Here is a 276,856-nt window from a genome sequence, read left to right on the forward strand (position 1 = left end):
AGCCGTTTTACTCAACTTTAAGTGGAAAGAAAATTAGTTTTGAATCTGTAGTCAGTGATGTGCAAAGAGCTATTTGCAAGCTCTTATCTCATGCACTGTGTGCCAGGCCACTCAGTCGGGTTTTAGTCCACTTTATACGAACATAAAACACAACTAGAAATTAAGACAACTGGTCTAGATGAAGATCCCACTCTGACTGGCCAAAAAAAACAGTATCCATCCATCCCTGCCTGTTCTTAAAAGGTTCACAGGGGAGCTGGAGTCTAACCTAACAGACAGTGGACAGGACAAAACCCTGAACAGGCCTCCACTTAGTGACAGGGCTGACACGAAGAAAGAGACAAGCACTTGCATTCACACCTACGGGCAGAAAACTGGAGCACTCGGAAGCAACTCCACATAGAAAGTCCCTTGTCTTCTTCAAAAACATACAAAGTAAAAGAACAGTTCAGGCCACGGGAGATGTGTAGCAGCATTACATGTTCATCATTGTCTACGTGGAAGTGATGAATTGTAGCAGTACTGTAGTTTCTGCCACTTTCTTGTCGACAAAATACTTGATGCCCAACAGACTTCAATTTTAACCCCAGGAAAGAAATAATAGATGGATAGATAAACGCTCGAGTGCTTTGAGGTCCCATTGCCAGGCTGCCCTCTTAATCCCACAGCGAACCATGAGTTGAACAAAACTCACACAAGCAAACATGTGCACACTAGTAAGCACTAATAAGGCTTGTGTGCCAGTTTTGACAGCTGTGTTTGTGTGAAACCTTTGGGCGCCGAGACCTTAACCAGGCTGCCTGCCATTCTCTGCAGTTGGCTTGGCTCAAGCTGAAGCCACACACACGTACATAAATAATAAACACGCAGAAGCACTAATAGGAGCTCAAACAATGTGAAAATGGCCAGAGAAGGGATACATTTTTCAGGTGACCTCCTGTTTTCACCCTCGCATTAAAATTGTAGACAAACATGAAATGATGAGCTTTTCTTCCTCTTAAAACACTATCAGTTCTCGCTAAAAGAAAGCAGGGGAGCTCTGCAGCCACCAACCATCACCATCTCGCTGTGGCTGAGAGACCTGAAAATGACAGTCTGTTGGAAGGTCACAGCCTGTGCACTACATATCCAATTGAGCTTTTTGGCATGGCGATCTGCTATGATAATAGCTGCCCAGAGGGGGGAACTGGCTGGATGGATGGAGCTGTTTTAATCTCAGAGTGGCAGACCTCTATGACCTTGTCAGGAGGTGTCCTAGGTCTGGGTGACTGACGAGACTCCCCACAGGCATGGCACATAGCAGGGAACGCGCCTCGCCTCTGATGCAGTGGAGACTAGCGGGAACAGAAAGATGAGACAAAGGGCGCACAGAGCTCACTTATGAGGCTCAGATGTGAGGGAAGTCTGGAGTGGCTGCAGAGAGATGCAGGATGAGACTGGTATATTTCAGAAATAGGAAGGGAAATATAAAGAAAAGTAGTTATTTGTATGCCGCTGTTCTTTTGGTAGGCCGACCTTTATTCACAAACAGAACTCATTTCTCAGCAGCAGGTGCTTCAAAACAGAGAGGCTCACAGATAAAAGTGGGAGATAGGAGTGTAGCATCTGGGTACATAAAATAACCAACCATGCTATACTGACAAATAGAAACTGTGGTGAAACCTGTGTAGTAAAACACACTACGAACAGAGGAGCAGTAAATTTTGCTTAATTTGCCTTCAGCTGCCTGTAAACACAAGTTGACAGTAGTTGTTGCCACACATTGATGAGCAAGTTCCAAATTTTTCAAACCAGCCTTCTGAGCCTATATGATTTGAGTGTTTTTTGTTGAGTATTGCTTTACCTGCAACCTAATGAGCAATCACAGCAAGGAATCAATCTGTAGCAAAGAAATGTTTTAGAAAGAAGGATGAGCAAAAAGTCTTTTTCAGCATTTTTAGTCGTTTTCTTTTTACATACTCCATATATAGAAACCAACTAGCATTATGTTGACAGAAGAACAATATTTTCTAATTTACCTATTCTACATTTACAGCACACATACATACAGGATTCTTACTTCTGAATTTTATTTTTAACCAAAGAACTGTGAACTTGCAACACAAAAGCCATGACATTCTCAACCCCCAGAAAGCCAGCATATTCATGACGAGCATGAGGAATGTCTGCTTGGTAACCTGGCAACTCTCAGCAAGCATAGTGACAAAAATGAATCAGCTAAACAAACAATGATTGTCCTTCTGCACACTCAGAATGTGCATATTCAAGAGATTGGGTCATGCTTAACTTGCGAAAGTGCCACGTAAACAATGTCAATTTCACTCCTGAGATGATATTATTTGTGGTTTGGCCCAAGGCTATTTCTTCATAAAATTAGTGAGGGGAGCGCAAGATGGATGGTGGGGTCAGTTATTAAAAATATGACTGATGGTTGTGGTATATAATAGCACAGGTTGCCTACAGAGCAACACATCACATTCTCTGGCCATTAATGTAATGTCATTCACACACTTCACTGACCATCGAGATGCTGAATCTGTAAAGATCTTCACATTTCTGAGCAGAAAAAATGGTCAACAAATACAAAAAAACCAGCCCTGAGACTCATGTCTGTTCTCATCAGGCATTCAGGAACTGGCTACTGTGCTGGCTGTGTTGTATTTGTCTCCTGGCACAGCTGTTGCACCATGAAGCTGGCAGTTTGGAAGGTAGGTTGTGGGTGTTGATGCCGTGGCCCACCTGTGTCTATGTTGGCAGCCTGGTTTTGGCATACATTATGAGACACTTTTGCCTCTCACTGGGTCCATGTTTGACACTTTGAAAAAGCCTGCCTCAGCTGAGTCGACATACACGGCTGAAGTGAGGAGAGGGAACGAGAGAAAAACAACAGGGGAGCAACCGGTCTATCTGTTTACATGGCTTTAATAAAGGTCAATAATAATTGCAACCTGGATGTGATGTCATGCTGCAAGTAGTTTTTCCACACAACAGCAGAGCACAGTCATAGAAGCTAACTACTTTGCTTTAGAGTTGGAGTACAGCTCACTGTGACATCTTTCTTGTCCAATTACTCCACTGCAAAAATTAAACTGAATTGCTGTCAAATAACTGCAAAAAACAGCCAACACTTTGTTTAGTTGACGCATTTTATCTGATTTGCTGCACAATCACTTGTGGCACTAACTTCTGGCAAACACGTTCCACTTTTTGTAAGTGCTTCATAGTAAAGGCCTCACTGTCTTCTGGTAGTTGAATACTTACTATGAACTAATAGAAGCTCATTTGCATCAGCAGTAACAATACATAAAGAACCTGATATTAAGATACAATTAAAAACAATAATGCGGCATTGCATACATGAATCATTTATATGCATCCTCTTAATGGACGTTTTGATCCAGCACATGAACGGCAGACTCCGTCATGAAGTACATTAAATGGATTTGCTGAGAAAAATGCAGACTATAAATGATTTTGACATCATGAAAATGTCAAGCATCACAACTTAAAAAAAAATTAAGTTCACACCAACACAAGGGATGTACGGCAAAGGAATGCAAAGTACAAAGACATAAAGAGGGTTAATGGTGTAGCTCTAACCAAGCCAATAATCAAAATTTGCAAACCTTTCCCAAATGACAGCACAACCCGTTTCAGAGCCTTTTAGAGGAAAATTAGGGTTACATGACAAAAAAACATTATTTCTAAGCAGCATACCACATGTATTATCCCCCTTGTCAAGCACGATAGTAATTTAGATTTAGCGATTGCCTTTCTGAGAAAGGTAGTCATCTACCATAACTCAATAATTACTACTAATTACTGAAATCTGAACGCAATCAATTAATGTTAGTCCCAGTGTAGAGGTTTGGCTTAACACGTGCTTACATGATTGACTCGGGCCAACAAACAAAAGGAAATCCATTTCACATAACTACCAACAATGCAGCAGCTCTAGTGATTTAATGTGATGTTACTGCATATAATGTTGAGATAATTATATGCTATGCTGTCCTTCACATATTGTGGCATGCAATTTTTCTTGGCATTCTTAAACAATTACATGAGCACTGAACAAATCATAATTGGTAATGAATAATGAGGAATCAAGTCAAAAACGGCTGCTGAATGTTAATCTGATCCAGGTGCTTAACTTCACCTACACATTCACTTATGTCTAATCCACGTGTTTGCAGAAAAAGAACAAGAGTAGGCAGCTGCAGCTTTTATCAGCTCTTTGAAAGTGACTCAGCTTGTTAGAGGGGGAGAGGAAAACATTGGTTGGGTACAGGCTTAAAAAGTATACATTTCAAATTAATGCTGATGTGGAAAGTATGGCTGTTGTCCTCTGAAAGCAGTAGGACATCTTGATTTAAAGAGAGGTATAATTCTATAGATGAAGAGATTTAAAGATTACATTTTCAGCCACAAGCCATTTTTGTTCCTACCAATTTAATCCTTTTCAGTCTCAAGGGCAAGTGTAACATAAACTGTGTGACAAGCAGGACCCCACTGTGGGCAGGTTGTAGGGTCAAAAAAAAACCTCATTCACACCTGAGCAATTAAGTCTGTGGGAGCAACATGGGTGGGATGAAAATAGCACAGTGACAAGGGTGAGAGTCCAAACTGCAATTAAACTCATGCTGCACCTCCTGTGAAAGGCCAGTCTGAACCACATGATGTCCACCATTTAGTTCTAATGATAGGGGACATTTAAAAGCTGTCCAAGTCCCAAACTCGCAGACAAGGCACACACTCATCCACGCAACAATAGTCACAAATATACAGCATAGTTTAATAGTTATCACCAGATAATTTAACACCTAATAAAAATGTGATCACAAATTCAACCAAATGAGCTGAACATGTAAAAAAAATGATCATTACTATTATTACAGCAAAGAAAATGCACCTGTGCTTGTAAGAAAAATATTGAGTCAAGTATTAAGTTGTTTCACCCTAGCAGGTGCAACAAATTGTTGAGTTTGTTGTTGAAGGTTGAGCAAGGCATCAATCAGAAGAAATTTGTATGCACAACCTGGAGAAAAGCTCTATTTATGTGGAAATGACTGTGTGGGTGGAGCACCAGCTGTTACAGGCTCTCCTTTTTTTGGCACCGCTAACATAATGCTGCTCACCTCCAGTGACTTAAGGACAATGCGGCATATGACACATGTCAAAACACATACACCCACTGTTTTCTGTGCCTTTACACTGCCAGCAAGCTGATACGAGTCATTGCAGGATGACGCACGTTAAGTTGGTAGGATGTGACACTGCCCCATGGTAAAGTGAGGGCAGCCCGTCTGTTAGCACCAAAGCAAAACAACGACATTGAATGATTTTGGAGGACCTTTTCTTACGTGACAGGCAAGGTGGAGCTATGTTGATCCATCATCCTGATTAAGAGACAATCATGCATTTGCCCCATGATGTTTTGACCACCTGTTTAGACCAGCTCAACTCTGCAGTTCTTGTCTGTGTCAGTCTCACACTTGTCATCTGTTTCCCCCCTCTGCCCTTGTGTCTTTGTCCTTTTCTTCAAGGATCTCACAGGGAGTTGATGAAGCTTAAAGATTGTGAGGACAACCCCGCCCTCAGTCTCGTCTGGCACAGTACGCCATCCGCTCCTCCATTCAGGCCACCTGACTTTCATTAATCTAAAAGACACCAACACACCCCAGTTTTCAGCTGAAATTATTCAGTAATCTGTTGAATCATTTGAAGACAAACGCAGTAGTAGACACATGCAGCAGAGCAGTTCGCTTCAAAATGCAAATGAGAAAGCACAGGTATAACCATCATGATATATATTCAGCTGCAACAACATGCACTGATCGAGGCCATCCATCAGCATGTGACTCATACATAAACATTGGATGAGAATGGAAGCACGGTCAATTTTGTTGAACAGGAAAAGCCTTCATGTTCATGCAAACATGTGGCACAGCTCCATATCTGTACATCATGCACACGTCACTAATGAGCAACAGCAGAACACCCAACTCTGCATGCATCGTTCAGTGCTTTGCTTCCAAATTCCATTCGTTCTGCTCAAGGTTAATTGTTTTCTAGGACGGACGCAAATGGCTTGTAAGTAGCATGTTCATGCAGCTGTTGGTACGTTTGTGCGTCCCTATGTGTGCATCTGTGTGTGTGTACCATTGTCAGAACGAATCAGGATCACAATTAATGTCAAATCGTAAATAAATAGGCGTGCACATGTTTACCCACCTCTTGTGAATATATACACAGCGACAAACACACACAAATGCAATCTGTAAGTAAACGCTCAGCTGTTTTTTCGCATGAATAAACAATCAGTCAATGTCAATCAGTCAAACAGAGATACACAAATGGGCACAAACAGGCAGAAAAAAAACATATGCTCAAATTACTGTCAGAGATTATCCAACACGAGAATGTTGAGGAATAAATTATGAGGGGGCAGTTTGTACACTATCATGCTAACCTGTTAAGTAACATCTGGCAATGCTTAAATGTATTCTAGTAACTAATATAAAATCTGGACATAAAACTTTGTTGATAACTAAGACATTCATATTGAATATTTGACTTAAGCAAAGGCTGGATAAGGGGCTGTAAAATAACAGATAAGTGCCATCAATGTGTTCTAATGTTCTGAGCCAGGAAGACACTACAGATTTTCTTGTACACAGTCTTAACTCACACTCATTATATTTCGTCTCTCTGTACAGCCAAAATCTACCTTTTTTATGATCACACTGCCACTGGTCGACATGTTTCTCTGGGTCACACTGAATAGAACCACAGCATACCACATTTACACCAGATACCATTATCCCTAACAACCGCTTAAAGTGTAATGAAGAAGGACATGTTGCCTTTTCCATTGTATGGGAGGTAAGAAGAAGCTCCAAGTGTTCTGGAAAGAGCTTTCTGAGTTGATTTCCAAACTACCTCTGCATTAGCTAAATTATGTTTACAAAATTCAGTCTATATCCTCAAGATTTTCCAGTAAACTAATTATGTAAACAAATCCTTTTCATTCTGTGAGGGCATTCAAAGACTCAAGTCTAGACACGGATTAAGGAGTCCTCAGTTTGGTCAAGTAAAAAGAGCAAGAAAGCTATGAAAGTGTATCAACTCAAGGATTACAGTTTAGTCAAGTAATCAATTAGTCCAATGACTAAAAATGAACAGGAATTATAATGATAATACAATAATCTTTTTGGTCATATATTAGCTCAGTTTAATATGATGCTTTCCTTTGCTTAATAGTAAATTGAATAGCTGGGGCTTTGCAAAAGAAAAATAGGCATTTCAGACATCAGTTCTTATATTTTGTAGACAAAACAATGACTCACTCATGTAAATAATAAAAATGGAATAAAAAAATAAATATTACTTTCAGTCCTAGAAAGGACTCTTTATCTTAGAAACATTTGTTGATGAAATTTACAAGAAAATTTCCTCAGTTGACATTGAGATGTAGCATTTTGAAAATCTCCATTCATCCACCATTAACTTTCGAATCAACCAGCTTGAGACATGTTAAAGATTAATATGCAGAAATGAAAAACTTGTATACTGCAGGAAATTAAAAAGATCTACAGAACTGCTACACACCCTGAGGACAACTGTACAGTTTGCGGGAGAAGAAAATCATGTTTAACAATGAAAATCTCCAATAACTAACAGTCCGACATGCGAATCCATGTTTATTTCAGCTCTAAGTTATCTAAACTTTTCCTCAGTTAGTTTATAACCTTTTGGCATTACATTATAATGAGAAAATAAAGATGTTTATGGTGTTTCCAGAATAGTCACACATACTGTGCCTGCGTCTTCCCTGAAGAACAAGATGACATACAGAAAGGTAAAAAACACAATGTGCTGAACCCCAGTGTAGAAGATACAAACTAAAGTGTAAAAATAACTCTGTTTGCAACATTACACTTGCACATCGCATTTGTTCTGCTGAAGGTTAATTGCAATCCGGGGCAGACACCACTGGTTTTGTAACAGTGCGTATACTTGCAGGTAGTTAGTGTGAGTCTGGGGGTGTGTATGCCTGTCACACTAAATCAGCATCACAATTAATATCCAATTGCAACTAAAACTGACATCTGAGTGTATGTCCTTTTCTTGTGCGTCCACACACACTCCACACACACACAAACATTCAGTTGACCATCAGCACTGCTGCCTGAAGCAATTATTAAGGTTGTTATGGCCCGGTTGTGACTGGCACAGGGGAGCTCATGTTTGGAGACTTCATCGACAGGTGAACTCTTTATTATTTTGACTGTTGGGTACCCGAGTCAAGCCAGTAAACACACAAGGCACACACACACAGGCGAGCACGCACACTCACACCGGCCCAGACAGCCAGGCCTGACCTGACAGACGCCTACCCTCTGGTTCCCTGCCAGGTCAGACTCGTTAACTGTATTCCACAGCCATTTAGAGCCACTTAGTCGAGGAAACAGCTCACTCTCTCCCCATCTCTCCTGTACCACACTCTGCACGGACTCCATCAGTCTATTGCTCTCTCTACCACTCTTGTTTATGAGTTTTTTTTTCATCCCTAGTCCCCCTCCCTCCACCATGCGTTTCTCCCTCATTGACTGGCTTCTGGCCATTTAGCAAAGCCTATTAGGGCCCACTGTCTTTCGAGAGCAATGGCCAGTCAAACCAGTTCCTAATCAGAGTGCAGGGAATTCATCACAATCTTTAGGGAAGCGGGGTGCTTGTTTTTCCCCCCCCTCACACTGTTGAAGAGGCAAAAACGCACACAGCTCAACTAAACAGCTCCGCAGAGAGGGAACGATACAGCAGTAAATTGCCGACTTTCAGGCCATTAAACTCACACAATCCTAAATATACAACTGTCACACTCCCACAGCTGGCAATCAATCACATTTAAGCTGCTAGAGGATTATAAGCAATTGTTCCTGAATTGCTTAATGATATGCAGGTCATACAGGGATGAATTAGCATATGTGAGCGTGGCTGTCAAAACTAAGCTGCATTTTGTCATTGCTAGCTGCCACATCTGGCACGCGGACACTTAAATTGATTTGATCATGCCAATCAGTGAGGCAGGCAGTCAGTCGGTCATTTAGGCAGATAAACTGCTGTGAAGCCAGTTGGAAATCAGGTCAGCCAAGTGCCAAGCGAGCAAAGTCAGGAATATGTGAAGAAGACATCAAAGTGCCACAAAGCCAATGCAAAAAGTAAATAATAAAGAAAGAAAAACAGCAAAAACAAGCAGGAAGTTAGCATTTTAATCAAACAGTCAGTCATGTCCTTATTCAGCCATTCAGACATACATTTAATCAACCAAAACTGCCAATAATCAGGCTCCCCTGAACTTTTTATTGCCGCTACATATTCTGAATTCAGTAGCAGCCTTGAAAGTTTGACAAATGGTGGAATTAAAACTTAAATGTGGCCAAATGCTCAATAAAAGTGGGGATGACAAGGCCGTTTGTCTTGGTTTTAATTACAGGATGCTCAATTACTTTTCATTACTAATGTAATTTGTCCTCTAATTCAGCTAAATGAGCTCAGGGATGGAAACCTTTTTATTTAATTGTCTACAAAACAGAGGAACTTTGAGATTTTTGGGACCAGTTGAGCACATGAAGCAGAGATCATTTGTCTTGTATTGGTTTATGTGAAGACATTTGTTAAAAATCGATTTGGCCACTTGTATGATAAGTTATTGAGATGTGCAATTTTTCATGAACAGCCTACTGGAAAGTCAACTGACTCATTCAGACTTAATCATTTACCAGGTGAACAGAAAACAGTTCATAAGCAGCATTCAGGCTGTGACCTCATCCTTCCCCCACAAGGTGTAAACCAAACTCAGTGCTGCGACACACTGATAATATTAAACTTTCCTCCAAAATTAGTTATTGCACAGTATATACTATCAGGAACAAACACCCACCACACTGGGGGTATTCCCAATCAGGATGCCTCCAGACATTGTGAAAAACATCTAGTGAAATGAGATATGCAGCAGACCCTGTATGAATTACGCCTGAATTCTAATAATTTTAGGCCTGTTTTCTGCCATATCACTTGTTTACTGATGCACAGTTTGGGGGAAGGTCACAATGTCTGATTAACTGTCTGAACTATCTGCTTCTTGGGCCATCGGTTAAATTCTAACTTGGAAATTCTGGTAAGCTATCTCTTCATGGTTTAATTTTGCACATAGCTGCTGTCAAAACATCTATTTGAAATTTAAGTTTTTGTATTACTGAAGTGGTGTTTTGCCTGTGGTGGTGAAAAGTCCAATCTAGATTGCTGTGATATGCTGCAAATCATGCCATCTGCATCTTTCAGCAATCCTCAACTCTCAACTCTAACTTTCCTATCATAGTAGAGCTGCACAAACTGAAACTCCATTCCACCGTTTTTATTCCACTATTGCTGTGGTTATCTTTACTGAAATTGTCTATGTAAAGAACTATTGACGTGTGAGCGTATATGTCCCAGGTTCAGGTCGAGCAGATAGACGTGTACAGCTTAAGACACATCACTGAAACAAATTACATGTCTAACCATGTCATAATTTGTGGCTTGGAGGAGACAGTTTCACATTATAAAATTTTATGTAACTTGCGCAGCAGACTCCCATTAAAGTAAGTCTGGCATTGAACGTAAATGAGCGTTATGTTGTGAAATAAATTATAGATAGCTGTCACATAATGCAGCTGCACTTGATTTAACATATTTGGTAATGCTAAGCTGAAACTAAAGAGCATGAGGCAAATGTGGGCAGACTGAGACTCCCATAAAGCAAATCTTGCATTAAAGTAATCAGTGTGCCGCCTGTGTGTATCCTTACATCCTTCAAGCAAGAATACATCATCTGCATCTGAACTTTTGTGCAGGAAAACCTCCAATAAAAAAAAATATCGGCAACAACCAAGGAGCAAATAAGCTATGCAAAAACAACTCAGTTCAGTGTTGCAATTAAAAAGCAAAAGCTGAAAGAACCATGTCAAGCCATATTCACAGCAGGCATGTAGGGACGTCAGAGCAGAAGAAGCACAGGTGTAATTAGCGATATTAATTAAGGCCGCGTTATGTTATCAACCAGCTTCAGTGTAAAACAGTAAAATGGGCCTCCTTACCTGAGCCTTAAATAAAACAACATTTCTGCACTGAAAGCATCACAAAAAGCAGACATAAGTAGCCAGAGAAATCCAACACAGCAGTTGATAAACCTTAGCCTAAGTAGCAAACACTTACTCTAGCCTGGATGAAGGGGTGTGTCATGTCTGTGTCCTCTCTGGGAAGAAGAAATCCATCTTTGGGTTAAATTTCAATGCAGAAATGTGCCTAAAAACTCTGCTTCCAGCTTTCAGTGTTTGTTAGAGGATGACAGGGAGCAGTTTAAGGACTCACAAACTTCAACTAGTTAACTAAGTAGCTTGGAAACAGCATGCCGTGAGATGAAAATCACCGGCGGCTTAATTGGCTCGTGACGCTTCCAGGTGTGTCTGATAAGGTCACGTGTGCAGAGGCGCGGCTGACCAATGGGAGGCGCTGCGGCGCAAAGTGGTTTGTTTTACATATTTACTTTCACGCTAATTATTATTCCTTGTTTTAAAATATGCAGCGCACTCAATAACGTTACATATATATCATTATTATTGATGGAATGACGCTGTTGGAGTTCCCTGTCTTTAAGCAGCTCTTCTGGGGTACAGATCGACCAATATCTGCAGTAGTCATGTAAATTTACCCAGCAAGCATCCTCCAATCTGACGTTATAATGTCGATTATTTCATTTCCCCCAGCATAATCAATCAGCAGCACTGTAGTGGCTCCACTTTATTGATAATGATGACCCAAGACAGGGGAGCTCCAACAAAATCCCACATCCAAAATCCATTTAATACCGATACTGCAATGTTTGCATGCCTAGAACAAATTCTGCAAAAAAATAAATAATACATTTATTACATTTTTAAAGATCGATTTCTTACAGTGCATCAATGTCCCATAAACATTTAATTGCCAAATATGAATGATATACAGATAATTTCATAATTAGTTCTCAACAATATGATTTGTAAACACCAATAGTAATCTTGTTAATTATAAATGATCAAGATTAAAAACCTGGTGTCAAGCAGGTTCATTCAAACATTAAACTGGTGCTGGTCCATATGTATTTATGTAATATCATTATGGAGTGTTATGTGTTCAGTATGTGGGTGTTTAAATGCCTGCATTTTTATTTTAATTGCCCACATCAAATAAACAATCGAATTCATGAAGAGCTTTTGACAGCTGAACTGCAATTATTTGTGTTTGTTTGCCTCCAACTCACAGGTTTTCTCCATTTCTCACCTTTATATGTAGCTCAGTAGATTGCTTAATTGTTGTAGAGAAAATAGTGTGTTTGTTTTAAACCTACTTGAAGGTCACGAAAGATTAGTTGTAACAGATGGATGTAATGAATTAAACATCCAGTATGGAGGATTTAGGGGGCTCTATGAGCAAAAATAAAATATAATATTCCTAATTATGTTTGTATTAGTATATAATCACCTCAAAATAAGGTTTGTATTTTTTTATTAGCGTAGAGTGAACTTCCACCATGTTGCCCTGCCTTGTTTTTACAGTACCTCAGAACAGACAAACCAAATACTGACTGTATCGAGGGCCTTTTTTTTTTTACATTTTTCACATTTTTAGCAGCCACCATAGTTCTCTAAATAATTAAAAACTGCTAAATAGCCTATAGGTGCTCTTAGATTACCCAGAAAGTTAATGTGAAGTCTTTGTGCTGCTGCATTAAGACAATCAAATTGAGTAAAATACACCATTAGGAGATGAAAGTCTCGTAAAATTAATCGCGAAAAACAGCTGGTGGGTTTATCTCATTTTGCAGAGCATCAGAACACTGAAATAGCTTCTTAATTTCTTATTTTTCAGCTACTGTCTCCCTTATCAGCTGATCCATTCAAACATCCTAGATATAGATAAATATCACCTGCACAATTGCTGTGTTTTTTGCACCCTTAGAAATGGATTGAAGAGATGAAATGTTGCCCTTTTTTTCTGGATCAGTAAAATAAAACCTTCACAGTGCAGCTGTTTAATCATTTAAGGGGGTGCAGGCTTGTGTGATACTTTATTGATTACTTATCTTTTTTTCCTTACCACTTGTTGCTTCCATCAAAAATAATCAGATGGGTTCGGTTACAAAACAACACCCTCTGCTGCTTATAAAGATTTATATGTATCCAGACTGTGATTCATTCCTTTAAGTGCAGCAGCAGGGTGGTAACAGAACTTGATTCCTCAGCCCATTGCGTTAAAGAGCTGACCCTCTGCTCAGTAAATAAGTGTATACATGCATCTCTCTATGTGGTCAAACAGCAAAGGCAGCTCTATGTGCAATATATACATACTGACTCATATGAATCAGTATTGGATGCTGGAAAACTTCCTACACATAAATGGATGCTGAGAAAGCTTTGCAGTTTTCCAAAGGGCACAGAGAGCAAAACATCCCACTAGGCTTATACGCTGAGCTGCTAAAACCCAGTATCAGTGTGATCAATAGAAAAGAGGAAAAAGGTCAAAATGGAAACTGAATAATTTTTTGCATGCTTTTATTTACTGTATATGTGCGTGTGCATGACTATATTCTAATCCCTGGAGTAGATCTGCTTGTGACTGTTTCATTTAGATGAAAATTACATTTTTCCAGCATGTGTAGCAATTAGCATATTTTTCATTTGCGAAGTAACTGTGCTCCTCAGGCAATTACATCAAGCTCCCCATTGTTTCACACATGGGATTATATTGCATTGATTTAGGCAAAAAATATTCAGTTTTAAGACACCACGACGCTCCAGAGGGGGTGTGTGATGTAACAGAAACGTGAACGGCGATGACGCAGGTGGGATGTGGGAGCATTAACTGTGTCAATGAAGCTATATCTCGTCTATTTTTAGTGTGGCTTTGAAATGCGAGGCTACAAAGACAAAAACAAAGCACAGCAACAACCCTACAGGCAAAGATTTTTATCTGAGGAGAACATCCAGACTGAATCAAGAGTGCTTTGCCAGATTTAACACACTCTGTCGTTGAGGAAGAAAAAGGGGAATGAATGGAATAACGATAGTGTGTTGAACTGGGTGTTACCAGCCTGCAGAGCCCAGAAAGTTGGCTCTGATGCTGCAGTGCGATAAACATGATGTAGCGGCCAGTAGGGGTCCCCACTCACTCAAGACATAGGGTAGCATTACTTCCCCCTTGTTTCCGGAAGTGGCCTTTAAATAGCTCCCGCTGCCTTCAGTCGGTCTCAACTCGGGCTGGCTGGAGGCAGGTAGGTGTTTTTAGTTCTCCCTCATTTTATGCTTTTTAAAGTCTGGTTTTAACTGGGGTTTTAACGGTTTTAGTGCAGAGATACTCCGGTGGCAGCTTTTCTCCCCTGGATCTGTGGTTTTAATCAACACGGTGAGATGGAAGTTTTAATTGTTTGTTTTTTTAGTACTGTTTACAATCGGTTTTGACATCCGTCTCTTTTAACCCAGAGATTTTAGCCTGCTACTGTTTTAGAGTGCTTTAAAGTGTTTTGGGGTTTTAGAATTTCAGTTGGCTTTTGATTAATTCAACTTGGTTACTTTAATTTGGTTTGTTCTAACCCTAATTTCTCTGCACCGTGTTTTATTTTATTGATGTCCCCGGGTGTTTAGCTTTTGGTTTAGTGGGTTTAGTTACACGGGGTGGCTTGGGAGGGAATTAGCCCGTATTTTTGTTTATTCACTTGGGGTCTTTGTTGTTTGGCGTGTGTGTGTGTGTTGGTAGCACTTTCTGTTTTGTTTGCGGTGGGGCGATTCCTTCTCAACCATCCTTGTTGGTCTTTTGTTAATGTTAATATCCTTTTTTTTTAGGTTCTGTTCACGCCCAGGGTCTACCAGGTTGTAATTGTATTTTATTCTGTATTTGGCCATTTTTATAATTATCTGGAATAAATCTTATTTAGCTAATAAATTAATTTTAACATTACATTTTGATTGCTGCTCCATTTTAATATTTTAAATAAATTTTATTACACATTTTTAAGCCTTGTCTCTGCCTTGTTTTTACAATACTTACCTGTGTGTCTTATTTTAAGCTGGTGGTTCTTTTATGGGTTTTTAAAATACTTTTCACCAGTTTATTCTTACGTACCTCGGGTCACAATGAGCACACAGTGAATTCACCTGCATATAAGTTTAACATCTAAGGTTCTGGTTCCCAGCCTTTTTGTTTTGAGAATCTTTATACTCGACCAAAAAGTGATGTTCTTGTCTGATTTTTGCTTCATTTTGGTATTCAAGATGGACAGATTTTTAAATTTTCCAGTGTTTCAGCAAGTCATATGTAAATATTTCAGCAAATATATGGAAAACTAAACATAATTCTGTGTTGCAGGAAGTTTTTTTTTTTTTTTTTTTTTTTAATCATCTTTTGGAATTCAAGTGTATTCTTCACTAGTATCCTGGGTCCTCAGACTGGTCAGTCACAGTATGTTAGACGTCATAGCAAGAAGCACTGTGGTCCCTCAAGAGGCAGTCCTGTCTTCTTTCCTGCTTCCTTCCACACCTAAGACTTCAGATATAACACTTAGTTCTTGGATGACTGCTATTGTGAGGCGTATCAGAAGAGACCTGGGTATATCGAGCAGTACGGGCTCAACCACCTGCACCTCGACATCACTAGGAAAAAGAAGTCAGGGATGGAGTTCAGGAGAAGGAGGGAAGGAAATACTCCCCATGTCACCGGCTTTCATCAAAAGGAAGACTAAAAATACCTGGAAATCCACCTGGGAGACCTGCACCTCACCCTCTTTAAGCCTCTCTGGATGAACTCGGGAGCAACTTTAGCAACAGATTGATACCATTAAAGAGCAACACTGAACGCCACAGGAGATCTTCCCTTCCAGTCGCCATCAGTCTGTGCAGCTCCTCTCTCACCGCTGGACACTGACAGGGATTATTATCTTGCACGGTCATCATGTACCTCAAACTCAACGCTGTGCTGTTAAGTCCTTCGTCCTGCTGGTTTTATCATATCCGCTACTAGCTGCGCGGTGCACCTCTTAACGTAATGCAGCTCCCCCCATTCATAGTTAATAATTCTTCTTGAAATTTGTAATATTTCACAGCGCAGAGCACACCATCCGCTGAGGGGTGAATATAATTGTTTCGTGAATGTGAAATATGTGAAAAGTGATAAGAGGGTGGGAATGGTGGGAATAAGGATGATGCAGGGAGGGAAAGGCCTTGTGAAGGATTTACCATGGCTTCTGAGGTCGACAGACCCTGAGGGCATCCTAAGAGAGAGGAGAGAGAGAAAAGGGGGCATTGAAATTAGAACAAACAGGTATGCTGGACAGAAGTGTGGTCTTGCTCGCTGCAGCTAAATTATTTTTTATGTAGTAACACTGATTACATTTCTGTAGAAGGTTTTTTTTGGTTAGGATATATAAGAGTCTGTGGTAATCAGTACCTTGCATTGCCATTCTACGGTAAAGTATTGATAGTTCATACACATAGAGACACTGTACACTCTAAATAAATAGCATGTAACACACACTTCTGCAACAACAAGTTAATGAGGTCCATGATGCTGCTTGTGTAATGTCCCACTGTTCCTGAAGGGCTCTGTGAAGTAAGCAGGCATTTTGAGGGACAGGATCACATAATGTCACATCCATGCACATCAATCCAGAGCATCAAGTGGCAGATTTTTTGTTGTACCATGCTGTCTAAAATGATTTCTTAGATGACGAATGGTAGAGTTCAAGTGCTGGGATACGACCCTAACTGACATGACAACCTCCAGCAGCCGACAGGCTGCTCTTGTCTTTCTCTTGTCATCTGTAGCATTGTGTCAGTACAATAAAGCTGCCTTTTATAGTCCCTTAAAAGTCACACCTGATGCTGTGGATTAACTTAATGGTTCAGAACTTGTCACCTGTTGAACAACTTCAAAAAATCGTGCTTAACTGGTTAAATTCAACCCTCTTCTAACTAAAACCACTGAACTTAGATATTTAACTTTTTTCTGTAAGTCGGTAAAGAAGGCTGTTTGCATGCTGTGCTTGTATTGTTGTTCCGTGTATGTATACAGAGCATCTTTGGCACTAAACTCTCCTTTGAGATCAATCTCATCCCTTTACGGGGATTCTGACTCTAGGCTTGAGGAACCACAGATATAACTAGACAGTAAAATCCCTAAGGCCGTATTGTTATTTGGATTGATTTGGACATGGGTAATGCAACCAAATCAAGCTTCAGTGCATTAGATAAAGAAAAAATTTTACACGCAAAGTACAGAGTGATGGATCATATTCGTGTGATCTTTCTCAGGAACTTAATCTACACATGAATGTTCCAATCATCATTTACCTTAAGCAAAAAAGGATGTATAATAAAAGTAAATGAGTTTATCAGACAATTATAAGGGCATTAAATGGTGCAATGTCAAAACAAATAACAATATATATCGCCATGAGAATAAAGATCTAGAAAATTACCAAAGAGATGTGTGCTGTTTTCAGTTTCCCTTATTTAATTACTGGAATCTTAGATGAGATACTGGAGTAAAATCTATCCCTTAAACACTATAAAGTCCCAGACAAGTACTTTTTTTTCCTTTATGACTATGACTTTGTCCCCCTACTGAACAGGTCTTTGGTGGCAAAGCAACTCAACAGTTTTTTTTAAAAAGGAGGCCAGAGTCATCTTCTCCACAAGGTGCTAGGATTGAAACCAGAAAACACACACACATCAGACCAAAGTGAATGAAGCAACGCACTTACTGCTCCCTCTAAGCTGCGCGCTTGCGCAATCGCGCACTGCTGACACGGTCTCCGCGCACAGAAAATCTGCTGCGCACAACAAAAAAAAAAAATCCAACCTAAATTGTAAATGAAATACACACGTAACAATTCATTCTGTGCTATTTTTTCAATGTGAGTCAGTGAGTGACCGGTGACTGGCTGCTGCAGCCAATGATGCGATTCACATACGTATTTACCATAGACTGCACATAATGGTATTTACGCAGCTAATCAACGTCAGGCGTCCTTATGTGCAGCCACCGTTGTTCTCATAGATATGAATGAGTAGATAGGACACGCCCCTTTGAGCTGCTTGCTACTGCGAGGCTAAGCTAGTGGGGGCACAGTTTCAGTGCATTCCGTTGATGTAGACGGCGTGAAAACGTAAACAACAAGTATGCCGGCTCACTGTGCTGCATACATTTACACACTGCGTCGTACGATTGAGACAAGGAAACTTGGAATGGCTTTTCATAGGTAAGAATAGTTTTTGGCTCTTTTTTCATTATGAAATCTTGTTGAGAGCTTCCAGTCTATGAGAGCTAACAAGTTAGCCACTAGCAAAACGCTAAGGCGAGCTAGCAGTTTGACAACCAAATACCAGACGATTAATAGTAGCTGTAGTATAGTTGTACAAGCAGTAGTAGTGATACTAAAAGTACAAGCAGCAGTAGTAGTATAAACAGCTGTTAGAGTCGTAGAAGTAGTATCAGCATTTGTAATAGTATTACAAGTTGTAGTAGCAGTGCCAGTATCAGCAGCAGTAGTTCAATCAATCAAATCAATCAAAAATTTATTTGTAGAGCACTTTCCAACAACATAGAAGAAGACCAAAGTGCTTTCCAGACAGAATAATAAACAAAACAATGCAGTTTTTGATTACTATAAAACCCATAAAAACACAAAACTAAGAAAAGCATAAAACCATAAAACCATAAAAACCATAAAACAGTCCTAAGATTCGAAAGCACGTCTAAATAAATAGGTTTTCAATCTAGATTTAAAAACCTGCAGGTTGGTAATAACGCGGAGCTCGAGTGGGAGTGCATTCCGGAGTCTTGGGGTGGCTACAGCAAAGCATCGATCACCCCACTGCTTATACCGGGACCTGGGCACGTCCAGCACCATCTGCGTGGACGACCGGAGGGCTCTACTGGGGCGGTGGATGGTTAAAAGCTCTGATACGTATAAAGGAGCAAGGCCATGAAGGACTTTAAAAACAAATGTTAAAATTTTAAACTCAATATGATGATGGACCGGGAGCCAATGGAGGGCGGAGAGGATGGGGGTGATGTGAGTGTGTCTGGATGTGCGGGTTAACAGACGGGCAGCTGCATTCTGAACCAGTTGTAGTCGACGGAGTGACGATTGTGTGACACCAAAATAGAGAGCATTACAATAATCGATACAAGAACTGATAAAAGCATGAATGGCCTAGTAGTTAGTGTACTACCACTACTACTAGTAGTAGTCACATTGCTATTACTACCACCAATACTACCAATAGTAGTTGTAAAGCCTAACTCATGTATATCCAGATTACTATCTATGTTCTTCCTCCAAACCCATTTTATGATTGGGATTACAGGCAGTTCTTTAGGACTGCTCTCAAATAATTGAAATGTTACTAAACAAGGTTATACTTATCAAATTAAATAGCTCTGGTCTCCAGTATATTGGGGAATTCGGTTCTTTGTACTTAATTTATTAGCATGATTTCTTTTTAATATGTCGTGTACAGACTTAATTACTTCTCTGTCTAATTTTCTTACTCCATGTAGGTTTCCCAGAGACTATGGGTTGAGGAGGAATTGGAAGTTTGTCAGCTTAGACCTGGTGTCATTCCATCAGTGTTAAACTTCCTGGCTCATCTTGGAAGAGAACGTGCCAGAAAGACCACGACCAAGCAGCCTTGAGATCTTAGGCAGCGTCTCCCTGAGGTGGGTGTCGACGGTGTTCACAGTCAGGTCTGTGGTAATCCTGTAAAAAAACAAAACAGAAAAAAATCTAGATTATAAATCAACATGTAACCAAAGCACTCTGTGTATAACGCCATAGTATAGGATGTAGTTCAGAAAATGTCAAAGTATAGTATGCTTTACTCAAGAATAACATAGTATGGCCTGTAGTTCATAGTACAGCATGTTGGCAAAAAAACCCCCATAGATTATTATGTGGTTCAAAAAGCGCAAAATGATAGGATGTTGCCTAAAATTGTCATGTATGATATGTGGTTCAAAAAATGTCATAGTGCAGTATATTGTCAAAATAGTATGTAATTCAAGAAAACATCAGAGTATAATATGTCATCTAAAAAATGCCATAGAATAATTTCATTGCACAAGTAAAAGTATAGTAACTTTTAAAACTGTTCGAATTCTTATGTGTTGCTAAAAAACAAAAAAAAACTAAAACAAAAAAACGTCACAGTAATATGTCAATTAAAAAAGCCTATAGTATAGCGTGTCGCCCAACAAACATCATAGTATAGGATGTCGCTCTAAAAACGTCACAGTATAGCCTTTAGTCCACAGCTGTCAGTAGGTGAGGAGCAACACAAAAACAGTCCAAACGCTGGTTTCCAGAGGGTTAGACGAGAATTTATTTGAAAGATTAAGTTTACAACAACACAACATGTGAGGGGGTTAAAAACAAATGGGTGTTAGTAAAATAAAAATAAATTAACAGAACGAAAAGTGAACTTCACGTTGACATTGATGGGCATTCCAACCAGGAACAAAGTAAAAGATAATCAATACGAAAAAAAACTCTTCCTGTTCACCTCTTAAAACCCAAAAACACACTGCAGTAGCACCCTAAACCAGTGGTTCTTAACCTTGTTGGAGGTACTGAACCCCACCAGTTTTATATGCGCATTCACCGAACCCTTCTTTATTGAAAAATAAAATGATTTTTTTCAAATTCAAGACATAGTTTTATGTTTTACTGGTGCACAAAATGAACCGTGCATTGACATCACTTGTGTTCTTGTATTCCCCATCTCCATGCAGCTTAAGGAAGTGTTCCTTTAGTTTTGCTGGTGCTAGACTAGAATTGCTTAACTTGGCATTGCAAATCATGCAGATAGGACGCTGACTCCCATCACATTCCGTTATACATGTGAATCCATGTTATACATATTCGACCAACCACTTTCTTTTTTTGCTCAGCATAGTATGGATTAAAATATTAAGAAAGAAATCACACAACGTATCATCATGACAGTCACAAGTCGACTACTGAGCGCACCAAATTCGCTGCAGCACAGATTGGCCAAGCAATATAGCGTGATCACCTGCAGCCAGTGATGGCCAAGCAGGGCGTGTCATCACGAATCATAGGAGTCGGGTGTGTCTCTTGACCTCCGTCGAACCCCTGAGACTGACTCACCGAACCCCTAGGGTTCGATCGAACCCAGGTTAAGAACCACTGCCCTAAACTAAAACTACCAATGGGTTCCCTGTTTTCCTTTCTGAACAGTTCAAAGGTCCCTCTCTATCTCCCCACACATCCACCAACCACTGGAACACATCTCCAAAGTTCTGCCGGGCCAGCTCAGCTTCCCCTCAGAAGAAGTTCCACCACCTGCCAGATGAAGGAGCGTTTTGAGAGGCAGCTGGCATCGTGATTGGACTGTACTTTGGTCTGTTCCAATCCAGCTTCAGCTCCAGAGACGGCAGGCGGGACGAGTCAACGGAGGCCGGGTGGACGAAGGCATGCAGCTGAGTACAATCCAGAAAACAACAGAGGAGGAGTGCATCGGCCTAGAGCCAGAACAACCAGAGTAGCATCGTATGTCTCTTAGAAAACATCATAGTATAGCCTTTGGTATGAAAAAACGGCATCATATACATCGTATATTGTACAAATAACAAGTCAAAGCAAAGAGACATACATTGTAGAATTAAAAATTAAAAATAAATTAAAAATGGTGCTACTTTGGCTCTGAACCTTTATCTACCTGTGGTCGCTCTGTCTTCTGGAGTGATTTGATTGGTTATACTTAACGAATAAAACTCCTTTAACATCTGTAAACAAAACAAAAACGTATCAACAAAGTTTGTGTTCTTCTAAGTTTAACTCAAGATTTTAAATACTTTCATTTACTGCAAATGAATATCTACTCCAAATGTCTCACTAATAATCATTATCAGCCTTAAAAACCCACAAAACACCCCTCTATACTCGACCACACTTAGTACAGTCCGGTTCCCCCTTCTATAAATCTGCTTGGAATCTTCCACTTCCTGTTTGTCAAAGTGGCCTTCTACCTGGACAGGTTTTGTTGGAGCTCATGCAACAAACATTTTGGGTAACTGCACTTTAATATGGATGGATGACACTGAATTAGAGTCTGTTTTAATGAGACTGAGTTAAGATGTGTAGTTCTGTCATTAAATAGGAAATTATTTGTCAGAATTCACAGAGAAAAGTCTGAAATGTTTGCTAGGTTAGCGTCCCACATGTTCTTTGGCTCAGCTAAAGCTAACTCTCTCCAACTTCTGGATCTCTTGAGTTGCTTGTTGTTAAAATATCTTGCTAGAGGTGCTGAAGCTCAGAAAGTCTGAGATGTTTTTTTCAAAATAAGCTCATTCTCAAGTCTTATCTGAACTGTCCTCTTTTGTTTTAACTTTCCCTAAACTTAGGAGTTAATGACAGAGCAGCACAGACTCACTCTCATTTATGTAGAGCTTAAACTTCAGTGTCATTCATTGATGTTAAAGTGCAGTTTTTCAAATGTTTGTTGCACATGCTCCCGACCAAACCAGTCCAGGTGGAAGACGATGTGAAGAGAAAGCTCCAGAGGATGAATATCACACATTTATGTTGGAAATAAATGTCCCTTAATTAGACATTGTCATGCAAAGGTTGGATTTCCCTTTAATGATGTTCAAATCTTTGTTGAGTGTTTTATTGATGTTGGTTTCTAAATGGTTTCTGACACTCGGCCCCAAAGATTAAAACCTTCTTCGGCTCACAAGCTGCAACAATTCACACGCCTGATTCCTGCATCATGAATGTAAATCTTTTTGGTTTTTATGACAGTAAACTGAATATATTTGGGTTTGACATTTTATAAACCAGAACAAGAAATGAATTAGTGGAGAAAACAGTCAACAGATTAATGGTCAAAGAAAATGTATTTTCTAACATATATGGCTGAATTACTCCAACATTACAAGATACATACAATTTTTATTCAATTTTACTTATATAACGCCAATTACAGGTCAAATTGTCTCAAGATGCTTTATTTTTATATTTTTTTGTAATATTTAAAATATCACAAGGTAAGAAATTTAAACCTCTTGACTAATCCAATTTATTTAAGAGACTAATTGACAATTCAAACTTTCTCCACTAAAACTAATAAACATGAGGTCAAATAGAAGGAACAGTTTTAAATACTGCAGTCCCACGACGACAAGAATAAAGTTTCTCAACAAAAACTAAATCTGCTGGTGGATTCCATGAAAGTCCTAATAAATGATAATAAAGTGTGATACTAAAGGTTTGTGGTACTAAAAATGTGAAAGTAAAGATATCAAGTTGAACATCTGGATGGAGGTTGATAAAAGTTGACCTCCCTTCATTTCTCTGGAGCGACTCCATGGATTTTATGGATGGTGGTTAAAGACCTGCTCTTCTAGTGGTCTTCCTTCTAGTCGCTGTAAAAAGTCAGTCCATCTTGGCCGACTTCAACACCTCTTCATGACAACTTGTTCTGCCTCCGACCTGGTGGAAACTCGAGAAACTCGGGAAAACCCGTGGAGACTCAGATTTTCGAAAAACTCGTCGGGCGGGGGAAGGTGTGGTGGGTGGTGGGGGGTGGTGGGGGAGTAGAGGGGGGAGGCCGCCACCCACCTCCCCGCCTACTCTCCGCCCTGACTCCACCCAGACTCCGCCTTGGCTCCACCCATGTGGTCACTTCAGGAACTACGATGCCAAAGGGACGACGAATTTATTTCTTTTCATCTGATCTGTAGCTCAGTGAGTTAAGGATTCGCCTATGGAGCTGCAGGTCGCTGGTTCAAGACCAGACACTTCTTAAATTTTTTGAAAATCCTGACAAAGACAAAGAAAGAAAAAGGCCAGTGGCGGGTCTTGAACCTGCGACCTTCCAGTTGGTAGTCTGTCTTCTTTTCCCCTGAGCTACTCGCTCAGATACTAATTCTTCTTTTTTTTGCGCATTTATCATCTATTTTTTGTCGTGTTCGAGTTTTTTTTTTAACTTGAGTCTCGACTCGACCGTTTTTCTCAGGAGGTTGGACTTCAGCATTTGTGCTGGAGGGTGGAACCCTCAGTTCCAAGACTTTCCAAAGCCTCCACACCTCCCGAGTCCTCAGGACCTGAGCTTTCACACAGTCTGAGGGCTGAAATTTTCTAAGTCCCACAGTAGTTCTCTGTTAGATTGAACCTTCACACAGTCTGAGGGCTGAAATTTTCTTAGTCCCACAGTAGATCTGTTAGTTTGAACCTTCAGACAGTCCAAGGACTGAAATCCTCTAAGTTCCTGACTAGTTCTCTGTTAGTTTGAACCTTTAGACAGTCCAAGGACTGAAATCTTAAAAGTTCCTGAGTACTTCTCTGTTAGTTTGAGCTTTCAGACAGTCTGAGGACTGAAATTTTAAAAGTTTCTCAGTACTTCTCTGTTAGTTTGAACCTTCAGACACTCTGAGGACTGAAGTTTTAAAAGTTTCTCAGTACTTCTCTGTTAGTTTGAACTTTCTGGTTAACAGAAGCCTTAAAACTTGTGACCATGAGTCTTCATTTCACATTTAGACCATCCATCTGAGTTCTTCTCAGACCTTCACCTGTGGGTTTTTTAGAAATCCTCAACAAACTTTGATTGTCTTCACTGAACAGTAAAGTTTGTGGAGATCAGAAGGTAACATTAGTTTGATCAATGCCTTCAACTACTAGTAGACTTTATCTGGAAAACAGTTTTCTGAAATGAGTTCTTAGTAAATCTGTCCACAATCAAACCAAGAACATAGAAAGAGGAAATGTTTGAAGAAACAACTTGATGTTTTCATTTCAGACTAGAAAACGCTTTCAAACTTTGATCTGTTTTTTCTCTTTTTGATCGTTTTATTGTCTCTTCTGTTTAATTTGATCTTCTAAAGTCTAACTGGTGTCTTTTCAAATGTTTTGTCTTTAGTTAGATTCTTCTTAAATGTTTAGTTTTGCTCTTTTCTCACCTTTTATTCTTGTCTAATGTCTGATTTCTTATCCAAATGTTTTGTCTTTTTAATGTTTAATTGTTTTTTCAAATGTTTTATCAGCTTGTTTTTTTTTCTTTCCCAATATTTAATGTTTCGATTAAATCTTAAGGTTTTTCTTTTTAAATGTTTTACCACCTTTTAATGTTTAATTTTCTTTTTAAATGCTTCATTGTATTTTCTGTTTAATTCCTATTTGAAGTTTTATTGTCTTTAAGATGTAATTTTCTAATTAAACATTTAATTTTTTAATTAAGTGTTTTGTCTTTTTAAAGGTTTAATAATCTAATTAAATGTTTTGCATTTTTTAAAATGTTTAATATTCTTCTTGTTTAATTGTATTATTTAAATGTTTAACTATCGAAAATATTTTATCTGTAATCTTTAATATTTGTATTTTAGAAATTTTGTTTAATTTCATAATGACGTATTGTATCTTGTTGAATTATTTCATTCAATATTTTGTCTGTTTAATAGAATTAAACATTAAATACAATTAAATGATAAACAGTTAGTCAATTATTCAGTTTATCAATTCAACTTTATTTGTTTAGCACCTTTTACACAGATGACAAAACTAAACAAGCAAAGAGAAAAAACTGATTAAAACTCAGAAACATAAAAAAAAAACAAACAAACAAACAAAAAAAACATTTAACATGGTAATAAAACATGTTGTGTCCAGGGGATGGAGGGAGTTTATTGAAGTCTTCTTGGGCTCACATGGTAAATCATTTAAAATACAAACTTGATATTCAGTCTAAGGAAACTGCAGAGCGACAGAAGAACCAACAATATCGCCTGTTTTCTCCTTTAATGAGTCGACTCTTCTTGTGCTTTCAGACCAAAGAACTACAAACTCTTCATAACCTGCTCAAACTCTTGGTACAGGACCTCACCACACGGGTCAAGAAGGTTTCCGTCTCATTTCTACTCTGAAGCTCACCTTCTCCTGCACAAACTGCCGACAAATGTTTCTGCTGCTCTAAAATCTAGTCTCCAGAACTTCCTAAAAACTCTCAAAGTCTCTTCTGCTGCAGGTTGCTTTGTAGAACTGTTCCAGAAAACCTCACTAAACCACATGGAGGGGCCTCAAGATAGTCGTCCAAATGAAACCATCCAAAAACCAAACTAGTACAACCCAAACGCTAAAGTCTCCTGCAGCCTACCAGAGAACCTCTGAGAACAGAGAATCAGGACAGGAACTCTTACCTTCTGGACAACCAACGTTGGTTCACAAGAATACAGAATGTGTCTGACCAAAAACCTCTAAAGACTCACTACAGCTAAGATAAAGACACAACTCAGCTGTACCAAATCCACTAATCACTGCACACATTAGCACCATGTGCTAACTGTGGCTAAAGAACCTAATTTACCAAGACAACTATCCAGTACAAAGCCCTAAAACACACCAAGAAACACATTAAAGACGATTTTACTGCTGGAAGCTGCAAGCCAACGCCTAAAGAACAAACTAAAGGAATGGAACCAAACCCGGTTCAGTGGTGGAGAGAAGCAGAGGAAATGTTTGTCTGCAGCCACATAAAGCAGGAAGACACTGAACTGCTCAGGTGTTCCTGATAACACCAAGCTGCTCAGGTGTTCCTGATAACACCAAGCAGCCACCTGGACAGCCAATAGGAACACAGCTTACTGGAAGTCCAGAGGGCTGGGTTAGTGAAGGAAATTTAATTTAAAGTTGAAGCAGAAAGTTAACAAAGAAAGTTGAAAACCACCTTCTGATACCTGAAATCTCTGAGTTTTCACACAAAGAACACCTGAACATGTCAAACTGGTTCCATAGTAGAACCCTCATTGTAAAAACGTCATAGTATGGTGTGTTGCTCAAAAAACATTAGGACCCGGCTGTCAGGGGACAAACATGTAAGAAACATGAGAACAGAGAGAACCCAACCAGTAGGTCACAGTTTATCATCCCCCAGTCATCTCCTGAAGTCCATATGGTGAGAGACATCAGTATCTGGTTGTTCATTTACCAGAGGATGCTTATAATCATGCTGATGTGGTCTGTACTCTACAGTATTTTAGTGACTCAATAAATGCCTAAGTTGTTTTTTTTTTTTTTTTTTTAAATGCTTTTTAGTTTTTAATAAACATTTAAGAGCCTATATGTAATCAATAAATGACCTTTGCCTATCTTAAGAAAAACTCAGAACTCTGATATGTTAACAGTACTAAATAAATCAATAAATACATGCATACACACAAAAATAAGTTAATACATTAACTGTGTTAAGATAAGATTTAGATTTTTAAAAAAGTTGTTTATGTTTTTGCAGAATCCAGTATTGCTCACTGGTTGGTCATTACATTTTGTTAGTTTCATTTCACTGTTTAAAATGATGCCACCTCTTTTCAGACAGAACCTGTGATAATAAAACAATACAAAATTTTTAGTTCCGTGTTAATAAAGCACTTAAAGCTTTAAGTATGGCTAAATGCTTTTTTCAAAATTAAATATATCACTCCTTAGGTGGTAGTGGCCCCAATTTCAGTAAAGTTGGAAAGATATTCACAGATTCGGACTTCCAGCATCAATAACTCATTAGATATAGGTTGTCAAAACATAAACGGTGCCTCTTTCCCATTGTTGCAAGGTAGACAATGTGCTACAAGCCCAGTTTTATCAAAAGTAGCTGTCTTTCAAGCTACAGGAATAACATTGGTGTCTATGGAGTGAACAGGGTCCGTCTGCAATTTGCAAAACCACTGCAACAGTAAAGAGAGACAAATATTCAATAACTTCACTCTTATACATTGTAGTGTCACTAAAATCACTGCAGCCTTCAACTGGCTCCTGTTGACAAAGTGTTTTAACAGAAATGTAAATGCTGTAATTTGATTCTTTTAATGAACCATGTAACTTGAATGGATGCGATGCTGGTGTGACCACAGTGCACACGTCTGATGTTGCTCACAGTGGTCCAAGGGACGCTCAGGGAGTTTGTGTGTTTGCTCAGTCTCATGAAAAATTACAGGGAACATTGAACGCACCTCATCCGCTCTCAGCAGTAACAGCTTCAAACCTACACAACACACATCCAGCCGCATAAGCAGTCTGCTCATGCTTCACACATTTCTTCTTCTTGCATTATTCATTCCAATGTGCTCATCTGTTCTTTAATATTCAGAGAAGTGGTAGATATTTTCATTTTCTTCTTACGTTAATGATGCCGCATTTATGGTCAGGTAATAATTTCAAGCAAAGGATATTATTATTGCTTTTTTTCCCACACTGAGCATTCATCTTAGCTGATTCCTTTCTTCATATTTTTCTGTTTTCAATTGTTCTATCAGGTAATTGGAAAAAATTGCTGCAATGGCAAACATTTTTGAGTACAATAACAAATGTGCTGTCAGGCAGTAGACAAACAGAAACACACCAGTCAGATACTGATTGAAAGCATATAAATGTCATTAGATTCCCAATTTAACCAAATACAAATACATGAATGTACTGTCTGAAAGCAAGTTATACAACCTCTACTTGCGATTTTATTCTCAAATTAGGATGAGTGTGGTTCTTTTGGAAGCTCTGTCATGATATAAGCCTTCATTAAATGGCAGCAAAGCATCCCATCAACACAATTACTCCCCATTTGCTTTTTTAGAATAGCGCAGCATCTCGCAGCATCTTCTCCAAGCCCATGGGAACAGAGGGAGGGAGTAGTTTAAATCATGGACTATTTAAAACACAGGCGCATAGAAGGCTGGCATCAGCTCACTTTCTGGATAGTTGGCAGATATTTTCTAAATCTGAAGCAATGAAGACAGAAGGACTCAAAGAGAATAAATCTGAAATGAAGACAGAATGCTAATTTTGACAATGATCACGCCAACCAGCCAAACATGAGAAATGTATTTATAATTAAGAAACTTAATTTATTTTGTCACAGCAAATCTGATATTGGTAATCTGCAATGTAATAATAAAAATGTTTTAAAGCTGTATATTGCTCGTTATCATATTATTGTGAGCTACAATTTGTATCTTGAGCAACATCTGGTCCAGAATCTCAGATTTACTTTGGAAAAAAGTCCTGTTTGACTATGATAAACCATGAAATAAAAACATCTTTTACTTCATCAGTGGATCAGTTTGATCATAAGAAACCCAAAGGGGCTTTAATTATGCTGCAGAGGTCATTAAATATTCAGCTTTGGCAGATGAAAGGGCTTTCAACCTCAACCTGAAGTCCACCAACAACAGAAGAAAAAAAAAAAAAAGCTTGTTTACAAGGTCAGCGAAAAACCCACGCACTTGTCCTCGTCTCGTCTCCCCTTCAGCCTCAACACAAGCTGGATTTCCATGCATGGACGAGTGCAGATGTGACCAACAGGAAAGCACCACCTGAATAAATTATAAAACAAGTGTACATGGGATGGATGAGGTTCCACTGACACGAAATGCAGTTCAGCCAGTGTTGCTGAATAATGAATTCAGCCTCATGAGGGTGAAAGTGTGTTCATCGGTCATGCTTTTTTTTTCCTTCCCTGGACATTGGGCATCGTACTTTTAATGATATTACTACGGTGGGAAGTATTATCTTGCATGTGTTTTTGTAAACATGTTATTTTAAGGTGAAAAGTCATAATTCTGCAGGTACCAGAATACAAGATCATTTGTATGGTGTCTTCCACAATTTATGTTTATTTCAATCCAATTTCCACTAGCAAATATATTTGAAGAGACATGTCGCCCAAATGTTCATTAACTCATGATTAACATAATGATGAAATTATTTTAATTAACAAATCTGCAAAGTCACAAAACCTTCCCCCTGAGATTAGCTGCTAAATGTTCCCTGACTATGTATTTCATTTGTTTTCCCCACACTATCTTCTCCTGTGATACAATATCAGCTTGTGGCAACTGAAGCAGAATTCCCGTTTTTATATTTAGGCACTAAAAACACTTGAGATTAGAGTATGATCAAGGTCTTGGTTGAATACGCTTGATTTATTTATTTTTCATTCTTGAAAAGCCAGTTGTGACTAATACCACATTAACATTTAAACCTGCAGTTGCTGATTTGACTGACATATCATCACTATTTAAGCTGATAAGGTGAATTTATTAGAAAACAGTTACTTATTTACCCATCCAAAAGCTACAATAACATTAGCAATCACTTGTAGGTGTTTATATATTCTCAACTCATTTAACCAGCCAGAACATTTTAATAAACGCAATGGTAATATTTTAACATAAAATCTTGATTATAGCCTCATTAATTAAATCACAATCTTAACCAAAATACTGTTCTTGCCGCTACCTAACCATACGCCTGACTCCTTCCTACTCCCGCTCTGTAGTACAAAAACATAGCACTGTTTTGACTGGAAAAATGATGCATACTGTTTGGACATAATCCAGAACAATTACATTTCCTTCAAAAGGTATGCAGGGAAAACAAATGTGTAGCCTGTAAATGTAATTTCAAGTAGACGACGATGAATAATTCATACATTTTCCCCAAATAAGTTCACATCTCAGGTTCAGTTGAGAAATATGAAGCTCAAACCGGGCATGTACAAACAGTTCTCATTTTACTGAATCAGTTTGGGCTTCAAGGTAGAGTATTAACATCTCCACATAATATTAGGTGCGAAAGTTAGAAAAAAAGCAACTGCACACCTAGTGATTCATTTCAGTTGTATTTTGATAGCGCCAATTCACAAAATAAATTACGAAGAGATGCTCCCAAAATGGGCATTTATTAACTGCAATTACAACATTTCTATGTCCTTGTGAGGTGACGTCAAACTATTCAAACTTAATAAATCATCCACCTGAGAATCTTATTAGTGTAAGAGTGGAGTCTTAACTGGTTCTTAATTTAATTCTAAAAAGCTTCCCTGTGTACTTAGGCCTACGCATGTTATGGGAAGTGACCTATCTTCCCCAGATCCCAAGCAGCAACAGAAACCAGTTGTAGTAGTGTGATAATAGTTGCATTTATTTACAATATATTTGCAGATCCAAGATGTTGAATATAGCTTCAGGGAGGACAAAACCCAAAACTATCAAGCCAACAGATCTATTTAATGAAAACATAACCAAAATAACTAAAACCAACCAAAATACTACCTCAAACCCAACCATAAGGCATGGATGGTATCGTCGGGAAGCTAAGCTAGATTATTTGTCTACATCCATTGTCTCACATGTATGTTAAACAAGCTGAAAAAACATTTGCAACATCTTAGTGTATTCTAGCTTAAATTAACATCTGCATGCAGGTCAGAGGTCATTAAGCCTTAGAGGAGACTTTGTCATGGTGCTCTTCTATTAGCTAAACTCACCGTATGGTCTCTGCTTGCCAACACAGAACAGCGTACCTCGTCTGGTACAATAAGAGGCTCCAAATGGAGGTGCAAGCAGGTACTATAGCTACTTTACAGTATTAGAACATGTACATTGCATAGGAAAATGGTAGCAACAGACATTAAATATAAAATGACTCGGATTGGATTGGGAGAAAAAGAAAACTTGCAGAAATCTCTACAATATGAAAATCTTGCCTTGTCTAGCACAAACAAGAGGGAACAAGGTCAGAAGGAACAGTGGCCCACCCTTACAAACAAAACCAGCAGTATGAGAAAAGCTACGGGGGAACAGGCTGGGTACCACATGATTCAATCTCGCTCACAGCACAACCAATTATGCACTGTGGAGAAAGCATGAGTGGACATGTTTTTTTAATGTGTGACAAATAGCAGATCTGAAGCATTAGCACAGGTGGATTGAAAATTCACCACACGCTACCTTATATTTCAATCCTGACAGTAGCAATCATATTAAAAGTCTATGAGGCCACATGCTAACATACTTTTCGCTGCTGAAATATACAATAGAAGCTTGGTGGTGAACGATAGTAGTGAAGTGAGCACTGAGTGTTTAAAGTGGAGCGAACTGGGACAAAAGTGTCAAACATGCGTTGTCAGTGAGTACACATGTTTACAGCCTCCCGGTTCTTGTATTTTGTCTTCTGAGCTTTCAAATCCCTTTTGGTAAAAGTTTAATTCATCCTCAAAGTTTCTGGCCTACGTCAACAGATATGCAAGTTATTTTCCTGCCTTTGGCTCACACTGGATTTGTTCCCATGTTAACCTTATGTGTAGTGAGCATAAAAACAGCTCTCTCAGGTTGCCCAAAGTATTTGCATGCATTTCTGGTAAACATGCGAAAAAGCTGACTATGTAAAACTATGACAGCGGTCATATTTGGTGTGTAATCAGTGTTATATTTTCCAGCATGTAAGAAATGATTGTTTGTCTGTGTATGTAGCAGTACGACAGACTGGCAACCTGTCCAGGGTGTCCCTTGCCTTTGCCCTAAGTCAGCTGGGATAGACTCCAGCCCCCCTGGGACCCTAATGAGGATTAAGTAATGTATAGATAATGGATGGATGGATGGATGTATAAATGATGTGCTCAGGTGTGAATACTGTGTATGCTCCATGGAGTGTGCAGGCACGAGGTGATGATAGGTGGAGCAACTACTGGCTTGCAGATGATTGCCTTCTTGTCGATGACAGCTTACTATTCCAAGAACGAAGAGTCACTCATCTACCTCCGCTTTAAATCAGCTACATGCAGCTGTTTCCTTTGACCTTGTTTTCTCCTGTTTATGCCAGACAAGAAGCATAAATTTATTTTGCCATGTAGCTTGTGGTGATGTTTTCTTCCATTATGGAATGTCCGACAGACAAGTGCCATGGGGTTCATTTGCAGATTTCTATGTTAAGCCAAGGTGCCCTCTTCCCAGAACTGAACATTTGTTAAATTTGAAGAAAATTTAGGCAGGTCTAAACAGTATAAACAACCATCCAACATTTCTTTTTGCCGTTCTTATGAAGAATTTGCAAGTTAAAGTCCCGCAGGAGAGGGGACAAACACGTGATGCTTCAATTTGAGTAATGCATTCTAGAAAGAAACTCTGAAGGGTTGTGGTCAGCAAAGACATGGACTGGTTGTGAACTTTACCCAGCGTAACCTTAAGGGCCTCCAGCAGCAAACCAAAAGCTTCCTGAGTGATTCTGCTGCACTGCAACAGTGTCATCTTTGGTCCTTTTTTTGTACGTCATCATCAGCCAGGAACCAATCATCTGCAGGCTGTGAGTTGATCCGCCAATCATCACCCCGTACCCACACAATCCAATTAGCATAGACACCTGCATTCAAACCTGTCTTATATTCCATACAGGAAACAGATTGATTACACAACAAAATACCACCGCAGTCATAAAACAACCTAATCAACTTTTTCGCATTTATACTAGAAATGATGCAATTGCAAATGACTCGAGCAACAGAGAATACCACCTGGAGAGTTTTTTTCCCTTCTCTCCACACATTGGGGTTGGCATGAGGACATATCAGCAGGAGGGCAGCGTGACTTAAAGGCAGGGAAGTAACTCGCTTATCTGTTCAAGTGGGGCAGAAACTTTGAGGCAAAGGATACATTAAACTTTTACCAAAAGGGAATTGAGAGTTCAAAATACTTAAGATAAGATAAGATAAGATAAGATAAAGTTCTTTATTTCTCCCCACGCCAATTTAAGAGATGCACTGAGAGGCTGTTTGTAGGTGGAGCACAGCTGAGTGTCAACCAACAGCACATGTTGTTAGCAGAAGGTCCGGAGGTCCTTCCACAGGACATTTTGAGCATCAGAAAACAAAGCAATGATTCAGATCTGCTGATATCTGTCATGTCCACTCATGCTTCCTCCAAATGTGTAATTGGTTTTGCTGTGAGCGACAGAAGCAATCATAGATGTGAATTGCTGAAATAATAAAGCAATGTCAACTTCCTGATAAATGGACAGGATAAAAGCTGTGCATTTAGAAGAATCATCTTTCTCAGTCTGTGGTGTAAAATTGTATTTCTGCGCTCAATAGAAGTGACACAAATAATAGACAATAATTAAGGTTTAGCTTATAACTCAGAGGGTTTCAGACAATGACATTCTGACACTGTCACTGAAAACATTTAACAGCTTTCTGACTCATAGCGAGCATCTCTGTTTCTGCCTGTGTGAAATATGGAAGCCTTACATACAAAAATTTAACTTTTTGCCTCGCGTCAGGAAAATGAGTCATGAGTCATCACCTCTTCTTCTCTTTTGGTCAAGTTTACACCCACACATTTGTCATCACATCGTGTCGAGCGGGCTGCCTTGCCTACAGAATGCTCAGAGCTGCCACAAATGTTGGAGACTCTTCGAGAAAAACAGTTACGCTGCTGTTTCACCTTTTATCTTGACCTCGCTATTTCAGCCATAAGTTCTCCCTGGGCCAAAGATAAATACGCACTGGTGTTATGCAGTACATTCTATATATGTATTGCTATTTTGATTTGAACAGCTAGTTCACGTCATATTTTGCAACTTTTCCCCCTTATTTCTTTACTTAAACAGGCTGGTTTTCACTTGTGCACGACTATGCAGTATGAACCTGGACAAAAACAACGAACAAGCCAGGCATTACATTTTAGAATCTTCAAAAGAAAGGAGAGATATCACTTTTAAAACATGTTGTCATTTAGAGAAGAATATTGTTCAAAGATTCTGCAATGGCATACAGCATCTACAAATTTAAAATGTCCCAACACTGTATTTAGATTAGAGTTTGGCAGTTTTTGCTGCTGACCTTTGAAGATAAATCATGTTTCGTGCAACTCTTTGCAACCCAACTTTTCAGGATCCACGTGATCATTAAAATTAGGTTAGTTGGCAAACTCAACAAGACAAATTTCTGCAATAAGCCTTCTGATCAAGGGGATCTCGAATAATGCCAGTTTATGATTTATCTGCACTCCTGTGAAGAGGACATGATGTTCTATCTGTTGTTGCTGACCCTGAGCATTAAAATCACCTTTGTCTGATCAATAAAGTGCCAGATTGTTGTTTATTGCGGCAAACAAAGGATTCAAGACGAGATTATCAGAAAATGAGAAAACATCAAAGATAGCCTTTAAATAAAATATCTGTTCTCAAGGGGTCCTGGTCTGCTTGAAAACATATTTCACAGAATTGCACTGCTGTATAGGCAACAGGGTTTCTACTTATGGATGGCACTTGTCTGTAGCAGGGTTATATGTATCACAGTGTGAAAAAACATAAAGGATAAGACACTGTTATATGATTTCATGCCTCATATGAGCTCAACAGATTGTGAATGTATACAGTTCGGTGTGTTATAACAGATGTACTTTGAACTAACATGCCTCACGGTAACAATCATACATTTGGTTATGTGTGTGGTCTCCAGGGGATCAAACCCCTTTAGTGTTATACTTTCCCCCTGCTGAGTATCATTCCTTATGCAGACCCTTGCTCCCTTTTAATTTTCCCAGCTTCCAGCCCTTTGAACCAAGTGTTGGTTCATTCATTAATATTTATTTCCCTTTACATCACTTTGATGGTGGAGCCTTTTAAATGTTTAATTTGGTTCAGGCCCATTAAACAGTAATGCTGGAGTCTTTTAATTCTAATGTACACATTATGGCACAGCCTGAATGCAAGCTGTGTGGAGATGACCTGTTTACACTGCAACACGGTGGCCTTGTTTCCTGTTTTCTGTGGCTCTCTGTTGTCCCAAAGCATTAATCCATTCTTCAATGCAAAGCTTCACAGTACTTTGTCAATAGAGCTGTTTATCTTTTTCTACATCCCCTGCTTTGTGTTATAAATGTCACACATTCATTACTGAAAACATTCTGTCACCAGCAATAGCAAAAACACTTCAAGTGGCATTGTGATATCTGCTATTTTGTTAGATCTATGATCCAGCAAGTACTATCAAGCATCCTGTTGTTTAATTAACCTCCAAATGCTCTGGTTGGAACTTGTAAGTCCAATTTCAATCACACTTGTGATGTAGTTTTCGTACAATTCAGACAACTGCTAACCAATAGTCACTATAAAACCAGTTTAAAGCTAATATTCCATATAACTGTTATCACGTGAGATTGTTAAAAAGCCACCATAGATTGCACGTGCAAGCAATTTATTACAGCCTGCTAGTCACATTTCATTTTGACAGTATCCGCTAGTGACCATTGCAATTACAAAATGAGCGAAGAAGGTGATGATAATACACAAACTGTATATAAAAGATGAATGTTGCTGCTGTGACATCATCCACTGGCTTGTGGCTGTTTTGAAGCCTGAGTTTTGCTACTTCCTGGTAGTATATGATCTCTCCTGACCAGACATGTTAATCAAGCCAGCCATGCCCCAAAATGTCACAAAGTCTGAGGCCTTATTTTAATTTAAGTATGGAATTATTTTCAGAGGGACTGCCTGAACACTGACCAGAAGGATATACTATAACCAAAAAAATCATAATGACTTGTGGAAAAATTTATTGACTGAGCTTTCCATGTTAATTTTTGAACTGGAGTCTATGGGAGCCAGCACCTAGTGGCGTTCAGTGGTATTGCAATCTAAGGCACTTCTGCATTGGTTGCATTTTTCAGTTATCAAATCTAATTTATTCAGTCTATATGTAGATATAAAGCCACAAAGCTAGTGAAGGGAGGAGGCTGGGGTGGATGGATGGGCTAAAAAAAACCACTGGACTTCAACAGAGGAGACTATTGTTCATTTCCTGTTTCAAACCAAAAATCAACAATACTTTTAATCTTGACTGCTTTATAACCTAAACTGTGTTTATTGTGACAACAATGGACAGCTGTTCATATCCATTTTCAAACCAAAACACTATAATCTTACATGATTATTATTAAAACCATCACAACAAAAGTCCAAACTCTTATTTTTCCTTAAACTTTACCCAGTTCTTTCCTTGATTGATTTCATTTTTTGCACCCAAGTGAGTTATTTCTACACTACCCATGTGTCTCTATCTTCATTTTTAGAAGATACAAGGCCCTTTAAGGCCGTATCAAATACATTTCTCAGCCCTGTTCACACTCAGTTCCATGTTGCTCTCTGACAAGTGTTGCTATCTATGTTAAGTTCTACTGAGGCGTCCTCATCTCTTTGTTCCTTTGTAGTCGAACACAGTAATCGATCGATGTCCACCATCTTTGAAGACATTATAGCAGGTGAAATGCTGCTCAGAGTAAAAGCAAGCAAGAGGCCTTTCAGGAGAGGGTGACGTTGAAGATGCTTTACACCTGAAGAGCCAATCGAAACGTCAAATCAAGTGGTAACAGAGAGCATTACAAAACCTGTAAAATCAATTATGTAATGTCTCCAGTGATATTGGAGGAGCTTTGGAAAGTAATTTAAACAATGCTGACTCAAGCTTGAAGGAACAGAAAGTCTGTGTTGTTGTAACTGTGGATGCTTCGGAGAAAAGATGTGGGAGTTATGGGGATGACGTCAAGTTGCATTATGGGAAGTTTAGTGCCCGGTGTTTTTGGGCCTTGAGCTTCAAAAATCCTTTTTACAATATGTCACTGCTAGAGCACTACTGAAATGAAGTACTCAAAAACTAAAATGCTCTTTTTAAGGGTCTATACATTTCATCTATTCAGAAATGTTCAAGACTTTTCAAAGAACTCTACCATATTTTGTTTAAGGAGCAACATGTGAAAACCAGTTCTTACAGAAACAGGAAGCCTCGGTAATTCTATGTTACATATACTTATGATGAGGACATCTGCTTTACAGGTTAGCAATATTCCTGCAATGGATAATTTAGGTTTGAAAAACCATAACCATCACTTACTATGCTGTTGGACCATAAATGTTTAATGATTAAGTACAAAGGCATCAGCTGGCCTATATGCTGGAATTCCATGTTCAGTAACTGGATACTGGAGCTGATCTGATGGAACTGTAAAAGGATGATGCTGTTTAAAGCAAAATCAATGACATTTTTAATGAGTTTCACTTTTAATAAAAGAACATCTATTTAAAAGGTTATCAATAATAATTATGAGATATGTGTATTAATACTTATTTAGGTGCGAAAAATGAATTTACAAATCATTGAAGTGATCACAGTCACAGAGTCCTAAATGGCTGCTGTTAGTGTGAGGACATGTGGTTATATTTAGAGACAGTGAGCATCGTGCTTCACATACTTATACATAACAGGTGATACAGCAAATCACAGATCACTGAAACTGATACAGAATTATACTCAAGATATGGCTGTCGTAAAATGAAATAAAAATATTCTAACTTTACTGACTTTTTACAGTTCAAAATGTGCGCTCTACAGGACTGAATTCACAACTGATCAATCCTCCATCATCTTATCATACACAGTCCTCCAGATTCTGTGTTATTTTACATTTGTTCAAACTTCACTCTTTGAAAAGCTGACATCCCTTCTCAAACATGTCCCATTCGTCAGATACATGCTGTGCTCCTCTTCTGTTCTCACACATCAACCTTTATGTTGTAAGCGCTCGGAGCAAGCATAAAATGTGAACTGAAAAGAACCCAAACATACATGTCCTGAAGCGGCCACTTGAGAAGAAGGTTGGCACATCACAGCTGAGATGAACAGCAGGCAGGAATCACATTAGCATGGATGAGTGCTGCCAGAGGCCACCGCGCTGCCCGGTGCTATACGACTTCACAGTGTGTGCATGTGTGTGTGTGTGTTTGAAGATGTGGGCATGTAATGTCTACATTCAAGTTATGGAAAACCTTTTTAGATTAATCCACAGGTCTAGACCGAGTGTGAAGCTGTCGGTGCTCTTTGGTTTCAATGAGGAATGCTAAGAATACTTGCACTCACGAGGCACTCGGTCATAAAAATCACCAAGCAATATTCGAAAGCCCAACGTACGATATTCTATTAGCAGTTACACTTATAAGTATGAGAAAATGTACATGTATGGCCACGTTATTGATGCTTTAATATACTGTACCCTTAATATCCTAGTGTTTTAGATTACTCTTGGTGCATGAAATGGTAATTTTATATGAGGCAATAAAATAGAAATATATCCCTACTGCGTGAGAGTGGTTAATAATTCTAATTAAAAAACTTTCAACTTCACCAAGAACACTAAAATTACATTGTAGATCTGAAATACTAGCTTATAAAATAACCAAGAAATGTAAAATACCATTTAATTTAATTTAATCGCATGTATACAGACACAATGCATCACACACAAAGTAGGTTGCAGTGGAATTATTATCAGAGTATCAGCTGGCATCAGACGACAGATAAAAATCTAATTTCAGACAACCTAATGGTAAGATAACAAGCTAAAAGTACAAACTAACGCATTTTGTTTGCATTAGGACAAACTAATCTGGTAAAAGAAGCATTTACCATCCGCTGATCAAGCAATCTTTCTCACAGGGATTCTGTACTTGTTTTAATAAACTGTCGTCCCACCAGGAGTTTTACACAACAGATGGAAGCACAAAACAGTGACAGTGACGCAGGGGATGCATCTCCCTCAGTATTTAAATCGAGTGAATACATGCCTCAATCGTGTGTATCCCTTTGCAAAACTACAGACATTTTGACAATAAATTGATGCTAAAAAGGCACAAATTGCTGCATATAAATTCAGTTTAATGCAGGAGATGCCCCCCTTGATGTTCAAAAAAAACCTACACACATGCTTGTATAGGCCAGTTATTGTCCTGTGTTAAATCTTTTTATTCTGTGAGGCAGTTGAATCTGTCAAATCTTTAAATTTTCAGCTGTTATTATTGCCAATAAAAATATAGTATCCCACAGTGTTCTGACTCATTGGCCCACGTCTCTTCAGTTTATACTCAAGTGATTTACCACCATTTTGTTACCGAGCAGCTATCATTTGCACTTGTATGTAGATGATACCTTTGTGTATCTATCTAAACAAACTATTTCCCCCTCACAGCTGTGGCAGCTGTTGCAGTGTCGTTAAAGCCACAGGAGGCATTTCAAACACGTTTTCCTGTCATCTGTCTCATGCACATCTGATGAAACGGACATGCTTCCATTTTAATTGATACAGCTGTTTCTGCAGGCAGCGTAGCGGTTTGATTTTTTCTGCTACACCCATGTAAATGCAACCTGAGGCCTATTTTATGCTTTAAGTCTTTTATCTTCCTTTTTACACACTAAGAACTATTGTATTCTGGCCCATGCCTACTGCAAAAATGCTGCTAAACTGCTATATTGTTCTGCTAGAATGATCCAAATGCAGCTTGAAACAGTTTCTAAACAGTAACGAGGCCTGTGGGTTATGAGGTCACTTTATTTGCATTTCTACATGTGTGCTACTTTTTTTATGATTTGTTATGTACTTTTGTTGTGTATCATTTGTATTTTGTGCACCACCAGCAACAAGCGATTTCAGCTCATTAAGTATTTATTTACTCAGAACTATTGGGACATTTTGGCCTTGAGGTGCACCCCAGCGAAACAACAAACAGCCTGGAATTAGATCAAACCAACCTATAATTACTCATTCGAGCAAAAATGGACAAACAGAGCCTGAAACAGAGGAGAGGGCTGCTGAAATAATGTTTACCCGCACGTGCTGATCACAGTAATGCTACATGTAAGTGCAAGTTACTATTAACAGCAGCATACTCACAGGCTGGTTAGAGGTGGAGAGCAGGAGGAAGTGAAATCAGTAGCTGTCAGCCTGGAAATAATATTTAATATTGAATTTACATTGCTGTGTTTCTGCTAAAAAAAAAAGGGGTTCAATTATTTAACCCTCCTGTTAAAAATATTACTGTACTTCCTTGTCTGAAAAAAATCCAAAAATTCAGCAAAAAAAATTCCTCAAATTTCTGAAAATTTGCAAAACCTTCAGGAAGAAAATTCCAATAATTCCTCAAAAGTTTCCCTTAAAAGTTTTTTTTTTTAATCCCCCAAATTTGGCAAGAAAATTCTCGTAAATATTTTCAGAAAATAAGTACAAATTTTCTAAAAAATCCTAAAAATATCTAAAGTGATTACATATATATCAGTAAAACTTCTAATATTTTCTTTAAGAACATTCACATAACCAAAATCCAGCGAATTTCGCTGGATTTTGGTTGATTTTTTTTGTGAATGTTCTTAAGAAACATTTTTAATATTTCTTTTTTCCACCAAAAAATGGTCAAAGATTTCCCAAAAATGTTGAAAATGTGGACATCAGAAGTTTCACTGTGAAAATTTTTTTTTTTTTCTACATTTTCAAACTTTAAACCAGGTCAACTTTGACCCGCAGGACGACACGAGGTTTAAAAATGATTGACATTTGTATATTATCTTTTCCAGTGACTTTATCTTTGAGGGAAGATGATGAAGAGAGGCCAGCTAAAGGGATGACAGCATCCTTAACTCACACTCCAACGTGATAATTAAGAGATTTCCTGCGTGAGTCCCGTCATGCTCAAATTGCTGGGGCAGGCATTTCTGCACAGCTGTTAAAAGTAAAAAAATATATAAAACTGTCCTCATTTTGAAACGGGATGAAAAACAATTATTTGAGCTTGTTGGAGTAAATAAAGTAGAAAGACCTCTTTAGTGTAGATGTGAGTATTTTTTCTCTCTCTATGTGTGTGTGTGTGTGTGTGTGTCCATCACTTCTTAATGAGCACCTTCCGGGCAGGTTGCTGTGATGAGGACTGGTGCTCTCCTTTCCACAGAGATGAGAAATGATGGTGGCAGCCCAAAGTCTAATTATAAAAGTGGGCCTAACAAACCAGCCGCTCATGTGTCTCTCACAGCTTAATGCCTTTGAGGAGCAAAGGCCAGATTTTCCTGCAATTCTCCCTCTTTGTCTTCCCTTCTTTTTTTTTTTTTTTTTTGCGTTTCCACCAAAAGGCTCTGCTACGTCTTGTGCCTCCTCCTCCTCCTCCACCCACACAATAGCGGCCGCTCTCGTCGATGCAGCCCTCCCAGTCACTCCCTGAGAAGTAATGACATCACCAACAGGTTGTCATGGTTTTCAAGCTGCACCAACCAGGCTCGGAGATGCTGTTCGATCTGTTCTTTAAAATGTACGTGGGAGGATGTTGCATGTGCATTGTGTAGCTTGAGCATTCTTTCAGACACCCACATGGATAAAAAATAAAAAAAATTCAGCATTCTGATATTTTCAACCTCAGGGTCGGGTCTTCCCTAGGGGTCCAGAGATGAATTTGAGGGGTCGCAACACCATTAAAGGGATAAGAAAGGATAGAAACCCCAAGAATACTCTTTCAGCTGTGGTCAGTACCGGGCCATGTTTTCATTTCTCTGCCTCAGAGCACCTGAAGAACGCTATCTCTTCTTTGCAGTTGTTTTTTTGTTGTTGTTGCTCCTGAAACTGTTTGTCATATTCACAATTAATTTGCATGTTTTGCAGCTTTGATTAACTCCTTTTTTCTGTCTTTGTGCATTGCATTGCAAGACAACAGTGTCCATCCTTCACTTAGAAATGAAGGATTTTACTGAAAAAAGCTCACTGTTTGGAGCATACATTTCTTTATGCTCCCTTTTCCACTATGTTTGATTTATTTTTTGTGTTCTTGCCTACTCTGTAAAGAGTATTTGAGTTCCTTGGAAAGCACTATGCAAGTATTATTATTGTTGTTTTTAATGTTGTTACTATTATTATTATTATTATTATTATTATTATTATTACACGTGTTTTTAATGTGAACATACTAGCAAGAAATAACAGCTTAAGAGTCAAATAACTCAGTGGCTTTAAGCTAAATATTAACATCAGACTGACAGCAAACAAAATGTTTCAAAATCCTACTTAAGCAAGATTTTTTGGCCTTTTTGCTTTATTGAACAGGTTAGTAGAGAGACAGAGACAGGAAAATAGGGAGAAGAAGTGCAGCAAAGGACCACAAGCTGGAATCGAACCCAGGCTGCTACTTCAGGAACTATATCCCCTGTTCATGGGTCGCCCACTCAACCAGTTGAACAATCTTGGTGCTGAAGGAACTACTTAACCAAGTTAACATCCATTAATTTATTGAGTAATAGTAAATGTAAAGTATATGAAGTCTTTGGCCAATTGGTTGAACGACAGCAATTTTGACCCAATGATGGCGCCACAGATTTGAACATCGTGGCGCTAGAAGTACTATCTGACGATTACATATCACGAGGGTCCATCCTCTGGGTACAATGAACATCTTAACCAAATTTCATGGCGATTCAACTTATGGTTGCTGAGCTAAGACCACGGTGGTGAACCTTTCAGTTCTGCTGCTAAAAAGTCATGAGATTCCACTTCCAGAGCAGCAACGTCTCACATTTCTAGGGTTGTGAATGAGCGTGGTTGACTCCTTATGTAAGACGGTGAAGCAAAGCAGCCAGGTGAGAAACAGTTGGAGGGCTTTGTGGTGCAGCGTGAAAAATCAGCAGCTGCAGCTCCTCCGTCACCTCGGCGAAATTAGATCAGACAGCGCTTTGATATTTCAATATGAACATACAGCTGGTTTCATAAAGGGAACCTACATTATGCAGCAAAGTGGTTCGGAGGTGCAACAATGCAGATTTCATATATTCACAGGTCATTCTGACTACGCAATTTCATTGTTCAGGGCGGATTATAAAATGGCTAATACTTCCCATAATGAGCAGAATTTCCCTCCTAATCTCCAGAGAACTCCAGATAACAGTAAAGAATGCCCTCGCAGGTATTACTACCATAATGATATGTACAGTGGTGGACAATTAGCAGTGCAATAACGATTATTATATAGTGGGTGGTTTCAGCAAAGCAATCTTATGTCATAAATTTTAATTTGTTTAATGCCCGAAGTAAACCCACACTCAATACTGATTAGGCCTAAATTTAATTCTTCACCCAAGGTGCTACACAACAGAGAAGTGATTTAAATGGAAATTTGCTTATTCTATCTCAAGCATTTGCATGAGACTGGTGATTAGAATTTAATTTTAAAGTTAACAGGTATTTTTACAAATGGCTCCAAGAGTGACTCACTAGACCAAAGACGAAACTATACAGCCAAATAATTTACACCGGAGTTTTGAAAAAAAAAAAGATTGAATGTGATGGTGGATGCTGTGATTAGATGAACTTCTTTCACAGAGTAAATTATTGAGTCTTTGCTGTTAAATTTTACACACTTGAGGGTGCGCTGGAGAGTCGAGGACGTCGTTACAATCAAAGGATAAAGGTAAAAACTCAAGGCTCACACTCCAATTACAGAATCAAATACCAAGAGAGAGACAGCAAATACAAACTAAACTCAGAACCCATACTGAAATTTCAACGTTTTTCACTGACACTTTTACCATCAGCTTAAAAGGCAGAAGGCAACACGAGAATCAGGGACAGAAACTCCGACACAGACAATGAAAGATTGAGTTTCCAGAAATTCCTAGGTGACTGTTGCTCTGCTTCCAAGATGATTTTATTATATAATATTTTTTCTTTCTTTGTACTCAAGAGAGCTTTTGTCCAATATCCTCTTATTGAAGGCAGAGCGGCTCCTGTGAAGCCACACTGCCCCCTATTGAAAGACAACTGCAGCTTCACATACACTTAGAGCTCCTCTGATCCCAGAGCAAATTTCACTCTGTAAAGCATATCTCATAAACTTTCACCAATCCAACATTTCACTTCCAGAAATGAGAATGTGACTTTAACTTGGCTCTGCAAACTGGACAAAGTTGCAGCTCACGGAAGGCAAATGGTGCAAAGATGGGGAATTATATCCAAGGTCATGCGCAGAGTTGACGAAACTGCAGCCCCGTTATTTCACTTGGGGAGTACAGGTGTTTTTGCAACTACAGACTTCAAACACTTCAAAACCCAAGATGTTTGAATGATTTTGCATGAGTTGTTCTACTGATCACCTCCAAGTTTTACTTTGAGTTCCTTTCATGTTACAATCAACTAAATCACAACCAAAATAAGAACAGAAATCAACTCTTATTTGCCTTTTCGAACATTTAATTTTATTCTAAGCCCCTGTTGCTCTGGATTTAATAAGACGAGAACCGGTGATGTAACCTTCCACTGTTTTATCTCCATCCATTATGCCACATCAGACACAGTGACTGTATACAAAGTAATAGGACAACCTGCCATCTCACCATTAAACAGACCATGAAATTGATTGAACTGGTTATTATCTCGATGTTTTCCACCTTCAGCGTACAACCTTTCATAATGGCATGAAGGCAGGGAGAAAGGAACACCGTGGGGTATTTTTTTTGCATTATTCAGATGGACCCAGTAGTGATGGTCAAGATCTCCCATCGCCCACCTCTTCACTGCTTCCTTTCTTCTCTAACCTCCTCTCTAACAGTGAGAAGTCTCTCCCTCTGGAAATTATGCTCTAAAGCCTTTCAAGGCAGGCAGGGGTGAAATCCGACATCTGAGAGCGAACCACAGTAGGGTGCTTCAGCAGAGGAACAAAGAAGGAATGAAATATCTGTTTTAAAATGAGCAGACGATGGCCGTGCAGTTTCATCTTTATATCAGAGGGGCGACGAAGAAAATGAAGAAGAAGCACGACTGGGGTTAAAGGAAGCTGCTCAGGTGGTCAGGTTTTAACATCTATGATCTGGCCTCTGTCTCCCTCCAGTGGTAGATATTAGAAGCAACTTTTCTTTTTTTTTTTCCAAGATTTTTATGTTAATTCTAATGTGAGCTGGCGGGAAACTGAGCATATATGCCTCCAGTGATTCCAGCGGCATTTTTTTTTACTGGCCAACTTCCAGTTACTCTCTTTTCATCTGCACTACGAGGGGTCGATGGATAAGTGCAGAATACACAGTCAGTTCTGTTTTACAGGAACCATCTGCTAATCTGCTTACACGGCTTTACTGTATGCGTACAGTAAATGCTTACAGCCGAGCGGGGAGGTTAAATATTTAAAATAAGGCTCTGCTGTGCTGCAGTTTCCTCATTAGAATTCACACATTGTCACAAAGGCACAAAGGCTAACGAGGATGTAGTTAAAAACATTACAGGCTCACACTTCCTCCTTGAAAGATTTCATTTAACACCTTTAAAGTTTCATTGTCTTCTATCACTTTGTGAAAATCTGGAGATGTAAATGAATATATCTCGAGCACACTAAAGTATATTGAGTGTAGTCACTAAAATGCTGTTTAAACAATGGTTTTATGTGACTGTGATGACCAAATTTATCTCAATTTTTACACATCAAAATGTCATGTAAATCGCCAAATCTGTATCAAATCATGTATCTTAAGGCTGTCTCTTTGGTGGCTTTAACCAAAAATGATTCACTGTAAGACTCAACTAAGACTGAATTATTCAGTTTTGTCATTATTACAGAAAAATACCCGATATTTGTTGTGATGATTTGCTGCTTTTGTCACCTTTAGGTCTCGTCTGATAATGTCACCTTGAGCTCCTGGCAGTTGAGATGGACATCTGTCTGACAGCATATGGACTAAATGATTAATCAATTAGTAGGGTTATAAAAATAAATTACATTTAAAACGATCAACAGTTTAGGATATAATAAATGACATTCACGCTGACAGAGCATCACCCTGGACTTAAAATGACCTTTAAAAACTGTTGCAAAAGTATGTAATATGCACTGCACTTTGGCCCTTTAATTTAAAAAAATGAAAATGTTTAAGTCCTTCTGTCAGCATGCTAACAGCCTCACAATAGAAATACCAACAGTTTGACGATTAGAGATTGTAACATTACATTGTTAATTAGCACTAAACACAAAGAAAGACTGATTTTAGTAGTTAGTTGTACAAGTATGTGGCCATAAAACAAAGAAATGGACAGTTTGAAACACCAAAACTTGTAATTCTTCCTTGAAGAGATAGTTATATCTGAAAAAAAACAAACAAAAAACCTTATGACGGTAATTAGGTGGCTTATGATGGCAGTAAAATGTCACTAGTTCACCAAAGTTGGTCGGATTCAGCCTCTGGAGGCCACTGTCAAGACAATTCAGTGTGAATCAAAGTTTCGTAGTTATCCGTTATCCATATTGGATAAAAATTCAGCAGATTGAGATCGATGAACACACAATGAATGTCCCCTCATTCTGAGCAGCTATCCATAGGGATCTGTACCATATAGTCTGTACATTATGTCCAAACAGTGGCCAGAGGCGACAAAGCTGGAGAGGGGGGCCTCAAAAGATAAAAAGGAAAGAAAAACCATCTCAGTTTGCCCCGACAAGCAGTGATCAAAGTCAGAGATCAGATGTGACTTTAGGAACATAATGTGCTCAGTCAAGTGCACAAAAGCTTTCCTGACAGGACAAAGTTGGTTCGGGGTTGACATTGATTTACGGTGTGGTGTGGAGCATTCTTTGGCTACAAGGGTGGAGAGGAGACACAGGGGGTCAGCAGACACATTGTAAATTCTTGTTGAACTGATCAGAGCAGACGGCGCTCAAACCATCACTGAGACATCAAGCTAAACATGTAGAGTCTCTTTCTGTGCTTCTCACTTAGGATCCAAGGAGTCGAAGCCAGTGTACCCCTGAGGCTCTGTAAGTGTTTTCATCTCTTGTACAAGCAGCCGTGCACTGTATGCATGATTATGTATGTATTCCTATGGGGAAACTGATGTTTCATCATTTAAACGTCATACGTGTAGATTATCTGACTGAATTTCTCATTTGGGTTTCACACAATGAGTGCGCCGTAGAATATATTAATGCAGCATGTTTTCCCTTTGGAGAATTGTCATGGATTCAAATGACTATTTGTCATAAATAATGAATGCATGATCATTTTTTCATTTTACATTCAGTTAATCAACAGTTTAGCCTTCACATTTATAGTAAAATGTCGAAACTTTTCAAAACAGTTATTTCTGATTTTGCACCGCAACACAAAAACTCTTACATCTTTGTACAGGATCAAGTAATAAACACAAAAAGTGTTCTTGTGCAACTGTCAGATGAATTGATAAATGGATCATTAGAAAATTAATTTGCAATATGATTATTTGCTGATCATTTTAGACCATTTTGAGCAAAACATGTCAGTTCTGCCATCTCAAATAAAAAAGCTAAATTGAGGCTTCTCTTTCTTTTTTTCTATCGGGCTCCCAAGATGTTTAACACTAATGACAGTGGCTTCTACAGGAAAAAGCAGTATTAAAATCATAAAGTTTCGCTCGAAAAACACTAAAAACACTCTGAACAGAGTGAAACAGAGGTTTATGTTGCTACTGTGAACTCCCGGCACACTCCAGATCTTAAAAATCAACAGCTTTTTCGTCCAGTCATGTTCCCACTGGTGATCGGAGTGTGGTGGAACGCAAACACACACACTGTGAAAACATAAAAAAAATGTCCAATCAGCAGAAGCAGTAAGCAAGTGTGGCATTCTGCATGATACAGTTCAGTCTGCAGAGACTGAAGACAAATGAGGACAGAGACGGGAAACAAAGGCAAGAGAGACGGATATGTGCAGCTCCAAGCCTCAGAATCTACTGTATGTGTGAACAACCTCCAATCCTAAACGGCACAAACTCACCATCTCGAGCAAACAAGACGTAGAAGTCAAACACTCCCTGGCTTGATAGAGTACATAACCACTGTGTTCTCACTGCTTGTTACACTCTGTCAACATGCAGATATGCTGCTTGCTGTGACCGTCGCTTCTTATCAGCATTCCTGTCATGACCTCGGTTCACACATGCTGGCTTAACTTGGTTTTTTATCAGTCAGCTGCGTGAGAGTGAAAAGCAAACACTCTCTGCCCCGTTTGTCGACTAATATCAGGTAAAGGAAAAGGACAGAAGGTCCGGCGCCTCTGATTCGGTTGCTTCTGAGGTTTCCTGACAGGAACAACGAGCTCAGTCACAGTCAGGAAGCTGTGAAGCACAAGTGTGTTCTCTCATTCTGTCATAGTGTGTGCTGTTGGTGTCAATCATGAATTAAACAATCTGTGCGATATTAGTACAGTCTGCAGTCTGTACACCGAGCTGTCCAATCCCTAAACATCATTCAGTGTGAAGTGGTGTGAAACAGTAACTCTGACACGTCTCTGGCGCAGCTTTATGGCCTGTAATCAAAATTCACATTCCAACAATAATAAGCCTCTGTAGCTAATTGGAGCAAACATCCACTGTTAATACCCCACCATGCTAAGAATAGTGCAGATCATGAGTAATTGGACAGTGATGCATTTTTCATCATTTTGGCATTGCTCCAGTGCATTACATTTAAAATGATAAAAGACCTCAAAATGAAACCATTAGTTTTAAATTACACGCCCCAACATGATACAATATATCAGCTTATAGATCTGCATGTGCTGTCTAACACTGCGTTCTCCTGACAGCATCTCCATTTGGATTTCATTTATAACAAACCAAATGGACTGCTTAAATCTCATTTCTTTGGACATTAGGTTTTCAAAATTTTACTTAGACACCATACTGATGATGTTTTCCACTCATTAAAGATTAGATGGACGGCTAAAAAGCCATTAAATGAACATAGCTACAGCACAACACCATTCTGCAGTCATTCTGCAAACAAATACGAAGGATTTTTTAAACCTACAGTCCAGCAGAAGTGTTCAGCTCTACCATCACTGACCTAATGTTCAAAACCCTCTCCAGTGGAAATCTATTTTTTTTTTACCTTGCTGACAGGTCCAAATGGTGTTTTGTTTTTTTTTTACACTAGCAGACAAATCATGAGTGAAATAAGCAGTTAACCTTGAAACTGCAGCGTACCAGTGACCCCTAAAGGATGCAGACTCAGACAGCCAGGGTTTCATACAGAACAACACTAAGAAAGTTGTCCAAACTGTTCAACTTGGAGGCAAAGACTTTCCATGCTACTCCTCTTCAGAGTCAGTTTTCATTCCTGTAATATTACTACTTTCCAGTGAGTAGTTTTACCGTGTTTGAGCAGAAGTGGTGTGCTGGAGCTGCAGTGAGGAGCAGAGGGATGAGTGAAGAATGACTTCATATATCTGTGCATTCTAATACAGATAATGGTGTAGAGCAGGGCTATTCAATTAAAAGTTGACTCGGGCCGGATTTTCAGACTAAGAACATGAGCTGGGCCAGACGTTTTTAGCAGACAGTGAGCAAAGTTCACCATTTAAAATAAACACAAACAGATAAGATAACAAACACACTGGATGTTTATTAACATACTGCCACATCCAAAAGGACATAAACACAATAGTAGAGCAGTACTTAAACTAAACCTGTGCTGAAATACTGCTTCTTTAAATTTTACATTTCAAACACACAACTTCAACACATTTTGATAGGTAAATATAAGCACATGTTAAGGTGCATATGAACATAAAAACTAAGTGCCGATTAGAAACACCATCTTTTGTTTTGGTCACATCTCAAAGTGCATTAAAAAGTAACTTGCTTAACAGTAACTTTTCAGAACTTGAGACATTTTTCTTCTTTTGAAATAACAAAAAACAGAGTTTGTCCCTGTCCATATTTGGTCTCATCTGAGACAGTCACATCTTCAGTGCATATAATCAAAAAAAATAAACAGTAGGCACAGTGATAGTTACTATCCCTTTGAAATGAAATAAAGCTGACATCAAAGTGCATAATAAAGTGCAACTAAGTGAAATAACTGTCAAAACAAAATGTCTTTCTTAAATATTAAACTTCTAATAAGTGAACAGAAAATAGTCACATAAATACATAAAACTACCTTTAGTGTCTGCTACAGCACGCTGCTTTGTTGCACTTACCATGTCTCGAAGACATCTGTGGCGAGAATGTTTGACGTGTCAGACCTGTTTGATAGCAGATGTCACACTCGTCTTAACTTTATGGTCCGTTAAAACTTCATCCACGACAGCCAACATGCAGTCCTTCACAGTTTCTGAGTCTGTGAACGGCCTCTTTTTCGTGGCCCTTTCCTGAGCTGTGCAGGTCCGCTTCATTGTAGTACAGCTCCGGTTGTAAGATGCAGTCAAACTCTGAATTATAGCCGCTCTCTCATGACATCCCTTGGCAAAGTTTGTCCGAAACGCGGCATGTTTTTCAATGTGGTGTCTTCGGACATGATAATCTTTCAGCGCTGCAAAGCACTCGTTGCAGAGTAAACGCATTGGTTTGGCGTTCAGACTTGGTGGTAAATAAATAAATACTTGTCAGTCCACTCAGGATTAAACCGACGGTTTTCCTCGCCGATTTGTCGTTTCAGGATAGAAAAAGACATGCTGCTATTTTCGCCTATATAGAACTGCTAATGTTAACTTTTCAAACGCGTCTCCTCAACACAATGCATTGTGGGTTAGTTGCTAGGTTACGGTAAGTGTTGCATTCAATGTTTGCAATAATGTTGAAATTTTTGTAAGAACTTGTCAGTGTTACTGAAAGATGTTTTTCTGTTTTTCTCGGACCCAAGTCCCAATCACTCGGCAGTTGCTTTAGGGCCACTCGACGGTTGCTTTCGGGCCGCATGTGGCCCGCGGGCCGCTAATTGAATAGGGCTGGTAGAGTTACAGCTAAGTCATTTGAAGACATGGTGACATTATTTTTAGGGGGAAAAATCTAAATATCTTATTTCAAAGCACAGCAATGAGGTTTTAGAGGTTTATTCAGTGATCAGAGACGGACTATAACAGTTTCCATCACTGGTAACTGGTGACAAGGACGTTGTCAGCTCAAATGTGGGTCAATATATAATTGTGGTACTTTTTGTAACTTTTGTAAGTAATTGACAGGTATCATAGTTGACATTTTTGCTGTTTTCAGGCCTAAAATCACACACCACATGGCATTTTTACAGAAAGATTATTCCAAAATATTGTATATACAATTGAGTAAAATTGAAATTGAAAGTTATTTATAAAGATATTGTCGTAAACCTGTTGACATGCCATAAATCCACACTTGACTCACACACTACTTTATATTAAATAACTCAGAAAGTCTTGTAGTCTTGCCAGTCTTTTCTTCAGGAGGAAATGACATCATGTGGAGCAGGTCATGTGATCTGGAATTAACACACTTCCTTGAGAGGTGTTTTTGTAATGGGGAACTTAGTTGAAAGTGATTTCTGGGACACAGATACAATTTGTTTTATGGAATTTGTAAAGACATGATCATAATAAACATAAAAAAAAATTACTTTTTTAATTTTAGTTAAAAAAATGTATGCAAGATATATCCCATGGACTTCAAAAGTCGATCAAAATATTGTTTACTTCCTCATTAAAAGTTTTATTATAGTCTCATAACTGAGTTGCGAAAAGAGGTTGTTGATCTGTAAACCTCATTTACTATTCTAAAAGGTAGTATTGACCTGAAAATAGCACAATGATGAGTTCATTTACTGTTGTGTGTTGTCTACTGCATTGAATTTGACACTTAACTTCGGAAAAAAGTGAACAAACATAGTCAGTGACTGAATCTGAGCTGAGCTGAACAAAGTGACTAAAATTGTGACATCATGTATAAAAAGAGCTGCAGTTTCTACATTGTTCACCAGATGTGGTAGCAAACATCCTCAACTTAAAAAAGAAAACGCAGCGTGTTAAACTCGCTGTCATCGTTTCATTTCAAACCCAGCGTGCTGGAATATGAGGCCGACACAACAAAGACACCCGTCTCCGTTCCAGTATTTAGGACCTGCTTTGTGTTTTCCAGTCCTTTCATGCTCAGCGACAGTATTTGAAGCACCATAATCTCACTTTTCTAGAGGAGGACACAAATCTACTCAAAAACAAGGTAATCCTCGTGTTCAGAGACGTCACTCCAGGATCAGACTAAATGACAGCACAGAGGTCAGAAAACGTTTACGTAAAATAATAATCCAATCATCCGTCTGTGGTGGGAGAACTGTATGAAATGCATGCAGGGAGCAATTAATCAAATCCTGCTGCCAGTAGTGACATATTGATGAATGCTCTCGGGGTTTACAGTGGCAGAGGAGAATAGAAAATCAACAAGCGCATTGATGTGTGAATTCTTACTGTCACAGTAAGGAATAGTATTTCTTTATTTACAATTCAACAGACTCCCAAAATGCTTCATTTATACATCAAGTAGTATCTGCAGAAATATTTAGTTGATATTTATCAGGGGTTTGGGCATTTAGTAAAAACTTGCTTCAAGAATCGTATACACAGTCAAGGAAAAAATCATTAGACCACTCATGTTTTCTTTAATTTCTTGTTCATTTCAATGCCTGGTACCACTAAAGGTACATTACCTGAAGAATACAATGAACACAACAAAAAATGCAGCTGATTACAGAATACTTTATGTCCTATTTGACATGCTTAAACTTAATTGTATTCCCAGGGTATATAATAGGCCATTTCATGTCATGAGCAGCACTGCACATGTAAAGACCTAGAGTGGTTTCCTGCTGACATTCAAGCTGTAGCACAACTCAGAAGTTGTCAGCTCTCACGTAACAGAAAAGAAAACATGGAATGTCTAAAAGCTGTTTTTGGCAGTACAGTGCCATAGCTATTGATGGAAGAACTGAAGTGATTTTATTATCAAGGAAAATGACCAGATATCAGCTCTTAAATTAAACTCTGAGCTACTTTTGTTGTTATCATTATATTTGTCCAAACAAATGTACCTTTAGTTGTATCTGGCATTACAATGAACAAGAAATTGGACAAAACAAGGGTGGTCTAATATTTTTTTCCATGGCTGTAGTGTGATACATGAAAACTGGAAAAAAAACTGGGGTAAGAAATAACTAATTCTGACTGTTCAATCACTCCTGTGTTTTCATCCATAAACTTTCATAACAAAATGTGTCGCAAACAGATTGTGGGGAGCAAAAATGGAAAACAAGCCACTGTATTGGGAAAAAAAATGCTGTATTGAGCAAGGATTGCAACATCCTCCAGTGTTGCAATCTCACCCATGAGGCATATTTTGTTATTCTGAGGTTGGTTAAAGTTTTGTGGCTTAGGTTTATTCTCAGCTGAGATGACGGTAAATTTAATTTAGATTTGTGGCATCTTCATGCTCACATTGAGAGTATTGGTTGCAGCAGGTCACCACACAGGTCAGGACTGGTGCCCTGATAATACTAGTGCAGAAACTACATTTCTTATCAGTTCAGGTGAGAAAAAATTTAAAATGAGAGCAAAACAAATCAATTAGAAAGTCCTGTCTTGCCATGATGCATGATATGTCAGATTTTGTGTGTATAAATAGTTTATGCATAAAAAATCGAATCTTTAAAGTAATTTTTTAAAAAATGGTTTTCCTGCAGTTTGCATTAATGTTACCCATATATTATCCAATGACAAGTTCGTTGAGGGACATAAATATTAATGAAGGCATTAAATGTAGTAAATTATGTAACTTGTATCATCCCAAACTGTGATTACAACATTTGATTGAGACATACCTGTTGGTGATTCAAGCACATCTGCAACTGGCTCTTTGGTGGAAATGTTGGACAATCAGCTGCTAAGTCTCTTTGTGCACAACTGCAACATTACATCAATATTGCCCGTTTACTCTAAGAAGATTCTATAAATAAACCAAACAAACAAAATTCTTCCATTCCTTGAGGCAATCTTGGAGCCATTACTGTTGCATGCAACAATCATGTGACCAAAAAAAAAAAATCAAAATTCGAACTATTCAACTGAACTGCAGGCTGTGTAGTGCACATAGGAGACAAGTGTGTAAAAAAATGTAAATAGTAGAATAACAGTCATATTTCTTTCACTATTGGTAAAATTTTGTATATGTCAATTTCATTTTTTTCAGTTTTTGCAAAATAAATAATTAAAGAAATTACTTTTTTTCCCTTTTTTATTATTTATAGAACTATAATGTAGACATCTTTTGAGTTCTCTCTACTTCTGGTCATGGTTGTGCTGTTTCAATAAAAGTACAAAACTTTATACTGCAGTAAAAAAATTAGTTTGAATGTGACAGGAGCCAAGAAATTCCCTTCAAAGCTTGAGATGTGGGGGGTTAAATGCAAAAAGTGACAGGTAAGATAGGTTATTTCAAGATCTGATGTGTTTGCAGTGAGAAGGCGAGTTGAGCAGATTCAAACCACTTGCAGTAATCCTTGATAGCCAAACATCAGACTGCATTTGGATGAACAATGACAGAAGGACTCAGCTGCACAGAGTCTGAATCCACACTACGGATGAAACCAGAGCAGCCGGTCATATCTGAGCACCTGAACAAACACCTTCTCTGGTCTCACCGCGGAAATCTTCCATTTCCAGCGTGAGCTCGACCATTTTGTGGCGAGACCCCGTATGTCTGACCCACTAACACATTTCTGTTTATCAGACGGAGCCGTGACGTCACTGAGGGGCGGAGCCAGCTGCGTTCAAAACACAGTGCCCTCAATCCTCCCTGATTTTCTGCTTCCTGCCTTGTTTTGCGCTTATTTTTCCTCCCACTGGCCCCCTTTTTTTTGGAACAATTGGCGCTTTTTTTAACTTTAACTTTTATTTGCAGTTTCTATATAATGCAGCTGCTTTCCTCTATATTCCTTACGAAACGCGTTTTGCTCCGAGATTGTTTCCCCCCCAAACAGCATCCTACTGTTGTCTGTTTGCTGGCTGCTTTCGGTGAACATGGACTAATTTAAAAGCCGTATAAATGCACCTGCCGTCGAGAAGATACTCTGCTTTTGAAGTCGAAGAGGTAAGAGAGCTTGTGCACAGAATGGAAACAAAAAGACAAGTGCTTTTTTCCGCCCCCTTCTCCTTTTGTTTTTCTTGTCTGCTGCAGCAACTGTGCAGGAAGCTGCAGGAAGCTGCAGCAGCTGCAGCCCGCTTCTCCCGCCCGGATCCTGTCTGTGCTTTTGTGTTGCAGCAAAAGTCACATACCAGAGATTTGAAGTGGGAGTTCTTGCATTGCTCCGTTTCTTCTCAGTCCTGCCTTGTCTGGCTGCAAAGTCTGAAAAATGGCGTTGTTGTTGAAGGCGCACTTCATTTCCTGCTGAGCTGATTGGGCAAACTGCCGCAACAAATAGACAAATTGTGCAAAGACAGACATCATAAAAGCTGATCAAGTTGCTGTTTTGGGAGTAGAAAATGTTTTGGAATTCTGAACTTTCCTGTCTGTGTGATCATTTCTGTTGCTTACCCCTTTCGGTTCCTTTTACCTTTCAAAAAAGAGGCAGGCCCTTATTTTACTGTATACCAGTTCTGTGGGTCATTATATAATTGAGGGACTTTTGAAGTCCATGGGATATATCTTGCATACGTTTTTATTAAAAGTTTAAAAAAACTGTTTTTTATGCTCATTATGATCATGTCTTTACAAATTCTACAATTATTTATTATGGAAACAATCACTTATTTTTAAAAAATGACTGGATATCACTAAAACTAAATAACCATCTGAATTTAATAACAACCACCTTCTAATTGGCTAAATAATAATAAAATGAGCTTATTCAAAAATTGCTTTGATTGTCTTCTTTTTATTAAGTTGAGATAATCATGACAGATGTTTATTTTTGTGGAATATATCAAATTTTATATGAAAAATAACAAATTGTATCTGTGTCCCAGAAATCACTTTCAACTAAGTTCCCCATTACAAAAACACCTCTCAAGGAAGTGTGTTAATTCCAGATCACATGACCTGCTCCACATGATGTCATTTCCTCCTGAAGGAAAGACTGGCAAGACTCCAAGGCTTTCTGAGTTATTTAATAGAAAGTAGTGTGTGGATTTATCACATATCAACAGATTTACTACAATATCTTTATAAATAACTTTCAATTTTCCTCAATTGTATATATAATATTTAGAAGAATCTTTCTGTAAAAATGCCATGTGATGTTTGGTAATATGTTGATTTTAGCCCTGAAAACAGCAGGAATGTCAACTATGATACCTGTCAACTATGTTACAAAAAGTCCCGCAATTCTACATTGACTCGTAATATCCACTGTTTTGCCTGCATCAGGTGTGTGTGCCCTGGGTGAAGCCTGGCCTGTGCTGTGGTGGCGATGAAGAATCCAGGAGCAGCGGAGAGCCGCCGGCTGGTAGGCCTGCTGGAGGCCGCCCTGGTCAGGGAGGCTCGCCTCTGGAAGGTGCCAGTCTTCAAGAACGGATGCATCCAGGTGAGCCAGCGATGTGTGTGATTTATCGGCTTAGCTGAGAGTAGTATTTCATGACCGATACCGGATGGGCTTTTTTTTTGTGCAGCTAAAACAGAAGTAAGTGTTTTAAAATTGCTTTAGTTCCTCACATTTTTAAGCAATCTTTTTTTTCAACCCAGTGAAAAACGAAGTCAATCCTCCATGTGTCATTTATTAACCAGCGTTTCTCTCCTCTGACCACTCAGGGTGCTGACATCTCTTCCTCCCAACACCAAGAAATGATCCTCTGGCTCGGAGACATGAGCCGACTGTTCCAGTTCTGTCCGGAGACCTTTGCCCTGGGAGTGTGTGTCCTCAACCGACTGCTGTCCACCGTCAAGGTACACAGCTGGAGTCTATAATAGTTTTTGCACACAGTTTAATTTGCCAAGTAATGAAAATGTATTCTTTCAGAATACTATAGTGGTGCTTTTGTTTATTTCCTTTCAAATTATATATAGTATAAAGTACTTTTCATTTAAGTGTGGCTTCCAACAGCATCTGCAGCTTAAATCAAATTTGCAATGTGCAAAATCTTCCAGAACATACAGTAAAGGTTGTATTTTTTAATTTATTTTGCAGATAGAGTTAAGCAGGGGCAGATCTGTGCTAATTTTCCAACTTTACCACACAATTTTTCTTGTCTAAAACCTATTTTCGGCACCCAGATAGCTCAGCTGTCTGAGCAGGTGACCCATAAACAGGGGCTATAGAGCCCGACGCAGCGGTCATGGGTTGGAATCCATTGACTGCATGTCATTCCCCCACTCTTCTACCCACGTTTCCTGTCTCTGTCCACTGTCCTATACGTAATAAAGGCGAAAAGGCCCAAAAGACCTTAAAAATAAATAAAATCTATTTTCTCTTTTATAAACTAACTAAGTCTTTTCTTTTCAAAGGCTCAACCAAAATACCTGAAATGCATCGCGTTTACCTCGCTGGTCCTGGCTGCCAAAATCAATGAGGAAGATGAGGTAAGGAGACGAAAAAGCAATAACCAAAAATTACATTTTCAAAAAACGAAGATACCACCCACGACTTCAATGCATTTTCAAAACAATATGTTTATTTCCTCCCCTATTGTGTGTCTGTTTTAACAGGTAATAGGTTCTGTCAGAGACCTGGTTGTGCAGAGCGGATGCAACTTTTCGACAGCGGAGATTCTTCGCATGGAGAGGATCATTCTAGACAAGCTGCACTGGGACTTGTACACCGCAACACCGGTCGACTTCATTCACATAGTAAGTTAGAATTCAGCAGACAGACATGAACTTTTTTTGTTTTGTTTTGTTTTTTAAACTGGACCTGAACTATCGGAGCGTCTCATCGTGAGCTTAAATGATTCCAGGTCCTGGTCTTGCATAAAAACACAAGCAGTACAAAAAGCACACATCGAACCATCATGCTTGCATCATGTCTGCGACAAGATGGTGTATAGAAAGCCTCGCACCTCCCTCCTGCTGCCCCCACAAGAAAGAATTGGTCCTACTAGAGATTGTGCATTCATTCCATTTGGCTCAATGTGCCCATTATCGGTATTAATACAAACTCCAGTCAGTTCTGGTTGAAGTGAGTCCCTCCCACAATCACAGAAGCAAAGAACAGAAATAAAAGCCTGCCTCTAACCCTGCCTGATTCAAGGTTTTGCGTTTGGTTAATGCTGTCTGACTTTAACTGTGTTTTGTTATCTTGGCACACTTTGCTCTGGAGCTGCAACAGTAAGTCAGAAAATGAATCTGCAACTGTTTTGATAATCTTTTTTTTTTCTCTTTTAACCAAAAATGCCAAATATTTGCTCGTTTTTGCTTGCCAAATGCAAGAATTTGATGCTTTTCATTGTCACACATGACTATCTTTGGGTGTTAAAAAAATAAAGTCATCTTGTGCAGTGGAAACTCAAGCAACAGCCAATTTTCACAATTTTTTTTGACAATTTGTAACCAAAAATATTCAGTATATTTCACAGATGAATGGATAATGAAAAAAATTATTCGTTTCAGACTTATTTGGTCGTTTTCCTGATCTAACAGATGGAAAAAAAAATCGTGTGTCGCATTCTAATGTGAATATTGGGCTTGAATTTTTCATAGAGGTCAACTCCAAGTTCTAACCCAAACCAGTTACCCACCAGTGTTTATATTAACTAAAAAACAGAGCCTCATGAAACTCCTCTTAACAATATAAGACTGCATTTGCAAGCTGCCAGCAAAATAACATGCGTGTTGCATATCAGGCCAAGGCACTTCTGACTAACTCTTACCTGCAGCCTTACTTTAAAAACCCTGCTGCCACCAGAAGGGGAGTTTGAAGTTCTGAAACCTTTTAAATTGTCACCACATTTTGAGTGATTAGTGTATCAATAACATGCTGTGGATTGTTGAGATTGTTCAGAAACACCCCCCCATGCTGTGTGATTCAGCTTCCAGCTTGGATCTGTACACAGGAGTGTAATCGTTAAACCCTCGCAACTCATTGCCCGAGGCGGTAACCACTGACTGAACTGTCAACAAATACACACACATACACACAACATCGTTTAGGTCCCCTCATGCACTTGGGCCCAGGGCTGTATTCATAGCGCCTTTTAATGAGAAGAGATCTTATCACGAAACGGTGTTGCTGAAAGTGAATCGCTCAGCCACAGCTTCACTTCACATGAAGATATGGGAGGCAGGTGTTTTCTTCTACAGACAGAGAGTCTTTTTAAAGCAAAATATAGCTACATTTAACTGTAAATGAAGAAGAAATCGGATGCTTTATGAATACAGCCCGAAATTTTCTCGACAGAAACATTGTAGGATTTCTCCATCGGCTTCAAATCCATCTTTAAAATACATCTGACAGTGATTTATTTTTTTTAAACGTATTGATCACAGTTGATTTGTGAAGTATTGTCATGCATTCTCATCCCAGACCACAAGCATTCCCATCGATAGATAAATAACAGCGCTAGATTTGTGTGTGAGATTAGTGGACTGATTCTTAAAGCCACAAACCATAAACTGTCACCAAAAAAAGCAGCTTGGCACATTTGGACTGAACTGGGCTGATTCCAAGTCCTCTGCAGAACTAAAAAAGGGCACTTTCCCTTCCTAATCTGACTGATAGTTGTGTCACAGGTTAACCGAGTGCAGAGTTGTTGTTATAATTATCATTATTAGCGTGAATCTATAGATTATTGTCCCTAGCACTTCACTTTAGGTATTACAAAAAAATCCAAGACTTCCAAAATAAAGAGACGTAATGTAATAATAAAAACTATAATAAAATAAAGACATATTTCTCTTTTTATACTATTCAAATAAATATTTTTGTTTTCCAAATAAATACTTTGACCTATACTGTAAATATCTCACAAGTACATTCCCCCCTGCCCTGAAGAAGTTACTCAGCGTTATTATTCTCCATTGTCTACAAAACAGCAATCGATAAAATCTATCAATAATTTGTCACAGACTCTCCACCATGACACTTTGATATGAATAAATAGGAGGATTTACAGAGATTTGGAAGGTAGAATCAGCCGTGCGGTGCAAGAAACTTTCACCGTCCGATTGGGAACGTCGAGTCCAAACGCACAACTGCGCCTTTGTTTGCTACATTTACCCTGCAATCCGATTTCTTCGAATGAAATGAAGCAGGAAAACCCAAGAGAGGGGAGGAGGGAGGAGGGATTTTGGGGAGTTTTTGTTTGACTTTGGCACCACACTGCTGAATCTACCTCCCAGTAAAATTCCACTTTCCTTAAAAACCCATGGCTTATTTTTGCTACAGAGTAAGAGACAAACTGAAGCAGATGAATTCAACACGATGAGGGAAACACAAGACGATGGAGTGTAGCAAACATTAGGAGAATGTGTTGATGTTTTCCAATCTAATAAATACATGATTTTCTTTACCAGCCACTGATCAGTATCTTATCAGCCGTCTTCTTCGAAGTCAGCTAACAAGAGCATGAAGAAACTAAAGTGCAAAGTTGTTGTTTTTCTACTCTGAGCCCCCACTCAGGTCAGGTTTCTGCCCACAAATGGGAACACAGAAAAGCACTGCACGTACGATACGATACAAACAAGGTTACGATGAGTACTCAGGCAAAGAGGGGGGGCTTCATTAGTAAGACCTGCAGAGCTTCAGGTTCGAACCTCTACAGTAACTTTTAATGTGGCAACGAACGCTTGAGAAGAGTAGAAAATCACCGACTGCAAACTGACAGTGTTTTGGCAGGATGAGAATGAATTTGGGATCAGAGGGATGAATGATGTGTCTGTCAGATATGTACGTTTGGACGTTAAATGCTCTGGAATATTTGACGTAGGAGTAATGCGGGATGAGCGATGGACGATGAGACAACAATGACATCATTATGCTAATGTTTTGGTCTCGCTCCTCTGCATTTCTCTGTTCATCTCGGCTCCTAGTTCCACGCCCTGCTCGTCTCCGGCCACCCCCACCTCGTTCCGTCCATCGGCCTCGGCTCCGGTGTCGGCTGGGACTCGGCAACTGACCCCGGCGAGCTTCCCGCCGGTCCGGGGCATCAGAAGAGGCCTTCGGGCTTCCAGGTGGCGTTGTGGACCAGGCAGGTGCAGCACTGTATGGCCTGCCACCAGCTTTGGCAGTTCAAGGGCTCCACGCTGGCCTTGGCCATCATCACTTTGGAGCTGGAGGCGCTCACGCCCGACTGGTTCTCCGTCTTTACCGACCTGCTGAAGAAAGCACAGGTAAGAGAAAGGCACAGGCCAGGTAGACACCTTTTCTAAATGATAGAGTTGGAATGAAAGGGTGGCGATACATTTCTTACATCCATGACGTAACATCTATTAGAACTTAAACATTTTGTAAACCACTGTCTGATTTGTAGCTTATTGTACTGTATGTTGTGTCACAGTTGTTTAAAAATCTGCAGTTATTCACATTATAATCAGTAATATTGGATGATATACGGGCGCATTGTGTATATGCTACCATTCAAAAGTTTGGGGTCTCGTAGAAATGTCCTTATTTTCGAAAGAAAAGCGTTTTTTTTTCAATGACGATAACATCAAATTAACCCTATAAAACCCACTGTTACAAAAATACATCCGTTTTATTTGTTATTATTGTTTTCTATTATTTATATATTATTTTTGCAATTTGTTTCTATATTTGGAAATATATATATATATATATATATTTTTTTTTTTTTTTACTAATTTTTCTTTTTTTAGATTTGTGTTTATATACTTTTTTGTTTTATTTAATTTTTTGCTCATTTTTTTCTGTATTTGGGTTTGTATATTTATATAGTTTTATTTTTTTGCTAATTCTTTCCTATATCTGGATCTTACGGGGTTAATCAGAAATGCAGTCTACACATTATTATAAATGGCTGATTTTTAATGAATTATCTACATAGGGGTACAGAGTGCTCCTGTGTTCTAATGCTACATTGTGTTAGCTAGTCGTGCTGAAAGGCTAATTGCTGATTAGAAAACCCTTGTGCAGTTATGTTAGCACATGAGTAAAAGTGTGAGTTTTCATGGAAAACATGAAATTGCCTGGGTGACCTGGAACTTTTGAACGGTAGTGAAAGTTTGTTCACAATTGTATGTTTTGATGCTGCTTTTTAAAATCTAGTATTTATAAAGGGGCTGTTTTACATAAAGATACATCATTAAAGGCGCATGTTGGCACATTCAGATAAACAACAGATGTGCAGCGCACGTCTTTAGTTAAAGCAGCTATTTGGCTTCTCCCACAGGTCCAACATTGTAATGAGCACTCAGTTTTAATCCTAAAATTATAATGCAAATCTGCACTTTAGACCCAGCTTGTGCACAAGTAGCATCCAATGTAGGAGGCTGAAAGTCGCTACCTGTTATTTATGCCACTTTGCTGAAAGTAGAAGCCCACAGACATGACCGTCTCAGAAATCAGTCCTTCTGAAACCTCCTTCCATCCTTCTTCCAGGTCGACAGTGTTGAATTCATCCACTGCAAAGAGATGGTGGACGAGTACCTCCACAGCCAGGAGTTCTCCCTGCCGACCAACTCCGTCTACATCTTCGACAGCGCCCAGATCCACGAGGAGGAGCAGCGCCTCGGCCGGGCCAGGAGGGGGCGCATCGGCAAGGAGCAGGGGGACTCTGATGAGTACTACGACGGTTTTAGGTGTTTGTATCGCGAGGAGGCGACTCCGAACGCCGAGGGGAGCGACATGGAGGAGGATTTGTTCCAGCAGAAAGACGTCTCCCCCTGCCCACCCTTACACCCTGCTGTCAACTAGCAGCATTCAGTTACCGTCCACCTCACAGAGCTGCAGAGCTCTTATATCCACATTCACTTATCATAACATTTCCAGACTGATTTGAGAAAAAAAAAAAAAGAGGGTGGCTAAGGTCAAATTAGTTATTGTCCCTTCTGTGCACTTGTCCCGGAGAGCTGTAATGAGATTTGAATGTTTGTTTTTGGTGCAGAGCAATCTGTCTGTTTAAGTTCTCGACTGATTGATGCTCTTTTTTTCCTCCTTTTTATACTACCTTTATCGCATCCGCCTCAAATTGTCTCAACAAGTTGGAGGTAAAGGATTCAGAAAGGGTGTATGTAGGTTTTTTTTACGTTTGAGAGCTGGTCCTGATTTTGTTCGCTGTTCGGTATCTTGGTGCTCAGGTCCCCCCCCCAGAGCCACGTAGCACTTTGAGATAAAACAAGCTTTTTTTAAAAAAATGCAAAAATAATTATATTTTTTCAGCAGTTTTTTTTAAAATTATTTTAATCTTACTGACTTGTACTAAACATTTTTATGCTGTTAAATTTTTATTTACAAAAGCTCAGTTTTACTTAAAAGCTTTACTTCCCTGACTAAATTATGCACGTTATTATTTTTATTCTATGCTTTCAGCCTGTGTTGATTTAATTTATGCAACTGTTGTTACATATCAGACACATTTGGGAGATTAGTTCAACACTAGAGCAGAATGACCAAAAGAAGGTCATTTTGACATGAGATTAACCGATTAATGACGCAGCATTAGTGTCCTTGTTAAAAATTTCAGTATTTTTTATGATATACTGTATGACAGCACCAGTGATCTGAAGATTGAAGTGTTGGGATGAAAGTGTCCTGTTTTTATTTAGAAAAAATCACCTACTTCTGGCAGCTCTGCTATTAGTTTCATCTTGTTACTGAAACGGCAACAAAACACATTTCAATTTAAGCAGTGTTTAAGTTTGGCAGAAAGACGAGCATGCAGTGTGTCCGCAGGGACTTTAGCTCCGCTGTCAAACAGTTGAAGCCTGAAGGCACGGAAAAGACTTTGATCTTCATTTTTTCTTTGTGACTTTAGGTGGCTGGAACTGTTCGCTGTGTTCAGTTTTTCTAATGTGAAGTGGTTACTGTCCTCTCTCTGACCTGTACAGTCTGTTTCGATTCATCTAGCCGGCCGAGCCACATGGTGACCAATTTTTATTTCATATTCCTCCAGATACTGAGGCAGCTACATGTTACTGTTTTGTCAACCACAGAAATAAAGCTATGATTTCATGAGTCTCTTCTGGTTCGATCATTTAAAAGCGTTGCAGCAGGTTGGAGTATTTAGTGCTCAGCTCGATGGAGAATATGTAAACCAGCTAAATTGGCAATACTTTTTTAATCCCCTATCTGGTTGTGTGTTATATCTAGAAAGAAACACTAACAGGTGAGTAAAAACACTGATATCTCATTAAAATGACACCTGTCTTGGGGTGAGATACATCATGCAGCAAGTGAACATTTGATGTGTTGTAAAGAGGAAAAATGGGCTAAGATTAAGGATAATGAATGGGTCAGAGCATCTCCAAAGCAGTGAGGAAAAGTGGTTCAAGGAAGGTGAAATGGCAACACTGATACACATTAGCAGGGTCAGTATATATTTGAGGGACTTTTGAAGTCCATGGGATATATCTTGCAAGGGCCTAAAATCAACATGGCCACCTATAACCAAATACCACATGGTATTTTTAGAGAAAATTCTTCTAAATATTATATATACAATTGAATAAAATTGAAATTTATTTATAAAGATATTGCAGTAAACCTGTTGACATGTGATAAATCCACACTTGACTCACACACTACTTTATATTAAATAACTCAGAAAACCTGGAGTCTGGCCAGTCTTTTCTTCAGGAGGAAATGACATCATGTGGAGCAGGTCATGTGATCTGGAATTAACACACTTCCTTGAGAGGTGTTTTTGTAATGGGTAACTTAGTTGAAAGTGATTTCTTAGACACAGATACAATTAGTTTTTTCCATATAAAATTTGATATAATGGCAAAAAAAGGAATATCTGTCATAATTATTTCAACTTCATAAAAACACAAAACAATTTTTGAATAAGCTCATTTTGTTACTGTTTAGCTAATTAGAAGGTGGTTGTTATTAAATTCGGACGGTTATTTAGTTGACATTTTAGTGATAGCCAGTCATTTTTTATTAATAAGTGATTGTTTCCATAATAAATAATTCTGGAATTTGTACAGACATGATCATAATGAACATAAAAAGCTTTTTTTTTTTTTTTTTTTTTTTTTTAACTTTTAATAAATATGTATGCAAGATATATCCCATGGACTTCAAAAGTCCCTCAATTATACATTGACCCAGATGGAGGAATCACCTCACCTCTTGCAGGACTTAAAGGATCTGCTGCTAACGTCTTGGTGCCTGATAATACAGGACATGTTAGGTGAACTTGTGAAGTCCAGCTCTCAATAGGTCAGAACTGTTCTGGCAGAAAGAAGGAGTCCAGCACAATGTTAGCAAGGTGGTTTTAATGTTCTGGCTGAACGATGTATGCTGTCATGAGTTGGGTTTTACTATAGCCTATTTATAATAGAAGTTGATATTCACTATTTCAGAAAATTACTTCACCTTCTGATGCTGGAGGCAGCAGATAGATTACACTAACTGGAACTGGAAATATATAAAATGCTAACCTGGTGCTAAAGGCTGTCAACCTTGCAGCACCTTTAAAGATGTGATCTCTTGTTTCCAAATTGTAGAAAAAAAAGTGTTAACAACAAAAAAAAGACTTTGACTTAAATCTTTCTGTTAATGCTAAAGTTTAACTCTTACAGGATTTTAAAAATGATCAAATAGAGACATTTTATGTAAACATAACACTTTCTCATGCTGAATTAGTCATTTTGTACAAATTCGATCTACTCCTGACCACTTTAAATTTATTTGGGCAGAAGTGAGTTCATATAACTAGAAGCCTATTTCTGCCACTGAAACAAAAGTAGAGGAGAATTAGGGCATGAAAAAAAAAATCATAACAAATCTAAATTAGAGAGTAAAACTCAATTTCTGATTGGCCTTTAGCATTTTTTGAACGTCGCTAACTTATTTTTTTTAATCCTTGGAAATCTATACATAGCTACACAAAAACAAAGGCTTTAAAATTTACTTAACTTCAGTCTTATCAATTGCTTGTTGGAACTGCAGTTTGTGCAATATCTGAGCTCAGTGTTCTCAAAAGTCACTTGTGATAAACTAGAGTTATAGTCGTTAATGCAGTGAAACTCAAACACTTTGATTACAGCAGTGTTCCTCATTATCGTCCTCAGCTGTACGTACAGTCTGTACGTAGAACAGTCAACAATCACTCAGTTTTGTTAGTGGAGAGTGTTGCTGTATTAAAGGACAGAGAACAGCGAGCTCAGAACAGCTTGTGCGGCTGAATGTGATCCAGTGAGCCCTGCAGGTGGTGGACAGAATAATAATAGCGCTGGCAGAGCCTTCACAGTAAACAGAAAACCATTACTGAGGGAAGAACTCAATTACGGTGCTGTGACTTCGTCTGTCGGGTTTTCACACACACATTCTGCGTGTTGGAATAAATACTAATGCAGCAAATGACAATAAATAAAGAAACCTGCAGTGATGGTACAGTGGTTTCTCAATCATCTTTAGACAAAACATTTGAATGACGTCACTTCACTATGGATTCTATGAAAATCTGATGGGAATTTTAACAGTTTGATGTTTTACAGACTGAAGAAGAAAAATGTAAAATAATAATGTCATAAATACACACTTAGTTTAAAAAAATATCTATTTTACTGGGTCAATATATAATTGAGGGACTTTTGAAGTCCATGGTATATATCTTGCATACATGTTTATAAAAAGTAAAAAAAAAAAAAAAAACTATTGTTTTTTTTTTATGTTCATTATCATCATGTCTTTACAAATTCCAGAATTATTAATTATGGAAACAATCACTCATGAATAAAAAAATGACTGGATATCACTAAAATGTTAACTAAATAACCATCCAAATTTATTAACAACCACCTTCTAATTAGCTAAACAGTAATTAAATGAGCTTATTCTAAAATAGTTTGCGATTGTTTTCTTTTTATTCAGTTGAGATAATCATGACAGATATTTCTTTTTTGACAATATATCAAATTTTATATGGAAAATAACTAATTGTATCTGTGTCCTAGAAATCACTTTCAACTAGTTACCCATTACAAAAACACCTCTCAAGGAAGTGTGTTAATTCCAGATCACATGACCTGCTCCACATGATGTCATTTCCTCCTGAAGAAAAGACTGAAAAGACTCCAAGGCTTTCTGACTTATTTAATAGAAAGTAGTGCGTGAGTCAAGTGTAGATTTATGGTATGTCAACAGGTTTACTACAATATCTTAATAAATAACTTTCAATTTTCCTCAATTGTATATATAATATTTAGAAGAATCTTGGTGTAAAAATACCACGTAGTGTTTTGTTATAGGCAGTCATGTTGATTTTAGGCCTGAAAACAACAAAAACGTTAACTATGTTACCTGTCAACTATGTTACAAAAAGTCCCACAATTATATATTGACCCTATTGATATTTACTATTTGCTCTTACTTTACAGCAGGGGTGTCAAACATGCGGCCCGCAGGCCAAAACTGGCCCACCAGAGGGTCCAATCCGGCCAGCTGGATGACTTTGTGAAGTGTCAGAATTAATGTTATTGAAATTGAACTTACTTTTCTAAAGAAATTTCAGGTTGTTCATGATGTTTTGTAGAAAGACAGCTCCTTAAATGTGAATATTTTCAGAATGGACTTTTTTTTTGCACAAAAACAAAGGACAAATTTGGAGTTGGGGTTATTTCGTGGTTTTTATGTTATGATTTTACTGGTCCAGCCCGTTTGAGATGAAATTGGGTTGAATGTGGCCCCTGAACTAAAAGGAGTTTGACACCCCTGACTTCAAGATTACGAAACTGGCTTGTCCTTGACAGGAATTTCTCAACAAAACCTCCATTTTTCAAATCTATGTTGCTAATTATTTGATCTATTCTTATATTTTCATACAAGAATGAAGAGAAAGCTCAAAGACAGATGAAGTGAGGAAGCGGTTGTGGAGAGTTGAAATGTAGGCCTGTGGTTTTTTAGGCAGCCAGCTACAGTTTGTGCTGACACACAAACAGTACAAACACACTGCAGTCACAAGCAAACTGTTTACATCTTACACACGCTTCCCCAACTGACCAAAAACAGTCAATAAGTTTCACATTGATCTCCGTTTTCACACAGGCACTCCACCTTTGGCAAACACACACTACAAACACGCCGCCCTGCACACAGACACACACCCAGCGGAGGTCAACAGCAGCACGGTGCAGCAGTGAAAGCAGGCAGGATTATGAGCTGAGCAAACAACACTCAGCTCTTCAGTTAGGAATCGCTAAACAGGAAACACTGCGTCTCAAGCTGGCAGCTGTTCGGGGCGCAGCAAAGGCCGACTTGTTGTCTCTATGCGCGTCTCGGAATAAGAGGCTTCACCTGCCTGTGTTTCACTTTCATCTCTTCTAGCGGGTGAATACAGACAAACAAATCATGGCAGAGAGGCATCAAAGTCGGGAGGGGGTTTCCATTTATTTCCATCATCAGACAGTAAATACAGCTGCTCTCTTCTCCATCTCTGAGTGTAAACTCTTCTACAGCGAGCCGAGGCTTGAATGCTTTCCTGAATCTTGTGTTTATGCGTCTATACTGGCTTCATGTTTATGTGTGTCCACTGTCATAACACTCACATCAGTACGATCACTCATGGATTACAATAAAGTTAAATCACTTATGGACAGTGCACACCGTCAATATGTGCGTCTTACAATAACACCATATTCAAAAACTAGCACATTTTGCATATTAAGCTTGCACATTAAGCTCTAGAAAATATTCACATACATTTACTGAGTTAATCTTAAACAGCACCAGAATATTGCATAAGTTTTTATAAAGACTGCATTTTAGGTTGTCAGTACCTACGTATTTGCATTGCAGTATACAGGTACTCAGTTATTGCTGGACATAAAGCTATTTAAATGTATTATTTGGGCTCGTTTGATACAGGGATTTATTCTACTGTGAAGTTTAATTCTCATGAATACAAAACGGGTAACAGACACATCGCCCCTGGACAACATTTCAGAAAGATCATGTATTTAAAAAAACTTTAGGAAAGGCTCCATTTCACTGACATATTCTGTTTAAATGTCAAGCACACCTTACATTTTTTAAAACATGTATCGAACATTTTCCAACACTTTGCCCAGGTGTGTTGTAGTATCAAAAGGTTTGAAGGGTTTTAACTTTCTGTGCGGATAGCTGATGGTGAAACAAGAAAAAATGCAGACAGAACATACTTAAATCACAACATAGAAAAACAAATTGCATATTTTTATATAGAAAAAGTGTCCAAAACAACACAGAAAGAAAGATCCTGAACTAATGAGACGGCCACTGATGGAAAGTGAATATTTTTTCCTCATCATCTCTCACCATCTTTAACTCTTTCCTCCCCCCTGTGGCTTCACCATCATCATCCTTGGTGTCTTTGGTCCATGTGCACAATGTCAAGATGGAATGTCAAAAATAAAGAAATAAACAAACAAACATGAACAGATGTTGTCGTTGCTATGGTGATGGAGGACAAATCCGCGGTTGTGTGTGGAAGGGTGTACAGCGGCCATAAATTAACTGAAAAACAATGACAAACAATAAAAAAAAAATAAATTAAATGAATAAACAACAACTTGACTGAAATAATAAATTAAACAGCAAAGATTCAGATTCTACTGACGACTAAGTAAGTAGCTTTAAAGCAAAGACATGCTGTGGTTAAAATAAAGACCGACACTTGTGTTAGTGAAAAGAAAACAAGAGTGAGTCATTCCAGCTACATTCAGTGTGATGCATCTGTCAGTATTTTCATTTTCAAACATCAGTCCTGAATGTAATCTGCAAAATACTTAAAAGCAGACAAATTAAAAGGAAACTGAGGATCTGCAATTTCAACAAAATCACAAAATGGAAGACGAGTTTCCCACAGCAGCACCAACTGCAATGTGTGTGAGTAGCCACAAGATGGAGCCAGAGATCTGCACTTTAACATTTCAAAACCTCACAGAGACGCTGAGGAGTCAACATAAAGACTATATTAACTGCAATTCATGCACAGTCCACACAACAACTTGACAATACATTTTGATGGTTATTTTCAACTTCTCAGACAGTTATTAGCTTCAGATACTCTAAATTTGATTTCAAATTCAACTTGCAGAGTTTTAAAACCTGCTTCAGGTGAGATAAAATATGTGATCCTACTGGAAAATTCAAAGGATGCTTTAAGAAATGGCTGCAAATGAATTTGGACATGACAAGAACATGGAAACCTGACCGCACATGTGTGACTGCTGCACAACTCATTCCAAAACCATGCGTATTAATAAGCAGCTACAACAGCCTCCGCTCTTCGGAGAAGGATTTCTACAAGCTTTTATAAGCCGGCTGCAGGGATTTGCTCCCATTCAACCACAAGATTATTGGTGAGGTCAGGCGCTAATGTTGGATGGTAAAGCCTAGCATATAGTCGGCATCTTATTCATCCAAAAAGACGTAGGGGGTGGAGGTCAAGGCAAGCTAACTGAAGGTCTTGCAGAGCAAACGGGGAAGGGCTAAACATACAATGCTGCAACTAGTTTCAAGAGCAGTATTACTACCTTAAATATCAATGTCTGCTGGAGCATTAAGATTTCTATTAAATGGAACTGAAGTTCCAAACCCAAGCTAGTAAACAAGTATGTGGACAGGCCTGTCTACAAATAGCTGAAGGTTCCTGAATGCATCTTTAGTCAATGATAAAAACAGGACAAATGGAAACTGGATTTCTTTCAAAATGTATTTTCCAAAAACTGAAAATCTGTGTTCCCAGCTGATACCAATACTGAAAAAAATATGGCTCTAGACACCACAGATAATTTGCTATTTACATTTTTAATTTGTTTCTCTACTAGTCTCCTATCTGCTCAGTTCAGTCTGATTTTTTGTCATGTGACTGTTCATCAGAGCTGAGAGTTTAGAGAGTTAAAGAAGGAACATATAAAACTATTCCTGTTGAGATTTGACAAGAAAGTAAATGCAACACAGTGATAGGTTACTTGCTGATGATTACTCAACCTGCTATTCATCTCTGCTATAAGAAATTTTAAAAAGTGTGCTGTACATGATTTGTAGTTAATGAGCTCCAACATGAAAAGCCAGCTTTTATACCTGTGCCACTGTAACCGCACAGTGCACACCATTAGCATAGCATTGTTGAAAATCAGCTTTGCCGTGCCTGAGCTGAATCCTGCATCACCTATTTAAAAGCTTTTTACTGCCTCAGAGAGCGAGTACACCGCCTCCTCCCTGAGTATCCTGAATAATTAGAGCGAGGCAAAAGGAGAGAGTGAAAGCACAGGAAATGTTAAGCTTGGGCAGGACAAAAAGGGGAAGAAGTTTCCTTAACATATGCCAAGCTTTTATAATAGCTGACATGCTTGTGTGTTGGAGACAGATCGACAACAGCAGAGCGCACACTATTAAAGGCTCATTAAGAAGACACTTTGCCACGGGACTTAGCAGAATGCAAACATCCTGCTTAACAGGGTTATATAGAAAAACCAGAAGCAGGTAAGGCAAATGGACAAAAGGGCCAGCATTTCAAGACTGAAGGCGAAAGGATTACTTAAAGAAAGGGTTAGGAAAAGCAGCTTCCTGTAATGGAAGGAAGAATGAGGGCAGTGAGTGATAGAAAGGAGGGAATGCCTTACTTTTTCTTGTCCTTGTCTTTCTTGAGGGGCTGAGATAAGGACAGCGTCTCAGCTGCCACCTTCTTCCTGTTGAAGGCGTTCATCTCCTCCTCCAGGTCTCTTCGCTTCTCCTCCACCTTTCTTTTCTCCTCCTGGTGCATCCGCTTCAGCTGCTCAAACTTGTCGTGCAGCTGAGAGGGAGGAGACGAGTCAACGGACAGACAGGACGAGGACGGAAAGATTTGAAAACAGAGTGGCCAAGAAAAGACACAGAGAAATTAGAAGAGGAACACAAATATGTCTCTGAATTTTATTTATCACTGCACTGATCAACACCTTTAACACCATAAAAGTTGTTGATCATGTGGGCAAACCCACAGAGAGTCTGCCTCTAGTTCTGCAGCCCTACGTAGCCTTTTTGTCTGTTTTAGATCTTTGTGTCGGTTTTCCGGCCAGCAGTTCTGCACAGCCATACAAAAAACATGTAAACTCCACACAAACCCTAACCAGCTCTGAGATTCAAACCCAGGATTTTCTAGCTGTAAAGTGACAGTACCAGCATGTGGTCAGCAGGCAGCTTTTTCCAGAAAAATGTTTTCAAAATGCCACTACTTGATGTTGAATAAAAGCTGAACACCTGGCTAGTAAAGGGCTTGTAGAGACAAAAACAGAGCTACAGTTTTGTCAATATATTTGGTAGCCTGCAATGTGGGGCTTGTAGGGAACATTGGTAAAATGCAGTGTCTGTCCATAACAAAAATGGTCAGCAAGTGGTGTGTTTTGCCTGTGATAAGGTAAGAGGTGTGACCAGTGAAAAGGTTAGTCTATAGTCCTGCTGAAAGAAACCCCATTAAGTGCAGTATCTGTTGAAAGTCTTTCTGAAAATTATTGATTCAACTGTAGTATAACTGTGGAGGATGTAAGTTTTGATGTTGCTGAACTTTACTAGCTAAACTGTATAGAGGGTAGTGAAGTAAAAGCAGGGACTACGTAGATCGGCACATTCTAGAGGAAGCAATGGTTCAGATTTCTGGTGTAAAGAGATCTCTTACTTTTTTCCATTCTATTTTTATGGCATTATATAGTGGATGAGTGGACACTCAAATAAACTGGAAGAGTAAATGCTGAGCTCTATAGGGACGTATATATAGAGAGAGGGAATATTCTTAGGTATCCATAGCAACATCACATGCTACAGTTGGTACAGATGAGCCACGTCTCGCTGATTAGCTGATTTTCTAAATTTAAACACAGTTTCTTACCTTCACTTCATCTGCTACTTTAGATATACAGAAACTACAACTATATGAATTAAATTTCAGTTTTATATGTCATATATTGTACTGATTACGTTGATTAAAATCATGTAAAATCGTAGTGCTGCCCTGAATGTGTTATGTTGTGTGGAAACTCAACAGACAGCAATGTTACTGCACTACACAATACGCAGTGTTCTCCATCAGACAGCACAGGCATGTTTCTTCTCCAATGTGATCAAATTCTGACCTTCTGTACAAAGAAAGCACCATTCAAGTTGAATATGCTCATTTAAAATCAAATATAGTGTAAAAATATAGCTAATTTGTCAAGACTGACCTCTCTCTCCTTTTCTTTTAGTTCTGCTTCCGTCTCTTTTACTTTGTTGACAAACATTTGTCGCATTTCTTCCTCTTTGCGCTGCAGGTCGCCCAAAAACTCTTTCCTCTTGGCCTCATACGTTTCTTGAAGACTGCCGAGAAGAGAGAGTCAAAACAGATAAAAATAGATGATTGTCTGCAAACAATAGAGGCTTTCCCTGCTGTTGACAGACAAGTATCTCTGTGGTTGTGAAGCTTGTGTGTGCATGAGTTTGCACATTTTCACTCTACCCACACAGTGTGTGTGTGTGTCTACTTTGTCCACTCTACCTGAACGGCTGGCTGTCAGGATCTGTATCTTTGAAGCCCATCTCCTCCAGCTTACAGCGCCGGTACAGCTCGTAGTGGCGGGCATGTGTCTGCTCCCTCAGATCCTCCATGTTGACCCTGATCAGCATCTCTCTGAGTTTTACAAAGTCGCAGTGGCTCTCGTTCTCAACTAAAGAAAAAAAAAAGAACATATACCACGTTTAGGACAGCAATGCCTATCCAGGCGATTGTCTTAATTACTTTGCCATAATGGACAGCATAGGTGTTGAAAAATTGGTTTTCATTGTTCTAATGAGCGTGTTAGACTCAGAAATGTGCAGTCATGTCTCGTTCCAAAATTCAGTCTTTGCTTCTCGCCGCCACTGGGTGCTTGGCTGTCACTGTCCCTACTTTTAACTTATTCTAACACTCCATCTGTCATGCTGTTAACCCTCCCTTTATCTTAAAAGCAGGAAATCATATCACATCTCGACAGGAATGTGAAGCAGTCTGCACAGAATACACCAGAGCCTTAGCAGTTGACTTTTGCATACAAATATAAATACTACTCTCTGTGATTAAACACAATCCATTGCTTTTTAAATCCACTGTATTTTTTACATTTTTCATGTTCAGTTTGTCAACTAGAGTGAACTCTTACCAGCTTCACTAAAGTTTCATGTCTGAGTGAGTGTCACAGTTAAATGACTTCATGGTGGGGAAAGGGCAGGAAGTGTTTCCTGCCTGACAGACTGACAGCGGGTGGGTGGGAGGGTTTGCCCTGGGCGTCATTCTCATTCTCTTCAAGCCTTTACCGGTAGGTCACTTTAGTCCATCACCAGAAAATGTTCCGGAAATTACAAAGTTTTTTTTCCTTTTCAAATTAACACCAGAGCTAAGGTCAGTAAAGGAAGAAAAACCTGACATGGACTGAAATCGTCTGTACAGTGAATCTGTTTCTATGCTGGATTTAAAAAAACGGGATAATGATATCTTAATGCACAAATAGCAAATAGTCAGTCATAGTGTCCACAAAGTTAAAGTGAAGACTTTTTAGGACCTTTTCAATAGCACATATAAAACGTAATACTTGTTTCATGATCCAAACCAACCAATAAAAAGCAATACATCCATTTAAGCCTTTTTTTGCCACAGGTTTATTGTTGCCAAGTGAAAACCCACAAAGAAGGATTAAAAGCCCAACAATAATCCAAAAAATAAATACTTAGAAATAACATTACCACTTATGGCAGGCAATAGAACATATTAAATACCTTCTCATTCCTTTTTTGTTGTTTTTAAGGAAACTAAATGCTGCTTTTTAGGACTTTTCAAAACGTGTGTAGCCAGGATTGTTTCTGCAGGCTTGTATTCAACAGCATTCTCATCAGGAAAAAAAAATATCACTCCTTCATTTTCCTTGATAATACCTTCAGAGTCTAAATGGAAACTTGGAAAACTGCTAGTTATTTGTTGCTCTATCACCCACAATTTTCAAATTATAGCCAAACTTCTGCAAAGTAATAATCATATGAAGCACCACAAAGAGCAGCTGTGGTCCAGAGCATAACTTGATACATTAGTCGACTAATGTTGGAAAAACTACAAAACCACAAAGGCACTATAAAAGACTGACTCAGTAAGACAGATGTGTTGGAAGCTAATGTCATCAACCTGTTGGCAAAACTCAGGTAGATGCTCCAAAGATGACTTCAGTTGTCCTACATCTGGTGTGTGTGCTGGCCAAGGCCACGTGCAGAACGAAGGCACGTGGCCTCTCAGGTACTGCCATGAATCCCAGCATAGCAGCAGCAGGTCATGGAATGTATGTTGTGTTTAAATACCACCACAAGCTGTGAGCTTTGAGAATGTAAAGACAACAACAGTGACATTCAAAAGGACCAATTAGCGCAGCCTTTAGCTCTCCATGATGGAAAATAATGGGAAAACGCCTGCAGTGCATGATAGCGAACCAGTGTCGCATAACAAAAATGCAACACAACAGTGACAGTGTCTGGAGGACCCGAACATCTCGGCCAAAAGAAAAAAAAACTAAACAAAACATAAGCCTGTGCCCTTATTAGACTGGAACAAAAACACAAGTGAATAACCACTAACTCGCCCTTCTTTACTTTAACAGTTTTGAAGGCCAAAATGAATTTTAAAAAATGTAAAACAGTAGTGGTGATGCAGCTGTATGAATCAGCAACTCATATTTTTTTGCTCAAATCTGGTGGTTAACCACACACATCATTAGTGGAAGAACAGGAGTTTAAAAAAAGAAACGAACAGATCTTTGGGGCTGCATCCAGGCTACTGAAATTGCCTGTTCATTTGGCATCTAATAGTCTCTCTGTACTGGACCCCTGCTGAGGGCTGAATGAAGGCCAATTCTCTGACTGACTGCAGCATTGAGCCCTTAAGATATCTGAACACAGAGCTCTACTGACAAACAGACACACGCACTCACATGAAAACACAAACATACAAGCAGAGGAGAACAGAGACATGGCTGACAATAAATGTACAGTTATCAAACATAAATTAATATAGAGACCGCAAATAGCATGTTGACTCACTGAACATCAAAATGAACCATTTGTCCTCAAGCTGATCATCTGCTCCTGTATGTTTGATAAGGCTAAGGCATACTTTACAAATACAATTACATAAAACAATAAAAACAGTCACTCTAAAGCTATGTTGTATATAGTGTTATTAAATCTGGTAGTTTTGTCTAAGATTTTAGCAAAATATACAGAAGATATGTCATAAAGAAGTGACTATTTCACATTAGTTAGTAGTCATTTCTATGGTTGGTCTGTCTTAATCCATGCAGACCTTTGGAGCATGAACTCCTAAAACCTTTTACTCTCCAGTTTACTCTCATTGCCCTTGTACAGTGTATGGATGATGGAGTGTCCCTGAGGGTCATGGTTTATTCTCTGCCTGCCCTTGGTTTTTACTCATGCACAAAGCTGCTGAGGACACATTCATCTATCCTATAATTACAGAGGACGCACGGATGACAGATGGGTTCTCATTAGTTGACAAGTACGCTGATTAATAACCCAACCTATGGCTGAGCATTCATTCAATATCATCATTTAGCTGCTCTCAGTGAAATTATGCCAACATGTTATTACATAACTGAATAAAATACAATTGTATTAGTAACAGTAATCAAATAAAAGCAAAAAACTAACAAAACAAATTGATGTTTTGATATGCATGAAAAAAAAATCCTGAGATGTAATGTCTAAACATACTCAAGACCTTGTTTTTATGTGATTTTGGGGGGGGTGTATTTGCAATATTGATAACAGAAACATGTTTTTTAATCCTCTGCTTTATTCCAACCACAAGAACCAGCCTAAATTTACTTCCCAAAATGAAAACAACTGAGAATCAAATGCAAAGTCAGTGCTGCCTGACATTCATGTTCACATACAAGCACCTACTGCAACATGTGTGCACAGTGGAACAAACACACAAAAGCCTGCAGAGAAGAAACACCAGGGGTCTGCTATATGTCACAGATGTCTGGAGTTCACAGATAACAGAGCAATAAGATCCAGAGGGAAGATAAACACAGACACACTGAGCCCCTCTTCAATTACTCCTTTTGTCAGTAGACAGTCCTTCCTCTGTCTTTCTTCAAGTCAATGGAAATTTCTCATGACTCCTCAAGAGGTTACCATAACCCATCTATATGACATCTGGCAACCACAAACTGTTTCCACTGACAGAGACCCTCCTTTCAGTCAGCGACTTTTGTACAACACAGAGACTTCTGTCCTCCTCTGAATGTGTCTTCAGATACTGTAACAGTGTGTTGTGTCTCCGATGCACCATCAGCGTGGAAACAGGCCTGTCTAAAAAGGGGAGTAGTTTTCTTTTATTAGATCTCATCAGTCCACACTTTTGTTGTGAGCCAGAGATAGATGATAGATAAGATAGTTAGATGCAGAAAACAACGAAACAGAAGAACAAAAAATAAAGATGCATATGGACTTTTGGATCTTACATGATTTTTCCCCGTACGGCATACCCTTAGTTGTTTACTATGAATAATACAGCAGCCTTATCCAAGCGAATAATCATAATTTTAGAGATGGCTCTGCTTTACTCCGAAGTTTACCTACATGACTGGGGTAAACAAAGCTTCACCATTTGAGAAAAATTACAAATGTACAGTAAGCTACATTTTCTATTTTTCCACTGGGGAAACCCTATTCAACTTTTATAAACAGATTAGATGCCGACTGATGTAACAAGTGGCCGGAATTAAGGGCCAGTATTGGCCTATCAAAGATATGTCAGTATCAGTATATATGTCATCTGATATGCGGGTTAATTTTTTTTTATTCATAATTTAGAATTCATGTCAACACACACTTTGTCCAGCAGAATGTGCTCACTTCCTATTTTCTTCTTATTTTCTTCAACACTGTCCGCAGCAGTAGAGTAGTAGAGTACATATCAATATCAGCAGTGTTGGTGCAGAGTAAGGAGGTGTCTTCACGGTAAACTGCAAACTAGTTAGTACAATATGTTGCTGGCAAAAATTAAGTACTGATCCGGCTCTAATATAAATATTTGATAAAGTATTTATAACACAGTATAATGCAAATATGAACAGATATAAGGACATATTAGACTGCATTATCTCTTTATGCACCTCCACCTATGGGTGACTACAGAAAGCAATAAAATTACACAACACATTTTTACCACAGTCATTTAATTGAAAGTAGACATATGTGTTTATTACCTATTTTCTACTCATTGTTTCTGTGACCCCTGTGTATTTAGGAGCATTCTCATCTAAACTCTTTTTTAGTAGCCACCTGTTAACTGCTGGTGGAGACTGATAACATATGAGAAACATCTGTTATGATGTGGGGAAAAACCCAAAGACATGTGCTCAGAGTAAAGCTGAGATAAGTTTTCTTCTGGACAGCACTAATCTGTCTTTTACTAGACAGGACTGTAGCCTCATAGAGACTGACGGAGTCCAGAGGAGTCTGTCCCCCAGGAGACACACACACAGCAGGCTTTATAAATAACCAAAGAGAGTCCTCTGAGGGTTGGGGAATGAGAGTGGTCAGTGGATAACAGCGAGAGGAAAGGAATAGAGTGCGAGCAAGAGAGCAATAAACCAAAGAGGAAGGAAGAAGGGAGGGATGGAGGGAGGAAAGAATGAAGGGAGGGAGGAAAGAATGAAGGGAGGGAGGGTGGGGGAGAGAGAGAAAGGCAGCTCTCTGACAGGATAACTCCCATGTGAGTGGTAATATTCTCACAGCACAGCCCTGTGTGACATTATTAAATTAAACTGTTTACCATCATTGACAACCACAGAGGAATGATCTGTGGGAAACAAAATTCCCAAGAAACCACACACAAGACAAGAGGTGACATCTCCATGGGCAATGCATGCAAGTCAACTTACAGCCCTACGAGCATGCTGTGCACATACTGGAATATATGGTGCATAAAGAAAGGACAACAATAACAATATACATATCACAAGTGCACTCAGACAAACACTGGCAGCTCTGCAAAACAATCTTCACCCACTCGTCCTTTATTTCAATGTCACTCTGCATGAAGTCACGCTTTCATCTGCGGAGGGCATGCTGCATTAACAGGGCGGGTATAAATAAATAAGCAAACTGTCAGATGCACTCGTCACTCCACCATGACCAGGGAACATCTTTCATCAAGGATACTGACAGACACTGGGCTGTTGAGCAAAGTACCCTCCAAACAACAGGCCTGTCCATTACACCAGTTCCTACATTGCTTTTACTTATTGATGAATGTAATGATGTGTTTTGACTGACAAAGATAATTCATTTGTGATGATATATATAAAGGAAAACTTAGCAAGTGTGACATTTTTGTAAAAAAAAATATCAAAATAGTTGCAGATTTTTTTTTGCAATGGATCATTACTGTAGCTGTAGTTTTTGGGTTCTTCGGATGCCTCTCAGTTAGGCAGGACATCCGCATGAACACCAAAACACAACTGTATCCACTTTTAGACACTTTCAGAAAAAACAACCACTATGAATGCAAACCCATACAATGGCAATATAAAGACGGGTCAAGTACTGACACAGTGCCTTGGCTGTCTGAGAAGTATTTAAGTGCAAATATCTCACATTAAACAGTCAGTGTGCATATGAAGTAGCCAGCATTGTCACCTTTAAGGATGTCAGAAACTAGTTAGCATACAAACTATTTTTAACTCGCTAAAGGTTTTAAGCTGTCAAACGTGTCACCTCCTAGTGGCACAACTACAGGAAACTACAGTTCAAGACCTCTTCGTTGCTTCATGACAGACAAGAGAAGTCATGACTTAACAGCTTCTTTAAAGTTAGTGACTACGATGAGGCGGTAGAGTGATAATTAAACGCCACACAATGGAATTAACTCATTATATTGGCTCTTTTTCTCTATGTGCAAGCTATTTTTTCTCTGCCAACTAACTTTTGAGATTTGTTAATGAAATTGTGCTATGATAATAATCCACTTTAGCCCTTTGACTTGTCGCTCTGTCCATGTATTAATTCTGTAGCAGCCTGGAGATTGGAGTTAAACCACAACTGTCCCCTTAAGGTAACGTTGGCTTGTGAAACACAAACAGACACATTGTGATTGACTTTCTTGTGAACCGTTCTCACCTTGCACAACACCCCAGGGGTACTGTCTGGCCCTCACTGTTTTGTTCCCCACTTTGACCTCTTCCACGCTCCCAACCACAGCAAATGGCAGATGAGCCTGCACAGAAAAAGCGGTTAGAGCGTTAAAAAGTGCAAGAGTTTCAGTTGTAATCAGAGCGATAACCAGGGGCCTCATTCCTGGCTTTATCCATCCTCTGGATTACACTTTCTTAGAGAGCTGCTTTCCTGTTTACTTCGTGCCAATATACGTCACAGCGCAGTAACTGTTTTGCAAGTAAATTTTCACTAGCTTGTTGTGTAGAACTTAATAAAAACGAAACAAAAAGAGTAACAATTTAAACTTGTTTCAATTTGTTTGCCGACTCTCTTATCTTTCACAACCAGACCACACCAGAGCGGAGTGTAACCATGTTTATATACGAGCTACACCAGAGGTCTGTTTTAAGTTTAACATGTGGCTCAGTTGGGGCTGAGAAGCCCATTTTATTTAAGTGATTAAACACACACACACACACACACTTTATTATTGCTCTCAGAGCGCCTACGCCTCGTTAAGACCAACAGTGGGGCATCATAGGGGAAACATTGCCCAACACGCTACCTCAAAAATTAGATGGTGAGTTGAAAGCAGCTGGCGGGTTGCAGCACAGAGGAACAAGCTGGTGAGTGTGGGCGCTGATGTAACTGACTATGAATAGAGCGGGATACTGTACAAGGACAGTGCCTCAGAGAACCAAATGCAGTCTTATTTATCCAAAGACAATTTACCACTTGGGCATTTTTACGTGTGTGGGTGTGTGTCTGAACACTGAATATATCATCAGTAATATCATTTTTAGAGGAAAATGCATTTGTGCCTGCACAAAAGTCACTAGTTTATGTTTATTTATATTGCAGCATGCAGAATTTGTAAAGTACAAATGAACTTTTTTTGAGATAAGGAAAATATATAAGCAAATTGACAAAGCCTGTCAAAGGAAAGTTTGTGCTGTTATCAAGTTCAGACACTTCTTATAAGGTAAGAAGTAATGGGACATATGTTAAGCATAAAACTATGTTTAATGGGTATATAAACTACAAGTGCAAGCGCAGGCTGAAGGGAATCAAGTATCTGCACTTTTTTTTTTTGATTTTTTCAAGTAAACAGTCCTAGATTTGTGGGATTTCAAAGTATCTACATGAAAAAAGCATTCATTTTCAGCGTATGTTTAAAGCAAACATCATCATATGCTGCCGTTACCAGATGTGTAACACATGTGGTGCTAAAAATGCACAGTCAACAGGCACGCAGATATTTAACCCTACAATACTAAAATAAGTATCACAGCCTTTTTTTTCCCCAACATGTCAACACCAACATCAGTTTAGGCATATGTTAGCATCTACAGTAAGTGAATGAGAATACTAGTGACTTACGTTCATGGAAGCATTGATCTCGCTCACAGCTTCATCATCTGTAGGGAACTGATAGATCTGGACGCCGTTGCTCACCAGCTCACTCATAATCTTTATTTTGAATTTATGGAGCTCGCTCTTGGAGATTGTGTCCGCTTTGGCAATGATGGGAATTATGTTGACCTAAGGAAAACGGTGAGAAAGAAATGCAAGTAGTGGGGTTAAATATGTGGAGCATCGCAGTGTTCTTGGTTTTACAGTTGAGTCTGCCAAAAATGCTGATGCATTCTTGTACTGAAAGCTGCTTGTGTTGTGCATTACAGAATTCATTATGTAATGGTCTGGTCTGACATGCATCTTCTTGCCTAATGATGATCACTTCTGACAGAACAAAACGTATCTGTTAAGCTCAGAGGAGTAAGATAGGAAGATGCTAAAGGAATCTATGAAATGTTTCTAGTGAATTACAGATTGCTCAGTTGACTTCTTTTCATTAGTACTTCATGAACAAACACTGTAAAAAAGCTCGATTAAACACACTGAAGTTATAAATGGTTGTGGAAGCATACAAGACAATACGCAGGAAAACTGAACGCTGATGAAGCTCAGTCCCAACAGATACATTAAACAAAGAGCGATTATGAAAACAAACTAAGCTCCATTTACAATCACCAGCATATGTGCAGAAATAAACACCGTTCATCTACATTCCTCCGTACGACTGCATTACCCAAATCACCAACTGGGAAGATGCGGTGGACTCCCACAGTTTCAATCATCAATTCCACAATGTGCCTCTGAGCAAAGAGCCAGAGCTTGTTAGGAGTCAAATTACAACCTCATCATACTTTACTGGATCATTAATTTGCAGCAGGGCAGCCACTATCATGCTTTAACCCTTATTTAAGAAACCATGTTCACTAATCGCTATCCAGCAGCCTTGTATGGCCACTGAAGCAGATGGAACTTAATGGTCATTGAGGAAGGAGGGGACAGTCATATTTGTTCCCTTCCCACAACTGGGTTTTCCCAGCTGACCAAAGAGCAGTCCCAAATAGTTCCTGGTGTTTGTTCTGAACAACTGGGAACACCAGCTGTAGCCACATTAAAGCAGTTCACATGTAAGATAATCACTGCAAAAAAACAGCTTGATATTTGTGGCACTGTATGCTTTAATCTTACGACAAATATATATGTGAACGTGTTCAGTAGATATAAAAACCATACTGAGCCTCTAAATATTTATAGAGTACTGCGGGGAACAATTAGCTGCTCAGCTAAATTTTCAGAATTAACATTCTCATAATGTGGAGACTTTGGTGAAAGTAAACAGGAAGTACAATGGTGCTATGGTGTCACTTACTTAGCTTTTTTAACCTATATTTACTTAATAATTGCCACCATTAAAAGTACACCAGAGTAACTGCTGGGATATCCAATTTGCAGTGGTAACAGTAATGTGCCCACAGCAGTTACTGGATTACTGATTCCAAAAAAGTTAAAAATATGATGATTCTCTGGCAATTTCTAGAGTCTTTTTTCTCTGACTTCTAAGCTGGTTTATGGTCATTTATGGATAATGATATCCTTGGAGAGTGTAAAGTCACATTAAATCTAAAAATACATGCATTACGTCTTAGGTCAGCAAATTGCAGTAATCAGGCAGCACGGGTTTTAAAGCAGCTCCATATGCTGGTCTTGTTGGTAACTAGGCCAAACTGGAACAACTAACCCCCTATTGTTACAGAACATCGACATGTAACTGTCCCCTCCGTGCCTCCCCTTCAACTCAACTTCACTTTGAAAATCTCTGATCTGTGGCAAACTGGCCAAACAATCTAAACCAGAAACAGAAAGAGCAAGAAGGAAAATATCATATGACTCAAATGACATGACTGATTGTAGTGCAAACTGTGGGACATTTTAAAGGTTAGCAGGAAATATCAATCCTTATTTGCCAAATGGCCGCAGCAAACTGAATAATCTACATCCAAATATCTGATAATTAAAGGGTAATAATTTCCTCCCATTCAAAAAAAATAAGTCTTGATTTAAAATAAAGCAGGCCTCTTTCAGACTCTTATCTCTTTTCCTGCCTTCGTCCACCAAAAGTCACATTCCCTCTGCTGGGCCTTCAACCATCATCTGTAAGGAGGGGTGATTTGTACCCCATTTACAAGAAAAACACCATTGTCTGGGTTTGACAGCAAAATCTACAGACTGAGGGAAAGGCTGTTTCTGGTCCATTTCCCTAGTTTTTCCTGTGACAGGGCGATCTGGCAGAAAAGACAGCTCTGTTCATTTATCTTTGGTTTCCAGATAAAACTTGATATTTACAATACTACTTTCTGACATAACTAGAACTGCACAGAAAGCAAAAATGTGACTGTGGATGGTATTTTAGCTCCCATTAAATGAGTCTCAATGAAATATATGCATGACAAACAGAATGTAACACTTGTTTGATTAATTACAGTACGAAACAATAAGTTGAGTAATTGATTGTCATAAATTAATCACCATCAATTTGATAATCATTTTCATTTTTCGCTTTCAAATGCGAACATTGGCTGAACTTCTCAGCTGTATATCTGCACAGATTTTGGTTGTGGACTGAAAGTGAGATTAAACAAAAAACTGAAGCTGCCACTTTGGTGTCTGGAAACTTATGACGTTCATTTTTAATTATTTTTGGCATTTGAAAGGCCAGACGGAATCAGTTAGTTGAAAAATAGACAGTACAATGAAATGACTCATTGAATTGAAAATAACTCATCATGAAAGCACAAATTTATTTGTAAATTGGCTGGGCCTTTGCCTTGTCTGGTGGAAGCAAAGCAGGTAATTTCTGTGGTAACCCTGCAAACATAGATGGCCCAGAAATTAAAATAAGAGCGAAAACTACTAGATGTCGATTCTTTCTAAGTTTGCAACTGCTGCCAATACTGTCTGCAAGTCTGTCTAGAAAGAGACCACTGCATGAAGCCCATTTGTTCTGTAAAACAAAACAGTGTTGCAGCCACGCTGTGGTCACTCATCACTGGCTTGCTTTCAGATAAAACAGCGGCCATATTGCACATTGTGGAAAGATTGCTGGGACGGAGCCACTGAGGTCAGAGTGGTACTCACCATGACCACCCACTCAGGCTAGTCCATTGTTGCACTCACAACACTGTAAATCATTATCAATAAAAGTGTCTGCCAACATTGCTGTTATTTAACACTTGAAGCACTTTCTGATGCTGGGCAACTGAAAGACGTTTGTGAGTAACTAAAACGTCCTTGGTAGCCACACTGGAGGTTCACAAAAGAAAAGAAAGTGGCTCATAAAACTGCAGGGAGGTTTAGCTGTGGTAAGCTGCTTTTCTTTCACTCATATTACTGGGAGTGTGGTGCATTAGCTGCTAAAAGATACCAAACATCCATCTCATGTTAACAGCTTTGATGTGGTTCATGTGAAGCTATAGAGATACTATATTTAGCTCAGGTAAGTTACCATGTCTTTGTTTAAAGCAGGGGTACAGAGACTTGGCTGTGTTCGCTGTGGTGGTTTGGATGGTGTCAGGAAGACAGTTGGCAAACGTAGCGTGCCAGGTTTTGATCACTCTGTTGGCTGGTAAAGACAGCACAGAGGCTCAGCAGTCAGCACCTTCGTCTCACTGCAAGAAAAGTCCTGAATTTGGATCTCTATCCTTACTGACGCTTGTGTAGGTTTCCTCTAAGGTCAAAACAGCATTCTGGTTTCCTTGTAGGAATCATTAACCATAACAAATAGCATAAATTGTGGCAAATTTAAGCATCAGAAAGAAAACATTAAATAGCAATGAAAATATTTAAACAAAACACAATGGGTTTTTTTTTGTTATTTGTGAAATATGAAATCAAATGTGTGTATGTGAAACACTAAATCTAGTTCGGAAGAGTCATAGTGTATTCATTTTTCTTCTCATAAAACTATTAACTGTCCCTTAAGAGTGACATTTGGCTGAGCAGTCATTCTTCTGAATAGTATCAGGAGACATTTGGCAGAAATGTGCAGCCATGCGTTGATAGTTGGCAGAGGTAAGTCAGCAGGTTTCGGTCACAAGCTGACCATCTGTTTTCTTCTGGATATATTATCATTGCATCAATGGAAACAAACAGGGCTGTAGCTGACACTTTGTCATGTTTACAGCAGTGCTATCAATTGTTTTATATACACTGGAATACTGTGGAGGCTGTAAATAAAACCCCTCAGGTTTGAAATGCTTTAGGTCAGACTGAATGATGTAACAAAATTTGGATAGTGAACCTTTTAATACTGTGACTTGTTGTAAAGTCATACAAATGTGCACACAAAAATACACAACAACAGCTTTTTGTCATCCACATGAAGCTTTCTCAGTTTAGGTGCTTACAGATGTCAAAGCCAAAGACAGAATGAAATGTGGATGTTTGCTGAACCACAAAATATTTCACACTTTCGCAGCATATAATAGTCAATAAAATCCTGAGCGTCTTTTTCTCTCCTTATTGCCCTTAAGGTTAAACAAGCTCATACAGAGTAGAAGACACAAATCTTTGCATCGGGATTTTAACTGCCTCTTTTTGTCAGTCTTTCTCCTCTGGGCTTTGTGAATATATGCTTTAAAATGTTTCAAGGATCTCCTCCCTTTCTGAAATTCCCTGAAACCATGATTTAGGATGAAAACCTGGCATATTATTTGTGTTACTACTCTAAAACATTCAGAAATCCTTTGCTTAAAATAATCACCTACATATTTTGTTGTATTGCAAAGAACTGAAATTGGTCAGACGCATAAGTAGCAACATAAATCACAAAAAACTCCAGAAAATTTCACTCATTATCTACTTGTATATAAATAGTAAAATTGTAAATCCAACACGGCTCCAACTTTGACCTAAAAGTTGACTTGTTGGCTCTTTTTGACTTTCCCACTACAAGTCATACTCCTTTTTTCACGCTCCAAGTGCTGTTGTGATGAGATTTTTTTCAACCAGTTATCTAAGTGAGGCAACACTAGTAATTGTATCCGCAGTGGGCTGCACTTATCGGATGCATGGCAAAACACACATGAACCAGCCAATAATCTGTGTTGCAATACTGGCACAAGCACAATGAAAAACCCACAAATCAATGTGTGTTTGAGTGTGACTATTGACTGGTATGAAGCTGTGCGTTGACCTGTAAACATGTAAACTGCAAATATGTCAAACTGGAACTCAGATGGAAATGATGAGGATGTATTTCAAGACTAAATAATTTGATTTAACTGTCTTTTTTATATATAAGAAATTGAATATTGTCATTTGTTTGCTTTCTTGACACAGAAAATCTAATATTTTGCACTTGCAATATGTAATATGTTAGCTTTTAGGTAAGAAAATGTTAATAGAGGGATGTTAAAGTCCAAGCATGACCCCAAAGATTGCCGTGTGAACTCTTCTAGAAATCCGACACGATGAGAGGGAAACTTGCTTGTTCACTAGAACATTTTTCTTTTACCTTTATAGCTTTGGGAGACAGAGAGTCCACGGCCTGGCAGACAGATCAGGGATCTCCATGTCTCAGTGAAATTCACACCAGTCACAGTGAAAGGGAGGTTGGATTACAGCAACCAATATTATTCAAACAACGGGAAAGGACTAGTGTGTGTGAGTGTGTGTGTTTTGCCAGAGGGGAAAATCAAAACAAACATACAGAGGTGTGTGTGTATCACTTTTGTGTACCTTGCTGTCCAGTTTTTTCATTGTGACGAGGTCCAGGGACTTCAGGGAGTGTCCTGTCGGGGCGATGAAATAAAGGCAGATGTGGATCCGGGTGTCGTGGTAGTTAAACAGCGAGCGTTTGATCTTCAGCTCTTCCTGGAGATAGTTTTCAAACTGAGTGTCAATGTAGTCAACAATGGGCTTGTAACTGTGGAGAGAGAAAAAGAGAAACTGTTAGGATTTATGTCTGTGGTAAAAGCAAAATATTTGTCTTCTTATTCATGCATTGGTAATGAATCTAAAAGGAAACATGGACTTGGCGCTGGGGAAATAAACCGAGCTGCTTATGTTTTCTGTAACTGTGTGATCTGATTCAAAGCCAAGATCTCGGCCTTGAGTTTGTTCAGCTTATGGAAGTCTGGTTGAAACTAATCACAGTGGCTGCAAAACATGCTGTCTTCTCTCTCAGAGCTGTGCCTTGGGAGCCCAACACTGTGTATCACCGGCATGAATAAAGGAGACCAATACTCTAGGAAAATATCAGATCCATTTATAAGCAGTGCCACTCATTTTCTTGGAGTATATTTGGCAGAGTTACCAGAACCTATATTCAAAATCTATTAAAATTCACCTATCAGTGACATATCGGGGTTGCTGCAATGAAAAAGATTTTCCATTCTTTAAAATTAGATAGACACAATTATTTTTCAAATTATGACATAAAAGTAATACAGCATTCCATTAAATTTCCCTCTAACATACCTCATACTTCTAGTGGTAGTTCTAGTGTTAATATCAAAACAATGAGAATGTAAGTGCTTTCCTACTATATTGTGACTTTATCACAGCTGCTACATCATAAATGTCAATATACGTTTTAAAAAAAACTTTATTAAAATGAAGATAGCTTGAATTTCTTTTAACACCAAAACAGTCACTAATTTGATTAGGTGGGTTATGAGACACTTTAAATATGTGTTATTCATTCATGCCAAGTAGAATATTTTAGCCTGCAGCTTTAACTCATTTAAATTGTGACAACAAGACCAATAGAAGCCAGTCACATTCTTAATAAAGCACATCTGCTGCCAGAAATGAAGGTTGCTTTTAACTGGTTCATCATTCACCACAGATAAAAGTCCCACAGTCATAGTTTGGATATCAAGAAACCACTAGTCATTTTCAGACGATGTATCTCTGCAATTATGATAATTTGCTTGTGATAATATGTGTTTGATAAAGTCAGTAAATTTATTTGCCATCCACAATTCTGCCGGCATTGAACAGACATTGCTGTAGTTCCCAGACAAACTGCATTGTTTATGTCATGTTGCTGGAGAGATTCACAAGCAAACGTGTTTATAAGCAACTGCAAGTAGTGTCAAAAGTCTGATACATCTTGAACCCATATTCAGTCACACAGACCTCGAACCCTCTGTATATTTGCTGCCCAGGCAGCTGTGGCTCAGGCAGTCGAGCAGGTTGTCGGCCAATCGAAAGTTCCCCGTTTCGACCCCCAGACCCTCCGATTGTCCTCGGGCAAGACACCGAAATAGAAGCTGCTTCCGCTAGCAGTGTGTAAGTGTGTAAATGAGAACCATTGTAAAGTGCTTTGAGCACTGCTGAGGTAGAGAAACGCTTTGTAAGTGCAGACCATTTAGCTCACAGAGCCTCAAAGTGCCTGAAATGTAACCCACATCCTCATGTTTAAAAGGAAAAGCGTCAATATTTGCTTTTGAATTTAGAAGTGAGAAGAAACTCTAAGACTCTTAAACGAGATGAGTCGAAAATACATAGCTTCAGGGATATATGGACAGATTTTGTGACACTGTGTGCCAATACAGATGGCAAACTATGGCAACAAATGCAGAGTTTATCATGTTAAATTCAAGTTGAGGGCTTCAGTCTTGTCAACTGTCCCCATATAACACAGACATCTTTACTAAATCTGTCGGTTAACCATGAATATTACGGTGTCTTGTCTACGTCTCAACACTAGGATGTCCCACATTACGGACATTTTACAGCTCAGAGTGAGACATAAGTCAAAAATCTATCTTATTTCCTCAGCCGGCACCATGTTTACAGTCATCTGTCCTCTCCTTTCACATCTATCTTCAATCTTCTCTGTGGAATGCACCAACTCTGACCTTTTGAAGCTCTCTCAGTGTGCATTTACAGTCCGCTGCAGGGTCTGTCCTTCAGCATGTTGGTTTATATGGCCTACAGAGAAAGCTGCTATCAAAGAGCGTGAGAGTGCAGCTTGCTGGCTAGGCCACAACAAGTACACTTCATACCACAGCTGAATGTTAAAAAAATAAATTTAAAAAAATCAACAACTTCCTCTATATTTCTCCCACCTCATGCTATTTCCATCCCACGGAGACAAGAAAAATGTGTAGAAGTCTGCAGTGATTCTAGTTTCTGTCTGTTTCTCTTATTTGTATCCCATGGCAACATTTCAGTAAAACTATTGCATTGTCTCTTTGCAAACAGAAAGTAGGGTTTGGATAGAAATTAACAGGAAATGCTGTTGTGACAGCGGTGATGAGTCACATGGAAAACTCAAAGAAGTATGTTTTTCACAAGTATCAGATGAAGAGAAATGAACTCATGGAACAATACATTAAGTACTTTATGCCAGAATAGTTCAAAACAGATAAATGCCACCACTGGCAAGAATCATGCTGTTACTTGTCTTGATTTGATATCAGTAAGCATCATTCTGGTGATTAGCAGGTCAGGAAAGGTAAAGGAGTAAGGCTTAAAAATGAGGTAAACATGGGTGAGTCTAGTTTAGATATATTCTTTTCTTTGTTTTATTGTGTGACTGACTTGTAACTAGGACTTGCTTCACACTGAATGAGAGTAATTACTTAATTTATTTGCATCCTATATATCCAAAAATCTTCAAATCTTGAACAAACGTAATCGTCTTTTACCCAAAGGCTCTAGACAGCAGTATATCACCCAACCCAACACCATTGTTACTAAAAACTCTCAGCGCTTTAGTCACATCACTGTCGTAACATCATTTACTATCATTTGTCAATCCTCACCTATCCTCTTTGTTGATCTGATCACCGAAGCCAACAGTGTCTACAATCGTCAGTTTGAGGTGGACGTTGCTTTCTTGCAGGTCGTATGTTCGCGGCCGCAGATACACGCCGTTCTGGTAATGGCTCGCCTCTTCGTTTTCGAACATGGTGTTAAAGAGTGTGTTCATTAATGTTGATTTTCCGATACCGGTCTCCCCTGTGAATGGATGGAGGCAGAGAAGAATGAGACGTGGAGAAAGAGAGGGAGAGAGAGAGAGTTAAATTACTCTGTCACCGGGGAGCAATTCATCAGCTTTTAGACACGGGTTTTTATTGCAGGAATGCAACAGAGGCCTGTGTATTTCTCTCGTGTCAAGGAAAACAACATGATGCCGCTATTTTTTACAGCTAAACATGTTGTTTGGAGGGAAGTAAATCAAGTAGAGATCGGGAGAAAGGGACTCTAGAGAAATGTTGAGTAGTTACAGCATTGTGTTTGTGCGAATGGCTGTACACAACATACATCACATTTTGTCATTACGCGAACAGTGTTTATTACTCACCTACACACAGGATGTTGAAGCAAAAGCCCTGTGTGACTGATTTACTGACCAATTGGTCAGGGAGGCTGTCAAATCCAACATGGCCGCCCAAACTTAGGTTACGTTTCTCTTCATTCTGAAAGACACACAACAAAACAAACCATTAGAAGTTTGGTGCATGTGAGGAAAACACATGGCGAACACATTAGTCAGGAGTAGGAAGAGCTGGATGGCACAGGCACCAGAGCACTCACATTGTTCTGCAAATAAACATCAAAGACCCTCTGTTCATTCTGTAGATGTAAAACCCCTCTACCACATTGTGAGTTGGGTAATCAGGGGCTGCTGGAGGATGAGCTTCCAGAATAATCCTTCATAAGCATGAGGAACTTAAGACCTTTCTACACAGGGAAAAGTGGTACTTTAAAAGACACAACCAGGGAAAGTATGGCATTCAACCATTTATTATGGATGACATATGGAAAATGTATGTCATCAGCCGGGAGTAAAAGTTACTTATAAAGTTGCAAGATGTAAGTTTAGCTGCTCTTCACAATAATAAATCAAACTACTCCTTTCTATTGCTCCAGCGCTAATGAGTTTTCACAGACACAGTAGTACAAGCAATGTGAATAAATGATATCTAACCACTTCTGTTAATTTAGCCACTACATCATCATGTTTCCCAATACAAACACTTAGAACTGTACAAGCAGCGCTGCCAAAACATGTAAGCAAGGCCAAAAATGATATCCAATCACCACTGTAACTGTAAATTGTTACAGAGGCCGTGCACAACCACTTTTTAATCAATGTGGATTTAGAGGAGAGCATCCGGGAACTGAAAGTGCAAAGATTCCCGATAGACAACAAATCAAAGACTGGCAGACAAAACTATCGGGTTGGAAGCATTTTCACCTTTGATCTGGCTTGTTTAACCGATCTGTACTGAAAATGAGTGTTAAAAGCTGTAGAGGAGGGAAGCAGACAGCACCTTGAGATGAATGGGGCCACCCGATCTCATCTGGCTCAGCCACGAAGGACTGCATACTTGAAGGCTGATGTCACCGAACACAGGCAGCCTGAGAGCCGAGCAGAGCTCAGCTGAACGCAACCCAACCACACTGAACTGAGAGGTGGAGGCAGGCTCTGAATGCACAGTAGATGACTTACAAACCTGACTGAATTGTACAATGAAGGGATGAGCAATGTGTGTGTCTGTAGGTTTCAAGGGGGAAAAAAGAGATGGGGCTTATGTGTCAGGTAGCACAGCTGGAGTAATCTGACATGAGCTGAGCAAGGCAATCCTGAGCTGACCTGCTGCATATTGTGAGTTTATTACCGTACGGTAGCACGTGTTGAACTAAGAAATATTTTCAAATGTATTAAAATGTGATGCAGATAGCAAAACATTCATCGAAACAAGGAAATGTATGTCATGGCAAGCCAGGTAGCGGCACACCCACAGTTAAAAACTTGAAAATACCTTTAAACTACTGTAGTTTCCCTACGGAACAATGCGTTTATCGAAATGGAAAAAGCTGTGCATTCAGTAAGCTTGTGTGGATGACAGATTACATTTAGTGAGATGCTAGAGAGAAGGAAAAAGCGCCAGTTCAAAGTTTTCACTGCAGCTCTCTATCAGTCTTTCAGTTTCCATTTGTAAATGATATCTAGCTCTTGTTACTGTGTCTCCATGCACTTATTGTAAGTAACTTTGGACTAAAGCATCTGCCTGATAAATGTAATGTTTGCAGCACTCAGGATGAGAAAAGGGAAGAGGCAGTGGCCACTCATTGTTTGTTACTCACTGTAAACTCAGAGCTTGTTGAGCGACATTAATGCTTCTCACTCTACAAGTTTGAAAATGGACATTTTAGGTCACAATTTTACTTCTGGAAGCTTGCCATGCTTATTCAATTCATATCTGGGTCGGTATAAAAGCATAGCAAAAGTCAAGCTTTAAGTCTTAAGGAGCTTTTTGACCATGTGCCTTGTTTCTGTGGGAAATGCTCCAAACTCACCAAACCGCAACGGTGAAACTCTTACATTAAGAAAAATAACAAGGATTCTGACTTGAGATAATTCTGGGTTCACCTCCTACACTGAACAAGACGAAGCTGCCAGAAGAACATAATCTTTGTGTATGAGTGGGTGACACCAGAAGCAGATGGGGCTGTGACTGAAGGCTGCAAAGTGAGCACGCCGACCTGACCAACACTTTTATCTTTAAGGATCAGACAGAACAGAAATGCAGACGTGGACACAAACTCCCCAAGCAGTTACTTGACTGACTGAAAGAGAGAGTGTGTGCACTGGACTGACGGGTAGAAGAAGTACTCAGATCCTTTAGTATAATAAAAGTCGCAACACAGCAATGTGAGAACACTCCTCTGCAAGAAGAAGTCCTGCAATACAATGCAGCGTAAGTCAAAGAAGCACTTTCAGTCATACATATTTAGTCACCGCATTGCATTTATGAAAAATTAGGATTTTAGCAAAACAGGTTAGAAAAATCTGACTGCATTGAATGTTTTCACTTAAAACTCAAATGCAGGTTTTGATAGCATAATAAGAAGCAGACTTGGTGCAATAAACAATGTTACAGAGGATAGTGTGTTTTGGATGAAAACCCTTAATTTGCAAAATGTCTGCTACCTTCAGCTGTAAACAATGCAATGTGGTAAGAAGTATTTATTTACTTTTGAAATGTAGTAGAGTAGAAGCATAAAGTTGGATTAAAATGAAACAGCTGTTACTGTTTACAAAAAGTGCTTTGAATTGAAAGATTATACATAGATTTAGCTTGCATTCAGTCTATTTTTTTATGTATATACAGTATGTGAAACCTAATATCTCTATTTCTGGTTATCTTCTTGTTTTCACATTGACTGAAGGAGTTCACTATACATTCTTCAAAATCTTATGAAACTGAAAACCAACTGGATCTCAACAACAATGTGTGACAAAGCCTGAAACAACCCTGCTTCAATGAGTTCCAAATACATTTACATGGAATGACAAGAGCATAACAACACCTATCAGCAAAGGAAATCAGTTAGGGAAACTATGAGGCATCCATCTGTCCACCCACCCAAGTTAGCTGAGAGAAGAGAAGAGAAGAGAAGAGCAGCAGCGCAAAGTATGACAGGAATGAAAAGCTTCTGGTTAACTGTCCCAGAGTGAAGAGACAACACGGTTCCCAGGCCATCGTATCGCCAGGCCAGGCAGGAAATGGCTGCAAAGAGGGGCCCCAGGTGACTCAAAGTGAAATGAGGCACAAAACAGTAACGGCTGGTTCACAACAATGCATGTTTGTAGCTAGCCGGACTGGAACAGGCCTTTATTTCAGGAGGCACTCTGGAGGGTCACAGAAGGAAAAGGAAAAGTGTATATAAGATTTATTAATAAATGAATAATGCTGACTTCCATATAGCTGCCCCCATTTCAGGGCTCTGGTATTGTGCCTGCTAGCTCACACTGCCACAGGTAAGTAAATAAACCAGAGCTAGTGTTCATTTTAAGTGACACCTGTGCAAAATGTCAGTTGCAAAAAAGGCCTATGAAAGCAGACATAAAGAATTCCTAAAATGTAAACAACAGGTGGTATGTTTGTACAATTTTATATTCTAGCAACACACTCAGACACACAACTCTTAGACTAAATATGAATCAACCAAGACATGTATTTTTAAGATATAATGCAACCTTGTAGTATGACTTTCTACAGAATAACTTTTTCCATTGAATGTTGGCCAGTATGTTAAGCTGTGAATGCTTAGTCTATGAAATAATAGAATATTGTGATGAATACCTATCGAGACAACTGTTCTAAACACATTTATTCACCGCCATCATGCTTTAAAATGTAACTGAAGCATTTCAGATGCTGCAGTAATAAGTGAATCCCCTGGCAGCACTTTGACATCAGCCGTGACATCAACTCTCCTAAAGGTCCAGTAACTATGTGATGCAGATTCAACCTGACATAAACTGAGGCCAAAACAGAGATCTCAGCCCATCATGCACCCGTCAGTCCACGGAAACATTTCTTTGCCGGGCCCTGATGTGGCCTGAAATTCAGCCCTTCTCTCCCTCTGCAGACCCCTCCTTGCTGCCTTTCTATTCCCTCTGCTGCTGCCTTCTTGCCCTCTGGCCTGCATCCCCACCTGACTTGTGTTTGACTTGTGTTTCCAGCTTGTGTCTGCCTCACTGAGTGTCCACCTGACAGATAGACAGCAGCAGCAACCTCACAGACTGAAGCACACACAGCTGTGGCTCATGTTTATGTGTGTGTGTGGGGGGGATATACTGAGGAAAGGCTTCAAATATTTACAATGACTCGAGGTGCACTTTGTGTAGGACTAGCTTCCCTTAAATGCCATGTGTCCATCCATCCATCCATTATCTATACACCGCTTAATCCTCACTAGGGTCGCGGGGGGTGCTGGAGTCTATCCCAGCTGACTCAGGTGAAGGCAGGGGACACCCTAGACAGGTCGCCAGTCTGTCGCAGGGCCACATACAAAGACAAACAATCACTCACACATTCACACCTACGGGCAATTTAGAGTAATCAATTAACCTCAGCATATTTTTTGGACTGTGGGAGGAAGCCGGAGTACCTGGAGAAAACCCACGCATGCACAGGGAGAACATGCAAACTCCATGCAGAAAGATCCCAGGAAAGCCGGGACGCGAACCAGGGATCTTCTCGCTGCAAGGCGAAAGTGCTAACCACTACGCCACTGTGCAGCCCCCATGTGTCCATGTTAAACTTTAAAGAGGCCAGGTCAACTGGAGATAGTATTCCATATTTTCAAAAGGCATTTTTTTCCTTCGATCGCTTTGGTGGTCATTTTCTATTTCTATCTATATTATATGGACTTATTTTAAAAACAGACCAGTATACATACCACACGTATACTACAACAAGTGTCTTCAAGCTAGTGTTTTCTTTTTTCTTTTTGATTTTTTGACAAATAAGAGCTGAAATAATTCATCAATTAATGAATTAGAGAAAGAGAAAAACTATCATTTGCCAGTTCCTGCTTCTTAAATGTGATGTTTTGATTTTTGTTTCTCTTTAACATTATTCTAAATTGTACAAATTTTTGGTTTTCGCTGAACAGAAAATACTATCAGAAAACATCACCTTGTGTCCTGACACAGTTTGATGTGCTATGTCCCATTATTATTCTGACATGTTAAAGTGAACTGACTGACAAACTTATAAGGAAAATAACTGACAGGTTAATAATAGTTTACTGCAGTCTTACATAAAGAGATGTTGACTCTGGGTTGTGTCTTGAGTAATTTAAAACCAGTTTTGGACTTTAATGAGTTGAAAATTGCATACCAGCAAAAGTATTGTTGCTTTCATGCAATGAAATTTACTATTTTACTGAATGGCATGTTTTGTGTTTGACACTGCATATAAATATTTTTTTGGTAATGACTTGATTTTGTTTTCTTACATTTGAATTTTACACTTTACATAACACTAACGGCAATGACTGCGGTTTATATTTACACTGAACTGAAGAATTTGGACTTAAACTGCAACCTAAATAAGATGTGCACATCAGGGATTCAAGCTGAACTAACATTTTCCCATCTCTGGCCTCTGAAATAAAATGGCTGGCATCAAAATATGAAAATTTACTTCATGAAAACATGACTTGAAAGTATATTTTCGCATGTACTGTACTCAGCTAGTTATTAAAGGATGAGTCATCCCATTAGCCTGTTTCACGTTAGGAAAGTGCAGATGTCAGTTTGGGGTCCTCTTGATACACTATGGGTCTGATTCAACTGAGCATCTGTGAGGGGAGGAGATCTCGTGATAACTGCGACCTCAATGACAAACCACACACACATTCAGCACACTTTAGACAAAGTGGCTGCTGACTGGTGCTTCCTGCCCAACGACGGACACAAAGATTCATGAAAGCGAAGTGTGATTTCTTTTCAACTGTCTCCATGTCTGCACTTGTAGAAAGCACTTTTGCAATCTGAAATGGTGATTTTTGGATTAATTCACATTATGACTTACAGTTAAAAAGATCTCATCCTATGGTAGCAAACAAGACATATATTTGAGTCAGCAATATTGTCAGCTCTGACCACACCTTCACATTTTGCCCTTGTGCATTGCCGTTTTCCTGCAGCTACTTGTGCTGGCAGTGATGCAGTAATGGTAAAAAATGTTGACGGTTGAGATTTGGATGGCATGTGGGCCATCAGGAATCCACAACCACACAGATAAAAACTAGCTTTTTTTTTTAGTTATCTTATCAAATACACTTGCTTTCCCTCATGTCCCACACTAATGCACATTGGTTACTGCTCAGCCTCACAACTCATCTATGCCCAACAGGAAAGACAAAAAAAAAAAAAAAAAAAAGAGTGAGACAGATGGGAAAGGAGACAGGAACCATTTTATGAGACAGATGTACAGCGCACTCATCTTTACAGGGCAGTTCAAAAACACACCATTTCCTTACAATTACTGGGTGGAGGAAGAAAAAGGGAGAAAGTCTAATAAAAAAAGAATCATTTATTTAGTTCTGTTGAGTATCTTATCAGCCACAAGTCCAAATCTATATGAATCAGTGCTGAAACAGGCCAGAATCTGGTTAGCTGTGTTCTCCTACATGCGTGTTATTGCTTTCATGCATGTTAAGTAAGATGAAGGCATTCCTGCTTCAAGATCTGGTCTAGTTATGCGTGCTTCTGAATGCTGTTGGCACAGACAACATCAAGAAGGCGAACTTGATTTAATCACAGACTGCACACTTGAAAAAATGTGGATCCCAGTAGAGAGCACTTTAAGTAATAAAATCTCACTCTGAGGTATCTGTGGAACTCTGGAAACAAACTCTGACACAGAAAACTCTGGGAACTGAGGCTTAGTTATTATTTTACGCCATTTGTTTAGATGCAGTATATCCTGTTTTCACTTCATTTTGCTAACACTGATTGATAATAGAAAAATAACAGGAGGGCCTGATTATATAATTCACACGCACAAGTAATTGTGACTTGAGAAAAGAGAAAGCTAACCCATTTTTCTCTATTTCTGGCTTTGTTGTTGATATTTACTGACATCAGACTAACTGAATTTGCAGGGGATGCAGCGTTCTGAAGTGTAATCTGTCAGATAAATGACTGTGCCTCTCTGTTACTTTCTGTTTTGTTGTCCGCCCTGCCAGTGCTGGCAAAGTTAAGTCAGGTCTGACTTGATTTGAGCATTCAGATTGCATAGACCCTCGGCCAAACAGCCATGTGGACAAGATAATAATTGGAAAAAATGTCACGTGTGACTGCATGCATCTTTTTTGTTTTTTACTGTTACAATGCATGTGAAGCAAATAAGGCATTCAAATTATGGCATTTTCAGTTGTCGAGTCAGTTTACCACAAGATAAATGACTGCTGATGGATTCACTGGGTGATACAAGGAATAAACTTGGGAGGTTATGAGACTGTCTTTACCTTTCAGTTCATCCTGTTCAACAGCTGTTTAGCGTGGACTACATTTTGTGTTTCTTGTACTCACGGACAAATGCTAGTGTCTCAAAATCTTTCCAACATGATTTGAAAAGTTATTTTAACCTTAGTGCACCTACATTTTGAGAAACTCTGTCCTATTCTATAGCTGGATATTGACTCATCACAACAGAGGCAGCAGCTCGGCTGTCATTATTCATCTGTGTTACTGGGTTTGACAAACTTGCCTCAAGGCAGTTCTGGCCTGTATGTTCTATATACAGCTGACAACACAGAAGCTGCACAACAGTCACTAAACTTGAACTACAATCTGACCTGAACAACATGGGAATGGTAAGTTTCTGCCTGCCCTGGAAGGTGTTTGTATTACCATTTACAGCGAATTCACAAAACAAATCTGTAACTGCAGCACATATATGCCTTTAGACAGAATGTGCACAAGTTAAAGAAGCAAAGCTGCTGTTTTACAGTGCGAGTTACTTGTCCCATAATTCCTCACTCCTGTCATCTTTGCTTTAAGCGCTTTATGAAGCTAATTTCATTTTATGCATGCAGGCCTCACGGGAGAGACAATGCTCTTCGGGGTCAGTAATCACTGTGCATGCCAAATACAGTATAGGGCCTTTCATTACATAACCATTCAAATGAACATCATCCTCGTATGCTACACATTCGAATGCAATCAATGTGTGAAAACAATAGAAGTTGTGGCTGCATTGATCACTTCATGCGGTTCCGGCCTAGAAAGTTCCACCAAAGCAAAGGGTCTCCATTGAATGGGATCGACATGGGCCAACAATACAACCAACCACACATTTCTATCAATAGCTGCACATAATTAACAGCGTTCCCTTTACACAAGCGGCCAGGCCAGGATGTCAGTTTGTTCAATGTGGTCTCACTTAGTTTAGAAAGTTAGACAGGAAGTCAGGCAGTCAAGCAGCGGGGCTGCTGTTAACACCGGCCTGTTTAATCAATCCTCTAATTTTGTATTCCAAAACGGACATTTTAGAAATCGCCACTCGGCAATATCTTCAGCAGCCTGTACCCACTCTTGGATACCTTCCTGATTTAAGAAATGCAAGTGTGCAATATCCGCGGCATCTTTTTGGATCCTCTCCTTCCTTTGCAGACATGTGTTGCACCAATAAAGGGTAGGAGTGACCCAGAGTGTGTTCTTAATCTCTTTATCCCTGCAACTCAGTGCTGCTTACTGTCCAATTCAAGACATCTCTTCAAGCATCTGCCAAAAAGTTAATCACCTCCTTAAATCCCCTCCTGTGCAGTTGTCACTTTAATTTTGTTTTCCATACACTCATTCTTTGTCGTGTGTGAATATTTGACATAAAGAATCACTTAATATGCATTATCACTGTTTTCTTTAGCCTGTAATGCACCACCCTACAGAAACTACTGGCTTACACCTGACTGACAACATGGCTTGTTACTATGAAAACAATGCAAGAAGCATTCCACCCTCACCTGACTGCGTGCCCAACCTACTACTGGTAGTGTAGGAAGCAGTACAGCCAGAGCTTAGCATCTGGCTGCTGAAACTGACATCCCCTTAGGTGTAAATATCACATTTTTGAGTCAAGAAAGTGTTTGATTTTGGAACCCTGAACAGGGAGTTAAAGTAAAACCACATGGCAAAACAGTGTTAGAAGCCATGCTCATCAGAGAGAAGTTTAGTTTAATATCTACCTCATTATTTTTGACTTTGTGATTGTTTTTCTTATTTTCTGCTTGTATTCATACTGTGTGAGCAAGTGACAAAATCTCCCGAATCTTAGTTTTATCTTGTAATTCATCACAGTTTTACAATTTGACACAACAAATCAGAGTTAATGAACCCTACAGGGACTTTAAGTGTGCTGACTGTGCACAATGGTGACTTTAAATAAAGCAAGCAGTTTTATCTACAGTCGTAACTAGCTACTGTATTTGATCTATTCCAAAAAAAAAACCCCAATAATGTTAGATCAATCAATCAATCATTTATATTTGATTTATAAACCAATTTTAGAGCAAATAAAAGCTGCAAGTGCTTTACAAAACATTGGATGTTAAAAACAGATTTAGATGTATATACACACCTAATAAAATGAAGCAAAAATGGTAAAAGATAAATAAAACATGATAGAAAATAAATAAAATTGTGAAATATTATACAGAATAAATTCCGTGTCGCAAAACAGTACAATATTATCAAAATAAAATTTTAAAAATGCATAATACTAAGGAGAAAAGACGAAATAAGTATAAATAATTAAACGACAAATTCATAAATTGCTCCATAAAAGTCGGAATGAATGGAAACGTGTTTGGAATACGTTTAAAAATAAAAATAAACATTTAGCATGAACAGTGAATTTCTCCTGAACGTGTTGTGTTGACAGGCACTTCTAATACACGGTGGTGCCATACGCTACACCCATATGGCTACCAACGCGTACATGGGCACAAACGCAATTACGCACGAAAACAGTACAAGGCACGAGCAGTAAAACAGCCAACTATGACAGCGACGTTCATTAAGTCTTAACTGGGAGAAACCCAGTCACCACCACAGAAATCACTTCCACCATCTCGGCTGAGGCCAGGCTTTGAAAAGCGGGGGAGGTTTAGCTTACATACCCACACACACAGCAGCAAGAGCGGCTAACGCTCACACTCCTACTAATCACAACCAAGTGTTACCATGGTTGCACTTCTAGTCCCAAAAAGACAAACAGGGAGCCGCCGTGGCATTTTTTTGTGCTTCTTTTGCTTACCGAAAACACGTCAACGTCCGTGGCAGCCATGGTGCGGAATGTATGGTGTTGGAGGAGCAGACTTGAGCGGAGGCGAAAGGGAGCAGCCCTCGTCTCTCCGTACCAGCCCTGCTAAACTACTGGGGCGAGCTGCTGACAGAGATAGGAGGAGAGGGACACTAGGCGGAGAGCAGCTGCTAACTGGGCAGGGAGGCTACTAGCTAGCTCGGCACAAGAGGAGCCCCTGCTAGTTCGCTTCTGCTTCGCTCGGGTTGACTAAATAGCCTCTTTTCCTCGCTATTCCTTTCATTGTGAGTCAAAATAAAATCCAAAAAAGCGTTATTACGTTCCACAAAATGTCTTATCTTACACCCAAGCGAAGAAATTGAGAAAATAAAGCATCGTAGTTACCAACGGTTAATATGCGCGTTCTGTTTGCGCATGTGTACTATCGCAAATATATACATTTTAACCGTTTTTGAATTAGCTTCTCATATTTTTTTTTAGCTATGAAGAGTAAATACAGAACAAAATATCATATATTCTAAAAATGGAAGCGTTTTAAAGCGTAATCGCACGCTCTAAGAGAGGTTAGAGTAGTGTGTGCGAACTATCTTGAGCTCAGTTTACATCTTTGGCTGTGACAGATACGTTCCAATATGGCCACTTGTGTGGAACTCCCATTCAGTCCAGGAATGTCTTCTCGTTTTTTTGCACACATTGCAAGCTAGGACAGGAGCGAGCAGCAGCAGAAATAGAGCAGAAATATATGTCAACAGCTAGCGGAGATTAAAAAACAAAAATCCAAATCAATTCAATTTCAAAAGAGGGCATTAATATTTAAATTTATTAATGAGGTCAGAGATTGATTTTACTAGAATGTGTCTCAGCCAATAGGAGAGCAAGCTACCTATAGCTGCACTATAGAACCAGTGCTTCTGTATTGCAGATGTTGCATTGTTATTAAATGAATATATCCTGTAAGTTATTTAATTTGTTGCTGGCTTTCAAGCATCACATTAAATATAGCTTAAACTAACAAACTTTGTGTCGTCTTGTGTGAGTGTAGTTTTATAGAGTTACACTGACATGATAGATTTTTGGAGTAAAAAAAACAACACAAAACACAAAAAACATTTTTAAAACACCCAAGACATTTTGCATACATTTTAACATACACTTTCTTATATGTATTTGTGTTTGTGAACCTGTCTATATTTGCTCTAGATTTTGAATATAAGCAAACAGGAGTTCTTTATTGATGAGTTGTACACAGCAGGAAGAAGATTCTTCTAAATATTATATATACAATTAAGTAAAGTTGAAATTGAGAGTTATTTATGAAGATATTGTAGTAAACCTGTTGACATGCCATAAATCCACACTTGACTCACACACTACTTTATATTAAATAACTCAGAAAGCCTTGCAGTCTTGCCAGTCTTTTCTTCAGGAGGAAATGACATCACGTGGAACAGATCAGGTGATTTAATTAACACATTTCCTTGAGAGGTGTTTTTGTAATGGATAACTTGGTTGAAAGTGATTTCTCAGACACAGATACAATTTGTTGTTTTCCATATAAAATTTGATATATTTCCAAAAAAGAAAAATCTGTTATGATTATCTCAACTTAATAAAAAGAACACAATCAAAACAATTTTGAATAAGCTCATTTTATTATTGTTTAGCTAATTAGAGGGTGGTTGTATTAGGACGGTTATTAAGTTGATTTTAGTGATATCCACTCATTTTTTTATTAATAAGTGATTGTTTTCATAATAAATAATTATGGAATTTGTAAAGACATGATCATAATGAACATAAAAAAAATGTAGTTTGTTTACTTTTTATAAAAATGCTTGCAAGACATATATTCCTCAAAAGTCAATCAATCATATATTGACCCACTGGACTGTCTTTCTGAACTCTCAGCCTCTTTGTTTGCAGGAAAACATCTGCATATATTATTCAAATTGCATCCACGTCCGCACTTTCCCCGGAAAGAGCCTCCTCCAGGTGGGGAGGAGAGAAGCGAGCGGCCAGGTGAGGGCTACCTACTGTACCGTCTCCAGAACAAAGGTGGAACATTTAGTCAGAAGTTTTCACTTTGGAGTCGACAGCTTTTAACAATGGCTTTAACGCAGGAATCCATCCTGTCTCTGCTGCTGGCGGAGGGAGGAAAGGTGAAGAAATCCGACTTGGTGGTGAAGTTCAAAGACTCTGTGGACTCCGTCGATCCCGCAGAGAAACAACGGAACCGGGAGCTTTTCAAGACTTTTGTCAACAACCTCGCCTCCGTCAAAGAAATCGACGGCGTCCGGTACGTTGTCCTGAGGAAAACCTATCACCATTTACTGCAAAGTGTCCAAACTGCGGAGAGTCGTGTGAGAAAGAGTGAAAATGAAGAGATCCCGCTGACAGGTGAGCAGCAGCGCCCACCTGCGCGGAGTGATCGGGCTGAAAGCTGTGAGGATGCGGGAGGGGAAAGATCAGCTGTTCCTGAGCCCAATCCAGAGGAGCAGAGTGAAAGTCCTGCAGAGCTACTGTCTCCTATACAGCAGGCTCTGCGAAGGAGCAAATATAAAGATGTGAGAGTTAAAAGGATGCTGAATTTTGGGATTGTCACGCAGGATGCAAATGGGGATCACGGCTCAAATGAGAGGAAACCCTACGCTCTGCCTCTGAGGATGCCACCCAGTGCAACCAAAGTGGAGATCCACAAGCTAAAGGTGGACCAGGATGAAAGCCCAAAACCAGATGCATCCAGGAACAAGAGAAGGCCAGCTTCAGTGGAGACGGGCGGTGGGGTAAGTTCACCCCAGCTGAGGAGGGCAGTGAAGAGCACCAAGGCGTCAGAGGAACCCAAAGAGAGCAGGATTCCCTCTGGGGTGCCCCTGGATCAGTCTGAGCACGAGTGGCTGGTTAAATGCGCCGCCGGCCACTGGAGTCAGGTTTACGGCCTGCTGCTGAGAGACAACCAGCTGGCCGAGAAGAGGGACTTCATGTCAGGGTTCACCGCTCTGCACTGGGCAGCCAAGTGTGGAAACAGCCACATGCTTGTGAAGATTATCGACCTATCCAAGCAGGGAGGAGTTGACATTGACATTAACGTAAAAGCGCACGGGGGATACACTCCTTTGCACATTGCGGCCTTGCACGACCAGGAGTACATCATGGCCATGCTGGTGGGGGAGTACGGAGCAGACGTAAGCGTCAGGGACAACTGTGGGAAGAAGGCGTACCATTATCTGCACAAAGGCATCGCCGGGAGCGTGAGGGAGATGCTGGGCGAACCCAAAGCCCGGCAAGCTCAGGACAGGGCCCCGCCTGAGAAAGAGGAGCTGGAGATGTTCCCGGACCTCCCCAAGAGCCTGCATTCAATAAGCCGCCTCTTTCAGCCAAACACGACGAGCCACAAGAAGAAGCACAAGCAGAGGCTGGCGCTGTACTCCCTGAATGATGACCCCAGCGAGGAGCGAGAGGACGGCGGCTTCAGACACAGACTGGCCTCGGACGTCTTCATGTAAAGGCTGCATGAGCTCTTGTTTCCACGAGAGAACAGTGAAAACACGGCAGTAACCTTTCAGGAATTTGACCAACATTCTTCAGTTTTTAACGGTTTCTTCAACAATGACGGAATCACATGAAATCTGGCTTGTTTTTTCTGTCTTATTTGTGCTTTCTGACAGAAAATTTGACTTACGTGTAATGTTTGTTGTGTGAAGGGATAATCATGCGGCTCAAGTCAAGTAATTCTGGCAACATCTGGAAAAACAGATGTGTCCCTCGAATGGAAACCGAGTCATCAGGACTCGACACCGTCACAGGGTTTGTTTACTGACTGAATCAGCAGACTTGTGGTCTGAGATGTTACCTCAGACAGTATTCAGGTGGGTCCAGTGAGTCGTCTTATTACTCACTCGCACATCTGTGGTCTGTTAAAGGCATCATCAGTTCACTTTCAGCCGTTGTTTCTTTCAGATTCACCATGAAATTTACAAATGTATAGATGCAATATGTTCATTTCATTGTTAATTCCCATTGTGTGAATTATAAGTCAATCTGAATTTCTGCTTTTTACATTTTTTTTGTACTGTAGCACTCCAGTTCAAGCAAGACAAACAACAGCACTGAGCATTAAGCAACTGAAAATAGCTTATTTATTTCATTTACGGGCTTCCACTACCTGAAATAGACTGAACTTCATGACAACTGTAACAAAAAAACATCTCTTTACGCTTTCTCGTGTATCATTGTACAGATAACTTGATTTTTTATATTTTAGTTTCATTAATGACAACATTTCTTACTATGTTTCTGATTTAAAACAAATGAGTTAATGCAAAATAAATAATATCTGATTTACCGCCATCAAGACCTGACTTGTTCTCCTCTGTGTTATGATTTCTTGAGCAAGACAGAAGGAAGTAATTTCATGAGGATGTGTTGACGTATGGGTGAATCAAACCGCTACTAGCAAGAAAAAAATCATTTAAAAGAAATCTGAGAGATGTTTGTGCCCCTGAGGCAAATTTAGAGGACTAACTTCAGCATCGCTTCAGTTTAAACAGATGAGTTATTAAATGCTGCGAAGCATTAAGGAGAAGCAAACAACCGCTGAAGCACCCTGGAAGGAAACAAATAGAATTTAACAGAATTCATTTTACTAGAAAGAGGTAAAAGGTGTGTAATTCAATAAGGTGTGTGCAGGTGTTCCATAAATCATTAATGTGCCAAACCCTCTGTGAAAAATGGCTCGGATCCATCTTCTGGCTTGTTGAGACAGCTGTGATTCAGCAAGATAAGCAGCTGAGTGGGATTACGAATCTGTGTGTGTTCATGTGTGTGTTTGTGTGTGGCTGAAAGTGTGTGTTAATGGCATCACTGCAGCTACACGAAGGCAAGAAAAGGCATAAGAAAACGGCCTTCCCTACACTGTTTTCTGTCTGTTGTGGTTCAATTTACGCAGCAGATGTTCCTAAATAGGTGACAACAAAGATGACATTCTCAGCTGCGACGTGTTTGCAAAATGAAAAGAACGACAGGGAAAGAAATTCAGAAACCGTACGCCTCCTGTGGTCAGCCTCGTTCCCCCCACCGCTCGTCTGTCCTCAAGTCGTCGCCCTCTGTTTCCCTCGTGTCTGGTGATGTTATTTCCCCAGCAGCAGGCATTGTCCCTCTGTCAAGACGATGTTTCATCTCCGAGCCTCTGGGTTTTATTAAGCAAATGTTCTTTTCTGTGGCTGCTTGGAGGAGAAAGGCCAGCACAAGGTCAGGAACAAGAGGCAGAGTGCTCAAATCCCACAGATAGAAGAAGCACCAGCAGCAATATTTAATGTTAAATTATACTATGCACATATTTGTATTATAATCAACACATCTGAGCTGAAGCGGTAAAAGTAGAGATTCTTGTTTTGAAATTGCTCCATTTATGAGTGTTTATGCAACAATCTGTTAATATTTGGTTGAGAATATCACAGTTTTTGGGGGAATTTTTAGTATTGCATCTACAAGAATAAGCTGTAAAATAGCAATTAAATGTTTAACTATAGCTGCTAAAATCTTGAAATGTTGTCAGCTCAGATGTGTTCATCTTTAATGTAAAAAAAAAAAAAATCAAGCGTAAAAGTCCAATTTGGCAAGAAAAGTAGCGAGGGGAAAAATACAAAAATACCACAACAGTTTACAGAATTACTGAGATTCAAAGGAATACTTTTACATATGAGGAAATTCATTTATTCCTGAGATTTAGATGAGATGTTTGGTACCAATTTCAAGTTTGTACACTCCGTTCAGAGCTGGAGCTGTACAGTTGATCTTAACTTAAAGACAACAAACAGGTTAATACATCTAACGTGGTTCTACCAAAATCAGCTGATTGCACTACAGTCCTCCTATGAGAACCTCCAGATTCAGTTGGTTGCCGGGCAACCAGTGGATTTAGTTGTTCTGGACAGAACCATGCAAGATGTTTCCAGTTTCTGCACTGAGCTGAACTAACCTGTAGCTTCATATTGATCTAACAGACATGAGAGTGGTATTGATTTTCCTATCCAGTGAACAAGTGTATTTCCCAAAACGATCCCTTTTAAGGGTAATTAAATGATTTTATCAGTGTCGGCTGATGTCTAGTATCAGCTCCACTCATCAAGTAGTGGATGCAGTTATGTGTGAATCCACAATGTCTGTATTTGTATGGAGAAAGAGCAACACAAGGGTCAATATGTAACTTTTTGTAACATAGTTGACAGATATCACAGTTGACATTGTTGCTGTTTTCAGGCCTAAAATCAACATGACTGCATATAACCAAACACCACATGGCATTTTTACAGAAAGATTCTTCTAAAATAGTATATCTACAGTTGAGTACAATTGAAGTTGAAAGATATTGTAGTAAACCTGTTGACGTGATAAATCCACACTTGAAGCCTTGGAGTCTGGCCAGTCTTTTCTTCAGGAGGAAATGACATCATGTGGAGCAGGTCATGTGATTTGGAATTAACACACTTCCTTGATAGGTGTTTTTTTAATGGGTAACTTAGTTGACAGTGATTTCTGACACAGATACAATTTGTTATTTTCCATATAAAATTTGATATATTGCCAAAAAAGAAATATCTGCCATGATTATCTCAACTTATTAAAAAGAACGCAATCAAAACTATTTTTGAATAAGCTCATTTTATTGTTTAGCTAATTAGAAGGTGGTTTTTATTAAATTTGGACGGTTATTTAGTTGACATTTTAGTGATATCCAGTCATTTTTTATTAATAAGCGATTCTTTCCCTAATAAATAATTATGAGATTTGTAAAGACATGATCAGAATGAACATAAAAATCATTTTTTAAAAACTTTTATAAAACTGTATGCAAGATATATCCCGTGGACTTCAAAAGTCTCTCAATTATATATTGACCCACAAATTAGGTCAATCCTACATAGTACCTCTACTGATGTCCACATGACTATGGGTTTTCACACAGTTCTGATCTCTCACAAGTCCCAAAATACACATTTTACTATGTATACCTGTGGTAAAGTCCACTACAGTCCTGTTATATCTAATTTTGCAAAGCCATAATGTCTGGCATTTGGTTGCATTAGTAGCTATGTGTAAATTCAATTATATGTTCATAACTGTGGTCAGAGTGGAAGCAATGGTAAAAATGTGTCAATTTTTGCCCTCTTTGATGGAAATATTAGAAAAAAAACCGCCTCTCAGCAGGTCAATAACAGCAACCTCAACACGAAAGCATACAAGTGAATAAATACCTCTGTGACAGTGTCAACAAAAGCTATATTTATACATTTATAGGCACTATAAAAGCAGATTTTATGGCGCACCTGGTGTACCAAGTAAAGTGGACACCGAGTGTGAAGAGGAAGGTCTGGAATTCATTACCATTATAAATTATTATCTCTTAAATTAGCTTAATATGAGCAAAGCGTCAACAGGAACACACAGAGGCCATAAAACATGGTGATCCACAGGTTTGCCATTGGCTATTTGGCTTGACGGGAGCCTTTGTTAACCTTCATAGCTGAGCAGAGTAATGACTGGCAGAGGTTGGAGGCTGACGGAGGGTGTGCTGACATTCCAGCGGGGCGGAGAGTTCAGAGTTCAGGTGGAAAAGTGAACCACTATTCTGCCGAGCACCTGGCAGAGCGATCAATGACTCATCCGTCTTGATAAACAAGCCTCCTGACCCGCCGCTGTGTAGTCTGGCTGCTTTATTTCATTGCACGAAGCAATAAGCACCTTCATTCTGCAAATTCCCAGCTGGAGCTTGTGTTAGATCCACTGTTTTCAGTGTCCCTGCATCGCTGTGGAGACGAAGGGACACAGTCAGTGATTATCAGCTGCAAAGCTCCTCATTATCCAGCACTGTGACAGGAGTGCTGCAGTGTTTAGGCCATCCTGTCCCCTATAGTTGGTTATCAGCGGCGTATTCCATCACTTTACACTGTCTTTGTAATGACACTAAACCTCATTACCATGCAATTAGAATCTGACAAAGATCTGTTTAGAATTCCCTGAGTTGTGTTTTGTACTTCTGCTGCCTCTGAGGCAATCTGATTAGAAGTGTTTTTTTTAACTTTCCAAAGTACACTGAGTGCTGTCTGCTGTCTCTCTCTGTTCTCCTGGGGCTTTATCTGCCACTTCCCAGTGTGAAAACAACCATTTATGTATTTTGTCAGTTCATTCTGTACTCTTTCTAATAAGCTGTTGTTGTGTCTGACTAACTGGATGGCATTCCACCGGGATTCTGAACAAATGGGAGCAGAGAGGCATGAAATATAGGAGAGGAGGAAGACAGGCTGAGTGTGGAAAACATATATCTAAATACGTCATGTACTCTCATTAAAAATCTGCTTTTTCCCCTTGAAGGAAGAGTTTCTTGGAGACTTCCATGTTTGTGTGTTTAATGCTGAGCTGGAGCCAGGAGGTTGTTAGCTTAGCTTAGCTTAGCATAATGACTGGAAGCAGGGGGAAACCGCTAGCCAGGCTCTGTCCAAATTCAAAAATGTCAACCAATATGTCTTGCTAATTAATTCTAACTTAGCATTTAACCACATAAACAGAAAAATCAACAACTTGTGGCCCTTCCAAAAAGACAATTCTGACATATATTTTTTACATTTGTGTTTGTATATGCATTAAAGAAACAGGTGACTATGTATAAACTATTGAGCTTTAGAAGCTGGTGTTTTTCAGATTTAAATAGATTCAGGTTAGCTGCTTCCTCCTACCTCCACTCTTGATGCTAAGCCAAGCTAACTGCTTCCTAATTCTAGCATCCACTTGACTAGTTATGTTATTTCATTTGTTTATCTGCACAAAGCTTGACAAACTGATGAAAACAAACAAGATACAAACTTTGAATGTGTTTCCTCTTGTTTTCACTGTTTATGCTTAGCTGTGCTAACCAGATGCAGCATATATATAAAGGGATAAAAATGGCACTATTTATCCTTAACAAAGGTAACCAGTGAGTGGATTGTCAAAATTTCAAAGTGTTCCTTTAAAACCAATGAAAATACTAGCCACTTGGTGCCATTTTCCACACTTATCGGTTGGACGCTTGTGATTAGGACTATCGTTTATCTGCCTGTTAGATTACATCAAAACTACCAAGCTGAATTACATGAAATTTGTTGACAAAGTGCAGGATTTCTGCAGGAAAAACAATAAATTTTGGTGCAGATCCACACCATTCTATACGGCAGAGGGCACACTCTCTAACTGTCCTTCTGCAGTTTTTTCTTGCTTTAAGCTGACAACCTACTGACATTACGGGGAGAAAATTAATCATAATGGAGCTTTTTCTGTAGAAAAAAAACAACAAAAACAATAGAACTGAACAATTTGCTGCAGTACAAAATTAAATCACAAACATTACATAAAACACAGTTGAGATGACTGAGAAAATCCCAACAATGCAGCTTTAAAGTTGCATTGTCGGAAGCAAATTCCAGATGACAATAAGAGCATAATAAAGTTAGAAATCTTCTCTATTTAATTACAGGAAAGTGACCCATTTTTTCCATCATCTCTTTGTCTATAATATTCTTGAAAACTAATTTCCTCTCTGAAGAGCAAAGTACAGATTTAATAACTGGTTGCAATCGGCTTCCACCTGCAAATATTTAAACAAAAACTTTTAATGAAAAAGCAGAGTGTGGAATGTGATTGCTGCTCCCAGGACAGTTCTGTGACAGTAAATCATTTCACTCATGGAGATGGTATGTCGATTTTCCTGCAGAGGGCACAAACGAGCTCTGATTGCAAACGGCAAACCAGGACAGTCTGCTGAGGAAACCAAAATATGTGAGTAACAAGATCTCACAGACAAAATATTCAATTCAGACTGTTCTCACAGCTTAAATATTTCAATTGCCATGGAAAACAAAACATTATAGTTCTGTGTTTAGTCTCTCATTCCTTGTTCTTGATGTAATCCTCTACTTCGGATAAGGCTGATTAACTGTGTGTCTGCATATTATATTACATTAATATGCCTTTTGGACTCAAGTGGAAAAAGTGAAAAATGTGGTACAGTAGAAGTACAGGGAGAGCTTAATTTATTCACAATATTACAAACATAATGGAATTTAAAACTCCAAACAGGCACAAAACAACAACTCTCAACAGAAAACAGGTGAGAAATATCGCAGTAAAAGTCGATTTAAAAATGTCTCTGCTGTCATCACTGCCAGCCGGGACTTGCTGAAATGTCTTTCCTTCTTGGCTTTACCACAAAGTCTATTCATATCAATGTCATATATCTCCAGTGTTTGAAAGAAAACCCCCTCTTTCCTGCGACCTCAACAAAACACTGCTTTGATTGAAAGACAGAAACAAGAAATGACACAGGAAGTCGTCAGATGTTTGCTTGTGTGTGCGCATATAGTAGCAGGAACTAAAATGAGGATTTCTCCATGTGCTGCCCCTTTGGAGGAGCTGTCTCCAAAATGTTGGTCTTTTTGCATTCTTCAGGAATTCCAGCAGGCTGCGGGGAACAACATGAGAGTCTTTCTAACCCTTCAGCCCTGCGTCAGCACAAAGGCCAAAACAAGCATACATTTGTTTAGCAAACTGAAACACGGCAGAGTAATAAATCTCCAGAGAAATGTATTACGGGTGGTGGCGGATCTGGAGAAAGTGTTTTGCACAAAAACATGAAAACATCCAAGGTGGAAGGGTTTCCAGTATCTAAGGAAAACCTGCTTTTACTATTATTTGTTGCTACTTGTCCTCTTCTCTGACAGTCTGAGGGAGTTAATGTGTTTTCGTGTCGACGCTCTGCCTCTCTGTATACCTCATTGCATAAATATCATATACACAACGGAAAAGAGAACATTTTGATCATTTTAAGACTTCATGGAGTTTAGTTGAAAGCTAACACAGCAAACACCAAGAGGAGTTCTGTCTTTCTGTTCAACCACTAACCTCTACACAAACAAAATTAAGACATTCATGATGTGGCGTCCACACACACTGCACATATTGTGACACAGAGCAACGGCGTTATTCTTTAACTACTTTCCTATGTTTCTGGTTCAAGATTCCGTCAAAACAAATTAATACAGCTACACAAACTAAATACTATTGTGGAAATACAGATGCAGTTTAAAAATGTGAGATTTTGTGTTGGGGAGGTTATTTGATTCAACTGTGTGTTTACAAGAAGAGCTTTTGAACTGATGACCAGTGTGAAAGTGTAAATAAAAGAGTTACATGTCTAAAAGGGGATAAACTGTGGAGGTAGAGAAGAGAGAATTAGTAAAAGACACCTGAAGTGAAGATTGTGGACCTTCCTCTTATAAAAAAGTATTTCAAGTATCACGAGTCACTTTAGCAACAAAAGGGACGTTGGGGGGGGAAATACTCAGTGATATAATTGTTGCTCACTTATAATCTGCTTTAAAGAGGTTTAGCACCTCTGCACGAGGAACTGTTCCAGCATAACATCATCAAGACTTAACAACACAAAGTATGAAATTAGCTGGAGAAGTACTAAAATTAATGACCAAACAAACTGAAGAAGAAAAACAAAAAGAAATATTGTTTAAGTGGATGGAGTAAGGTTATCACTTGAAATGATTTTGAATCTGATTTGAAGAAATGTGCATTTATGTATCTTTACAAAGTGCTTTTTTTCATTCACCTTTTTTGGTTTTTAGTGCCTTAATTTGAAACACATTTAAAAATAAGAACATTAAAAAAAAGAAATGTAATCTACTACATCTATTGTACATTTTACAGACATGATACAGTACACCAGCCCTCTTTCTGGCTACTCTCTTCCACTGAAGCCTTCTCACTGCTCAAATACAATCTTAAAGCTTATAGTAGGTTTCCACAGGTGCAGATATAGGGCTGTAGAACTATCGTCTTAATGAAAAGTGAAAAGCAGTTTCTACATTGCTAACAAGGGACGCAAAGTTTCTGCACAGCAGCTCTAATGGTAAATGTTCCACAGCGACGACTATATCAAGGCACACAGAAATACAGTTCAGTCCCGTTCAGAGGGAAAGAGAAACGTACGATATTGGGATGAGTTTTCATGCACACTGCTGATTGTGCAGGCTGAGAACGATGTTGGGCAGAGAGTCGGCGAGCGTTCTCAGCAATCTGAATAGATGACAGGAAGGCGAGGAGCTTCAGTCTCAGCACTCGTTATTGCTCACCTCATGTACCGCTTATATTAAAGAGAATGACACGATGGGTCCTCCTGTGGTTCTGCCAAACTCTTACAAAACTCCCGACGGGGTGCAAAGGCTTGGAGAGGTCAGCTAGAACTCTATCAGGCAAACAGTTCCTCCTCACAGATTCAGGCTGTTGGAAAGGGCCTCCAGCTGCTCCTCTCCCAGCCTCTGCTTCTCTTCCAGGTCCTTCTGCTGGATCAGCAGCGAGGCCTTGGTCTGCACGAAGCGTCGGTAGTCCTGCAGCTGCTCGGCGGACAGCTGACGCGACAGGAAGGTGGAGACCAGGTTCTCTCTGCGGTCCAGGTTATCCTTCAGATCTTTGGCGTCCTCCCTCTGTTTGCATAGCAGACGGTGGCGACTGTCCAGAGATTCCTGCAAGGAGATACAGCAAGGGAAGATTAATCATACCTGATGGACTTAAAAGATTGCATTTTCTCTCTATGTTGTATGACACAGCTGGGAAAAAATACATATAAATGTGAGGTCTGGTGCTAAATTCATGCCTTGCAGAGCATTAGCGCAAATGCATAAATAAATGCTTTGCAGTGAACTCAATAAAAACAGAATTATAGAGTCATACTTTTTGTCCAAATTAAAAGGTGAGATCATGTTCTGTGGGACAGGGAGCTGCGAAAGTTGCATGATTATGTATAAAAGAGCCACAAGACAGTAGGTGCAGTGTTTCCTTAGGTCAACAGAGGGCAGGGTAGATACAAATGTCATCGAAACTGGGCTGGAGTTTCGGTGAGTCAGTGTAAATACCAGTGTTGCTGATAACAGCAAGAAAACAAATGAGCCTCTAACAAGCCCTCAGTATGCAGCACGCTCTGCCACGCTTTTACAGATGGACAAACCAACAAAGAGGGCCTTTCAGGGATAAATCTAGAAATCTAATGCATCCATGCAAACATAAAATGATGCTGAAAATACTGGGGGGCACAATGAAACAGGATATTCAGAGGGAAAACAAAGCAAAGCACAGAGCTCAAGTTAGACCATATGACACCACTCCTACAGGATTTTCCAGGATGAACATATTTAATGCAGAAATAATGAGAACTATGTTTGAAATAAAGAGCTGAATGCACAGGTGAAAACAGTTCAAGTCATTATTTCTCAATATGTCACACCTTTTGGACATAAACTCTTGAAGTGTGGCCTGATCAAACTAAAATCTATCAAAAATAAACTTCAGATGTCTGATAAACTGTACAACTCAAACACAGATAAGCTTAAAACGGGCAATTAAACACAGATAAACCTAGCAACATTTTTTACATTCCACACAGTGAAAGCCTTGACTCCATTAAAGTCGCCCTTCAACTTTTCCCAAGTGGCATGTTTGCTGTTCTAAAGTAAACAGAGCAGGAGTATAGCTGAGTGCATGGGAGCAGCCACACACTTCTAACACTCATGGTCACCTTTTTAGCCCTAAATGAGCTGCGGTGAATCATGAGATCCTTGAGGTTGTATGACATAACATTCCCTGAGGAGCACGCGTTGACAGTATGCCTTCACTCACGTGCATTAGTGTATATGTGTAAACAGCATTAAGGGGAAAGGCAGGGGCGTAAATGGAGTCATAACACACTAATGATATTCTTATCAAGTCTTACTTAACAGTGGACTTTTAACCCAATATATCACTTAGATATCAGAGGGGGCCGCATGGTCGTTCACAAGATTAGCACTTTTTGCAGTGGAACATCAAAGAAAGCACTGATACAGTGACGTTGAACCAAGATTCGTAGTTTTAAGTTTTGGTTCTATGCTTTCAGTTATTAATACGATGGGAATAATTGCTACTGATACTGAAAGAAAAAATCCAAATCCGAAGACAAACAAAGGCAGGATGAATGCTGTGAAAAGGATTATATGAATTTGGTTACTGTTTGCAGAAACTTTTGAAATGATCCCTCCAGGAAAGTGCATGTGTCAAGGTTGGGAAGGTAAAAGGAAAATGTGAACCCACACATCTTTGAATCAAGGAGATGGAAAAAACAATCACAGGTTTTGGCTATTCACCTTCTCCTCAGCATCTGTATGTTGGTCCACAGTGCTCAGGGCGTTCTGCACTCTGGCCAGCCGAGCAGAGAGGCACAGCAGCAGGCTGACCACCCTCTCCAGGTCGCCTATGAACAGGTTGTACCTCTCCAGCTCCATGGGCAAACAGCGCTCACGGACCAGCACCTCCAGCGCCTCTCCGTGGGCCGCATTCTCCTGAACCTCTGCCTGGAGGGCGCCACGCGACTCTTCCAGTGAACGCTGACGCTCCTCGATATAGGACACTAACAAACGCTATCGAATTAAACCAGAAAAGAGAAATGCATGAGACATTTTAGGCAACGGCGTTATGGAAAATAGATCCACATGGCAGGACTGTGCAAAGTGGAGAAATTTAAAGAAAAACAATCGATCATTTTACACTACAGGTGAACCAATTAAAATATTTATTTGAAACATGATCATGGATAACAGTGTACTGTAAATATAGTGACTGAATGTGCAGGGCAGCCAGCAAGAAGAGGGAGGTTACTTGCTAAGCCAACATTAGACAAGCGGGAGAAACTGATAAGAGACAGACAGTACATCATGTGATAAGACAGACCCAACTATCTCTGCTTTAAATGAGTCTACTTAAGACCAAATAGCATCCAGATGGTACCAGTATGAAATTGATCAGTTTCTGCTTTAAAAAGAAAAACAGAATGAGTCCACAGCTGTAAATGTGAAGTGAAAAGGAAGTGTTCTTTGCTGTTCTGTCCAGTAAATGCAACAAAGCAGTGATGATTTTGATCATATACTGTGTTTATTTATAAGGTAGCAAAAACTCTGCCTGCATACTGGTAACACTGACTTGCATTTGTCATCTTAATAACGGATTATTACCGTTTTAGTACATATTAAACATGTACAACACTCACTATTTTGCATAAATTCATAATTACCTTCTTCTCAATGATATCTGCTGTGCTTTGCACGTCTGCACATTGAGATTTCTGGCTTTCAGAAGCAGAAGAACAGGGAGATGGTTCAGCCCCTTCGACCGTTTCAGCACTACAAACAGAAACACGTTTATGTCAATATAACATTCTTGATCCATCCAGATATTCTCATCATCACACTATAAACATGCTCAAATGTAATTCTAGTTTCACCTCGTTAAAATTTAATATCTTGATGGGGAGTAGACTCGGAGCAAGGCCCTGTGGTTATTTGCAAATTACAAAACTCTGAGCTTCAATCGCACATTCTTAGCGTATCTGAAGTGTGCTTACACTAGCAGAAACCTGAGTGCATGTACAGCAGTAAGCAAATAGACAGGTGTGCCTGTGCATGTGATGCAACAAAAGGTAACACAGCACTCGTGGAGCTCAGTTCCTGGGCCATTAGAAACCAGTGTCAAGTTTCGTGGAAACAAATTAAACTAGGAATTCTAATTAACTTGGCTTAGTTTGCAGCCTGAACTCGTTGCACTTTAAAATTGTTAAAAAGGTGTGAGTGAGATCGATTGCTCTTTCTGTCTACCAGCTGTACACATAAAGGATAAATGGTCACGATATGTAGTCACCTGGACATTCATTGCTTTACGCTTATTTTCACCTATTTATTGTGGTCAGGAGTGTGCTGTTTTCTCAAACTGAGGCAATAAAATGCAATAGTATGCCAGTAGAATTTCTATTTTCTGTGACTCTTTGCAAGTGTTTTGTTTTGGGACAGTAACATTTACCTCTCTGCAGCTCCTTTCTGCTCTTGTTTCTTCTTGTAGTGCTCCTCCATCAGCAGCGTGTCCTCTGACAGCAGCTGCTCCATCAGCATCAGTGCCGTCTTGCGATTGGCCAGCGGGTACAGCACTCTGGTCAACGACTGGTCCGCCTTGACCACTGCTGCAACAAGCTCTTCCCACTGAGGTCTCTCAACGGCCTTCTCCAGGCTCTCTGTCTCTCCCTCTGGTGTTCCCCTCTCCTCCATCTCCTGGTTTTCTCCCACCTTCTCATCTTCCACATCTGGGTCTTTCTCCTCTTCCACCTGCTGACTGACGTCTGCCTCAGAGATGGAGGTGCAGGGGGACACAGAGGCTTCCCTTGTCTGCTTTGGAGGGACTGAGCTGGTGGGCTCGTCAAAAACACTATCTGTCAGTGGAGAAGTCTGGACTTCCTCTTTGATCTCTTCTTCTGGTGGGAGAATCCACAGCAAAGGATCTGTGGTGACGCCGCAGCTCAGAGACACTTCATGGTTTGAATCGGGTGGTTGGGCCACGTTGCTTGGTTCATCCACCGACTGCTCTCTGTCTGATCCAGTCACAGATGGAGAAGTCCTGACTCTACTGGAAATGAAAGAAACTGCAGTTGAAAAACGCATATGGATGAAATCATATTTATAGAATGACAAACACCAGTTTCAGTTTGCTTTGCGTCTGAAGGTTGATACAATCAAATAAAGATTCAATGATTGTGGTAAGTTCAATTAGCCAAACTGTTTTACAGTGGGAAACAACTGCTGCAATCATATGGAGTCTAATCTTACCTGGAGCTGGGCCTGTTTTCACAAGGAAGCTTTGTCTGGATGGGTGTGGATGAGGTGGATTTGATCTCCCTGTCACTGAACTCTGGACCATAGGGGGAAGGTGAGTTAGAAGAAGTCTCACTCAAGGGTCTAATGGATATGGACTCATCTGTAACAGGGGTGTGTGATTCAGAAGGAGCAGAATGAACCCTGGCCCAGGCGGAGGAGCAGGAAGTCGGGGAGGTGGATCTACTTGAAATCCTTGTTCCTGCTGTTGCCTCCTCCACTGGTTCAGAGCTCTGCTTCAACAGGGACTTTTTCTGGGTTTGGTTTTGTGTCTGTTCCTGAGTGTCCTTCTGCCCAGCAACCTCTGTTTCTTTTCCTGTTTGCTCGAACACATAATGTTTCTTCCTCCCTCTTTCCTGTCCCTGGGCTTCTCTAACATCAGCAAAGTATGGAACACTCCTCTGTTCTCTGTCTGATCCTCCTGGCCCAGTCGAATGTCTCCACAGTTGATCCAGCTGCTCAGAACTTTTACTGAGGGCTGACAGTTTTGTTAACTTTGAAGCACCGAGCTCTTCCATGGACTTCCCTCTTTGTGCAACCACACGGACACGCTGCTGGCCCTCAGGTGCTGGCTTTACCAAGGCCTTCTCGGTGACATTCCTCTGGGAACTGAAATTGAAATGCAGTGTTGAAATGTGTAATTCATGTACACTGTGATTATTTTAGAAACAGAAAAACCCTGAAATGCAGTTTCTTGGAGGTTAAATATAAATCATTCACAGAAGGGCTCTGGAAAATGTTATTTCAAGACTGGCAATATGAATTGGAAGTCAACATAGTTTGGAGAAATAGGCCAACCCCTCGAAAATACCACAGTCTATTATTCTTCTTTTACAGTCCATGCGTAAATCTTTTGAAAGGAATGCTGGTTTGCTGGAGCAGGTGGGTGTTGACTTTCTAGTGCCACAATGAATCAAGTCGAGACTTATAGTCTGTGCCACAGTGCACACATCACTGACCTAATACTCTCCTGACCTAAAACCAATAAAAATGTCCCAATTTGTCTGCAGCACTGGCACATACCTTGAGGTTTCCATAGTATTAACTGGTAATGGATCCTCCTCATAGTCATGTGCCTGCAGACAGAAAAGACGAGAAAAAAGGCAAAACACGAATTACATTTGAACCTGTAAAAACATTTTTCTTCTTGCAGAAAATGAAAAATGAATGAATGTGAAATACTGCAGTAACAGTGGAGCTACGGTTAAAAAATATTTTACTTTTGTTTCCTTGTTTATACAAAGGTTAAATCTACAACAAACAACAGTGCAAATTCTACTGCAAAGATATTTTACAAACAATGAAAGAAACCCTAATCTGTGGCATTTGGATATGAAAAAGGTTAAAACTAAGACTTTCTACCAGTATCACTAGGAACTTGATTTACCTCAAATGCATGGGGTGTAGATGTGGAACGGTTCCTGAAGAAACTAGGTGGTTCTGGTTGGTCCAAGAGACTCTCCACTGAAGCAGACTTTCCCTGAGATGGACCTTGGCTCTCCCTCCATCTGGACTGATTCTGCTGGCCAGCGTATTGGCCTGAACACGACTGTGCTGAGAAGAACTGAGCATACCTGTTTTGCGAAAATTAAAACAAAACAATGAAAATGCTTGATAAGATCCATACTACAAAGATTGAACCACGTTTTCTCATTTTTGTGCCTCTATTTTGTACCTGATAGAGCTGGTGGAGGAATCAAGGATGCGGCCTGCAGAATGCGGTCTATGGAGCTTCTTCTTCGTAGTTTTACCTTCGTGATTCCCTGATAGAGGCCTGGGACCCCAGTCAAATGGTTTCTCCCCCAGAGAGTGCCTCTGTCTGGGTGGCGGTGGTAACTGAGGTGTTGCTTGCTGGGGCTCTGCTACTTTCTGGCCTGTCTTGCGCTCCATGTACTCCACAAGAGCCTTATGTCGCAGTTGTTTCAGGTTTGTCTTTGAGCTGCTTGAGGTGGACATAGCTCGGCCTCTCATTTCAAAAATCTTCCGCCTTGCTGCAACCAGTCCCTGCTCTCCTTGCTGCACATGCTCCTCATTCTCATATTCGACTGAAAACGGATTTTCACTCTCGTTGCCGAAGGAGCGGCAAGCCGAGTGGCTAGGTGTGCCACCGAGCTGGTTGAGTTTGTCTGGTTCGGAGTAGCACATCTTCTTCTGCTCTGGAGTCAGTCTCTTCCTGCCTCCAATGCGTGCTACCTGAGGCTGGGCCACATTTGTCGGCCTCCCATTTTCCTTTACAGTCTCTTCGTCTATCTCCTTCTGATTCTCAACGACTTCTTCTTTAATGCTTCCCTTCTCTGTCTCCTCGGAGGCCACAGAAGGAGTGAGTGTGTCTGTGGAAGTTTCAGAGTCCTGTGATGAGGAGAACGAGTGAATCACTGTTGGCCTCAGTTCAGGTTTTTGCCTGATGCGGTGTGGCCATGACAGCTGCAGGTCCTTCCGTTTAAAAGACGTCTCCCTCAGGACTTTCGACTGGGCATCCTTGAGCTTCTCTTTGTAGTATTTCTTAAATGAGTCATCTAAGGTGTTGCAGGCAACGGAGGTAACTTCGCCTTGATTGCTTTTGCTAATGTCACCTTGCGAAGGTCTCTCATTATCATTTACTGTTACGTCCCCTTGGCTGGTTTTATTTAGGATTGCTTCCTTGTTTTTTATACTGAAATCTGGATCCTTCTTAGGGTGTAACGCTGCCCTGCTGGCTCCAGTCAGGTGATACAGAAGTGGGGTTGTTTCTTTGTTTATCCTCTCACTTGCAACATCCCCCAAAGGCTGCCGTTTGCCTCTCTTTGCCTGTTCATCTCTCTTACGGTAGTTGGGCTGTTCATTATTAATCAGTGAGCTGACTTCCTTCATTTGTGTGGCTGAATGTGGTGTTGGGCAGGTCCTGTCAGGTCCACAGTAGAATATAGGGTTGTCGGCAGTGTGGCGGCCAATGTCTCGACTCTGCATCATGTCGATTTCTTCTAAGGTGTCGAAGCTTCGAGAGGATTGAGTCAAAATGAGGGCTGGTCTGTGATTCTCCTGATCCTGGCTCTTGGATATCAGGTCTTTTCCCTGGGACACAGAGGTGAAAACCTCTCTCTCATCTGTAATCGTACCACTGGAAGAGCGAGAACTCCGCTGGAGAGGTCTAAACAAATTATCCATTGTGCTATGGCTTCTTTCTTTCTCTCTATGCTGGTGTGTCTCCAACACAGTGGAGATCTCACTTCCAGTCTCAGACCCACAAACAGATACAGACTGTGTCCTCGTATTAGACTCAGGCTGCTTACATACTCCAGTAACAAAGTAGAACTGACCTTTATGCTGGATGCTGCTGCTGATAAAACTCTGACCACCATTCCAGGGGCTGGAAGCTCGGGTTGGTTCTGAACCAAGCCAATCATGAGCCGAGTGTGATCTTTTGCGCTGACTTTCAAAATGGCTACTACTACTGGGTTTGTTAAGATGGTCTCTGTTACCTCCACCGCTACCTGAGGGCTGTTTGGGTGTCAGGTGATCGGGCTGGCTTGTACCTCGGGGAGGCGATCGGCTTATGTTTGTTGACTTCTGCTGCTCATGGGCTGCTTTGCTATCCGTGATGAAAAGGTATTCTGGGTTCAACCTGGTCTGATCATGAGGCTGGAGATGAGGTCGGTAGCTTGGTGGCTGCTGGGCTTGTTGCTGCTGAGAGCCTCTCCAAACTGAGTACACTGGTTCAGAATTGATGTTTGGGTTGCCTGTATCTGAATTAACCGTCTCAGGTTTTGTAGCATTTAGACCATGGGGCTGTGGATGGAGACGATTGTGGGGTCTGAGTTGCTGCTTGGGTTGAAATTCAGCACTGTGGTGGTGAACCCCACTGTTCTCCAAGTTTTTAATGGCTATGTAACTATCCAAGCGTGCCGGGACTGGAGGAGGACGGACAGGAAGGAAAGCACTTTTGGATGAAGTTCCCAGAGGCACCTCTTGCTTGGTGGCTGCTTTGTTGTTGGGATGGAAACTCTCATTGCCATTGTGGTTATGGTGGTTTACAATGATGTTGTTATTGTTGCGATATTGCTGTGAGATAGCTTCAACAGAGCGATAGAGCTGGTCCATGGTCTTTGAGTCAGATTGCACAATCTGGGTCGGATTGTAAATGGACTTTACATACTTCAGATCAGCATAGTGGCTGAAGGAGCTGGACTGTAGGTCGTCTGTGAGAAAGGGAGAGGGGTAGTCTGGGGCAGTGGACCCACCGGAGAAGGAGCTGTAGGCAGAGTCTCCTTTGCCGTGTTGGTGGTGGGCGAGTTGGTCAGCGATGCTGCTACTGGACTTGGCTGGAGAAAGCCGGCTGACAGGCAGGCTCAGAGGATGCAGATCCACGTTGCTCATTCTCTCAAAATGGAAGTTGTAAGAATCCATGGAGGACTGGGGCGATTGGCAGGAAGGGAAGGGCAGGGCTTGTAAATACGACGTACGTGTTTGTGCACTGATGCATGTGTCTTCTTTGTGGGTAAAATTGGGGAAATTACCACCAACACATTTTCACCAGGTTGTCTGTCACGCTTGACGCTAATTAGGTCATTTTCCTGCCTCGTCTTTGTTTATCCAAAGCCTCCTGAAACAGTCTGCTCCTGGGGGAGAAAAAACAAACAACACAGACTGGTTATCAGCCTAAATCTTAAATTGGGACTCATGCTCCAGTCATGCATTTAGATGAAAAGACTGTTCAAGAGTGAAATGGTGTCAAACAGCTATGGGAAATAAAAGCGTCAAAGGCCGATACTCAAAATATTAGCCGAGTGTAGTCTTCACAAACATTTCCTTGCGTAGCTGTTTTGGCTGGTTTGCAATGGCGTGACAATTTAACACAAACACTTGTGCTAGACTGTCAACTTGGCATGTCCTTTAGTGCAATGGCACACAAACTGTACCTGTACCTTCATACTTTGTCCACACTATATGCATGGCAGAAAATGCTCGATCAGTTATACATTTGTAAATGTCTGGAAAGAAAGATTACCATTTTTGCAAGACGCTTTCAGCTCAAACACTACATGAGGGTGCCAGAAAACAGTAAGTCACCAGTGAAAAATCTTTGCTTCCTTGGCATTTCTAGGTCAGATTCCTGTGCTGAGAAATTTTGCTCCATCTGTTGCATGTTGTAAAGACAAATTATATACCCCCAAACTGGAAAAATGTTAGTTTTTCTTTTTTCAGCATACAGTACGTTAAAAAATGTGTCTGGCTACCCAGTTGAGTACCTGTGAAGATTTTTTTAAAATGATGACACACACTCCTTGGCACATACCACAGGAACAGGGTGAGCTCACTGAAACCTTTATCTTTCACTCATACTTAAAAGTATTTTATGTTTGAGCCAAAAATATTACATTTTTAAGGCTACCTGACTTCAAATAGGTGCAATATAACACAATATGATAATAAATCGGGCTATATCAAATCACAAACCTGATAGTAAGGAGTCCTTAAGGAATTCAAAGTCTACTCCCCTATACATAATAACTACTTCTGTCAAGATCGTGATCTCCTCTCACACTGTAAAGTCAAAGATAAAAATATTATGTGAGCAATACATGAAGTTTTATGTCTTTTTTGTGGTTGTTGTTTTACTGTTCCCACAGTTTACAGCAGCTTGGTTTTGTAGGTCTGTACGGCTAACCACCTGTTGAAGGAGTCTGTCTGACGTTTTGCATGAATAAGACCGCTAATTAAGGGCCTAGAGGCTGGCGGTGCACGTTGCAGCACACACATGAAAAAATGTCAGGAATTCTACATGGAACTACAGAAATACCTGAGGATTAATCATGTGACAGATGTATAATGCATTGTTTTACAGCCAAGACACCCATAAAAACTGGTCTGCCTTTTTCCCCTCATTATTTGTGGCAAACCTAAGTACTTCTTGTATGTAATTTTAGGTTATTTCCAACTGAGACCGAATACAGGAAAATTAACCCATAAAAATATTTGCAAATACCATGTAAACATTTCAGATCCCACCTGGGTTATCACCTATTCCATTTTGGAAGACGCTATACATCACTGCCATCCAAGTCAAACAATTTCAATAACAGCTTTTTCCCTCATGTATTAGAGACCTTGAACTTCCTGGAATATAAGACGTATGATCACTCCCCTGTAAATCTACATGTAACTGATTGTTGTGATATGTGTATACTGTCTACCATTTGATATGTGATATGTTGTGGCTTTGCAGCTTTGTTACTGATGTATGAAAACCAAACTCTACTTCCTCATTAACATGAATTTAATTCAGTCAGAAATGTTTGGGCCTTTCAGAGTGCTGCATCACTTACATACTCTACACTCATTCTGACTGGGATCAATATTTTGTAAAACCAGAAACTTATTTACCTTAATCCTGTTTTCAGTCTATGATGTGTCAATGGTAAATCTGAATTCTTGTTGATTCTTTATAATAGGTTCCATTATTCACTGTAAACACACACAGAATTTAATAACTTGCAGGGAACCAGCCTTGCAAGTTAATGATAGGTTTAAGTTTTACAGTGAACTCTAATAACAGGACTCTCTCGTGACCTGCATACCTTTCCTTGACTTTGTCATCAAGTCTGAAGCCACATACCTGTCCTGTATACACAAAGGTAAATGTTGCTAATAAAACAACCAGTCAATCAGCAATGACCCTGCAGAATCCATGTAGGCCTCACCAGCCATGGGAACTGCAAGAAATCTTCACATTGTGAATCAGTTGATTTTGGTTCTTTTGTTTGACTTGCAAGAAGTTCTTTTAGTTTCACTCAGAAAGTGACAACTAAAAACTACCATACAATCAATTCTAATGCGCAGAATTTTCCAAGTGTTGGCAAGTTTGTTGGCTGAGCTCAAAAATCTGCATCAAAGATGATCCTAGGTGGTCGTTTTGCATACACACAAAACCCACCTCCCAAGAGCCTTTCAGTTCTACAGTATTAAGGGGGATTCCATGTGTTTATGAAGGTCTTTCTGATCTGTAGTGTGTCTCTGTGTTGGTCTATGTGTGTGTGTGGTTTCCAACCATCCTCTTTCCTCTGCGAACACAGAGAGGCTCCCAAACAGGGGAGCGCTCAAGTGGAAGTGATGGAGGGGACAGGCAGTGGCAAAATGTACAGGGAGGAGGGAGGGTAAGGCAGAGGGTGACCAGGCCAGACAAATACTCACACGCAAACCACAACAACAAGAGACCGGAGAACCGAACAATGACAGAAGAAAGCTGAACACAAAGTAGAAGATCAACAGTCGAAACAGCAATGCCATCTGGGAACTACTCAGAGATCAGCTCCTTGCAGGCTGGTTTAAAAGTTTAGAAACTTTACAGAGCACCATTAACATGAAAAAAGTGGAAAAAACTCACCCAAACTTTGTGTCTAAGTCACTGACCTTCCCGATTTCCATCTGAAAAAGAAATTACTTTCCTAAGTTTCATCCTAAATAAGGATTATCCAAATGATTTCCGTCCTTTTTCTCATTCAGAACATTGTTCTTCTTGTAAAGAGGGACCAGACCAAGTAACCAGGAGAGCCAGATATTAGAGGGAAGACTTCTAGCGGGTCCCTTCTCCCCCCACTGAGACCCGAGGCTGCCTAGTGGGAGCCACTGATTGGCCAGCCGATGACGTCCAGCTCTCTGATGCACAATGAGCGCAGCGGAGGGAATATTTCACTGCTGCAGATAGCTGCTAGTGCTGCCGGCCGCCCGAACAACAGAGAGAGAGGGGAGGAAAAAAGAGGCCTCGCATTCCTGGCTGGCTTCAAAGACGGAGCAGAGCCATTCATTCCCAAGGCCCTGAGCCCGGCGCATGGAGACTAGCCAAGGCAGGAGGGAGGACAGAGGGGAGGGGGTAATGGTGGTGGGGTGGCTGGGTGTATGGGTGACCTCCCAGCCTCCACCAAAAAAAAAAAAAAAAAAAAAAAACTGTCACAAAGACTAGCAATCCCCCAATATTACTCTTTTTTCTAACATCTACTAGTCTCCCCTATATTCTTCTATTCTTGTCAATAAATTTTTAAATGATAAAGAAGTTACTCGGCTAATCAGTAACTGATCCCAGAAATATCAAGTAATTTCTACTGCAGTATGACTGATGTAAAAGTCAATATTACTGTACTTTATTTTAGAAACTGTGTTTTATTCACTTAGCATTACCAGGGACCTCTTTTCATTTTTACAAATGGAAAACAATCTCTGTTAATTATACAATAAATATCCTAATTACAAGGACAGTGGGGCCTTTAATTGATAGGTTGGGTTTATTAAACCTTGAAGATTTACTGGAAAATAGGAAATCAGAAAGTGAAAATATGGTACTAAAAATGTACGCCTGGGATGAACCACAGCATTAGATCATGACAGTGGTCAGTCTGTTATATGGTCAAATTCACTTTCACTAAGAACAGCTCTCAAAACTCCTTGTGTGATTGTCTAGTGTCAGACAAAGACCCTTGTTGCCTTCACTATTGTTTTCTACTGAGGCTGGCAGCACTAGTGCTCAGCTATGCTGTGAGTTTTTTCATTGTTAGACAGTGTCAGACAATGTGGAACAAAGAGCTGGACCCATGTTCTGTTGGTGGTTTTGCTGCTTCTACAGCTTATTCCACCTGTTGCAACTATTAATGTGTAAACCTGAAGTGTTGATATCACTTTTTGAGGAGCAAAATAAAGAAAATCTTATGTATAGGGTTCTTTCCTAGATAGATAGATTTTTGGCAGCCCCCATGCCTGTGTCAAAGGTAAATCCTTAATGCTAAAATGACAAGACTTAAGAATATGTATATAGCTAACTAGTTAATTGAGGTTTCATTTACTCAAGTAAAACATATTTTTTATTTATAAAATTGTTAGAAATAATATCAAAGTATTTCAGTCAAAATGGTAACCCTGATTCATTGCTTTTATGCAGATCTGCTTAATGTTGTGTCACCCCTCCAAAGGTCCATTCTGAGAAACAAAAATCATACACATACCCTGACATACACACATTAACTACAGCCAGATATCATTTATAGATGATATCTCACCTTAAATTATCTGCTAAAATTTAGCATCTCTTTCAATTGTCAAACAATTTATTTTTTTAAATTCTGGTTTTTCATTAAGTACATTGAAATCAACACATTACAGAGTGTAAACAACCTCAACACTTTGTGGTCAGCAAATACACTTTCATTTATTTTAGGGATGACATACGGCTGTTGAATTGCCAACGACATTGTCGCTTTAAAAAATTTCAACTCGTGATTAAAAGAGAAGTCGATAACGGGTCAAGATTAAATGCTGAGGTGAGGAGTAAACAAGGATAAGCTCATGACCACTTTCTGCCTGGCAACTGAGCTAAGTACGATATCATGGTGGATGGAGGAGGGAGTAAGTCTTAAGACCTGTAAGAATTTCAAGACCATATGTTTTTAAAAAAAGCCTAACATGGTTGGGCAAGCTGTCAGACAAGAACACACTTTCTTAAAGAAGACTGGAATCATAAAACCAATGAATGAATGAGAGAGAGCACGAGGTGAGGCTGATTTAGAGAGGGAGGAATGTTAAATTCTGTCAGATTTTTTTTTTTTTTTTGTCTTTCATTGGTGATTATGCGTTCCAGCGTGACCTTCACCATGCAGCCACGAGACTGGACCACCAGGCAGGAATAGACAGACAGAAACAGGGAGGACACAGTGACAAAAAGACACAACTAAACCAACATTAAGAAACAGAGAAGATGGAGACAAGACAAGAGAGGGAATTCTGTAAGTTACAGTGACTGATGCCAGGAATGCCAGCCAAGCAACTGCCAAGCCAAAACCATTAAGCTTGTTAGCCCTGTTGGCCTCACTAAGTCTGCTGATAAAGATGATGATGAGTTTGTGGACCTCTGGACCTCTGACTGAGGAGCTAAACGGATTGCTGCGTTCTCAGAACACTCACTGGTGAGAAACAAAACTTAAAATGTCCGTCTCAAAAGGTCTACAATTATTTCATTTTCTGCCACCCTAGAAAAACTTAGACTCAGGTAACTTTATTACTGCTTGTGTAAATGTACAACAGACTGGCACTGTCGAAATCAGCTGAATGGATGATGGCAGCAAAGGAATGCGGAAGAAGAAGAAGCTTAAAATAGAGCAGCAGATTGCCCACAACTCCTACTGTTAGGAAATATTTAAACTCCAGCACCCCTCTTACAGTACAGAACATTTACTCTAAGAAAAGTTCACCCACATCAAATAGACATGAGTGAGCTGAGATTCAACTCAAGGAGAAGCAGACACATAGAAACACTTTTAGCTAATGTAAAAAAAAAAAAAAAGCATTGAAGAAACGTTCTTGCTTACAATATTAGTGAATTAAGCTACTTTCTCTGTAGGATTAAAATTGTTCCACTCATCTTTTGGCCCATGAAGGCCAACATAAGACTGTGAGGAATTATATTTTTTACTTACTCTCAATGTACAGCACACACACTGCTTTACCCTTTGTTTATTACCACTGATATAGGCACGACTACGTTATGAGTCTGAAAAGATTCACTACATCTTCAAACTCTTTTGCAACACATTTGCACAAAATGTTGAAAGGGGCATCACAAACATACAAATCCTTAGCTATGGCATCACTTCTGGCTCAAGTCTCCCAAAGGACCTTAAAGACATCATTCCTATTGTCTCTGATCAAATAAAAACAGAGGAAGCCGTTTTTGAAAAGGTGGAAGTGGTCGGGTGCTGAGCACTGACTGTAAAGCAGTAGCGGGAAAGGGAAAGCTGCACTGCCATGCAGCGTAATCACTGACACCTGCAGTGTAATTCCTCCTGTATGTGTGCCTCAAACAGAAAAAGACAGCAATTTATCTGTGTGCATGTGCACAGTGGAGAGAAACTGTGTCTGGTTGTTGCTGGGCAGTGCTCACATCAGTGTCAAAAATCTCTAGCTGATCAAGAAAAGCTGTCACACTCTAATAACCTCTGAATTCCTGCTCTGATCTGACCTAAATACTTAGTTGACAATATCAACATTTAGTCTTCTTGATGTGCTGTTGATGTTTTAATGTTCTAAATGTAGCTTATACCTAAAATGATAGGATAAGAACACAAAATTTTGACTGAATGTGTGTATAGCTCATTGGTTAAACTATGATTATTTAATCACACACACAAATGCGGCAAAGTGAAGAAGAGTATATTAATAATGTTCTCTGCTCTAAAAAAGGCTATTATGTATCCTCCCTGGTCAGTCATTAACCAGGAACTGCATCGTGCCTCGCAGCGTTCGGCTTAAAAATGAGCACAGGCCTCTGCAAATGATAAACTTCTTATTACTTTCAAGTGTCTCTGAGAAGACAATTACTTTTGTATTAAGGACCCCCCAGAGGTTTGCAATATGATCTAGTCATGGTGAGTTTAACTGGATACTGTAGGAATTCCTCTGCACAAGAATAGTACAAAGCTGCAGGCCATTGAGTTGTATTTGTGTTTGCATATGGCTTTAGTCTAAAAATGGGCCGTGCAAATTCACAATTTCTGAAGCGTATCCTTTTCAATCTTTGGTATGTGTATTAAAATCTGAGAACATACTGGCCTGAGTCTAAATTCAAATGTGAAATAATTACAAAAGGACTTAACTGGGTTTTGTGAAATAAAAAGTTATGCAACGTACGACGCGTCTTGCAGAGAAAATACCATGCATTTGTGCAGAAGTCAATAAATATTATCTGATGAAAGGAGGCTCAGAGATGACCCAGGATAAGGACACACCTGATCAAGGACTTTGGCATGACACCAGAGCTCAAGGATCAAAACAGTGACATCTTGCATCTTTAACACCTCCACAAAGCAGGAGCTAAACTTACTCTGAGCAAATGTGTCATAACTTCAACATACAAGGGAATTACAGTGACAAAAGAAGGCCAGGGTGAAGAATGTATGAAAGGAGAAGAAGCACAGAAAGTGACAAAGAAGAGATCCGGCCCTGCAGGAAGCTAAAGACAAACACCACACAATAACAAATGACCCACTTCCCGTTTAAAGGTGGGAAAAGTCTCAATGACTCCATCATTATGGAAAAATGGTATCCTTAAAGAAGAAAACTCTATTGTTCTTAGGTCCCCAGCATCTCCTACAGTCCAGCCCTCATCTCTCAACTGCCCCTAAAGACAGACTGTTAGCAGTCTAAACAAGACAAATACCATGCTCAGTTTGGTCTTCACCTGAAATTCAGTCCTGTTTGCTGTTTGGGCAACATCTGTCACTTAACTCAACAAGTAGGGCAACAGTTAGTTTGTTGTCCTGACTGGTTAATCTACCAATAAGTCTCTCCACTCATAGATCGTCAGTTCAATCATTAATAAATTTTGAATTTTGAATCTTGAATTTCCCTCGGGATAAATAAAGTATCTATCTATCTATCTATCTATCTATCTATCTATCTATCTATCTATCTATCTATCTATCTATCTATCTATATCTATCTATCTATCCTAGTCATATACAATTGTGAAAAATGCATCTATTGTCAAAACTGAGGCCTTCAAATTATTCCTGAAATATGTGGTAAATATATGTATGTATGTATGTATGTATGTATGTATGTATGTATGTATGTATGTATGTATGTATGTATGTATGTATGTATGTATGTATGTATGTATGTATGTATGTATGTATGTATGTATGTATGTATGTATGTATGTATGTATATATATATATATATATATATATATATATATATATAAAAAAAAATTACTGTACAAAATTTTTTTTTATAATCAAATCTAAAAACAGACTGAGATTGTAACAACTGTGGCCATATTTTGTTGTGTATTCAGTCTGTTTTATTTTCCTATATTGATGGTCATTTCATATTGTGTCTCTGCCACCCGTGATGAGGCATGAGAGACCGTGACTATGAGTAAGTTTCACATCATGTGCCAAGGATGTACACAAAAGAAGACAGCAATATGAAGAAAAAAAAAAACAGTTCTTCTACACTCACACAATGACCAACATTTGTTTGACCGAGCAATAGGAGCTACAGAAACGGATTACACTTATCTTTTCATTTTGGAAGCATGGCATGTGTTTAAGGCTGGTTCATGCTTTAAATAGAGTCTTACAGAGTGTATAAAATCCCTATGGGAATGTCTATAAGCCAGAAACAGCATAGGCTCGTTTTAAGACATCTACTGGCTGCTTTCTACCATATAGCTGCAGGGCACTTCATCAGCTGAGAGTCTCTATCAGTTAACTCAGTGTCATCTGGCCTTGCCAGGCTACTCTAACCATCTCTGTCATGTTACATAATGAGCTGTGGTCTGACCAGCTGACCACAGACACATAACAAAGGTATTCACCCACGTTGGCCCCTCAGCTGGTACTGCAACAGCCATGACACTGTATGACTTCACCAGGAGTTATCTCAGAGAAGACTTCACAGAACATGTATTGTTCTTGTACTAGAACCAGTCACTGATTAATCGTACCACAGCATCTACATCATTCACAAAGTGTAACTTTTTAACTGCTAAATAGGTGATCACAAAAATGTAACAAATGCCAATATCAGATTAAACACTGCTGAGAAGAGAGACCACGTGAGGACAAATGACATTTAGAAACAAAATGTATCACAACCATTAATAGGAACATCAAGTGGGTATCATTCTGTTTTCATAAAATCTAAAGACGACAAGATGTAAAGCGAAACAAAGAAGTCCTACCGCAAACAGACAAATAATAAAACAATGAATTCCTTGTACAAGACGCTGTAGATTTGCATTTTCCAAATATGTATTTCACTGCTCATGGAATGTGTTAATTCTGGTAAGAGGTGAAAGCTGTTAATGGACTTATCACACCTTATACAGGGTGGTGTGGCATAAAGGCTATACGATATGACCTAATTTCCTTCTTAGGGGTTTTTAAAACTTGCATAAGGTGACTGTTGTTTTGCCCCCTCTGTCGGTCTATTTGTTTGAAACGGAAATAATTCAATTTAATCTTCATTTCCTGGGGTTTATGTGGAATCTGTTAACTAGCATTAATGGTAGATGCATTAGTTTGGTGTTTTTAGTTTAGGTTTGCTTGGGGTCTTTGCAAGTAATGTCATGATAAGAAAAGTTGGAACTATAATCAAAATATATTCCAGAATCACTTCAATATGACAGTTTTAAAAGTTTCCCTCTTGCAGTACACAATCAGTATGTGGTCTTCAACACCTTTTAGGTATTTTAGTGCTCTTCTAGAACTGCTAGCACGGTGATAGACTATGTTCCTGTTAAAAGTGTCGTAGACAACAGCGGACAGTGAAGCTTCTGACCTGACAATTTCAACATCTAAGGTTATAAAAACCCAAGCATGGTGCCAATATCCAATAGCAAGCCAAACACCTGACACTTTATGGTAACAACGTGCATTATCACTGACAGTATGGCTGGCTTGGATGCTTGGCAGAAGCACGTGGGAAAGAATGTGCTTGATAAGCAGCTAGGTCAGGTACAGCAGGTAAAGGAAACAGGCTGCTATAATCAGTACCCAGCCCTCAGTTTGATGCTAAACATGCAAATATTATTCAAAGATTCAAATGTCCCCCTGCTTACTTACTTGCTGTTTATGCAACACACCCGCATCATGGGCTACTGAGAATGTTTGGCTATCAGTTAAGTTAGTTAGTAAGCAGTGGCATCACCAGTCTTTTCTGTGCACGGATCTTGAGGACACTGCTGGGTGTAAATGTTGCTTTTATGGGATAACTGACATTCATCTGTACAACGATCTCCCCGGTCATATGTTGACATCTGTAGTTGGCAGATGAATATATCTGATAAGAGGACTATCTGCAGGACACTTCCTGGTCGAGCAAAAACTGCCATACAGGAAGACCAGAGCAACATAAACCTGCAGGGTGACATTCGGTTAAGCAGTAAAAAGAGAATGTTTGAAAGTCTCAATTTTCGACCACAAGCTTAGACGGTATCAGAAACTCCTCTCTCTCTCCTCTCAGAAACTCTTGACACTGCTTTTTTCTACTTTGCTATCTAGAAGTTTTGTTGACAGGAAAAATATGCCTATCATGAAGCTTTGTTAATTCATAAGGATAAAGTTTTAGTTGAAATACCTGTTACATAATAACATTAAACATTTAATCCTAGGGAAGAAGTGCCAGGCCAATGATATGCCAAGGGAAATTTTTGTATTAGCACCAATCATGAACACATGAATTCAAGTGGTAGCATTAGCACTGACAGAAAACACACTACAGATTTAGTTGTTTGTTTAATCTGATATCCTTCTTCTTGCAACAGATGAAAGTGCTACAGCTATGGCTTTGGCTTACTCAGCCCAGACAAATGGTCTTCATGGAAAAAATACTTTATCCTTCTTCAGACCCAAAATTTCTACATCGACACACTATCCTGTTCCCTTTCAGGCTACATAATTAGAACTGGGTGTTTTCCTTTCTCTCAATTGCTCGACCTCCTGGGGTGGCTAAAGTCAGGTTACAGTACTAAATGACCTGTGGAGCTCCAAGACAACAGCATTCCTCGTCTGGCCTTATTGCTCCCCTGGACCTGTCTAATATGAGGCAATTACAGGCAATGAATGGACAGCTGTAGAACATAGAAAGTAATATAAGCTATATAGAGACTAGTTTTGAAGGAAAATCCACATTCCAGACTCAAATATATACACTCCCCCACTGCTACCTGCTTAAACACAGAGATGTAAGCATTAAGGAAGACCCCTTCACCATCCTACAGTTTTTTACTTATCTAAGGTACAGATTGAGTCAGGAAGAACTGAAAGTCTGTTGCCATAAGATGTAGACAGAGGACATTTGCTGTCAATAACTATTTGCTTGCTTCCTATTTACTTCTATTGAAGTCATCTGGCTCCCACACAGGTCAAAGCTAAGTTTTGATGCACTTGTTTGCATCAGATTATCATACTATCTGATGCTCTCATAGTCTGTTTATAGTTGCTCTGATTAATTTCGAACGAGAAGGTACATTTTTTGACAGATAATTTCGCCTTTACTCCTCTGTCATGCATTTATAATTCTAGCTGATTTTGGTAATCTCAAAAGCATACTCTATTCCCTACTTTAGCCTGCACCTGTGTCTGTTATAGGGCCATTAAATTAGAAATACATTCAACACACACTAAAGCCCCATTGTATTTTATAAAGTCACAGATGCCAAATTTATTTCTTAACCAATAAGTAGAGCAGATTTGAATCATGTGTGCAGCCTGTGGTTATTTTAATAGGCCACCAGTAGAATAACACATCTCCTACATGCCTTGTTTTTGGTGAATTTTATACTCCACAAAGAGCAACACACATACATAGCCACTGATGTCAGAGGAAAAGGCTTACTGACAGCAAAAGTTATTCATGCAAGGAGCTCTTGCTCGTTACATGGGCATGACTGTGACATCATGTCTAGAAAGGAAGGAGAAACAGTAGAAAACAAAGAGAAATACGAGGATGAAAAGGAAAAGGTGTAAGGAAACTAGGTCACTGTCCACTATCTAATGTGGTGTGATGAAAGTAACAGACATGTCTCTAATCTCTCCTTTTATACCTGCCAGGATGCTTTAAGGAGCTTGAAAAGGACACTTGGGATACATGATACGCTGCCCTGCAGAGCGACAGCTTTAGGACAACAAGGAAGCATTTGCTCGGTGTTGCGCCAGAGATTTGAATTGCAAAAGAACCCGCCAGGCAGACAGAGGTACTGTGTGAGAGCAAACGGTTAACATTCACATTGCCCACTGCTCCCAACATGGCTGACGCTGAGGTCAACAACAGATCTGAGCCAAGGCAACATTTTTTGGAGAAAGGAGATTCAGATTTTTAATCCACTTGAGGAGAGTCCTGTTGGGCACTGTGACCTGCCGGGTCAGCTCAACAGATTCCAAATGTCAGCTGAAATTAAAGAAATCAAAGTGCCCAACATTCTCCACATTTTTGTTTTCGGGCAATGAGTGCAAATTATCAGGAGCGCCCACCCTCATTAGCCCACCAGATAAAACCAAGTACAAGTGAAGATCCTTAACCAAACAGTGTCTTGGGAATAGAGATGCAAGCAGTGACTTGATTAGTTGAAACATAAAAATCCAGTGGCGTAAATTCCAAATATTCACTAGTTAAAGATTCTCAAAGGAGGTAGACTTGTCCCTTTCTGTATTTTTTGCCATTTTATTGAAAAAAGAATTTAATTGAAAAAACAATCTGCACATTTAAAAGTGAGAAAAAAAATGGTGCACAGCAGTCCTACCTGTGGGTAGCAGGTGTCCAACATGTACAATCTCCTTGTAATATTACTATTCCTCCAAATCCAGAATTTTATTGCCTTTGACAGCCTAAGAACAAATCTCAGTCTCTTTTTTTTCTTTGTTTGCACTCCTTCTCATTCCTCTGACACAGACCAATATTAAAACAGGTGAGGGTACTGACAGCTTTCCTTCTGAGAGATGTGTTTCTACATTTAGGGTGTATCTTTTACCTTATCTGCTTTAGTAGATGAGATAATAAAATACCTAAGATAAATGATTACTTTTTAATTATTGACCTAGTTTGGTTTCTGTGGAAACATAAAAGTAAACCACATAAAAATCTGGGGCAAATCAACTGACTGCTCTCACAGTATCATAAGTCCAGAGATCACTTTTTGTCTGACTTTCAATTCAGCACAGTGCGTCTGTTCTTAAAGACTTTGGGTACTGAGACAGTAGTGTACTTCAGCCACCAGGCAAGTGCTAAAGAAGTTTTTAGACTTAAAAAAATCAGCCTGACTGGTGCAGAGCTGAAAACAGCAAACACGTTGCTTTCTGCCCTTTGAAGCATAATGTGATATGAGAAAAAGCCCAGAGCACACCAAAAAACAAGTGACAGGATCGCATCTCTCAAGGTATCTGATTTTGTATAGCCTGTCATTTCTGATGGCCTGAGCTTTTAAGTTTATGTGGAAACAAAGAATTTACAGCAGACGGATGACCCCTGACGAGATGATACTACTAAGCAGAAGTGTATTGCATTTTTTTTTATTGCCTGTCACAACTATAAACCGCCATTTTTCATACCCATAAAAACTGTGGGAAAGTTTGAGTCCAGTACCTAACAAACCAATAAGTTGCCTCGTCACTCCTATTAATCATTCTCCACGCCAAGTCTAAAGAAACACAGACGAAATCTGGTTTGGTGGACAGCCTAACACCAGAAGTTTTTAAATATTTAAGTGTCACAATCTCAGCTTTCAACATGTTTCATAGTGGATTTTCCATTTGGACTTATTAAACAAACAAGTGCTGCTACATTTTTAAAATCACAACAGTAAACAACACTTAAAGCAATACCTGTTCCACTCAGCTACTAATGCACTGCCAATTTATGAGTGTGTCCCATGAGGACTGTTAGCACGAAGCTAGTTGTGTCATTCATGATGCTGTCATAAATTAATTACAACCAACAATTTTTGCACGAACAGGCTGATAAGTCTCTCAAACTAAGTAATCCTGGGTAAGCGCTTTTTCTCTGAGAAGTTTGCTTTACGCTGCAGAAAGCTATATAATGAAAATAATGTAACAATGACAAAGAAAATCATCATTTTATCCATAACAGCATAGTTCTTTGGATCATGCAACGCAGTTACAACTTAAATTGAGCCTACTGCATTCATCCCACCGCCATCTGAGCAATTTCAACTTTAGAACACACGTCAGCGCTATCGAAAGAACAAATATGTGTCTAATGTGCTCATAATTACAGAGTCACACCTACACCTCCGGCTATAGACGGGAGGCAGTAGATGATCTCCCATTGTACCAATACCTCTGCTGAGACAAAATAGTTGGTGTTAACTTTTAATTGTCCTGCTTTTGAAACATATACAGTAACCTAATAGCGCTGATCACCGTACTCAGGAGTCAAGTGATTTCTAATCTCCATTGTGTTTCCCAGCACCAAGTCTGCCACCGTGGTTAATTTTGGGGAGCTGATCACAATGGGCTCATTTTACTGCTGGCAGCGCAGGTTTCTTACCTCAGAGCAGGGGCAGAGAGGGGGGTCAGAGGACGAGGAAGGGTGGCGGAGGTGGTAAGGGGGGGTTTAAGACTATAAAACAAATCACACAGAGATTACATTTCCCCAGAAAACAGTGCAACACACTTTGGACTCTGTAGCCCTGTAGAGTATAATGGAGTGTGGTAGTGATGTGGAATCACTGGTGTGACTACTGGGGTAAACAACAGTGGTTCCTCTGATGTAAAGACATTTGAGATGAAAAATACGGCCTCAGTGTTTTTGCTTCCACAATTATTTAGCTTTTTTACACTGAACGATTATATAACTGTATGTCTTGGCTGCATGGACGGCACATTAATGGTCTCAAAGGTCCAAAGGAATCAGTCAGATTGCATGTTAATTAGGATGATTACTGGCAGGCAAAAGTTTAAAAGTTCTGAAATTACCTAATGAATGCAAGTGATGATTGTTTTCACTATCAATGACTTAGCATGGTATTTTTTCAGTTAATAGCTAATCATACATACCCATAAACCCATAGATATTGTGTTTTAAATCATGAAAAACGCAGAAAAGCTACAAATACCCTTATCTGAGATGTCAGATCTTGAGGATGTTTGACACCTTTTCACTTATTTTGCTTGAAAAAATCTATAAAATCATAAACTGACATTTAAAATATGAGCAGATTGTCAATTAATCAATTAACTGAATCATTGTTTGAGCCTATTTCTCTAATTTATTCCTTTTATTACTATTATTACTATTATTATTATTATTATTATTATAACAACTGCGTCACAACCCAGATGCTGAAGCCATTCCAGCTCTGACCGGACACACAGACACCCACAAAAAAAAAGAGACATCAAGCCTCTACTTCCAGCCATGTCAGACAGCTGTAAATGCCCCTTTTATTAGCCAACATCACAGCCATATTAATGTGTCCGAGGCCAGCTCAAGTCTCAGTGACAACCCCTCACCCACACCTTTTCATCAGGGGCTATGAAACCTGAGAAGGCCCTCCAGGAGACCTGCCAGCACAGTGTATTATAGAGGTGTGGTGTGCACACAGACAAAACACACACACACACACACACACTATAGACTGACTGCTGCTCCGCACACAAAAACGGATGAAGAGATGCTCTGTAGTCAAAACTGCAGTGACACTCAAACAGTCTAACACACCCAATGTTCTGCTGTGCAGGCTGACAGAGACAATATTTAAAGTCATTATTTGTGATCAGATTTCTGTTGAGTAGGTTGCTTTTAAGTTTGTACTGATGGATTTTCTGTCAGTGGCATCATTTTGGTTTTTCAACAATTGTGGCTGTTAACGCTAATGCTAACTGTGTTTGCATTAATAATTAAACTAACTAATAATGAAATGCATTATTTTCTGTACAGCAAAATGTGTGTTTTCAATTTAAATAATGATTGAGTAACCTAATTTTACCAATCTTTGATGCAGAGAGAAACAAAATGAGATACTTAATTGTACACAATTCAGCAGGTCAATACTTCAGCCAATATTTGCCTTTCTTGGATATATTGGTATTGGTTTATATGTTGTCCAATAAGTAACAGGAAACTTCAGTACACAAAAGTCCAACTAGTCTTGAGGTGATTTTGTCCACCATAGAGCTATGACCATCTGATATTTCATACTGCACTCTTTGAGTCCTGGTCACAGTTCTTAAAAACAACAATTCTGGTGTATATTAGAGATTAGATTTCTAAAAATTCTAAATATTGATATCAGTATCAGCCTCACAAATCCAGTCTTGGCTGGGCCACACTTTAAAGAAACCAATGAAACTTGTGCAAATGTCTGAGAATCTCCTAACGAGAATCTCCCTTCAGGGTTTTTGGTATCACTATCAACCATTTGCCTCATGCACGCACACATGCACAAGGACACACTGGACACTTTCCTGTCAATGGGTCCACATTATATAGTTTCTCAAAAGGTGGTGGTAATACATCAAAATATGCAGCAATGGGCAAGGAAATGCAGGAGAGAAGAAATTTGTTTGCATGAATTAAAGTTATGTAAGTTTTAAAAGCTTACAGGCGATGAAATTGGTTGTAATCTTTGCTTCTCTAAAAGAAAACAAAATGACTTTTAACTACTCTGTGACCATACTACGCTTTTTAAAAAAGATATTACATAGTACATTTAAGATGCTTTTATTGTTTCCTCTGTATCTCCCCAAAAAGTAGGGAAAGGAGCAGGATATAGTCATAAAGCCTGCCTATTCAAGTACTCACACACAAGCACTAATACCTACATGTCATATGACACTGCCACATCACAATGGGGGTCTTATAGGGCCATACAATAGACTAGGTGTGGCCGTGTCAGAGAACCAGAACAGGCAGACAGACGCATAACTATACACACTTTCCAGTCTGCCCTCAGGGGGTCTCGTTTTAACCAGTGATAACCTCTGTCAGCCATTTTTCTCCTTCACATCCATATATTATATGAGATTTTAAGAGGCCTTTCTGCTCATCTGACAAAAGAAGGAGGGTCTGACAATAGCTCACAATTACAGATGAGTGAGTGGTTGGTCAAACCCAGGTAAAAAAAAGACAAAAGCCCCCTGCCCTTGCCTGCAGAAAAGAACCCTCGAGTAACGACAGCAGATAGGAAGCAAGACAAAAGGTAGAGAGCTGGAAAGACACCAAACCCTGTATAAATTTGGTGCATGGATGAGTAGGATTCGAAAAAGTTTGTTTCTCAAATATAGAGCATTTTGAAATCAGCCAGTGGAGGACCCCCCGTAATGTCTGGAATGTCAGCAACACATGAGGAGGAGGAAGTGTGAACACACATTAAACCTGCTCCGTGCACATGCTGGTCAAAGTGAAGGACACGTGGAGAAATATACATACATCCTTCAGAGGAAAGCACTCTGTTAGGCTCTGCACATTTTTTACAATAAATCAGTGACAGCTTTAACTAAGAGGGACACGTTCTCGTCTAGGTCAGTACCTGGCACCAAAAAGGGAGCAGTAAAAGGATAGATATTACTTATATTAACAGATGTTTTGGTGTCACTTGTGGTAAGTAAAAACAGGCTGTAAACACAACCCGCTGAACTTAGCAAACACTTCCATACATGCACATCCAGCAGTCACAGAGCAACATTCATAGTCATCTGCAGTCAAGTTTCTGGCCACCCAAGAAACAATATCCAGCATTTTTTGGTCTTTGCAAACACCTGAAGCAAAAATCTGCCTTTTTAGCTACTAAATGCTTCCCTATGGCGGTGTTGGCTTTGAGAGTTGAGCTGCATGATGTAGCTGAAAATGCTGACAAGAGTGCTAAAAGTGAACCAAAACAGTAAGTCAGTGATCCGCAAATGAGCCAAAAGATGCTTAAACGCTCTGTAGAGCTGCGGGAGATTGCGAAGGCGGCTGATGCTAAATAACGGATAATAGCAGCTTTAATTCAAATGCTGTCCTCACAGTGTGGATGGTCGAAGTGTATGAGACTTGACCTATCTACTCATAAGTTCTGTGAGTGTGTACTTTGATGAAGTGTTTATAAATTATCATTAAAGAGAAACAACAAAAGCCATCCATTCCAGTCATAATTCACACCAAAGTATCCAAAATAACCACCAACACTGTCTGTTAAATGACAGCAATGTCCTCTTATGCGGTAACCAGCAATCTTTTTCGCTTTTGTCAATAAAATACTTCAGAAAAAGCCTTTCTGATCATGCAAATCCAATTGTAATCTTGGTATAAAAACAGTAATACAGTTTATTTGATCAAAGCCTTTACTTTTCTCATATAAACTGTCTTAATATGATGGTAACTTCTCCTCATATTGAGCCATATCACCATCTATGACTCCCCCAAAAATACAACCCTTGACAGGTGTTTGCTCTTTGATTAGCTCGAATTCTACCCTATCTATGAAGTAATGTTAAAGTAATGAGCACTAACTGATGATTTTGCCTCAATAATATGCTATTTCCTCATATTCAACACTAAAAAAACTCAGATATTCCTTGTGTTTTCTTCTTATTACTTATTAATCCTGGAAGAAAATTTTAACAGGAGTACACGGCCTTAATCAGGCTTTTTTCTTCTTTCTCTGAGCTCTTACATTAGAGAATCCAGTGATCCATGCTGAGTTCCTTATCAGCGTTTAACATCACCTTCCTTACAGTTAATGCAATGATGTCATGCCACCTAAGCTAAACACCTCAATGTAACAGTCATGCTCTTTCAAATGAGCACTGATCATCTTATCAACCTTTTCAAGGACGTTACTTTCATAACAATCCTAGTCCAGATCGCTACACACTGGGGTCACTAACCTCCATGCCAGCTAGAGTTTAATCATTACAGTATCATTTGATGCACGGAAGCTCCTAAAGATTAACTAATGCATGACATAACCTACAAAATTTATCTTAAATGCATCATTCACAGTTGTCAGAATTTAATCCCCCTCAAATGTTTGATCATAACGTATCTGACGGACTTTGGTCAGCAGAGAAGCTTTTACTTTAGCTTCATCAAACAAGTCTGATAGATTATATATATTTCATTTAATCCCTCATTACTACTGTTACTGTAATCACTGTTACATTGTTAATAAAACACTGCTAGTACTTATTTAGAATTCATATTTAAAACATACAATTACAGCTTCTACTCTGAGTCAGTTATCTCCCTGTTAAAGAAACGGAAAGCGAATTCCTCATTCCAAAGTATTCATTACATCAGCTCTTTCCTTCACAAAGGTAAGACATGCTTGTTTTCCCTGAAATCAACAATGCCAGTGAAAGTCTCACGTCATGCAGGTACACAGAAGGAGGGGAAATACCGACAATGGCGTGGCACCTCCATGACGGGAAAATGGAAATAATACAGGTAAGAACAATAGAAACCAATGAGTTGTTAACTGATTTAAAACTCTGACACCTTCCTGCTACATCCTCGTCTATTATCTCACTCTGACTCCTTCAGTAGAGGTCAAAGTGATGCATAACAGAGTGATAATGATTTAACAGCAGCAGCATTAGGTGATTTGATAAGGATATCTTGAACTTCTAGCTGTTTTGTCACTGGAATTTAATGGGATTTTTCTGTATAATCTCATTCCATTTGGATCAATTTCACAAACTAAGTTTCTGGTATGTTATTACTTCTGTGGGGTTCCTTATCGCTGCAGAAAAATAATGTGAACCCATTTGAATTAACCGTCACCCACAAGACCAAGGCAGTTCATCCTTGTCGAGGTGGGTGGTGTAAAAGGTCACAGAAAGAATGTAAACTTCCGAGTCAAAACGCACTGAGTAATTTTCCACTGCTTGAAAAACGGCAATCCCCACCAAGTAAAACAACAGTCACATACTTTCCGAAAGCCCCTGTTCAGTCCCTAAAACCAGGAACTGCCACAGCATCTTGACAAATTAACAACAATGACAATGCTTTTTTTGTTTTTTCTTGTCTTTTTGTTTCCTTAGATAAAGAGACAGTGAGACGGAAGGAGACAGAGCTTAAGACAAAGCTCATGTTTCAACACCCAGGCTAAGTTTACATGTACGGCCCATGGCTTTGTGACCCTCCTCTATTTTATAACCTTGCCTTTCTATTTGCTTCCACCTTTTGTTTCCGGCTTCCTTTCTTCTTTAATCCTCCTGCAAACGCAAACACCACCTACCCTTCCATAATGCATACCATTACCTGTATGCAAAGATTGCCAAATGTGTGTATTGCCACATGCTTGCTTGAGTTATCATGCACTGTTTAGACATGGTCAGCCATTCATATGCACAGTAATATACAAGCATAAAGTGAGATTGCAATCAACAGGTGTCTTACTTTTATCTTTGTGTATATACTAGGGACAGACTGGTTATCGGCCTGGCTGATTATCGTGGCTGATATCTGGCATTCTCTCGATTATTCGTATCAGTATTTTATTTTTTATTGGCCAATTACTGAGAAATTAAATGCGCTACTTCAGGTCTCTCTTTGTCTGTAGTCACTCTGTGGTCTCAGAAATGTCTCTCAAGCCGTTGCCACAAACCAGGAAATTATCTACTCTCGCAGCGGCTAAGGCTTCGCTAATGGCTAGCGGCCAAGTTAGAAGGCAGCCACAAATTACCCTGAAACTGAGTCTGGAAATCAATAATTAATAATGCTTTAAGATATGGATCTTAGTGGGCAATAAAAGTAAAAAACAAACAGTCAAAGATTAAGAAACTAGAGAAGAGCAGCGGGTGTAACTGCAGGAGTCACACTGACCAATCTCAGTGGATCCCACATAAACAGCCAATTCAATCATTCCTATTTCTATTTAGAATATTCAATAATAGTCAACCTTGTCAATGAAGAAGTCTAGTTATGAAGGACAGGTTCGTGCTATCACATGTTCTCAAAACATTACAAGTAATGCATATTGGTTCCAGATGTTAGTTATCGGCCTTTCTTGATCACCAATAATCGGCATCAGAAACCCATATCGGTCGATCCCTAGTACATACGCATGCATTAGACCTATATGAACATCCATCCTGCACTAACTTCTGTCCTGCAGCCTCCAGGTCAGACTCTGTGGGTGCAGCAGACTTGGGTCGGGTCAGCGGCCTGATCCAGGCATCCAGCAGCAGCACACAGAGGGTCCAGTGTCCTTTTCCTGCTCCCACCATCTGACCAACGCACCGCATGAGTGCTTCAGTTTCAGCCACTGCACAAAACACCAGTGTCCAGTTTCCCCTGAAGCAACCCTGCCACAGCTGTGGCGCCTTTTGTTCCCGCTTTTAAATAAAACATAGCCAGCTCATTAAGTAGAAAGGCCTTCCTGTGCATAATTCAGAGCCAGGTATCAATTTGAGGCAAGGAGATGAGGTTGGGGAAGGACATTGCTATGCTGTTTTCACAGTGACTGTCAAACAACAAGCACCACATGAGTAATGCCCGACACAGAAAGTATGGCAATGGCAATTGAATGTGGTGATAACAGTAGTTAGGGTTGCAGTCTGCCTCTCCAGACTATTACACTATCCATTACAGGGATTCTTCACCATCGCCTTATCAGTCAACTGTATTACTCAGAGCTTAAGGTAGAGAGTTTGTTTTTGTCTGACAGTCCAAAATCCAAAAATGTTTACGGTGGAAAACTTTTGTGACATATATCAACTCATCAAATGGCTATGTAGTGATTTACAGTGGAATTCGTTTCAGCACTTACAAACTAATAAGAAGAATTGAACGTGTGTAGCTAGTTAAACTTTAAAAATAGGCAAACTATAGCATTAGAAGCTTTACAACAGAAAAAAATAGATTAGAACATATTAGAAAATTAAACATAAAAACTACATTTAAAATATTAGAATATTTTTGTAGCATATACGAGCTTTCCAAATGGCTGTCTGTTCATTTAAAATTCGTTAATCAGCAAAAGGTGTAAGCACGTACAAACTATTATGAATAAATGAACATGTACAACTAGAGATTTTTTTTAAAATAGGCGAACTGTAGCCTTTGGAGCTTTACAACCACATATATAGGTGTAAAACTAATATTTATAAATAAGAGCACATCTACTGAATATGAAAAGAAATGCTAAAAGTCAAAAAGGATATGAGAATGCTAAAAAAAAAAAACTAAACTACTATCAAGGGCTATTGCTAACTAACCTTATGTCCTGATAGAAGTGAACTAAAAGCAGCCGTAGTTTGGTTAAGGTTAATTTATTTTTCCTGCTGACAAGCATTACAACTTTTAAAACCACTCTCAAAAAGAAACATGTACGGTAAAGTGTTATTTTCATGGTTATTCCCTCACTATGTTCACTATAAACCAACAGGTTGACAGTTGACAACCGAAACTGAGCAGCTAAAGCGATACTAGATGCACCTGCTGCCCCGAGTACCCTTCACCTACCTGCCGATTCCCGGTCGCTTCGTGCTTCTCCCACTTGTACTCCTTCTTTCCCTCGGGTTTGTTTCCTCTTCTTGAGTCAGCGACTGTTTATAAAATTACCTAAACTCACAGAAACAGTTCTCTAGTTGCCTGGCGTGTCTCTCAACCTCTGGCAATGAGCTTTTCCTTTTCCTCCACTCGCTGTTAGCTTACCTTGTTCCCTGGAGGCAGCAGCGGATGAACGGTAACGGAGGAGCGAGAGGACCAATCAGAAGCGGCGGAGGGCGGGCGCATTGGGAAAACACGACATCCCATCGGTCGGTTCGTGTTAATGGTGGAACAGTGGGAAAAGGCGAATTTCCCTTTATTGTTGTGAGATTTTGCAGACCAGTGAAAAGAGGAAGAAACTGACCAGTGACAGTTTTAATTTATTATTAACAGAAACATGTGGCTCAATTAAATAATAAAATATGAATAGTAAACTAAATATTGACATATAAAATTTAACTACAAAAAAGTATGTGGAAGGACCAAAAAAATTGAAAATAAAATGTGAAAAGTATCCATGAAGCACTTTAGAGTCTACCTAAGAGTTAATGTTCTCAGGGCAGCGTAATGTGGATTGAAAGGAGCTAATCATTTCTAAGAGGCTCTGCAATGCAAAGCTATATAAACTACTTTGAATACTTTTGTTTCATGCACAGAAAGATTAGGCGCAATTTTTTTGCTTATTGATACTGACAAACAACTCAGGCGAAAGTGTTTGGATGGTTCAGAAAGTTATGAACAAAAATGGGTACAAATTCAGAGCTAATCATGTTATTCAGCCATTATTTGTTTGTAGTTTCAACACAATACAATCACAGAATTATATTTAAGGTTTTACAGCCCCGGCACTACTCTAAAATAACCATAAATCATATCTAGATAGAGTAATGACTACTTTTCTATGTTTTAAACCATCAACTCAATCTTAAAGCCATCAACTTACTGATTATTTTTTTCTGTAATCAAGCAAACCTTCAAAATATCCCTTTTAAGACTGTTTTATTTATATTTCAGTCTCCCTCCTTCCTTTTCATGTTTTGATTATTGCATTGTTTGTGTTAATTGTAGCTGCCGCTGCTACTAACAATCATAGGGATTAAGATGACAATCCAGTGATTATAAGGAGGAAACTGAAGTGGTGACAGTAGCAACTCATGACCACATGGTGGCAATTTATTCACTGGGAACCCAAGCACAGACTCTGTTCATTGTCAGCAGCTGTCTTTGTGGCACGACATCGTTACATGAAGTAAACACTATGTAAGAAGAGACTACGATTGGAAACTAATTTGCTGCTGCAAACGTGATGCATCACACTTCAATTAGCAGCACCTATCTGCCATGATTATCTCAACTTAATAAAAAGATGTACTGTCACACATTAACTGATGTCGATGGAGTTGGTGTCACGTGTTGACGCGATTTAACAATACATTTCTTTTTTATTAAATGAATACATCTGCAGTCTAGGCAGAGATTTGTTATTGTGTTATATGCTTCATAAAAACAGTGAAGACTGCAAAAGCTGACGTGTGGCATTTATAGGCAATAACTAACAAAAAAGTGAAATTTAGTTGTTTCCAATTCAAATATTTGTCCACAAAATGCTCAGACTGCATTGTCCATGCCCTGTGCATTTGTTTGGACATTGAAAAGAGGGTTACATAATTTCTAATCGTGCAAAACGTTGTTTTCAGGAGAAATCAACACTGCAGGAAGGGACCTCTTTGAAAGTTTAATGAGTTTCCTTCAATTTTAATATTACGCAACTTTTGTTCTCACATGCAAGAGTAAAATGAAGAATTCACATCAGTTGCTTCTGGCACTCTGTGCACTCTCACGCCATGAAAATAAAACAACACTCCTTTAAACATATCCATATATATTTTATTCTCAATACGGCAAAATACAAAGAATATTCAGGACAGACTCTCATTAGTCACAATTAATACTCACTTCACAAGAATGCTTTTAAATTACATAACCTAAGTTTGAAGATCAAACTCAATGAGTACCTTTAATCATATTGCATCCATCATATATAGTATCTCTATCATCAGTTCTCTTAAAACTAATCCAATTTAGATTATTGTACATAGTGTATGCTGCTGGTCTCACATTTTGAGACGACTTTTTAGAAAAAGGTGTTATACAACATACTGTATAAACTGCTACAACTGTTTTGACGTGTAGAGAAATACCTCTGTTTCAAAAGACATGTTGGACCAATTGTTCAAAAGGGACACACAGTAAATACGCCTCTCTCTGAGGAAGAAACAGACATGGTTTTACATAACAGACTGTACATGCCATCCATCCGTCCCATGAGATCAACAATATACATTTCATGAAAAGTACACAGCTCCATATCAAATACAGAGAAACACAAAATATTTGCACTTGGATCTAGAGACATTAATGATTATGTGGCGACCGTGATACTGAGAGACGGTGAAGCAGAAGACAAAGTATACGAGCACAGTAAGAAAAGACTGAGAAATCAATTTGATATACAGTGTTAACAGACTGGGATGTCGTCTGTAACTTGGAAGAAGAAAGGAACATAAAAGCCCACAGAGGAAGAAAAAAATGTGCATAAAGTATCTCACAAGTATATTTACAGCATTTTTAAATTTAATAAAAATGTCGACCTGTAGTAGAAATTCACCCTTAAAGAAATGTTATATTTACAATTTGTACATTTGTATTTAAATAGAAACATGCAAGTGTTAACATCTTCCTACTGAATGTCAAAAAAACTCATCTTACCCTGGATTCTTTCAAGTTAGAATTAATAATTACTACTTACAATGAAATCTCATCATGAACAACTCCAATACATTTACATCTTCCTATTTCATAAAATGGTACTCCTTTAAAAAGGCAAAATAGAAAAAAACATTAAGCAAAGGGGCAGAAAAATAAATAAGTGTGAGTAGCAAACCGTTAAAAATTATTCTAATGCTAATTTTTTTTAAATTTTTTTAAACATTTGACTACAAGATAGTGTAGGGAACACAAGGCGCGGACCTGTACTTACAAAGTGTACCAGTGTATGAAGACATTGACTGGGCTGGCAAAACCCACAGAGGAATTCCTATGAGAAAAGTGGCCTCCAGCTTTAAGTACAAAATGGCTCAAGCCATCTGTGTTTGGTTATAAAAACAGATTTATATACACATGTATACTAAACCAGTACACAAAATTGCAAAAGCTAAAGGCATTGGACACTTGAGTTTAACAGGTTTCTTACTGAGGCGGAAAAAAAATGAAGTGGGGAAAAAAATCCCAAGCCTAAAAATTAAACTTTTTCCACAGAAACAGATCTCTCTTGCTCTTTTTTTTTTTTTTTTTAAATTTTCATGTTTTGTAAAAATCCTGCATAGATTAAAATAATACCTCCTCTGACTATCTCTTTTTCAAGTGTAAGAGAAAATAACAGTATCCCCTTCTACAAAAAAGGCCAGGGAGCCAGTGAAGGAAAGGAAGATACAAGACACAACAAAAAAGGTAAAACCTGGGCCAAATAGTAATGTATTTTGTCTTGACATTAATTATATCGAATTTTAAATAGAAGAATAGAACGAGGAAGTCAACATCTGTCTTACATGTTCTGGCACTTTTTAGTCCAAACTCTGCATCAGCTACAACAAAATCTGCTTTACAGGAATACCGTTTGGCCCAGGCTTTAATATTTCCAGCATGTTTTAGTAGGAAGTGGGCTTAAAACAACCGGAAAAAGAAGACAGTTCTTCATGTCAGTGACAATTACCAAACACCCAACATCTTCATTTAAAACCGCTGCCATGGCCGTGCACATCTGGCTTGCTGACAGCCAAACATTTTAAAAAAACAAAAACAAATGTTTGTATCTGGACAGCTGGCGTACACAGTCACTGTCATCTCTGCTCTGCCTGCTGAACCATCGACTTTCTTGGAATACAACATGATTATGGTTTTAAAAAATTAAATAGGAACAATTTCATATACAAATACTTCTTATAACCCCTGTTGCAACCCTGTTTTAAACTTATGCATTTGACAAGTTATACTTTTGCTTGGCTAGAAAAAAAAAAAAAAACTGCTCGATACATAAATAAAATCTATATTGGTCATTATACTTTTAATTTGAGATATATAATCATAGATTTAAAACTCTTTGCTGTATAAATGCAACACTGCTAATCTGCCATCGCTAATGAGTTTGCTTCTCTACAGAACATCTTTTCTTTCAGGTAAATTTGATTTTGTTGTGCCAAATTATGTTAACTCATGCCTGCCGTGTAAATAACTGCATTGTATGTGTGGACACAATCCTCAATACTTAAGACAGTCCCTGTTGCTTCTTAGAAAAATACACTCTGGGCAAACAAAGGAATCAAAACAAGAATAACTGTCTCGAAATTATCCTTCCTCGAGGAAATTTATCAATGAACAATGGAGCTACAGGACTAACTCTGAAGGTCCAAAGAGGCAGAAAATTTGTGATCAATTTTAGTCAGGCAGAGAGTCCAATATCCCCGCTAGTGATGCCTCGAGGCCATGATGCGCATTAGTGGGACCCAAGTGTTTTAAAGAGAAAATCAAGAGAACTGATCAACATTTCATTTGCTAGCAGAGCCGAGGAGAAGTTCATGATTCTTTAAAATAAACGTACACTGTTCTTAACTAATACACTGATCAGTAGAACTCCTAAGAGAGCATTTATAAATACGTGTCAGAAGCATTGATCTGCTGTGCACAGTAGCCCTTCCTATAGTCCTTAAATCTTGTGGGCCAAGATTGTCCTCTAGTGCCTAGAGACTTTGAAGAAAGATGAATTGGATGGTAGCTTAATTTGTGGTGACCAACACCATTTTTGTTGTAAGATGTTTTAAGAAGATTCGATTTGAAAAAAAAAGTCACAACTGCAATAAAAACATAATTATTGCCAGCTTCCATTAACTGCTAAATGTTTAAAATACATAAGATAACAACTGTTGCTATAGCAAAAAAGACAAAAAGAATAATTTAATCGGATATGACCGGTGACCGTTTTCCTGTAGCTCACATACAAGGCACAAAAATGATAAAGAGAAACCTTCATTTTAAAGCACCTTTGGTGTTTATGGGAGGTACTTTGGTGAGACAAAGTAAAACAAAAAGTTAAAAGCCAAAGTAGCATATAAACCAAACCCCAGTTTTAGTGTATTCATAATAAATAATTCACCCAGCGCTTCCATGCCAAGGAGATAAAAACATGGCCTTCGAGGGTTTTGTAAGAGTGCCGATAAACGAAGCCGGGCGATAAGCTCTTTTGATTCCTGCTGCAGTTTCGATGCTGCTCCCTGTGTGGTGCGGTCGAAGGTGTGAGATGTTCTAAATTGCTCAGTGTTTTTGGCAAGCTGGTGTAGAAAAATGGACACAGTGTTGGCGATATGTCTGAGAAGTTCATCACGTGTGTGTGTACATGGAGGACCAGAGGTGGACTGTGTGTGTGTGTGTGTGTGTGTGTGTGTGTGGGTGCATACAGTACGTAGTTGTTTGTGTGTCTGTCTGCTCTGAGGGCATGCGTGTGTGTGTCTTTGAGCACATGTTGCTGAACACAAGAGGCTGAGGTGTGGGTGTGTGGAAGCAGCGTGCAGGAAGTCAGTCCTCGCTAGGGAATAAGTTTAGCATCCAGACGCAGCCAGTGGAGGCCCTGCCGTGTGTAACGCACCAGTTCTGTCATGCTGCTGGTGTTGAAGATCAGAGGACCCATCACTTTGTCCAACTCCAAGAAGAAGTCTGGGGAAACACAGACACGGAGAAAGGGCACCACGTCAGTACAGAAGCCAGTGATTGAGCGTTTAGTTCAGGGGTCTAGAGGTCCAGTCAGAGAAAATGTATTAAAGCAAAGATCCGGAATGTCATAATTTATAACTTGAATTACTGTGATATATGTTGGTGTAACCTAGTTGTTTTATTAGCATCTGCATGTAATCAATAACTGACCATCAAATCAAATAAATTCAGAACAGTTCAAAAACATTTTGACAATATTTATGAATAAATAACTTGTGATTCAACTGTACATCTTAAAATAAAGTGCAGAACTTAAAAAAATAATGACTGAACAACCTGAGCCAAAGTCTACATATCTTTAACAACACCTAAATCTCCAAAAATTTTAACTATTGAACAGTTTTTTTCCTGTCTTATATCACGCCCTTACATCCCTGCTACTTAAAGGGAGAACTGAGCTGCAGTTTGTCCTACCAGTATTTTGAATCGTGGCCTGAACGGTGTCAGGGCCGTTCTCAAACACATTTAGAGCTCATTGGTGAGTTTGGAACGATATTTAGTTTTGATTATGTTCATAGTTGAGAAAGCTGCTTCACAGCTGTATGTTGAGCCAAACACGGTCAGCATGTGACCACAGTCTGTCCTCTCGTCTGTCCCTCGCCTCTCAACTGTTTTCTGAATGCAGAGCTGTGATGTTTAGCGCCTGCAGTGCAGAGACTTCATTGGCAGAGTAGTGTCATGTGGGATGGCTGAACTCGTATGTAATTGCTCTATGTGTTTCCTGAGCTGATAATATGCCGTAAACAGTGAAAAAGCTGCTCTGGTAAAATAGAAGCGACCTTTCAAATTTAAAATCCCGTTAGAATTTATTGAGTACAGGTTCGGGTCCATATAAGACGGCGTCTGGGTCCGCCATTTAGTGACCCATGGTTTAGTCAATAAAATGTTGGAAAATAGCTAAAAATACAAATGTGAGGTCTAAAAATTGTCTGTTATGACCAAACTATTTACAGTGATTGTAAAATCAGAACATTTTCACAAACTGAGGAGTTAAAATCGGCATGTCAGTCAATTTCCAGTCAACTAATGAATCATTTATGCGCTGCATACAACGACTTCCTCAATCAGTTTAGTGCATCCTAGAATTTAAAAGCACTTTTAGTCTGTGCTAAAGTACATTTCTTGAGAATTTTCCTTTTTACTAGGGTACAATAAAGGGATGACAGAAAATGAGCGTAGAAAAAGTCACGCAAAGATTCTCTCCAGCTTGATTTCATCTGAGGATGTGATCGCATCTCAATGGTCTGCATCTTAATCTCCAAGATCATGTCGTGTTAGAAGTAATATTGATTATAAGTATAGGATACTGTGATGGTATCTGTAGAGCTTTTAATAGTCAAAACAAGATCGCTCTACTCAGTATGACAGCCTGCTACCAATTTAGAAATAAGATTTGTCCCAAACTGAGTTTTAACACTGCTAGTTAATATGTAACTTGATATTGTGGCAGTTGGTGCAGAGTTGTTAGGACATTCCTAAAGTAAACAGCTCAAGAAAAGTATGTTTTCTATCCTATTTGGATTTGCTTTTGAACATAGCTTTTCCATAACAGGTAAAAATAAATCATAAACAGAGAGTATGTGCCTGTTTAATGAATTCCTCAGTGATAAACATTTGGAGCTATGTCTTCAAAGGCTATCATAACAAAAGCCACACATTAATTTGTACCTTTCTGCTCCTTGGATAGCTGCTCGGCCTGGTCCCAGACCTCGGTGGCGTACAGGAAGTTGGAGGTGACCTGGACGTAGCTGGCAGCCATCTGGTGGATACGCTGAGGTATAGTCACAGACGAACTGGTGCTGCTGCTGCTGCTGACTGACGAGTAGCCACCCGCTGTACCCGGTGACAGTTTGGGAGACACTGGAGAGGGCATGCCTGCTGCCTTACTGCATTCAGAAACACAGACAGGTACACATGGTAATCAGTTTGCTGGTACTCTTATAAGGGAAATAGTCACATCTGTGACCACACAAAAGGGAAAAATAGCTATAATAAACTGGAAATCATCATCAATAGCAGTGTTTCTGCAACTGCTGCCCTGTGTAGCTCAACAACAAATAAAAAGAAAGGACAGCTAAGCAGGTTAAGAATCATTTCTTATGGCATTCTCAGACTTTCTTTCAACATTAAACACTCATGCTGGCAACTCAAATGTCTCCTTTACAATGACTTTGACTCTTCAAACAGCAAAGGAGGGCATGACTTACTTTCCCATTCCAGGAGAGGGGGCCTGGGTGTTACTCAGAGAGTTCTGACAAATGAAAAGAGAGGAAGAACATTATGTACACAGAGAGGAAGCAGGTTACTCATTCACCAGAGCAAACCACATTCATGGAATTTGATTGCATTTCTTTGGTTTAGAGGGTGTGCCAAGCAAAACTTGGTTCCACCGGCTTAGCCTTAAAAAGTACCTTTAAGTGTTCGGTGAGTGTTTTGGAGTATTTTAGAGCGCTGTCTTTCCTCAACTTGAATAACCGCAGGTAGAGAAGAGACTGGCATCGTAGGCTGGAAAGAGAAATGGATAAATATTGATTTGAAACTTGCAAAGAAGGCAGCAGAGACTAGAAATGTGTGGGTGGCTTAAACGCTTCATAAACAAACAGCCAGGATCAGCAAAAAGCCAGGTATGAGTGCTTGGAGTTGACAGACAGGAGAGCACCTTTACCACATCAGATGGAAATCTGTCACCCGATGTCAGAGAACACACTTACCAAAGCACAGCTAGCCTCTTGTCTGCTGAAGTAGCATCTGGGGCCATGTAGCTTTTTAACTTCATAGTGTATCTGAATGTACAGACAAAACACGTTTAAATTCTGAGAAAACCAACCATTATGTTTTAAACTTGAACAAAATGTATTTTTTCTGCTTAAAAGAGGACTCCACCAATTCCCACTTCAGTCTGTAACATCATACAGTTTGAAATAAGCATAAAAATCAATGCAGCATGATTTTAATTAACATTCCTCTTCCTTGTCAAAACATGGTGCTGACATTACCCACAATGTAACTCAACCACTTCACTCTGCATGAAGGTATGCTATGCAAGTAGTGGCTAATGTGGCCTTGAGCTGGCCGCCTGAAGCAGAGACGAGGAGTTTTCACATTTTGAAGTCTTTCATCTCAACCAAGTAATTTCAAAGGCACAAAAAGCTTTATACAGTGTTAATCATATGTGCAGCAGTATCCTCCTAGACCTGTAAACAGACTTCGAAGGGTAAAATTGATGGAGTTCTCCTTTAAATTGTTACTCTGTGACAGTGATGAATGTGTTCATGTTCGTCCTTACTTGATAAGCTCCACTGTTTCAGCATACATGGGGAAGGGAGACTTGGCCTCTTGGGCACTTTTCTCCAGGGCATTACCGCATTCAATAAAGGACACCACAGCATCCAGGTAGTAAATTGCCTTCTCAAAACGGTCCAACTGAAGGGAAAAAAAACAAAACAGAGACAGAGCAAAAATAGAATCAGTGTTGTTTAGTGATCGTGTACCAGTCAAATATTGGATTTCCTCGTCAGACTGTTAGAGCTGTAGAGAGCAAAACGCTGTTCACATGACATTCATTTGACAACCTGAGACATTGTATAACTGATGTGCTTGTATGAGGCTTGGTGTGGATTCCTCTTTTCATCACATTACTGCAGTTTGTTTGTGTCAGCCTTTGCACACCAGGTATACAAACAGAAAATTAAACGTTACTGCTAAAATTTTAAGCAATCGGACAAGTGCATTTGATTGTATCGCTACTATATTCTATCCTAGTGTTGTATTTTATTTATAAAAAATAAAAACAGCAAGAACAAAAAAAAAACAACATGATTTTAAGTGGGAATGTAACGCAGCAGGGAAGGATATTTCATAATACCCACGTAAGCAACTAACTGTAGACCTGCAGTTAAATATAGCCACCTGCCACCTGCTCATCTCACGGACCAGGTAACAAACCATGTGTTTTTTCTTCTGGTTTTTGGACGTCTTGCTCATAAAGTGAGAGCACAGAGAGACTGGAAACTGAACACAGGACAAATTTCCCAGTCAATACAGGGATTCCTCGACTTATGTCAGAGTTCTGTTCCTATTGATCTACACAAGTCAATCTTCACCGTAATTTGGAACTCCGACGAAAATGTAAATAAAGCTGTTAGGTTAAATTAAAGTAAAGTCTCACTCATTCATCACAGAGGGTCACTACAATAGGTTCAATTCAATTCAATTCAATTTTATTTATATAGTGCCAATTACAGTCAAACTGTCTCAAGACGCTTTACAGAACCCATATGCCTGAACCCCCAGAGCAAGACAGTGGCAAGGAAAACATCCTTTTAACAGGAAAAAAACCTCAAGCAGAACCCGGCTCTAATGTGGTGGGACCCATCTGCTGCTGGCCGGGCGGGTTGATAGGGACAGAAGAGGTAGAGAGGTAGCACAGTTTTTACAGCTTGACCGATGTTCATCTGTGTTTCGCCCTGTTCGAGCATTTTATTCCATCTAATTTCACTTCCACAGAGACGGCTTTCCTTTTCTTCGAAGCACTGCCATCAGAAGAGTCTGACTTACGCTTGGGAGCCATAATGAAGGGCAAAAAGTTAGCAAATGTAGGACAACCCAAGGTGGCGTACAACTGGCGAATGTAAACAAAGCTGTCTGTAAGTGCCGCATCACGACGCATTCGTCCACTCTGCTCGTCAGCTAGTTCCACCTAACGGCAAAACACCATAGGTCGATGACGTTGTAAACTGAGGACCCCCTGTACTATAAATACTGTACAGTCAAAACATATAAGCTGTGTTCCTGTAGTATTAAGCTTCATTTAAAGTATCACCAGGATGTTCTTTCACATTCACGTGTAGACCTTGTTGTTTAACAGTCCTCTCCTTTCACTGCTTTGCATGCAACAAATGACACCACTGCATCTCAGTTACACCAGTAAATAGCGATTGAGGTTTTGCTCTTACCAGTGCATCTGCATTGTGTTTAAGCTTCTTGGCCTCCTGTAAGTAGTGATCTGCTGAATGGACCCTGAAACAAAAATTATTAGCAGGTCAAACCAATCTCATTACCTCTGAAAGAAGCACAATAATTTAACAGAAACACCGTGTCACGACTCACTTTCTACATAAATCTCCTCTAAGCACAGAAACATTAAAGCGCACATAAAAACATTCTCTAAACTCCCTAAATATCTTGTCTACCATTAAATCAAACTGAAACAAAAGATGCAAAAATAAGAAGCAAGACTATGTTGCTTCTTACCACAGCATGAAAAGGACAGAGATTCCCAGCAGAGTGCCTTTTAAAATGGAAATTTACATAATCTTTCTGGCATGCAGGCACATCTATTCATGACCTCCCCAACCTCCTACAGCTTTATGCATCAAAGGCAACCCTAGATCCCCACAGCAGTTCTTTCTCTGTGTCCCGCTGAGGGGTTATCCACAGTGGAAACAGCTCCTCTTACCTGTCCTCAAACACCAGCTTAGATCTCTGAGACTTGGAGCCGTCCGTGGAGAGCGGAGGCACAGCCAGCTGGTTATCACAGCCCTTTGAGGATTTCTCCTGCAGAAAAGGCACGAGAGAGGGAATAAAGTTTCAAGAAAAAAAGAGGCTAGTTTTTTGAAGTAAATGACAAAATGGAGAAAAAGGTGAGCGTAAAGTCAGGAGCTGGAAATGTATTGCGTTCTGTGGATGCAATATACATGCTCAAATATAACAGAACACAATTTCTGTGAGTAGCAGCTGGTTATGCAGAGGGTCTAAATGCATGATTTGTGACTGGAATTATATCAAAAACATGCATCCCGTAACATTTTGCCAAATATGTGCATAAAGTACATTCCCTCCCATCAATCAAGCTATATTTTCATTCGCTCTCCCTCTTCCCACAGCAACAACTTTTTTTTCCCCCTCTCTCCATGCTTGTTTTGTTATTGAAGTTCCTCGAGGGGAACATAATGGCACAGTTGGTGAGATCAAAGTTTGCACTCACGCTTCACAGTATCCACAATGTTTGCCAGGTATTCACACAGACAGCAAATGCCTGGTGATAAGGTTACTCACACCCACCTTGCCATCACGTGTGCTGCGTCCCTTGTCCTCTCCTTTTCTGTGTTTGGAGGTGGAGCTGCCCTTGGCGCTGTGACTCCCCTCTTTTCCGCTTCCCGTCCCGCTGGACAGCGAGGTGGAGGACTGGCTGACTGTCCTCTTCCGACTCAGATGCTCTGCCTTCGGTGTCCGCTGCGCGACTGACATGGAAGGAGAAGGGACCGGCTCCTCTTTCTTTTCCAAAGACCTCTTGGACCTGGCAGGATTTCAGTCCCCATTAGATTACGTGTACTTTTGCATCATTTAAATGGACCTGCTTTGGCAGTAGCAGTGCTGCTACTCAATACAATAAAATATTAACATTCAAAGATTAAATATTAACATTCCAGGTAATCTAAAAGAACACAGCAGACATGTAGAATAAAGGTGAACAGGTGCAGCTTGAAGAGGCGGAGATGTAATAAATTTGCCATGTCGCTGAGCTTTTATGTTTTGACATTATGATGCTGCTCATTAGAGTTTATTGGGTTTATTTTGTGAATTCGAAGATTAGTGGAACAGACATCTGGCAAGCTTCATTTTGCCTAAGCAAAGGGAAGCACTATTGTTGCACCAAGAGTGCCAAGTGTTCCTGGAGTGCAGGGGGTTTACTGTGAATGATAATCAGGACAAAGAAGAAGACGAATACTCACTCTTTGCTGCTGTTTTTATGGTGAGATAGAGACTTGTCCTCTAGTTTGCAGCGCTTGCTCACTGGCTTGGTGCCTTCCTCGTCGTTCTAAAGAAAAAAAAAAAATTAAAAGTAAAACACATTAAAAGAATAGTCAGATTTATTGGTTGGTTAACCATCTCTGATTTATTCTAAATTAAAACCTAGCAGTACAGTACACCACTCTGCACTTAACATTTTTTCTAAGCCACTGTTAAACCCAAAGATATCCTGTCACTTAGATTTTAATTTTCTTCCTCTGTTGTTTCATGGCTATGATTTTAAAAAAAAAAGCACAATCATCTACTGGCAGAAAATCCAGGTCTGGATCTCTACCAAAATGTAATCAATTGTTCCTTGGCTTGAAAGCACTTTCTAGCTTTAATGGAAATCTGGTTGTAGGGGTATTATAAGAGATATTACGCTGAAAAAGGGACACTCAGAGAAGTTCTTACATTTTACTCTGCTTGAAGGGAGAAATAAAATCAAATGGAATGTATTTAACAGAAAAAAAAGACAGAAACGTCCTCTACCTTGTGTTTCCTCTTGGCCTTGCTTGAGCTTTTTTCAGAGCTCTGCTTGCTGAAGTCTTTGCTGTCTCTGTCTTGAGAGTCGTCCCTCTCCACTTTTATCTCAAGGTCCTCGTAGGGCCGCCCTGGGATCCGAGACAGCAAGCTGAGATCTATAGGAAATGGGAAGGGAAGGGAAGGGTAGAGCATGCTTTAATTTGGTCCAAAGTAAAGAAAACCTTGAGTGGAGCATGGACTCCAGCCAGAAAACACAAAGTGAGAATTTGTATTACATTACTGTGAGGCTTATGAGCAATTTCGACTAACCTATCTTAACTAGCAAAACCTGCTGCTGAGGTTGCCTTGCAGGGTAGCGCTCCTCTGGGTCACTGAGTGGAGATAACAACTCTTTCTCTTCCATTGGAGAAAACACACACACGGGGGTCCTGATGCTCTCTCCGTATTTTGGTGTCTGTGATGACGATGGGATGCTGTCATTCTCCTCAGAGTCTGACGATGAAGAGTCTGTATCAACAAATTCTCGAGACTTCTGGGAAGTCTTAGTGGGTGCCTTGGCCTTGCGTTTTTCTGTGGTGTTGGTGGGGAGGGCGGCTGCGGTGGGCCGCGGTGAGGATTTGGGCTCTTTTTTGATGCTTGGTTTGCGAGAACCCTTGGTGGCAGCTTTTGGCCGATGAGGAGGTATCTCTGGAGCCGGCTCGCTCTCCACCCTCAGACCTCCCTTGGGTTCTTCCACGACAGGAGGCTTCTCGGATTTTTTAGGTTGTTTTTTACCCACACGGATTCGCGGGTTTACACCACCTTCGCTCTGGGCGGGGGATTTTTGTCGGCCACGGCCACCCTCTGCACCCTTTTGTGCTGCCCGTAGGTCCCTGCTTGGGGTGGGTGCTGCAGAGTCTTTTGAGCCCCCTCCCTGGCTACCATAGCCACGCCCTGAGCTGTTATCTCTGCCCTCTTTCTTGCACTTGGGTGGAACATTGTTGTTGTCCACTGGAGAAGCAGGGGAGAACTGCTTAGTCTTCTTGAACCAGTTGTCCAGCTGCCACTTGTTGGCCATGGGTTGTTCAGGCTGAAGGCAAAGGAAAACACACAGAATTAAGCAACTGAGTTATTGAGGGAAAATTATGTTTTTGTACAACATAAACCTTACTCAAACATAGAAGATAATCTTAAAAATCTTTATACCAGAAGTAAGAGCAGTTAATGTCTTATGAGTCCAAAATATTGTTCGACAGAGTTTGTAGCAGTTTGTGCCATTGTGGAAACTGGTTGATTCAATCAATATTAAGTAGCACTACAGCTCTATACAAAGTTATGGTTAAATGATTACTTCAGGAGAGGCAGGTCGGGGATGCTCGTTGGCTTCGCTGTCGGTCGTGCTGCTTTCGCTCTCGCTGTCAGAGCCCGAGCTGCTCTCTGAGCCACTGTGGCTACTGGAGTCATCCCTCGATTGCTCGGCTGCTTCACTGTTATTGCTGTGGTTAGACAGGAGAAAGTCAAAGTGCGTTAAATTACGTGCCAAAGATGTAGAGCACACATTCAATTATGTTTTACACAGGGATACGTAGTAATAACTGCATCATTCTTGTTAACAATTACATGTTTTCTCTCTCAAAGTTAGAAGGAAATCGCTCAATGTCCATGTGATTTGTAAAGACCAATATGATGATATTTTCAAGGACACTTTGTAGGATTGCGAAGGATTTTTCAGTGACATATCAGCAAAAGGAAGATGTTTGACAATGCATTCTTTTATGAAAGGCAGCATTTAAAGCACTGTTTGTCTTTCTTTGGCATGTTTCTACTCCTTAGCTTTTATCATTGCTAAAATACTATGCTTTACTTTTACATTTTACTTCACTGTGCCACTGAGCGGGTGACTCCAGTCTAATTTCCAAGGCCACATAGCATAGGACAAAAAATGACAGAAAGTACAAAAAGCTACTGAAGTTGTGCCTCACTTTTTTCCTAGAAAAAGAATTTGATATGACAAACACCTCTAAATATAATGCAAGGCAATATAAAATCACTCTGGCCTCAAAGCTTTAACTTGAATCACTTAAATCCCTCTGACAATCGCAGTAAAAATTCACCATTCAAACATCATAAAAGTACATTTTCACTGCTCTGTGCATTACCTTGCTGATGTGTTTCTTGAGGCATTCTTGGCAGAGTCCTGTTCTCCATCACTGTCCTCGCTGCTGCTCAGCTTCAGGTCATCTTCCAGCATACTGAGTAAATAAAAGAAAATTTAATCTTTGTTTTCTATTTAAGGCAGTGTAATTGCAGCAGATCGGGCCTGCTTGGATTACTTTGGGTTTCCTGGTCCTTCATAAATACTAGGTTTTGTATGCTGTGTTGTCAATTTACACTAGTAAACAAAAAATGTGCCCCTATGTTGAAAAAAAAAAAGAGGTAAAGACACCAAAGTTAAGCACTTACGTGGGCTGGTCATCGCAAGCTTTGGGCTGGTGGCTGCTGGAGCTTTTGGACGAACTGCCTCGTTCTGTAACACACACAAAAACGACACATAAATATACTTACATAAGAGATATAGCAAAAATTAATGAATCATCTTTTGTAATTTTGGTGCTATACTTACTATGTCCACTTGGAAAAGGGTGAGAGTCCTGAGGTTAAAAAACAACAAAAAGAAACAACTTATTTTCAAGAACTCGTTTCTTTTTTTTTTTTATCCTATACCATAAATCTTGTCTGTCAAATATGATAACATTTAATATTTACCACCAAGCTCAGTTAAAAAAAAAAATCCTTGAACCATCAAACAGTTAATCAACAAAAATTGCTTGTTTTCTTTTTAAAGTCACAACCATACAAGGTTTCTCTGGATTGATTGCATGCGTTATGTAAAGTTTATTTGCACCAAACAAAGGTGATAAACAAATAATTATGCCTTATTAATTCCTCAAGGCACATCATTATTTAAATTAAACAGTTAACGCAGTCATCGGTGCAACGCTGACCTTGGTTGGGAATGGAAACTTGGAGGGTTCTGTTTTGCAGGGGGTGTGGATCGCAGTCAGCGGAGGGGGCCACGACTGAGTCATTTCCTGAATTAAAAGAGAAAAAACACACACGCAGAGCGAAAAAAATGTACAAATTAGATGTAAAGTGTGAGTCATGTAAAATGTTCCCTAAGTTATATGAATCAGTCGTCTTTTCTCTAAACACTCGCGATGACCTGTTGGCCTGACAGACCGAGCGTTTAACAGAATACAATTACGTACGTACCTTCAGAATTTCGTCGACACAGTTTGCATCTCCAGATCCCTAAAGACACAAACACCATGCTTAGCAGATGTGTTCATAAACAACCAGATCTCTGTACAACAGGTGAGAGGTGGTTTCCATTTTAAGCATCATGAGTCATCCTATATGGATTTTATGAGGCCTAGGAGTTCATTCAGTTCACATGAAAAACACTGAGGTCATTCAATGTGGTTATTAAGGCATCATAATCATAGTATATGTTTCAAACATCAATGCCACTTTGTCACAGTTAGCTTGTAAAATCTACATGCAATTTATATGAAGAAAAATAGATTCGGTCTGTCCTAAAAGAGTCGCGTGGCCCCTATAAACACTGAAACAGGCTATGTTTGCTGTAATCATTCCACATGTTTACATTGGCTATTAAGAGGTCCCTTTCTAATGCACACACAGTGTAAGTGATGAGGGGCAAAACACAGCCCAACTCCTGTGAAAAAATACATCCAGCAGTTCAACCAAAGCTAACACGACACTTAAGCAGTCTGTTGGTTGTTTTGGTAAAACAGGAAATTTTGGACTAGAAAAGACAGACTTGAGATACTTCATTTCACTAAATAAAATTAGTTACAATTGCTTCAAATAAGTTTTAGAACTTTACAAAAAGGATTGACACTTTTGTCCCTCAACACCCATATTGTGACAAATATCTACAGGATCAATAGGAAAAGAAAGAATGATCACAGCAAGTAAGACCTGCTCATGCAAAAAGAGCCACTGACTTAAGAGAGACTTCACAAATGTAAACCTGATGCTTAAGTGCCAAAAAACACACAGAACACACATTGAGTGAAGAACATAAATTGCGGGGTTCAGATTAAACTACTGATAGAGAGAGATTAAAGGCCTGTCGATCAATCAAGCCTTACCTCTACAGGTTGTGAGGGGATCTTGAGTTTAGACAGTGAGGCCTTGCCGTTGGACTTCATCTCTCCCATGGTGCTGCTGTGCGACTGTCCACTGTAGCTTTCTGCTTGCGAGCTCTTAGGTTCTGCCGTTTCCTGGCCATCCATAGGCCGCACATAGGCTGTGGGTTTTTGCAGCATGGAGCCGGGCTTGGACATAAGAGACGGGGGAAAGGCCTGACTTGAGTGCTGTCCACTGGGGAAGGAGGTATGAACCCGTGAGGGTGAGTCCCAGTTGGCTTCTCTGTCTCGTGGAGACTTAGAGCGGTAGCGCTCCTTGTTGTGATGCTGCTCGGCTGACAAGGAGCTCCGCGGGTGGCCGCTGGAGGAACTCAGAGAGCCCTTGGCCGGACTCGATGTGTGTGACTTTGAGTGCTCTGACCCTCCACTGTGTTTACTTGACTTCTTTTCCCGCACCTCCCCTCTTTGGCTACTGTTGCTGCTGCCGCTACTGCCGCCGTTGCTCCTCTGGCTGCTGTGGCCACCCTGGAGTCCTGAGCGTTTCTGGGACTGGGATGAAGATCCGCCCGCTGCAGGGCCAACAGGAGTCCACTTATTTGTCTGGCTGCTGCCACCACTACCACCACGCTGGTCCCCAAACAAAGGTGGGCCCGATTTCTCCTCAGACGAAGATGAGCTGTTAGAAGGTTTTATCTTTGAAAATGTGTCACCAATGGGTTCTTTCATCTCGTCGTAATTGCCCAGCATGCTCTGAATACGGCTCGACAGTTTATCTTCCTTGCTGGACTAAAGTAAGAAACATAGAATGGAGGAGGAGGAGGTGGGGCAAAATAAATGTGAGAGAAATTAACAGAGGGAAAGCAGAGAAAAGAGACAAGGGGAGAAAAAAAATTATGATTATGAACAGTTCAACACCAGTTATATTTTTCCCATTAAAAACAATGAAGATGCTAAAAGCATCACTTATTCACAGAAACACAAATCAATCAAAATAAGAACAGAAATTCTGGTTTTCATCCAACACATAAAATACACCAATTTCAGCCTAATCTGTTATGTCACCATTTTCACATTTAAAATAACTGACCATAGAGACAACATTCAATTGACCATAGCGAGAGGCCGAATCAGCCAATTACAAAGTTAGCTTGTTCAAACTGAGCCCAGATCAATCCAAACCCATCTGTGAACACAGATAAGGGTCGGACCACAGTTTCAACACAGAGGTTAATCAGTCACTTTGAGGCCGCGGGTTCCAGTCGACCTGCTCGCAATCAGTCCGTGACAGAAGTCTGTGCAGAGTATCCAGTTTCACATGCGGCCTCGCACCTCTGTTTTGTTTGACAGATTCACACTGAGAGTGAGGAAACACAAGCCGTTATCTGCAGCAGGAAATGTAACTAGCTTGGTCATAACGTGCACTCCACTAACTCCTGCTAGCACAGCCTGGCTCACATTCAGCTCTCTTGTTAGCTTATCATCCATACTGATACTAGCACAGACAGTGTGTTGGCTCATGAAGGTAAAAACGGTGAAGAATTTTTGTAAAAGTCCTTGAGGTTAACGAGAAACCGCTGAATCCTTATGCAGTTTGTTCAACTAACTCTTTGTTTACAGGGACACTGATTGCAACACTGCAGTGTTGGCAGAATTAATGCAGTCTGCAACAACAAGGTAGTTATACTATAAATATTGTGCTTGCTCAATGCATATATATGTATTGTGCTGTGCTAAATGTATGGCAAATCTTTAAAGCAACACTGATCAGTTTACACATTCAACTGTAGCAATTTTCTATTTTTTGAAAATTAGAAACATGAATGTTTTTGGTTTCTGGGCCCCGGTAAGTCCCAGTCCTCCTGATGCAGTACTTTCGTACCGGCCACACACACACTATCCTTTTCTGAACCACTTCAAACATTACAGTCCCTCAACATTCAGAACAGAACACTAGCTGCCAACTCTTCTCTTCTAGATCTCCTCGGCTTACACGGGAAAAATGACAAACCAAGCTGTCAGTGTTTCATGTGATATGCATCTAATTTGCTTGAATTTTGCGGTTCATACGATGCAGTCAAAATGCAACCATGGATGTCCTCAATGTATTTTTAATTTCCCCAAGGCACGTCCTTTATGTTGTTTCTGGGTCTCGTTAGATCTCAGCACAATTTGGTTGGCAGGGCAAACTCGATCACCACACATGAGGGATCCTTGATTTTAAAAAATGAGTTCTAACATACAGCGTACGTATGTGGCGTATCATCAGATATGTCAAATTAGTTCAGTTTCATTCAAAATATCTAATAAGCTTTTACAAAATGGTGTGCAGCTTAACTGATAGTTTAATACGCTTCATTCTGTGCAGCTGAGTGAGTGCGTGAACTCTGCGCCATAAAAATATTACTGCTGTGCTGGTCTACATCTGGGAAGCCACAGCTGCAGCTCTGAGCACACATGGCCTTTAATGCAGAACGCTGTAAACTTCTACTTAGTGGAGCATGACAGAGGGGGGGAAAAAAGTCAAACTAAAGCTTACATAAGACTCACACAGGCAGCAGACAAGAGATAGAAAGTACAGAAAAGCCAATGACTTAAACAGACCGCTTTTCTCAGTTTTTTGCTGCGCTGTATGCCACGTATTTTTTTCTTCTTAAAAATAGTGTTATGTTTCTAAAGACAGAAAAACAAACACGCAAAGCAGAATTATTCTCTAGAAATTACTTTTTCATTTGCAAAGGTCAAGGACTCTTCCGTCTTTAATGCCAGCTTTTTATCTCTCACTTTGTTGTGATCCAAAACACACACACGCACGCACGCACGCACGCACGCACGCACGCACGCACGCACGCACGCACGCACGCACGCACGCACGCACGCACGCACGCACGCACGCACGCACGCACGCACGCACGCACGCACGCACGCACGCACACACACACACACACACACACACACACACACACACACACACACACACACACACACCCACAACTCACCTCTGGTGGCTTTTCTATTCCCAACCTGTCAGAACACATTCCTCACTGCCTCTTTGATGGCTAGCTCTAGCTATGGAGAGGAGCCACTTACATCTGCTTAAATCTGGTTAGTGACAAAGATTAGACCAGTACGGAGAACTGAAATCCTCTTTACAAGTATATTGGCTGGGAGCTGGCTGGCCTACATCTACTGTATGTGTGTCTGTGAGCGCAAAAAGGAAGACACGGGAGGAACCGCAGCGTAGAGAGTGGCGTGTTCCTCTGTTTACTTTCAACAGTTGCGCTACAAAACAGCTAACCAAGGACAGGTGTTGTCAAAAAAAAAAAAAAACTAACAAAAAAAAAACAAAACAGACTGTTTTGTTTTGTGTACAGCCTGTCAACCGATTATCCAACAGCTAACTATAATTTAATCCAAGCCACTAATGTTTGCAACGGCATCTGTTTTAAATATCTGACTGTAATTAACATGACGACATGAAGTCAATTACCTCTTGAAATATCTGACATCACCTTGATTAAAAGAAAGTGGGACATCATTGTCAGCAGACCTTGTTCAGACATAGAACACACAGCAACCCCTGCACATATTTTTAACTTTCATCACACATAAACTGTAAAAAAGACCTAGACTGCAGGATCATGAAGGTCATTTTTAAAAAGAAGAGAAAAAAAGCCGCACAATTCTTACTCACTGATAAAGCAGCAACAAAACCTCAAGTTTAAATGAAATACTACATATTCCGTGAAGCGATGCATAAATGAAGTCAAGCAAATATTACATAAAGTGTACAAACATGCATAGAAAGACCAGAAGAAAGAGTGTTTACACCTTTGCCACAGAAGCCTGACGCCAAACATTCCTCTTTAGGATAACAAATCAGGCCAAAAAAAGCAAAAAAGCCACAGCTCTCATGTTTTAGAAAACACGTGATGACAAAACTATAATACCATGAAGACTTCTGACAGCGTGTGCAGTTCTCGCTTCCTGTCACTTGTGCAAATTCCTCTCAGGTGACTAATCAATTACGTGCCGAATGCGAGTTAAACCAACTTACCACTTTGTAAGGTTCAGGGAAGAGAGGGGAATTTGCTGGAAAGGCCTCTCCTCCTCCCTGCTGGATTTCTTGATTTCTCCTTTCTCTTTCTTTCATTCGGAGCACATTCCGGTCCTCACGGTTCATGTTGCTATTAACACAAAAAGAATAACAAGTAAACACGCTGCTGAGAGACGGTAAACAGACTTTTTATGTCGTTGCTGTTCAAGGACGGCTACAGGAGAGGGGGTAATATGAAAGTGTACACCTGACAAGTCTGCGACGATTTACCAAAGACAATCTTAGCGCTTTCATTTTCTTCATACACCGATGTCAACTATTCACAAAAATCTAGAGTCTGTTATGTACTCTCCACTTTTCGTCACAGTTTTTTGGGAAACCACAAGTAGGACCATCATTAGTGAGCAGGGAGATGGCAGAGATGACCTACGGAGAAAGTAGTCTCTAATAAGCTTAGGCTAGTCTAGACACTGTGCAGTAGCCTACTTCTGCTGCAAATAATCTTCTTGTACAGATGGTCAATGTGAATTTGTACCCAGCCAAAACCCAGAATAAAGATATTCAATGTTTAAAATACTGGTTACTCGGGGGAGACTATGTGCGGCATTCTGGACACTCATTAACAAAGATAAAACGATAATCATCGGTTATGAAACCCTGAGTGGAAGACACTGACTTTATAACAGGGAGCTAAACACGCCTCTCTGCCTTTATTTTCCTTCTGCACGTTATGTGTGTAGTTCAAACATAAAAGCAAAAAGGCTGCTTCACCCTCTGAACTTCTAGCAGTTTCTGGGTGTTTTTTGTTCCCGTCCTATTTTTACTCACTGTGGGATCATTTTTCACTGCAAAATAAAGTCCTGTGCTCTATGGAAACAACATAACCATGGTTAAAAGAAGATGGAACTCAAGAAACTCTCAAAAATCATCAAAAAGAAAGGTTTAATAATCCACACCCACAACATTTTTTAAGTGTCCACAGGTGTTACCAATACTGAGAGGAAAAAACTGTCGCTCCACATACTATACATACTTTACTACTTAGATATTAAATAGTTTTGATACTCAGCTGAAAACTCCCTGAAATTTTGTCACATGACTGTTGGTTGTAGCTGAGCCACTTGTGGTTTCTCTACTGCAACGTGAAGTACAGATTTTTCTTTTTTTAATAAATAAAGACATATATAATTCAATGATTCTGATTAAATGCCAGTTTCAGCTTCAGTTTTGACTAATTTTCCAGATGTAACCCGACATCACACATGACTAGTTTAAGGATCATCACATTTTTTTTTTTTTTTTTTTTTTTAAATCTGACAATTGTTTCTGCTTTTACAGTTTCTGGCTCTGATAAATGATGGTATTTTTTGTGTTATTTTTAAAGGGAACATGTCTTTCAAAGTGGATGTATGCATCGACACCACAGAGAGACAAACACCGCCATAACGTGTAATAAAACTGCGCACCCAATCAGAGAATAAAGCACAACGCTGCTCATGTCCTTTTAATATACAATAAAACTTCACATAAAATGTCCTCCTTGACGCCATTTGTAAGTTTTAAAATGTGGGCATTTAGACCAAAATAATATGGGTTCATTAGGCACAGCCAGGCTGACAAAGAACAAATGTGACTTCTCTCTGCCTTGCTCCTTGTTTAACAGAAAGAAACTACAGAACTTTGAAAATAGAAACAAGCAAAATTGTCAGCCAGGCGTGTCGCCTCCTGGTTTAAGTCGACAGCTTCAAGCTCTGCCAATGACAACAATGATTTTAAGGCTGTTGACAGTGCGATTATGCAGCAACCACCCGGCCTCCTCCTAGATTATAAACACATCACACAGGGGTGTTTTTAATCTTTACTAAGTATGACTAAAAGATGAAAAGAAGCAGATGGGAGACTGATTCCAGAGAGAGCAAAGACACTACACACAAAGGGAAGTCAAATGAGACTTTTGAAACAATGAGTTTCTTGTGAGAATTTAAACAACACTTACATGAAAAGTGATCAGGACTATCAATCAAAAACCTGGGAACCAAGTCAGGCACCATTTCATTACGTAGACTAAAACATCTACAAAAAGAAAGATTTCTACAACTTGTGACTAGGCATTGGGAAAGCTTATCAGTGAGTATAAACAGTAATTTCCCAGCAAAACCTCTGTTTTACATCATCAACACCACCCAAGTGTGAGTCATTACTCCGAGCATACAACGTGATTTACACTCTAAAGCTACGCTACATTAAGCCTCAGTTCAAGAGGTGACCTCGGCCATAACCACTGAACGAAACATACCATAAGCAACAGCTTTATCAGCAGAGGTGTGAAGAAAAGGAGAAAACATTGTTTGGACAATCTGTCATCTCTGGACTCTATTTGACTTACAGCACAGCTAAGAACCACGCTTGGACTTTACACCATCAAAACCTAAACAAGACACTTTCCATAATGACAAACTTGCTACAACTGGACGAACCACAGACTACCTCGTACAGACGAGTGTCTACCAGGACTAATGGTGCAGGTGATTTACGAATGCCACATTTTGGTAAATTCTACTTAATGGTAGTTATTTTGCACACTCTACCATACAGCTGGCAAGAAACAACTATCATTTGCAGGGCTTTCATGCTATGAATGAATGTCTATGCTTTGGGGGAAAAAAGCACTGGAAATGAGGCTTTTAACATTTCGACTGGTCAGCCTAACAATTAAACTAAATGATAATGTACCAGGGGTGTTTTTAGTGAGCTGTAGTAGTAATACAGGTTTATGTAAATTAGCCTGTTGATGTCATTTGAGAGTGACTGCATGTGTGAACCAGCGACTGCTAACACAGTGCAAAATGATCGAACGCCCCAGGCGCAGAACTTTTTGTAAACTCTGCTAATGTCCTTTCTGCCCATCTAAATGACCTGAAGTGTTGGTGTTTATTAGCTGTTGTGTGATAGTCAAAGCGTACATTTCTTCTTTAGTACATATGGACAAACTCTACGAATACAAATGGAAGAAAGAAAGACAAACTAGTGTTGGTGACATAACTTGACTGTGCAAATGTGAAGCAACTTTTTGAGCTCAACCTGTTTATAAGTTGGCCTTCTACCAGCACTCAGAACCAAAACTAGGTTACATAAAGAAGAAAACCAAACATCAGATCAAGAATGCCTCCATGTGATAATTAAAAGCCACATCAGGAACTCTTTACCAGTAAACATGGGAAAACATCCCTCTCCACTAATCAGGAGTAAAGCCACTAAATAACAACATCTTCTGTTGAAATAAAGTAAATATTAGCACTTAAAACATTGTTTTAGAGTAATGAAATGTGAGGGTGAACCTTCAATGGTAGTATAGTCAGGTATCGAAAATGAGTTCTAAAATACAGCCAGTTGTAAATGTGTACAAATCAAGAACTTTTAGATTTCAGAAAAAACTTGCCACTATGTATACAATGCCACTTTACCAAGCATCAAAATGTGCACTGTTTACAATATGGCAGACAAGAGTTGCTGAGCACAAGCATGGCTTAGCATCACAAAGAGAGAATGGATAAAGTAAAGTGTAATCACTTCACAAAGTTAATCCTATCAAACTGTGAAAGTCTGTCTGACATGTCAAAGCAAGTACCATAGCATCATGGAAGGCTTGTTCCCCGTCTTTGTCATAATTCCCCAGAATCAGCTAATGCCACATCATAGCTAGCATTTCTAACATAGATTCAAATTTAATCTTTAATTTTCAACGCTAAAAATGAGGGTCTGTCTTTAGCCATTTAAGGGAGGCGCAAGTGAGCAAAAAATGTTCACTGTTGGCTTTACAAGTAAGATGTGACTCGATAACCACAAATGTAATCACTATTTACCCTTTAGCCTTCAATAAAACCACACACCTGTGCTTTATAATACACACAAAAGCTGCAAATCTTAATTTCATCTATACTTATTGACAAAGATCATAAATGAGCTCTCATTTGTATATTTGGCCAAGCCTCCATCCAAGGCCCAAACTATTAGCGGCTCATCTATTACCAAAATCTATTACCAAAATAGTAAGGTGAGATATGTTGATTATTTGAAAATTAGGCAAAGCAGCATTTTTAAATAACATTTATGAGCGTGTAATAGCCAGCTGTGTTTATTGTAGTCATTCAACAGAGCGCCAAACTGAAAAGGTCAAAGTCTCCAGAGTTGAAAAGACAGTTCACTCTGTACCTAAATTAATCATTTCACCTGGCTCTTTTTAACTTACAACATAACAGTCAGGCCACATCTCCAACACACAAAAAAAAGAGAAAAAAAAAAGAAAAAGAACTGATGGTTATCTGAGCACCATGTATACAGGACTGGGCTTCTGTGACACAGCTATTATACGCAAGGCCATCCAGAAACATCTTATCTGACTTTTATATGATAGAAATTAAGTGTTTTATTCCTACCAGACATCAAGAGAAATGAGTAAAGTAGCCAACTAGTTGTGCATTTCTTACCCTGACTGAGAGGCCATGGCCCCAACCACTGAAACATTGGAAGGAGGAGGGGAGGAGGGTTCAGAGGATCTCCCAAGGATTCAGAAGTATTCTCGTCATGACTTGTCAGCCTAAAATTTGTGCGCAAACCTCCTCCAATGAAGACAACCTGACCCTTTTCCCCCGTAAATGTTTCTGTGGGCGTCCAGCTGGAAGAGCGTAACTACAGTTTCTTTACTCGACTCGAAGGTACAGTGTATTTCCTTGGAGTGGAGACAAATCTGACTTAGGGAGGGGAGGTGACTGCCTGTTCTCGGGAGATACCACGTCGGCTAACAGCGGGGGTGGTCACATGCTAGGTGAAGTCTGGAGGCAGCCACAGCTTTCTGTTTGTGTTTGGGTGTTTTGAGGTTAAAGCATGTATGGAGAACAAGTAAAGTGAAAAGAGGGTGGGGGCAGAAAAGCATAAGAGTGAGTAAATGTTAGGAGTGAATGCCATAGAGAAAGACGGGATAAAAACAGACAGATTTGGCATGTCTCCTTCCTTGAAGCCTGCCAGATTCTTGACTAACGGCACTGTCGGCCAATTTTAATCTTCAACTGTGAGGAAAAACTGCTCGGCAAGGAGCAGAAGAATCTTTTAATCTCAGTTAATTAAGCATATGAATCATCTGAAGGAAGCACTGCATGAGCACAATGCTCAGCAAGAATCTGTAAAGCCCAATGAAATACTGCAATGCACTGCTACGTCTTAAAAATTATACCTCTAAGTATTAAATCCAAGAGGAGAGACAGTAATAAAAGAGAAGGGAACAGTCTTGCTGGAGTTAATTACACCTTCAAGTTAAACTTAAATTTAAGAAGAGTAAGGCAAATGATGATAAGAGTTGGTTTTATAGAAAGAGGATTAACGCTAAAGAAATAAATGAGCTTCATCCTAGAAAGCCTCGCAGCAATAATAATTTACAAGACAGCCTTACAGCCAATTAAGGAGAACATCTACAGGGAGGAAAACAGCACTGAGGGATCAGCGAGAGGGGAATAAATCTCACCTCTCTCTGAAAATGGCACGGTCCACCTCCTCCCATAAAAGGAGATGTTATTTTACACCACAGGGCCTCTCCTCCATGTGATGTCACTGCCCTCAGTGAGGCCAAGCCAATCGGAGCTCGTCTTTCCGTCAACAACCTCCCTCCCTCCCTCCCCCACTATGCCCGGAGCACAGGGCAAAGCACCCATGCAAGCTGTTAAAGTCACAGCAGCGCAGGTTTCCGGCATGCTGGTTGTAACAAACGGGAGGTTTTCATCAGCTACATACGATGACGACACATGCTGACAATTGTGGCATCACTAGACGGTGTGAGGATGTTTTTCTAGTACACAAATTAACTAAATCATGCCACTTCACCTGTGGTATCCTTCTGCAGGTTTCCTGTTATGTCAAAGGTTGATTTTTATCACTTCTAAAGCACACACACACACACACACAAATAAAAATCACAAAAACAGCTAAACATATTTCACACTTTGTCTGAAACATATTTGTATTTTACTTCTGCTGCTTCTAATTTACAATTGTGTGCCTGTCAGTCCTGAAGAAGTGTTTATTTAGGCTTTGGAATGACTTTTATACCTCTCCTAAAAACACTTTCTACTGTTTGCCACTGTCTTTTAAATTATATTTAATGTTACATCATCTCTGCATATAGTTCCTTCCTCAGTATCTCAATCTTCTACTTAAACATTATAGTGTTATATGCAGGAAAGTACAAAGTGAACCAGAGAAAAACAATCCTGAGTAAAAGATTATAAATTCCAACTGTGGGCAACTCCCTTTCACTCAGTTTAGAATAAATACGCGCTGTAGAAACTCGAAAACAGTTTAATGTCTTTATGATCAGGGCTGATGTTCTTTGAGATACTGTTTTAAACTTAATATTGAATCTATATTGAATCAAAACACTTTGTTTTCAGATCACCTTGTCTATTTAAGTGCATGCTTGTACAAAGCAGACAGATATTTCAGCGCTTGAATTATATATACACCTTTTACTTTTATAAATAGAAGCAGACTACTACTCTTATTTAATTCAATCAATAACAGAACTCATTAAAGGAGAACAGTTAGAAAGCTATCTGGTACCACTAAACTACTAGAGAATCTAAAAATCTCATTAAAGGAGAACAGTTAGAAAGCTATCTGGTACCACTAAACTACTACAGAATCTAAAAATCTCAACAACAGCAAGTGGTTTCAACACTCCACACTCGCTACAACACAATTTTTCTTTTTTTGTTTTGCACTTTAGAGGCCTTTAAACACTAATGTCCATGTGAAAACTGGATATTAAAAAATAAAAACTGCATATGAAGTCAGTTTCACGTTCATACTACCCCAAAAGTGAATCCATTTTAAGTAGCTGTCTGCATTTCAAACAAACTCAGGTTAAAAGAGTGTTCTATAATGTGAACAGCAGGTTCTCAGTAATGGGTACAGATGGGCAGTGAGTGCCACCACCCCTGGTGCTTTTGAAGCAAACCTGCTGACTGCAGGAATTCCAGAGGGAGTGTCCATTCAAATGCAGCAAAACTGCTTCATATAAGCAGCTGTTTGGTGAGGACAGAAATAAAGACCACAGGCAGCCAGGACAAGGAGTCTATAAGAAATTGTCAAGAAGAAATGATTGCTCAGAATGCAGCGTTTTTTTAACCCTCATAAAATCAAATAACTTTCCAAAGGAAATTTCTGTATCACTACTGCAGAAAAATCTCATCCTCACAATAACAGGGGAAATTAAAAAGTGTAGCTTTTCCGTGTGCCTTTTATATCAAAGTATTTAGCTGTGGATGTTTAAGAAGGACAATGTCAAAATTAGCTTTCTTGTGTTCGTGCCTCAGTGACAACCCTTCAATATTTTTGTGTGGCTTTAGATTAGCTCCAATTAACATATCAAAACAAGACTTAAGTCTTGATTGGCATGTTCTCTAAACAACTGCTTATATCCTTTTATACGGGCAGGTTTGAAGCATTTGAATTGACTCACTGCTTGGAATGCCTCCACTCAGCAGGCGTGCACTATCTGAATCAGAGGGAGCCTTTAGCATTTACCAATCAGGGCCCAATGCTGTGACGGTTGTGCATTTACAAACTAATTAATCATAATTAATTTAGAAGCTTTGTAGGTTTGACATCCAGCAAACTTGGTCAACAAGAGGGGAGAGCAAAACTGAAGCTAATTTCCAAATGTGAACTCTGAAAACTTGGTCCCTCGAAGGCCAAGGCGTCTTTATTTCAAGATAAAAATCAAATTGAGACACTTTTACTAGCCACTTTCTCAAGCTTTTAGGCTGACACTACATGGGGATGTTAGATTAATTTCTTTTTCATTACTAAACTGTAATTAACATGTCTATCTTATACACCTCCCAAAAGAGTAACAGCATTCGTATGTAAAAAAGTAAGCACCTGGAAAGGTTTTGTGGATTTTGAAATGACAAATATCGCCAGACGAACAGAGACAGAGAATGCTCGCCCTCACAGCTTTGACACAGATAACACACAGTGCTCTGGGTACTTTTTCTGCCACACCGTTACTGGAACGTGACACACACTCCTCAATTATCTTTGCAGTGTTTCCAAGGGACCTGTGTGATTCAAGCTCTTCGGTGCACACACCAAGCTTGTCAAGAGGCTTTTACTTTCTGCATGACCCTCTTCACCTGAATCTAAACTATGGTAAAATGTTTTTGACAACTTGCAATTACTCCCAACAACAGTGCATCACGCAGCCCTTTTTAACCTCGGTCTGGTCAACAACAAGAGCAATAATTCTGTCGTTATGTAAATAAAACAGGCCTTGATCAACTGTTTCATATATATATTTATATATATATATATATATATATATATATATATATATATATATATATATATATATATATATATATATATATATATATATATATATATACATATATATGCATTATCCAAGATTTTAATATCTTTAAATGTATTTACAGTCATATAAAATAAAGTTTACTAGTTATTCCAGTTAATGTAAGTAGTAAGAAATTGCTTGACAAGAAAATATAGATCCCTAAGCCTAACTAAAAACAAAAATATCTGAAAGTCATCTTTGCTTGTCAGAAATCTACCCTCCACTTAATCATATAAGACCTTCTTTTGGCCTGAAGCATTAACACTTCCCTACAACAAACACTCGACCTAACAGACGAATGAACTGTTCCTCAGTCAGTTCATTTTGCCTTCTAGAAACGACCAGCTGAAACATGACCTAAGCCATTAAAACTGCAGACACCACACAAACGTAGACTGCGACAACGTGCAGTAAAAGATTTCCCAAATGTGATAACAGCACAGCAGGTCAAGCAATACCACAACCGTACTGAGGAGTCAGGAATTTCTGGATTGTGCAATAGTTTCCCATACATCTGCCACAATTGTATTGCTCGCAGACCAGTCTGGACTAAATCTGATGCTGAAATATATATCTACCTACAAATAGAAACGCGCTAACCTATAGCTTACTACTCAGAACCTCAAAATAAACCTCTGCAGCCCACAGAGCAGATTGTGGGCACATGGGAGTTTAGTACAGCTGCAATGATAAGTTGACTTATTAAATAACTATAGGAAAATAAATCAGGTATTAATTTGATTAATGAGTATCATTTTAGTCATTTTCGAAGTCAAAATATTTGATGGCTTTCCCCTTATTTTTGTCAAAGTAAACTGAATAATATTTGGGTTTTAGACTAGTTTGTCACATATTTGAAGACAGAATGTTGAACTGTGGGAGAGCAGAACATTTTTTTTCATTGTACTCTCACATTTTATATACAAATGAATCCAAGTGATTAATGAATAATAAAAATAATCATTAGTTACAGCCCTAGAATGAAGAAACCGGTTGATGAAGCACTTAAATTGCATGATTCATACGTTTGAAGGCTCCAGTTGTTGCGCTGCATAAGAAGCTTACGTCTTTCATGTATGAATCACAAAAAAGTTTTGTCTATGTATGACGGAAATTCACACCACCTAATACTTCCATGTTACTCTATGTTTTACTGTGTATGATTTTGTTATTTGCTTCAAGGCATTTAACCTGCTCAGAAAAAAAATGTGCTACCAATGAATCTCATTACTGTGTATGACACTTACTACTGCTGCTATAGAATGTAACTGAAGCTGTTATTGTTAGATCTATGCCTGATCTGTGAAATGAAATGGCCTTAATGAGCTTCACCTTCACAGGACTATACAGCCACATGAGAGTGTAAACTCACATCCTCGAGAACAAAAGCTGAAGAACAGATGCATGAGGTCAGGACAAAGTGAGTAGCATATTTTCTGCTGTGCGAGCAACAGCACAGAGAGATAAAAAGAGAGAGCTGCTGATTTCTGATTAGATTTGAGCTAATTAAACTGGCAAACTCTAGAAGAGTCTTCAAAGAACATAGTTTTGACAAGCTTCTCTTTCTGAAGGAAGTAAGATTTGGTTCTAAACTTACAGACCTTAGCTGACGACACAATCATTTCATATTTTGGGGAGGTTTAAAGAAGAGAATGTGAACTCTAAAATGCACTAGTATCTGTGCAGTAGACAAACCCGATGATTCCTCTTTGCCTTTATATGTCAAAGTCATTTCAGTAATTAAAAAGGAGATGACGATGAACAGAATGAGTCAAGATAAATAAGGAATCCAGACAAGGACTCTTCAATTTTGGGATGGCTGTCATAGAATCAGGTGTTGTTGAACAGTCTGAAACCAAGCATGTCTCATTCTCCAAATATTCAGTCTGCAAAACCACACTGTAGTACAACTGCAATGTACAATGGATGTGTCAAAGCCAAAGAAAACATGCACCCTCTGCTCTGTCTGGAATGGACAAACAACACGCCATCACATCTTGACAGAGCATGTGCCCTTTGCCTGGTCAACAGAGGAAACAGTTATACTAAAGCCTCCAAGCAAAATCTAAACAGGAAGTAAGGAGGATTTCACAGTAAGCTGCGTCACAGGGAGCAGTTACACACTATCTGAACAGAGTGTTTACCTCGAGTGCTTAAAAAAAGGTTTTCTTAGTATCCCTGCAATTATCAAAACTGACATCTAGGAGTCATCTAACTTTGCTTGTGGCTCATATGTCTGCTCAAGCTTTCCTGAAAGAAGTGTGTAAGTGGTTTTATCTTTACCTAAAACTAACACACCCGGTCAACATACAGTCATGTGCTTTAACCCGAAATCTCAACATCCAAAATCTTAATTTAAAAGTAACAGAAACCACCGTGCTACATGATGAGTTATTGTTTTACCTGTTTATATATGCATATTAATATAAAGACAATATGCTTTAAGATGCTCACATAACTACCGCTATGGACATACAAATGTATTTGAAATGTCACCAAACAAGGGTATTGCCTTTAGTGTCCCACAGTGTTGATTCCAACTAAGAGGCACACTAATCTTTACATTTGCTTTAATGCAAGCTCATATGCTAAGCATGTCTTACAGCCACTATTAGAGGTCAACCAATCCAGCATTTTTCTGATTACTCATTGTATCATTACTCTTTTTAACTGTTTATCGGTTCAAAATTTGAGCTGCGTCTATGTATACATGGATTTTTCTGTGTAGAAAAACTTTCAGAATCGAAACCACAGAAGCTCACCAGCTTCAAAAGAAAATTGACACAAAATGACAAGAATCAAGCCTGAAAAGACCAGTTTCACATTTTAACCAGTTTTGTTCGCTAGAGTTTAATTTACTCAAGCACAACACATATGTCTGTTTATCAAATAGTTTGAAATGAGACTGAAATGCTTGGATCTGATCTGTTAAGGTGAAACAGACTAATTGTCTCTGCTGTGCGCAGTGCGATCATGCTCACCATCGTGCATAGCCCCTCCCAAAGGCCCAGTCTGAGCCAGGAAAAAAAAAAAACCTATTTGTTGTCACTGTAGTCTTGAGCAATGTCCTGCTGAGAACACTATGTGATCGGGCACACGTAATGAACACCAGCATATTGAAGGGCAAATGTTTGAAAGTTTTCTTTTATAAACAAAGCCAATCCAACAACATTTTGTGTTGAAATTTGTGGTATTCTCAAGTTTGAGGCTAAGATTTTACTGCAAATGTATACTAGTTTCAAAAATCAGGACTGGTTTAACAATTATACGTATTACTTAGACTGAGAAAATTATTTATACTTGTCAATATTCTTTACAAAGTAAGGTCTCAATCAGGCAAATACTACACAGCATCAGTGTCTCAGAGTTGGGAAGTGCTTGCTCTTACTATGCCATATCATCACATCTATAATGTCCATATAACACTAAAACACTCTTGAACTAACACTTCCATGAACACTACACTTCTTTAACAACTGAAACCACAACTCAGACAACCTAAACTCTGTCTACAGTTGTTGCACAGCTACCTGCCATAAATGAGTTCATGACCTTAGGGCTCCCAAACCATGAAATGTCAACCTAGATAAACCAGTTGATTACTCCGTCCTTCTTGTCTCTATGTGGCAACTTTACCCTCTTCCTATGTATCCGTGACATTACTAACTCTTGAGAGGAACTCTGGACTTATGATGCATTTTCTGGCCCTTCCCCCAACTGTGGCACGTAAAATGGCTTCCTAGAAAAGCATATCAGCTGTCTCTGTGTTAAACCAAAGCACACATAGGTGTTGCCTTACATACGCAATAGTTATTTTGATGCAAATAATCAGGTCTTACATTTTACATAGCTAGGAGTGGCACTGAGAGCTGGCTGCTAGAAATGCAGGATACACTGTGCGGAGGCTCGAAGACAGCAAACCAAAACTTTTTACTAGTCCCTGTGAAAAAACTACCGACTCTCATGGGCGTAAGATTAGCTAAACTTTCCTGTGTGCGGTGGACAAACTAAAAGCAAGTAAAATATTTTTTGTCCATGATTAAAATGGACCCGCTTTGATCTAATCAAAAGCTTAAATCCCGAAGCTGAAAATTAGCATTACAGTACATTTGCATTATCGATCAACTGTAAACTTGATCAGATTGTGTTTATCTTTTGCACAATGGAAGGACACAATAGTCACCTCGTTGTCGATTACATAATTAGTGCAAGTTAACAAACTTGAGTTATGTCAGCCAAGGCTAAAGACAGAAAACACAAACATCAGACGTCATGACCTGTTAGCTAACATTACAGGAACAAAAACATAACCACTATCACTGCGATGTTTGCCTCAGTTTTCCAGAAAGGGGAACAGCCGCACGTATAAAAGTGACATTTAACGTTATTATCTTCTAAATAACCAACCTTTCCGTTTATCATAACTCAAAAGTAGCTGCAATGTCTAACATAATCATTAGCAAGAGGCTAGCACGCTACCTACAGGACTACCTGCATATTTGCTTTAGCGTAACGGTAGCTAACCCAACCTGCTAGCAGTGGCTAGGCTAGCGGCCAGCTAGCTCCGAAACCATTGATTTTTTCTGCTGAATTTAAAATTAACATTCACTCCAAATGTAAGACAACCACTAAGTACATCGAATCACCAAAAAACACATTTCCTAATGTTCGGCATCCTTACCTCTTGTCTTCCTTTTAGGCCCAAACCATTCTAGCTATTGGAAAGCTCTTTTCTCTTTGTCTTTTCCACTTCCAGTTACACGCAAAATGGACTCAGCAAAACGCTATAACAGCTAAAACACTAAAACCAAATGGATGGTCCTCGTCTTCTCCTTAAAACGCAGCTGTACATCGAGCGGAAAACAAAACCAAATCATTTTCTCTCCCGTTAATTTTATTACTCCTAAACAGAAGTGTCTGATAGGTAAGACTGCTAGCTAAGTTAAGCAGCCAGCAGGTACCACAGACAGGACTGAATGCATGGATGGCAGCAAGCGGCGCTGCCTTTACGTTCGTCGGAAAAATCTCAACCCGACCTCCTAACCAAGTAAACACAAGCCGGAAAGTGCATTTTTAGAAACATAACGGGAAAGACAGGCGTTTTTTGTAGCACTGTTTGGGACTGACCATTTTAAAAACACCAATGACTTTAGTTTTCTGATGGTTTATAATACTTGTTTAAAATAATTACTTCGACAGATTTCAAATCGGATCCCAAAATCAGAAATAATAAGTATAATAGTAACTAAGGACATCATGCCAAATAGAGTCCCCCATTTAAATCTGTATTCGGTAGTTTGACAGTAACAGAGCGATCGGTCTTTAACGATAGTAGTAATTCCTACTTGACGTGAACGTAGCACTTCTGTGACGCACAGGTTGCTCAGGCTTGACGTTTTGGACGGAAATCACAGAGAGCGTTTCATTGTTCTCTGCTGTTGATTGATTACCTTACTAATTTTAAGTATGCAATACACGGGGTGCTAATTTAAGCTGTCATGTGCCTTTGATCGATATATAAACTAATTTTAAATAAATCTGTGCTTGGTTACACACCTAGTTATTTATTTTTCTCTGATACATTAATAGTAACTTTGTGTGTCAGACATTTTGGTGCTTTAATTAGTTAAAAGTCATATTTATGACTTTATCCATATATATGTATATGTTTGTAAGCAACCAATAACCACCCAGGACCATCACATCTCAAACTCTCATTTTATGGCTTTTCAACACACATTAAAAGACTAAAATAAACTGTTTGAGATCTTGACATCATATCGACTAGTCTATCCTGGATACTCGAGACTTAATTTCTTCCAAAGCAAGCTTGCAGAAAAGCTGCCTGATAAAAAAATCCATGCAACCTCCCCCAAAAACAATAGCAGCGTTTGATCAAATGCATTCAGAAATATTGATATATATATCAATATTTTATATATTAAATATATTTTAATCACTAAGCTATGACATTAAATACAGTTTTGTGGTCTGCCACACACTCTAATTCATCCTCATTATCATTACTGTCATAATCATCATTATCATGGGCTGGGTTTCAAAAATGATCCCATATTCAAGGACCCTTAAAGACACTGTAGGCTCAAAGAAATTCAATGCTAGCAAACAAACCATTACAAAACACTTTATATTCACCTTAAGGAGTAAGGTCAGAAACTTTAGGTTGTTTTTTTACAAATACAAAATGGACAATTAGAAATAAAAACAAGCCAAGTTTATTTCACAGGGAAACAAGCAAATGTATTCTTAGCAACAAGACTTTCTAACTTTAAACTAATTTTAGATTTAACAAAACATAACTTGTATTCAGTATCCTTTAAAAGGTCACATTATGTTTTATACATTTTCTACTCCAGATATGGCGTTGCTCTATAAAGGTTGTGAGCTGTACAGATTAAGTTTGACTAAAAATATATTCAAGTACAAAATCCCAAGATTTAGCATCAATAATCAAATCTGTTTCCTCGGATATTTAAACTTTATATTCTTAGTAGACCTACAAACTTGAGAAAATATAGCGCTAGTAGAAGTAAGAGGGGGAATGTTTTGAAAACAGAACATATGTCACGCTGGCCAACTCAAAACGGTCCCTTGTTCTCCTCTCATCCGGTATTAACAAAGCTGTGCAACTGTCCAAACCATTCGGATCCAAACAGCTGTGATGGGTTTTTTAAAAAAAAAAAACTTTGGGAAACAAATAACAGCAAGAAACTCCACTTCTTCCAAAATACTTATTTCTTCTTTTTCTTCTTCTTTGGAGGTCCTTGATCTGAATCGCTGCTGCTTCCTGAGTCTGAGCTGTCTGAGGATGAAGAGGAGGAGGAGGAAGAGGAAGATGAGGAAGAGCTGTCATCGTCGCTGTCACTGCTGCTGTCGCTGTCATCTGAAGAGGAGCTGGAGGAGTCGCTGCTGTCTGAAGATGAGTCATTGGAGGAGCCGCCTGAATCACTGCTGCTGTCGCTCGTGTCTTTTGCCCTGAGAGCAAGTGGCAGAGCAAGACAGGGAAAACATGAACACACAAAAAACTGAAAAGTGTTTATGATTATTAATGTCACGGTGCAATTGTTGTGGTCACCGAGATGTTACATGGACTGTGACGGTCGTTGTGGTGTCACATAAGGAGAAAAGAAGGTGTGAAGGGACTTTGAAGTGCTGACTCTTTTTGAGCAACACTCACATGCTCTGTTTGCAGATACTGAAAGTGAAATGACACAATGTCTGCAATGCTACAAGTGGAGATCTGAATGTTTCTAAGAATATAGGGGGAAAACTGATAACATTATCTGCACATGTGCTCTTTTTGTTTTCCAAAGCAGTATGCAGTAGTCACACCACAGGGAGTTTTGCTTATCAGGGCTTCATCAGTGCCTTCTATGAGCAGTTAGCAACACCACTGAAGTCATCATCGTCGTCAATCATCGTCTCTGATATCTCTTGAACGATGGCCCCTACTACTGACAACAAGCAGCTACGAATAACACAACACCAGAATTTATGCTGGAGCTGAACTACGTACAGAGATGACCAAGTCCACACTGAACAAGTGAGTTATGTGAAGCAAAATATTCACTTGTTTACCTTGTTTTGACACTTTTGTAGCCGCCTATCACAACTGTACTCTACTCTGAGCGGTTGTGGCTAGCATAAGCAGGGGCAAAATGTGGAGTGAGTTAAATAGATCTTTTGTCACAGTGTACTTTTTGGCATTATTAGTTCCATCTGTGCCTTTCCCACAGTCCAAAAAATGTCTCCTGTAAAAAAGGTCAAATCATTCGGGGATAATTAAGAAACAAGAGCACTCAGATGACAGAAGTAAGGGGGTCAAGTCGCCTTTTTCACAAAACAGCAATTTGACATGTTATGGCAGAAAAAGCACAGGTGCAAATGATAAAATTAACAATGGCTTCATTTAACTGCTTCAGTTTCAGGGTGCTGGTATTGTGCACGCTGGCAGAACAGAGCCATTGTGAATCTTATTAGTAACACCTGTGCTTTATATCCGGACACAGTTCAAGTTATGCTGTGAAAATGGTCTACTGTCAACTAATTACACATTTAGATTGGATCGGGAATAAATACAATGATTAAATGCAACAATACAAACTTTCTAATAAAAATTTAATTTACAAGTCAGCCTCAATATGATGTGTAGGAGCAGATATTGGAAGTGTTTGCAGTAGTTATGATTCTCCACTAGAGGGCACTGTTAAGACACATTTCTGTCCACTGTCTATTTTATGGACTTTGGTTTCAGTCAGAGTTTAGAAGCAAGAGTGGGACAGAGATGCAGCGAAGGAGGTCATCTATATTAAACCTGCTCATCCAGAAATGGAATACGAGTTTGGCCGCACCGCTTGTTCAGAGCACATCCTGACATCCCATCGTAGTCTGATTGTCACACAAGTTAACACAACCGTGACTCCAACAACTCAGATGTGACCTTATTGACAGTCATGTGACAAGAGGTGAATGGCTCAAAGAAAATGAAGCGACTCCCTACAAATCAAATAATTTTGTTTGGTGTATAAATACAAGGGAGCGAGTACTTTAAAAAAAATCGGAAACAGCTACATGACATAATTTAATAGGAAATAAATGCAGTCTTAATGAATCATTGTTTTTGTTTAGTTTTGCTTGCTAATGTATTCAAATGTCAGGGATTAATACGAAGCCGTAACAGTTCAAAATGTTTTAATTTCATTTAAACAGCATAAACTATTCCCCACCACACTAGTAACTATGTAAAACTATGTATATCTTTAAGTGTGTTGTTCATAAAGTGTGCTCCTCTAGTAAATATTTCACATATTGTGTGGAACCAAAAAATTTCAAATTGCCAAAACATGGTGTAATTTACATTTTACTTACTTCTTTTTTATTTTCTTCTCACTGGATCCTTCTCTTCCTGGTCTGCAAAGACAAAAAAAAGACAAAACATCTTTGTTAGACTTGCTCAACTAAACCAATACCCACACGTAATAAAAGGGGGGAAAAGCGCTGTAGCTGTGTTTTTAAACATACAATGAACCATTCTCCCTCATGCAGGAACTAACAAAAAAGAAAGAAAACGGTCATTGAACCTGACAAAACACACTTCTAAGAGTTTATGATGTTCACTGTGCAGACTTGTGAATGAATATAGCTGCTAACTCCAGCTCAAGCACTGACAATAACTACAAAACTAATTTCACGGTCACAGGTGTTAACAATGTATGCTTATTAAATGAGCATCATCAGCCTTGAGCTTTGCCAGTGAGCCGGTCTTTGTACAGTCACAGTCTTATAGCAGACAGTGTTGCTCTCTGTGTGTCTTTTTCTGAGTGGAACAGTGGCTCCGTCTAATTTACAGGCTAACTTGTTTCTGGCATGGGTCAGAAACTGAGTGTTTTACTGCTCTGAGGTACACAGTGTCTTACAGTATGACATTTCATCTGAGCTTGACACCTCGCTGTACTTCTGATGAGCCGGATTCCCTGACTGACCATGAAAATCATTTCTCTCTGGTTGCCCACGTTGATCCAAAGTGTTTCGCAGTGCAGATAACTGTAAAGGTAAAAAGTGCGAACACCAGCTTCTCTTCACATACAAGAGTTTCTGACCCCATGGGTACTGAGTCATGACAACTGAACACAAGAAAAAGATTTTAGACGTAAAGTTCAAGTTGTGCAAACAATGACTAGTGTTGTTATACAACTGCAAATGTACATAGCATATACACTCCAGTCAAAAGTTTGGACACGCCTTTTCAATCAGTGCTTTTTATTTAATTATTTTATGCATTGTAGATTAATACTGAAGACATCAAAACTAGAAAAGAATACATATGGAATTATGTTGTAAACAAAAAAGTGTTAATCTCCAGTATTAATCTATAATGTAGAAAATAATACAAATAAATAAAAAGCATTGAATGAGAAGGTGTGTCCAAACTTTTGACTGGTAGTGTAAAGTTGTAAATTTATGATCATCTTTTGTCGTTTTTTTGGGGGGGAAGCTGACAACTCCTTATGTACTACTAAGAATCCTCTGGAGCAGATGTTGCAATGATCACATCTTCTGTAAGAATTCAACTGTTTCTGCTTCAAATGCAGTCAGTTAACAACTTCCAGTGCACTATATGGAAGGCTGAAGTGAGAACAGTGTTGACACTCTTCACACAGGTGAGAATGGTGGCATTTTAGGGGTTAAGAATCGCATTCCATGCTGACACGAGAGATGAACTGATGAAGATGCCTTACCCAGTGATGCTGAGGGGTTTGTTTTCATTCTCCTTGAGCTTCTTTTTCATCTCAACTGTTCTTGATGGTCTGTGCACATATTTCCGCTTCCCTGTGCACTCATACGTCCAGTGTCCCATCTCCAAACACTTCTGGCAGCGCACATGTTGTTTGTTCGCCTCCCTGTATGCAATAAAGCAGATAAATCTAAATGTAAGGTCTCAAAATAATAAACAAGATCAACTTGAAATGTAAAAGAGTTAACACAACAGCAGCTTCATTGACAGATGAGCATCAGCAGAGTTTTTTAAGTTGAGTATGTTAAACCTCTGGAAAAGGTCCTAAGTGGACCAAACTAGCATTTTCAAAGAACAGTATATGATTAAAATCCAATGTTGAGTAGTCCAGCATAAACAGGGAACTAAAGACCAATTTAGAGACTTTAAGCTCCTATATCAAAATCACAAATAGTATATTTTACCCCCTAAATGGCACAATTTTGTTTGAAGAGCATTCTAGTTGAAACTGATTGATTTACTGACATGTGCATCACCAGTGGAGCCAGTGTCAATAACAAATAAAAAAATCTAAAGTAATTTTGTAGTAAAATAAAAGCAGTTAAAGTACAATAAAAAAAGGTTCTGGTGGAACCACAAATTGTGCTTTCATTTGATGATATATATATAAAAAAGGTTACTACTGGAGCCATTTCTGCATAATAGATAAAAGATAAAAATATATTTCCAAGTCAGAACATAAACAATAAAGTTTTCCTGTGAAGCTGACAGATGTAGTGAACCCAAACTGCTCTCAACACACTTCTTGTTCTTCCCTACAAACAAACACCACTGATCCTAAACAGCACTCCAAAACAAAACATCTCCAAAAAGGCTTTTTCTCATACACTAGCTGCCATGACGATGGTAGGCCTGGTGGACAACATGAGTACACACATACCATCAATTATACACTGATGTATGTTTCAAATATGCAAACACGGTTTTTCGAGTTTAAAACTTGTTGATGCGAGCCAACATTTCAAATCAACCATTCTGAATTCAGTTAAGTCTCATACATTGTATTGTATTGTACTGTATTGGCCATCTGTGCTCTCATGCATAGGATATATTATGATAGGCTACTGAAACTACTTAAGTTAGGAGAACATTACTAATTGCTAAAGTTCTAGAAACTTCACAACAAAAAGAAACTGACTTCTCATTTCCCATCTGCTGGAAAGTTCTATAAATTAGAGCACCTGTGCAGTTCTCGTCCAGTGAGGTTAAGTTAAATTAGGGTTAACAGTCAGACAAAATATGCTGCAAATGAACAAATCAAGCAAAATATAAACAAGATATTTCCAGAAGAGCTTTTCACTTTGGATATACAAATGAATGTGAAGATAACTGTCCGTTTGTCCCACAAAAAGCACTTTTTTTGCAAAAATAACAGAACTATCAACAAATACAGAAATATTCGCAATGCTTTTTTGCAGAGATCAAAATGATTAAAACTCACTTAAACTATGCAAATAATTAACCTGTCTTACATTATCTACTGTATAGCTTGTGCTATATTTTAAGGGTTGAAATTGTCACTTGCTTATTTCAAAATTGCCACTACTGAAGAGGTTTGTACATGAATATATCTGTCTTTGTTTTGTCCAGAATTTAATGTCCTTCTTTCTGATATGGGGGAAGACAACATCCTTTCTGACAATGTGAGCTGAGAAATTATCAAAATGTAATATGTTTTTGTATTTTTCAAATGTGTAAATATGTGCCTGCAGCCCCGTGCCCGACTTAATTTCCTTGTCTTTCTTTCCAGTGGCAGCTCCAAAGTTTTGGTATAGCTTTCCTCTGTCAATCAAATATTCCTTCTCTATTGATAAATACATATTTTATAAATTTCAAGATTTCCATGTTTCCAGTGGCTTTTGGTTACTCTTAATGGTTCTAATATTCTAGAGATTGATCTTACAAGTTTTGTCTTGTTTTTTGGTATTTTATATTTATTGATTTTGCAAGTTATATTCTGTCTTTTGTCTTGCCTTTCACACATATCTTCCTGGTGGGTTGTCTTATATGCACGTCCAGCACTTTGTTTAACTTAGTTTGTCTTAAAAGTGCTATGCAAATAAACTAAATTAATATTGCAAATTGAGTTTGCAAAGACAAAAGGACTTTAGTGTTGTGTGAAATCCACCATGTTTAATTTTTTCCCCCTCTTCAATTATAACCCTCATCTCTGTTTAAAAAAAAAAAAAACAAGTTCTTAATATTTACGAGAAGCTGGTTGTTTATTTCTTTGTACATTATTTGTGTTGTTTGAAAATGAACCAGGTCAGTGAATTTTAGTATTTTTGATTTTAAGAAGAATGAATTTGTGTGATCTCTATACCTGGTTTTATGAATTATCCTTATTGCTCTTTTTTGTAGTATTGATAATGAATGCGGTGAACATTTATTAGTATTTCCCCAAACCTCGGCACAGTAATTTAGATACGGTAAAACCAGTGAACAGTATAGAATGTGGAGTGATTTGAAGTTCAGAATGTGTTTGAATTTATTGAGTACTGAAATGCTTCTTGATATTTTGTAAGTCTTTATGTTTTTTTGCACTTGAATGAGTTTTGAAGTGAAACCACCATGATATGGCGTTTTCATTTAACAGAAAATAAGGTAGACTGGACAAACACAGTTAATTACTGTAAGTAGATATAGTTGTAAAAAACAGAGACGTGGTCGGTTAAGGTACTGAAGACTATTAGGCACAACCTCGTAGGTTAACTTCAAGTCTAAGCATATAAAACAGCAGTACAGATAAACATAGCAATAATAATGTGATGTACAGATAAATATACCAGTAATAATGTGATGTACAGATAAACATAGCAGTAATAATGTGATGTACAGATAAATGTACCAGTGTAATAATGTGATTTACAGATAAATATACCAATAATAATGTGATGTACAGATAAATATACCAGTAATAATGTGATGTACAGATAAACGTACCAGTGTAATAATGTGATGTACAGATAAATATACCAGTAATAATGTGATGTACAGATAAATGTACCAGTAATAATGTGATGTACAGATAAACATAGCAGTAATAATGTGATGTACAGATAAATGTACCAGTGTAATAATGTGATTTACAGATAAATATACCAATAATAATGTGATGTACAGATAAATATACCAGTAATAATGTGATGTACAGATAAACATACCAGTAATAATGGGATGTACAGATAAACGTACCAGTAATAATGGGATGTACAGATAAACGTACCAGTAATATTGGCATGTACAGATAAACATACCAGTAATAATTTGATGTACAGATAAATATACCAGTAATAATGGGATTTACAGATAAACGTACCAGTAATAATGTGATGTACAGATAAACGTACCAGTGTAATAATGTGATTTACAGATAAATATACCAATAATAATGTGATGTACAGATAAATATACCAGTAATAATGTGATGTACAGATAAACATACCAGTAATAATGGGATGTACAGATAAACGTACCAGTAATAATGGGATGTACAGATAAACGTACCAGTAATATTGGCATGTACAGATAAACATACCAGTAATAATTTGATGTACAGATAAATATACCAGTAATAATGGGATTTACAGATAAACGTACCAGTAATAATGTGATGTACAGATAAATGTACCAGTGTAATAATGTGATTTACAGATAAATATACCAATAATAATGTGATGTACAGATAAACATAGCAGTAATAATGTGATGTACAGATAAACGTACCAGTGTAATAATGTGATTTACAGATAAATATACCAATAATAATGTGATGTACAGATAAATATACCAGTAATAATGTGATGTACAGATAAACATACCAGTAATAATGGGATGTACAGATAAACGTACCAGTAATAATGGGATGTACAGATAAACGTACCAGTAATATTGGCATGTACAGATAAACATACCAGTAATAATTTGATGTACAGATAAATATACCAGTAATAATGGGATTTACAGATAAACGTACCAGTAATAATGGGATGTACAGATAAATATACCAATAATAATGGGATGTACAGATAAATATCCCAACAATAATGGGATGTACAGATAAATATACCAGTAATAATGGGATGTACAGATAAATATACCAATAATAATGGGATGTACATAAAGGCAGCGACGCATTTTGGCTCTACGACCTGCATCGTTCGTGGTTCGCCTCCTGTTTACCACGAAGCTCCACGAGCTCTACGTCGTCTGTTTTAAAAGGCTGCTACATTCACAAAAATATGAAAATAACATCGGTATATTTAGTTAAAGAAATTATACTCACGCTTGCCTCCTGGCTATTATTCTATGCATGGGAGTCGCCATGTTGCAGTTTACTTTTACTTCTTCGTTGGTGTCAAGTCAGCGAGTGTTTCCGACAAATTTAATACCGGCAGCGCCCCTAATGGCGAGAACAACAATAAGCGCAAGAACAGGAAATAGAACAAGAACAAGAAAACACGCCTGTATCTTCTAGGTCTTCAAATGTAAATGCTAGGGTTAGGACCCTAAAATAAGGTTTTTTATATAAGTTTACACACATTTATGTGTAAAGGTAAAGACCGTACAGTATATATTATTATACAAATTTAACTGACTGATTTAAATATCTAGGTTAAAATGCCTATACTATTTGCCTGACTAATTTTGATTATTCAGGATAAGATCCCACATTATTATTATTATTATTATTATTATTATTATTATTATTATTATTATTATTATTATTATTATTATTATTATTATTATTATTATTATTATTATTATTCTCAGTAGTAGTAGTAGTAGTAATAATAATAATAATAATAATAATAATAATAATAATAATAATAATAATAATAATAATAATAATAATAATAATAATAATAATAATAATAATAATAATAATGATAATAATAATTTACATGGCTAATTTAACAATTGAGGTGAAGACCCTTCCATATTATATACAGTACAAATGTACCAGACTAATTTAAATAATGTTAAGGATAAGACGCTTACATTACTTATTTATTATTATTTATAATAATAATAATTTACATTGGCTAATTAAAAAAATATGGTGAAGACCCTACCATATTATATACAGTACAAATGTACCAGACTAATTTCAATAATAAGGTTAAGGACAATACCCTTACATTATTTATTATTATTAATATTATTATTATTCACTTACATGGCTAATTTAAAAATTAAGGTGAAGGCCCTACCATACTATACACAGTACAAATGTACCAGACTAATTTAAATAACAAGGTTAAGACCCTATAATTTTACATACTATGCCAAACTCCCCTGACTATTTCTTGTGTACTGTATATGTTATGGCAGTATTGGATTATATTAAAATGGTGTTTATTTTGTCAAACTCACTGACATCTACAATGAAAACACCTTTTTCTAATTTTTCTTTATAAGTTTTGACACTATTCTTTTACATAAATATGTCCCAGTTGGTTTATATTAGTTTGTTATCACAAGCATATGGATAATATAAAACTATAAACATTCTCTTTGTCTGTTTTCTTCTCAGTGTTATTCCCATATAGTCACATACTGTGCCAACGGTTGCTTAGGTTGAGCATTTGGTTACCAACGCAATGCACCCTCCTACTATTCAACTGTCGTTACACCCACCCATATTTACTATTTGTCAGAGCTGCATGTACATGCCTTCATCTCTCATTTCTATTTAATGGGTTTGTTTAATTCTACAGTTTTGCTATGTTTTAAAATTTATTCAAAACACATGAGATGTAAGGGAACCAAATGTCATATATGTTTCACATGGGTTAATGTAAAAAGGCAAAACACAAGTATGCTAAATATAACAAGATGAACAAAGCTAAAGGTGTACAGAAGGAAAACTTTCATTCATTAGTTTCATATTATTCTCTTATTTTGTCTTATGTCTTTGTCCTGAGTTGGGTTTTATATCATGTGTACAGTATACTGTTTTGTGACAGACTCAACAGTTATAAGTAATATATTATTATGATAACTTGTACAAAATGAAGTAAATGATTTCACAGTAGATTTAATATGTTCTTAAGAGTAAATGTGCAACTGTGGTTCGCTCACTCAATCGTTTTAAAGCGTGTGGTAGTTTATGACATATGACTTCATCACACATGCATTACAGTCTATTTTTGTTTCACACCTTGGGCTTATCCGAGACACCATCAGATCAACCAGTTCTTGATTCCATCATGCTATGTTATAACACGGTAAATCTTCTGATTCGAAATGACGTCAAAATCAACAGAAATCTCAAGACATTTCCCGCAAAACCTCGACTACTGGAGAACAGTCTCTCACATGGTTATAGAAAAGTCCAGAGACAGCTGGAACTACGTAAATCTCGCGATAACTCGCGGCGAGAAGTCAGTAAGACCACCTTGCTGCAGCCTGCCAGCAGATCAGAGATACCGGTAATAGTCAGCGGTGTGGATTATGACTACAAGTAGTCCTACCTAACACAGCGCAGCACAACAACTCCACCTGACTTTTACAGAATTTTAAAGCCGTAGCCAGCCCTTGTTTTATTTTCCCAAGTCGTACTGTAAGACAACGTTAAAGCTAGAAGACAGACGTATCCCTGAAAATGTCAGTGGTGGGATTTGACTTGGGCTTTCAAAGCTGCTATGTAGCTGTAGCCCGAGCCGGAGGAATCGAGACAATCGCCAACGAGTACAGCGACAGATGTACACCGTAAGTACCAAAAATATAATATTATTTCTTGGAGTTCTGGGGAGAATAGTAACAGAAGATATCATTTTTTAAGTGTTGTCTCACGGGGCAACGGTAATGCACGTGAAGCGGCTTTACTGACTAGCAGCCGTTAGCTAAACTTGTGTCCTTATGTTTTTCTAAATAGCATGTGTTGACTTATTGAGTTAATAGTGAAACATGTGTCAACGTTTTCATGGCGAACATGGAACCACCCAAAAATCATCCTTAACTCACACACCTGGTTCAGTCTCCAACCGTGGAGCTCCGGCATGCTAGCTGGTTAGCTAAGCTCACAGTCTTATTAACGGCGCTGAGCAGTTTGATAACGGGCTTTCTTGAGCCCGGCGAACACGAGCGGGCGGTGTTTCCCTCCCTGTCGCTCTAGTTACAGTCTTGAAGGCGTAAGCTCCGTCCAACCGGTGTACCCCGTATAACAAAGTAGGCGTCTTGAGCTGTGCTCCACGCGATGACGACAGCGGCCGATCTCCTGTTGGAATATTCTAGCAAAATTTAGAGCTTTTAAGACTTAAATGACTTACCCTGAAGAAATAAACAGTTTGTCGTAACATTTTAAAGCGCATTTGCTTATCTATAAACATTCCCATTGTCAAGTTGCCGTTTATATTATCTAAGTTCAGCTCATTTGGCTTAGACGGAACACTTTGTACTTCCACTAGTTCTATTCTGTCTTCATTCCTAATGAAAATGTATATTAAAGAGGATTTTAGTATCCTTTGTAAGCGGATGACTTGTCTACGTGTGCTCCCATGGAGATTATGTGGATAAATTCAAGCATAGGACTGCTTATAACAAATAACTGGATTATAGCGCTGCGATATACAGCCTTTAAAAGAGTTGTTCTGTTATCCCATCAGATATACCATGATTTTATATATTTATTGAAATATCTCACGTTTAGAGCGACATGAAAACTGATTAAGTTCAGGTCTTGTGTTGAAAAGTCTGAAATGTCTTGTTTCTAAGTTTTTCGTAATCATGTATTTGTTTTTACAATCTGACTACCACAAAGGATGATTTCTTAAAATTAGGAAAAAAGAAAAGGTTCAAAACATGCAACATTTAAGTACATTATGGACACTTTGTCTCACAGTATACAAAACCTATCAAATGCTTAATTAGGAGAGTGTAGAACAGTTATGTATAGTATCACAGTATACAAAGATATTAAAAATTGCCAACGATAGTGCACAGAAATATCGGATATATGCACCTATCCCTGGTAAAAATTTTAGATTTATGTATTTTTTGGCCAGAAGAGATATAAAAGTTGGAGCGGAAGATGAGATCTGTTTAAGAAGCTACTTATAATGTATGTATCCCAAAAGGAGAGGAAAAAGCGTATGCAGATTGGACCTGTCTGCGATTTGTGTCAAGAAGATAAAGAGGATATATTATATTCAAAAGATAACCCTCAGTCATATGGCTGTATGATTTATCATATCTTAGCTGAATTGATTTCAAGGAGCCTTTTGGTGTTTTTTGAACTTGTTAACATTTATGTTGAAAATGTTGATAATCATTATCTGAGGCTTGTGGCGACTTAACAAGTCTAACCTTTCGCGACCAAAACACTTAAATGATTGGATTAATCAATGCAAAGAAAGACAGTGGAGGCAAACTTTCACAATTAAATAACCATTAAAGCCCACAGAGTTCTTCAATATTACTTTCAAGAGATTTTACATTCCTTTTAAAGATTGTTCCCTTCAAATTTCCTAATTTTGATCTGCTCTGGATGTCCATTTATTTGTGTGTTCTCTCCTTCACATCACTAAAACTGAGTCCAAATCACTACATCATCTTAACTTGGGTCAAGCGGTGGCCCAGCATCCACTGAGCCAGTCTCCTCAGAGACTTTGTAGTGTTGGCCTCTCTTTGACATCACCAACTGCACTTCTGTGTTGACAGAAACTGTAGCTCTTAGTAGCATCTGTGCTTGATAGGGATGATGATGACAGCCATGTCTGGACCACAACCCACTGGCATACAGGTGGATCGAGCACACCACTTCAGACTGTGTTTATATAGCACTGTGTGAGAGATGAATCTCAACAAGCTTGTCCGTAGCCTCAATCATGGATTCAAAAGACATTTCCTAGAAAACTAATTTGTATTGGATTTGTGACAGTTTGTGTTTTTGGCATGTAGTTTTTTTCATTGAGAAAGACAGCACATGTAAATTTGCTACGAGACAGCCTGTAAGCTGAAATCCTGATTTTGTTACAAACCATACCAAACTGCTAGTGTTGTGACTACAGACTTGGAAAATGATCTGTATTACGTGGGTTGGGCTCCGAAATGTCATGTCATGTGTAGGCATGAGATGACACCATGTAATAACTTCACTGGCAAGTAAATCTGTCTTGGTTTGGGGTGTATTCACAAACTGACGGATTACAACATGTGCACAAAGAACTTGCTTATAAAGGCATGTTGCAACACTTTGCTTTTGTGTTCTCCAGGTCATTTGTATCATTTGGACCACGAAATCGATCAATAGGAGCTGCTGCAAAGAGCCAGGTAAAAATCCATCCTGTCATCTTCACCAGAATTCTAACTAAATGCAAAATTTAGAAATAATTTTATGGCTAATACTTCGTTTGTAACTCATTTTTCTTTAATTTCCTCCTCTTTTGTCTTCTTTTTTTAAATTTTGTCCAGGTGGTGACCAACTGTAAGAACACAGTGCAGGGCTTCAAGCGATTCCATGGCAGGGCATTCTCGGACCCTTATGTCCAGTCAGCCAAGTCTAACTTGGTGTACGACCTGGCACAGATGCCTTCTGGATCCACTGGTATAAAAGTAAGATGACACGTCATTATTGTATTATACTTTTTGAGCAGGGCCTTGTCCTCAATTTGTCATAGTACTTTATGCTAAAATAGGCCAGTGAAAAATAAAAAGGGACAGCCAGAAGAAATTAAGCAAGGAAAAAACATTGCAGACGACTTGTTCTTGAGAATACAGTGTCCTCCACACTTAACTGCAGTGCTCTCAGAAGTGCCTCATGTAATGGTCCTTCCTCTGAATCATACCTCTTCTACTTTATCTTCCAGTTCTTTCCAGGTTGTCATTGCTTTTATCCTAAGAAAAGTCTCTTTTGTTGAGTTTGTTTTTGTGTGTTGTTTTGCCTCTCAGAATATTATTCCATCGTCAGAATGATCATGATATTATCTCTCTGAGCCTTCTACTCAGCTGACTATCTAACTATGAAAAATGCACTAATCTTCAGTGCTATCAAGTATTTAGTGTAAAACTCAAAACATACCCCAAGTTTTTTGCGAGGATGTAAATGACAACACGTGGCGAGACACACTGCAAACACACAGCCCAACATGTTGTTGTGTCCATGTGGAGATGATTAATGTGAATCCTCAGGATAAATGGGAGCAGAAGAAGTGTCAAATCAAAGAAGGCTAAAACAGCCTGTTGTTGCCTGCAAAATTACTCGTTGCGTTAAGAGTTTTCATTTTACATATTTTATTACATTTACATATTTTTCCCAGTTCTGAGAAAGTAACTGATCTTGTGGAGGCTTGTTTTATGAGCAGTCAATCTGTTCAATGCATTCAGTGAAGCTGTGGTTGTCTGTCACATTATTGTTCTCCTGTTTTTAAAAATATTAAAATTCATTGCCTTGTGTATGTACAAAATGACAAATGATTTGCCTTGAAAATAGTCATCTTCCTCCTTCTCACCAATTCAAGGTGATGTACATGGAGGAAGAGAAGGTGTTCAGCATCGAGCAGGTCACAGGCATGCTGCTGACCAAACTGAAGGAGACTGCTGAAAGTGCACTGAAGAAACCGGTTGCAGACTGTGTCATCTCGGTAAGCATTCCTGAAAACAACCACTACGGCAGGGTGTCTAAAAATCTATAAAACATCTTAGACTGCTTTGTTGGTGCTGTTCATTAGTTTCTTGTGAAAATCTGTCCGCTTACCACATCCAACTAGATGTTTGTTAGACTTATTTTTGTAGCAATGTTTTTTTTTTATTTTTTAATCTATTTGGCATTAATGTCTAAGGAGGTGTTAATTTACTTGTTGGATTTCTGCGCGCAGCTTATTTAAAGATGTGACATTGCACTGACGAGGCTTCAAGGGACCCATGAGTCACCGTAAAATGACTTTACCTACTGTACTGATGTCCTCTGTACTTGAGTAGAACATTAAATTCTATTTACATCCTGCTATTTGACTGGCAGCTATTAATGTCATCCTCTTGCATTTCCAAGCAGTTTGGGTAAAAAAAAAAAGAAAGAAATGAAAGCTGCCTGCAAGGTGTATTATGTATTGCCACCTGTTCATGTGACATTTTGAGCTCTGAGCACCTCACCAGATGTCTTGTCTGGAAGCTTTATTTCCTCTCTCGCACCTTGTTGGTGAAGAGTGGGAAGTGTGCGTCTCTTGAGCTCACTGTATGCATTCACCAATAGCATCTGTTGTGTAATGTCAGAGATCTCACACAGAGAGGCTGTTACTTTCACTGGGCCTAAATCTACAGTTTACATCAGCCCTGGAGATGGATAGCGTGTTATGATTACTGTGGCCACGTAGCTAAATTTAGCCCTTGAGCTTTTCCCCAAGGAGATGTTTTGTTTTGGCACCCAAGGTAACTAACACGGTAATTTTATCCAGACGTCTTGTGAGAAAGGCGATTTATACATTGTTAGTGTCCAAACTGATCTTTCACATGGAAGAAATGAAGGGCATTTTAAGTGTATCATCAGCCTCAGTAATTTTATATGTATACATTTTTTTATCATTTGTGTGTTCAGACATTGCCCTCACTCTGTGACTGTTGCCATTAGTCTCATTGTTCACTAAATAATTTTGTCCCCCGTGCAGGTACCAAGCTATTTCACTGACGCAGAGAGGAGATCTGTCATGGATGCAGCTCAGATCGCAGGCCTCAACTGTCTACGACTAATGAATGAAACCACTGCAGGTACATAGAAACGTGGTAATCTATGTAGGACAGGTGACATCTGAACTATTTTAATCAGAAATCTCTTATACTTCTTTATAGCAACACTAGAAAGTTGTGCTGTGAAATCGTGTCTCAAGGATACTTATGTACTATTCGCTTGGGATTAGTATTACCTGGGGATCTCTGGTAATTTGTGAATTACCCCCCCACGTCTGTGTTTCTTGCAGTGCATCCGCATGGGATAAGCAAAGTCTGTATTTTACTTCAATTTACTGAAATTACAGCTCGGATATGATTTCAAATCTGTGCATCTCGCAACATCCGCTGTTGTCACGTCCATGTGCAAAGTGGCCAGACACTACGCGCAAAAAAACAGACACTGGTCGCGCAAATAAACATTAAAAACATTAAAAACCTATGTTGTAACAACTCTATTGTTAGGGTCTCGTTAGGTTTATGGAAAGCTTGTGGTTCGGGTTAAAATGATCACTTTTAACGTGGTATGTCGACATCATGGCAACAGTAGATATGTTAAAGCAGCAACATGACTTGAGAACAGTGGGCAACGTTGTCGGGATAACGGGCCATCAGGGCATTTGTATAAGGCCTGTTGAAAGATATGCTTACCGCTTGCTGCTATGCATGTCTTCCATCTTAATATCCTGCGAAATTTCCCTCTTCTTGTTGATTTCATTTTGCCTTTTCTGTGAATGGTCCATCGGCTCGTTGTGTATAGGCCTACTCCTGCATTTGCTCCTACATTGTTGTCAGTAATTACCAAGGCAGCCTCCATAATTCAACCGGGAAAGAGGTAGAAAACGGTGCGCAATTAAAAAAAAAAAAAAAAAAAAAAAAAGTCGCAAATATCCCCGTATCACTGACATGCAAGTTCGCACAGGACTAGTATTATCACAGCACATCGGCGTTTGGCGAAATATGGTAGTTACTTTGTGGGGGAATTTTTACTTTACAATATACTGACATGGTGCATACACACAGGGTTAAGATCACAGACATCCTTGGCAATTATTAGAAATCACCATTGGTCCCGAGGTAATACTAATCCCGTGCGAATAGGGCTTTAGTCAGACATGTTGTCTTGCTTCTGTTTTAAGAAAACTACATTATTGCTGAGTAAATGTTGCCGGCTTTTAAGCAATCTGTAAACCCTTTTACATGTCACATTGGTGCTACAGTACATTTTCAGAGACATGCAGAAACACTGATTTATGTATCAGTTTGTAACTCAGTCAGATACAGTGTAACAGATACATGTTTCTAAGCTTTGTCTATATTTTATCTGTATCTATTTAGAGTGTGGTAAGGACAATTGTGTGTTTATTTTAGAATTACTTTAGGACAGGGCAGCTGAAATACAACTTAGTACTTAGTATGCTGATTTAGTGGTGACAAAAAACTTACAGCAACTTGTACCTGCCTGTTTGTTGCAGTGACTCTGGCGTATGGAATTTACAAGCAGGACCTGCCAGCTCCAGAAGAAAAGCCCAGGATAGTGGTGTTTGTGGATCTGGGCCACTCCGGTTACCAGGTGTCAGTTTGTGCCTTCAACAAGGGAAAGCTCAAGGTGAGTCATGAATAATTTGTGCCCATTTTGAAAAGAAATACTGAAGGCGGTGAAGTTTTAGAGAGGTTATAATGATGCAGCATAATGTAGGTTCTAGATTCATGTGAGCATTTACAAATACAGTGGTATAGCTTGGTCCCTATCAGTGATTTGTAATCATGAGTTCACAGTTATGTTGCTGAAATGTGGTGATGGAGTTAATTTCTTCAATCAGAAAGAAAGACACTGAACCTACTACTTGTTGTTAGGAATGGATTGATATCTCCTATATATGGGCTAAAACCTGAAAATAATTTAGGAAAAAAACTGTCAGTACTTATCCAGCTGTTTCTTAATTTCTTTGTCTCAATTGTGTTAGTAATGTAATAATTAAACACAAACACGTACTGAATGAGTAGAAATGCAGGGTGCAATTCAACTTTTTTCATTTGTTGTCCTGATTTGTCCTCCTCGTACATAAAGATACATAAAGGAACCTTAAGATAAAAATATGTGATATGAAATATTTATTTTATTCCAAATGTTTTATAATTTTCCATCACTTAAAATGACTACCTTGTATCTTTCTCATTGGTAGATCCTGGCTACAGCATTTGATTCGGATCTTGGTGGGAAGGACTTTGATGCCATCCTGGTTAACTACTTCTGTGAGGAGTTTGGGAAGAAGTACAAGTTGGACGTCAAGTCCAAGCCCCGAGCACTGGTGCGGCTCTACCAAGAGTGCGAGAAGCTCAAAAAGCTGATGAGCGCCAACTCCTCGGACTTGCCTCTCAACATTGAGTGCTTCATGAATGACATTGATGTTTCTGGTAAACTTAACAGGTGAGATGCAAAGTTACATGAATAATTAAGAGAACAAAGCTTGTTAAGCAACATTGGAGTGTCTTTAAGAGGAGAGCTTGAACAAAAATCATTAAAAGGGGCTTGAAAACTGTTTATTCCGTTTGCTGTTGCTGCCTCTCAGTAATAAGTGTTAAAAAAAAAACAAAAAAAAAACTCATTATAAATTGTGTTAATATTCACTTGTAAAAGCACTTAACATCAGTCTGCCTATGTCACGCTGCTGCTCTGCACATGTGGAGTTTTCCAAAGTGGGTGTGTGTTAGGCTGCATCTATTAATAATTTACAACCATGTGTCCCCAGAGGTCAATTTGAGGAGATGTGTGCGGGGCTGCTGGCCAAAGTAGAGGGTCCCCTGCGCAGCGTCATGGAACAAGCCAGTGAGTACATATGACTTTAATAGCAGCTGGACTGTCCCCGTAAGCACGTGCACATTCACATCGATGAGGTTCAGTCATATGCTTTGCTGAGACAGCCCTTCCCTCAAGACACGCTCAGCACGTCTGCCTTTCCTGCCTTCCTTTAATCATTCCTCACCTCCTTGTTATCTCTGCCTACTCTTGCTCGTCAATTCCAAGTAGTATGTTAAAATGTAACAAAATAGTCAGGGTTTTTTTCAGGTTTGTGATATTAAATGGCCTGTAAATGTTATTGTAAACACATGAGCTTCATCCATTCAGTCTTGTACTGTTTGCACTCAACAAATTAAACACTCTGACATTTTTTTATTTTTTTTATCAGAGTATTGGAAAGTGAACTTGTGACTTTGTAAACTTAACAAGTCTGTTTCGCCTCATCCTTGTCTCCTGCTTCTTGTATTTAGAGCTGAAAAAGGAAGATATCTATGCAGTGGAGATTGTGGGCGGCGCCTCCAGAATCCCCTCCATCAAAGAGCGAATCAGCAAATTCTTCGGCAAAGAGCTGAGCACCACTCTAAATGCTGATGAAGCCGTGGCCAGGGGCTGTGCTCTGCAGGTACAGTTTGCCTATGATGACAAATGCTTACGTCCTCTTAGTGACTCACACAGCAGACTCACTTGCTGGCAGTTGTGATGGCACAGTGGGAGGACTATGAAACATGTTTGTTGCTGTTCACCGCAAGATTAGTGTTGAACCGCTTGAATATGTTGAATATTTTGCGACAAATTAACAGTATGGCAATGGACAGAAAATCAGATAGTTTTAACTGTTTCTGGAAATTTAAACAGAAGTATAGTAAATTATAATATTTAATAGAAGTGAAAAAACAAACAAAAAGCGAACTAAAACCTGTTTATCTTTGCTATATGTCATGGATGCAGGGTTTTTTGCTGTCGGCCAGGTTAAGAAAGAAACTTTCGGGCTACAGTTTGAGCTTTATTAACTTGTATTTTTTGTTTCCCTCCTCAGTGTGCTATCTTGTCACCAGCTTTCAAAGTCAGAGAGTTCTCCATTACAGATGTTGTCCCCTATTCCGTCTCCATAAAATGGAATTCAGCTGCAGAGGAAGGACTGAGGTATGAGGTGTATGAATGCAGTTGAATATCTTGTTAGAATTTGGCTTTTTACTTTGTCTTACCACGAGACCCTATATAACCCTACATAAGATGTCTTGAGGGCAACTACCACAACAGTGTAATGTGTTTTGTTGTGTTTTTCCTGTCATACTGTAGTTCTCACTGAAACAGTTAGATTTAGCCACAGCTAGGCAAATGTTAAGCAGTTGTCAATGCTAAAATCCGATCAGTAGAATTGAAGTTTAGTTCTGGATGTATTTACCTGTACCTGCAGGATTTTCTGCCACACCTGCCCACACTCATTCAGAATTTGTACCATGCAAAGCTGCTATTGGAGGTCTTTTTCCAGAAATATTGTCATTTTACTAAAAAACTTCTACATTCTGATTAACGTCCTTAAATATAGCCAAAAAGCTGTTTGAAGGAGATTTTGTATGTGTTTTGTAAACTGTTGCCAAATAGCAGATTGGTGTGTTGGTGGGTGGGTGGCTGAGTGGGTGGAAACCTACGCTGTGCAAACAGTAGGCTACAGTGTCTCCTGGTCATTCTATCACCACTCTTGTTCTTGGAAAAAAAATAAACTGTCATCTGTTGCAGGGTATTTAAGGCCTGTAAGGCAGTGCACTTTGTACAAATCATAACTGATAGTTTCCAAATCAGATTTAGATTGTAAGTTGATGTAACTTGTGTCATTGATCTCTCCTTGCTGTTTCTACAGTGATTGTGAGGTTTTCCCAAAAAACCATGCAGCTCCCTTCTCCAAAGTGCTGACATTCTACCGGAAAGAGCCCTTTACCCTTGACGCCTACTACAACAACCCCAAAGAGCTACCCTACCCTACCGCCACTATAGGTACTGCAGGTTCAACTTCTTTAAGGCTGAATTAGTTTGCTAGAGATACATAGACCACATATTTGTTCTGTTTAAAGGGCTCTGCTTAATGAACCCCTGTAGAGTTAGAACTAAAAAAAATAATGCCCAGAAATCTTCTGCATTTTGTAATTGAATCTATAGTTTGCAGTTTTCAGTCAGGAGTCTGCCAGTTATATGCAAGCTAGAGACAGTGATTCTACTTACTTTCCTGTGTTAGATCTCTGCACTTTATTAACATTCTCATTTGTGTTAACCTGTGACTCTTTTCTCCACCTTGTAGGCCAGTTCTTGATTCAGAATGTGGTTCCTCAGCCATCAGGGGAGAGTGCCAAGGTCAAGGTGAAAGTTCGGGTCAATGTTCACGGTGTGTTCAGTGTATCGAGCGCGTCGCTGGTGGAAGTTGTGAAAACAGCTGAAGGAGAGGAGCCAATGGAGACAGACCAGGCAGTGAAGGAAGAGGAGGTGTGTACTGTTGCGTTTGCACTAGTTGTAAGACACAAATGACATAGCGTGGGCGTGTGTATGGGTGTGTGTGTGATGAAGAGACAAAAGAGAAATTTGTGGCTTTTGTATGCTGTTTACATTGTGTTTTCTCTCACACATGCTTTTCACTGTCAGACCTTTTTGCTGCCACACCTTGGCAGCCCTATCCTCCCTGTGGAATGTAGACATCCTGCTGTAACAACATTAAGACAGCTTCAAGGGGTTTAATGATAATGCCTTTTATATTATGTTTAGCATTTCATTTCGGGATATTTGTCACTATCTGCACCCCAGTGCACAGTAATGCATAATAACTGTTTTTCCGACGAAATATCACACTAAAACCTACTAAGGCAGGTTTTCACATGACCAAACAACATCCTAAAGAAAAGAAAAAAAGGACACAATATCATTAACACCGGGACAATTAAAGCAATCAACTCAAGACCTCAAATGGAGAGAAAAGGGATCATATATTCAGCAAGGCACAACAGAAATGGACAAACAAAATCATTTGTACAATTTGATAAATGTCAACACCTGCAATTCTAGGTTTCTCAGTGATATTTGGTTATTTTCCTCATGTTGAAATGGTCTTATCCCAGTTAATTAGACAAAACTAGCCACAGGGAACAATGTGCTACCTTAATATTTGTTTATCATTTATGTATGTCCTTTGCTTTGTTACCGTGTGTCAGAACAAAATGCAGGTGGACCAGGAGGATCAGAAACTCCAGGCAGGAGACAACGGAGACAAGAAATCAGAGACCGAAGAAATGGAGGTAACCTTGTGCTGGGCGATAAGGCAGTAACCATTATGTCAAAACATTATTGATACTACATATAGAACAAAATTACATTGCGATTTACAAGTGCTGGGCAAGTGGCAACTTCAAAAGCCTTTCAGTTTTTTAAGGAAGCCCACTTGCTTCTGATGAAAAATTCACACGGCAAGGTAGACCACAGCAGGAAGATGGCAAAGTAAAAGTATGGTGTGATTGGCAATTCAGTGAGGACAGCATGATCGAATCATCAGTTCAACAAAGCTTAATGTCGTGGTAGACAGAAAAAAAAATGTTCCTGTATGTCAGTATTTCCAGTGTTTCATCCAAAATGTCTGTTACAAAATACACCAAAGACAGATCCTCACATTGCATAAATGGTTACCGATGCCCCTGTCGAATGCGTCAAGTTGCATTACAGACTGCTTTTGAGCAAAAACAGCTCTGTCAGTAAATAAGAACAACAACAAAAAATATTTAGGTAGCACAAATAATCCTGAAAAAGATTACTATTGTTTTTTAGATTCAACACAAATAAGTTATCAATCTGTTGGAAACTTTTTAAACAGAAAAACTTTCTAACAAAAAAGGTTCTTCTAATTATCAAATACATTTTAGCATAGATTGTCATATTAAATGATTGAGAGCAAGAATTGTTGTGTATGTCTACCAATGTTTGTTTTTAGGATGTTTTTCATGAGATAAGATAAAGGCTGTCATTTATTATAAGTAGAAAATGTGATAAATTTTGCTCTGACATGATATGGAAATTGTGGAATTATGTAGTTTTTTTTAGCTATATCGCCCAGCACTAGGTAACCAATGCATCAGGTGTACCAGGTTTTTTATTTAAGTAACATAGTTTAACACAGTTTTGACACACTCACAAGTTAGTGCTTCTGTGTTAGTCAGGACTCTCATGAATATAATGCATTCCCTAGCCCCTTACCCTAAACCTTATTCTCGTCTTTTTCCCAGACACCAAATCTCAATCAGTTCCTTGCAGGTGTCTTGGAAAGTGAGGCTCAGCCTTAATGCCCTCACTGTCCAAAAATGTATTGCTGCTCAGGTTTAAAACTCAAATTGTTTCCCACAAAGATGAACACACACACACACACACACGCGCCCACACTTTATAGAAAACATTTGCTATATTTAAAGGAATTTGGCATTTGCATGTTAACTCTTGGTGTGGAAATTCATTTATTTTTATTCATGCATGCTTTTTTGAGTTAAAGGGGAATTAAATAATGGCCTCACAAACACATTTGAAGATAACAGTGACTGAAAATTTCACATAACTACTAACTGAGAAATAAATACAAATTAATTAGATTAGAATATGCACTGAATTTAATGTATTTACCAAGAAAACATAATAAACTCATTCTGACAGTGTAACACTCATTAAAGTGAGTGTTTTGTCACAGTTAAGACACAAAAGCACAGAACTTACTTAAACTACAGGCTATAGCTTGACAGGTGTGGGACTAATATTAGAAAATTACTGAAACTGACTTAAGTCACATGAGGAATTATGTTGTGAAGGTGTCTTTTTGAGAACAATATCATTTTTTGAAACATGCATAGCTTGTATTCACACCTGTTCCACTTATTTAAAAATGTGTTAAACATTTGGTGGGTTACAACACATATGTCTTGCAGTTGTTGTTGGTGGGTAACAGCAGTATTTCAACCTTCCCGGTGTTTATTGTTCATCTCTCCTTTTTCAGACATCAGCAGAGGATGCCAAACAGGAAAAGAAGAATGACCAGCCTCCTCAGGCGAAGAAGCCCAAAGTGAAAACGAAGACAGTGGAGCTGCCCATAGAGAACAATTTGCACTGGCAGCTGTCCAGTGAAGAACTAAATACGTTTGTGGAGAATGAGGTAACGCTCTAAAAATCACCAGGAATGTCGAGCATGCACGCACAGTATTTGTCCAAGCAATGTGCGAGTGAGGCCCACTGGTCCTGAGTGAATTTCCTATGTTTAAAACAAAAAGAAGTGACTTTAGGCCTGTTGATAATTTATGGTTTTAATATAGTGCATATTACCCCCCTCATTATTTTAAGATTCATTATTGATATGGTCTCTAATTTTTCTTTCCCATCATAATGCTTCTTAAATTTCCTGCTCCTAAACTTGACAAGCTTTATTAGAAGTCACTTTTATGCTTTATGTGAAACATGTAATATATATTATCAGGAAGTAAATGATTGATCCATCTACAAGTGGTTAGATGTCCCGTCTTCACTGTGTTTGCTGTGCACTGACTAATCTGCAATTTACTGTGACCCTTCCAGGGCAAGATGATCATGCAGGACAAGCTGGAGAAAGAGAGAAATGATGCAAAGAACAATGTGGAAGAGTACGTGTACGACATGAGAGACAAACTGCACGGTGTCCTGGAGAAGTTTGTTAATGAAACTGTGAGTACAGATTGAACACGTCATCAGACACTTATTCATTCAGTAGAAATGTGCAACCTTAGATGTAACCTTCAGTAGGTTTAAACCTTCAATTCAAATATGTTGCATGTATTTGATGTTTTACGCTCTTCATGTTTCTAAAATGTTAACTTTAATCTCACGTTTTGTTCAACATGTAGGATCGTGATTCATTCTCATTGAAACTGGAGGACACAGAGAACTGGCTGTATGAGGACGGAGAGGACCAACAGAAACAAGTTTACATAGACAAACTGGCTGAGCTGAAGGTAACCAAGTGTGTAATGTATGAGTAGACCAGTTTTATTCAGAAGGGTACTTGGAGAATTTAAAAAGACCTGACATGACTCACTGCACAGTTTTGAAGCTTGTGTTCATGGTAAGAGGTGGCAGTGATTGTACAGAGGTTGTTCACTATTAAATAATAAAGCTGCATTCTGCATTCTCAAGGTTTAAACATGGAGAAAGCTATTTGTAAGGGGCTTTGTGCAGGCTCTGTGATGCATGACTGCAGTGCAATACACGTTTATCTGCCGTTTTACTGGATGGTGGACTCACAAAACTTGATGATCTTTCTCTTTACAGAAATTTGGCCAACCTATTCATGAGAGATACATGGAGACTGAGGAGAGACCAAAAGCATTTGAGGAGCTTGGCCGACAGATCCAGATGTACATGAAGATCATTGAAGCTTACAAGGCAAAGGTAAGTGGGCACAGAGACTGTTTTGCTACTTAAACAACTATAGTCTTCCTAACTTTATCAGGAGTCTTTGTGGTCAAGAGCAGGGACATCTTCCTTACTGAGCAGGTGTTCAGATTTACCTGTGTTCCTCCCAACAGGATGAACTGTACGATCACCTGGATGAGCTGGAGGTGACCCGGGTGGGAAAGCAGGTAAACGATGCCATGGTCTGGATGAACACCAAGATGAACCAGCAGAACAATCAGGACCTCACTCTGGACCCAGTGGTCAAAGTTGCAGAGATCCAGGCAAAGACTAAGGTACAGAGAGTGCATTAAAGGCACCTACACACTACATGATTATATTGTCCAAGTCAATAACAGAGGCTTCCTTTAGAAACATCTTCTTTTAGCTACCCTCACAAATTCAGTCTACAAGCCTCAAACCTTGGGTTTTAGTGATGGCATCCAAACCAAATAAGATAAGATAGTCCTTTATTACTCCCCACATCAGGGGAAATTTCCAGTGCTACAGCAGCAAAAATCTTTCAGAGCAGCACTAACCATAAGTACAGTAAAGATAGTAATTACAATAACAATAATATATACAAGAATGAAGGATGAAAAATTAATAAATAGAGTATTACCACACTGTAAATAAATGACATCAGCATAAAGTGGCTTGTGGAACAAATGTAACTGTAAAAGTGCAGAAAATGCCAGCAGTGCAAGGAATCCCAAGCAGTTTGTGATTAGTCTGGTTTCCTTTAGGCTATTATTATAAATGTGAGCATATTACCTGATATTGGAACATCCCCTCAATATTGGAACAGAATACAGGGCCTAAAACATTTTTGTGAAGAGGATCAACCATTCAGGGCTGGCTGTAGTCTTGTAGTCATGGCAAAGAAGTTTGAATTAACCAGCCTTCATTGTTCCAATTGATTGTAAAGATCAACAGAATTTCAATTACAAACTATTATCTCTTATCTACTCCTGCACTGCCTTTATACTTTTTCTTTGGAGCTGCTGTAACGGTGAACTTTCCCCACTGTGGGATCAATAAAGTTTATCCTTATCCTTATCACATGGTCTCTTCTTTTTCACTGTTCAGGAACTTTACTCAGCCTGCAACCCAGTGGTGTCTAAACCCAAGCCCAAAGTGGAGCCTCCTAAGGAGGAGAAGACAGAGAATGGGCCAGTCAATGGGCAGGAGGGAACGGAGAACCAGCCAAGCAACCCAGACAAAGCAGCTTCCACGGGCACGGAACAGGAAACGGCAGAGAACAAGCTCCCTGAAATGGACATTGACTAACTGCTGTTGCTACTTCTGAGTTTCACCTCTGTTTGTCCTGCTACTTGTCCTGATTCTGTCCTTCTTCTGAGATTGTTATTGATGACACAGTAGCCTCTCTTCTGAAGACACAGACAGCAGCATCCCTACTATTCATCAGTCAGCCTCCTTGGCATGTCATTTCTCATTTTCTTTGATGAATACAAAAAAATTGCATAATAATACTGAATGGACTACTTTGGCATAAAAGTTGTGAGTGTGCGATGGAAACTGCTTTCTCTGTGCTGCTTTGATGGCTGTTATGTTAAAGATTGTTTAATTCAGCATTTCCTGAGCACATTTAAGCTAAGAATGTCAGATTAAAAGAACTGTCAGACAAAATGACCTTTCAGAAGAAAACTAATAATACCAACAGGATTCATGAAAATGTAAAATATTGCAGTATGTCTAAATAAGGTTTAGATACAGTGGCGTTAGTAAGCGAACATGAATTGTTCCGAGTTGTATATGACAAATAGTGCTTTTTTTTCAATACAAACAATTGTAACTGCTGGATTATGATGTATTTAGTTTAAGAGGAAGCAGGGAGTTCTTGTTGAGTTTACTTGTACTGTATTTTCGAACTAGATACTACAAGTTACTGTCATGCAGTATTTCATCATTTGGCTTTTCTCATTCAAACGCAATGGTCCGTTTGTTGTTCTCTGGTAGCCTTGTATTGTTTTTTTTTCTACTTAACAATGTGAATGCTGGTCCAACACATCACCTTTTGGGTGATGCTGTTGTTGCCACATCACCAAAACAGCAAAAATAAATCTTGGCAAAAAGAAAAAGCATGTAATGTAAGAAATGGCTTATTGATGTGTTATAGTCATTTGCTGTCCGTCGCTTTATTGTTGGTCGTAAAGATCCTACAGCCCCCTGTAACACTGTACGATGATTTATGGACATTTGCTGAGGTGCCATTTATATTGTATTTATTATCAGATTATTATACATTTCATACAAATAGTTATCTTCACAACAAAGAATTTACTGGCATTTTTCACAAATTATACTAACAACATTAATAGTAATTTTATTTATATAACACTGTTCTAAACAAGGTTTTACCAAGTGCTTTGACAGGCAATGCAAAAGCAAGGTACTCATAAGTTAAATCTGCAGTCACTAGTCAATTTACTGTTATTTACGTAACACATTTTAAACAACAGCTGCTGAACCGAAGTGCTTTACAGTAGAGAAATAATATTGGTGTTGTGAATTAACCAAACAATTTTAAATATCAAGGTTAAGACCTTACAGTATTGTTTAAAATACTAGTTCAGCTTATTAAATGTGAAGGTTAAGGCCCTACTGCTATATTTTAAATATACGTGTGCCTGACTAAATGAAATATTACAATTAATACCTTCCAGTATTATTTAAAATACAAACGTGCTTGACCGAATGAAATATTAGGATTGATATCATACAGAAATATGTAAAACTCAAATCAGATCCACCCAATTAAAACAAATATTAAGATTAAGACCTTACAATGTTATTTAAAATACACATGTACCTTACTAAATTAAATATTAGAACCTTAATATTATAGACCTTAAAGAAATATTTAAAACTCAAATTTACATTACCGATGTAAACTTAAGACCTTACAGTGTCATTTAAAACACATATTTACCTTAATTAAATACTAAATTTAAAATCTTACTATATTTATTAATAGTATAACTATGTATATAGTCTAATAGTAATAAACAATTCAAATAAAGGTTAAAACCCTACAAAAAATTAAAAATAGTGACTAAATTAAATATAAAGAATAAAAAATAAAGCGACAACACATGCTGCATAAATAAAGTAAAAGTGAGGAAAATACACGCAAATAATGTTCGTAATGTGTGTTTAACTACTAGCATAGTTTACTGTGTTGGACTGTAGTACAACACCGCAGCCTGCAGGCGGAGCTGTCACAGTGAACCGTCATGTCATGAACCAGTCAGAGGGCAAGAGTCACTCCTACTTGGGTCGGATAAGGTAAGAAACGTGTTATTTTCACACAGCGACTATATGTTTACATATTTAATAGCTTGTTTTAGCGTTGAAGAACTGAAATAGTTTGTTGTTGCCGCGGAAGTGAAGTCCAGCAGGCCGAACTCCGGCTGCTGCCACTGTTTACGTCGGCTAACATTGCTAGCTAGCGTGAATGCGTTTCCCCTAGTTACCTAGCTAGTTGGCTAACAGTCTTCTGGCTTGAAGTTTGTCCGCTGGTCCCCTATTCACAGCAACACCCTGTATATTTCAGGCGACTGCTGAATTACCTCATAATAGGGACAACGTCTAATATGGATGAACTTTGGCTGGCTAGCATGCTAACTTTTGTGACAGCTTCGCCTAACGTTGGCTCAGGCAAGCTGGTGTTATGTCACCTCAAAGTTGCGTTAACTGGGTGTAACTACGTACTTCATTTATTGATTTACTGTGTGTAAGAGTCATTAAGACTTACCTATTAACTCACGATGGACCAAACAGAAGGCCTTAATACCAAATGCTACTTTTTTATCTCGTATTGATAGGACACATGACTAGCTGAGGCTACAGAGTGAGCTGGCTAAACTAAACTACTGACGATTAGCTTGGCTATTATCTATATGTTCATTCACACAATGGTGGATTCGTGTCACTCATTTTGTTATTATTGCAGGAATGTAAATGTCTGAGGACAGGGAAGCCCAGGAGGATGAGCTGCTTGCTTTAGCAAGTATCTATGATGAAGAGGAGTTCCACAGGGCGGAGTCGGCTCAGGGGGGAGAGATTCAATTCTGTCTGGAGCTCCCTCCTGATTTCAAAGTAGTCACCAATGGTACGGCTGTCAGTGAAGTTGTGTAAAGAAATCAAAGTAGTGTAGTAGTGTACCACTCGTGCACAGCTTATGTTTTTCATAGGCATTGATGATTATCATAAAGTAATCCTCTCCTTCTCCTACACATACATATGCTCTAATAAGGAACGTATTTGCATTTTTCTGTTTGTTACAGGAGAGAAGAAAACTGAATATAATGTTTGCTTCTTGCCTCCTTTGGTGCTCAACTTTGAGCTTCCTGCAGACTATCCCTCCACATCCCCACCGATCTTCACTCTTAGCTCTAAATGGATGACCAGAGCACAAGTAAGACTCACAGTAGCTCAAATAATCACTCATTACATTACAAGCACAGAAAGTTGTGACAAAATATTACAGCTTAGCGTGAACTGAGAAAGAGTGAGTGGCTTTAACTTGGGAATGAGCTATTGTTTTCTCCTAAACCAAAGCTTCTGGTCAGTCATACCATTCATTTCTCGCAATACCTGTTCCTTCTCCTTTACCATTTAACCTCCTTAGATGAGCTCTCTGTGCCGACGCCTGGATGAGCTATGGGAGGAAAGCCAGGGCTGTGTGGTTCTGTTCACGTGGATCCAGTTCCTCAAAGAGGAACCTTTAGACTTCCTGGGCATCCAGTCTCCTCTTGAAGTCATCAGGGGGGGCAGTAAAGCAGGTGGTGAGCGAAGGAGAACTGACCCTGCAGCTGCAGGTACAGCATGAGTTTTGTTAAATTAAAGTTGTTTTTGGATCACTGTCAAAAATCAACCTTTTCTCTAACTTTCATACCTGCAACTTTCATTTAGAGTTGAGGTAGATTACCTGACACTGTAGGTGGACTCGGTACAGTGCCAGCAATTTATATTTACTCATTCTGCCTAATTTTTTTGTAATTGCTGGCGTCTCAAACAGTTAATTCATTTAATTAAAGTGCACATTGTGTAGGAGTCCTCAGTTAATTTACAGCTACAATTTGAACATGTTTTTGCTCTTTCATTTAGCTCCATCACAGTGCGGGAGTCATTCTGACAAAGCAGAAGAGAAGAATGGAGAAGTGAAGAAGGAAAAGTCAGAACAGCAGTTATCATCATCTTCTCAACTGGACCCGCGGGCCGTCACTTTGATGGACCCGCGTGCCGACCTGCTACCTCAGCTGCTGGACTTTGACGAGGCGCAGCGGCAGAGGGTGTTCGACAGTAAGGTGTTCTGCTGTGGAATCTGCTTTGTGGAGAAGCTGGGCGCCAGCTGTCTGTGCTTTAAGGAGTGCCAACATGTTTACTGCAAAGCCTGCATGAGTGAATACTTCCAGATCCAAATACGGGACGGCAACGTTCAGTGCCTTAATTGCCCCGAGCCCAAATGTACCTCTTTAGCCACACCGTTGCAGGTAAGAAAGGGGTACAGTAGATGTGCTTGTGTGTGCTAATGTTTGTACTAAATTTACCAAGTCCTTCTCTGCTTTATTTTCTTGTCTATATTCGTCTTCCAGGTGAAACAGCTGGTGGATGAGGAGCTGTTTGCCCGATACGACCGTTTGCTGCTTCAGTCCAGTTTGGACCTCATGGCCGACGTGGTCTACTGTCCCCGTCAGTCCTGTGGGACCGCTGTAATGGTGGAGCCAGACACAACCATGGGCATTTGCTCAGCTTGCCAGTACGCTTTCTGCACGCTCTGTAAGCTGGGCTATCACGGTCTTTCCCACTGTAAACTCCCTGCAGGTAATGTCACTGAAAATACAGTCATTTTGTTCAGTAGGGCAACAAGAAGCAACATGTGCAAATGAGACATCGTACTTCATTTATTCTACAAGCCACTTTGTGTTGCTGTCATTTATAGTGTAGCAATACTGTATTCATTTTCATTCTTGTATATATTGTACATTTTTTAATTATTGTTATTATCATTACTATGTTTAATGCTACTGTGAAAGATTAGTGCTGCTGTAACAATGGAAATGTGGGGAGCAACAAAGGTTTATCTTATCTTACAAAACTTGGTTAGCTACATTTTTAACCTCTAGCCTCTCTCCAGTTGTGAACAGCTCTAACAGCACTCAATTGGTATTGTTTTTGATTCCCAAGGCTACTAAGTCTGAAAAGAAACAAATGAACGTACATATTTTCTTCATATTTAAAAAAATAAATCATGTTAGAAATTCCAAATATAATTAAGTTTTTTTAATTGTCACATCATGTGACAAACAAACAAAATAGCCCATGTCATACTGAAAAACACAACCAATTACTTTCTTGTAACATAAAGTATTACAGAAATTATATATTTTTAAATATAGGATCATATCCAAAACAACAGTAAAATGTAAACAGAAGGATTAAATATCATTACATTTTATCAGTCCCAACCTGGAGTCTTCATCTGATGCTGTCCCTGTTTTCTCTGCTGTGCCACAGAGGAACTGCGTAACCTAAGAGATGAGTACCTGTCAGCCACGACTGAAGGGAAAAAGTTTATGGAGCAACGCTTTGGAAAGAGGGTGATCCAGAAAGCAGTAGAGGAGTCCTTTAGCAGAGACTGGCTCAATGAGAACTGCAAATGCTGCCCTCGCTGTGGAACCAATATACAGGTTGGGCTCCCCCTGCTGGTAGCAATACAGTAGAACAGGCTTTGACTTGAGCACCAGGGGTCAGTGTTCACTTCTAAACATGAAAGCAGAGCTTTAACTTTCATTGCTAAGGTTGTCAGGTTAATGTAATGCATTTGATATGCATTTCTGTTTAGAAATGGTCTTTAACTGCTCTGGCTCAAATATATTGATTATAAAGTGTTTTAATTAAAACACACTTTCTAACAACTTTCTTAAAAGTTATCTTTTCTCTACCGTCTAAATACTCCTATGTCCAGCTCAAGGCTATGTCTGTTGCTGTGGATGTTTGCTGAGTCCTCTCCTGCTAACGTCTGGTCCTTGTTCTCTCCATAGAAAGTGGATGGCTGTAACAAGATGACCTGTACATCTTGTAAACAGTACTTCTGCTGGCTCTGCCTGGGTGTCCTCAGCAAAGTCAACCCATACAGTCACTTTAACAACCCAAATTCACCCTGTTTTAACCAGTGAGTGATTCATGCCTCTTTTTCTATCCACCACTTTAGCCGCTTACTGTCACCTGTAGACACATTCGCTAAATATCACTTTTCTTGCTTGTTTCAGACTCTTCCAGGGTGTAGATCTTGATGAAGAAGATGCCTTCTGGAGCGATGAGGACGACTGACACGGTTCAGTACCCCACCGGTGAATGCTACATTTGAATGCACTTTATCTCTCACGTAACCATCACTTCATTTGTGGCTTTCACAGCGCCTGCTTTTGCCCAGCAGTGCCACTACAAACATGTACCATTGTTTCTGTTTTGAATACGGTCGGGCATCTTAGGTTAAAAAACATTCAATGCCTGCGTGTAAATTGTGAAAATGACTTAAAATATGACAGCTGTCATATAGAGTATTGCGATATTCAGGAATGGCATGAATGGTTTTAGCTTTTTATCTCAGAGAGAAATAGGGAGAGAAAACACTGTGACATTTTGGTAAAAGTTGACTTGCTGTAAAAAAAAAAAAACTCATTCTTTGTTCAGAGCATCAGGGCATCAACATAAACGGATGTGTGCTTTGTGATTGTTCACACAATTTGCGTTCAGGCTTTTTAAATATGCCAATGTCACTGGGCTGAACTCAGAACTCAAGGCAAGTGAACATGTGAAAATCATTGGTCAGTTTCTATTTGTTATGCAGTAGATTAGGTCTACAGATCAACTTTCTCTCCACCCAAGTAGTCATGCACTTCATGATGAGTTTTGCACATCCTGGAGGCTTGTAATGATAACAGCTTCATAGTGGAAGCACTAACTAAGCTCAGCTTGGTAAATATGATGTGCTTTTTGCTTCCGATTAGTTAGCAGCTCTCCCTATGGGAAAACAAGGACTGTGCATTTGCACTTTCTTTTTTTAGCCACCCTGCCCGTTACAGTAATTATGTACTCTCTGAGTTGACTTTGTCACATCTCAGAAGCTCACATTTTTCTTTGGACAAACTCTGAGTTGGATAATGAAGTGATGATCAAACCAAGACATTGCAAATTAAACTAAGATGTGAATCTTGAAAGCAGTGGAGGCAAACCCACAGATTCACCTAAAATCCTGAAACTGTTGTTCAGGCTTTGGCTACCAGTATGGGAAACCCTAACAGCTCCCTGAGACAGTCATTGTGAGCTGTGTACAGTGATCTCTGTATGTTACATTTTACAGGATGCAAATGAATCATTATCTTGTTCAGATTTTCCTTTTTATGAGATGACTTAATTTACAGAAATTAGTTTCTGCACATCATTTGATAAAACTCAAGCAGGTTTAGAAGAATAATTTGTTTGTGGGAATTAGGTTTTCTTGTTTGTTTGAGTGTGTTTGTCATACAGAATGTAGTTTTGGAGGATGCTGAAGTATATATTTTCTTGACAGTTGACCCTTTGATGGTGTTACTGCAGTTCTGATTATGATTTGCATACCTGTTGGAAACACTAGTCAATCAGAGACTGTGGTGGCATTTTGGAATGATATTTGACCACATTTATTCACACGCTCCTAGATACAGCTGCTATTTTAATGTTGCCAAATATTAGCATCAAAGTGGGGCCATAGAATCTTGCTAATGTCTTGAGATACAGAAATGATTTTGTATAATGTTAATATTTATTTTAAGTTTAATTGGACGAAGACTATGTCATGCAAGCACATAATCTGTTTGTTTTCAACACTGAATGATTTGCTCCAAAAGTACAGACTACTTTGGCAAATAATCCTGGTCTGGATTGGAAAAAGACAATCTCTTGTTACATCTCAAAATCCACACAAATTCACTTTTTCCCATCAATGCAGGCCCACCGTCACTTCATGTGTCATGTTTCACTACAGTTCCTGCAGAATCCTGTCCATGCTTTCAGCATACCGTTCCTTAAATAAATATTATACTTAATATTTTGTCTTTTTCTTTTATTGAATATGAGAATGACTCCACTTTGGTTCTAGCATAGTTTTTTTGTCCTCACTCTATGTGAATATACACAACTGTGCAGCAAGCTAAACAGATAAATACTGAAGACAGGCAGCAATTAACTTTTTTTCTTTTCTTTTTTTTACTGGAAGCGATTCTTAAACGGTGAAAACAGTATTGTACAACAACTTTAATTTGAGTGACAATATGATTATATTCCCTAGAGAGCAGTTAGAGCACAGGTATTGTAAAAATGAGCTGGCAGAGTGACAAGAAAACTGGATATACATACATCTAGACTATTTTTTAAGTTTTACCAGTAAAGTATCAGCCTGCTGTGTTTAGCTCAAATCTGTCCATTTCCAAAGTAAAATATTTTATTCATATTTTGTTATTGGAACAAACTAACAGTCGCTTGTGAATAGAAAAGTCCCAAGATTACCCAAGTCTTATTTACCAAATACATAGCATGTTTTCCAGGTTCCCATTCTGTCCCTTATAGAGCTGGAGAATGCTGGTCCCTGGTAACACTGAAGACTTCCTTACATTTATAGTTATTTAAAGCTGTTGCACTCACAAATATACATCTTCAATGTGGGCCACAATGTTTTATTGAGACGATCTGTCACCTTTTATAATTAAAAACTTGACTTTGAACTGTAGTGTCCCTTCAAAGGTGCCACACGTATGTGTTTTGTCATAATGTGTCTGAAATCAGCATATTAACACATAAAACCAGAAGCTAAATTTTAGGCTAAGTTGGTAATACATAATATTCTGTTTTTTAAACCTCTCTGTTTTTGTGATTGTATTGTACTTAAGCTCGTACAAAAAGCAGGAAAATACAGTGGGAACTATTCCATATACACTAGAATTCTACTCTTTTGACTTGTCAATATTCTTAAGCGATATTTTAAGAGTTTTAAAATAATATAGAAAGTGATTTTAAGCTCTTTTTCCAATAGGTTTTGTTCTGAAATGTATTCAGATTCCCCCACAATTTTGACCAGACCATTTAGTGTTCAAATAAAGCGTCAAAATCTGAAATATTACCAAACTGGGACAAGTTAACTCCAAGTGCTTTACAGCATCCTGTTACCTGAAATATGGCCCATATTTACCCCGTAATCTAGAGGTTATGCTGTGACAGAGACAGAGAGACAATGAACTACTAAAGAAACAAAGAGCCCACGTTTTAGCCTGAGATTGAAAAGAGACGACAACATGTTGTAATCCCTTTGGCCAGAGTTGCTGACAGGGGATAACCCTTTAAAATGGCCCCTCTCTCCTGTCCTGTCCCGTCCCCTGCCTCGTGTTCTCTGTTGGCCTCCCCAGCCCCCTGCCTGGCTTTCTCCACACACACTGACTGGACTGTTGCTATGCCCGTGAAGACACCTGCTCTCACAAACACAGGAAACCAGCACCGGCAGCACCTGACCAACCCCGAGAAGCTTCACTCACCCTCAAACCGCTCGGCAGTTTCTCCTCCCTAAAGCATAAAAGCAAAGGAAAAAGGTTTGTGGATTTCGGTGTGGTGGCCGATGGGATGCGGCCTATAGAGAACGTCTGAGAGCTCATGAATGTATGTTCTGTGGTCCGCCATGTTTTTGCTGAATGCAGCGTTGGTTTGTGAGTGAACTAGTACTCAGTCGGATGGATGAGCTTTGCTGTCTGTCACGGGATCACAGTCACTTCACGATAGCCTTCCTAATCACTGCCTTATGATGATGTGTAAAATATTTACTTGTATTTTGGCATACAATGGTTTTCTATGCAGTATGGCTTGGTAAAATGAAGGTTTTGAACTGAAATATCAACACAGTGCTGATAGGTGGCTCCATAGATCAAAGCCAATTTTAAATATAAATGAGTTTTATTATTATCTCATAATATAAGCCAGATCCAGAACATGGGAGGGGGGGGAATCTAATAAATAAATCAAATAGAATTGAAATAAATACGCTCTTACAATAAAGACATTTAATTAAGGCTTGTCAGCTACGTTTTCAAAAACAAATAATGAATTTAAATTAAATAATTTGAAATATATCTTGAGGTTTAAAACGACCACATTGAGTCTCTTAATCATCTGCTGATTAGCGCCTATGTTGAGATGCTTTTAGACCTTTAGAACACTTTAACTTACAACCTTATTTGCACCCATTTTATTGCAACCTGAAAGATTCTAAAGTTTCTGAATTCAATTCGGAACACAAGTTTTACAAATTTTCATTTGTAAAAGCATTTAACCAGAAATGCTTACATGTAAAAATTACCACTAATTTTTAACTCAACATTCTAAACTTGTTGGGTTTCTCTCTATAATGTTGTAAGGATACAACCTTGAAGTGTCTTGAGATAATATGTGATTTGGTGCTATATGAAAATGACTGACATATATCCAAAGTATCAATAATAAATGCACTATCTTCCTCTGAAAAGAAGTGAAGTAGACATATGACATTTGAAACAGTTTTATACAGTCAATGTGTTTTCTGTTGTTGTCCAAAACTCAAGTTTATCAGAAGTCCTAGTAACGTTTCCTCTCCTTTCAGACACACATACTGACACCGAACCATCCACAACACATTCATTGTGGAACCAAGAACACAACTAAGCGGCCGCACCATGATTGAGAGTGACAGAGAGCTGTCGGCCATGGTGCAGGAGCTGTGGGACAATGACGTCAACAGACTCCAACCTGGGAAAGACTACAGGATCTCTCTGCAGGTGACCACACACACTCGTAGATATGAGGCTACTGCCATTATTTATCAATGTTTAAGTTTACCTGCTGCCTCCATGTGTGACCTTTACTGACATCCTGACTGGCTCCTAAACGCATCAACAGTTACTCACTTGTTAATCTGTAATATAAAAGCCTTATTACGTTTTTAAACAACTTTCATCGCATGTAGCAACAATAAATATCTCTATATATTCATCTTACAACATATATATAATTACAGGGAATAATAATGACAGATACAGTCCTCTTGTTGTGTATTTTGAATTTCTCATTAAATCTGGCAGCTCTCTTTAAAGCACAAAACAGACAGTGGACACATCACTGCTACTGCAAACAGAGCTTAAAAAAAGAAACAATGAAAAGGTAAAGAACATCTTAAGTCAGGGGCGTCAAACTCATTTTAGTTCAACCCAATTTGATCTCAAGTGGGCCAGACCAGTAAAATCATAACATAATAGCCGATAAATAATGACAACTCCAAATTTTTCCTTTGTTTTTGTGCAAAAAAAAGTACATTCTGAAAATATTCACATTTAAGTGACTATCTTTCGACAAAACATTATGAACAACCTGAAATTTCTTAAGAAAAGTAAGTTCAATTTCACCAATATTATGACTCTGTTTATCATTTACACATTACAAGTTACAGATCACAGTTTGTCTACAGAGGCACAAAACATTTAGTCACAGGTATCTGGGACTGAAAAATATAGTATTTTACTTTAAAAAAGACAAAAAACAACAAAAACTAGACAAAATATTACAAAAATGAGATAAACGACATAAAATGGAACAAAAAAGTGACAAAAAAGGACAAACGAGACAAAAAAAGACAAAAGTGTGAAACAAGACAACAAAAACGATGCAGGAAACAAGGTACAAAGCAAAACAAAAAGTGACAAAAATGAGACAAAAAACACAAGCGAGACAAAAAAGAAACACAAATGGACAAAAACGAGAAACAAAATGACAAAAACGTGACAAAAACAATAAAAGCCAGACAAAAGACAAAAAACCCAACAAAAACAGGACAAAATATTACAAAAATGAGGCACAAAACGACAACAAATGAAACAAACAACACAAAACAAATGACAAAAATGAGACACAAAATGACAAAAGAACAATGAGCAATATAGTATTTTACTTTATGATCAAAGCAACTTGTCATGGTCTAGACACTATTTTAAATTTATAGTTTTACAATTTTACAGTTTGCAGTTAATGTCTTCTCTGGAATTTTTACACTTCACAAAGTGGTCCAGCGGGCCGGATTGAACCCTTTGGCGAGCCAGTTTTGGCCTGCGGGCCGCATGTTTGACACCCCTGTCTGAAGTGACGAGACACAGATTAGATTGGAGAATGCTGTTACTGGTGCTTAGAAAATGTGTAAATTTCACAATTTCTGAAATCTAATATGCAAATGTAACATTGACTGCGAGTAAAATGGATCCCTTTGTTGAACAGCAAATTAGGATTATACAGCAAAAGCCTACATAAACCATTTAGACGAGCCATATTTGAACATTTGGGTGTTTCTCTTCCTGCTGCAGGGCAAAGCTGGAGACAGCATGGCCATCAATGACAACAACGACGGAGCAGGATATCCTCTGTTTACATTTGTGGACGAGAACATTTTCAAAAAGGAGACTTTTTTAAGTAAGTGCACAAAGGGCCAGAAATGCATGCTGGGTTGCTTCTAAGCGAAAGCTGCAGTCACCACAATTTGATTTAGTCTCCATGAAATGATGCAGCCCCGACCTCGATTTTTCTGGATTCAACCCCAGACTGTCACTGCCTCTTACACAACCATCAATAATGTTTGAATTGACGTGATCTCTTCACGCATTCCCCTTTGCCAGTTTGATACTATCCTCCTTGTCACCTCCCTACAGAGTACAGCTTTTCCATCTAATCTCCTTATGACGAACAGTGGCATGTTGCATAATCACAGAGAACGCAGAGTTCTGGATGCAGAAAGATGCTCCTCTCTAGCCACTGGCTTCTCCTTCGAGTCCTCCTCCGCATGATAAGTGCTGAAGCACACTCCCTTTCAGCAGTTTTTGTCCAGTGATATCTTCACAGATTTACATTGTGTTACAGAGACAGCAGCGCCTTTGAACAGAGCTCAGTTATGTAATAGCTGTTATTCACTCAGAGTTCACTCTTAGGCTGCTGTCCCATTGAAAAAAAAAGCAGGTTGCCTCCCTCCTCGCTGTTTCTGATACTATTTCTGTCTCAAAATTAACACTTCGCTGAGCTGGAGGATTCTGTTTACTGTATTTTTACTGTAACTGTCATCATCTCCGTGTTACTTGGATTGGACAGCCTCGCACATTGTGTAATATGTTGTCCCACACACTGAACAAAATCACCTTTTGAAGAGTGTCCGCGTTTGTTTCTGCAGCCTTTATCTCCCTGTTGGATAACTATGAGAGTGACGCTGGTGAGCCAGAAATTGTAACCCCTGAGGAGGTGGCAGAGAACCACAAGTTCCTGGACTGCATCATGCAGACCCCAACTATGAAGGTACCTGAGGGGGCATTAGGAAAGAAACATTTACCATCTTGCTGTGCTTCAGACTCCCTTTATTCTGCAAAATAATTAATGACAACTATCTTGTAGATGTAAAATATTTGTATAATACATTCAAAGTGACTCACAGTGATGAAATTAACACTTTTGTTAGTCTTATCATATGCTAGAGTGGGTTTAGTCCAACTTCTGAAAGGTCCTTCATGTTCTACATAAAGTTTTTTGGTGTAAGTATGAATGTATTATTATTATTATTATTATTATTATTATTATTATTATTATTATTATTATTATTATTATTATTATTATTATTATTATTATTATTATTAATAATAATAATCATAATAATCATAATAATTTTAGTTTTTGAGAGATGCCAAAGCAGTTTTGTCCCCCAGTTTGTAGTGTCAATAAGCATTCATTTTAATTTCTTTTAGATTTTAAAAAAATTATCATAATAAAATATAATATATATATTTTTATATATTTGCACACTAACCGACCAACAGAATAAAAAATAAATAAATAAATCTAATCATAATGATAGTGCTGGATGAAAAATTAAAGTATCGTTAATGGTATTCATTTATAGGGAATGATGAATGTGGATCTGTAATTCATAGGAATAGTCGTGGTTCCTAAAATTGCTATTACAGGGATCAAGGAAATTAGGAAATTCTATCCCAAATAAGACATGCAATGAATAAACATCAGATATAATAAAATGTTATTTAATTTAATATCCATCATTAAAATATCAATTAATAAATAATTACTAAATAATCAGGATTCATCCTCTGGAGACCATGACTATTTGAATTCATCCAATGTTTATGTATAATTCTGATTTTGTTGTTGTTATTGTCCTCAGTGCTTTTAGTGGCCTAATTTTACAGTATTCTATGGTACTAAATTGTTTTATCAGAATTCCCTGTATATCTAGCATTCTGTAGCTTTCTTTCAGTCTGGACCACACTCACAGACTTCGGCTAACATGACCATAAATATCAATTTATTTATAAGAAATTCTTGTTTGTTTTCAGATTGCTCATAAATACCTGGTAGAGAAGCACCTTTCTCCCAAGGATGAGACGCAATTCAAGGAGCAGCTGTACAGGATCTGGTTTGAACTTTATGCGAGGAGAGGATCCAGCAGGTTGGTGGAATCTGGCACGGCACCTAAAAATACACTTCACCGGTGGAATCTAGCAATAAGATGTGAACCGTCTTACTCTGGGAAACTCACCCAGTCAGTATCACTGCGAGGAGAACTTGTCTTTACTGAAAATGTCTATTTATGTCCTACTCAGGACGGAAACAGACAATAAAAGCCACATGATGTCCAAACAGCACGATATATAATGAATCTTAAAATTAAGAGTATATTGAGCATTGGGTGTTACCATGAGCTGCTGAAATTACACCTTTTGAAAATGTGCAAGGTTTCTGCTTGCAATAAAACCAAGAGAATAAAATTCCTCTGCCAAAGGCTGGAATCAGCGTGATACTCTTTGTACTTTTGTTGTGATGTTCTCCTTTATGTTTTCCTCCAGACCAGACTCTTCAGGGTTCGAACACGTGTTTGTTGGGGAGACCAGAGGAGGCCGGACTGTCATTGGTTTTCACAACTGGATCCAGCTCTACCTACAAGAGAAGCTGGGACACATTGACTACAAAGGCTACAGTGTTAATGCCAACTCACCTCAGGTATAACGTTGTGTTTCTCGTATCAGCAAAGATGGACCAAAACTGGGTGTAAAAACCGCTCAATCTGTATTATATGTAGAGTACAAGCTAATATTCCTCTAATATTCAATAATCTATTAATCAGAATTCATTTATGTATACATCATTTTGTGCTTTACACATGAAAAGAACAAAAAATGCAATAAAACAACATAAACAACCCCACATCCCCACTCCCACATCCCCTCTCACACTTAACATCACATTATAAATGAATGACTCAAAAACAGGGATTAAGGAAATGAGGAAACTCTATCCTAAATAACACATGCAATGAAGAAACGTGAGATAAAATCAAATCAAATTAAATAAAATTAATTTAATTAAATTAAATATCTATCATAAAATATAGATTAATTAAAAATTCTAGATTTATACAAACAAAAGAAAAAAATGTCTAAAGATTTATACATGTAAGTAAGTGATAAATAAAATTAATTTAAAGAAGAGTAATAAATTACCAAAATACATAAAATTAATAAAAAGTCTACTGCCTCGCCATAGGTTTTTGTCCTGACTTTAGATTTAATCAGAAAGCCACTACCAGGTTTTCTGGTAGTGCTTTTTTAAATTGAATCTAAAATTTCCTGAGAAAAAAACTATGTGTATTTATTTTAAATTTTCTTATTGACCTTATGGATCCTCTGTGTCCTTTTCAACAGAAAATTTTTAACCCTGTAAGACCCGCATATATAAAAAAAATGAGCGAAAAATAAATTTAAAAAATAAAATTATATATATATATGCAAACCCAAATATAGAAAAAACTAGCAAAAAAATTAAATAATAATAATAATAATAATAATAATAATAATAATAATAATAATAATAATAATAATAATAATAATAATAATAATAATAATAATAATAATAATGATAAAATATAAACCCAAATATAGAGGAAAATGAGCAAAATAAAGGAAAAATTTTTCCCTTATTTTTTATTTTCCTTTATTTTCATATATATATATATATATATATATATATATATATATATATATATATATATATATATATATATATATATATATACTTTCTTTATTTTGCTCATTTTCATCTATATTTGGGCATATTTTTATCATTATTATTATTATTATTTTATTTTTGCTAGGTTTTTTTCTATATTTGGGTTTGCATATATATATATATATATATATATATAGATAGATAGATAGATAGATAGATAGATAGATAGATAGATAGATAGATAGATAGATAGATAGATAGATAGATAGATAGATAGATAGATAGATAGATAGATATAGATATGATAGAAAATACTATTAAAAAAATAAAACTGATGTATTTCTGCATCAGTGGGTTTTACAAGGTTAAACACATTTATCTACATTTGAGCATCTGTCTCCCCTCCTTTCTCTCAGAATTTCTCTTCCCCACAATCTTTGCACTCTTGATCTTGTCTCTTGCACTCTTCATGTTTCTTGCACACTGATGAAAAACCTCACATCCTGCTGTGACCTATGAGAGATGAGTTTGCAGTTGCATCTTTTGCTCAGCAGCATTCTGTACATGCTGGAACATAATGCAGCAGACTACACACATGCTGACATATTACAGTTACCTGGTGTTGCTTTTTTTTGTATTACTTTTAGGCTACTTGTTGGTGAACTAAACCAGAATATATATCATGTTTATCTTTAATTCCTAGGTTTATTTTGTTGTGTGCCTCTCACATCTTGTTTATCCTGATTTTATGTTTTTCCCTTTTTGTAAACACTAATAATTTGTTAGTTTCAAGCTTGCATATTTCTCATGAGTTTCTTTCCTGTCTCTTCTTCTCAAACTGATTTGAAAGTGCCTACAGTTGTTTGTGTAAAAAAAATGCCCTCACCACACTTCTTTTCTCTTTCATCCCTTGTATTTTCTTTTTTCCCCCGCCACTGCAGCCGGACGAGAACAAACACATCCTGGCGCTACAGTTCAGCTGGAAGAACGGTATAAAGCCTAAGGGCAGCATCTTCATCGGCGTCAGTCCCGAGTTCGAGTTCGCCCTCTACACTCTCTGTTTCCTCACCTCGCCCAACGAACGGGTCAAAGTCCAGTTCAGTTTTTATGACGTGGAGATTGTTTGCCACCACTACAACCAAAAGCACATAGGCACCACCTACCCTGTGCTCCTCAGGTACCAGAACCCCAAGTAGCCTGACTGATCAAGCTGAGATGTAACTTCTCCAACAACGGAGGTTGCATTTAACAGGAATTGTTGTTGTCTTTTTATTTTAGATAAAGATACAATAAAACCTTTCCCAGACCCAGATGTGTTTGTCTTTGTTTCCATTGCCGATTCTGAGAGTGTGCTTAAGAATATATGAAAGATGATTACTGATGCTCATGGATCACACTTAACCCTCGTGTCGTCCTGCAGGTCAAAATTGACCCGTTTTAAAGTTTGAAAATGTGGTAAATATATGTATTTTCACAGTGAAACTTCTGATGTCCACATTTTCAACATTTTTGGGAAATGTTTGAACATTTTTTGGTGGAAAAAAAATTTAAAAATGTTTCTTAAGAACATTCACAAAAAAACTACCAAAATCCAACGAATTTTGCTTATTGCTTTTTTTTTTTTTTAAATACCCCAAATTTGGCAAGAAAATTCTTGTAAATATTTTCAAAAAATGAGTAAAAGTCTTCCAAAAAATTCTTAAAATATCTAAAGTGATTACATATATATCAGTAAAACTTCTAATATTTTCTTTAAGAACATTCACAAAAAAATTACCAAAATCCAGCGAATTTTGCTGGATTTTGGAGAAACATTTTTAACATTTCTTTTTTTCCACCAAAAAAACAGAAGAGTGAAGTGGCAGAAGTGATATTCTTCATATCCTAACACTTTGTAAGCTTCTAACAACTACAAAACACAATAAAATGGATTTCCACTGCATGTGACCTTTAATGCTCTGGCTCAGAAGTGTTTTGTCCACATAAAATTACATAAAGGCCACAAAGTACTTCACATTATCTTTGCGTGATTAAAAACAAATACTTTTTTTTAATCGGTGTTATTTTAATTTTCTTGGCTAATGCTGTCAAACACTTTAGCAGCTATTAATAGCTGTTTCACTGTGTTTCAAAAGGGGGCGGTAGGGGGTTTGTTGTGACCAATGACGTCAATCGCTTGATGAGCTGCAGCTACGTCGAGTTAGCAATAATTATCACCTGTGGCACGAATCCGGTTGTTTTAAATTTTTAAAATGAAGGCATCTGAAATTCTATTAATTGCAACGCAGAGGTCGTGCCATCATGGGAAACACACGACTGAATAAAATACGGATGATAATGGTGAATAACAATAGTTGTAATGTAAATAATGAAATTACTTGCAACAGTGCTGCCTATCAGTCCTCACTGTGAACTTTATTTTGAAATACTAACAGGAAACGTGATGTATTTTCCCACTCATTGCTGTAACTTGGCAGTGGTGTCAGCACAGAGCAGAGAAGTGGGTTTCCATTGTGTTGAGGATTGAGTTTACTGTTTGTACTGTTATATAATTTCGTCTTCGTTGGGTGTCTTTGGCGGCGTATTCTTCTCTCGGTGGCTGATTACTCGCCGTTCATCCCGGAATGGCCGAACCGAGCGCCAGATATCAGCAGGTATGAGACAACTGTTAAGCTAACGCGTTGAAGATTTAACGTTAGTTAGCGGCAGCCGTGTGTTGGTCCCACGGCAACAATGACTTGTAGACTGAAGTCGCCCAGGTGTGTCGTTTCCTGTCACTGTTTTCTCCTCACAGTGGTTTCTTGTTAAAGAAAGATGGATCTCCCTGTCGTGTATTTATCAAAATCGATTTATTTGTGACATGTTTTACCGCGGAGCTGGCTGTTAAAGAAGACGCTAACATCTCGCTGACGTTTACTGGTTAGCTTCTTAGCGTTAGCGCCAATCATGGATGCTAACTGTCAGTCTGTCAGTACGGACGTGTTGTGTCTTATTTGTTTCTGTTTATTAAATTATGGCTTGAAAGGTCGGCAGATAACAGTACACTAGCTAGTTAGCATTATGAGCTGAGAAACGTCAAACGCCTTTCGACGACCATCAGTGTATGCTAAGTTTGAGCATCACATGAGCTGCAGCAGTGGGTGTGTTCACTGGTCCTTTATTTAAATCCCCCTGCTAACCTGCTTAGCTAGATGTTATTAGGCCAGACAGTGCTTATAAGTCTGCTCATGTGGTGAACTGCAGCAATAATTAATGTGCAAACTGTTCGGGTAGAAAACCATTTATGTTCTGTAGCTGACTAGAAACATGCCTATTTGTGGAGGAAGTGGTCACTGTTGCTTGTATTTCGGTGAACCCCAGATGATTGACCTTGTTTTACACCTGGTTAATGACCGTATTACTTCTGGTTACACTGCTTTGCAAAACAAATACACACACAGTGCCAGCTGCGTTCAAGAGGGAGGCATGTTTTCTATAAATAATACACAGAAAAAGAGTGTTTAGATTAGATCTCTTAAGTTTACTGTTTGTAACTTCACTGTCTTTGCTCATTTCAGCACGTCAGTACACAAATTTTAAAGTTTTTGTGTGTTCAAGGGATGAAGTTACAATTATTCCCATTTCCCCTTTTATGTTATTATATGTTTTTGTGATGAATTTTTTTTTCCCTGGGAAAAAAATATAAACTGTGCAACCTTTAAAGGTGCTCTATTTGAGTATTTTATTCAGAAAGTTTAGTCACTGCTAACCATCTAACCCTGGCCCATCCCATCTCATGTTTCCCTACCTTCAGGCTAGCAAGGTTGCTGTTGTGGCAGTCCTTAATATCTTTCAGCTGCCTTTCCAGTAAATCTCTTGCCTGGACAGATCCCAACGCCACCGTCTTGGAGTGCTGATGGCTAAAGTAGTCCTTGTTCGGGTGTTTAGTAAATGTGCTAAAGGGGGGCACTTCAACCAGAACCTGCAACAAGGATACTACACCAAGCCAGCCATAGTCACCGTCCGTGATCAGATAGCGGTGTACCATTGCCCGCTGTAGTCCAAGACAGTTGAGTGCGACGAGAAAGTTACTAAATGACATTAAGGATTGCCACAACAATGACCTGGCCAGCCTGCAAGTAGGGAAACATGACATTGGATGAACCACAGCTAGCTGGTTAGCAGTGGCTGGACATTGAAAACAGAATACTTACATATTGCACATTTTAAAGTCCCATAGTTTGCTAAATATATGCAGTCACATAGCTGTGGAAATGAGGATAAGGGTAACTAGATCACTCTGTACATGCAAAGTTGCACATTTAAATATGAGGACAGACATGCGTACGTTTTACTAATACCAAAGAGAAAGGAAGGTGTTGTTAGCTTCTAATTTACACCTCTGCAAGCCTAGCGTTGCCTTTCATGGAAACTGGCAGTAGTGTTAGGTAATCAAATGTGCTTGGTTTCAAAGTTTTGTTTTCGCTTAATTGAAAGCAAAAAGTCAGACTTGTTTTGTGTTAAATGACAGACAAAACTGTAACTGAGGTGTTTTCATTAATTGATATTCTCATAGCTTTCCTGTTTGTGATGAGAAACAGTAATAAAAACAGAAATGAGAAACATGTTGTGGTTGGTGCTCATTTCCTTTGTAACAAATTACACCGTATGTGCTAGATAAAACTTTTGAGTGTGGGATCAGTTTCTATTCCTTTTCTCTGAATATTGTTAGTCAGTTTGTAATTTCCTTTAAGCAGGCCAGGATGTTGCGATAATAATTTTACATGATATAGCTTCTTTACCTATTTACCTTTATTACAAATGGAGAGCAGGTGGTATTTCCACATATGCATGGCAGCCTTAACCATGAAGTTGTTTATCTCCCTCCTATAGCTGCCCAATGAGGAGGAACCAGAAGAGAATCCACAAGTAGCAGCCGATGCTCCACCGCCATACAGCAGCATCGCAACGGAAAATTCTGGTAAAAGCATGAATCATTCAGATGTTTCTCTGAGGTCATTTGCAATAGGGGCATTTTGAGGAATCAAATAAGTGGTAGTCTGCACGGGGGGGCTTGTGAATAATAAATGACAACTTAACACAGGTGGCATTATTTTTAACATCCTCATATCTCAATTTACTGCTTCAACATTCTAAATAAATAGCCAGGTAGGTGCAACTCATAGGTCAGAAGTAAATGCTTTGGCTTTAGGTCAAATATGTGGATACCTTGAGCCACATAATTATGTTGGTTGCTTGTTGTATAACTGGTGAAAGCATATGGCATTCACTCCTTCACTGTTTCCATTTAGTCATAGCTTGCAGTGACTAAGCTCTTCAGAGCTTTATTTGAGTATTTAAGAACGTGTTGAAAAGTGGCTTTAGTTTTGTCTTTAAAAATGAAAACATCATGTACAGTTTTGTGCCATCTGTGTGCCAAATGAAGTAAGATTTAATATTAGATTTCTCGCGTTGTGTTTGAAACTTTGCGGGGGTTTTTTTTAGCCTACTTTGACTACAAAGAAGATGGGGTTTTCCCTAAGCCTCCATCATACAACGTCGCAACTACGCTACCTTCCTATGATGAAGCTGAAAGAACCAAGGCAGCGACTACTGTTCCCCTGGCAACTGGCAGAGTAAGTGTCTCACTTTTTTCACTTTTTTTTCCTTGTGGTCACATTCACCATATATACCCTCCCTTGCACACATACAGACGTTGTAACTTGTGCCCAAACACTTTTAGCCTTGTCTGCAAGGCAGGAAGTTTTTATCGCCTTGCAATGGAAATGTTCTTTGTGGCCTTTATTTATCTGTTTGTGTCTCTTTGTCCTTCCTACATGAACTGCTGCCTGCCTTTGTTATTGGTTTGAAAAATAGCAGATGTATCAAAAGTAGGAACATTTTATTTATTATCATTTGGTGATATTTTCAAAAATATCACCACAGCCAGTCATTCCCTTGTGCTCACATTGGCCAGCTTTTTTCAGAACTACTCTCGATGAATTTGTTTCCACAAAATTCTGATTAAATACAGCTGCAACATTTGTAATGTGGAGGCAGCTTTAGATGTAAAAAAAAAAAAAAAGCCCTGAACTGATCAGAGTTCGAATTACATTTTTGGACATGTATTTAATTTATGATGTACTGAAACTTAGCAACATAATGTTTCCAGATATACTTGATTGTATTTTGTTTGGTTTGCTGTTTTTATTGCTCCTCAATAAACCTCACCGGTCCACACCAGTTTGTGGAGGCTATGGTTGTTGTTGTAGTTGCTAGTGGCTGGGACTACATGATACAAATGTTAATTATCTACTTATGGAATCTTTTTGAAGTTACTTTAAGTTCTTGTGTTGTCATTGTTTTGATCAATGTATTGTTTGTGTACCAATTAGAAGCAGAGGAAGATTCAATGACAGGGTTGTTTGGAGAAACATTTTCTTTTATTACCATCATGTGTGATATTTTGTATCCTTTTCAGTCAGATGTAGTTGTTCTCATATTTATAAAAGGCAAAACACAACTCATTTTCTACACTGTAAAACCACCTGCTGCATGCAGACTTTCCACGAGTAACTGACACACCCAAGCCATCGTTATGTGGCTTGGGTGTCAATAGAAAATCACACATATTTCGCAAAAGACTTATTCTAGAAGTTGACAGGGACACAAAAAAGCATCTAGCCAGCTGAGAAGTGACAGCTCATGCCAGACCTCTAGTGGTCACTGTGATACATTGCTCCTTGCTGCATGTGGGCCACCCTGTTTGATTGCTGGTGTTGTGTTTCTCTGCCACACATTGCCTTGCGCTCAGCAGCAGCCTCAGCACAGGGAACGGCTGGAGACTTTTGACGATGTAATTCGCAGTTCACTGGAGGTAACTTGGAGGAGTGGGAGGAGAGTGTATGATGAGAGGAAGTGAACTTGGTCGTAGTTTGGTGTGAAAACAAAATGTACCTGCAGTGTGTTTGTAGTCAGTGTCCCACCCTTCTTGTATGTTTGTGTATAGAAAATCCTTTGTTGAAAATTATTCAAGATCTTCTGGGTCTGCTGATGTTCCACATTGAATCTGACAGATGTCAGACTTTTGGGTAAAGTCACAATTATAGTGATTAAATGGGCTTGCTGTGTTGTGACGCTTCCATTTGTCTGTTGGTTGTTATGTTGTATTTACCTCTCTGTTGCTGTGGTTCCATTAGCAGGTGCTAACCCCGGTTTAATCATAATTCACATTGATCACATGCAATGCATCTAAATACACCAGTGTCGCCTGGTTGAAATTGACCAAACTTTATTAAAATTGTTGATTTAAGTAATTAATCAGTTGAAAATAGTTTTAAATTAGTAAAATAAAGCTCTGGGAAGCTCTGCTACTGTCTATCCTTGCTGTGATTAAATTATTTCCATGTTTAAACTCTGTTTTTTTGGGCTTTTGTCGCTTATTCTGTCACAGGATGAAGACTTCGTGACCAGAGATGACTTTGAAGATGCTGATCAGCTGAGGATAGGAAATGACGGCATCTTCATGCTCACTTTCTTCAGTTAGTGACAAAATTGACACACCTCTGTTTTTTTTTGGTTTCACATCTTACCCAGAGTTCTACCTTTGTGCAGAGATGACATCTTACCGATTTTCAAAATGCTGAAATTACTTTTCCTCAACATGTTACGGTTGTTTTTATTTCGGATGACCTTACTAATGCTGACACGTCTCTGTGCAGTGGCATTCCTGTTCAACTGGATCGGTTTCTTCCTGTCGTTCTGTCTGACCACCTCGGCAGCCGGACGATATGGGGCCATCTCAGGCTTTGGTCTCTCCCTCATTAAATGGATCCTCATAGTCAGGGTAGAAGACACAGACATTACACAGCACACATCCAAACTCATAAAATGTGGTTCCATGTACGCACAAACAAGTCAAAAGCCCCAAACACCACTGTGGTATTTTAATGTCGCCTCTGTAGTGGTTGGCTTGTTGGCACTGAACTATTTCCTCAAAGATTTCTCGAGAACTGCGCTGCTTTCTTCATTCACTTTTCAAATGCAGGACTCATTTGAGTGAAACCAGCGCGGGCCATATTTATTCTAACCATTCATTTCTGTCGCTTTGTTGGGTTTCTAGTTCTCCACATACTTCCCTGGTTACTTTGATGGACAGTACTGGCTGTGGTGGGTGTTCCTGGTGTTGGGTAAGTAGCAAGCCTTTGAATTTAAATGAATCACGTGGCTTTTTCCTAATTGTGCTTCATTTTGGCTCTTTTTGAGTTTAGTCAAACCTGTGTTTGGGTGTCATATGTTGCGTGTACGTTACAGAACAACAGGATAGTTGATGTTATTATGTTTTCATAACCTGGTTAAGATTTTTAAATATTCCTGTGATATAATAATGTTTTCTTAATTTCCTCCTTTATGTTTTACTGAGGAATTTTCAACATGGAAACACAGGACTCTCCAGAATACTATACAGCTACCATAATCAATATTTTTACATTGAGAATAGGGAAAATGATCACAAGCATGTCAGCTAACATTTTCAATACAGAAAGGAGAGTTTTGTCACCCTTATTTAAAACATAATATGAAACTGTCACTTCTAAGCTCATGCATTCATGTGTCTCTGCATTAACTCATCTTAAATTTCATATTCAGATCAGTCAAACTCTGTGGGCCCTGGAAGTGCAGCTTTATCTGACAGTGTTCTGTTATATTCAACCTCAGTTTTTACTGGATCCAGGCAGAGATGTTGTCACATTTATCAGCACTGCCAGCTCCAAATATGGAGTCGTAGCCCTGCTGTTTACTGTATTATTTGGCTAGCTTTGAGGTCTCCTGGGTCTTATGGTTTCTTCTTTTTTTCCTCTTTAGGCTTCTTGCTCTTCCTCCGAGGATTCATCAACTATGCCAGAATCCGCAAAATGGCCGACACCTTCTCCACCCTGCCCCGCACCCGAGTCCTCTTCATCTACTGAGCCCACAAACCATCAGTTTCCGTCATTATTTTTTCTTTTTTTTTTTTTTTTTTTTTTTTTTAAATTGAGACATACTGTCTGCCATTATCCAATCAGAAACGGGGAAAAAAAGCATACTTTTTACCCCCCTCTGCTTGACATGATTTGGACAATTTGACGTCTGTTGTCCCCCTCTTGGTGTAAAACAGCGAATGCTGAGAAATCTGTAAAACCCTTCAGTTGTTAGTGGTGAACTGTCAAGTGCTATTTGCAATTATGAAGTGTGTAATGTATAAATGAATGCCTTATTTTATTCTCTGTCGGTAGCAGCAGAATGCACTGTTCTCCTATTTAGCCACCAGGGGGCAGTCTTGTTTGTGTTATTTTTCACAAGTCTTCTATCCGATGAAGTCATTTATGTAGGAAAAAAAATGGTGGTTCTCAGCCCAGGGGTCAGTGGGTAATTTTTGGGGTTATGGGTTGATTTACACAACGTGAGATAATATATTTCCAGTTTAATGTGCTTTTAACCCTTCTGACCAATGCTTTTTGCTCCTTGTGAAACAGTACATAATTCAGGTAATAGAAGGCTGTAAAGGGAATATTATTATCGTTTCATGGGCTCACATGTATAGAAGACCAGGGGTCAGGTTTCCCCTCGAAGCATTTTCCTCATGTATTTATGAATTGCCCATGTGCTCTGTAATTAGGAATGTTGTTTCCTTATGTGCTGTAGGTATGTATCAGCAGGAAGGTGGAGCTGCAGGGATGTTCAGGGGAGTCAGGAGCAGAGCTTCTGGGGGCAGGCTGAGGGTCACTGCCTTGCTCGAGGATAGGTAGATAGTCTGTCACTGGATTTAAATGTGCAATTGGACACTTCTGGTCAAATATAAGACACCAAGCGCCCTATTTCAGTGGCTTGGTGTCCACAGACCCTGCCCTGTGAAGAGCATGGGATGTATTAATTCCAACAAGACTTCTTTTTTCTTTGCTGTAACAATGAAATATTAAAGTAAAGTCTTTTTTTTAAAGTTTACCCTCATTCTAGTGGAAATGGAATGATTTTTTTTATTGCGAGAATTTTAATTATCTGGCTTGGAAAATGTTTGAAATTAAACTTGAGAAGCACATTGTGGTGTTGGGCTGTTCATCAAAGGGTGGTAAGATATGCAGTATAATAGTAGTTTAGTTTTGCTAAACAAAATGTAGCATTCTGCTTTCTCTCAACTGCATCTTGAAATCACAGGGCGTAATCTTCTAATCCAGTCATGACAGAGTTATTTGATATAGGAGGGATTATGTTCAGTAAGTGGGAAAGTGGCCAAATTTGATCATATTGGACAGAAAATTTATTACAGATTTTGATCAAGTTCAGTTTGAACTCGGTTTCACTTTGATCATCTGCCCTTGTTGAAACGTATTGCAGAAATTGACATAAGTGGCTCCAGAGAGGTTAAGATCTAACGGTCTCCAGCCACAGAGAGAGGAAGCCGTGCTTACCGTGATGTTCAGTTACTGACATGAGGCGTACTTTTAGCCGTGCTAAATTTAACAGACGAGACGCGTGTTTGTGTGTGTGTGCAGGAATTGAGATGATTTACTGCTGGTGGCTAATTATACATGTCAGTGGTGTTTTTCCTTGCAGTTGAACTGGAAGTGAAGGTCACCCCACCTGGAAGACATGTCACGCCAACTGAAACAGTCTTTGGTTTCACTGGAAACTTTACGTGTCACACAGTGTCACATCATCTCCGAGGCCTCCCCCCAACCATGACTGGATATTGGCCTCCAGCGGGGCTCAGTTGGCACGACATTGGCTCCATTTAGATCTCTCTTCCACAGGTCACAGTATGAAAATGTCACTTTCAATCCACTAAAAGTCTTTATTTTTCAGGATGTAATTAATCTGTTTCCCCCAGAGCAGAACACAGAGGTAAAGTAAACCACTTTTTCATGTAGTTTACAAGTCTAAAGTTGCACTTAGTCTTCTGGATCGGCTAACCTGTAAACTCGTGCCATGTGATTGATACTTTTTAGAGGAATTATTGGTATGAAATAATTAGAGATCTGATGACAGAAGTTTTTAATCTGACCCACTTCTTGTAACCGTGGATCGCGTACTTCTGAGTTGCTGCACCAAAATCGGATTTCCTGAAGTAATTTCTTCTTTTGCAGTGTGTACTTTGTTAAAAGAGAAACAGCTGTCGTTCAGAAATTACAGATGTTCTGTAGCTCTGAGCTGAAACTGCTTCGGCTTTAGAAAACTCGGTCCTTGGATATTTTCAGACGTGCATTTCTTAGTTTTAATGTAGTACAAATAGCCCGTAGGAGAGAGAGAAAGAGGGGGAAAAAAGACTAAAAGGGCAAAGGCCATACACTAGACCTTCAACACCGGTCCAGTGAATCACCACGTCACCAGATGACCTTGGATAAACAAACTTCACTTTGCCAGGTGCAGATGGTTGAACTGTTGTCAGTGGTTCAGCTGTAAATCCTCGCAAAGCACACAAACAACAAGAATTCCCCATCATCCGCCTCCCGTACAGATTTCTGCCTCGGTCCATTCGAATCCCCTCTGTAGCGTCATTCCTCCTCTGCTCCAGCAGGGTCACCCAGTGCAGGTGTTCTTGTTATCCAGATGTCATTCATAAAATAACTCCATTGTGCCAAGACCTGTCTGTGTCTTGTCAGCTGCCCTCGATTTACAGAGACGGAAGTATTTCTTGGAGTAATTGATGGGAATTATGTGTGCTAGCCAAGTGCCTGCACTGCTTGCATGTTTTAGCTATCAAAAGATAAGAGGAGCCTTTATGATTTACAGAAAGCGTGGGAGTGAGCCATTTTTCCAAAGAGACAAGCTTTACTTTCCTGGCTTCTGTTAGATACACTTTTTTTCTTTTTGTGCAAATACAGGTTTAATCTGCAATAGGAAAAGCCACTTGGCTGAAACAATGGGGAGACAAAACAGCTTTTGAACCATCAAGTATGTTGAACAGGTAAGAACATGTGAACAGGTAAGTAAACACTAGACAGGTGGTTAGCTGAGCTTAGCATAAAGACTGGAAACAGCTAGCCCAGCTATGTTCAGCTCCCTCAATGTACACGGTGTATCTGGTTTTGTTTAATTTCCACAGAAAAAGAAAAAAAACTGAAAACAATTTTGTTGTTTTAATGGAGATTTATGTTTAGGACTAGTCATCGGATGCGACAGTTGCCAGGCAACCGGCCCACACTCCAGAAATGTATTGGTGGCAGCCTGGAAACAGATCAGTATTTAACCCCATGCAAAACAACATTATTTTGTGTGTGTGTTTACACTTTAAATAAATGAGATATGTTAATTTGTGAGGTGTCAGGGCGCAGGAGAAAGGATGACATAGCAAGGCTAGCTGTTAGCTTCTGCTTCCCGCTTTTATGCTAAGCTAAAGCTAACTTTATCTCACTTGTGGCAACATTTGCAAGTAAAAAAAGTTAAACTACCCTTTTGGTTTAAAGTGTTTGGGTTAAGGTTATTGATGTCAAAATGATTGCATGATGCCATATTGTATCTAAAGTTGCAATAGCAGTTCCCAAGTATGAATCTAATACTACTCGATAGAGCTGCAATGATTGATTGGTTAGTTGTCAAATATAAAGTTAATCACTACTGTTTTGAAATGTGTATATTTTCTGGTTTCTTTACACTTTTGTGACAGTAAAGTAATTCTTTTATGACATGCCATAATGTCATGTTTTGGCTTTTGGCAACACTGATCAACATTTCATTGTTGAAACAACTATTCAGTTGGTTGTGAAAATAATTGACAGATAAATCAACAGTGAAAATAATTCAGTTGCAGCCTCACTACTATGTCGGGGAAAATAGTCCGCCCTTTAAATGGATACACAAAATTAGAGGCACCAATTTTGATTTTAAAATTTAAAAAAACAAATACAAACAAGTAAATGTGTGTTACTGTCAAATGTAATATTGTGCCTCTGTGTCAGATGTAATTGTTTTACCAATTTTTTCAGATAAATTCATTAACAATTTGGTTCATATTTTTGGTTCATATACAGTGTGGGCACAGAAACCAAACACACAGTAAAAACAAATCAAAGACAGTTCTCATTGGTAAGACTGCAGAGGACACAACGCAGGAATTACAGTACATATGTAACATGCAGCACTAACTTGTAATGCTGATGAAAGTTCTAGAGGGCACTGTTCAGTAAAAATGGAGCTGAGGACTGAAAGGCTGAAGGAAAAATCACTTGTAACATGTTTATCTTCCGTGGATGAAGATGGAGATCCACTCTGTTAGTAGGAAGAGGGGATCTTTGCATTGTGATCTTTAGTCGGAGAAATGCTTGTACAAGAAATCATAATCAGAAGGCCGCTGATCATGTCCACCCAGCTTCTACTGATTCTCAAAACTAATTTTAGCCACAATAAGTTGACATTAATGGACGAGCACCTTTTATACCAAAGACCCTTGAGGCCAGAGTGGACATGCTACTGCAAACTTCTGACGTTTTAACTAAACCCTTATTTATTTATAAGTCCACCAGAGAATTCCCATCACCTTAGACAAACTGCAGTCAGCCGGAGCCTCCCGCTGTCAGTCTGAGTTTCAGATGGGAGGTTCCCAGGATGTGGGGAGGATGTGGGTTGCATCCAAATGATATGTCCTTCTTCTTGTGTCTGTGATTGGGGCAGGGGGGGAGGAGGAGTGTTATCATTGAAGTGTGAGTCATCCTGACCCTCCCCTCCTCTCCCCGCGCTTCATGTGGCATGTGTGTGCGTGCCTAAGTGTGTAATCGACGTGCACGCGTGAATGAGGTGCGTTTATGTTGAATGGAGGTGTATGTTCATCTAATACCATGAAAGAGGCGGCGTGTGCATGCATGATGTGCTATTACGTGTTTGCGTGTCTTGGCGATTGGCGGGAGCATCCCTGTGTGCTGTACGTGTATGCGTGTGCGGTTGGTAAAGCTGTGGTGAGTCATCCACAGGCCAGCGTTGCCTGTTACCATGGGTCACACACAGCAGGTACCCCACCTCCCCGTGTGTGTGTGTGTGTGTGTGTGTTTTAACCTACCTCTCTTCCTTATCCTCTTCTTCCTCCACCTCCTCCTCCATCTCCTCCTCTTCTTTTTCCTCTCTGACTCACAGATGACTCCCCACCACCATCAATGACATCACCACCCCCTCCCTAACACTTTGTTGTAGTGAATCATACTGTACGTTGAGATTCGCTCTGCTTCTCTCTTCAGCCAACCAGAAGGGTAAACCTAAATGTCACTTGTTCATTCATAAAATCAGACTCAGTCCGGCGAAAGCGTTTGCCTCTGAAGACCGTGACCGTAGGTTGGTTCCTTCACTGATGTCATCCATTACAGCATATATACAGAGATGTTATCAAGAGATGTGCTGATTACATTCAGGAAAGATGCTCGGTTTCAGCCGACCATGCAAACAGAGTGTTCCCTCCTTTGAAATGGCTGCTCTGCTTTAGCAGCACTTTGTGCCTATATTACTGCAATTATTCCTCAAAGTTTTCCTACTCAATCAGAATCACGCAAGCTTACAGTGTTGATGCAATTTGTGTGTCTCAGTGTGATAAAGATACACTTAATGGTGAGATTAGCTTCTTGGTTGAGTTATTCAAAGATCTTCCATAATGTTGTAGTTCATGCTACAAGTATTCTGTACTAGTTATATTGTGTTTCATCGCTTATTATGTTATAAATTAACACTATGGAGACATTCTTCATGGCTGCTGTGACTTTGACCCTTGATGATCAGCTAAAGTATAGTTTACAGGAAATGTAACATTATTCTTCCTTTGCATTCAATAATGAATACAATGTGCCGTCTATGGCCTTCACGGTCACCATTGACCATAAATGTATCCAGATTTTGCAACTTTCACACAAATGGTTTTCTGTCCCCTCTTGTAATGATCCGTTGACTCTAATGTAATGTCATCACATCTCTTCCTCTAGTTTTCTTGCCGGTTGGCACTATTTAGTCTCTGATATGAAAAATGACCCTTGTTTCTCACTTCACAGGTCACTTCCACAGACTGCTGATGAATTTGGTTCTGCAGACGTTTCCAAGTGTCAAAAAACACATATCTGTTGTGTTGTCTGTGAATGCTATTGGTTAATAAGACGGGTTGAAAGAGACATAGTGATGTGGTGATGTCAGAGGCAAGAGAGTGTGAAGTGAAGCCATTTATCAGTTCTGCCTGTTGTTTGAAATGACACATGGATGCATGGCTGTATTAGCTGTGATGATAATCTTCCTGCATGGTCCTACAATCTGTTGGAAATCTGTTGTCATAGTGCATATTATTGTGTATATAGATCCCTTTTATATGCTGTTTATCACTGCCACCTGCTACCACGCTGATCTGGGTAATGTGTATTTTATTGGATTACTAAATATTGCATTGCAGTTAATTTCTATCCCATTCGCATTTTTAGATTGTGAGTTGTCGGTTTTGGTCGTACAATGGGACACCTCAAACATACTTCCTGTCAACAGTTTAATTACTGTAACAAATCAGTTCTATTGGCAGTCTCGCTCATACTTGACAGCACATGGCGTAACCATGGCAACAGTAAATCTTGCACAACATTAACAGATAAACTTAAAAGTAATTGTGAAACAAACTCACTTTTTGAGCCAAAGACAGTCATGTACATCTGGCAAGATTTTCAGCGTTTCCTTATCTGCTCTCTTTGGTAAGAATTCATAGTATGAGGACTGGGTTTCCACTTGCTTTGAATCACATGATATGCATCTGCGCTGTGTATAACTATTGTGTTATGATTTACTACAGTTCCATGCTGTATTCTTGTGTGTTACAGAAATGTCTAATATCTGACTGGTGTGACAGTGTGTGTTTGTTCTGCTGTTGTGAGTCCACCTGCCGTCTCGTCCTCGGCTCGCAGGGCTTTTTTGTGAATGGAGCCTTGCTGTGCTCTGGCGGGAGGATGGATGAATGGGAGGGAGCGATGGACAAATGAATGGGAGAGATGGAGGGATGCATGTGGTGAGGGAGGGGAGAGGTGGAGGCTACGTCACATTACGTTTCCGCAGTGCATCAAGGGAACTAGTCTGTCTGTGACTCATACCGTCAGGATGGGGAGGGGAGGGAGTAATGGAGAGAGGGGGGAGAGGAGAGAGAGAGAAGGGCAGAGGGAGGAGGAGGAGGAGACAGAGATGAAGAGGATGAGGAAGAGAGAGAGAGAGAGAGAGAGAGAGAAGGAAAGGAGGGGTTTGGTCTTTTTTTGTCCTACCTTTTGCTTTTCCACTGCTCCATCCCCCCATCAGTGATGTAATACAGGTGACCTGTTCATCACTGGGAGGAAGCCTTCCTCTCTCCTCTCCTCTCCTCTCCTCTCCTCTCCTCTCCTCTCCTCTCCTCTCCTCTCCTCTCCTCTCCTCTCCTCTCCTCGCTCAGCTGACTGACTGACTGAATGCATGAATGAACAGGCCTCTCTCTCCCTCTCTCCCTTTTTATTGCAGTGGAGGAGGGAGTGACACAGGAAGCCGTGAGGCAGACGCAGAGCAGGAGAAGAGGAAAGAATGAGCGATAAAGAAGAAAGCGAGGCAGGAGGAGGAGGAGGAGAGAGAGTTCCCATGGCATCTGAACGGATACACATTGACTGCTGATCTCATCCTTTACGTGTGAAGCTGTTGCAGCTATTGTCTGTCTGTCTGTGCGAGTGTGCGCAGGCGTACGTACCTATGTGCGTAATGTATGAATGGATGCAACTGTATTTCATTCATTGAGAAATCCAGTTGCAGTTCTCTGACACTTTCCTTGTGTGTCGCCTTTACAAAAACCAATGAAAACAAAAAATTTGGGTAAAATGTAAATGCAGCAATCTATTTAGAATATGCAGAGTTTAGATGATACATTTTCTCAACATGTTAAATAAAATTGCATTTTTTCCCCCCTGAATAATTTACATTCATAGTAAAATGTGCAACTTAATTCCTCAGACCAGTGTTAGATGATTTTAGCTTATCAAGAGAGAAAAGAGGTAAAAATAAATAAAATCAGATGCCAAACTTGTATCTGCATGTGCACATTTGTACCTTTCCACTTTGATTTTTGTCGTTTTGTTTTCACAGATCCTAATCAAATAGAAATGTCCAAATCCAGGACCGAAGTGAATAATAATAGAAGCAAAATCTCCCTGATGAGAAGACAGAGGTGAAGAACACAATGATGTAAAGCTCTAGTTTTCTGTATCAGCACATCACAGCTGCAGTATCACACTTATATCATGGCCACTTACACAGACAAAAATAGTAGTAATACTAGTCATTTACGAAAATGTAGTTTTAGTCAACACTTTAATTCCAAGTGTTTCAATAGTTCAACTCCTATAATCCGTCATGTGAAACGTGCTGCTTATAGTGATGTTTCCTTTCGTTCTGTGCAGCATTTTAGCATCTTTAGGCTTAAAATTTTGGATTCTTGCCCCACAGCTTGATTGTTCTGGTGTGGTCTCATTGATCTTGGTCTTATTTCCAGGAGAAGCAGGAAACTACATGCCTCCAGCGACTCAACATTGTGGAACATGCAGCCACGTATTTTCTTCCGGACATGGTGGACACCATAGTGGTGATATAAGGTCTGATATATACAATAATGAATAAAACTGTTGCTCCCTGTTTGATGGGTGTGTAGGCAACTGTTATCTAACATAATAACTTGATTAGGAGACAACATGTAATCAACTTGTTCCTCTGCAACCACGTGCCAAAATCCTGTTTTAATGCTATTAATATCTGTATGTTAGAGATGCGTATCACATGAAAGGTATAACTTGCACAGATAATTCTTTAAGCTCATTGCTTTGATTATAATGCCCACAACTTTACTGTTTTGATTCTTTCAATGTTGTTGCAGGCAGTTCCTGAATAGTGGGTGGGAACCGAAGCAAAACAACAAGGAGAATCGATTTTGGACTTACATTTATGAGGTGGGCAAACACAAAATACCAAAAGAATGATAGTGTCAGCTAGACTGTGCAAAAAAAACAAGTATAAGCCAACATGTTAGCCAGATCACTTTCATAAGGTGATATGCTAATGGTATCTTTATGGCTTGCTTCCATTGCTGCCACGAAATGGTCAAGGCGTCACTGTGGGAGTAAGGAAATTGCATAATTTTTACAATTACAAATATGTCATGCTTTAGCTCACAATATGCTACATTTAATGGACTTCAAGCTCAAACAGATCTAGATTTTGCTGTATGTGTGGCAATAGAAGTCGTTGATATCCGGTTAACTCAATGGTTCGGCCTGTTTTGCTAGTAAGAGTTAATGGTCAGGTTGCACATCACTGAAGTGCTGTTACCATGGTTACCTGCAATTTGCGCACTTACTTGTTAACTGTGCTTGAGGTGATATTATTTTACAAGAAGAAATGAATACTTTCTGTTGCTCTGGAATAAATTCATTTATGTTTATCCAATGAGCTTCTGAGGGCAGCTCACTTGACCCAGAAGAGTAGAATTTCCTCAACCCATCTGAAATATTAAAAGCAAAGATTTTTTTCCAACCATGGATGCAACAAATAGTTACAGTGAATAATTTTAAATAAATGCTTGTGATATCAGTAAGTTACCATGTAGCTTAGCTTCTGTTCATGGCTGTGTAAAGTATATCCGGCACCATATGTAGTATGCATTGGTCTATATTATGTCCACATGAGTTCACTGTACCATGTAGAGCTTATGTGTGGGTTTGTGTGCATATATGTTAGTGCATGTGTGTGTGCACGCTCATTGCCAGTCATCAGACCCTGGTTGTCTCTGCCTCCACCTTGTATGAGTCAGAGCTGCAGTACAGTGTGGGAGGGGCTAGGATTGGATATCCTGCTGGTGGCTCATGCACACACACACGTACACACACACACACACACTTATGTATTATTACACTTGCGAGGACCCGCGGTGACGAAATACAATCCCAAACCTTTGGGAAGTGAGGACCAGCGAGATATCTACTGCGAGGGTCAAGAACTCAAAGAGGTTCTTACAAACGTAAATGCACGAGAACGTACACACTTGAACGCATTCATATGCAGGAAGAAATATGCAGAGACAAATAAAAAATGCAACATATATATCTGCACTTAGCTCAGATAAGCAGACATATATACAGTGCACTCTCTCTCTCTCTCTCTCTCTCTCTCTCATATGCACACACACACACACACACACACACACACACACACACACACACACACACACAGACACACACAAACAGCATGCTGTCACATCCGGCCCTGCGCTCCACAGCGTGGCCTATAATTAGCTGCCTGCAAAGCTGACTGCCTAGAGATGAGATGAGCTAACCAGAGAGAGAAGGAGAGGAAGAAAAGGAGATGAGCTAACCACATGTAGGTAGATGCTGCTCCACTGAGTGAGGAGGACAAGGAGGATGGAGGAAGAAGAGGAAAAAATGTTGGGAGGGAGGGAATGTAAGGAGGGAGAAATTACCAGATAGAGATGAAACTTTGCAAAAGGAGAGCCACATATGATAAAAAGGAGATGCAGCACAGGAATTCATCCCAAAATGTGTTACAGTATTACGGGTGCACACACTCTGAATGTGGGTGGCCCCAGCAGGGATTACACACCAAACCCTAACACTGACACACACTCGTTCTTGACCCATTCAGCTGTACAAGACATCCAAATATGGGATCGGAGACGTGTGTGTGCATGTCTCTTCCTCTGCACATACTCAGAGACTGGAGCATTTTTATGAATGGGGCTCCGGCAGCCAGCGCGATAAAGTATGTCACAGCACTATAATGAGAGCTGCGATGGTCTCTTAAGTAGCACAATTTCATCTGTATAACAAAAGCGGGCTTGAGACTCGGCTGTGAATGAATGAGTCAGGATCGACGTAACCCGGCTACATGGGCGGGGGGGCGGAGGGATGGAGGGTGCGCTGGGCTGGGAGGGGGGTGAAGGAGAGAGGGAGGGGTTTGTGTATGACTCATACTCTCTCCTCTCTCATTGTCACTCCACTGCAGTAGCATTGGAGGACTTCTGGCCTGCTGTGGGCTCTCCCTCCTTTATCTCCATCTCCCTGTCTGCCTCTCCGTTCGCTCCACAGCTTCCCTGGCACTGTATTATTCCCCCATTTTTAAAACCTCATTTCTCTTTCTGCTTTGATGCAAGTAATGACGGAATTTTAAACCTCTTAAACCCATTGACCCTATTGGTGGGTCAGTTAGTGCAAACTCACGATGTGCAGCCAAACATTGTCGAAACCCACTGAAATTTACTTTCAATTCCAGTAGAAATTCCAAAGTAAAAAAAATAGAAATTTTGGTGTTCTTTTTCTGGTCAAGTTCCTAAAAAAAAATGCGGCATAAGACATCAAGAGTAGTTCCATTTGATGGACTAGTGTAGCAGGGGTGTGAGATGTGAGGCTGGACTTTGATTTTCACTCAGTGTAGCTTCAATGAAGAAGTGGAACAAGCTCACAGAAAATACATGGTTAAATTGAGCATATATGGGGATTTCTCCAATCTTAAATAGGTTTGAATCATTTCATAGTACCAATATAACCCGTGTTGATGTCAGGCTAATCCGAGTTGTGGCTTCTTTGTGTTTAAAGAATATAATAAAACCATTCATTCATAAAACCATTCATTCATTCATTCATTCAAAGAAGCAAGCTAAGGTGGTTTGAACATCTGATTGGGTTTTCTGGATGCTCTCCTTTGGAGGTTTTCCGGGCTTGCCCAACTGGGAGGAGACCCCGGGTTACACCCAGAACTCTCTGGAGGGATTACATAGTATCTCATCTGCCCTTTGTATCCCTCAGGGTGAACATGTAGAGATGACCCAAGATAAATGGAAGAAAATGGATCTAAGATGTCAAACTAATGCCGTAAAGTAAACAGAGTTGCTTGTAGTGGTGACCTTACGTAGAATTATTAACCAATTTTCTCTCAGCTTTATGGGATTTTTTTTAGGGAATCTGGCTTTTTTGGTTCATTCATTTTTGGTCACAGCATATGGGTCTTGAAACCAGCAGTGAACAACATACAGCCACAATGTTGAGGATGGAGGAGACCAAAGAGGGTGATATATGGCTCATCAGGTTGCCAGAACCTTGACTTCAAATCCAAAGACATCATAAGGGAGAGACTTTAGGAATTTGTTATAGAAATCTATCGGTGAATTCTGTAACACCTAAGACGGTGGGTGTATGACATGTCTCAACCTTTCCCCCCCAAAAAGCCATTCACCTGCTTCCTAACAGCCAAACCAAGAAACATCAAGCCAATCTTGTTATTGCACTGATACCAGCATGGAATGTGCAAGTTTTACCTGTGGGTAAAAATGCTTTTTAAACTCTATTTTGGAGGCAAAGTCACCAAACTGTTCTTTTTTTTTGCATTTTGCATTTATTTATTTTTTTTGTCTCTGTGATTATCAAAATTATGGATAGGCGCTGGTTCCGTTTTGCCCAAAATAACTACCTGGGGGCATTACCAAAATGGCTGTTGATTGGTAAGACTTTGTTTTGTTTGTCATAGCAGTCAGTACTGGCACAGCTTTGTATAAGTTGCTGTTTAACTACTTAACTTACTAAATCAGACTTTTATTCCCTCATTCACTAGTCTCTATATGATGGACTGTTTTACTCAGTCATGAGCAGTATATTACAAGTTTTTGACACTTACCGCTCATTGCTATTAGCTGTTGGGTGGCACAACTGTCTTTTTTGGCATTATAAAATGTGGTGTATTGTGGGACTGTTAGCAAACAGAAGGTATATAGCAGACTTCAGACACAGTTACTCTGATATTGAGTCTCATCTATCCACTTCATGTGAGTCAGAACCTCCACAGGAAAAGTGCAGGGGAGTGAATGTCCACTGCTTTTTTTCATCATATTTTCTCTTCTAGAAGTACAAAATGTAGTTTGTAAAAGTCTCCACTAATGCATAAATCTCATCTTTAAGTGACTCGTCTAAGTCTGTTGTTAAGTGCAGCATCTTCTTAGTGTCGTTCTGATGAACCAATCAGCAAGGGCTTTATTATGTCACTGGTTGCTGGCAGGAACAAGAAACCCCGTTAAACTGTGCTTCTCAGCAATTACCAGTTTGGCCTGATCCTGCAGGATGCCAACTAACTGTTTAGTTAGTTATGGGCTAATGAGGACTTGCTACATAGAGCATTTCACTCTTTAAAGTTTTGGGCTCGTACATCTTTCGTGGACATAATGATCTTTCACTGACGGTACTGATATGTAACGGATTCTGGTTAGTTTTGTGACCCCAGTTATTGAGACACAAAACACCTTTGATGTCCTTTGGTAGTTCATGGAGTCTCACATCTTTATCGTTAGATTTGCTCTCTAGCATTGGAGTCACAGGTTCATGATTACTTCTAGTTAAAGCTTTAAAGGTAATCTGGGGTTAGCTCGTTGCACAGCTAAAGTATATACGGAGGACAGAAGACACACAAAAATAACAAGCTAAAAGTGAAACCCAATATTGCCACAATTCTTGTTAGCTTAAAGCTTCTGGTTTTCACATACAATCTGGATCGGTCTACATTCGCGTGCTTCATTCAGTCTCCTGGCATCATATGACATGACTGCTGAATGATTAAGGAAATAAAAAAATCATTAAAATTTACTGCTGTTTGTAGCCACCAGTGTGTGAAGCTGCCAAGCATAGCTGTGATGAAATAATTTCCTGCTGATTTTCTGCTCTCTAAAATTTGTTTAACCCAACAGCTGACATCCAATGCTATTATTTTGTTTTTAAATGATAGTAATAATAGCATGAAGTCAGAACTGTTCTGTTAACTTTTAACCTAAATATGACTAAATATGAGGAAAAGCCAGATGCAGCATGGAGCACAGCATGACTTGGAGAAAGAGTTTATGGCTAGGGGCGGGACTGTTTTCTTTTTGCCGCCACAATATTGGTCTGATTCGTTTGCACAAGAGTTAAGACAGTCATACATTCATTGAGTAATGGAAAACAATAATGATATTCTTCGATCCAGGTGACATACCAGAAGCAAGAGGCTTATAAAACCCTTTCACCTCAAAACCTGCCAAACAACATAGGAAGATGATGCAAACAGTAAAAAGTAAAAGTCATTGAAGGCTCTTTTTTTCTGCCATTCAGTTGATCCAAATCATAGCATTGAAAGCCAAATGTTTTCTTTCTGCACAGTGGATGGAGAAATCCGTTGAAGTGAGAGGGACATACATTTTACATGATGGAAATACCTCCTGGAAACTCACTGGTGGGGCGGTGATGTCGGTGCTTTACTTGCTCATGCATGTGAGGTGCGTTCATTACTATTCCATGCCTTCCTCGGCTTGACTAATGGGTGCACTGGGCCCTGTGCTTTCATGCTGGGCTTGGAGGAGGCACGGAAATAAGATACAGAGTGTGTGAGCAAGTCAGTGGTCATTACAAATTAACAAATAACTGGTGACCTACAGACTGTGCGCAACCAAAACTGCAGATCCTTTGGGATAAATTGGAAAGTTCTGTGTTCTCATGTTCTGGCTGAAGATGACCATTTGTTTATTGTGCTCTCAGCTGGAAAAAATAAATGTGCAAGGATATAAGAGATTAACTTTAATGTATGACACAGTGTCAGGATAGTACACAGAGAGCACAAAATGTGTTTCACTGCATTTGGATGCTTTTATGTAACTGTTTTAGTGATCTTTTTGATTGAAGCTGTTTATTTCCCAGAAAAGCAGCATTTGAGATGCAAATTTTCAAGATGTTGTTTAACTTTTAACATGCCATGTTCATATGATAAACATTTTGAAATCGCCCAGCAGCAAGCCACAATGTTCCTCAATGATTGCTCTAAAGAGCAATGCTAATATATTCTGTCAAGCTAAACATTCCAACCATGGCTGATATGTAATCACTAACAGGAATCTTCTCAAGAAATGTGTACACAGCCTTGGTACAAGCTCTGTGTGCCTCTGGTTAGGAACAATGGTTTCTTTGAGCTAAATGCTAACATCAGAATAATAACATACGCATTTTTAGCAGGTATTATGTTGACCGTGCTCACTTTGTGGTTTTGTGCGTCAGCAAGTTAACATTATGTAATCAGCGGCAAACATAAATATAACTGAAATTGATTGGAATGGTATTCATTTTGCATAAGTGATATGTAGTACATTAGTATTAGACAACTGAATGATGGTGCAAGATGAAAAGTTGTCGTGGTTCTTCCTCAGGGGAACATGAACGTCTGCACCAAATGTATTCTTTTATTCTACTTGAGATATTTGTTTATCTATGTTCATATTCAAATTAAAACAGGATAAAAAATGGAGGCAAGAATGCAGCAGGTGTAGCAGGTGAAGTTCCAGCTCTGTAAGTGTTATAGACCATTTTGAAATTTCTAAGACTGGTCAACACGAACTCCCTTTTGAAAAATGTTAACAATAATCCAATCCTATATCTTTATTTTTAGTCACATTCTGTGAAACCATCATCATGACAGATGTAACACGAAACAAAACCATCTCACAAGTGTTATCAATATTCTGTTGTTATCCTATCCTATCTTTTCCAAATTTGAACACCATGCTATCACGCTAATATTGGAAAGAGTTTCTGTATGTGTGTGTCTGTGTGTCCAATCTGTGTCATTCTTGCCGGGTGTATTGCTGGGGACCTAAGGAAGTGCAGTGTCAAGTTTAAAGTTGTTTGGTGCGTGCTTCTGGAAAAACAAAAGAGAAAATCATTGAACAACAACTGGTAACTACGCCACGGCAGGGGCGACTCACTGGCATTATTGAAGTGGTTGATTATGACAAAAGCGGACTGGAAAGAGGGCTACGCCCGGTCAAATCTCTGATTCCCCTTGAGAATAAGCTGTTGCAAAAAATCCTCGCCCACGATCATCTACAGTGTAGGAATATTTTAGAGAGAGACCCAACAATGTGATTTCCTGGAAGTCCATATTAGTACCGTTCATATTTCCCATTTCAGTACGTTGCTCTGCGTGCTTAAAACTCAACAACTTCGATTTGAATTTTTATACTGTTTTAGGGGTGGTTTTGTAGTGTATTACAGCAATAGATAAATAAATACAAATTGATAAATAGGATGTGTCATTCTGCAGTCACTAATCAAACTGGGGGAGTGTTTCTATCGATGATAACTTTCTTCATATAGCTTTTGTTTTTGCAGTGCTTGGGCTCCAACACAGTCATGTAGAGGATTACGTCACACAGGGTTTTCTCTGGAAATTCTTCATAAATTGTGCAGAGCTTTGGTAGTTTCATTTGAGAGGCATCGTGTAACTCTACTAAATAAAAAACTGATTTCTCAGGCTGATTTTGTGTCATATATCAGACCCCAGTGATTCATGATTAGTGCTCCACTTTATAGTTCCCTTAAGCAGCTTTCAGTCAGACCCTTTTATTATTTTACCTCCCCGCTCATTTTGACACATCGGCTTTCCAGTCCAAAAAAGACAATGTAAAGATTTCACTGGAAATGAAGCCCGAACACTCAGTGAACCAAAACGGCAACAAAAAAGAAAAAGTTCACAGCTGATCTTTGCTCTCATAGATCATTCTACTATTTCTAGAGTGATATTGTACAAATCATTAAACTAACATGACTTATTAATGACTGTGATTTATTAATGACAAGTTCTGTAAGAATTTCCTTTCCTGTAAATTACTCTGGACAAAAATTGATTTCTGTTTCCACTAGTCCTTGGCAGACCATCACCCAAGAACAATATACGCCTGCGGTTAAAGCTGTGCCGTGCAAAAATCTCAACACAAAACTAATCTCAGGTTTAGTCATTTGTATTAGATGGGTTGCAAGATTTTTCTGGTTTCAATAAATGAAATATTTTTTCAGGGAAATGACATCAAACACACAAAAAATGTTTTGAGGCAGTTCTTAAAATTGAATTTCATGTTCACGACATGGTTTTAAAGATACAATACAGGGTTTAATAACTTAAATTGACAAGCCCTGAAATGATTGATTTCAAATTTTGTCTTACCCTGGAGTAATTATGTGTTTAAGTCTTTGTAACTGTAATTTGTACAGCTTAGCTACTAACAGCCAAAAAACAAGTTGTCTTTTGTTTGACACAAATATATGTTCTCATTTATTTACACAGCAGTAGAAGATGTACATGCAGTATTTGACCCACTCCACGTTTTGCTTTAGTTTATTTAAAAAGCAGTAACGTGCAAACATAACGTAAAAGCACTGAGGTGTAATTTCTCCTAACTTTCCTAAATAGGTGCTACTTTTACGAGCAGACAGGTCAGCTGCCGACATATGTGAGGTGTCACAGGAACAGCGAGTCATTGTGAAGCAATGACCAGAGGAAGTGAGGAAGAGGAGAGGCGAGGTAATGAAGGTGTAATTTGCTAACCATCTGTGAGGTGCCTGGGTGCCCTGGGGGTTTCCTCTTCTCCGGAACTTCCCCTCCGCAGGGGCACAGGTGCTGGAGAGAAGAGGAGGAGGAGGCGAGGGCGGCTGGTAAAGAGGAAAGGGAGGGGTAAAGGAGCAAACGTAGGAGAATAAAAAAAACAGACAGAGAGAGGAGACCGATGAGGAGGGCAAGAAGGAGAGACGGAGAAAGAATCAGTCAAAGAAATGGCACAAGTGAGAGACAGGAAACAAGGATGTTAAATTAGGAAAACATGAAAACCCACCAAAACAAGCAAAATTATGCTAGGATTATATAGAGAACAAGGTACAGTAGGAAAGGGAAGGGCACCCTTTTGTGCTTTAATGGTCCAAGCTTTCATTACCAGCCTCTGTTGCATAATCCCAACTCCCCCAAAGACATTATTAAATTTTCATGTATTCTCTAATATAGCTGAACTACCTTTCAAAAAAAATCTTCAAAAGAAAACTCCAGGAGAAGGTATCGTGGGGAAGGCTTGGAAGGCAGGAATATTACCATTCCACAGCATCCATTTTCTCTTCCATCAAACCTCCCCATTCTCCATCCTTCAACTCCTACTTTCCAAGCTTAAGCACTACTGTAACTCATCACCATCACTTCCTCCCTTTCCTCTCCATATCCCACAACAACCATCCTCCCTGCAGGCAATTAATATCCTTTCTGATCCAGTTTAATTCTTATAATGAAAAAAGGGGAAAAATGCAATGAAGAAAAAGTGGATTCAGTCTAGAAATACCATACCCTATACCCAAGAGCTTCAGTAGTTATTGGAGACATTTCTTCTTCAACCAAGAAGCAACTTGCCTTCTACTGAAGCTCTTATAGGAGCTATGCACTGAAGCTTTTAAGATTACCATGACACGAATGACTGAGGATCTATGCAAACCCTACCCTAAAATACCCTACTATAGTCATTGTTTCAGTTGCCAGTACAGACTTAATTTTTCCTTTTTCTGTTCTACAAACTGTGTCTGGCTGGTAAGTCTTTATAGCACAAGCAACCACAGCTAAACACGCAAAACCCTACCAAAACCTACTGAAGCTCAAGCATCAGTAACAATCAAACTGAAGCAAAACTATTTCCTTCTATTATTGTCTATTCTCTGCTATTTATTAGCAGTTGATGCATGTTCACCACAGCATTGCACTGCCCCCCCCCCCCCCCCCCGTATTCTCAAAGTGTCAAAGAAACATTTTCATCTAGTACAGATGGATGTTCGCCTCATGTTACCTAGATCTCCAGACAGATATCATCCAAACCTCAGAAGGGCCTTAAAACCACATTTCAGCTTAAGAAAAACCCCAACATCTTCCAAATCCTTTTGTATCTCATCTCATCCTTCCTGCCCTGCAACCCCCATCTCACCCTGCAAACTCCTCACTTCCCCTTGAACATGCAGGCCGGTGGAGGTGGAGTTGGTGGTGGCTGGGCTTCTTCCTGCTTTGAAGCGCTCCAGTCAGCCGTGTTGCCTCCGACTGCCTCTCTCTTAGGGGCATATAATGGCTTTAAGACGCCCCAGCTTCCTCCATAATGACTGCTTCCTCTGCTCTTGTCCTGGCTGGCTGGCTGGCTGGATGTGTGGGTGGCTGGCTGACCAGTGCTCAGCTCACATCTGCAGTATTACTACAAAACTCTACCAGTCCAAAAGAGTGATCTGTGATAGGAGAAGTCCAAATCATTTCCATCAATTTCCAACCTTTACCTTCTTGTTTCCTTTTGTTGCAATTATGGTTGGGTTTTTTTTTTTTTGGGCCTCCAGCTCCTAGAAAATGTTTGCTTGCAGATTATTTAACTGTTGTCTGGCTGGGATGGATGGCTGCTTTACTGTCCGACTCTTTGACTGACTGGATGATTAAAAAGCTGGCTCCTTAAGTAGCTGACTTATTGGCTGAGGAATGCAGCAGGTGGTTCAAAATCTGAATGGGTTCTTGCAGTTGTGTGTAACTACGTGCATGGCTAGGCTTGTGTGTACGGGTGCCTGTCCGAGTGCGTGGTCTTTCCCATGGTTGAAGCCATTGAGCTTGTCTGCAGGCCCTCAGATTTCTTCTCTAATCTGGCATGTTTCACATTCCCAATTTCCTCCGCTGATGCATGACTCCTCCGCTCTGTGTTCGACTGGAGACTGTGGAGGGGAAAGAATGACAACTGCCTGTCTGTCCATGGTTTGCTGGAGATCTTTGCTGATGAATCTCACCTACTGTATTTGTCCGTCTATAGTCCGTTAACTTGTTTATGTGACTGCATGTCCAGGGCTGGCAGAAAATCTGAATATGAATACAGGCCTAACCAGCTGTGTACACCTCTCATGCTTGTAAAAACATTGAAAGCGAGTATAATCCAGCCATCCATTATGCTAATCTCAAAATGCGTTGCCCCAACTATGTAAACATCATTTTCCAGGAGACAATGCCGCATCAATTATACATTAATGTACAAAAAAAAATGTGGTCTGGTTTTGTGGCACAATGGAAGCTGGAAACCACCCACATAACCACAAGTGTTCATGCACACACACATACAGATCCACTTGATCATTAGGTAAACAAAGGGCAGCGGAAGCGAGGGAACACTCTATCAGCAGCTATCTACAGTACTGTTGACTCTACCGTCCCTTTTCTGTTACATGAACTCTACACTTTCACATAAACATGCTCTTTGTGCGTCTGAGCAGATTGCCCATTTGGCTACACACTCATGTACTATAAGAGTGTGTACGCTTTTGTGTGTGTAATCACAGTGGGTACGTGTGTGTGACAGTATATATTTGTGTGACTTTCTATCAGGGAGTGTGTGTTTGTGCGGCTGAGGTTGAGATGAAACTGCAGGACATGTGAATGTGACGCCAAAATTTTCTGATGCAACAACAGTGCTGGATTCAGTGTGTTTGTGTTACACGTTGTTGGTTCTGTTCCTATGAAGGGAAGATGCATTTAGAATATGTGAAGTATTGAATACATGTGGGGCACTGGTGTAAATTTTGGCACCTAATGTCAGTCTGTTTTGCACTTTGAACAGCAATTCAGTGATATTTCTTTGGAGATCATCAAGAGGTAGATTCAGAAGGAGTGCCGTGATTCTTACCAGCTGAGTTCAGGGGTATACTGGAGAAGAACTTACCTTCTTGGACCACTAGGATGCTTGGTGAGGGCTGATTACATGTGAACACGCTCATATACCAGCCAAAAAAAGAGGGGCTGGTAAAAAGACAGACAGGGCCTGTAAAGACTTTATGGATGTTTTGATGGTCCACCAGCCCACCAGTACAGCGGCCAGCTTTGTGCATGATCATGCTCTTTGAGCGTGTTCACGGAAAGTACTTATGTTTTCATTTGGACGTTTGCTTTGTTGTGGATTTCTGTGAACTGAACTTTGAGCGAGCTCCTGTGAAGTGTGAATTTGCACAACACTGGCAGTGGTGCCCCGCAATTTTTCCACGTATACCTGATGGCTCTTACACCACAACCTGAGTTACTATATGTTACATTAGATTCATTTTTTTACCACTTATAGTGTAATTCTTGTATTTTGTGGATAACTAGACTTTAGCTTTTTTTTTTCAAGAAGTGGTAACATAAATCACTTAAACTTACTGAATACAAAATGTTAATAAACAGTGATGCAACAGTGGACAAGAAGCTAAATCTACTTCTGAACTAGAGATATTTTGAGCAGCAACTACTACGTAGCAAATCATATAATGCTATTTTCTCTCTGATCATAAAAAACTCACTAAAACAGTCATTAATGATTATTAGATCATTAAACACTGTTTAGATTTATATTTTGTCCGTGAAAAATAGTAGACAGTTTGTTATCATTACTGTTTTTCAGACGTTTTTATTTTATTTCAGTCTTTTTTTGCTGAAAAATACAGATCATCAATAAATTTAGTTGTGAAATATTTATATTTTCAGTGAAAAAAAGTAACAATCATAGTCATGTCTAAAGCAAAAACAAAATACAGTGTGTTAATTTGTGAGTTTTAAAGGTCAATAAATAGCCTCTTGCTACTTGTTACCAGTATATGCTAAGCTAACAGTCTCAACTGCTTTGTGTATAAAGGACAGTTATGTAAATCTTAAACTGTTCTTTTAAACCTGCCGACAGCAAGAGAAAGCTTCTATTCTTAGAACAGAAAACGTGTTTCTCCTGTTTCTGCTGCAAATCAATCCAACGGGTTTCCAGAAAAATCCATTTTCTGCAGAAGAAGCTGACGTGCGATGCCTGAGAAGTATACATGCACCCATGCCAAATAGATCCACAAGCAAACAAAATGTGACATTTTTAGCTTGATAGGAGATGGCTGGAAACTTTGCACTGGCTGCTCATTTGCTTGTTTGTACAGTGATATGCAATGCAGGGATGACATGCAGTTCTTTCCCACAGAGAACCGAAATACACCAGAATTTATCAGATGTTTGCTGAAAGAACTATGTCAACTTTTCTCAGGACAGTAGGTTATCAGCGTGAGTTTGCTTCATTACAGCCGAGAGTAACCGGGGTAGACTTAATGAAGTCAGTTTGCATTTAGTTGAGTCTAAAATCAGTTCAACGCTTTAAAAGAGGAGAGTTCCCTGTGAATTTCATGCTAGATATGATATGTATAAATCCAGTGTCATTCACAGACATAAAAAAATCTCACTAGAAGACAATCTCGTCTCTTTCTTTATATGACTTTCTGTTTGTTGTACCACCAGTCACCTCTCTTACTCTGTCCTTCCCCTAGTCTCCAACCCCCCTTCCCCCTTTCTGTCCCATCCTCCATGCTAAATGAGAACCAGACGTTCAGCAGACCTAATCAAGATGTCCTCAGCTGAATGAGTCTTATTATGGGATGGGTAAACAGAGAGTTCCGATGTTGCCGGGGGGATAAAGTCCCGGGCAAACCAGGGTTGACTGAGAGCAACGATACTGACGTCGCACTGTGAACACTTGCCAGTTACAACCACTATTTGTTTTATCTGAGAAGGAGAAGAGTATTTTTTTGAGGATTAAAATAAGTAATGTATTCATATGCAATCACAAATGAGTGGAAATTAAGCTCCCTAGTGCATGGATATATGTTTTATAGAAATTATCAACATGACATAATTAAATCATTGCATTATGCACCTTTAAACACTAGTCCATGTGTGTGTTGTCACTCTCTTGAACTCTCTCAGGGGACCCAGGAGGGGTTTTGTGGAGAGCCAGAGTTTCCTGTGGATTGCTGATTTGAGTGGCCCCGCTGTAAACTCTAAGCAGTGCTTGTTTTGTCCTTAATGACGACAGGCAATTCAGACTTACAACCTGTACGTAAAGTTTGGCTGTAAAAAGCTGCATGTTGACGCTGCTAAGTAGCAACTAAGGATCGTATTCTTCACAGAAGATTTCAACTTTTGGTTTAAATAGACAGATTGCAATGACATGTCATGTCTTTTAATAATGTCACTAGTTTTCTAAATGCAAGAAACTATGACAAAAATACGTGATTCAAATGTAAATCGTCTCATCACACGTCATATGAAAAGACTGAAAAAGTAAATATCAATTGTCTTTTAAAATAACTCTTCATTAAAGTGTTTTCTGCTTCTGTATTTAGTCTTTTTTTTCCCTCTTCCTCGTGCTGTTTTTAGCAGCTTTTTTTCAGCTTTCTGTAGGTCTTGGAAAGTCTCTCCATCAGAGTCTGTAAGCACCACAGCCAAACAGCAGGGAGGCCTTTTGTGCGTTTCTTGTACATCATTGTGTGTTTGTTCTTGTTCGTGTAAGCATGAGAAACATGAAAGGACATTCAACTGTCATTCTTTTATGCATTTCCGTTCTTCGTACGCATTTTTTCTTGGTTTTAATTGATGCAATTTGTTAATCTGCATCAAATAGACGTTTCAATACTTGAATGTACACATCAAATGAACAAGCTAAAAACCTGTGGAGTTAAAAGTTCATGTGGAACTTTCTGTAGCTTCTACTTCAGTCCTGCACAAACACCGCACCTATCTTGCACCTAAATTACGATGACAAAAACCACAGAAATGATTATCCCATCCTGTTTGTTCCAGCTCTGGATTGTAGAACTACCAGCCCGACTGAGCTGAACCAGCAAGAGTAACAATTAGGTCCCTAAAAAAAAAAAAAAAAAAAAAAAAAAGCCCAAACTACATTCCCCATCGAGGCCCCTTCTGTTGACTGCAGCTTAACTGGTAGTCAAACAGAAAAACCCTTATCATAGGTAAACACTAAGTGGCCACTCAGCCATCCGGCTACAGAGATAGGCAGGGACAGATAAACATCTCTGTATCGCCACGCAGAGCCGCGTTCAAATCGAATTTCCGCTCTCCGATTTGGAGGCTTGTTTATATCCAAAAGCATCTGGAATATTAACATGCCCTTGAAAGAATTTCCTGGCATGCCTCGTGCACTGACCACATGCATCTCTGAGTGCCATATTAGTGCAAGTGTACGCATGTGTAGCAGGCCATGTAGCAGTGTATGTGAGTGTGTTGCTGTTTTGTAAAATGTGTATGCATCTATACATGTTCCAGTATTTAACTACTTGTGCATCACTGATAAACCCTCAAATACGAGGATATCTGACAGTCAGTCACTGCTCATTAAAAGTTTATAATCCTTGAATCTTGCATGAATAAGGCTGGGGATATTCTATTTTTGTATTTTTCTGCCAAAACCAACACTTCTTTGCCATATCGGTGACCCATTTGTTCCTCCTCAAAACAAAAACAAAAACAAGACAAGACTTTGCTAGAAACTCTCAGTTGACAGCTGGACATAATAATTTCCAGCACACGTCATTCATACAGGAGTAAATAGCCTATTTGCAGAGAACTATTTTAATCTGCTAATCAATACACATTAGCTGGACTAGTGAGTATCTGGAATGTTGAATGCGAGATTGACTCAATAATAAAAAATAATAATAATTACAGAGCTCATGTTGATTATAATGAAGGAACATGTGACCCAGTGCAACCGTTTGGTGCACTGATGTGTTTTTAATAGTTTCCGGATAAAAGTGGAGGTCTGTGGTATAGATATTATGTCAGGCTTTGGTTACACAAACAATACTGGTTACAAAGATTAATTAATTACTGGTATTGATTTCATGACAAAAGGACAAACAATAACTTTTTTTTTTTAACCAGTACCTGTACTCAACAGTTGTGCAAAATTTGAGCAAAGCCTCCATTCAAATAACTTTATGTGAAGCTGTCTTTGCACGGAGTCTTCTGGGACAGTTTGGACGCATGTTGCCACACAAAGCGTGTTCCTTACAATGAACCTGACACCAGAGCGGACCGGAGAGAGGGATGTTGTAAAATATCTAAAAACTACTCCCTGCTTGCTTATTTTGCTCTTGTTTTCCTGCAGCACACCAGTTTTTCATTTTGGGGAGGGATGGAGGAGTGGAGTGAGCAGAGGAAGGCAGGGTAGAGTGTGCAGCACTGACAGTATTTATAGCCCAGTGTTCTGACCAAAATTATCAGTGTACCACAAAATAACTTCCTCTGGCTTTACCGCTAAATAACAGGAAGCCTTCAATTGTGCGCATTTATTAATTTTAACGCACACGCATGTGCTGACATACGCACGCGTGCGCACAGTTGCCGAAATGTACTCACACAAACAGCGAGTGAGTACACAGACACGTACACACATATGTAGTGTAGGGTTTGCTGTCTTTATAAATAGAGCAGCTCCTGGAGCTCTGCACAGTCGGCTGTGTAAACTTCCTCCACTTTCTGGACTTGGTTTTTCTTTGTACTCACAAACTCTCCCTCTCTCTCTCTCTCTGTCCTGTCCGTCTACCTCTCTCCATCTGCCGCTCTTGTGCTCATACAGACGACCGCAACCGTGTCTGGGCACACGTGAAAACTCATGCACACACTCCCAAAGTCTGGCCTCCATTAGCGAGCCATTCAGTGGAGTCTGGGGTCAAAGGCGACAGCGTGTTAATGGGTGACATGGGGGGTCTTTTCTGCTTGAATGACCATCACTGCCATGTGTGCACACACACATACACACACACACATGCATGTGCACACAAAAACAAACGAATATGTTTATAAATTTGACTTAATGTTAAATTTTTTTCCACCATCACCTCTTTCTGTCTCTTCCTGTCCATCTCTCTCTCTCTGTTGTGCCTTTGGGTCCGTAAATCACAGGTTGGGTGTTTCAACACGGCACAAAATACAATCGCAGACGCTGCACCTGGTAGACATGTTAGTGAGCATGTGCACATGTGCAGCGCCGTGTGTGTACATGTGAGATTGTATGAGTGCACGCCTACCAGACCAATGTATTCTACTGAGGAGCGCTGCGTTCGTGGCATGTCGGCAGAATAGAAAAACTCTTGTTATTCTGATATGGGAACCTGACCCCGTCTTGATAAGATGAATGGAAACGGAGCCAAAATTAGCTGTTTCTGTTGTTCCCTATTTATAGTGTTTTGTCAGAAACTGAAACCAGACAAAAGCAATGTTAGTCATTTCCTACATTACGAAATTGATTGCACTGACTGGTACATATTTAGGCTTTACATAAGGCCGCTTTCACAATTTCCCAATATATAAGGAATTACAATTAACACTGACTTTTTTCATCACATGGCTGCTTGTATATGAAAAGTTAGGATTGATTTATGATTATATTAAAGAGGCTGCACTGAAAACATTTCTGTGATGTCAGCTTTGCTTTTTGTAGTTTTGCCCTCATATCACTAATGCTGATAGATAATAGTTTATAGTAAAGACAACATGACAATTATCCTCTTTTTTCGCTATTGTCAAGCTACTCTAAAGTGCAGATGGTGCCGTAAATGCCAGTGGCTACTTTAAGTTGAAAGTTGGATGCTAATAAAAGATTCCCAGACTGACTCCAAATCTCTGTCCCCGGCTGTTAAAAATTTAAAATTATCACCACAAAATCAGAGGTGCTCTTTAAAGCCCCTTTTGCATAACCTGTCAGGACTGTTCTGCTTTTATTCCACCTTACTGCTCTGAGTGTAAGGTAAGGAGACAGAATGGGAAGGCAGTGTTGTTCCACCTTTAAGTCCTTGGTGGAGGTAGCCATAGAGTTGAATTGATGTATGTAAGAGAGAGAGAGGTGATTTGATCAAATACGTCACACAAGATACCGACATCATGCCTCTGAGTTTGGAACATTCGACCTCAAAGCACACACTAGGGCGGCATTGTTTGTTTCGTTTGAAACTAACATGTTCAGACTGTTACCTTGGAATTTTCTCAGTTCATTTACAGAAAGTAGTCGAGGCATTAATTTTGTGCAGTGCAGAGTGGTTCACATAGACAATGAATGGGAAGTGTTGAAGTGACGAATCCTGTAGACATGTACCTATAGTCCAGGGGTATTCAACTAAAATTCAAAGAGCTCCAGTCAGAGAAAATTTATGAAAGCAAAGGTCTAGAACATCATAAAGTCTAACTTGAATTAGTGCGATATATGTTGATGTAACCTAGTTGTTTTATTAGCGTCTGCATTTAATCAATAACTGACCGTCAAATCAAATAAATTCAGTACGGTTCAAAAACATTTTGACAACATTTATTAATAAAAACTCTTGATAAAACTGTACATCTTAAAATAAAGTGCAGAACTTGAAAACATAATGACTGAACAACCTGAACCAACTTATGTACACCTTTAACAATTCCTAAATCGCAAAAAATTTAAACAACTGAACACTTTCACATTTTTTTCCTGTCTTATATGGCTCCCTTTGTATCCCTGCTGCTTAATGGGAAGAGGTATAGCTTGTCCTGTCAGTATTTTGAATCGTGGCCTGAATGGTGTCAGGACCGTTCTCAAACACATTTTGAGCTCATTGGTAAGTGTGGAATGATATTTAGTTTTGATTATATGCATAGCTGTGAAAGCTTCTTCCTCTGGGTATTGCTTTATATATTTTTCTTGTTTGTCCTCTCGTCTGTCCCTCACCTGTCAACTGTTTCTGAATGGAGAGCTGTGATGTTTAGCGACTGCAATGCAGAGACTTCATTGGCTGAATAGAGTCACGTGGGATGGCCGAACTCATACATAATTGGTCAGTGTGTTTCCTGAGCTGATAATAAGCCATAAACGCTGGAAAAGCTGTGCTGGTAAAATAGAAGCGACCCGTCAAATTTAAAATCCCACTACAATTTACTAATTACAGGTCCGGGTCCATATTAAACGGCGTCTGAGTCCGGATCCAAACTGCGGTCAGCCAGTTAGTGACCCCTGCTATTGTCTAAGGGGCTCCATGGACAAATTTCAAAAGCAACAGTGAGTGACAGTCAATGAGAGTGAGAGAGAAGTTGAGCCTGGAAGTAAGAGGGATGTAAACAACATCACCATTTTACCGATTTTTCCAGATTTTCACTTCACTTGTGTGGTTGCCTGAATATCAGTTTTAGAAGTTGGGGAGAAAGTAAACTATTAGTGCGAATTCTGCGCTTGGTTTTATAGTGTGAGTGTGAAGACATAAGGTACAGGAGGGATTGTAGAGCAATTTAAAGACTCCTGAAGACAGAACTTGGCATTCAGAGAAAAATTTCAACACAATTTTTTGGCTACGTGAGGATTGCGACCTTGTATTGAAATAGTGCAGCAATGTGCCTTTGACAAAATGTATTTCCACATCTACAGCGGGGCCTCCAGAGCACATCGACAAGCATCACAAATCGGCTTTATCAACGCTATTCTCATGTTGCTCTTTGTGACAGAGGCTTTTAGATTGACCGTCCACGTCGGTCAGAATAAACAATCACCTGTTTTGTTTTGTTACGTAAGTAATGTGCAAAGTCGAAATCCCATTCAGCTGGTGCAAGAGCCCTTGAATGCGCCTGCACACTGTCGAGTATGTCTGTTTCCTCGCCCAGGTGAGTGCATTGTCTGTGTGTGTGTGTGTGTGTGTGTGTGTGTGTGTGTGTGTGTGTGTGTGTGTGTGTGTGTGTGTGTGTGTGTGTGTGTGTGTGTGTGTGTGTGTGTGTGTGTGTGTGTGTGTGAGAGAGAGAGAAAGAGGAGTTGACTGGGGTTGCGTAATCACCATGTGCCTGGAGCCGGCAGCTCGTTAACCTGCCTTCCTTCCTGCTGTCACCTCAAACTAAATAAACACACAGGCTATCTGCTGTGCATGCCCACGTGCACTAACACACACACACACACACACACACACACACACACACACACACACACACACACACATACATAAATATCCACTCTCCCATTCATGCACGTGGACATTTTCTCCTTGGCTTCCCCTCTTCTGAACACACAAGCTGCGCATGTACGTCACCGGAGGCTCTTTCCTTTGAGGAGGACAGATCATATATCTCTTTCTGATCACACACACACCAACTCCGAGCTTTTATTTACCCTGCGAGGAGGATGTTACAGTTAGGATGGGATACAACATGTCATTGAGGAATCCTGCCTCCCTGACGGTTGAAAACAAGCTGCTGGGTCTGTGCAGACTTTAGCCTCTGCTTGGTGTTTTGCAGCGGGGGGCTTATTGGCACCCGCTGGAGGTTTGCAGATGTTGTAACAGGGCAAACCAGATATTATGAAAGGAAGACGTGAAGTATTAGGCCAAGTTTTGAAGGAAACGGTGGTGGCGCAGAGTCATAGCTTTCAGGATAACACTTGTTAATTGATCTGAACTCACTGAAATAGTTTAAAAAAAAAGGTTTTTAATGAGCAGTTTTTATTATTTGTTATCCGTTGAGCAAGCTCGGCTATAAATACTTAATGAGGAAACAACGACAGAAAGTGGTCTTCTGAACTTTACTGCCACAGCAGGCTAACATCATTGTTTTTCAAAGGCCTGTTTTCCCATCCACACGATGCCAGTTTGAGTTTCTCTTATTTTTTCGGTGCAGAAGCTATACGAAAAAGATGCATTTTGAGATTCAGCTGACACAGTCTGGACAGAAAGCAAAATACAGGAAATGTGCCCAAAGCAAACTGGCTAGCCAGAGTATGTATGTCTCATTGCCTCTGTTTTTTATTTTAATTTCCCCAATAAAGATTCCTGAACATCCTACATGATTACAAAGCACTGGTCGGCAAAGCTTGACCTCATCTGCTTCAAGCTGTTTTCTTTTTCTCTCTTTGTCCTGAGGCCTTTAAATCCATTAACTGCCCACATTGAAACTTCAGCTCCTCATTCCACAAACACAAAACATCTCAAACCACATGTAACAAACCCACATCAATGACTCATGTTTGTTTCATAAAAAATAATTACATTAACATACCCCTTTTCTATTTCGTTGCTTTTAAACTTGAACCCAATATTTCAACATTAAACTTCGCCGTGCCTCCAAGCCAGTGGGGTTTTTGCATTAGTTTCTTTCCTTTTGCAAAATAACACAGGAACATGGGGGAGGACTAGCAGTGGAAGCATTAATAAACAAAGAAATAAATAATGTTTATTGCGAGCCAGACATCACAGTGGGTTTATGGCTGGACTGTAAACTAGAAGACCCGGCTTAGAATTTACATAATTACTTCCTGGTGTAAATTGCTCACCCCCTCCCTCTCCCACTTTGCCTCTGCCTCGCTCTCCCCCTTTCTCTTTCTCTCTTCTGGGTTAATCATAACAGCACCAGGACACATTTTTTCAGTAGCTTTTATCACACATAGACAAAATAATTCTTCATATTTTTTGCATGGAGTACTATCACGTTATTTTGTTGGAATTAGTGTGGTGTGTTCACTTAGTAAAAATAGCAAAACCAGCTATAACACTATACTTACAACGTGCAATGCTTCTAGAAGTTTGTTATTTTGTCCCACATGTTGGGTACATCAACACCAGGAGAGTGGACAAACTTACTTCTACTTTATGTCATCTGTTTGTCATGTTTTGTCATCTCAGTTTTGTATAAAAGTCATATAGATGAAGTTGGTGACTAGTATTTAGCTGCATTTTCAAAGCACACACAAAAAAGACAAAGTTTTTATACAAGTCGCAAAATGCTCATGCTGGATATGACTGGACTTTGAATTTGACTTTCTCGCCCTACAGTGTTTGCTTTCCGAGTTCGATATCTGCTCATTGTAACTATGTATGTATTGGTTAAGATTAGAGGCCACTGTGGTCTTGGTTAGGAACATAAAACGTTGATTATCTTGAAACACACAACTCAGTGGCTTACTTAACCTCCTAAGAACGGAGGGAAAGAAAGTGTCTTTCAAAGTATCTTTTTGAAAGCGTCTTTCAAAAAGTATCTTTGTTGCCTTTTTGGAGCTAAAACAACAACTTGCAATTTAGAATTTTGCTAAAATATGTCCACTGTAGTGGACAACAGAACGATTTTACTGTGAAAAAAAAACACGTCAAAATCAAATAGGCTGACAAGAAAACAAAAATGTCAATCAATTTTTTTAATGAAACTTTAAGAAACTAAATTAAACTGAACATGAACATGAATTAAACTCTCAGTGGTCAGGAGGCCTGCACTTTGCTGCAGTCTCCATTTTGTCTCAGCATGAAAACAAAGTTCTCCTCATTCTACCCAATCATATGAGGTATCCTCGGCAAGACCAGGATGTCCTCCACTGAGCACATCAGGATTTAGTAGAGTAGTTCAAATATGTCAAAAGATATAGAACAAAAACAAATGTCCAATACAGAGTACATAAATGAATGAACAGGGTCTCAGCAGGTTAATTATAAGGAGCACTTAACGGAACCTAAACTTGTTGGTTAGGGCTTGCTAAAGAGCCTTAGACACACAAACCTCCTCAGTAACAGGCTTATTGTGTTGCAGTAAACTTGCTTAGAAATAGGAGATAGTATTCGAACTGTGAAACGCTACTTGTCATTAATTTGCACATTTGTCTGTTTATAAAATTTATACAAATGACCAGTTCAGTACTCTCTGGGTGACACTCTCTCAAAACAATATGGCAATAATACCAGCTATTCATTGTTTGTCAACCCTGTCTGAGATATTATGCCCTTATGCAACTATTTTCTCAGTTCAATTGTGGTGCTGACATAATGACTGGTTGGATCCTGTTAGGAGACGAAACATTCAAAAGAAAGATTCGCCACCTTAATAACTGCATCAGAATTGCCTGGAGGTGGTGGAGTTGACTCTCACACCAGGGTTTGCATTTAAACTGCCACCTGACCACACCTTAGATGAATATTATGCTTTAAGGAGACATTACATCAAAGTTGGAGGAAGCTCGTTTCAGCTGCTTGTATCCATGATCTTGTTCTTTCGGTCACTATCCAGAGCTCATGACCATAGGTGAGGGTTGGAACATAGATGGACTGGTAAATTGAAGGCTTTGCCGTATGGCTCAGTTCCCTCTTTACCACAACAGTTCGGTACAATGCCCAAATTACTGCTGATGTCGCACCAAGCTGCTTATCCATCTCTCGCTCCATTTTCCTACCACTCGTGAACAAGATCCCGAGAAACTTGAACTCCTTTGCTTGGGGAAGCAACTTCCCCCCAACCCAGACGGAGAAATCCACCAGTTTCCGGCAGAGAAACATGGCCTTGGACTTGGAGGTGCTGATCCGTATTCTTTATTGACCTTAAAGCTTTTAAGTTGTTGTCATTTTTTCTTTTTGAGGATGCTGCACATCTGTAAAAGTGCTGGTGATACATCTGATATCTGGATTGAGTCACGTTCATGAGAAGTCCTCTTTGTTTTTGCGTTTAAACAGTGAAACAGCAGAGTTTGAAATGAAGCCCTTCAGCTGGGAGCTGCAGGGAGTGTTTTCTGTCTCTGCTCCAGCATTGAATTGTAAAGCATAGGGTTAGGTTAGGTTAGTGGAGGTCAGGGAACACAAGGACAAATTGCTAAATGAAATGTTTCTTCTTCTTTGGGTCAGACTCTTTGCCTGTCTGATGTTTATGTACTGGGCTCAAGAAGAGAGGGAAGGCAGGAAGAAAGACAGCCTCCGCTTTCTCCAGCCTATTTGCTTGAAAAAACTAATGTTCAGTGCCACTTTGGTCATTTTGTTCTTTTCCTCATTCTGTCCTTTTTCTCTATTCTTATACTTTTGTTGTCTCATTTTCCCTTTTTTTCCCCTATTCCCTCTGTTTCTCTCTGTTTGTCTCTGTTTCTCTCTGTTCTCTCTTTGGAGGCCCTGGGAGAAATGAAACCACACATTGGAGGTGTAGCAGGGGGTAGAAGAAGAAGAAGGCTCCAGAAAAAGCTATGCTGGCGCTCCTGGCCAAAACACCGGCCAGAAACCAAACTGGATGTGGTGAAACTGTCAAATTACTTAAGGAAACTGCAGCAAAACCTCAGGAGGCAAAAAACAGAGAGGGAGAGGAGGGTTTTTTTCAGTGTATTGCAAAACAAGCAAAGCAAAATGATATTTGTAAGAGAATTTATGATAAATATGTTATGAAAACATTGTCATTAGGGTCTGAGGAGGTCTAACTATTACATCTCCTTCCAGCAGTTTGTCACCAGATGGTCAGAATAAACAGATGCAGGTTGCACAAGATGCAGTTTTTTTTTCCAGAAACAATGTTTTTTTTCCCCATAATTTAGTTTTCTAATATCCTTTTACTTTAAAAAAAAATGTTTAGTTAAAACAATATTGTAGATGGCCCATTGTAGCTGACAGGTTTTGAGGTTTATCACAACTGCAATGTGCAATTCAAAGCCAAGAAAGGATCTATATTGAAAACATTATTTGTATGTCTATAGCTTCATTTTATCAAAATTTTAATATTAAGCATAAAATGCCCCCAAAATACTTATTATACAAAAATATTTATTTGAATAAATGGAAAGTCCGAAGCTATATTACTCATTATATGAAAACAGAATTAAATTTAAATAAACAAAATGCTTTCTAAAATCAATTGATTTAATGTATGTATCATGAAAACAGAGCTTTTAGAATTTTTAAAATTTTCTTACAAGTTATCTTGTAACTTGATCAAAATCCAATCACTGGAATTAATAGGATTTTTCCCCATAATTTTTTTTCCCAGTATATGTGCTAAACTATTAAAGAGTGACATGAATAAATGAAAATGTAACTTGAAGACATATGCAATACATTGTCCGACATTGGCCACGGTCAAAAAAATAAAATAATCCTGTTCTGAAACAGAAATGAAAACACCAGCTACATTTTATTGCACAACTACAGATGCTGCAAACCTGTTTAATTAGAAGAGTAAACAAATGACGTAGTGAGGGAAATGAGCAAAACCACATCCATTTGCAGCCCTGGCCCCTAAAACCTTACATTTATATAATACTGATTTAATTTGTGAGTTATGTTTTGGAAGAAACATAATTAATGCCTAGAATCTGTTTAGTGGCGACATTTCTTTGAACGTACTGTTGGAAGTGTTATGTTTCCACACCACATGCAAGTCATGGGGAGTTGCCTGGTGTTTTTTAGGACTTTTTTACGCAACAAATACACTTTGGTTAAAGTCAGTGAAAGATCAGGGTTCTAACTGCTTACCATTAAAATAAACAAGTTGTGTCATGTTCTTCTGGGCTTAAACAAATGCCCTGAATGCCTAAAAATAATCATATTACAGACGTTAAATAGGAAACAAAAGAACTGCACTGTCTGTGAGTGGTTTACAGATATATTCCTTGCAGTGTGACATTTTGCAACTTTCCAGATACATCGGAAAGAAGTGGAATTGACGTTACTTTTACGTATTCGCTTTTGCAGTTCGTGTAACTTCTTGCAGACAGGGTTGTCAAACTAAGGTGGTTGTGTGAAAGTGTGAAGAATTTTCAACGGTATTCTGATTTCCGTTGACAGTAGAAGGAGTTCTCAGTGGCATCAGCTTCCTCAACTTGCAGACTTTTGTCCCATGACTTAACAACAGACTCTTACTCTGCTGGAGGTACAATTTGTTTGGCGTCTTTTCCCCTTTTGTTCATTGTAATTTCTGAAAAATTTTCCAGCCAAAAAAAAAAAAAAAGTTGGTCTTGAGACCCTGTTGGGATGACCTGAGGTTGTACACTGGTTTGTGTCCTGCTGATGTTGAAGTTTTGCAGCATCCTCTTTGGAAAAAAAGCATGCTTTTATTTCGACATTACTGCCTGTTAAAGTGATGCAGGATTCCAGTTTCATGTCATTTATGAGGAAGATGTAACACGAAAACGTTGTAAGGCTTGACATAAGGGATGAATCAGCTGAATCCCTGAGTGAGTCATTAGGCTGCTATAAATCACTGCTATATGTTTCAAATAAAGTGTTACCATTTGTGAATGTGTGTGTGTGTGTGTGTGTCGGTGTGTTTGCACCCTTGCACCGTGCTCTGGCTCCACTGAGACTCCATGCCCAGCAGTTATAGACAGCAGAGACGGCTGTAACTTCCACTGCCTCAAATACACACACACACGTACACACACTCACACTCACACTCACACACACACACACTACCTCCTCCTCACTCCATAACAAACAGCAAGAGCCTGGGCCCCCAAGGCTTCCTGTATCCTACACACAGCCAGCAAATAAACACAATCACATTCATTTACCCCTACACACACACACACACACACGCACACACACAAACACACAATCACACAAAAGCATTCATTCGTGCACAACCATCCTGAAAACATACCCACGGACCCGCACAAGCATTCAGGCATGTGCAGACACACAAACTGAAAAACTGAAAGAGGACTTTAGACCAAATGGGTAACCACTGCTATTTCTTCCCTCATTAAGCAGCAATATTACGAGCTGACACTCCGAGAGGCCTGTGGGCTTGGACTCGGTGTCCTGAGGTTTTCCACTGTTGAGGGGTGAACGTCTCCTTCTGTTACAGGAAGAGGGAAGAGAGGAATCGGAGGCGATAACCAGCAATTCTGCAAAGATTTAATGCCCATATTTTCGAGGTTAAATCAAGGAAAATGTGTGTCCACAAGACAATTAGGGTCGTAGAGAAGTGGATGGGTTCCCTCTTGGTATTCTCAGACTCTTTGTTTCTTACAATTAAGTATTTAAATTGCAGAATTTCTTTTCCGTTATTCGCGACTGTTCCGATATTTCTCTAAGATTAGAAGCATTTGCTGTCAGAATGAATTCATCATAGCTTGATAACGGCGTATAATTGTGGTGTTTTTCTTGATTTAAAAAGCTAACAGTACATCAGTGTGTGACTCCTAGGTGCCAGTTTTATGACAACGGGGTTGGACACTGATCCTGAACATACAGACAACAAAGGAATTATTTTTCCAGACAGTGCAATACTCTTGGCTGGCTGAGTCACAGTTATTGACTTGTCATAGTTATTGGATTATTAAATGAACACTTTGACATCTTGCTTAATGTAGTTTTGCATCTTGTTTCCTTATTTGCACTGTTTAAAAAAGGTGAATGTTAAATATGCATTTTTTTGGTTTACCATCAATTGAACTCTGGCTAACCTTTACTCTGTACTTCCTGTCCTTATGCTATAGCTAATCTAATTGTTGCCGGTCCCTACTACGATACCACTATGATCTTAGAAAAGTGAATAATTGGACTCAGAATTACTTTAATAATCCCCTCAGGGAAACTGCTTTGTGTTCAGTTGCTCAAACATGTGAAGGCTGTAAGATGCTGCAAGAATACAAGAAAACACTGGGGTGCATAGTTTTGAGTTTTGCAGTTAAAAACATAGCGGGTCGCTTCACTTATCGCTGCAGGTTTTCAGCTTTTCGAGTGTCATTTGTTGCAAGTCTTGTGAATGACATCCACTCTATGACCTTAACCCCAGCCTTAGTTAGCTTAATATGTTTGGAAATGTCCCTGAAGTGCATGATATTAATATACAGTCCCACTATTACAAACAGAAAAACCAACGCTGATCATCACATAACTCCGCTGCATTCCTTGGCCGAGTAATGAATAGATTTTAATGAAATATCACAATTTTAAGCTGAGATTTGGTTAATTTTCTGAATAGAACTGCGCATCACAGATGATACATCCAGAAACCATTGGAAAGCGAAAAATCCAATGACTGTATCTGTTTTTACAGTTTAACACATGTACATCCTTTACAGAGGACATTTTGCTTTTTTATATTATTCTTATTGTTTATTTTTAGTCTGCCAAGGAATGCAGCGGAGTTATGTGACGATCGGCATTGCTTTGTCTGTCTGTCTGTTTGTCTGTTAGCAACATTACTTAAAAACGGATTTTGATGACATTTTCAGGGAAGGTCAGAAATGACACAAAGACCAAATGATTACATTTTGGCAGTGATGTGGCTTGTAATCCACAGATTTTTAAAAAAATATCTGTATCATTGTGAGATAGCGGCACTGTGTCACTGTAACTATGACTACAAGTGAACGCTACGTCAGCTGCCTGCTGATGATCACATGATTAAGATCCTACTACAAATCCACCACTGCGGCCTTGTCCTTCGGAAATGATAAAGAGGAACAATGTATTAAATTGTGGGGATGTTTCTGAGTCCCATCAATTCCCGCCGCCCGCTACATATTTTGGTCACACGATTCGGTATCCGTACATAACAAATGGATAACACAAGTGCTCAGTGCAAGGTCATTTTGTTTGTGGATACATCTATATTAAATGGCCCCATTCTGTCGTGCCCTGATTTCTGATCATCAGTAACTTAGAAACAAATGTTGCATTTCTACAACAAAAAAAGCTGCATTTTTGACAATGCCATATGGGGGAATGAGCAGCCTCGGTGGAGTACTGCGCTCTCTGAGTGCTTTTCTTCTTATTTAGTGCACATTTTTACTTATTTATCTGTACTTATAGTGGTGGGAACTGTAGTCTTTCTGCTGTAGCAAACATTAATAAAGTATTTCTGTTCTATTCTGCCTGTGGACAATGAACGAATTTTGACGTATTTTTCGGCGATAACGCACAGTTCAGATGTACCAGCAGAATTTTCCTTGCCACTCTCCCATTTATTGTCTGTCTGAACTGTCAGAAAGCTGGCTATAGTAGTGATGGGATCTGTAGTAATTAATGTAACTGTGTCTCTGTAAAACACGCTTAGAATCATAAATAAGTGCATTTCAAAAATGTAAAACTATTCCTTTAAGCCACAGTTAAATTGAGGGACAACATGTAGAAGGAGCTAAAATTACCACTTTGATCTTCTGTTGTGAACATAAACATAAATGTCATAGTTTAATTTTCAGTTCAGTAAAAAAAGAGAGAAACACAAAATACACGTCCATCAGCTGCAATTTATGTCCTAAAGATATTTATTTTAGTCTAATTCAGCATGAGGACAAAGGAAAAGATTTAACGTGGCTGTCCTGGCTTTAGACTGAAGCTGCAACAGCACAGATAGATGCAAACATTTCTGAGCTTGGACGGAGAGAAGTGGTTTTCAGGGCTAACCATAGCTCGTGCAGGCCTCCAACCGAGCCAGTGTGCATGCAAAGCCTCCAAAATGTCAAATATTTGTTGTGCAAATCTGTGGGTTTTTCGTGTCAAACAAATCGTGATTCGTTAAGGATAGAGGAAGATCCTGTGGTATGACTGAGACTGTGCCAACAGGAAACATATAAAAAAAAACCTGCACACAGAAGGGTTCATGTAGTTGTTTTTGTGTTCATTTTTCTTGATGTGTCAGATATTTTTATACATTGACTTCCATATATAATATATCAATGTCAATAATCTCAGATTTCTTACCAGTTTATCTACATTTCTAGCTGCATTATTATCAAATAGGCAACCAATTAGATAGTTTTGGTTTATAACTGGTCTATAAAGCATTGCTAAATTATTTATTAATTGTTAATAAAGACTTAGTTACAACTTAGAAATAGTTAAAAGTATTTATCAGCTTTAGTCTGTTGACACTTTTCATATTTGCAGCTCTTAGTACTGACATAAATCCACTCAAGGACAGGAAGATATGCTTCTTTTTCTGCCACAGCATCCTCTTGTTAGCGTTTTAGCCACAATTTATTTTTGCAGAAACTGCACCAGACCTTCATTGTACTGATGCAAACTCAGTGAGCAAGCATTAAACTTAAACCTTTGGAATACTTACTTGTGCATCAGGTGATTAAATAATACTAGTAATCGCAAAGATTCTGAAAAAAAACAAACTTGTTGTGTAGTTTTGCTGAATGCAAAGTGGAGATTCTTGTAATTATAGTGCAGACAACACATTAAGAACATTAACGAACAAATCCAAGGAGAGACGTGTCAACAACTGGAAATATGTGCACAAAAACTCGTCCCCCAAAAGAAGTCTTTGCTAGCATTTAGTAAACTCACGCAGATGGCCTATTTTTAGCCCCATCAGTAATACATTTTCGACTCCATGTGTACATGCAACATGTGTTTATAATATCCTCTCCTCTTCCCTCGTCCTCCTCCTCCTGAGCGTGTGAAAGGAAGATACCGGCGTAGCAACAGAGGAAACATAGCAACCACATAATTGGTGGCCAGGATCAAACTTCAATCACGTTGTCCTATTGGTGAGGTTCCGTACCCTGTTCTTTTCCCATATATCTTATGCCATAATGACTGTGACACAGCTGTGCTACTACAGTCTTTGGTTGACTTGGAATGTATGTAATTGGTTTACAGCATTTACATAGAAAAAAAATCTGCAAGGTTGTCATTACGGACGTGTTTTCAGTGTCGTAGTGGAAACAAAACCCACCGAAAATCTGGACCTTTATGGTAACTTTTTGCAGCATAAATCACCAGTAAGCATTTAGTGTATATTTATAATGACAGTTAGAGTTACAGAAGAGTATATTTGTTTCACTTGCTATATGTCTTTATATTTACTCTTTACATGTTTTAATTTTCCCTTTGCCTGTAAAGTATTTTAAATAACCTCTATGTATAATATGGTGCTTTACAGATACACTTACTTGCTTGCGTCCTTATTATGCACCTCTTTGCAATACATATTTACATTAATAGAAATTAATATTGGTTTACTTTTTGGTTTGTAGCAGGGGAAAAAGTGCTAGAAAACATTTTTTTAACAGCATAAATAAACCCAGGCATCCTTTTGTGCATGCAATTGTGCAAATAGCAGTTGCTTGTGGTTAAACAAAAATTACAGTTTAAAATAAGGCACAAATCTGCTAGTTTACTGGCTGTGTGAATGATTTAAATTGCACGCAGCTTTAAAGGTTTCTATATTTGGACAGTAATGATTTAAAGTTGTGGCGGCAGCAGTTACAAGAAAAGTTAGGTGTGTTTTAGTGTAAGTCTATAAGAAAAAACTTTTTTTTTTTTTAAACTGTATGGTTATAAAAAAAAATCCAAGCTCAGTGTTTTTGATTTTTAGAAGGTTGAGTTTCCCTCTACTAACGACTCCTGACTGAGGTAGTGGACAATTATGTAACACTGCATATCATGGACCTGCTGCTGAGCTGCTTTCTGAGGCCAAAAAAAAGAATGAAATGAAAAAAACTATTTGATGTCATCTTTAATGCAATATCCCCATTTTCAAATAGAAAGAAAAACTTTTTTTCCCCTTTTCTCTCTCCTTTTGGCCTCGTATTGGTAACTCCAGAATTTGAGAAATTCTACCTACATTTCTTCTGTGGCTGTTGAGCTGTTTCCATGGGGATGGCAATCTCAAGTTTAGCATCCAAAGTTTCTCCCTGAAGAAGGGAGGGTGGGCCAACTTTTGTGGCTCATGATAAATGTAATTTCTCTCTCTGTTTTTTTGTTTTGTTTTTTGGATATTTAATGGTTTAATTACTTAATTAGTGTTTGACTTCCCTACCAACTGAAATCTGCGCAGACACCTTTCTGTCTCTGCAGAGAATGACCACTGAATATAGCTTCTGAGTGTGATTACAGCCCATTACTGTGTGTGAATGTGAACGTGTGAATGGAATCGGCCTGCACAAACAGCTCGCTTGCTGTGTTTTTTGGTCGTCCCACCAGACACAGGAAGTTACAGTGTCCCGGACATCATTGTACTGCGGGACAGAGGTGTCTTTGTCTGGGCCGAGGTCACCGAGCAGGTGCTCCGGCTCTGTTCCCTCAGTTTCTCTCAGTCACTCTCCCTCTTTTCTCTCTCTGTGTCGCTGTCTTTCTCTCACTCATTCTCCAGCTCTGTTTCCCTTCAAATAATGCACACATTAACGCTCTAAATCCTAAAACCCACTAGTAGGTTTATGAGGCCTGTTATCAAAAAAAAAAAACTTCAGTATGAAAAAATGGTCAGAATTTTTTACAGTTCTTTAAATAATCATACAAGACATGCAGTTCCACCAGGAAAATTAATCAAATCTAAGATTAAAATTGTGATATTTCACCAGAATCACCTTATTCTACATATTATTTTAAAATGCTCCAAAAAATATTATTTGATCTAACCGGATTCTATAAAAAAACAAAAAAGATTCTGCACTCCTCCTCACAACTACGAAACCATTAGTCATTTAGCTGTGGCCAACAATCAGGTGACAAAAAAATCAAGGACTTTTTAGCTGAATTACAGGAAGTGTTTACACACAGCAAATAGGAGACAAGTATGAAAACACATTTAAAAATGTACCCTGCAACATATCTCAAAATATGTAGAGCCACCATTTTTCCTCCAGTATTGGCAACACCTGTCTGCCCTTGAAAAATTGTTGTAAATGTTGATTCCATTTTGGAATCTTTGTAAAATATCTAATTAGGGACGTCTGAAAATATCAGCCCATCAATATTATCTGCCCAGTATTGGCATAAAAATGTAATATCGGTCAATATCGTTATCGATTTTTTTTTGCCTAACAAGAAAACTGCGGAAATTCTTATTTTGCACATACAGTGTTTACATTTGGAAAGCCTTGTTGCATTTGAGAATGCATCCAATGGGGCATCACAATAAAACTAGGCATGCTGTGTTAACTCCATGACAGGAGATATGTCATGTTACCTAAAATTAGATCGATAGCCCACATATATCAGTATCAGCATCGGTTGATATTGAAATCAGTACCGGTAATTGAGAGTTTGACAATATCAGCATATCCATTTTTGGCAAAAAAGTCAATATCAGACATCCCTATATTAAATCAAAAAACTCTTACTGTAGTTTTTTTTTTTTTGCATATGATTTCTGGCAAAAATAATTGTGTTTTTTTTTTTTTTACACAAAAGACATTTTTGACTACTTCTAGCCATGCTTTTGCTGTTTCTATAGAGGTGCAGGGCTTATGTATAAGTATATTAGATTGTATTTACTTATAGATTTATTGCAGTGGAAAAATGTCCAGAAACTGCTTGTTAAACACATGAAATTATACTAGTGTATCGTACGACTAGTGAAGATATCTTCCTGATATGAAGTATGTGTAACTTTCACTGCTTTTAAACAACTAAAAGTGCAACTTCTACTGTACTGTCTGCTGTGGTTTTGGTTTGCAGTGAAAATCTAATCACTCAGGCAACATAAACATAAAGAATAGTATTGAACTTAGATAAAACTGGCACTGAACTACTAAAAAAAAAAAAAACCTAATATAATACGATTGTTTTTCAGGAGACGCATTTCCAGCCATTGCAAAGTAGTTTATTAATTCAAGACTTTATGAATTTACAAGATAATGCTGGTTTATAAAAACTCTTTAAATTGTTCTCCTGGAACCTTCATGATTTAAACAAAGTGAGCACAGAAAAACCTACAAGTGCCACGAATAAACTATAATTACGGCAACGTGAAGCCGTTTTCTTTATATGTATCCATAAAACTCACCCGGTTATTCTTCACAGCTGAGAAAGTGTCTGTTCCAAGGCTGGATTTTTAGTTATAAACTTAGTTACAACAGTCAATTTTATGATTTTTAAAGAGTTTTTTTTTTTTTTTTTTTTTTTAACTTGTGTAGCAGAACCTAAAAGTTCCAGTGTCAGTTCAGCTCTCTGTTATAACATGGGTCTTGTTTGTAGTTTTGGCTTCCTCTATTGGTTATGGTAAAATTATACTCTTGAAGATAATTGCTGAGTTCTGGAAATGCTGCAACATTGTTTAAATCAAATCTGACAAGGCAAAAAAGAAAAAAAAGAAAAAAATGGAACAGCCAACCATACAGGCTTTAAAGGGACACCCAAACTTTAATGGAACCGAGAGTTTTTCTGTACATTGAGGAATAATTACCACTATTTCCGATGTACTAATCTGAATTTCACGTCCATATGAAGTGGTTTAGATTATCTAGATAAACTGGTTCATGTTTCTAACCTAAGCAAACATCCTTGCAGTGAAATCACAATGTGTTCAGATTTCCAGAGGGAGATCATTTGATTGTGAACCATTACCATAACCAGCAGAAATGGAGGTCATGGCTGTAAACATAAAACCCTAAAATAATCAGACAAATTAGAAGTTTAAGCCCCTTTTGAAAAATCTTTCAAAACATATGTAATGTAAAAGCTGGAGAAAACCAAGAGCGATCGTCCAAGCTAAACCCCTTAAAATAGAACGGACTTCAACAAGGTGTCATTGTATGTTGCAACACATTTGAATTTCTCTAATTTTAGATAATTGTTGGATGTCTATCTATAAATATATGATTAGTTAAATAATAAAAACAGGGCTGGAATAGCAGATTTAAAGTCTTTACATGCTAAGAATCAAAGGACATATTCACTTAAATAATCTCATATGCGTATTGGTATGCACTATAATGACATATATCATTTTACATATACCAGTATTAAGGGTTCCTAGGGAAAATCTACATTTCAGTACTACTACAAACATCGTGCAGTTCACACCTTTGCATTGAATTAAAGCATTAAATGAAAAAAAAAAATCTAATTGTTAAAGTCACTGAACACTCTTGTAAAAGCTTTACTTAAAAAATGCATCTTAATTACTTTGTCATATTCTTTAATAGGTTAGGTGGAAATGTAGCAAAAAAATATGATGAATCCTAGCATTTAGGACGTACACGGAGGTAGAGGAGCTCCTGTTCAGCTTCATAGGTCATCAGCAGGAAAGAAAAGGATGGACTGTGAAGAAATATTGAAGAAGACACACACACACACACACACACACACACACACACACACACACACACACACACACACACACACACACACACACACACACACACACACACACACACACACACAGATGCAGGAAAGAGGAACGTGAGAAAAGAACGAGAGGGAGATTAACACACTAATCCAATATCCGATGCTCCTGGACGGAGGAGCGGCTGTTGAATGATGCCTCTCTCTCTTTCTTTCACACACATGCACACACGCACACACACACACACACACACACACACACACACACACACACACACACACACACACACACACACACACACACCCCCCCCTACACACTCATGCACACGCACACACACACAAATACAACATACTGTATGGGGGGTTCTGAATGATCCGTCTTTTAAGCATTTCAGTGAGACCAACCACATCCTTGGCTGAGCTGCACACACACACACACACACACACACACACACACACACACACACACACACACACACACACACACACACACAAACACAAACACAGCCACAAGTGCGAGCCAGAGGGCTTTGCAGGCCAGACCACTTCTCACAGATGCTACTGCCACCACAGAACTTACAAGACTCGCTGCTAATACACGTTCAGCTACATGCGAACATCTGCGCATGACCGTGTGTGTGGTTCAGCTAAACTACTTCCTGTAGTTCTTAGAGATTCGCTTTCTTGGAAACCATTAACCAAATCACTTCTCACAATGGCTGGCAGAAGAGGATCCAAAGGGGTTTATAATTCATTCCCTCCCCTTCGTGTTTTTAGAGGTTCTGTCCTGTGAGACCTGTTAGAGTGGCACGTGGATTCAGAGTTTTGTTGGGTAAGATTGAAAAGTTAGTCAGGGAATGTGATATTCCACATAAAATCAGGGGATTCGCAGCATACAAACTCAAAAAAAAGGGAAGAATGTGCAAAAAGGATTCAGGAAAAAAAGATATTCTGAGGACATCGGTCATTAGATGCTTCGTTCTCTGAAAA

At 39.1% G+C, this 276,856-nt stretch overlaps 10 protein-coding genes and 1 long non-coding RNA gene across 18 annotated transcripts; 7 read left to right on the forward strand and 4 right to left on the reverse strand.

Annotated features, from left to right (window-relative positions):
- Positions 1–14,307: 14,307 nt before the first annotated feature.
- On the forward strand, positions 14,308–21,794 carry LOC129350473 (uncharacterized). Its single transcript, XR_008603884.1, has 3 exons — positions 14,308–14,484; positions 19,639–19,797; positions 21,338–21,794. It is a non-coding gene; the product is annotated as an uncharacterized LOC129350473 (long non-coding RNA).
- A 33,491-nt stretch (positions 21,795–55,285) lies between these two features.
- On the forward strand, positions 55,286–60,417 carry ccni2 (cyclin I family, member 2). The gene is made up of 5 exons (XM_023286877.3): positions 55,286–55,617; positions 56,893–57,049; positions 57,274–57,408; positions 57,967–58,041; positions 58,168–60,417. Exons 2-5 carry the CDS (start codon positions 56,936–56,938, stop codon positions 58,315–58,317), a joined length of 474 nt encoding a protein of 157 aa, XP_023142645.1. The 5' UTR covers positions 55,286–55,617; positions 56,893–56,935; the 3' UTR covers positions 58,318–60,417.
- On the reverse strand, positions 58,112–101,873 carry septin8a (septin 8a). 2 transcript variants are annotated; one of them, XM_023286875.3, is made up of 10 exons: positions 101,713–101,873; positions 91,449–91,563; positions 90,907–91,102; positions 87,869–88,055; positions 82,160–82,321; positions 80,744–80,840; positions 74,076–74,244; positions 73,765–73,897; positions 72,190–72,359; positions 58,112–61,767 (listed from the first exon to the last, which is right to left on the reverse strand). In XM_023286875.3, exons 1-10 carry the CDS (start codon positions 101,740–101,742, stop codon positions 61,602–61,604), a joined length of 1,425 nt encoding a protein of 474 aa, XP_023142643.1. In that variant the 5' UTR covers positions 101,743–101,873; the 3' UTR covers positions 58,112–61,601. The 2 variants fall into 2 exon arrangements, with proteins under 2 accessions (XP_023142643.1, XP_023142644.1); XM_023286876.3 differs by lacking the exon at positions 58,112–61,767 and adding an exon at positions 68,953–70,075.
- Positions 101,874–103,724: 1,851 nt separating this feature from the next.
- LOC111579565 (ankyrin repeat domain-containing protein SOWAHA-like) lies at positions 103,725–106,065 on the forward strand. The gene has a single exon (XM_023286878.3). The coding sequence runs from the start codon at positions 103,824–103,826 to the stop codon at positions 105,219–105,221; it is 1,398 nt and encodes a 465-aa protein (XP_023142646.2). The 5' UTR covers positions 103,725–103,823; the 3' UTR covers positions 105,222–106,065.
- Positions 106,066–111,765: 5,700 nt separating this feature from the next.
- shroom1 (shroom family member 1) lies at positions 111,766–145,608 on the reverse strand. Of its 3 annotated transcripts, XM_023286870.3 has the most exons (10): positions 145,413–145,608; positions 125,842–125,882; positions 120,157–123,076; positions 119,869–120,055; positions 119,505–119,557; positions 118,437–119,090; positions 117,640–118,236; positions 116,858–116,966; positions 115,935–116,207; positions 111,766–114,281 (listed from the first exon to the last, which is right to left on the reverse strand). In XM_023286870.3, the coding sequence occupies exons 3-10, from the start codon at positions 122,862–122,864 to the stop codon at positions 114,027–114,029; spliced, it is 4,836 nt and encodes a 1,611-aa protein (XP_023142638.2). In that variant the 5' UTR covers positions 122,865–123,076; positions 125,842–125,882; positions 145,413–145,608; the 3' UTR covers positions 111,766–114,026. The 3 variants fall into 3 exon arrangements, with proteins under 3 accessions (XP_023142638.2, XP_054873325.1, XP_023142636.2); XM_055017350.1 differs by lacking the exon at positions 125,842–125,882 and having other exon boundaries at positions 117,640–118,233; XM_023286868.3 differs by lacking the exon at positions 125,842–125,882.
- A 1,696-nt stretch (positions 145,609–147,304) lies between these two features.
- aff4 (AF4/FMR2 family, member 4) lies at positions 147,305–180,122 on the reverse strand. 2 transcript variants are annotated; one of them, XM_023286858.3, is made up of 21 exons: positions 179,834–180,122; positions 166,749–166,878; positions 162,698–163,480; positions 161,793–161,831; positions 161,525–161,611; positions 161,143–161,170; positions 160,983–161,046; positions 160,679–160,771; positions 159,871–160,015; positions 158,850–159,609; positions 158,547–158,695; positions 157,997–158,082; positions 157,326–157,560; positions 156,721–156,818; positions 156,218–156,281; positions 154,549–154,685; positions 153,974–154,045; positions 153,674–153,767; positions 153,470–153,513; positions 152,931–153,148; positions 147,305–151,205 (listed from the first exon to the last, which is right to left on the reverse strand). In XM_023286858.3, the coding sequence occupies exons 2-21, from the start codon at positions 166,872–166,874 to the stop codon at positions 151,078–151,080; spliced, it is 3,450 nt and encodes a 1,149-aa protein (XP_023142626.2). In that variant the 5' UTR covers positions 166,875–166,878; positions 179,834–180,122; the 3' UTR covers positions 147,305–151,077. The 2 variants fall into 2 exon arrangements, with proteins under 2 accessions (XP_023142626.2, XP_023142625.2); XM_023286857.3 differs by lacking the exon at positions 179,834–180,122 and adding an exon at positions 171,236–171,482.
- A 1,250-nt stretch (positions 180,123–181,372) lies between these two features.
- Positions 181,373–192,461, reverse strand: zcchc10 (zinc finger, CCHC domain containing 10). 2 transcript variants are annotated; one of them, XM_023286862.3, is made up of 5 exons: positions 192,441–192,461; positions 189,753–189,869; positions 185,412–185,573; positions 184,042–184,083; positions 181,373–182,148 (listed from the first exon to the last, which is right to left on the reverse strand). In XM_023286862.3, exons 2-5 carry the CDS (start codon positions 189,791–189,793, stop codon positions 181,905–181,907), a joined length of 489 nt encoding a protein of 162 aa, XP_023142630.1. In that variant the 5' UTR covers positions 189,794–189,869; positions 192,441–192,461; the 3' UTR covers positions 181,373–181,904. The 2 variants fall into 2 exon arrangements, with proteins under 2 accessions (XP_023142630.1, XP_054873329.1); XM_055017354.1 differs by lacking the exon at positions 192,441–192,461 and adding an exon at positions 191,631–191,766.
- hspa4a (heat shock protein 4a) lies at positions 191,879–208,477 on the forward strand. The gene is made up of 19 exons (XM_023286860.3): positions 191,879–192,181; positions 194,686–194,743; positions 194,885–195,025; positions 195,931–196,053; positions 197,074–197,173; positions 198,607–198,740; positions 199,318–199,562; positions 199,885–199,961; positions 200,405–200,556; positions 200,971–201,077; positions 201,796–201,929; positions 202,231–202,412; positions 203,132–203,215; positions 204,949–205,104; positions 205,521–205,646; positions 205,826–205,933; positions 206,250–206,369; positions 206,507–206,668; positions 207,462–208,477. The coding sequence occupies exons 1-19, from the start codon at positions 192,075–192,077 to the stop codon at positions 207,660–207,662; spliced, it is 2,517 nt and encodes an 838-aa protein (XP_023142628.1). The 5' UTR covers positions 191,879–192,074; the 3' UTR covers positions 207,663–208,477.
- A 1,115-nt stretch (positions 208,478–209,592) lies between these two features.
- Positions 209,593–215,488, forward strand: rnf14 (ring finger protein 14). Its single transcript, XM_023286864.3, has 9 exons — positions 209,593–209,681; positions 210,349–210,507; positions 210,683–210,813; positions 211,027–211,216; positions 211,506–211,891; positions 211,994–212,222; positions 212,916–213,088; positions 213,443–213,573; positions 213,671–215,488. Exons 2-9 carry the CDS (start codon positions 210,357–210,359, stop codon positions 213,729–213,731), a joined length of 1,452 nt encoding a protein of 483 aa, XP_023142632.1. The 5' UTR covers positions 209,593–209,681; positions 210,349–210,356; the 3' UTR covers positions 213,732–215,488.
- Positions 215,489–216,785: 1,297 nt separating this feature from the next.
- On the forward strand, positions 216,786–224,814 carry endou2 (endonuclease, polyU-specific 2). The gene is made up of 7 exons (XM_023286879.3): positions 216,786–217,021; positions 218,062–218,236; positions 219,809–219,914; positions 220,663–220,784; positions 221,834–221,946; positions 222,344–222,497; positions 224,444–224,814. The coding sequence occupies exons 2-7, from the start codon at positions 218,135–218,137 to the stop codon at positions 224,696–224,698; spliced, it is 852 nt and encodes a 283-aa protein (XP_023142647.1). The 5' UTR covers positions 216,786–217,021; positions 218,062–218,134; the 3' UTR covers positions 224,699–224,814.
- A 1,162-nt stretch (positions 224,815–225,976) lies between these two features.
- Positions 225,977–233,559, forward strand: LOC111579558 (NEDD4 family-interacting protein 1-like). 3 transcript variants are annotated; one of them, XM_023286865.3, is made up of 8 exons: positions 225,977–226,156; positions 228,375–228,462; positions 228,987–229,117; positions 230,296–230,358; positions 230,935–231,022; positions 231,203–231,327; positions 231,604–231,670; positions 232,347–233,559. In XM_023286865.3, exons 1-8 carry the CDS (start codon positions 226,127–226,129, stop codon positions 232,448–232,450), a joined length of 696 nt encoding a protein of 231 aa, XP_023142633.1. In that variant the 5' UTR covers positions 225,977–226,126; the 3' UTR covers positions 232,451–233,559. The 3 variants fall into 3 exon arrangements, with proteins under 3 accessions (XP_023142633.1, XP_023142634.1, XP_023142635.1); XM_023286866.3 differs by having other exon boundaries at positions 230,299–230,358; XM_023286867.3 differs by lacking the exon at positions 230,296–230,358.
- The last annotated feature ends 43,297 nt before the right edge of the window (positions 233,560–276,856 follow it).

This window comes from Amphiprion ocellaris, chromosome 14, assembly GCF_022539595.1.
Source record: "Amphiprion ocellaris isolate individual 3 ecotype Okinawa chromosome 14, ASM2253959v1, whole genome shotgun sequence".
NCBI lineage: Eukaryota > Metazoa > Chordata > Actinopteri > Pomacentridae > Amphiprion > Amphiprion ocellaris.

What these genes read in the sequence shown, in the direction of transcription:
- ccni2 (XM_023286877.3), top strand. Translation starts at nt 56,936, where the DNA reads ATGAAGAATCCAGGAGCAGCGGAGAGCCGCCGGCTGGTAGGCCTGCTG. An exon ending in TCAAGAACGGATGCATCCAG is followed by an intron (nt 57,050 to 57,273) that starts GTGAGCCAGCGA and finishes CTGACCACTCAG; the next exon opens with GGTGCTGACATCTCTTCCTC. An exon ending in GACTGCTGTCCACCGTCAAG is followed by an intron (nt 57,409 to 57,966) that starts GTACACAGCTGG and finishes TTCTTTTCAAAG; the next exon opens with GCTCAACCAAAATACCTGAA.
- septin8a (XM_023286875.3), bottom strand. Translation starts at nt 101,742, where the DNA reads ATGGCTGCCACGGACGTTGACGTGTTTTCG. An exon ending in CGGACGTTGACGTGTTTTCG is followed by an intron (nt 91,564 to 101,712) that starts GTAAGCAAAAGA and finishes TGTGTCTTTCAG; the next exon opens with AATGAAGAGAAACGTAACCT. An exon ending in CTTCAACATCCTGTGTGTAG is followed by an intron (nt 91,103 to 91,448) that starts GTGAGTAATAAA and finishes ATCCATTCACAG; the next exon opens with GGGAGACCGGTATCGGAAAA.
- LOC111579565 (XM_023286878.3), top strand. Translation starts at nt 103,824, where the DNA reads ATGGCTTTAACGCAGGAATCCATCCTGTCTCTGCTGCTGGCGGAGGGA.
- shroom1 (XM_023286868.3), bottom strand. Translation starts at nt 122,864, where the DNA reads ATGGATTCTTACAACTTCCATTTTGAGAGAATGAGCAACGTGGATCTG. An exon ending in TCCTCCACCAGCTCTATCAG is followed by an intron (nt 120,056 to 120,156) that starts GTACAAAATAGA and finishes TTCGCAAAACAG; the next exon opens with GTATGCTCAGTTCTTCTCAG. An exon ending in GAAAACAGGCCCAGCTCCAG is followed by an intron (nt 118,237 to 118,436) that starts GTAAGATTAGAC and finishes TTTCATTTCCAG; the next exon opens with TAGAGTCAGGACTTCTCCAT.
- aff4 (XM_023286857.3), bottom strand. An exon ending in GCAGCACACGTGATGGCAAG is followed by an intron (nt 156,819 to 157,325) that starts GTGGGTGTGAGT and finishes CCTTTTCTGCAG; the next exon opens with GAGAAATCCTCAAAGGGCTG. An exon ending in AAGAGGCTAGCTGTGCTTTG is followed by an intron (nt 153,768 to 153,973) that starts GTAAGTGTGTTC and finishes TTCTCTTTCCAG; the next exon opens with CCTACGATGCCAGTCTCTTC.
- zcchc10 (XM_023286862.3), bottom strand. Translation starts at nt 189,793, where the DNA reads ATGGCGACTCCCATGCATAGAATAATAGCCAGGAGGCAAGC. An exon ending in AAACCCCTCAGCATCACTGG is followed by an intron (nt 184,084 to 185,411) that starts GTAAGGCATCTT and finishes TTGTCTTTGCAG; the next exon opens with ACCAGGAAGAGAAGGATCCA. An exon ending in GAGAAGAAAATAAAAAAGAA is followed by an intron (nt 182,149 to 184,041) that starts GTAAGTAAAATG and finishes ACTTGCTCTCAG; the next exon opens with GGCAAAAGACACGAGCGACA.
- hspa4a (XM_023286860.3), top strand. Translation starts at nt 192,075, where the DNA reads ATGTCAGTGGTGGGATTTGACTTGGGCTTTCAAAGCTGCTATGTAGCT. An exon ending in GCTGCAGAGGAAGGACTGAG is followed by an intron (nt 201,078 to 201,795) that starts GTATGAGGTGTA and finishes CTGTTTCTACAG; the next exon opens with TGATTGTGAGGTTTTCCCAA. An exon ending in CAGAGACCGAAGAAATGGAG is followed by an intron (nt 203,216 to 204,948) that starts GTAACCTTGTGC and finishes CTCCTTTTTCAG; the next exon opens with ACATCAGCAGAGGATGCCAA.
- rnf14 (XM_023286864.3), top strand. Translation starts at nt 210,357, where the DNA reads ATGTCTGAGGACAGGGAAGCCCAGGAGGATGAGCTGCTTGCTTTAGCA. An exon ending in TTTCAAAGTAGTCACCAATG is followed by an intron (nt 210,508 to 210,682) that starts GTACGGCTGTCA and finishes TGTTTGTTACAG; the next exon opens with GAGAGAAGAAAACTGAATAT. An exon ending in AATGGATGACCAGAGCACAA is followed by an intron (nt 210,814 to 211,026) that starts GTAAGACTCACA and finishes TAACCTCCTTAG; the next exon opens with ATGAGCTCTCTGTGCCGACG.
- endou2 (XM_023286879.3), top strand. Translation starts at nt 218,135, where the DNA reads ATGATTGAGAGTGACAGAGAGCTGTCGGCCATGGTGCAGGAGCTGTGG. An exon ending in ACTACAGGATCTCTCTGCAG is followed by an intron (nt 218,237 to 219,808) that starts GTGACCACACAC and finishes TTCCTGCTGCAG; the next exon opens with GGCAAAGCTGGAGACAGCAT. An exon ending in GCGAGGAGAGGATCCAGCAG is followed by an intron (nt 221,947 to 222,343) that starts GTTGGTGGAATC and finishes GTTTTCCTCCAG; the next exon opens with ACCAGACTCTTCAGGGTTCG.
- LOC111579558 (XM_023286865.3), top strand. Translation starts at nt 226,127, where the DNA reads ATGGCCGAACCGAGCGCCAGATATCAGCAG. An exon ending in CGAGCGCCAGATATCAGCAG is followed by an intron (nt 226,157 to 228,374) that starts GTATGAGACAAC and finishes TCCCTCCTATAG; the next exon opens with CTGCCCAATGAGGAGGAACC. An exon ending in TTCCCCTGGCAACTGGCAGA is followed by an intron (nt 229,118 to 230,295) that starts GTAAGTGTCTCA and finishes CCTTGCGCTCAG; the next exon opens with CAGCAGCCTCAGCACAGGGA.